A 288,358-nucleotide genomic window follows, 5' to 3' on the forward strand; every position below is an offset into this window, starting at 1 on the left:
AAAATCAATTCTTATGGTAGCTAGTTAAGGGATACAAGAGTCTGAGTGTCCGCTGTGTAGTCGAAAAAAATGTTGATGCACCTGAACAGGCAAGAGGCAATAGATTATTTTGGCCAATTTCAGAATACAGAGCATACTAAATAGATAAATAACAGGTTCCATGTTTCAGCAAAGGTCTTGAAGATGAGTCAGTCTTGAACATGACTGCACCTTTTAAACAAGTTTATCTAGTTGGGGTACTGTGTGTGTTCCTGCAGTTATTGATAACCTTGTATGTGTGTTACTCGAGATGTAATTCATGAAATTGCATTTTCATAAAAAATGACAAATATTTCAGTTTTATTTAACATCTAGTAGCTGTAGAAAAGATTGAGACATCCACTTCTGAATGTTTATGATGACAGTCAAATCCCTGTGGGTTTTGAGAATTGCATAACAAGTGGAGCCGCATATCATCTGCATAATCAACAGCACTGACGGGATAGCTATGCAATAGATGGTCTAAAAATGACATAAATAGAGAACAGAACCAGACCCTGATATGACATCTGGGGAACTCCACAAAGCATACAGGAGAGGGACCTCTTAATAACATTTAACTGCTATTCTTAATCCTATGTCCAGTGGTTTAGTGGAGGGAATAGGTAAGTAAATGCGGTATACCCCTTCTTCTGGTAGTTTACGTTATACCCATCTATCAGTCAATCCATATACTGGAGAGAATACCGCTTCCACCTCTGTAACCTACCCATATTCTCTGTAGTGCACTAACCTCATCAACTACCAACATACCACTGCCTACATCTTTTCAATGAAATTGACATGTCCACCCATTGCTTAAGAATGATTGCATAATTACCAGTTGCAAATCCAGTACATAATCTATCTATACACTGAACATGTACAACACTGTACAAGTTAAGGGTAGAAATTACACAATCTGGTTTAAATGAGCTTGTTGAAATGAATCAATCTTCCATAAAACCCAAAAGACTGTCAAGAATGACTAAACAACACACTAAGATTTTGCAGTAACACAGCAATTCTGTCATAACTTTGTAGGATCAAAGACAGAAACCATAGCTGCTGTGAATAAGGAGGAAAGATGATGCCCTGAAGAAAACAAACAAATAAAATGAATAACCAGTAACGACCTTTACAATTAAGAATGATCTGTACTGAAAAGTCAATCAGATCTGTTGATGTTAAAATTGAGTTATGTGTAGGTTAATCTTAGGTATGTATCAACAAAGCCACATATAGATGCAAGATAATTTAATTTTAAAGCAGGATTTATCACCTTAACCTTATCACAAGGACAAAAGACATTCTGTCGGTTTGTAAAACATATTCTGACATGTTTCATTCAGAAATCTCTGTGTTTGCTTAGATAACTAGACACTGCTCCATGTATCCCTTCACGTTGCTCCACTTCTCTTCAGCAGCCCCTTAAATATAACATATGCCTAAGTTCTCTCCGAATCTGTAAAATAGGTTGTACGACAGCTTTTAACCATTTTAGTCTGTTTGCCTTGTGAATTGTGCAAAGGGAGACACTGATTATTGCCTGTTTTAAATATCTGAAATAGGTCTATGTTGCTGTACAGTAAACATAGACAAATATGTAAGGTGAATTAGCATCAATTATATATCTGACACCTGCAGTCACCGGGTATTTCTGAGGCTTTAACACATTGCCCACGGTTTCAAAAAAACCTTTGGACTCTTGATAAATATTCTGTGAAAGGTACATGTCAAAGTTATCATGTCTACCTTGGCCATTTTTCTAACATTATATGATTTCTGTTGCACATATAAAGTTTAAAAAAAATGGTTTGATCAATTCCCATCATTTAAACTATTTCCCCCTGGGATTATTAAAGTATTTCTGATTTTGATCTGATCAAATAAAACACAATGATCTGAGATTAATTTCTTAACATACATAAAATAAAACTAAATACCGGTGGCGTACATAAAATACTGATGGCAGGCAGCATTTGAGTAACTAGATTTCTTACATAGTCTAATCTAATAATTTCAATAACTGCATCCATGTCACGTTGTTCATTAATTTTCTGTTTTTTTATGTTCGTCCTCAATGAACTGTCTGTGTTTTGTTTTTAATTTAGACAAGGCAATTTCCCAATTTTCACATTATGGAGAGAACAAACCAATTTACTAACTAAGTAACAAACTAACTTGAGATAAAACGTAATTATTACAATGTTTCTAATGCTCCACACAGTCCCACACAGCCCAATGTTGAATGTGAAGTGATGCCTTATTAGAGCTGACTAAATGTGTATACTAATATTGTAGCAGCACACAAGCTGTATCCATCTCTAGTGAGCTACAAATGTGGTAAAACTGCACATAGTTTTGCGGAAAGGAAAACCAAACAAAGAAATCCTCCTTAGTCACTAGATTCTAAGGCAAATCGATCAAACACCACAAATTACACTACTTGACTGTTGGGACCCAAAGTAAGTGATCTCCTTTCCTCTCCACTTCTGTATCTGAGCCTGCACTGCCATCTGCTGCCCTTTGGTATGAAACACACACCGGGGGGTCCACAGACTTGATGGATTAATAGGTCATAAACTGCATTCAAGTGCTCTTCATAAATACCAAATTTGTAAATTCAAGTTGCGTGTTTAAGGACATTGTTCGGGAATAATTAAAGAATCCGATTAAAAATGCTTTTGGTGTCTGTTTTACAGAATCGAACATCACATAGTTTTTCCCACAGCAAAGGAATGTACAAGATCTACACATCAATGGGTATAATCTCAAACTAAACTTTACTGCGTGTACTCCACCCTCTGAATATCACATGGTGCAGCTACACAACAAAATGGCTTATATTTTGCATTTTAAGCACGCTTAGTGTTAGAATTAACAAATATAATTGCATAGAGGAAAATAATAAAATAGCCATTTTCAAGAAAAAAAAACATATCACTCACTTTTTGCTACCTCTTTATGGCACGCCACAATTAACACTATGACAATTCCAATGAGAAAGGCCAGCTAGTAGGAATAACAACGCTAACTCCGAGAATTTACCAGATGAATATCAAATGAGACTAACATGCCTGTGAAACGCTTACAACCTCACAGCTGCTTATGTTTTTTTTCTCTCTCTGACAAATCATAAAGTGAGGCACTTTCCATCCAAAGCCATCAGTCTGCCCCTTTTATCAAACCTGAGAGAGCTATCATGAAGAAGACTTGCACTTGTATCCTACATGGCCTCACAGCACTGATCAGACAAACGCTTCTCATTAAACACTACCATAGCACAGAGCAATACAGTGAGCTGCCTTACCTTGAACCAGGTATGGCTTCCTCCTCATTTTCTCCAGCTTCAGCTTGTTGCAACAATGATCCTAGATCACTGCAAAACAGTAAAAAAGAAAAAACGAAAAAGCCAATCAACATTTTTATCCTGTGGCACTTCCTAGGGGTATAATGTCCTCAATATATCGATGTCCGAGCTTGGTCCATTATTATTTGTTATTAAACTAATTGTGTTGAGATTGAATCACAATTGAAGGCTGTGATATTTTTTTGTGTTAGGGACAAAATATATAATTGTGGAGAACCTTGGCTGAATGGGGTTTACATTCACAGAACGATGTGTTTGATCCAAGGGAACATTTTCCTTCTAGAGTGTCGAGCTCCCCTGTATTTGACCAAAAAGTAAAAGGTGGTGAGCAGATTCTTATCATCGTTGTGGCGTAGGAAACCCTATCCATCTGCAAGGTTCAGTTGCCGTGGATGTTTTTTTTGGTTTCCAGTTTCTGAAACCCAGGTGCTTTTAGAGCATAATAATAATCATAATAATAATAATGCATGCACTAGGCCAGGGGATTTGTACCGAATATTTCCAACAGCACTTGAAGGCAGCTTGTCTAATCTGGTCTAATCTGGGCAGGGACGTCACCAGATGAGAGATGACATCTGTGGATACAAGCTTTACTGGTCAAGTGAAATAAACGCATGGCTGTCATTTTGTGAGACAAAATGTCTATAACAACTTGCCAGAAGGTTACTCTTATATCATGCTCTGTTCTCTGTGTTTCTCTCTTTCTGCCCAGAATGCTTTTACCCAGAGGGAAAAAGGAGATGGGTCGTCCTGAGGGTAAGGCGGCTTATCAGATCATCATTCAACCATCCATCCATCTCCATCCCGCTCCATCTCCGATGTCTTTTTTTTGTTGCGGCTGCTGCTGCTGCTGTTGTTGTTGTTGCCAGCTGTTACTTTGAGATACAGAGTGCGCCAGACGTAAGGCCCCATGATAGTGCGCACATGTTCATCCAATATTACACAATGGATAAGAAGAAAACAGAAAAAAACATGTGTCATATATATTGAAGAACGTGTGTATGGAATATGTCGTGATTTATTTTCATTTTTTTAAAGAACTGTATTTACACATACACATTTGCACATGCTCAAATATGAGAAGGCCTATTTAGTTCTATAATTTAATGCATGTATATTTTTTCAAGTAGCCTGTATATAAAATATTACTGTAAAACAGTTTACTATATCTTTATCTAATCTATTACTGTATGGTTGTATATATGTTATTATTATTTGATGATTTTACACGTATCTGCCACAGGAGCACTGACACTGATACAGTAAGATGCTGAGTTGTTTATATATAAACATATGTATACACACATATATATAGATATATATATAGAGATAGATAGATAGATAGATAGATAGATAGATAGATAGATAGATAGATAGATAGATAGATAGATAGATAGATAGATAGATAGATAGATAGATAGATTGATTGATGGAGATTGACACTAAATTTGAATTTATAATTTAATAAAATAAATTAATTTTGCATGTTTTATTATTTTAGAAAGAAGATTACATTTAATAAGTTTTAATACACATTTTTTCACAGGCTGTACATAACTAGAATTTGCAGTAACTTCGTCTGATTCAGTAAAAAAAAAACATTTTTATATATGAACTTTCATAAAATTAACAAACTTTCATAAAATATAACATAATGATCTTTAAAAACTATCATTCTGATCAACTACTAACAACACACAGTAACTCTACTTAACCTTCAATTGCCTGAAGTATGACCACAAAATGACGCTGATCAGAAATAATCAATAACCTCCTATAACATCCCTCTCTAATGTACACATACTGTCACAGGAGCTGACTGAGTCGTGTGGTTTTAGGGGTTTAGTCACGTCAGCACTTTTCCTAACTGCTGGGAAACGAAAACACAATGATAAATCCGTAGGAAACAAAGTATGAATCAGAGTTGGTTACCTTTGTGACACCAAACAGGGACACGTCTCTCTTCTCTGGCCACCTGCCGTTGGTCCGTCCAGAGTTAAGGACATTATGACTTTCAAGTAATTCAATACTCAGTCTACGTATGAGGGTCAATTAACAGCCATTATTGCTAATATTGGCAGCATGCTAACGTCCACACAGTGCGTTTGGCTACCAACAGATGGCGCGTTTTCACTTATAATATGTTCACTATAATAGTTATGAACTATTGTTTGCTAACCACCACTTCACAGCAGTAAGCTGTTACCTGTGTGCTGTGCAGCCTGTCGATCATTGAGCAACAGCACGTGATTGGTGCACTAAGGTGCTGAGGGCGGGAGCAATGACTTACCAGGAAATACACATATTTCATTATTTGCCTTATTTAACTTAGTTCTTATTTTTTGAGCTAATATATAGAATTTTGAATGCAGTAACATACATTTATTTTGTGTAGCAAGTCTGGATCAGTGTCTACCTTGATTGTTTGATTAAAACACACACACACACACACACACACACACACACACACACACACACACACACACACAAACACACACACACACACACACACACACATACACACACACACACACACACACACACACATTCCTAGATATTTACCTGATACCAGTGCAGACCAGATGGTAATTTAATTTAATGGTGCAAAACATGCAGTGCTTGCAACAAAACTAAATTAATTTGTTAACAAACAAATACAAATCCAGATTGTGTATACGGCTAACATACAGTAGCCAGTGTCTTACAGTCAAGCAAAACTTTAAAATTAAAAGGTAAAAATAGAGCAAGAATAGTGATCACTGTGAAAAATCTAAAATCATATATAGAAGATAAATATAAATATTAAAAAAAATACAAATCGTGCAAGGGCTAACAAAGCCAGTATCTGGGATAAAGTTAACTAAAGTGTAACTGTGAATACCTCTATAGGCTATACACTACTTGCATGGTTAATTTCTCAAATGAAAAAAGAAGCTGCATGTACGTTTTGAAATTTTTTCAGGAAACAGTTTCTCTAACCGTTGATAAATTGAATGATTCTTGTCTCTTCCAGTTGGACCGGGGTTCTACCCTCCGGTGATGCACCAGCTGTCATTGAAAGATGACCCAGAACGGTGGGGTGTTGACCCTTTGTACACCATGACACACAGTGTCGAGACCATGGTCAAAGTAAAAGGCATCGGAGGAGGCAGAAAATACAACCTGATGGGTCAAGTGATACCCATATATGGCTTTGGAATACTTCTTTATATCTTTTATATAATTTATAAGGTAACTACTATGACTGACCTGCTTCGTAGGCAAGTTTACTGTATATACTGTATATAGAGAATAATATATGACGTTTAAGTGTTTAAGTGCACGCTGTATGTCATGTAAATACAACGTAATTCCAAATATCACAGTGATCTCTGTGACAATACTGTATTGAGCAGTTTAATGTTTCATGCTGATCACGATCACTTTTGTGTTCACAGCTGACATGTAAGGGAAATACTACAACATCAGGAAACTACACTCCAGTAACCAAAGCAAACACGGAAAATAAGAATAGTAAGTACTTTCAGTGATTAATTGTATTAAAATAATTCCCAAAACAGTTTTTTGCTGCATTTTAACAGTGTCGGAGTTCCCACTGACAAATAATAATTAATTAGTGGCAAAATGTTCTTCAGTGAAAGGATAGACAAAGCAGGTATGTGTGTGTGTGTGTGTGTGTGTGTGTATCACTACACATGTACATTAACATACCTATATATCATTTGCACATTTACATTGAAAGGCATCATATTTTTATGTTAAATCAATGGGTTTTTTTTTTAAATCTTGTAGTATCCGATTATGAGCTTGCAAGGCTTCAGGAGAGACTTCTGCGAACAGAACAGATGATGGAGAAGATCGTCTCTGGAAAGAGTCGTGGTTCTACAAGGTAAACCTTATTTTTCTCTAAACATCCTACCTTCCACTGCCCATAGCACAGAAGAACCAGATAAATCATTTATACAATGATAAATCAGTGCAGACCTGGCATGGAAATTAAAGGGCTAAAAGGGAAATTATTCAAAGGTGGCCATCAGCATATTTTACTTAATGGCTTGTGCTACTACTTTACTTAAAAGTCATTAGGTCATACAGTATAATAGCATAAGTTGCCTGAAACCGAATCAATGTAAGAAAAGGGAAGTCATCCAGTTTGTTGGAATATACTCATATCAAATAGTTTGGACATGCTGGTGCTAAACATTTATTTTTAACAAGCAAATAAAACAGACTCACTCAAAAATGCAGTCTTAGTGATTTTTATTAGTCACAATTCTCCTGACCTCATCACACTCAGTAAGGGCTTTGAGAAATCAAGAAGATCAAGATCAAGGAAAAATAATGCACATGTAGCTATACACTGTAATGGAACTGTAACTGATAAAGAACGTTTACTAAGCTGGCATAGAGTGATATGCCCCAGCATTGCCATCTTACAGGATTCTGCTTAATTATCTTTGCTGCTCTCTAGTGGCAGAAGGAGGAAGAGTAAAACTTCAACATCAAAGAAGGAAGAGAAATTACTGAAGCAACTTAGAGAGATCACACAGCTGATACAGGAGGGACGGATGGAGGCAGCCTCCCCAGAGATGGAGGCTGAGGAGGTCCCCTACTGTGCAGACTGGGAAGGTACATTCTGCATCTGAACCTCCAGGCTCTTGTACTTATAGAAGCATATTTTGTCTCCAAAGCATCACATAAGTCTTTAATTATCAAACCCTTTTTTATACAACCTAGATCTCATATTGTATATAAAAAGGTGCATGTTTTTGTACACCAATGCAGGCTACCCAGAGGAGACCTATCCAGAGTATGATGAGCCCTATAAAAGACGTGGATTTGACATCTTTACACTGGAGGAAACCCCCCATCAGCCCACTGCTGAGGCCTTGGCAGAGAGGATGGAGCAGGAGGAGGAAGAGATTATGGCGAGGAAACTATCCATAGTGGAAGAGGAGGATGAAGAGGCACAGGAAAAGGAGGAGGACGGAGAGGAGGAGGAGGAAGAGGAGGGTAGAGAGGAAGAAGTGGAGGAAATAGAGGAAGAGATAGAGGAGGAGGAAGAGGAGGAGGAGGAAGAGGAAGAGGAAGCGGAAAAAATGCTGTTGCTCAGTCTTCCGTCAACCCAGCCTGCTGCAGAAAGAAAGCAGGAGAGACTCGGTTCGGAGGTGAGCAAAGAGCTGCGGTGTCTCAATGGGGGAAAGAAGCAAATTAGCTTTAGTGACCATAAAGATGTGTTCCACTACCCTAAAGAAGGTACTTATGAAGAGGAGGAGGAAGAAAAGGAAGAGGAGGAAGAGAAGGAAGATGAGGCAGAGGAAGAGGATGAGGGGACAGAGGTGGAAGAAGAAGCAGATGAAGATGATCCAGTGATGGAGGCAGAGAGCCTGCTGTTCAGCTGTGAGGATAGTCCGAACCCAGAAGAGGAAGCAGAGGAGGATAATGAAGAGTATTTGTTAATGTCAGCGCTTGTGGAGGATGATGGTCCTATCCATGCAGACATACCTAGAGAAGTCGGGGCTAGTGGGCTGAGGATGCGGAACAGGAGGGAGACATGAAGGACTTTTCCAATCACGTAAAATTTGTTTTTAAACATCCAGTGAATGCATTGTCAAATTATACCTTGTTTATCCCTTATATGTGTAATATATGGAAATGGAGACATGCAGTACTTTTATACAAATAATAGTCTCCTTCCATACCATACTGTATTGTAAGAGCTTCTGATGCTTGCTGTTGTTTTCATCTACATGCATTTCTTTAAAGACCCTGCACTCCCAGGGTCCAGTCAAACAGGTGTTTTCACTTATCTGCCTGATTAAAATCTCTTTAGTGTAAACAAAATATGCTTGACTGACATCTCCCTGTCTACTTTCACTTTATTGTTGTCATTGGTTCATTTCTGGCATTCAATCAGTCAGGTTCATTTAAAACACATGTGTGGGTGTGCAGAGCCTTTAAAAAAAAAAGAATATTATAAGAAAGTTGATGACTGCTCATTTGCATTCATTTGACTTTCATCAAGAAAGGCTTCAAAACAAAGTAATGTTCACGACCCAAAGAATGTTTGTATTATTTATCATCGCCTCAGATTACTTCAATATGACGCTATTGTTATTACAGACCACAACTGAATCAGACAACATGCAACATTTCACAGAAGCCATGGGTGCTCACATCCTGAACAGAGACGCTTTGCTACAAATTAAAATGTGTAAAGTAGTTCCTAAATTGTGCAGTACCTGACACAGTCATGCAGTATCTGGCTCCACCTGGTGGTCAAATATGGTTCTACTTTTGGGGATGCTCCCTGCTGTGATAATGTAGCATAACAGCTTACAATACACAGCAACATGATAAATAACATCCAGGGTACAAATAACCCCCTAACAAGAATCATCATAGATATAAGAGCCCTCTAGGGTGCACACAGAGTGGAAGCAAAGTGGGTGGAGGCTGTGGTGGAGAAGGTTTTTGCAAATTGATAGCAGTACATGCAGAGTAAATATGAGCATGAAGATTTTAAAAATGTAAATTAGTGCAGTAAGATAAGAAGGGTGTCATGAGATAGCTCTCAGCTTCACAGCAGCTCAACTTTGACTGTCCTGCATATGTTAAGTCAAGAGCTGCTTTTCACATTAGAACCTCTATTGATGGATGTGATTATGTTACACTTTATTAGATGCTGTAGGGAAATCCATCCTTTGCACACGATCCAACTGCACAAGAGCCAGAAACTTACTCCAGTAGTCAGACAGCTGTGAGCCACAGTCAAAGGCAATGAAGTATCAAGACAAAAGTAACAACATTAAAACAGACAGAACACAATCTCAATCTTTCAGTAGAATTGGAAGGCGATGTTACAATCAATAAAACTGGAACAAAGCCAGACATTTTAGTTTTTCTCTACAAGATAGTTTATGAGGAAATGGTTTAATATTTGTGACACAGTTTCACTAAAACAGTACATCAGCATGGGTAGCACACATTCTCAACAGCCTCAGCGTTCTCGCAGGCCAATAGGCCTTTCTCACTTTGGACATCTTGACTTTCATACACATCTGGGGGTGACTGCTTACAACATTGATACAATCCATTAAGTGTTTCACTCCCAAAGTCCTGGCATTGTGCATGATGATTTCCTGGCACCTAAACATGCAAACCCATAATTAATATTATTAAGTTGCATCTGTGCTTCTTCTGATATGACAAGTCAAAATGTGAGCAGTGTTTCATGAATGTGTATCAATGTGAGTAAAACACAATAAAAAGACTGACACCTTTTCTGGTTGTGACTCTCAAGAAAAAAAGTTGTAGATGATTAGGAATATACTTTTGTCTGGATTGAGTATTAACCTTAGTCTCAGGGGAATATGAATATTGATGAGTGGATGATGATAATAATAATAATAATAATAGTAATAATAATAATAATAATAATAAAAAGAAGAAGAAGAAGAAGAAGAAGAAGAAGAAGAAGAAGAAGAAGAAGAAGAAGAAAAAGAAGAAGAAGAATGATCATTCAAGTCAGAGTTCTCTCTTTGATCATCATCATACAAAAAATGCAAGGCAGAAAAAAAGGTTTCAGATACATAAAAGAAAGAAGGCCATGGCAAAAAAAATAATTCTTGTATTAGTATAGTAATAAGCAAAGGACACGGCCACTCCTAAACTATTAGTTCCTCCAAAGAATTGTATTTTAACAGCCCTGCAACCTTTTGTGTTCATGTAATTGTAAAAATAGCAGACTAGTCAATAAAGACAGCATTGCTTCTCAACTTTAAATACAGCATTTCTGTGTATAATTTATTTCCTTCTATTTCTTTCATGCATCATGTTGGCTTTGTGTGAACTGTGAGTGTTACATTAAATGACCCTATTGGTAACCACAAGTAATAATGTAGCTCAGAACAAGGGGACTGATGCCAGTTTTCTGGGACTGGACTTTATTGGTGACAATAAATTATATGTTCAGTGTTACCTTGTTTTGAAAGAGGAGCAAACAGTAAAAGACCGCATCAAATAAAAAATGAAAAATCCTGTCAGTCAAAAGAGCAGGGTTAGGAACATATATTTTGACTCACTGAAGTTTTATTTATTTTTTTCATGATCAAAGGACTGTGTATAGATCATAACAGTAAATTGTACACCATTTACTGTACATTACAACAAGCGCTAAAACAGAAAGTGAAAGAACCTTTGGTTCCTGGACACATGTATGAAAAGCAGACTTTACAGCAAGAGTATCAACAATTTTAAAATAGAAATTTAAAATAGTTAGAACACAATTGAGTACAAGAATAGCACATTTGATAAGATTTCCTCATCACCCACAGTAACAACAGCGGTATCAGAGATTGTTCATTGCCTTAATTCAGCATTTTTTTTTTATGTTCATAAAATACAAAATACTATCATATTTGAGAAAGAATACTGCCCCATAACGAGCAAAAGGAATGATATTTTGCGTAAGAATGTGAACAGCAATAAACCATATGGTATAGAAATTTACTGCCAGTCAGATGGGGGAATGTACCAAACTCCCTCTCAGTGGAGCATAAAATTAATCAAAGATGCTATAACCAAGAGATGAAATATGCAAGTGTTGGAGGTGTCGCAGATTCACACTGTCACTGTGTGTTTGATGGCAGGAAGTCAATCTGTGTTTATTTTTTTTCCAGGTGGGAGACATCAGAAATATGAGCAAAGCCTTAAGCCTGAGTGCCTCGGATATTATATCTGCTCCCGGATTTACGATAAAGTTCAAATAATTAATTGCCTCTTTAGTGTAATTTGTTCTCAGCCCTGAATGTAATTTGAATATATCTGGACAATCACTAAAATGTTGTCCAATGATGTGCAATTTGGATTATTATCTTCTGGATGCTTTTGCAACTCCAGTTATCTAATCAGTTGCAATGAACTCTGCATTAAACAACTGAATTCAAATTCGCTACAGAGAATGATCTCTAATGCATGTGAGGACAGCAAGAATAGCAAAGACCAATTCACGCTCAGCTCATTGTATGACCAAAGCGTAACACTGGAATTAGTTTTCAAAGGCACAATAAAGTATGTACAGCTATATCTCATCCTCTACAGACTTCAAAATAAAGTGCACCATCATCCTATACATTCACCTACATGACACTGTGTCACAATATTGTATTTGTTACGCAGCACACAGTGTAACATGCCTTTGCCTTTCCTTTGTTGTGATGCTAATTTATGTGCTTGCAGCTCCATGGAGCCAATACTGCTGACATTGTTGCGAATGATAACAGAAAACAAAATTGACATGTAATAAATACATAAATAACGAAATAAATATATTGTGACGTGCATGTTATTTTTAATTCAGTAACGTTATAAGCAGTATTCATGCTTAAGGAAGAGTGTGACATTTTTATGTGGCATATTACATAAAATCCAGTCACCTTTTAAAACTTACAGATGTGTAATTGTTAGTTTGAATTTACAGATAAAGAAATGTTAAATTTCTCTAACTACTACATAAATGACCAGTGTCTGTTTATAATGCCATTACAGTACAAAATGATTATAGTTATCAAAACAAATTTTGAAAGTGGATTACTCTTTGTGCTTGTTTTCTTCCACTGGCCAAGACCATCCCAAGGTCCCACCCCACCCCCCACGCACACATACACACAAAACTTGAGGCCCATAAAGCATTTTGGGATATACAGGACTTCCAGTCCCAGGGATACATTAACAGCCCTTGTTGAGAGGACAGGTGGACCAGTTCTTCACTGAACTTCAGGCTGAGATCTATTCACAGGCTAACTTGCTGTCAAAGCTGGAGAGGGCAATGGCAAAGGCTTGCAGAGCACACATTGGGTAGTTATAGTCCATGGTGAAGACATCCTCTGCCACGCGGCCAAACTGCATCACAATGTAGTCAGCTGCAGAAGAGAAGGACCAGGAAACACATTTTGGACATTTATTTCACCATCACTTTCTCTCACTATAGACCATTTATCAGTAAACATACATATTCTAAATGTGTCCCACTTACTTCCTGTTGCAGTGTTGTGAATTAAATCAACTGACAGGAAGTTAACAAGGACCCAGGATGTTGCCTAGCAATGGAATTCCATTGAAAAGGTCTATGTATATGTATTGTTGCTGTTACAGAGGGAGTGCTGTACTAAAGCCTACCATGGGTTGGGTCTTTTGTATAGCACAGGGTTGTTTTTTATTTGTTCATCGGGAAAAAAATCCATAATGAACTTTCAGCACATTGTAATGCAAGTGTTCTGAGAGGTAACTTCTGCAGCTCCTCTGCAGAATCAAGCCCTTGACGGGAGACTTTGGCCAATCACGGGCTATTTTGGAGAGATGGCGCTCCCATTGATTGTTCTCATGGAATTGCCACTATAAAACAGCATATAATGACGGTCACAATCGTGACAATAGAAATGACTGACTAATGACTTCTACTCGTACAAGTTACTGTTTGTAGCCTGTGCATAAGCCTGTGTGCGTCTGGTGGCAGGGGCCTAGGGTAGAGAGGGGAGAGCTGCTGGAGGAGGGCTATATTTTCAAATTCTGGCAGGGGCGTTTTTTGGTGCCTTTTGCAGAAAATGACCCTAGCTATAATTTTTAAATCTCAAACAGATTAGAGGTATGGAACTCACGGTCATTGTCGTGAATGATTTGGAAATTCTTAACGGAGGCCTGAGTGACTCTGCCGTGGAAGTTGAGCACATAGGATTGTGTGTCATCGTTCCACACAGGCGTCTTGTTGTGAAGTTCAATGACGCTCTCTGTGTTCTTGTTCTGCCACCTGGCAAGAAGTGACTCATGGTCCTGTAGGGAAAAAATAAAATAGAGTAGCTTCAGACACAGACAGACACCACAGACATCTTAGACATCAGATAGATAAGAAGTATTAGAAGAGGTTGAATTGGTCAGCACAGATGTGGCTATTAAGAAATTAGGTAACATACATTTCGTGGGCGAATAGACACTCTCTCATGGTCCATGTTCATTCCAGGAATGATGACACTCATTTTGCGAGGTCCTTTGAATCCTAAAACATTGGTTTCCTAGATTGAAAAGGCGATACTGTACTGTTAGTATGTTCACCCAAAAAACAATGCTTTAATAACATATGATGCTATAGTATTATTTTACATATCAATTATATAATACTTCGTGTGAAACTGCATTAAATAAGATCACAGCAAGAGAAAACTTTACATTTATTAATCTGAAAAATTATACAGTTTATTATCTACAACTTAAGAACCACTACTTTAAACCATGTAAATCCTAATCAAGTATTCTGTATCTGTATACTGTAATCAACACTTATTACCACGTGTCTAAGGCCTTGTACACATGTTTATGGATATTTTTACAAACTCATATTTTCCTCTCCGTTCAAAAAAAACCATTATGTCCACACAACCATTGTAAAACAAAATGTCTCAGTCCACAACTCAAAAATGGCTACGTCAACGATAACGATAAACACTAGAGAAGAAGATGCTAAGCTTGTCTAGTGAGCTTATTTTAGAGGTGGTGGAGCACCGTTAAGTTGTGAAGTAGTTATGATACCTAGAAGTGCCAACAAGACATAAACAAACCGGTAGTCCGCCATTACGCAAAACAACAATGGGCATAAGCGAATTGTGTTGATGACGTCATTGTTTCCCTAAAGCTCCATTTGTCATAGTAGTAACCCGGGTTTTGACAAATTGCACCTTACAAGGCGTTTAAAAAAATATCCCTTTCCGTGACGTTAAACTCTGTTTTAATGTGGACGAGAGGCCCAAACATAGTTGAAAATATACGATTAAATATCCATATAAATGTGAACAACTCATTGCTCAACATTGGTACCTATATGAAAAAGTAAGTACAGCTTAGGGTTAAGGAGCATTACAAACTCACATAGCAAATGGCTGCTAGCTCTTGACGTAGGCTGCTAGCTTCAAGGGTGGTGGTGCTCTTCATGGGGTTCAGGCCGCTGTCGTATACAGTGAACTTAGTTCCCATGAGGTTAGACCTGCAAAAACATAACAGACTGAAGATGTAGCTGTACATCTTTCCAGCTAACTAATGAACTAATACTTTTGAGGAAACCGCCAAACTTTCTATTTTTTAGTGCCAACTAATGAATAGAAAGAAGCAACCGTTTTAAATACCCCCCACTCTGATTGTTGAACAGTAATAGAGTCGTTCTGATGGCCTGGCTTCCCAGCAGGAGGATGGTCAGACCCAAATCATGACAGTGGCTCACCACACCACAGAGGGAGGCAAGTGGCCTTTAAGGGACTTCCTACACTAGATGAAGCTTGAAAACAGCGTGTTCATGAATGATGACTATGGAAACAGAAAGCATGTGTTGTGAAATAGAATTTGTGTATCTACTGTAAATAAAATAAATGTTCTTATCCTGTAACCTTCAATCCCTGACTTAAGTTTTCGAACTGCTTCTAGTGAGGAAAACATTGCACTGTAGATGTGCTATTCAGCAGTTTCAGGAGCAGGCCCACACCTCAATTGTGCCTCTTCTGGCTTTCCTATAAATACCCATCTAACCCCCCCCTCATTCCCTCTCGTATTCTGTGCCCTTCCTTCCCACCCTCATCTCTTCCTGTTTCTTCCACTCCTTCCTCCTCTCTGTAGGGTCCTGATGGGTATCGTCAAGCACAGGTGCTATGGCAGATTCCCTAAAGAAGCTTCTCCACAACACAGACAGCAAGCCAAAGAACTACAAGCAAGCGCAAGTCTTGCAAACTGAGCTTTGTAATTCTATGGCCGTATCTAGTTGTTTCATGCTAACAGTACTTATTGGTAATTTCTGCCCAGTAAGTCTCATTTAGTTTTTCTCACACCATCATTTCTAAACTCTTTTGTACCTTTATACCAGAGAAGTAATATAATTTGCAAAAAGGCTTGGGAGATATTATAGAGTAAATCATGCTCTAAAAAGCAGAATAAACACTGATGTGTGATCCACAGGATCCAAAGGATGAATGTAATATCAACAAGTAACATCAACCTTATATATGCTTCTCATAGGAAATATTACAAGGAAGCACTCCATTAATTTTCATTATTATGTTGATGATACACAATTATATTTGTCGATCAAAAGAAACCGATCAGTTAGCTAAATTTCAAATGTGCTTTAAGGAAATAAAAAGCTGGATGACCTGCAATTTTCTGATGTTAAACTCAGATAAAACTGAAGTTATTGTACTTGGCCCCAGAGGCCTCTGAAACTCAATAGCTGAAGATATTGTTACTCTGGATGATGTTGTGTTGTCCTCCAGCACCACAGTAAGGAATCTGGGTGTTATTTTTGATCAGGATATGTCCTTCAATTCTCACATAAAACTAACGACAAGGACTGCATATTTTCACTGTAATATTGTGAAAAATTAGGAACATTGTGTATCAGAAAGATGCAGAAAAACTAGTCCATGCAGTAGTTACTTCTAGGCTGGACTACTGTAACTCCTTATTATCAGGCTGCTCCAATAAGTCTGTTAAGTTTGTGTACTAACTAAAACAAATCGAAGAGAACATATTTCTCCTGTATTAGCCTCTTTGCACTGGCTACCTTTAAAATCTAGAATAGAATTTAAAATCCTTCTTCTTACCTACAAAGCTCTTATTGGTCAGGCTCCATCGTATCTTAAAGAGCTCATAGTACCCTATTACCCGAATAGATTGCTGCGCTCTGAGAATGGAGGGCTACTTGTCGTTCCTAGAGTCTCCAAAAGTAAAATGGGAGGCAGAGCCTTCAGCTACCAAGCTCCTCTCCTATGGATCCGACTCCCAAGTGTTATTCGGGGTGGCAGGCACTGTCCCCATAGTACACTCAAAACTTTCCTTTTTGATAAAGCTTACAGCTAGGGCTTATGAGCCCTTAGCTTTGTTGTTATTTTTAAGCTGATTTTGTCAAGACAGATGGCCGTCCTCCATAGAGCTGGGTCTGTCCGACGTTCCTGCCTGTTAAAGGGAAGGTTTTCGTTGCCACCGTACTCTATAGAGAGAATTGTTGGCTCTATGTAAATCAAAAATAGTAGAGTGTGGTCTGTACCTACTCTGTAAAGTGTCCTGAGATAACTTTTGTTATGATTTGGCACTATAAATAAAATTGAATTGAAAATTAAATTGAACATAGTGAGATATATGTGAACTCTGCCACTGTAGCTTTCATCCTCTGACATCCAAATTAGCCCCACCTTTATCAGCCGTAACATTAAAGTGATATTTACATGAATCTCTCAATAATTATAATCCATAAATATATTATTCTGAAACAGGCAATCCTGCATAATGAGTACTTTGACTTGTACTTTGATGTTAATACTTTTGTACTTTTACCTAAGTAATATTCATTAGTATTTCCACGCTATTTATGCGCTATTTGTGAGTACTTCTTCCACCACTTTTAAAAACACACATCAGTGCAGCCTAGGATTTGACTGTAGTGGTTAACATGTACAATATGTGTGCATTGTAGGTAGCCAACGTAGCATGGGTTAGCAATGGTTTTTCAAAGCCACAGCTTTAAACCTCTTATAGTCCATTTAGGCCAGACCCTCAAGGACTCTTGACAAGCACTAGATGAAAGGTCACTGTTCATTTAAATTTAGATCACCATCATTCAAACTGGATTGGAGATTGCAAAGGTTTGAGCAGTGCATTGACCAATCATCAGGCTCGCTCTGAAGATTAAAAGCTGCACAGAGCCATATTTGATTAAACTCCCCAGGAGTTTCCATGGAGCCACTAACGCAGCCATGAAGCTGTCTCTAAAGATTATATGTCTACTCACTTCCTGCCTCTCACTCTGGCCTTGAACATCAAAAAAGAATTTACAGCTAATTTACATACATGAGGAAGGTATACCATTTTTTAAAATGAGCGGTGAATAACAAAAGGTTCATAAAACAATATAACAAATATTTTTTTCTAAATTATACATTTTCATTAGTGAGGCTAAAACACAACTACAGATTCATTTATTATGTGTATATTAATATAAAGGTGCTGTTAACTTATTTGTTTATGACTAATTCCTTAGAAGTTAAAGTACGCACAGCTTTGCAAACCTTACCGTAAACTGTCATAATAATTCATAAATCAATGAATGGCGACTCCAAATGTATTTCAATTATTTATATATATACTAAATGTATTCTATTTGGATTAAACATTAATTAAATATTAATTAAAAGAATGTGCCAACACTAAATGCAAGGCCTAAAACAAATAAATAAAGATATTTAGAAAAAATAGTATGAAATTAAACACATAGCAGTTACATTTAAAAAAAAGAAAAGGTAAATAAGGAAGTATGTACAATACTTCCTTATTTATTCCTGGTGTGTCACATGTTTCATGTAACAAAACCACCAAGGACTTACCTCAGTTTACCAATGAAGCTCTCTCCACCTCGAGACAAATCAGTTGGATCAATGGAGATGAGGTAATTTGATGTTTTACTCTTTTTCCTCTTTCTGCCAGCTAACAAGAACACCTGTGACAAACCAAGCCAGAAACCAAATTAGTAAATTAACTTACCTGGACACAAACAGCTTGAAACGACAAAACAACCTATTTTTAACATCTTACTATTAACACATGAAATATCTATTAACATAGTAGAAACTGTGTTACTTTTTGTAAGAAAATATTTTAATTTGCAAAGTTTTCACACAGTTTAATAGTCCATAGGTGTTTGGATTGGTAAATGACTGTTGTGGTTTATAATAACAATGTTTACTCTGCCTGAAGCTTCTCACCTTCTTGCCGTCCTCTTTCTCCAGGTGAAGGTAGTAGGTGGGATACATGCCTCTGTCCATGCCTTTCTTGTCTCTGGTGATTCTACACTTCACCCTGACCCCCTGGGGTGCAGGTCTCAGAGAAAACTCTTCAAGATCATCTACATCGATTGAAGGTTCATTGACAGGTGGAGTGGGTGCTGAGGCCACTTCCTGTAGGTAAAAACAGCCCACACAGGGCAAGACCCTTGTGAGATGGTGGGCTTGTGAGTGACGCATTCAAGTAGACTTTCATTAGAACAGAGCAACAAGCCTGGAGATCAAATAGTCCATTGGGACTGAGAATGAGCACGCTGTGTCTAAAATAGGGTTCTGGAAGATTGAGTTGACTGAAGGGAAAGATTAGAGTGGAACAAAGAGCAAAGAGAAATGATGATTACCATGAGTACAATGCCAGCTGGGGTTTTACTTTGAACAGGGTGTAGAGGCTGTGTTTTTTTGGGCTGTCTCATCCTTATCTGACCTGAGTCAGACCTTAGAGTGAAGCAAAACCAATATTTCCTATCTGTAACCTAAAACATTAGATCAAGCAGCTCGTAAAATAACAGGGAATATTATGCTCAATTTCAGGTTCATAGGCCTACTTGTTTTTTGGGTTTCTACTAGAACATGTTCACAGGCTTTTTTCTTCTACTGTCTGTCTGAATATACCTGTATTCACCCTCTGTATGATATGCTCGGTTTTAGCGCCCGCTCTTTAAGTCCCCCTCCGAAAAAGTCCACTTGTGCACTAATTGGGTCATAACAAAAGTTATCTCCGGAAACTTTATAGACTAGGTATAGACCACACTCTATGACTTATTTATGATAAACATAGACCCAACAATTCCTCCGTAGAGTACGGTGGCAACGAAAACCTTCCCTTAACAGGCAGGAACGTCGAACAGACCCAGCTCTTTTTAGGACGGCCATCTGTCTTGACCGGTTGGGGAGGAAGAAAAGGAGAAAGAAAGAGAGAAAAGACGGACAGATGGACAGAGAGAGACAAAGACAGACACAAAGACAGAGACAGACACACTTCCAGTAACTATAATAATATCTATAGTAATGTGAATATGACTTATGTGTTATGGCAGTTAACAAGATGGCACACCTTTGTGAAGATAGCCAGCGTACCAATACTTATACTATCACACTATTTATTATATATATATATATATATATATATATTTATTTATTTATTTATAGTATGTCAAATGCAGTGTGCCAAAAACACCAGGATGTCCTATTATATCCGGTCAGATTCTGCAGTATGCAGTATTTTCTGGCTTTTCTGACAGCTGACATTTAAGAACAGCTGCAGTACATACTGAAAGTAAAAAGAAAAAGTGTGAGATTTGGAGTCTGCATGCGACATAGGAAAGGGAGCCAAATCTGAATGGCTTATTAAATCCATGTTTTCTGATTGGCAACCCACAAACAAACTTGCTGGGTTTTCGTTTTTACAGTTTGTAGGTTGGTAGGCACTCCAGATACCTAAATGTATGTGCTCAAGCACTGAAATGGCACTTAAATAGTTTGTTTCATTACATAAATTCCACATTAATGCACTTACAACGGCCCACCTGGGCCTTTATGCAAGGCTCACCGCCTCAGACGTAGCAGAAGTATATATTCCAACTAAATAATAGTTTTCCTTTTCAAACTGATAGAAGCACATACTGTACAGTAAGCTTTCTGTATGAGATTATTGTTCCACCACCTGCATACAGGTCCAATACCTGCATATAACAAAATGAATTTGTGGAAAATAAATTAATGACAGGCTAGAAATAGCAAAAGCCCCAAATAATTTGATTGTTTGTAGAAGAAAAAGAAATGTCAAAAGGCAACCGCTCTTTATTTGTATCACATTAAGCCATTCACTGGTAAAATGCACCTGTTACTGTACAGTATAAAGACACATCATGCAGAGAGCAGAGAGTGTCCTGTGAGTTTCATTCTACCTTGCATGACTTCTTGCTAGTGGCGGAACCTGGTCTTGTGTTGCTGTTGAGCTGTGAGGAACTGGAGCTAATTTCATCTTCATCGTCCTCTTCTTCATCAAAATTCATACTACTAGATATACCTTCAGACAAAGAAAAGACACAAATAAAGAAAGAAGGAGGTGTCACTGATTTTCTCCTGCAGTTAATTGGTAACATTAAAAGCTGCAATATTTTGCCTTCAACAGGAAAACATTCCCACTTCATCCAGTATAACTTCAGTAAAAACAACAACATCTTCACAGTTTGAGGTTTAAATAGAATATCTTGTGCCCCGTGATTGTGAGTGCAACAAGGTCACAAGTTTCCATCAAATGATTAAAGCCGGTGTCAGAAATGTGTGGAGCAAAACACCAGGGTTTTAGTCAATTTAAGCTTTGTTACAGTTAAGAAATGATAAAATATTATATATGTGCTGGTAGTTTAAGGAAATACTGACACTGGTTTGCAGACAAAAACAGTTAAACATTTAATAACGACTGTTCCCCAGGAGTCTGAGAGTCTAGTCAATATTAGGTATAATTTTAACTTATTTAGTGCTCAACAATACTGAGACTGAAATTTCAAGCTGGTCCACTTGAGGTTGTATGATAACCTCTTTGAAAACATGGAAAGGCACAATCAGGTATAAAGTTGTAAATTACAGCCCATTACAGAAAGGAATATGGTTGGTTATCAAAAAATAACCTAAAAAAAATCTTAATAAAAGAATGGAATAATAATTATTTGAAACTAAAATATAGTGTTATAGTACGGCAACAACAATTCTTTTAACATGGCCAAAATATCATTCTTCACATGTAAGCCCAAAACCTAATTATTGATTTCTGTCAAAAATCTCAGTTTCAACACTCTTTGCTAAACCTCTCATATACAATACTTTGAATTTGGTAGAACTGTAAGTTACAACTACACTTTATATGCTATAAGTTTCCAAAATCTACACTTACTGCTCAGTAGACTATTATGTGTTTATCATGCAAGGAATAATACGAATTACTGTACTAGTAATCAGTGTGAAAAGTAATTCTCATTTATGTGACAGAAGAATTTGTAATCATCATTATATTATATCATTCACACACTGGGTCTTAAAATTGCATTTTTAGCAGTTCTAACATTATCGTCCTACCAACACACACCACAGCAGTGGACCAAAATGCTGTTGGTGTAAATATGGACTGGAACCTTTCTTAAAGACAGACAGTACCTTTCTTGAGCATGGTGACGCGCAGATCCTGTTTACTCTGTGACTGAGTGCAGCTCATGACGGGCTCTGCCTCGCCCTCCTCTGGGCTGGGGTGACCCACTGTCAGGATCTGGATCTGACCATCATCCTGCTGGGAAGCCAGGCCATCGATCGCTGCTGGGCCACAATCCCACAAGAACACACTCCATCATAATACACTTTTCATCAGCCATTATCTCATGTAAACATACGGAAAAAGAATCCAGGCAAAGTAGAAGAAAGACAGTTGTAACAATCACGGAGTTGCCTGAGTAAATTTGATAACATTTCCACATCCCTGCTTTAAAGAATGTGTGGGTGTCCTGGGTTCTGTTCTATTATTTCAAGAAACTGTCTTAATATTATGTCTGTGCTGCTCCAGACGTTCACTATAGTAACACCTGACAAGCTCTTCTCTGCTTGTTCTTTTTTTCTCCTTATACGGTAGAAGTTCAAAAGAACACAAAAAAAGATGAAGGGAAGGGTGAAATACTGCAATGGACATTCTACAGCACTGTTTTAGTAAGTGTTTGAAGGCTTTCATGTGGAAAACCCAGATTTGGTGCATTGTTTCAATACTTTTGCTGTTGTTAGCTAGTCTAATACGTTGGTATGAAAAGGTGTGATGTAGAAATACAGTGGAAACAGCATGTTTCATTCAGATTAGGTTTTCATGATTTAAATTGATATGTGATATAATGTAACATTTTTATGACGGATTATAGTCAAACAAACAGCTTGTGTATTTTATTTCACAATTAAAATGGCTGGAAGGGTCGTGCCTGTAGGAGGCAGGCTGTATATATTTAGTTTTGTTAACATTTAGCTTTTTATAAATCCCAGTTAATGTTGAAGTCTTATGTTAGATAGCAGATTATTCGATCATTTCAGAAGTAGATATCTAATTTATGTAGCAGCTTGAATCACTCTTTCTGTGTAAATTTACCAACCTATACTCCTTTTTTCTGTAGACTTGATGCAGCTGAATGCAGAAGTTGGGTAAAATAGCTCTCTCCGAAACTGTGTGCTAGTGAGATGGAGAGGGAGCGAGACAGGCCCATCAGCGGTGAGTATATCGCACTGGCCTGATTAATCTTTAACCCCTGAGAATTCATATTCACTGTTTTTTCCGTGTCATTTTACAAAGGTGAGTATCTACCGTTTTGCGCTTATAATGTCTGTAATGTGTGAGCAAATGGTGCTGTTTTGTACCTCAGGTTGTTACAGTGTGACTGATTGCTTCGTGTATCCATTCCTTATCGTTCTGTAATGATTCTTTACATTTTATGGCAAAACATATGAACTATTACACTGCACAGTGTCAGCCTGCAATTACATACTATGAATGTTGAAACAGAAGCAAAGAGAAACAATCAAAGCACTATAAATGGAATAGCACTCAAGTTCTTCCTCCTCCATTTAAAGATGAATTCATGCCTCCACTTGTGTCCTGTCAGCAGGCTGACAACACTCAGACTGTCATTCATCATCAAACTAAGTTGAGCTCTGACAAGCATGGCACCACAGCGATGGCTAAGAGGGCAGCTTCGCTGGCTATGTTTGTTGCCAGATGTGGCTTGAAAAATCAGCAGGGGATCTATTATGTGAGGTTTATAAAGGGGGCTTGAATAGACAGTTGCAGCTGCTGGATAATAAGGATTTTGACTCTTCTCTCACTGCTGCCTCTAAATCCTTTGCCTTTGCCTTTGTCTGGTGTTTAAACATCAACAACAACAGCAATACATACACAGATGCTTTTGGTGTGTTTATACGCTCAGATATCTCCAGTTTATTTTTTCCTTTTGATGTCTTTTACCATTTCTCACCAACATCTCCCTCAGTCATTGCATCAATCTTTCTTGCAGCGTGCCCGTCCATTTATCTAATTTCAATATTTCTCACTCTGTCTGACTTTAATAGCTGGCAAGTATGCTGACCTTTGTGCTTCCCCTTCCTCTCCTTCTTGTCACTGCCTGTCTGTGGAGTGGAGCTGGCTGATGCTTTGCCCTTTTTGGCCGAGCGAGGCGGCTGCGTGTCCACTATCGCCTTCACCTCCTCCTGTTCAGCTTCTTGCACTAAACACAAAGATGGAAATGACCAGCAGTAGACGCAGGGTTATCAGAGCAGATGGACAAAGAGAGAGAGAGAGATAGAAAATGGAAAAGAGGGCTGAGTACAGTTTAAAGTTACACTGACAAAAAAAATCTGATAAAGAAAAATAATTATGTTAAGCAGATAATAAAAATAAGATTATTGCACTGGTTTCTAGTTCTAACTTTAAAAAAAGGTTTGTTTACAGATGTGAACTAAATGGGTTCTGCTAAATAAAAGCTTTCATTATGTATTACAGGTGTATTTTTAAATGTTATTAGTTTTTTTAGAATCATGAGAAAGATTGTAAATGATCAGTTTTTGCTTGAGATATTCTTGAGAGTATTAACTAAATGACAGTATAGTTCAAATTCACTTTAAGTTAAAGACGTCCACTTCCTGCTAGTGAACAGAGCAATAGCGCTAGACAGCAAAATTGAAGTCAATGGATCTAGTTCCCCTGCACGGGGGGGGGGTATTGTCCCCCTTCTTTCCATTAGAATATCAGCATAGTGCCAGTAGTAACATTTTGTCAAAACATGTTCTCTTCTCTCAGCGGGGAATGTGACAGTTCATGGCCTTGAGCCCAGAAACTGGTCCTCAGAACTGGGGATTAGATGGCTGCTCTGGTCTCTGTGTGCAGATAAGAAGACCTCATCAATCCCAGTCTTAACCAGTCCCAGTCTGCTCTCGAGTAGGTTTGCAGTTGCGCCTGTAGTTGATGGTTCAAAATGTTGCATTGGTTGTACATGGGGTCACATTTAAAATGGTAATATTAACAACTGTCCTTTCTTTTTTAATATTCAGCTATGTCTATAGTTATATGTTTGGAAATTGTATTACGGAAGACAATCTCTTTCAGCCCAGATTTGTTTGAACGTCCTGAATCAGCAGAGTCCCAGAGGAGTGTCAGTGTTTCCTCACCATGGTAGATGGTGCTGCTGTTGCTGCTGAGGTAGGATTCCACCAGTGGAGCCTGTTCCTCGCTCTGTTTGGTCCGACGAGTACGAGATCTTCCGTCCACATTAGACTGGACCATCAAAGGCTCCTGCCTCTTCTTCTTCTGCTTCTGTTCAAGGAGCGCACGCTGTTGTGGAGGTGTGCATGAATATAAATATGCCCAGATAAAGATAAAAATAACACAGTTTCAGCAAATTAAAGAAGTTACACCCTACTATTATACACCATTATAAGGACTTAATTAGTTTAAAAAATACAGTGGTGGCACCTCTACAAAATTGTCCCCCTGATTAATTATCTAATACTTCCACTGATAATTAGTTATAAAAGTCAATTTAATAATGATGCCTCTACAGTATATGACCTTCACAAGCAAACAAGACCATCAGCAAGATGATTGGCTATTGATAGTTACTGCAGACCAGAAGAGCCTATGTTTTCAATATTGCAATTTGTTTCTTTCAGCAAACAGAAAAAGAAATGAATTGACAGAAGAACAAAAAAAAGAGCTAAAAGGGACAGTGAAAGAGCATGTGCAAATACAATTCATCTACAATACAAAATCTTTCTTTCACTTGCTTCCAAAACAAACGCACGCAGTAGCCAGATTAAGATCTGCTACACGAGGCGGTCATGCTCATGGAACACTAGCTGCCGCTTTTGACCACAGGGGCTTCAAAATCAGCCTTCTTCATTGTATTTGCTTTAAATGAGCTGTACTCGTCATTCAGAACGTTGAAATAGCAGCAAACAAATATTTTCTATGTAAAGATATAGTGGACTAATGGCATCCTGATCAGAGAATGAAGTTCCTCAGCCTCTTTGTGTCTCGTAATCTCCGTTTCTCTGTTATGTGTTGTGATAGAGGGTTCGGCCGTGCGTCCATGTTAGTGCATGTGGCCATGAAAAAATGTTTTTTTTTTTTTCATGTGTCGGGTTAAGGTCTGTGAGGGCAGTGTAGAGGCAATTCCAGTCCTTTGAGATCACTTTACCTCAATCAGTAGACATTTTAAAGAGGCAAAGCTTTATTCTACTCTTCCTGGGAACACACATAAGTCCTGTAATAATCACTTATGAGGCATCACAGATTTTCTCGTAAGCACCACTGGAGGCAGAGTGTTGGGTTTAAAAACAAGTGAGAATAACTGCAGTCTCTGATCTGATAATCTGATAAACCAGGGCAGCAATCTGAAGATGAGCTGCCTGAACCACTTTGACCTGAGGCTGGATATAGTTATTCATATGGTCTAACTGTCAGCTATATGCAAGTCTTCAAACAAGAGCTCATCAAATATTGATGGTTTCTATTAGTGGAGAATTCAGGCTGCAGACCATTGGAGTGCTACAGAATCTCCCGTATAGCTCACATCTTTCCTAAACAGTGAAGGCAATTTTACATATTCAGACAGGGCATGGATTTGATGGTTAAGGCTTTGACGTTTGGTCAAGGCACATGCACAGCTACAGCAAGTTTCCCTCCCTTTGACTAATAGATTACTTATAAACAGTGAGTCAGAGAGACGTTTTGTACATACATATTGTACTTTAAACCTTGTGTGATTCTATAAGAAAAATCAAGTAAAATCCAGAAATATCATTAATCCATTTTATTGTCATAAATGCGGCGTAAGGCCTTTGTCATCATGAAATATGATTGTGTTAATACTACTCGGCTATAGGTTTTGTGCAAGTTATACACAGCTTCTCTCATTAGAACTCTGCTCACAGAGATAACAAGTCCTAACTTGACATTTGTGGCCTCATGATGGAGCAGGGGAAGGCTGTGTCATTATAAAACCGCCCTGTTATAATTGATTTTGCCTCTGCGTTACTCTATTATCAGAGCTGCAAAGGAAGAACAGCAAAAACTTACCTGTCTGTCAAGTTTCTGCTGTCGGAGGTTGGTGCCCTCATCATCTAAAGTGCTGCAACGAAAAGAGGAGAGAGTGCCGTTAAACAGCTGAAAAGTGCTCCCCAGCTGTTTATGATGTTTAGAATATAATAAAGAGATTTTCCAAACTGCTTTAGTCAATTCACTAACTACTCTGGAATTGCAGCAGAAGGTTGACACTTTTTAGCTTCATTGTCTTTAATATACAGTGTATGGTAATGGAAGCTGCAGGAAACAGTGTATTTGCTTTTACTGCAGGTTATTTTGTTTTCACACTGAGACCTAAATTACTCTTGTGGCTGTGATTACAAGTGAACACTCAAAATGCATTGGCTCATTATTCCCTGAAAAACAAACTAAGTATGTATAAAAATGTTTTTTATAGCTTTGTGCATTCTTATGTGGAGTACCATTGACTACAACAAGGTAGTAATACAAAAATGTAGTATGAGGGATGATTTAGTCTTATATGTTGAGGTGGGCAACAAAAAAGCCTTACCTTGTATATAATGTAGGCATTAATCTGGTGTATATTTTCTTTATACTTAAAGTTGCATATGCATTTAATAAATGCACATTAGCCAGCTACACATGCAATCTACTCTCCACTAGTTTACTTTATTTTCACATGTTATAATTCTGATCAAAATTTGTTATTTGGTTTTGTTTAAGATAATGTTTTGGTATTTATTGCCTGTATTTGACAGTACAGCTAAAGATTGATAGGAAAGAGGGGAGAGAGAGTTGGCGACATGCAGCAATAGATTTATTTAAAAAGAAGCATGATAGACAACATATACAGGATATAATGAACAAGACACACACGAGAATGTGCACAGACAATCTCCGGCACTGAATAATGAAGCCAAAGCGGATGTGCCAAACACCGCAGTTGTTTGAATTGCCACTTGAGGCTGGCTCCAGAAGTGAGTCAATCCCCATAGACAGCACGTGTCAAAATTTCCAACTTTACATAAAAAATTTACATGAAAAAACATCTGGTATCTTTAGTTCATTTCCATGTTCATGACAACTGTAAGGGGTGAATCTTTATATAACTCACCGGTTATATCATATATAAGGCTTTAAGTTATGCGTAATTAAGGACCAGTCGCTTTGAGTGACAGGTAGGTGCCATCACACAAAAAACAACAGTACCATAGCATCTTCGATAATTGTACTGTATCTTCGAGCATGTGTACTTTTATAGATACAGCCATTAAAAAACATTCCCCTCCAGTAATAAGAGCCAGGAGGACTCTTATAAAACTGACAGTTAGAATCAGAGGCATCATCTGAACATGATGCTATAAGTAATGTCATAGTGTCCAGGAAAAAAACACGAAGCTGGCCCATCATCATCATCAACATCCGTCACTGAGCTGTAGCAAACACATCCTGAGTTTGACCAGAAAAGTTCCTTCTGCAATAAAGGCCCCTACACTTAACAAATTCCTCCTCCTCCTTTGAGAAACTGCTTTATTTCCTTGAGACTCATAATTTGATTTAAGAATTGTTTTCCTCACAGCAGACGGAGTATGAAATGTTAAATAGTCTGTTACATGCTCTGTAAGTCCATTTGCATTTGCACAGATTTTAAAGCTTAGATTTTAGAAGGTGTAGGAAACTGACTAGAGAGAAGCTACACATGCAGATCTGCTCAAGTATGCCAACAGAGATTAAGTTATGACTGCAGTAAACAATATTGTCAATGATTTTGTTTTAATCCATGAAAGAAAATGCAGCAGTGAGTGAACATATGGACAGCAGACTGTGTCATAAGAAAGGCAGAGACAAAGGGTCCAATGATGGTGTGTGCCGTATGGTGTACGCATTGGAAAAAGCAATCAAAAAGCAAATTTATGATTTTGAGCTAAATTAACATCAGCTGTTATTCACGTACACACTTTTTTTTAAATAGATAAGACTTTGTATGTACGGTATCACCACAAACTAGATGAATGGACATTGTTCGCTAATCTCCTTCTCAGTCTTACTAGTGTATGTGTCTTTCAGCAAGTTCTCAATCCTGTTATGGTTGCAGAGGAATGTCAAAAATGTGACAGATGCTACTATTCACATGTACCTTTAAAATGTGTCTGTCCTCTAGCGCATCTTCTAAATATGATGCACTCCAAGAGGAAGCAGGGGCAAAAGCAAATCACAGAGGATTCATTGCAAGAGTAGCATCATGTCCCAGCGACACAGCACACAGTAGATTAAACAATATCAACACACACCTGATCTCAGCCTCTATAAATGAGTATCTGCTTTTCTAAGCACATTGTTCTAAAACAACTAGGTAAGAACACCAGTATTGCCTTGAACATTATTGAATTTGACAGTGCACTGCACCCTAACCTAATGCAACTGGCCTAAACTAATGACTAAAAGGTCAGTGTAGCACAAGCAAATGTATGATTTCAGCACATTGGCCACTGTGTCTCTCCACCACAGAACGCTTCAAGTGAGTATTTAAGAATATAGACTGAAGAATATAGTGCTGCCTTCTTTTATATGCTCTATAAACAAACACATTAACACAAGGGACAGACATTATAGCAACAGAGTTAGGATCAAAACCCAAGTTAACCACTTACAGAACATGCAATCAAATCCCATTGTGTACAGTGAAAAGACCATTAGCCAAATCTTTTACCTGCCACATGAGAATAGGGCAAAAGGTATTTTCACTAAATAACCAATTAACTGTTTTCCGTATTAAAAAAGTGGGAAATGGCCATCCCCAGAGCTGACCAACAGTCATAAAACCCAAATGTACTTGCTAATGGTAATGTTATAACCCCTACAACAATATTTAACATGCTCAAAAGTTATTTTGATTGTTTTGATCATGTTGATGTTGATGTTACAGCTACAGCTAACGTTACTAGCAGCTATTTCATTAGAATTAAATGCCATAGACTAATGTAATAAATGTTACTAAACATAATGTGTAGAAAACTTACATTAATAAATTACAGAATTTCATTCAGCAGTGGTGGTTGTTTAGCAATGAAGGCAACTCCCTTGATCCCACACTGTCCCTATGTCATCAAAGTATCTCTGTTGCCTCTTGGCCAGGTTGCTTTTGCAAAAGATATTCTATATCTCAATAAGCTTTACCAGGTTAAATAAAGGTTTTAAAAAAGAAAAAGCATTGCTTTTGTTTGTGTTGTTGTTTGTTGTTCTACTCTGTAAAGAGTCCTGAGATAACTTTTGTTATGATTTGGCACTATAAATAAAATTGAAATTGAAAATTGAAATTGTTATTGTTTTAAATTGTGACACCTTTGCAGCAAATATTACATATACTGTGTGTTTAAAGGATGAAGCAAATATCAGGATCAACACTGATTAAGATTCCTTAAGTGCACTAATCAACAGACTAGTTGTTTCACGAGTATGTGAAATGTATTAAATCTTGTTTATTAAGATGACTTAATATTAAAGGGAGAGCAAACGATCAAGACCAAATGAGGGAAAAGAGAACCAAGAACAAAATAATGATTATTAGTATTTCCTACTCTATTGAACAGCTACTGTACATTTTATTCACACACAGTTTAATTTAAAATGACTCTCAATACACCTGTGGTATGTCAGTGAGGGAGTTTGTTAATCCGTCTTTTTCTGCATGGAAGAATAAATGAATTCATCCAATGTAAACAACTACAGATCAGGCACAGCTAAACAACAACAAATCCAATTGTGAATGTATTTGTGACATTGTGTCAGCGACAAACAAAGTTAAAATTTGACAGATGCCAGTCTTTCTCAGTAACGTCGTTAAACGTTGTCTCCATGCTGGCAACAGCACTTAATTTCTACATTAGACCTTTTCTTGCATTTGTGCTGTTGTACAAAGTTTTCAGTAAATTGTTTCTGTGATAGACCCTAACCAGGATTTGAATCATAATGTACATGTTTTAAACGACACAACCTTTACCTACTATAAGCATCAGGGGTTGGTAAGGATCGCAGGTATCTGCTGCTGTGGAGGATCAAACCCTACCACAATTTAACTGCGGCCCCCAGTGTGCTGCCTTTTGCTCTGCTCTCCAATAAACGGCATCTACTAAAGGTCAATTGATTAATCTCTCTTGCTAAGAAAACAACAGGACATTAATCCAGCACAAGTGATCGGCTGGTTGCTCTCTGCTCTCCAGTTCTTCCTTTTCACCGACTGAGCTTTTAATTTGAGACCAGTTCCTAATCAGAGGGCAATGAGAGGTTATATCAAGAAGAGCTGGAGAGAGGGTGTGGGAGGATGGAAGAGAAAATGATGTTGTTTTCCCAGCATTCTTAACTAAAATTGAAGTTGCATTGTCTTAAAGGCATTGTGTTTTTTTATGTACAAATGCGGATTGTGACCAAGTGATCCTTACATTGCTTATTCCATTTCGTTCATTCTGCCCTTTCAAAAGATATTGTGTTAGGTGATGCATGGTTTTTTAGTATATCCTGTTTTTTTACCCCACCTTTTACCTTTTGCGTTTTAGCATTTCTGATTGTTTGTTTGCATGTTTTATTGTTACCTTTAAACCCTTCGTCACTGTTAATGAGGGAAACCTCATATAAATTTGTATAGATAAATATCGATTGATTCATTGATTAATTATAGAACACAGGCAACTTGTGATTTAGCATGTTCTTAATGAATGCACAAGTCGCCTATTTTATTTTCTATTACTTTCTAATTAATATGTGTACGTTTAAAAACATTTTTTTACTCTAAATGGTTAAAATGCCTTTCATGCATCGTGCATGAAGATTTAAATAATGTGACGTCCAAATGAGAAATGACCATATAGGTGTATGTATGTATTTGCGTTATCACACTGGAGGATTATTCAATACTGACTAATAATTACAGGGCTGACAATTGCAGCGTAATTACAAGCAGAATGCAAATCCCAATTTGTTACTTTCCATTAAGTCTTACTGCTGCATGATAAATAAAGCAAATAAATAAATAAAACAGTTGCTTTTTCAGGCAGTTTATGAGCATTTTATACTCATATGAAAAAAGCATAGACTGTAAACCTAAAAGTGACAGTGACAGTGGATCATCAGTCCTGCAGCTACAGCATGTAATATCAGCCATTGCATATTCAGTCTACCTGAATCTTTGCACTACCAACTCTAGTTTGATGATAAAGGCCTACACAGATGTAATGAGAATGTATTTACCTCCCACTCTCTGTCAGACATACAGACAAACAAAGCACTCCATGTCTGCAATCAGAGTAATCAAGTGTGTGAATAGGCATCAGACAGGAAGATAATTGTGTAAATGGAGTTGTTCCAGTGGAGGTCAAACAGCTCGTTATTGTGGAGAGTCTCTGGTCACTCTTGCCCTGCAACACACCAATAGTGAGGTTCACAAGAAGCTTTGTGATCTATTTGGGGAACAGCACTAAAGTGCAAGAAGGACAAAAATATCAAGTATGAAGGTATGAAGGGAGGATCCATACAATAATTATTGATAAAGAAAATATTTTTGATACTAGACTCTCAACAATTCAAAAGCAAGTGAACAAACGCTATTTATCATTAACAACTTTGTTGGACCAGAGTGTGCAAAGCCTTCTATTTCGATTTAAACTTAAAATCTAAAATTATGTTTTAAAGTCATTAAACTGTTTCATTGCTCTTTATCTGTTTATGTTTGAAGGCAAATGTTCTGATTCATCATCCTTTTGTGACTGTCTGTATGCCCATATTTAAATTCAACTGTATTTGTAAATTACTATTTTTTTAACAATATGAAAGCAGTAAATGTGACAGAACTTTGTTGTGCTGTAACATAAGCAATGTATTTACCGTAAACTGTACCACACAGAGAGACAGCACTGTTTACAGCATTGGCTCCCAGCCAGGGGTCTGGGACCCCCTAAGGGAGGTGCTCAAGCTCCCAGGGGGTGCTTAAGGCTTTGCCAGCTCTGAGGTTGTCAATATTAGACATTTACTTAAATCATATTGCCCCACTGAATTAATAGTTCATACAAAAAATTAGTATGTAAAACTAGTTTTAGAAAGATAGATTTTTTTTCGTCCTCACTGAAAAATGGTAGACTACTGTAAACACACCTATGTGACCTCTTTGTCTATGCTTAACTTTTTAGATACAATAGAGATGCTGCTTAACACTGGTTTACTGGCTGATGCTGGGAAATTCAGGACTCACTCTGATCTCTTCTTATCGAAATAGCATTAAAATGCTGGCTTTAAATTTTTAATTTTAAAATCTTGTTCAATGTTTTTTTTTAAGAATCAACAAAATTGAATAAACATTTTTTATCTGGACACAAAATGGTGGATTTTTAATAAACTCAGGCACAAGTGAATTTGAGAAACAGGGGAGGAAATTAATTGACTGTTTTCAGTTACTGAGGTTCTTCTTCACACTTTTAAAATAGTTCCATCAGCATCACCAGGTTTTTATACGTGTGACTGTAACTGGCTGATGGTTCTGCAGCAGTGGAGGACAATTTAATAGGCACAGAAGCATGTTTAATTTCCATTTGTGTGGTGAACAATCTGATGACCACTGCATAAACTGACCTCAGATAAGATTTTCTGAAAAAGTAATGTGAAATAATCATTAATGCCTTTTTGACCATATACCAACGTCACCATTTATTTTTTTTCAAGAGCTTACAATTTATGATTCCCCCCCTTGTTTCTCATATCTGAGAAAACAGAAAGAATAGAGATTTGCTCAAGTCTTCCACTACTGAAATGCTAATCTAGTGCACATGCTCCCCACAGAGAAGAAATACTGAACAACTGCTGTTTCTTTGTGAAAGTGTGTTTTTGTGAGCTACTTTTCATTTTGTCAATTTATGTGAATGCGTGCACAGTATATCTCTAATGAGATGAGAGAGTCACACAGTGCAGCTGTCTCCCCCAACTCTGCACAGAGGCCCATGCATTTTTCATGGCAGCTTCACTGGATGAGGGAAAACTGCTCATTGAGGAACCACCAGTCTTAACGCTCCAACCCTCTCACTGACACTCAAATGGCTGATGATGGTTACTGTCATGGTAATATTATTTTATTGCCCGAAATTCTCTTTTAGCACATTTTTTTACAACAAAAAGTGAAAGGGGGAGAAGGCAACGACTCAATAAATACTTTTTTTTCTTATCACTTCTGCATGAGTCATGAATAATACATACAATGCTTTCATATTAACCTTGGCATTTTATGTGATACCTAAATATCAGTGTCTCTACAGTCTTTTCCCGAAGTTAAATTTCATCCTGAATTTCATTGATTGCTTCTGTAACTTATAGCAACCATGAGCCAATGGCATCAAAGTAAACTCAGAAATCATGGAAATAGGTATATCAGTGCCATTAGTGTTAGTAGGGCACTTAAAATGATAAACGCAGTGATAGGTTTTACAGCAAGATACTAAAAGATCATAACTGCTCACACTTTTGTTATTGACAAAAAATACTTCAAATAATGCTTCAAATGGCATGATTATACTCCCAGCATCCTGCAATACACAAAAGACACATATTCACACACAAAGGCAGAGAATTCCTCTTTGACTTTAAAGAACAAATGATTAGAAACATATACTATATACTATGGAACATGAGGAAAGAGAATATGCTTCTACCTGTGAACCAAATTGAGACTTCAATAGTTTATGCAACTAAAAAAAAATCTGAGATCTAATTTTGGATTATTCATTTTTTTTCTATAGTACTCCTTTTTTTAAAAGACACTCAGCTTAAAATATAAATACATATGAGCAACCATTTTCCACTTATCATGTTCACATGAGCAACAACAAGAATTTCATGCTGAAAAAAATCCTAATTCACATTGTTTGCTTTTATTGTGCCAATTTCATGTTACCGTTATCAGTCAGATCTCATTGTCAATCTCACATGACTGAACATCTGCTCAGATACACAGACATGATGCACACACTGCTTTAAAAGAAGAACACTGTGCCCTTTCTCCTGTGTTCTCGGGCATGTGGTACGGTACCTGTAGGGAATCCAGTCGGAGTAGTGTTTGGAGCTCATTCTGTATCAATCACTCTAACTGCGAGGCTAACGGCCTGCAACAGCACCAATTCAAGTGGCTATGGGGTCTGAGGACAGCGATCACAACCAGAGAGCCCACATCGCCTGTTCATCCTTTGCACACAGCGATATATTCCCAAGCCTGCCTGTGTTGCTTCGTTTGTCCTCTATAGCTGTGGAGCAGCAGATGACTAACAATCCATGCAGCCAGCCACACTCCTCAATCATGCACACCGAGCACATGAAATAGTCGTTTTCTTCTCTCCCATGTGTATGCTTCCAGTCAATGCCTCTCCTCTTCTCTTTTCCCATCCACCTCCTCTGCTCCTGCTCTTTGCTGGCTCTCTTCCCTTGCTCTCACTCTGTATCTAAATCTCCCTCCGTTTCTTGCCCTTTAAATCCCCCCCACCCTCTCCACTTCCTTCCTTTTTTTCCAAATCTCGCTCCGTGCCTCTCTACACAATCTATCTCTCGTTATCTCTCGTGTAGCATCACCTGCAGCATCGAGTGCAAAGCCTTAAGCAAAAAAGGTTATAGAGAGAGTATCCTTTGTCTTTCGTGTTTGATGTTCTTTCTAGGCTATTTCTGTACAGACCCCCCCCACCCCCAACACCACCCCTCTTTATAAAGCAACCACACGCACTCTCTCGCTTTCTGACACTCTTGCACACTGCTTGTGTTGCATGAGGCATATAAAGCAGAGACGTAGATGTGTTTTCTGGACCATAATTTATTTATTCTCTCAGAGTAAGAGGCATTAGCATATGACTGTGCAGAATAGTGTTAATAGCCTTTAATAACACTCTCTACAGCCAGACAAAGGCACCCTGTGATAGTGCCACAGCTCTGAACCTCTCTCTCTCACAGACACACATCTGCTTCCGCCCTCCGTCTGCCGCCCCTCACTGTCACAAACACACATCACTTACTGTGTTCCCAGGGTTATTCAGGAGTCCATCCATAGACAGTTAACAAAACTGCTTTTACAAGGAGTGGATTCATGTCAACTCCCTCCACAAATATCTCAGTTTTAAGACTGTGGTCCATGCGTGTGCTGTTAATATAAGAACGTTAACTCATCTGAAACAATCCTAACAATTATTTGGGAAAATCTATTGCTTGTGGGTAAAGATGAAAGCATCTTCCCCATCGACCTACTCCCTGCAAAGCAGCCTGAAGCGAAATCTTTTATTTATTTCATCATGTGTTGCACCAATTAATTTTATATATTCAAATGGATGTAGACAGTGCACACACACACACACACACACACACACACACACACACACACACACACACTGCTTTGGCATTGCCCAAGGACAATAGACAAAGAACTGATCATGTGTTGATCAGACATTTTGCCACATGGTAAAGCTGTGATCTAGCATTCTAGCATTCAGCATTGCAGAAAATGTTATTTAAACAAAGGCATTCAGGCATCTTCCCTCTATTATTTATTGCAGCCCCAAAAAACATCAATGACAAAGTAAACCAGGAAGCGAATGAAATGCCAGTGAAAGCCAACAGAGGAATAAAGACATTTCTGTTTTAGCTATTGAACTATTTTAAATAAAAAAATAACAGAATTCTCTCCATGATAAAACTTACATTTAATATCCTTAACAGCTGTGGGCATCTCACTAGAAATTATATGTTTCTAGTGAGAAATTCTGATTGCATACTCACTACTACATTAAATATCTCTCGCTTTATATCTTATATAATATTTATTAACTTTCTTATCATAATAATATGTATCCCTTTTTTTGTGTTGCACCATACAAGATAAAAAGGTGTGTGGGGATAGAAATGTAGAATTCAAGATTTTTAACTGATTTTAATCTATAGTTTTCAGGATTTGACTTTTAAAATTCTTTCCACAAATATTGAAACCATATGATGTTAACAATTAGCCTGAAGTGAAAACAATCATTAATGGGTTTTTTTTTTTCAAGTAAACTGGACAGTATACTGGACAGTTCATTCAAAAATATATAAAAGAGATATGGGAGTTATTATTCTCCTCTAGAACCGACAGCAGCAAATAGACTGTAACTGCTTTACTGAAAACACAATGAAACATTGATTGCATTCTTTAACGGTATGGCCTTTCAAAAATGTCAAGTCGCAAAGTTGTTTCAATATCACTCTAATAGAAAGAAACTGAAAACGGTAAAATAAATTAGCTTTCATAAAATTCCAAACAGGTCGATCCCTCACACAATGTGTCTCCCACCATGTCAAAGACTACCAGGGATGTTTAATAATATGAAGGACCGGGGAGTCGAGTGGATCACATTTTTTTAAGAAGGTTGAAAATATTATAGACGGTGCTTTGGTGACTTATTTAATTAAAAAGTTTGTTATTCTGCTCAATAAAAAGAAGAGTAAAATATGGCTGTATCAAATCATTGAGAAGCATGTTGACAACAGTTTGTGTTTTACTGAACTAGGCAGTAAAATCAGATGTCCCTCCTACACACCCTCTGCTGCTGTTTCTTCTGCAAATCACACAATCGTAATTCCACTGCACAAGAAAAACCCTGGTCTCCCTCCATCAAACCGAGACACACTATAAAACAGTCAGTGCAGTGTCACGACTCAGGAGAGCCATGTTCTTTTTGGGTTTTGTGATTTATCCCATAATGCAATTGTTGTGATGATTAACTAAAGCATGACACTTTGTGGAAGTAGAACAACCTGTGACATCAATCCTCCTAGTTGAAATCATCATCGTATTTTAGATGCAGGACAGCGCATCAATTAACGAGAGATGGGGCCCTTGAGCAAGATAATATGCCAATACGCCAATAATATGAAGGTAGAGAGAGCATTACAGAAATCCAATAAGGCTATTACAAACAAAAGTTACTAACAGACAAATATAGATGACTGTCAAAAAATATATCCGACTGTTAAAGAGCGTCTTTGCTAAATGGCGCTTACCCTGAGTATCAGCTGGTGTGATGGATGTAACAATAAATTGAACAAGCCACTCTACTGAGGAACAGGTGTAAACACAGCACCCTGCTTAATATTTTATTCTGAAGGGAGGACTTTGAAGTTTGGCCATGAGGGAGTTAGAAGTGAGAGGGAGTCTAGCTTCCGTATATCATTTCACAAAGACAAAAGTATATTCCCCCCACTCTGGCGTTATAGCCATTACAGCATTAAACAGCAAATGATAAGATCCTCTGGACAAATTCGATTTTCCAGTCCAGAGTTTTCCCAGAGGCATTTGTTTTTTTGTAACAGAGGGCCAGCAGTATCAGTAATTATAATAATGGTCCTCGCACAGAAGGCACACACTGATGTGAAAATGGATTTCTGGCTTGTGTCTGCATGTCTTAGTAAGACTGGCCCAAACACAGCTGCAGAGCACACAACCTTAATAATACAGCAGCCTGATCAGACAAGCGGGACATGTGCCAACTGATGAGTGACATTTGCCTCTGTATGAGCTGAATATTTGCATATTTGTACGACACACATATCCACCAAAAAACATGTTGCTACACAGAAATCACAGCTTGCGCCGTTCCCAACTTTGTGTCCATGTTTTCTGATGTTCCAGTGTAGAAACACAGTGTATTTATTGTGTTTTAGTGGCAACTACTGTATGTGCTGCCATGCATCCCAGTGCGGGGGCTCTGCATTCAAGAGGAACAGGCCTGTGAAGGTCCAGACTTTGGATGATTAAAGGATTGCTCCTCCTCCTCAAGCGCATACTTCAAAACTGACATTTCTCATCCCTAGCCTCGCGGATATCACAACTAATGGTGCTTGGGCAGTTCTCCTCAACTCGTAATGTTAGAAATATCCAAGTACGAACAAGTTCCATGATATCTGACTGACATACATGACAACTTAAGGTGGACATGTGGGGGCAATTTGGGGACATTTCACAACTTAATGAGAACTTCCTAAACACACAATAAAAGACCCCCTTTCAGTAGGTTAGTGACGCAAGTTGCAACGGATGAACTGGTCATGCTCTCCAGATTCAGGCAAGAGAAAGCTGCATTTCTCTTTTGGACATGGAAAAGCTTTGGAAAGCGACTGCCTCCCCAAACTCTTATGATGTATGCAGCCTTGAAATGAGGACTTCGAAGGAGGCTATTAGGACACAGCTAAGGGAATGAGTCACTACATCACATCACACACGGGAGCGTGTTGCACTTCAGAGAGACTGGAGATGAGCCAAGTGATCCTGTGAGCAGTAAATTGGTCTAAGCTAAAGAAGCCCATCAGGATTAAGAGGTGGATGGTGTTTAATAATGCTCACCTGTTTAATTATGCATAAACAAAACAGACATGAAGAGGAATGAATAGGTGGCAACAGATATCAGATGGAACATTTTCTGAGCGAGTGCTACTTGATGTCGGACAGAAATAAAGGGTTTGGGAAGCTCAAACATGCTGAACTGTACACACCTAGTTATTTAAGACATTCTTCTTGTAAGAGCTTTGAGAGGAAACTTATTGACAAACTGAATTAAAATTACATTCACATTTGCACATGAAGGCATGAAGGTGATAAGACAACACATTTTTAGTGCATAAACTGGAAACATTTCTAATAAATAAGAAAAGAATATATTCCATTCGTATCTGTACTCCTGATGTTTCTGCACCATTACTGCAGCCGGGGAATGACTCTAATGCATTGTAGCGGCACTTTCTACCTGTATATAGTATAGTTGTGACATCACAACTGTATACGGAAACCCTAGCAGCTCGTTTAAAGGCACAGTTTCTGAATATGGGCTGTGTCACAGTATTTATATAGCACCTTGACCTGCTTTCTAATTAAAAAAAGACATGGAAATCTCACATTTAACAATATGGGTCCATTAAACAGTAGATACAGTTACAAATGCTTTCAAGGCTTTTCAAGCTGTGATTACACTGCATATTAAAACAACTTATGACCGTCTATTTGAGAAACTCTATTATAATCTCAGTCATACTAAATAACATTCAATAGTTTGAATCATGGAGTGGAAGGCTACTATACTGCTTAATACTTTTTAAAAATGTTTTTACAATAATCCCCCCCCCCCAAACTTAACCACCAAGCTGATTACACATATGACTGATTAAAAAATCCCACTTTCAGCCAGAAACAGCCCACTGACACTCTCTGTGAACCAGCAGCAGTCTGACATTGCATTCAGATAATGATATCATTAATAGACGAAGACCTTGAAAAATGTCCTCATATAAATATTCAAAATAATCTATTTGAGAAGCCTGTGAATGTTCTCATTCGTCCAGGTCATCGTTATCCTCAAAGCAATTTCAGTCAAAAACAACTGGACTGGTTGTTTGTCTAGGAAGACGTTTCACCTCTCATCCAAGAGGCTTCATCAGTTCATGTACGCATCTGACCAGGCTGGGACTGGTCCAACTAACTGGTGTGGAGATCCAGGTATTTAACCTCTCACAAGGCCGATGATGTCACTGACACCCTTTGTGCTCCAAGTGCCCACGCCCGTCGTTAGAGTGACAGTCGTTGGTGGGCAGTTGGTTTCGACTTCGTTAGTGCTCTATTGAGTCTGAACGACAGTCGTTCAGATGCGTACATGAACTGATGAAGCCTCTTGGATGAGAGGTGAAACGTCTTCCTAGACAAACAACCAGACCAGTTGTTTTTGACTGAAATTGCTTTGAGGATAATCTATTTGAGAGCGACAGTGGATGGCTGAAGCCAGAAAGCCAGCCTCTGAAGGTGACTGTGAGGAATAAACAGTGGCATCTTTATTTTAAGGGGACTTGCAAATGTTAGATTGAGAGAGCAGGAGATAGAAACAGGGAGACTGTGCTTTTGAACGTGAGTGACAAGTACATCTCACAGCTTCAGTCACAGAAAAGTGAGAGACTGTGTGTGAGTGATGCATGCAAAAGAATGAAACATAAATGAGTATATTGGCTTGTGTCCGGTATTGACTGAATCTAATGTGTGCTCTCTATTGATTCCCCCTAATGTGTGAGACATGGTCTTTGCTGGTTATAACAAATTGTGGGAAATGTATAATTGGTGTGGTGTACCAAAGACTGTTTTCAAGACTGAAACTATGCAGCAGATGTGTGACACACACACACACACACACACGCACGCACGCACGCACGCACGCACGCACGCACACACACACACACACACACACACACACACACACACACACACACACACACACACACACACACACACACACACACACACACACACACACACACACACACACACACACACACAAACACACAAACACACACACACACACACACATACAAACACACACAGTCCTTGTATCAACAAAAATCCCTGTTACTCATCCCTCAGTGCCCAACAGAGGGCATGCATTAAACATGATTTGGATTAGCAAATGTCACACTGGATGAAACAGTGTCCCAGTGTCCCAGTGAGGCAACCAGATGAACTGCTTCAATACACCAAAGTTCCTCTGCATCCTCCTTTCCAAAGCAGTTCAGTACATTTCAATTTTACTGTTAGTGACAAATCATAATTCATAGTTATCTCAGGACACTTTTCATATAGAGTAGGTCAAAACACGTACATACACTATTTACAATGTGCTACTTCCAAAAGATCATTAGAGAAGCTAGCAATACACCTTTGCATTCTGGATACTTTTCTGCATGTGTTACTGCCATCCTGAAAAGTTGAAATATATATCTTATATAAGGTTGAAAGATTACACTGAAAATCAGAACTAATTTATATTCACTTTAACAGTTTCAAAGATATAGTCCAGATTACATTATAGATTCCACTCATTTTTCATAAAACAAGCAAAATGTATCCTTGCTTATTTGTGGCAGCAAAGGCAAAAAAAAAGGCACTGACAAAAACAGGTGGCTTTAAACTTACAGACAGAAATGGACACAAAATAAAAAGACATGAAAAGACTTTTGCTCAACATAACATAAACACTGCATAGATTACATAAATTGTGCTTTATGCCAGGATTACCATTTCAAAACCAATATTTTCCACAGGCAACAGACAAAGCTCACTGTAATAAGAGCCACAAAACCCAATGTGGACTCATGAGTCATCTCCAACATTTTCCCTGTGTATATACAGATGTGTTTACATATATAAAAAGCCAAAGTATACCCTAAACTCTCATTGTAATTTCCAGCTGTTAAAGACGCAATCTGTGATTTTGTTTCAGCAGCTATTAGTATACACCCTAGTTTTGTTTCTTATAGTACCCTTGAATCAAACTTTCCTTGAAATTAAGCATTTGGTTTGGGTTAATTACTTTGAGTGGATACTGTGTTAAAAATTGTCATCTACATTATTCATCAAAGAGTTTGAGCTTGTCCTTCCTCTACAACAAGGAGAGATAGCAGGTCAACAATATATGCCTCGGGGTTTACATCTGAAAGAAAGGAACCTGGAGATCAATTTAAAATGCAGCTCAGCACTGTGTGTCAAGTTGTTATAATAAGTCATGAATCAGTGTTTGGGTTGATTACGTACCTGACTCTCAGATGGTTTATTTCACAGAACCATCTGAGAGGGCATCATTGATTGAGAAAAGGCAGGCACTTTCAAAACATACCTGGCAGGTGATTGGATGAACCACCTGTCTATCAAACTCTCGCCAAAGTCAATCAAGAGAAAAAAAGGAAACATATTTTCCGTGGAGAAAAGCCTTCAGTGCCATTCTCATCTCTCTATGGAGAAAAACTGATTCTACTGCAGCATCTAAGCTAACCTCTTTAGGGGCCGCCATTGTTGTTGTTTTGAACGAGGCCTGTCAGGACGCTGATTGACCAGATCACTTTCGATCTGATTACAAACGCATTTCTTGGAGCCTGAACAAGATGGATTTTCATGTAACATATGGACCTGCTATTCTCACATGATCTTGTGTTATTGCAAGAATCCAGCTTCTCTTCTAGGAAATGCTCAGAAACCCCCTTATTGTCAATATACAGTACCCAGGAAAGCCATTCATCCTCTGAATGCCCTTGGTGTCGTTGCAAAGTTTCAACTTGTACAATTCAAAAACTCTTAAGTGACCCCAGGCAAAAGTAATTTGTACTGCATAAGAAAAACTGCATGTTTGTTGCCCCAGAGTCTGTAAACGGAAGATTCATTCTAGGTTCACCGATTCAAGATAACACAGGGTCAGTTATTGGGATAATTTTGGGATTGAAGTATCCCCTTAAGACTAAAGTAAATACTACTTTATAAAACTGTATTTAACCTCCTTGGCTCACTATGCATATACAACACATGGTATATTGCAGTAACCGTCACAGCTCTTTCTTCTACAGTGAATTTTCCTCACATTGTGTGGCCATTAAGAGACTATGAAAAGAAAATCAAAGACATAGTTTGTCCTTTCAGAGGTTAATGACCTGTCTTTCATTCAAACAGAGGACAAAAACTAGATCCCATACAGACTGACACCTACACATTGTACCTCACACCAGAGTGAGCAGAGAGGCAGAGATGTTAAATGTCGTCTTGTTAGGTGCTATACAGTATGAGTCCTGCGTCTATCTTTAGAGGATTATATGAATATGACTCACTGTTTCTAAGCTGCTCCTGCTCATACCTAAAGTATCTGTCTTCTTTATGTTTTTTCTTTAGTTGTCAAATTAGTTTTTACAGTGCCACACACTCACAGCCATCATCTCTTGTTTGGTTAACCTCTCAGTAGTTACACACTATGAATCAAATGAGCTGATTACTGAAGATAATTGTAAGGAATTATGAGCCATAAAATGCCCAAATTAAAAAACTGAAAAAAGACTGCAGCATTAAATGACGCGGTTACAGCTTGCTCACTATAACGTGTTCAAGAGGAATACTTTTCCATGAAAAACAAAGCTGATCATGTCACTCTCATTGAAATAGACCAGTGCTAATGATGGTTTTTAATACCATGGGCACAAGCAGAGAGATGGAGAGGGCGCTGTGGTGTGAATGTGTGCAGCCCTTGCATCCCAACTCTGCATCTTTGCGAGGAGGCGTCTGCTGATGTCTCTCTCTCTCTCTGTATGTCACGCTGCCTCCTCTGACACACACTCCTCTGCCAGTTCGCTCCTGTGACCATGGCAACAGCAGGGACTAATTCTGATTTAAAAGCTCATGGGTTAACCATAATATCTGCTTCTGGAAAATACACATGCACAAATACAAACCAATTTCCATCATGTCAGTTGCCATAGCTGTGATTAATTGATATCTGGCTGTTACTGCAACATAGAGTATAATCATTGTGCTGCTGCAGAAAGAGGCACTTATGTTATTTTTTTCTTGACCAACACGGGGACTCATTGAATGACAATGACAGAAATGTGTAGTGATCACTCATGGACACAAGGAGGTGCTGTACAATAGGACAAGCTTTTGCCTTTCCAGCTTCACAAACCCTACAATAACAGCTTCACACTTGTTGTGAGGGGGGAGAATTCACAGTTACTGCAAATACACATCTCTAACAAGAGCTAACAGCACACACTTTTATGGGAAATCAGTTGCTAAAGATAGGGTTCCAGTCCAATTAATGTATTAGTTGTGTTAGTGTTGTAAATGGTGAGTATCATAACATAGTCTATTTATGAGAGTGCTGGACCGGTGATGAAATGAAACCTGATGTGTCATGTTGAAAATCAAAGTCAGCGAGAGAGTCAATCGCAAAACTACAGTCTTTTGATAGATAAAAAAATAAATGCCTTGCGCAAAAGCCTTGATGGTAATTAATGTCAGAAGTATTTACTTCTTATTATCCAACCTTAGCATTCTTTGCTGAGTAGGAGATGAAAGTCATCCTAACACGCTTTCTATCATGTATCTTTATTTGTCTCCTTATCCATTATTGGCTCTTTCTCCCTATTTAAAGTACAAACATGCAAAATAATTGCAGCTGACGTAAAAATTATGGTGATAAAAAACTATTTGATAGACTGACGATCAAGAAATATTATAAGAGTATTGCTAGGCCTACATTTATTTAGTTTTGTCCATACCAAAGATCTTTCAGTCCCTGAGTCATTACAGAGGAGGCTGTGTTGGTGATGAATTTATACGATGAGAAACTCATTATATGTTCAGAAGTCAACAGAGGACACACTGCTAGAAGGAAAATGTTTAAATGTGTGTGTTCCTACCATAAATTAGGAATCGTTTTTAGATGATGCTACTTTTAAAGACACTGTGTTTGTATCTTCTAAGAAAGAGAGGCAATGTTTCAATACCTTATCGATCCTCAGAAGGCCTTGGCCTGCAAACAATATGAGACATTTTGATAAAACATAACGGGCGCAGTAGGGGCGGTGAGTGCATCCAAATGAATATACTATAACTACTGATCGAATAACAGAGTTAAGTGCTGGTCGTAAAACTGTTCCGAACAACGTACCAGTGGCTGCTCAGCACCTGTTTAAGTCTTTAAGAAGGCCAGCTGCTCTCACCGTGTGTTACAGATGAAGTAATCCTCAAACTATCTTTTAATTAGCAGTATGGTTTATCCTCCCACCAGTCCATTATTATTATCAGTATTAGGAGGGAGAGGCAGCCCGGTGTGAATTAAGACACTTTTCAAATTGTATGCTAATATTAGTATATTTATTATTATTATTATTATTGCCCTAAATTACTGTTGACAAACATATGTTACATCACATAAATAAAGAATATATTATGCAATTGGGATAATATTGTGTATATTAATAAATTGCTTAAGTGATACAATATGAATCTGCGACAAGTTAATAAACTGTATGTTCAAAATTGTTAATTCAGACAAAGTCTTCAGTGTAAAATACCGTAGGTGACTAAAACATTATAAATACAGTACATTTCTTGATTGGTAACACAACAATTGATCTTCATCATCACTTTTTGAGCACACGGAAATCTAGTTGCGTTGTTAGATGGAAATATTTGCTTTTGGTGCATGCAAGTGTTTTGAAAACGGGTGACCAATGTGTTCAAGCAAATGAGAAGAACTGTCATAATGAAGAAAAAAACAAAAAAAACCTTGTTTGGCAAAAACTGTATTGAGAAACAAAAACCTGTTAGAATAAAATAATTAATATTAGATTTTAAAATGTATCAGATGATTTCAGGATTTCAAATTTGTCTGTTCGGCTACTTATTCATATATTCTATGCACTTCAGGTTTGTTTTATCGCCTTCTCACTAATAAATATGAGTCCATCAAGATATATCTACATCAGTAATCAATATATCCAACATAGAGCAGTAGAAACCACTAAAATCAGACCTAGCAAGACAATGGTACAATCTTCACTCTCTCCCAAGAGATGAAAACACAGAGGGAGATAAGCCTGCATATGTCCACACTTCACACTTCACACGTCGTTACATAATTACACACATATAGACACACACACACACACACACACACACACACACACACACCCTAATATTTTAAAAACTTGATGGCACTTCTCAATTTTACGCCATGATGTTTCACCATAGCAACCAGCTCCAGAGGCATATCCCACACGCATCCACCAGTGATAAAGAGCTATGGAGGAGAGGATGGGGATAAATAAAAGCAAGAGGGAAACAAATTCAAATATTTTATATTTATAGGCCTTTTAGAATAACAATGGGAACAAAATGATTTAAGTATACAATGAAATATATCAAAGCCATGAATTGAAAAAGGGTCAAATCAACAGTAAGAAGGGACATTTTGAAGACTAGGATTCAAATCTCCTGCAGGACCTGAGAGCATCACATGCTTCAACTGAGATTTAAATAATTTCACAAATTGAGGCTATATTTTTGCTTATATTAGATAAAAAAAGATGTGTCATGTAAAATGTATAGTCATGTCACATACTAAATCATGGTAGTCCAAGGGTAATGCGGGCTGAAAGAGGAATATCCTTCACTGAAGGTGTGATGTAGGACAACGATAGAGACCAGAATGAGGTGAGTTAATGAATAGCACGTACTGTATCTATAGCGTGCGTATATCACCTTTCTTGGAGCCCACTGTCCACAGAGATTTCACAGTGTCAAACCTCTCTGGTATGATTACTTCTCATATTCACTCACATTTAAATCACATTTCAAAATCTGCTGATTTACTGTATATTTGTTCATAACAAGTAAGCCCTGTACTTCAACTACAGTAATGTTTAAGTGGCCAGATATACAGATCCATCATTACCTTAATGGCCCAGCATCAAAAATAATCATGCAGATTGTAAAATGATAATGCATATCATTTCAGATTATCAATAACTAAAACAAAATGTTGACACTGCAATAAAAAGATGCCAGAATGTATATTAGGAGATTAAGCGTCTTTCAGTACTGAGAAAAGTGCTATAAAAGAAAAGATTTATTATCATTATTATTATTAAGCAGCTGAACAAGCTGAAACACATTATCATATCCAGTAGACATGAAGCAACATTAGCATTGATCGAAGACAAGTTTCTGGTCACCGGATGAATGTAAGTTTAATAAACACTATCCTTTCAGCTCTGTTTAGGTTTCCATCAACTCCTAAAAGAAAAATTGCTCTGCAGCTGCTGAATGCTCCACAATATTCATTGGCACGTTGCTCACTTTGCCTGTCTGCCTTTTGCACAGTTATTATTGTTACTTTTCATTGAGAACAACTCAGCTGGGCTGTGAATGAGTTCTAACAGCAGAAAGCTGTGGGATGTAAAAGCAAAATAAAAATATGTAATAAAAAACTCAGTATAGAGTCGAGTGCTGATTTTATGTGGATTCGTCACGACGAGCAACTGCTTTTACAATTGATCCATTGTTAAAGGGGATATATTGTGCACATTTTCAGGTTCAAACTTTTATTTTAGAATTCTGGGAAAACATGTTCTCAAATGTCTGTCTGAATATACCTGCATTTACCATCTTTCTGACACACTCTTTATTAATGCCTATCTCTTTTAACACCCCTCTTGTCAATCAGCTGTGATTGGTCTTTGCGTTGGTCACTGCAACTGCACTCTTGGCATCTCTGCACCGCCAGGGTAGCTGGGGAATGACTGTAACTGCACTGTAGCTGCACTTTCTACATATGTATAATATATTTGGGACATAACAACCTTATAGCAGTCCTCAGGCCTATTAGAAGGCACAGTTTCTGGACATGTGCATTTTGATAATTTTACAGTATTTATATAGCCCCTTGACCTGCTTTATAATAATAAAAAGAAAAACCATATGTAATCTTCCTTTTTGCAGTATGGGGCCTTTAAAAGAAAAAGGTTTTTCTGTACATAGTACAAAACATGTTCTTGTATGCCATGGGGCACATATGTGTGTCTATATGCACAAGGATTTACATAAGTATACTATGAATTATGATTTATATACTATATGAATCATAAATCAAAATGGCTGTATTTACATGTGTGTGTGTGTCAGTACCTGCAAAAATGTATGACTTTCACTTTGACACTAATCCATTTGCATGTGTATCTGATATACACATGCTTGTGAAATGACAGAAGAATATATCAGCACAGACTGCAGAAGGTTACTGTGCATACCAAACACTGTTTTCAAATATGAAAAAAATCAATATCACTCAGCGGGAAAATATGAGGAATAAACCAAAAGTTAATTTGCAAATAAAATAAAATAAATAGACTATTATCAGTGTGATTGATATTCCTTTGATAGCACAACAAAAAAAAATTGAAAAAGAGATATCTTATCAAAACAACCCCAAACCACTTTGACTGATATTCCCTTGCACACAAAAAATGAGGGGGGTGGGGGTGAAGTGAGCCAGCTCTCAGGCCATGCCATTACACACGGTTATCTTCGTTAAATCGCCTGAAAACAACAATCTGGTACAGTTAAAGCAGACTTCTACACACACCAGACTGCGGCACAGTGGTTAGAGCATGTAAAGAGGCTGAAGGTCTTCGAGGCAGTGGCCAGGGGTTTGAATCTGGCCCTTTGCTGCATGTCTCCCCTTCTCTCTCTCACCCCATTTTCTGTCGGTCCTATATAATAAAAGGCTTGAAAACTACCAAAAAAATCTTTAAAAAAAAGAAGAGTCTCTGAGCAGTCACTAGAGCAGCTAGTGTTAGCAGAACGACAAGTTAACGACTGTCCTGCAGCTGCTCTCTGTTGTGCACACAGAAACCAAGCGTGAGGAGAGGAAAAGAGAAAAGAGAAAAGTGAGCGTAAATGACAACAAGGACACAGTGAAGACACACTCACAGCTGACATCTAAACACAGTGCTGCTACGCGTGTCTATTAACTAAAGGCTTTATTTTGGAAGGAATGCGTAAAAAAAAATAAAAAAACGACTATCTAAATACCAAAAGTGAAAAATAACTATCTACCCAAGGGCCGAATATTATCTGTATATTCAGGTCCAGCCCTACTGTTTTTGCAAAATTATCCAACATTCCTAGTAGAAATGTACTTTTAATAAACGTCTGAGTAAGACAAATAATTGAACAGAACTGCTGATGGAGCACCTTACACACAGACACAGAAACATTTACTTGCCCTATGATAGCTCTCATATCACATCAGATTTATAATATCGAATTCAGTCTGACCAGCTACATTCATCTTGGTAAGTGCCTGGTTAAGGCGAAGGGACCTTGTCTGCTCAAGATACTGCTCATTTAAAGAGGTACCATTCTTCAATATTTTCCATCACTTCTTAATGTTTTTTTTCTTAGCTATCTATACAGGCCAAGGGAACAACTGGCTTGTCCTTCTACTTCAGATCTGAGCTCCAAAGGCACACCTGCTGCTGAAAGGGTAATTCAACACAAATCCACTTTGATGTGAAGGAGAACCAACAACCTCTCCTGTTTTAATAGGACAGCAAAGGCATCAAAGTGAGGAGGCTACAAACACATCCCCCTACGTGTATGGTGATTTATGGATGGAGGCTATTTCTTTCAAGAAACTGAGGATTGGTTTTGGTCAGAAGTGACATTACCTTTAGTGATGGCATTTGATAGTTCAGAATGAAGGGCTTTGATTTTTAAGTGCAGATTTCAAAACTACGAACTTGAATATAAGTGCATTGGTTTCCACTGACACCTAACTGCCTGACTGACATTAAACACATTTAAAGATTTTCACCATAGGAATTTTTCTTTGTGAAAAAAAAATAAAAGTGGAATGAGTATAAGGTTATTGTGAGAATACGCTCAAAGCTTAGGCACATTAAATGCATCTAAGTAATTGCTGCTTATCAAGCTGGGAACAAATTCAACGTTTCAAGATTCAGAATATGGAATTATTGTCAATTTCTTTTCACACAAGATATGCATAACTGAGAAATTATTGAAGCCTTGGAAAATGGTCCCACACAAACACCTCCGCACCACTAATCTGCCTCTCAAGCACTCTCTCACACTTCAAAGATCATCTTTTCAAATTATTCACAGCAGAAATGAACAAGTATCACTGGAGGACATTTAAGAGGCTCTGTCCTGTACTGTGTAGCGGATCTTTTCTCATCTGCATCTAAAATGTTCATAAAGCCAGAGGGAAAACAACAACAGAATAATAACTGTTCAAACTACTCTTTGACATTTCCTGGACCCAGATAAGATAAGAATGATAGATGAATTAAGTTATTATAGTTCATAGAGTAAGCAGAATATAGAATTATAACATATACTGTATGAAGTCTATGGTATAGGAACCATAGCAAAGAGTGGCACAGATGTGATTCACTCCACTGAAAAAACACAGAAAATGTTTGCTGAGATTTTGTTGTGTTTTCATCACTCATAATTTCCCATGCAGTGTTTTTGAATTCATAGAGGCCTCTTCGTTAGTAGGTTTGGGCGTGCATCTTAATTGTTGGACACACACACACACACACACACACACACACACACACACACACACACACACACACACACACACACACAAACACACACACACACACACACACACACACACTCACTGCATTTACCATCATATTCCACATTGTAAGTGGAATTTAAAAAGACCACAAGTTGGAAAATGTGCAGGGAATGGTATTGGGTTTATTCTGTTTGAAGTTTTAACAAGTGCATCAATCTAAATAGTACATAGAAATGATCGTAATTATTATAATACAATTATAAAGTAGATGCCTTTTAATGCCCGAATGGAGACATATGTGGGACGCTCATATCTGCTTTTGTTAGAAATCAATCAGGTATTTAAATAAGAACATTTATTTCTGACGAGGGAATGGTTGCTTCATTAGCATTTGAGCTTTGAGGACTGCTCCCTGGTCAGAAGTATTTAAATTAGCTAACTCCTTCACAAAGGAGATCTTTGTTTTTAGAACAATTATAGGGATCTCATTATCTAAATGGCAGAGTGTTAATCACATGAAGCATTTCAAGGAATATAGTGACATTTAAAAGTCTTGCTTTCAAAGCTTGGTCCATGCTAGCATCACCACCACAACAGACACAGATCACTCCCTCACAGCAGCAAAGAGACAAAGTACAGAGTGTTTTGAACACAATGTACTCAGAGGAGGATGTCAAAGAAGGAGCTTCTCCACCTTTGCACCCGATGTCAGATCCTACTTGTCAGCAACATTATAAAAGATGCAGCTTCGAACCACAGCAGATCAGCCGGCTTCACTGTTTCCCCAGACAATGCCAGTGTTTTCCTTTTTGCCTGCACTAGACTGACAGGCTGGCTGCCTATAAATTCCCTCTGATCTCAACCTGAAAAACCTCAGAGGATCCTGAGGATCCCATTCGAACCATTTCCATCCATACCTCAATAACCTTCCATATCCGTCCACAATTTTCACTGTTGTCTGGTTTCGTTAGAAATAAAAGGTAACCTCTCAAAAACATGTATGTCACATTAATGTATATGCTAAGCAGCTATGCTATGAATTATAAATTATCATATGACAACATCCAAAAATGACTATGAAGTCTGGCATTTGGTGAAAATAATGATTCACATCACATCATGTTCTCAACGATACCAAAGTTGTGCGGTTACAAGAAAACACGTCTATGTGTGGACGGGCCCTTAGGCTGTGTTTCTGTTCCTGTCTGGCTTTTAAGTTGTGAGCTTAAATCACATCAATCAACTTGGTTGTTTTAATACAACAGAGTCTGCATTCAGATTCCGGCCATTATCTTTATTGTAATTATTTTAGAGAAAGGAAGCCGTACAGGAGCTTGTACAGGAGCTCAGCTTACTGTAATCACCCTGTAAATGTAGAAATTATATGTTTTGCATTAAATGTAACTTTTCCCTTTTTCTTGTGATGGGCTCAGGTGAAAATATGTGGATAGTAAAAGTGTCAACAACTGCTTAAGTGTCGCTAACAATGGCCAAAGAAAATATCTTAACCAGGAATGATCGGATATTTGCAATTAGTCCACCCAACACGCACATGGAAGACACACAGAGAGGTATAGGGTGTTGAACTGGTGAAGTTAGAGATTTTTAAATCCAAGTTTAACTTACCAAAGTGTTATTTCACAGAGGTTTTCAGTTCGGGCCACAGCTGTTATCTCAGGCATTTGCTAAGTGTTACAAGTAAAAACAAGAGGTGTAGCAGCATAGATGAAAGCCTCAAGGCTTTGTCTGGTATCTATGGTTACAACAGAAACAGGTGGCCCGTTCGTAACTATCAACTGCATAATGACAGCAGCACTGAAGAGGGGTCGTTGAAGTCTGACAAATGCCTGATCGCCAGAAACACTGAGAGGTATGAAACTCCATTTTTCGTCCGGATTTGCAAAGGTGAGATATTCCAAAAGCAAGCCACAACAACAATGCAGCTACGTTATCGTGGTACCACAGAGGTGTTAAAGCAATAGCTGCTGTAAATGGTAACTTCTAAAGATGCTACAGAATATCCAAGCATCATGCCAGAGAGCTCAATCCTCTTAAGGTTTGTGGACAGGCTCTCAGTCACAGCAGTGGATGTCCTGACACTTCATCTGCTCTCCTGCTCTGTGCTCTAGCAGTAAAAGGGAACTGTATCAAGCCGGCTTTTCCATCTCTCTCCATTATGCTGTGCAAGGTTACCTGTGCAGTCCAAAACCTAAATATTTCCTCTAACACAGGCAAAGCACTGAAAAAGTGTTTGTCATCAAACTTGTGCTGCCTCCATACTATACATTTCTGTACTCTGAAGAGGAAGAGTCAAAACACAGTGGATTGAACATCACAGGACATCACAGTTCACTTTAAGACAGTACACAGTGTCTTAAAGGTTTAAAGTACCCAGTCAGACAGTAAAGGGCAGAGGTTCTGTTTGCTAAAAATTTAATTTTCGTAACCTAAAAGATGGTTTAATGGGTGTTTGTTGTTCTATTGCTCTGTCCGTCCGTCTGTCTGTCCGTCTGTCTGTCTGTCTGTCTGTCTGTCTGTCTGTCTTTCTGTTTACAATATTTGATACTTTGGTTCAGAGCAGAAATTACAGAAATTGTAAAATTTCCTGCCTCCAGCCCACTCTTATCTATGATGTGTTTATTTTTGGCTAATAAAAATCTGTTTAAGTTATAATGGACCTACGAGTTTTCTTGGATAAAGACTAACAAATCAATCTAAATCATTTCATTTGGTTGAAATTTCCAAGTAAGGTACATTGTTCTTTCGTGACTCATTTTTAAAGCCACACATAATGGCCCCAAACACACAACAGATTCCCAGTTCAGGAGCTCATAGCAATTAGTGAGTATGACTTTGTCTGTAGCTGAAAACCAATATTTGAAGCACACTTTTGGAGGAGGGCCTCTTGTAAATCTGGCATTTAGGATTCAATACTTAAATAGCAATACGCATGTCTGCACATATTGCAAATTAATTACAACATGCATTCTGGTAACAGATACTGTAGATGCAGTTTTGGAACTGAATGTCAACAGATCTTGCTCCGGCCAATTCCTGTCTGTATCGTGAGCTGAACAGACATGAGCACACCCATCAGATCGACCCATCAGATCTGATCTGAGACCTACTTTGGAGACTGTTTTTCGAAAAGCACAATTTTTGGGGCATGAATGTAAGCTAAGTGTGAATGGAGTTAGGGCTAGGCGCTTATTCAATATCATAATTTATTGTGATGAAATCATATATCGAGTATGGTGATACACAATTAGGTCATTAATATTGACAATAATAACAAAAGCACTTAAAGTGAAATTCCAGCATAAAATCATCCCAGGGACAAATTCGGTCATCAAATAAGCCATCAAGACGTTTTTTTTCATGTATGAACTATTAACTGCGAATTTCCGGGGAGTTGCTAGCAGCTGCTAACAGCCTGCCGTGGCTAACACGGATTAGCTCGGGACAGCAAGATGAATGCATTAAAACAGCTTTTTTTAACCACTAAAACTGCTCCAAATAACACCAAACCTCTGTAGTAACATGATAAGAGTCATTCACATAAAACGGTACCAGCTGCTCGTAGTAAATCCATTCAAATCGATACCAAATACAATCCAAAAAGGAAGGAGCCCATTGTTGATTTATTCCAGCAAAACACATAAACTTTGTAGTTTGTGGCAATTTGGTGAAATATGTGTTAATAATAGATGGTAAAAGGTTTGGAAAAGTCCCAGAAAGCATTCTGGGCAGTCTCTTTTTTCACTAATCATCACCATCACCATAAAGAAGGATGAGAAATGAAGGAGAAACTTATGTACAAGCTCCACCGCTCCCTCTTTTTTCTATACCTGTTTATCCTGCGGAGTGGACGTTCACAAGGACATTACTAACGTTTGTCTTTGATTAAAACATGCTAATTCTATACTGAGCACTGTGGGCTCTGAGTTGTATCTTGTCAGCCCACCTTGCCCCTCCATCTCTAGGAGACTGTGTTTACTGAATGGGTGCCAGGACACAGTGTGATTGCACATAGCTATAAGTCCAAGTACAAACAGACCATGAATTACAAAGAGAGCAAAAACACATTAGTAATCCATGTTACTTATGATCAGACATTCAAAGCCACACCTGCATCTTACTTTCAAATCTAAGAGGTTGAAGTTTCACATTTTTAACTGACGACAATTATCTGAAATTACTCATATAGCTGGCAGACTATGTTAGCTATTGGCTAATAAACTTTCTTTGTTGTCCAGCGCTCATAATATTGTCATGTATTGATCTGATCTACTGTGTGGAATCTCAAATAGGACCAGCAGCTCAAACGCCATGGTTGAAATCTACTATTTAACACTTTGGCTACAATGTCAATAAATGTTTAACTTTATCAGCTTAATATCTCTGCTGTCATAAGAGGACAACTATTTTTAATATCAGGACATTTTTCAAGAAATATAATTCATTACAAGAGATAATCTCCCTTAAAGGCCCACAACCACCACACAGGTGTTCTTTTTATTCTGGCTTGATGTCGGGTGGAGCTGTGCTGGAATTACACGAGGCAACCAAAGTTCGTGGACCAATAAGAACGATAACTGTGTTACCTCTCCTATGCTAGGAGAGACACTAATAGGAGTGTCAGACAAGCACAGTCTGTACATCCACACAGTAGGGGCCCTGAAGGGGGAAATACAGACGGTATGGCCTAGTGGGAGCACCCTAATGATGAGGAGACTGGTTCTTTTAAGTAGTCCACTATATAAGCTGACAGAAGGGTGGGACGGAAAGAAAAAGTTAAAATTAAGATCTGTTTGCTATTTCAGCACAATGGACATTGCCATGGATTTATCAATACACAGTATAGAACTTCTTCTATAAGTATAAGTCTTAATTGACTTTGCCTATAAAGGCCTAAAAATGGCCATGAATGATATAAATAAATCTCTTCCTAAATGTAATTTTTAGTTGCTTTAAACAGATATTATTAAAACTCTGTCCCCAGAAAGATTAGAAGGTTTTTAATTTATAACAGAAGGTGTTGAGTTAAATATAGATATTTATATATTTCCAGGTCCATTGCATATTCTACACACTGTAATTGTATTGAAAGTGAAGTTATGATGTTGATATTAAGGTCAAAAAAATATTTCACTGTCTCTTTTTGCTGCGTAATGCCATGGTCAGGGCCATAAATTCTATCTTGAATAAACCTTAGTAAGGAACTGTGATCAAGTATTAATACAATAAATGTGAGAAACCTAAATTTGACCCTAAATTTGTTCTTGGCCTCAAAAAAGACTTAGCAATCCATTCCCATGGTCTCCTCTACTTTAACATCCTCAAGTATAACCGTCACTCTGTTGCGGCTGCTTATTTTCACAACCAAAACAATGTATTTCACCTGTATTTGGGAAATAACTATTGGGAAGTGATGAATCCTTAAAACTAGAGCTATTGGTTTTCTGGAAGACATTTTTCACAATTAATGCACAGATACTGGCAACTCTTACAGTCCGAAGCTGCTTGCACATCAACATGATTTCACAATGCTGTGAGAAATCGTAGGGGGCTAAGAGACCACAGGCTCAGGCAGCAGTCTCTTGAGATGTCCAAGCGCAGTTTCAGACTACCAATTATATTGTTTGAGCAAACATATATAGTGTTGTCAGGGTAAAACCATCTCTTCTGATGGAGCCTCTGGTCTTCAATGATGCAGTATATCCACAGCCACCAATTGTATTCCACATTGTACACTGAGGAGGAGTTAGTCAGCTAATGTGTGAACTGTATGCTTTGTGGTGTGTTGGCTGTAAGTATTCCTGGAGTTATTTGTAACAACTGTGTTGTTAACTGGTGGAGACACAGTATGTGTGCATTAATATGATTCTGTATATATTAAATATATTCCATGTATTCTCTAGTCAACTGGCCATCAGTCCATAGCAGGTAACAGATTCACTGGTGCAAGTTCTTTTGTAAAACTATCATTGGCAAAAACCCTTCCATATCTCTACTCACTACTCAATATCTCAGTAAGCACAATTTATCTGCATCTCCTTTAGTCCCCATTGGCTCCAGTTTGCCGTTTCTAGTGACTCAAACAAGTTGCAAAAGATGCTAAAACCACACAGAATTAATTGAATTTGCTTTACCTGAATACAATAAATACTGTAGATCTCTGTTGTACAAATTGTGATGTGTAGCTGTATGAGAATTTGTTCACAATCTACTTATCTGGTTTAAAAATAAATAAATAAATCAAGTAAAACAAATACTTACGGCAGTTCTCCTCCATATTCGAGCCATTTTCGCTAGTCGTGACCATTCAAACTGACTAACTGACTGACTCATTCACACTTCACACTGACATCTTGATGACATCTCTTTCAAACACACACACACACACACACACACACACACACACACACACACACACACACACACACACACACACACACACAAACACACACATGCAATTTGACATTTTGTTGTCTTCTTGTACATACTCATTGATGAAACCCCAACACAACTCAGAAAACAATCCTCCACTTAATTCCTTCTATAAATGAGTAGTCAAAAATCCATCAAATTCAAGCTATAAACATATATATATAGGTCTCGGTGACAGTCACAGCCCCTTGCTGAGACATCCTGACAACTTCCAGCTATTGATTGAAGCACTTTAGCATGTACACACAGATATTCTACCATTGTTAGTCTATACAGTGAATGAGCATTGTCACTTATCCAGCACATAGCCTACAACTTTTAGTAACCTAGATACTGTCAAGTCACCAATAGATAGATAGATAGATAGATAGATAGATAGATAGATAGATAGATAGATAGATAGATAGATAGATATTAGGCTTCTTAATACACTCACATCGCACCTCTCATTTTCAAATCCGAACTAATTGCGCATGAACGTGGTTTCAATCAACCTTTATAATATCGGCCTTGTAACAACAAAACTAGCGTTTGACACGTACACTTGTCATTATGGGGAAAGCTCGCTTACCTGTCATAACTCCACCTACTGTAAGACATGCTCCTGTTGCTGCTGACTCCCTCCATGTCTCCGGCGAGCTTGAACGGACTGGACTGGATGGGGAGACGGCTAAATGAAAGCGTAAATGCTCCCTCCGTCGTCACTTTAAACCAAACCAAACACGAACTCAAGGAGTCGCCGTTAAGTGAATGAGCAAGAGAGGCTGTGCAGAGCCAGACGCTCTCTCCTATTTGGGCTATACCACCACAGAGAGGGGAGCGCGGCTGTCAGATCAGCGTGCACGCGCCGATGCTGATTTATTTCTTCCACGCGGACGCAGTCACAACGCTGATTACTTTTATGACACACAATCCCTACTGACTGGCTCTGACACTTCAGTTTAATTGAATGGGACGTTCGCAATGCATGGAGCTGTGATTTGTTTATGTTGTTTATTGGTATCGGATGGCATCTACAAAAAGGCCGATAGTCGACTAACTGTGTTATAGCCCACAATTACACTTTTGTTTCTTTATTTTTCAAGTGCTGGATTAAATTGTATGTGGACATGTGTACTGTCAAGATTGTGGTCATGGCCTATAATTTGATACAAATTAGAATAAGCCCATTTAAAAAAATATTTTTAACAGGCTTAGACTCGGACATAGCTCATTGGTTATTGCAGCAGGTTAAGACTCCAGCTTCTCTAAGACCACTAATTGGATGTCTGCACATCTGTGATTTTGTGCTAACATGGAGACGCTTTACACAGCCATCCAGAGAAGAAAGGTGGAAATGAGGGCAAAGGTCATGCTGGAAAGCCTCTTGTGGAGCTCCATCAACCTTTTCATACCTATTATATTCTGCTTCTGCCTATACCACAGCCTTGAGACATCTAAATTACAATAAGAAACAAAGGTGCAATACAATAGATGTCACTATGACTTTATATTTACTTATTATAAAATGTTTTAATGAGTGAAATGCTAATAATGTTGAGTTTCACTGGGCTTGTTGGTACTTGCACTTCAGAGTGAGCTTTTAGGCTTTACTATTAATAGTTTTATCAGGATGAAAATGATGTGAATATCATATGTTACGGGCTTCTTAGTCATCAGATCTCAAACCAACTGAACACCTATATGGGAAAAAATTGACAGTGCTCTCCAATACCACCATCAAAACATGCAATGAGGGAATATCTTTTGGAAGAATGGAGGTTCATGCCTTCAGTACTATATGGTCCATCCCCTTACTAAAACTCTTTATGTTGCATGTTTTTCTCCAGTCTTTATGTCTTCATGTTATGTTTTCCACATTTTAACCATAGTGGTTGCAGCAATACCATTTTCTAGTCAAAACAACCCCCTTGTGGCCAAATATTATACAGTATATGTCAATACTCAGACCGCATATACGTATGTAGGGGTCTGGCCTAGATGTGTTTGCAGCAACAACAAAAGAAAATACTATGTACTGTATTTTATTACCTCCCCAAAGCAGATGCTGCGGCAGCAAAAGTGAATAGGCCAAAAGGGAATTCAGGAATTCCAATAAATGTGGCCCCAGAACAAAAAGAAAACAAATAAAACCCTTAGAAAACAAGCTTATGTGCACAACTGACCAACTAAGATGATGACGGTACAAATGGATTTGTGCTGTTTCTGAGATAAAGGTGGTCAAATTGAAGCCATAACAGAAGTTGGAGTTATGCCGTAAATAATAATGATGATCTCCCTGACACAAGGCTCAGTGGGAAAGATTCGGGTCTATGCAGCTTTTTGAATCTGAAAGAAAGATTCTCTACCCCATCTGGCTCAATGACAGATTTTATTTTAGCACCAAAAGCTAGACACAGGGCAAAAGACACTGATATGGAAAAAAAGAAGGAAAAAAAAGAACAGTATGATTTGGATGTACACTAGGATTTGCAATAAGATGGGAAGTAGGCATTTCAAATCTTAATAATATATGTATGTAAAATAATTAATTGTGGTGTTAAGCTACTACGCAAAGACCAGAATCATATCTAAGACCCTCTCACAACTGACCTGGCAATTTACCTTATGAGCTCAAAGATAAATATATTCTCCATTACTAAGCCACAATAAGAAATTCTTGGTCACATTTAGGTGAAGAATCCAATTCTGTAAATTTAGGCCAACAGTCATCTTTTAAAATAATAGAAGATAATTAAATATTCCTCTTTACATATATACACAGCTAAGCTGCGAGTGTGTATTCACTTATAAACATATAAAAATACTTGTCAACTGGTTTGATAAGAAAATAATGTATAAAAGTAGAGTAGAAACATTTAATCAAGTCCATTACTTCCATCATCTGAGTTTCTTGTTGTTTATATTACAAGATGATGATATGAAAAAACAAACTGCAGTACCTCATTGATATGCCCAAACAGAAGTACAGAAGTGGAAAGAAGGGAAGGCAAAACAGAATTTTGTGTCTGTGGTGCTGATCGCTCCACAGGTGGCAGGTCCGGTGAGTTCATGTCCCATTGGAGAACGTCTGTTCTACGATGTGCATCTCAATGCTTCCACTTGTCCGGGTTTTTCAAGTGACCAGATAATTAGGGTGGGGGGTGGGGGTAATGTAACAGCATAATTCAAGGACATAAGACACATACATTGCCACTGTGTTATTGGAATGATATAACAGTTATTTGATCTATATTGTAGACTCCATGTTTGACAGAAAAGATGCGTTACGTTGGAATGATCTGAACCGAACAGAGCTCTGAAAGCTTCTTGATTTGCAACAAAATGGATTTTATAACATTACTTGTCCAAAGTTGAATATAGAGTATACAGTGTTCAGTGTTTTAATGATGAATGAAATCACGTTAGTTCTAAAAGATACACAATATGCTACCAATGAATTTATCTTGCTTCTTAGAAATTTTAAACAATGCATGACATCCTATTTTGACTGAACCGCCACCTTTGAGGACAGCAAGTCAGACATATTTGCTACTGTCGGTACATTGAGGAGATGGTATTGGATAAGAATGCTTCGATCCATAAGACTTAAAAAAAAAAAAAATCAAACACAGTAGACACTCCATATTTTGCAATTGAGATGAAAGCAGATACCACAGACAAAGAAGAAGAAGCCACTGCAGAATGCCAGAAAGTTCTATCACTGTAGCTTTAAGGGCTGTCTAGGCTTTATATTTATATACATACTTATATTTTAACTTTCATATATGTAAAACCAAACTCAGCCTCACACACTGTACTGTGGTGATTTAATAGATCATTAGAAGTACACTTTGAGAATCACAACAAATGTCACATATGTACAGTAGCAGATTAGCACATGGGAGTAAAGGTGGACATGGCACAACATACACAAAGCTTTATAAGATAATCTCTCTGCTCTGGTCAGACACTGGAAACTAAAGAAATTCATTAACATTCTGGATATATAGTTTTCATTCAATCTCGGTAGCAAGTACAAATGTCACAACAAGGCAAGAGAAGTCCTTCAGAGTACAAAACATTAATTTGTCAGGCTGATTTAGAAGGCAATGTTTAGTGTTGGGACTCTCTCGTGTGAATTAGATTACGGCTGAAGGTAGAGTGGTGTTAAAATTTGGCATTGTCAGTTGTCCATAGTGATGTCCTGGGGACAGCATTTCCTGGTCAGAGTATCTCAGAAAAGGCTGTCTGAAGTCATGCACGTGGAGAAGGCAGCAGTCATCCACTGAGGATGTGATGTCAGGCAGAGTGGGTGGGGTGGTAGAGAGTAGCTGCATGAGTTACAGTAATAAGGCCGACTCAGACGATTACACAATGGCAGCCGCTCTTGTCTTTCTCTTTTCTTGTAGGTTCTGGCGACGGTGGACATTCCTGTTCTTGGAATTTCCTGGGTGTTGGGAGAAAGCAAAACTATCAGAGCTTTCAACCAAATTTAGCACAGTTTTGGTTATTTCTCTGAGATTTCTGTCTGTGCTGTTTTATTACAGCTGGTTTAAAGTGGGCGAGGTGTAAGAATAAAACGCTGGTGTCACACACGTCAAAGGTCCAGTCAGACTTAAATTATATTTGCTCACGTTGCCAGGCGACTGTCGACCAAATCTGATCTGCCCACAGACCGGCTGCGTCCAAAATCGCACACTATGCACTACATTCTCAATATGTACACTATCATTTAACATACTTTCATGTGAATAACATAGACTGGGTGAATAAACACTAGTACGTCACTTCCTGAGAGCCTATTTGCAAGCTGAAGATATGCAACCATGGTAACCTGTAACCATAGTAACCCTTAACCATGGTTTAAGTTTGATTGTTTCTTATTTAGTCAGGATTTTTTTAAATCAAATGTGTTGTGGGGGAATTTCATGTCTTTATTGGTGAGCTGACAGATGATAAATGACAGTAAAAGAGAAGGGAGAAATGAAACAAAGGTGGCCAGACGTCATGATTCACGGCCCTTCGACATAATCCCTCGGCCACCAAGGCGCAACCAGGATGCCCTGAGTCATGAATATTTCATATTATATGGACAAAACCTTCACTGCTTTATGCATTATTAACAGTTATTACAGGGGATTTTTTTTAGCCTCTGTTATACTTTTGGAAAACTGCAGATTTGAGTCACTGAAAGATCCACATGAGCACAGTATGTAAAAGTGGTCTTTATTAAATCACCTACCTGATTACTCTAACCAACTCATGGAAAGCCTGGTCTACATTCATACGGATTTTGGCTGACGCCTCCATATATGTGACCTTCAGTTGTCTGGCCAGCTGTTGGCCCTCTTCCTGGGTTACCTGAGGTAAAAGGAGGAAGAGAATAAGGATGGGCTGAAACATGAATGTAAATTGAGATCTAGCACACATAAAAGCATTTTCCACAATCCCTCAAAACGAACCATGTGCTTGCACTGGAACATCTTCACCTGTCATCTTCAAAAAAGTGTCTCGAGATAACTTTTGTTATGATTTGGCACTGTAAATAAATGGAACTGCATCCAGACTGCAATGTTGGAATAAGTAACTAAAGTGTGTACATGTGGGAAGTCCTATCATTTAAGGCTTCCTGTTAGGTGAACATAGCAGGGAAAGATTTTGTATTCACAAAACAGCTGGTGTATGGCTCCAACTGGATTTTGATCTCAGCTCATGGATAGAATTCATTTTCAGGTGTGCATGATGATTCTTTCTTAAGCGTTGGCTTACCTTATGACCTCTTTTGTTGTACCGGGTTTGTACTCTTCAACTGTGGTTATGGTCAGTCTAAATAAGTTGGCCAAAATATTCAACTGTGTTAATTGTATTAACTAATAATCCTTGTAGGATCAGAGACTAATGGACCAAATCTGTAGTTTCTACTGAAATTTTACTGCAATACTAAGTGAGTGCTACATATCATTAGTGCATATGACTTGAGTATGTAGAATTTTGTTTGTACAGCATACCACACGTTTACACATTCACATCCCAGTGACAGTGAGCCTTAATAACACTGAAAAAAGACCCTGTTATTTTACATTTGGAAAATTTTGATATGTGGGAAGATGTGCAAACATGTTTATCAAATACCATAACTAACACTTAAAGTGTTATTATATATTGTGTTTAGGCTTCTATTACAGAGCTACCATTAGCTAATTAGGTCATGTGGTGTAAGTTATCAACATTGTTATAGCTTTTAAATCTTTTTTATTGACATAATTTTTGTTGTCGTTTCTAATTTTTAATCTAATTTCTAGTTCTTAAATACGTTTTTATATTGCTGTATTTACTACTATTAATGTTATGTTTATTACATTTTGATCATGTTTATTGTACCACATGCATTTGTCATGGATTGTTCAATTGTCTTTTCTGTTGTTTTTACGCTCTTCGCTTTTTATCGGCTTGTCGACTATCATGCACTTTAAACTGTAATAACCCGTATGACAGGTGCTACACAAGTAAAGTTTGATGGATGATTATCTTTCATGTTGTCACATATAATGTATTTATCATCTACATGTTTCATAGACAATAAAAAATAAGAAATAAGAGAATAAGAGATAGTAATAATTAGCTCCATGTGCCTGTAAGGCTCCTTTTCACCACAAGGGGGTGATGTGGATTCACTGCAGGAAGTGACGAGCGACTGTATTCATCATTTCATCACTCTCCCTTTTCTCTCCATCCATCCTCCCCTACTGACACCACCATTTATACAGCCTCGATTTTATTCTTTCACTCACATCCTGTTGTATCTTGGCAGCTAGCTGCAGCTGCAGTGCTTGCTTCCACTTTCAAATATGCAAATGAGAGTCCTCCAGACTGGCTGATATCATCTTTTCAGATGATCAAACAGGGCATTTGTTTGTCAGTCATTGGGTTCAGATCTGTACAATAGGTTGGACTTACTTGTCTCTGTAGTTCCAGATCAGCTTTATTTCCTACAAGGATCATAGGAAATTCGTCTCTGTCTTTCACTCGGAGAATCTGTCTTTGAAATTTGTAGATTTCTTCAAAGCTGTAAAACATATAACATGGTATTATTTGGTGTTTTCTGCACAAACAGGTTGTATAATATTTTTCATAGATGCATACATTAAGCTTAAAATGCACATGCGCCCAGCATCGAAATGTAGCTAAAAGACCCAAACCACATACACAAACACACCCGACACCCAGATGTTGGGGTCACTGCCACTGTGGATCAGACTGAAGGGTTGAATGTGTCGAAAAAACAAACTCAGCCACATTATTAAAGAAACATAAAATGTGTTTGTCTGAGGCTGTGCTCTGTGCACTGACCTGACCGTTGTCCCACTATAATATAAAGGCCATGTGCACGTTTTCAACCAAACAGCAAATAAAAATGTCAATCCGGGAGAAAAAAAAGAGACAGAATGCGACCACAAACCCAGGACGGCATTCCAGCCACGGGCCCGCAGACAGCTTGTTGAGCACATAGTAAATCTGGAAAGACTTGACTGATATAAATGGAGGAAGGAAAGACTGTTTACAACATAAACATTGTGAGGGGGCTGTGGGTGGGGGCAGGGGAATGCAGCTCACTGCACTGCTGGGCAGGGACACAATGACAGGGAGGATGGGATGTTACTGACTGACGACCATAAGAATACTATATAGTGTAATGTGGAAAATATTCACATAGCACTTTGAAAAGAATAAGTCTTTAACCCTTTATCATTGATCATTATTTATTTATCTCTCTATGTAGTATGACAGTTTACTGTTCACTTTCTTCATCTTCACCTTGCTTGGCTGTGCCATAAACAAATGTGCACCAGTTCCTTTTCTGCTGTATTTCTGACAAAGTAGCAGCTTGAGGAGTGTTTGCTGTAGTTCCACAGTTAATACAGGTGTCGCCAAATCAACATGGACTGAAATCTTAAGGATTACAGTTCATAACTAGAAGATTTTAGCTTTAAATTTGGAAAAATCAGCTTATTCCACACAGTCTGACAGTATCACATACTTTATATTCTGTACTGGTGTGATCAACCTTTTTATGGAAACAAACTGATGTTTACACTGAGTGAAAAACGTCAAACCAAGACTGTTTTATACAGAATGGTTGCACCGTTAAATCAAGTGGAAATATTCTAGATATGTTTCACATTTTTTTACACGATTCCACAAAATTCAGCCTGACATGTTTGATGTCTTTGGGAAAACTGAGATCTCCACTAAAGTTTGAAATTAAGCTTAAACAATGTTAAGCTGCACAGCATGACTTTGACTCAGCAGTGGGTCAGTGGGGTGTTAAAAGACTGCTAGTGCCTACACATACTGAAATGAAAAAGTTCATGTCATGAAAGGTTTCGAAAGTTATAGTTAATTCTTCATCAAGCCCCTTACATTTTACATGTAACCAAATATGTCTCTACATTAGCACATATACTATTGTATAAATAACAAGTACACGAGTAAGTGAATTCAAGAGAACAGGATGCGGGAAGAATGTTAAGAACAAAAGAAAATGACAACAACAGCGAGGGGGTCCGGAAGGAGAAGCAGCAACAAGTGAGAGTATTAGTGCAAGATTTATGGTTTTAGTAGAGCGAGAGGCGAAGGAGGAGAGGAAAATAGAGTAGTTATGAACAGTAAACAGACGTGCTAACAGAAGGAAACAGAGAAAACAGAGAAGTGAGCTTGTAGCAATGAGTCTGCACATGTTGAGAACCGTCACTCACCTTCCTCTGTCAGTGACTGAGAAGACGAGCAGGAAGCCCTCCCCTGTTCTCATGTATTGTTCTCTCATGGCTCCAAACTCTTCCTGTCCAGCCGTGTCGAGGACTAGAGAGAGTGCACACGCACGGCAAACACACAAAGAATAACTTGCAGCGAAAAAAGAATTTTGCAATCAATTCCTCAAGTACAATATAATGGAAACATACAAACACTCCACACCGGAGTCTTGTAGTCTTTATATGAGTGTTTTCACTCTGGTTATGTTTGTTCAGCAAAGTGCTCTTACTGTCAAGCCTGGCCGCCCTTTCGTCAATCACACACTGCTTGGTATAAGAGTCTTCAATAGTCGGGTCATAGTCGGTGACAAAGTACGACTGCAGGAGAGAAAGAACAGGACAAAAGAGAAAGAAGAAACGTGAACATGCCATACATTATGTTACCTTGCGACAAGCTGTGTACCAATTACATAATAACAGTATACAGTATTCACTGTATGCTGATCTTTGCAGTGAGTGTACAAGAAGCCAACATGTTTTACTGTTCTCTATGAATAATAAATTGAAAAGGCAATCAAACTACGGCTTTGGAGTAACACTGCCAATTGCACCTAAAAGAGGCAACTACATTTTTTTGTTTGGTTTTCGTAATGGTTCCTGGAACTGTTTCACCACCATCCACAATTCCCTTTTTTTGCAGCTGTGAGCAGCTCCTTCATTCCCTTTGTGCATCGCATGGAAAGACAATAGCATAGACTGCTTTCTGTTCTAAGTACACTTTATTTTGTCGCCAGTATCAACACACTATTGTATATTGTGAAATCCTGTTTAAAATTAGCATGTACAATTTAGCACATACAGTGATTACATTCACCTGGCTTCATAATGAATGGATATGACCAAATAAAAATAACAGTCACTCTGGTACTTGGGTTTCGGGTTACAACAGCACAGACAGTCGGACTGACCTCTACCTTTACAACCATACTGCAGACAGGAGGTAAACACACTGTCTGCAGACTCTTGCACAAAAAATGTCACATAAATATTCCCTCACACAACTACAATTTAGGTTAAGCCAGCAGGGTGATTTTCATGCTAATACTACATTTACAAGACGGTGCCTCAGTTGCAACAATCCCACAACACCCTGCTGAAGGCTTTGATCCTTTCATTCTGGGGCCAATATCTGGTCTCCTAGTAACCTAAACTGGAAGGGTAGGGCCAGGGGGGGTAGGGAGCTGGGAGGAGGAGGAGGAGTCATACATTTTTTACATTTTTCCCATGTTTTGTAGTTCTCGCTCTCCTCTGGGACTAGTTAAGTGGTGACAGTTCAGGGGAGTGCTCTGGGAATGTCAAACCAACACCCTAAAACACGGAGTGATCACCAGAACAGAAAAAACCCAGACGAGATAGTTGTTGTTCTAGCAATAAGCCACATTATACTTTTATATTTACAGTGAAATTGTTATTGCTCTCCAAGATTCAAGAACTTTATTGTCATTGTGCAAGCGCAACACAATTGCAATTAGTGTTATTGGGCAGCCAGGCCCACATGAGAGAGATTGCAGTATGTGTGCTAAATGTCACATCTCAGCTGACTCAGCTGATGTAGATGAAAAAAAGAAGCGGGTAAATCACTTCTTTAATTATGATTAGAGCCAAACTAATACATCTGCTTGACTACGGCTGGGTATCATATAATAAATGACGGTACTAGTACCCTTAAAGTGATACAGATACCAATAGAGTACATCATTTGATACTTATTTTATTCTACCTCATTTGATACTCATGTGACTGAAAGCATCTCGGCATGTTGAGCTGCCAACTTTGTCTAAAACACCATTCTAAACTTTACCCCATCACAGACTGTGGTTGATTCATCCGTGATTATATTAGTATTATTTTCTCGTTTTGTCAGTATGTACTGATTTTCCCTCAGCCCAAGGTGATGGATTCAAATTGCTTGCTTTATTTGGCCATTCTATTTACTATCATATATGGCAAATAAAAGCATCAAATCTTCACATTTGAGAAGTTAATAGTGACCAAATCAATTAAACATCAAAATAGTGGCTGATTAATTTTCTGTTGATTGACTAACAACTAATTGTTGCAGATTTATCACCATTACATACTGACACTGACAATCCTGCTGAGTACAAACTATCTCATGCCTGTGTTGTGTGTTTGTATGTCATTAACCAATATATTTTTATTTATCAATATCAGTCTGTCAAGTGTGATGTGTGAATGTTTGTGATTCCAACTTCTTGTGTCTTGTATGCAAATTCTTTCCTCTCACCTGCAACTCCCGGTTGTTGCAGGAGATGCAGGTAATCTCTCTCTTCTCTCTCTCCGTATGCTGGACTACTGTCGAAGCCACTCACCATTGTTCAATAATTCATCAGTTACATCATTACTGTGAATCCTAGAACATGATTCACTGCAACAAATACCTCCAGACAACCAGACAGAGACAGAGACAAAGACAAAGAGAGACAGAGAGAGACAGAGAGTGCAAGAGAGAGAGAAAGAGAGTGCAGGAGAGAGAGAGGGAGAGAGAGAGAGAGAGAGAGAGAGAGAGAGAGAGAGAGAGAGAGAGAGAGAGAGAGAGAGAGAGAGAGAGAGAGAGAGAGAGAGAGAGAGAGAGAGAGAGAGAGAGAGAGAGAGAGATATCATCTGGGCAGCCAAACACCACACTCCTCTGCCCATGCATCCCCTCCCTCCACATGCATGGGTAGCATAGCTGCCTTGCGCTCTGTCCTGGTGAGCTGGTTCTCTCAGAGCCGTTTCCTGTGATAGATGAGGCTGTTTTGCAGTGCCAGCAGCACCAGAGCCAGCACTAACAGGGTTGTAAGTGGGCCTGGCTGGGCGACGGGCTAGGATGAGGGAGTGCAATATGACTCAGCAGGACTACCAATAACTGTGACATAAGCCAGCCTGAGTCGTGTCCAGTTATATGACCTATAAATCACTATATTAGTCCATGACCTCACAGATGTGACAGGCTCCTCAAACAGAATGAATCAGGCTGCATGAGTCAAGAACAGCTGCCCAATACAACAGCAACCACAAGTTCTGCGTCCACCTGCAACAAGGGCTGAGTATCTAACCTCAGTATTTTTTAGCCCGGAACAAGTAGGAAAAACTGTCCGTAAAGTTAGGATTGAGTGTTTTGTTAGTCAAATATACTGAAACTGTAAGTAAAAAATTAAAAACATATTTGGAGGACAAGCAGTGATAGTTATCTGCCAGACTACAACCCACACAGGTACATACTGAGGGGGCAGATGGATTCCTAGACACATTTCCATGAAAACATTGGTCAGCTGTCAAAAGGAGACAGCTGCCACTCAGAGTGGGGTCAACAGCTCAATTCTTAAAAGTGTTAGTGTCGCACATGCACAGTGGCCTGTGTGCAAGAGATCTTAAAAGATGCTCACTGCTAAAAGCCCTCTCAGATAAATGGTCTAACTGCAGTCTCCACACAGCAGACGTAACTGAGGAATTTACAGCAGAAGTGTTCTGCAGCAGCTTTGAAAAGCTGAGGCAAATTACTATTCAAACAGAGCCAACTGAATGATCTTTAAAAAAAAACAAAAAACTCAAGCTTTACTTAGCAATCATTAGGCCAGTGCTGACATGACCACCACTGTGGGCGTGTGTATATGTGAGCTATAAAGCAGGATTATTAAGATTTTTGGACTTTCGGCTCTGCTAAAAGAAAAATAATTAGGTGCATAACCACACTGTACAAAGAAGCAGAATTAATAGATTAAGAGAACACAAAACAGAGAAATAAATCCAAAAGCCTGCAGAACCAAGCTGCAGTACGGTTTAGACGTTGGTGGCAGGGTGGCCAAGGCCACACTCAGCCCCAGTCAGCTCACCAGGAAGGAAACTCCACCTCTGCAGCAGGCAGCTGGCCCGGCCGAGCCTTCGGGTGATGGTGATGTCACAGACGACATGTTCCCATACCCAGCCTACCTACCAAAGTCCAAACCTGTCACTCAGTTCCCCTCCAGCATTCTAGCCATACATCCCAGCCCTCCGCCCACACACAGCACACGCAGGCTCACACCAGGATAATATTAGAGGCCTGTTTTCACCATGAATATCGGGACGATGGAGGATGAGTTTCAGCTGCAGCAAAGCTTTTTCCTCTATCTGGATGCTCCGTGAAACACAGACGGACTGAAATTACCACAAAAAGAAGAAAGTCAAAGAAACTAGGACTGCAACTAATGATTATTTATCATTTATGGTCTTGATTATCATTTTAGATTAAATCAGTTAATCAGAAAATAGTCATTTTGTCTGAACAAAAGTCCAGTATGCAAACAAATTAAATTTATAAAATTTCTTTATAGAAGAAAGCAGCAAATCCCCACATTTGAGAAGCTGGAACGACAAAAATATCTACTTTTTTTGTTTGCAAAATGGCTTAAATGATTACACGATTCTCAAATGTGCTGATGATAAACTTCATTCGGATAAGTTAATAGACAAAATTTAGCCATGTCTGTTATTTATCTAAATATGACTAGAATTGGACAAATCTCTGACAAATAAACCACAAAGATAGCATCAAATCAGTTTGTTTGTCTGCTAAACCACCGTACTATTCAATATTTAATATGGAAAGTTGAATGGTGTCCCGCTTGTAGTGTTTTATAATTTGAATATTTACATTAAATGTATTTCAGGCACCTGCTCAGGTTTCTTTTTAGCCAACTGCTCTCCAGGCGAGACATAACCCAATACATCGTGTCTAACTGCAGGTTGGCAGCCTCGAGGAAAACAAGAAAGGGGTGATAAGTGTAGGCGTGTAATCAACATCATGCTTGCACTAGTATGCACCCACTTCCTCTCCACACAAACAGCTTTACTAACACTAAATATAGCTAATTTTCCATCTATGTCTGCTATCCTACTTGTTTGGTTAGAGCTGCCTCTTTGACTGTTATCCAACATAGCATTATTCACTATACTGAGCACCAAATCACAGATTCAGCACCAACGCAGAAAAAAAAAGATTTCCATGACAAAAAAAACAAAACATTAGGCAATTAATTAACAAAAACACAGTGCACCTACCCGGATGAGGGGAAATGGTGTGCCTGCCTCCTAGATTTTCATAATGAGAGGGAAACAAATAGTCATCAACACTGTTACAAGTTAATTACCTTTCACATATGGCCCGGTGCCCAATGAGAATTCACAGACCTTGACTGGAAAATCATCAGCTATAGTTATTCCTTAATTAAAGAAAAATGAAGATTGAATGCCATTAAATTATGTTATTTTAGGAAAAATTCTGTCAGCATCTGCAGATTTATAATATTCCCCAAACTCTTCATTTCCCTGGCGCAGCTGCATCACCGCCCACACTCAGCTCATACATACTACAAGAGATTGTGTCATTTCGAACTGTGGAACTAACACTGATCTTATCTTATTTTGACAAAGTACTGGCATCAAACATTACTCATCTCGAGTTCCCATCAAACTCACTTGCTTTGTGCACATTGTGGAAAAACAAAAAGTAACAAAGATGCCTGAATAGCCACTCCTCCGGTGGGTGTGAAAATGGTGACGGTGGTCAACAACATTCTCAAGACTCATGCTTGTTTGCAGAATCAGTAAGCTTTCTTAGTGAACGATTGAAGTGAAAGTTAATTTCTTCATCCCCGTAATAATCGGAATCAGTGAAACTACTTTATAAATTGCGTCATCGCAGTTCAGTCATAGGACTCAGCTTTCATTTGGTATTGATGGTATTTGTCTGAGATTACAAGTGTTTGGAGAAGCTGTGATTCTCTTCTTGCAAGTGTTCAGCTTCAGCTTCACCAAAACTGGTCCTCGCGATTAGTTCTGCTGACGGAGCAACTGGTACACGGACTGAGACATCAGCACCAAGAAGCTGGATAGGAGTGGCCACCATATTGGCCTCCAGCTGACAGGGGAAACATGTTCAGTGGGCCTCCGCCAGGTGCAGCAATTTCAATTGAGGACACAAACGTCACACCAGACAGTCTGGAGATTGCAAGCTCGCACCTTCGGCAGCTGAATGTGACAGATTGTAATCATCCATTTCTGATAACACGTCATGACAACTCATACACTGTGCATGCTTATAGTATAGGACATACATCAAAAATGTATAGTCGCATAAGTATCTAAGCCTGGCTTTCTCTTCAAAGATTTCCTCTGAAGGTTCAAATGTTTTCCTTTCTACATATGATAATGAGTTATATCAGCAGACACAAAGCTGATGCTGATCTCTTTTTTGTTGCTTTGCTATGTTATAGCTAAAGTTGTAGCGTGTGCTGTTAGCCTAGCTCCTGGGCAGTGGTGCTAATGTTGCTAATTCCGTATACGCCAGCTAGATGGATGTATCTCACTCCCCCCGACGTCACATCAATGCCATTTTTTGGTAAGAGGAAATGAGGCGGAGTCAAAGTCTGACAAGAGCATCTGTGTATCACCTTCTGTCCCCAAACAAGCACAGATTTAACCTTTGCCAAACCTCTTGGGTTTGACTCTGAGCAGCTGTCAGTAATCAAACAGCCACCATGAGGGTTTAATGTTAAACAGATGAAAGTGAGGACCAATTCCTTTGCATTTTTATACTGTCCATCCTCCTCCATCATCACCATTCTTTCCATGCGTCACAGGTCACACAAGTGGCACAGGAGTTTGTGTGAGGAGCATTGTTTTGTTGAGTACTTAAGAGCGCTTGAAGTAAGAAATAGTGGAAAAAATAAGACAGAATGAAAGGTTTAAGCGAGAGGGAGACTGTAGGCAACACGAAGAGGTAGAGTAGAGAAAAAGAGGGGGAGGGAAAGGCATTGACTTCCTGTGAAAACGCCCACTTTTCCCATGAGCTCATACAAACCAGAAAGGTCACTGATTCAATACCTAATACACAAGGAGAGAAAGAGAATATTCAATGTGTCCACGGCCTTAAAGGGCCACCTGGGAGCCTTCTGTTAAAGCTGGGAAAGCTTCAAGACAAGGATATTGCTGCAAAGAATTACTTTAAGTTTTGTTTGATGTTATAGTCATTTCTTAAAACTCTGCTGTAAAGCTAAATGATCATATTTTATGTTTGACATCCACAGTAATAACACTTTCATTGAATGTTTACAGATGAAGAATGCAGTCTGGGTGTAGTACTGAACCTTGGCTTGATGCCAAATTAAATGAACCCATGCACATCACTCCTACAAGCACTCTTCCTCCTAATGTGCAACAGATCAATAACTTGTCCCTTAAATCATTCTCTTGTCCTTAAATGCCAGCCAACCAGGGAAATTCTGCCCCACAAGACAAACCCTTGGCATAGCCCTGACATCCATCTAGAACTCTGACTTCACTGGAAATGCAGATCCTGCCACCCTAAAGTTAACAGATAATAAGATATTTATTATAAAGCATCATTAATTGAGGCCAAAACTATAAATAAAAATGATCCAAGTTGTTAAAAAAATGCTCTCAAAAAGGATTTCATATTGATTCTTGTTAATCAGTGAAGATCAATTATGTTATCTCTGGACTTTTGGACAAACAGGAGGCCCACATACACCTAAACATTTTTTTAATGTGCTAGTAACATTAATCTGCATAAACAAAATGCAAGGACTTAATAATGTTTCAACTATTATCAGTCTTCTTTAGGGCTCACCTTTACCTTTGTGGACTTGCTGAGATATTGGGTACGACAAATGAAGTGATGTGATTATCAGACAGGCTGTGAGCAAATCCCCAGTTTTGGCCTTTTTTTTTTTAAGTGAAAACAAAGGTGAGTTAAAACTATGGCCTTAACTGTCCATTGTAAATGCTGGGGCTGCAATTGGTGCTCTAAAATATAATAAAAAGTCAAGACATAGTGACAACATAATCGTAATTTTTCAGTGCCCAAGGTGGTGTCTTCAAATGCCATTTTATCCAACCTGATATTCAGTGTATGAAAAAGCAACAAGCAGCAAAATCAGAAAAGGCTCAAATCTGTGTTGTTGTTTTTACTGGAAAAATTATTACGGTTTCATTTTTTGTCAAAAGATTATTCGATTGATAGACTAATCGTGTAAGCTCTGGTAAATGTCGTTGTAAATTAGATTTGGCAACAACTGTACAACAGCTGTACCTTGGAGGCTACTGCCCCAGTAACAAGCCACTGTACCCCTGAAGGTACAAATTCAGCTAATTATTTCTGACAGATTCCCAGCTCCCTGTGGTTAAGCTGCAGAGTTAAATGTCATTCTAACAGATGACACGTCATAGTCACGTCCACTAACATTTCTAAAATACCTTTGTCATTTTAATTTGTTGCCGTTATTCAAACACAACTAAATTGTACTTCGTTTTATTAAAACTATGCTGGAGTGGATGTACCAGTGTTTCACAATGAAAATAAGTTATATACAGTATGTGTATGGCTGTAGAGGTGGGATAGCACTCATGCAGAGAATAAAGCAGAGGATAAATGTCCCACCAGTCAACCCCCTGCTCTCCTGTAACCTCTCTGGCATTAAGACTTCAATCGCCCTGCTAAATATCAACGTGTGCTGGACTCTGAACACTTTTGAACCCGCTCAAAGTGGCAAAATCAAAGAGGTGCCATTTAAAAAGGCTTTTTTTTCAGACGATCACTTGACTCAAAGCCGCCCGTTTGCTCTGTAGTGGTCACACAACAAACTATCTGCGTTTCATAAGTACACTTTGTTGAATTATAAGTGGAAAGCTGTGTAAATACTTTAGAAGCCCACAAACTGATTAAGCAGAACAACACAAAGACGGAGAACTGTGTGAACCGCCCTTATTGTTCTAGCTGATCATGTGACATGACTAATGTCCCCCTTTCCTGCATTAAGCCTTCTCTAAGTCCGGCCATTGATGGGTTATCGATGCCGTTTTCTCTACAACCCTTCCTTGTTTTGCTTGGAGAGAAAGAAAATAAAGACATATTTTGATAAGAGTTACACTCTAAAAATACACCCCCCATTTTTGATACTTTGACAGTATTTCTATAGCACCACAAGCTGCTTTTTTATCAAAGAAGACACAAGTATATCATGATATACTCAGACTCAGTACTCAGACACAATCTCGTTGTGACAGACAGCATAGTGTTTGCGTATGTTTTTGTTTTCATTCTAGGCTTTATTCTTCTTCCTCCGCTTGTATTGGTGCCGAAGTAGTATTGCAACAAAGCTTTACTGTGACAGCTCAGTCAGAGGACACCAGCTACTGCCGAGTGGCTGTGTGGACAGAGACACTACTGTGTGACTTTCAAAAAACCCGTACAAAGTCACTCAACAGTGTGGCTCACAGTCCATAGTCTATGGTTTTCTGGAAAACCGTATGACTGACCGCATAATGAGATGCCGATCAGCTGATGGAGAACACTCAGAGAATCCAAAGAGTTGGTTTAACAATAAAATTATAGAAGTTTTATAATCTAGATCTTAAATACCAACAATTGCCATATTACACCACAGCAAATAATTAATATGAAATAATATAATTATAATCTGCTGCAAACTACTTTAAAATGACCAATTCTCTCCAAAAACACTACAAAAAGATTGAACTGTACAGCACCTGCAGAAATGAATTCATCTTCTCCACCTTCTCCCCTCTCTCCTGGTACAAATGCTGAGTGTGTATTCCTGCACCAGTGTACTTTGCTGCAGACTATATTTCTTAGCATGGGGTAATATGTCAAAGGAAATGGGGCCGCTCACTGGCTTCATGTCAGATACACAGCAGCAGCATTACTGTTGGGTGCTTTTAGGCAGTCCTACAACACAGGCAGCAGAAATGTTATTACTGGAGCAGGCAACTCCTCACAAATAACACATAATGGACATCTTCTCTCTCTGATGGTTCCTTCCTGCCTGTCAAGTAGCCATCATCAAAAGTAATTTTATGTGGGTATAGAAAATGATCATAATCAACAATTGTGTGTGTTAAACCCTTTTAAGAAGGCAAATATGGATGGATGAAAAATTAAATGAAAAACTTGAATAAATAAACGTAAGGAATAGAGATGTAGAGCAAGCCCGGTCACTAAACAGTTTGATGAGTATAAGGATGATATTAATTGTATGTCACCAAAATGGCTAGCTTGTCAACAAGGTGAACGTCTTTTGTGTGTGCGGGGTCTAAGCTGTAGCTCTACATGCTTTAACTAGCTTTAACTAGTGAGAGGACAATGATTTGGTTTGAAACACACACAGATTATTTTTTTTGCCTCTTATATGCCTTTAGTTGTATGTGTTGTCTCTATATGGGAGGTGCCTGCTCTAACCCCTGAGCCTCCGGCTGCCCCACCAAACACACTTTTTAGGCAGCTGTTGACTTGGTTTTGCGTCGGCGTGTGCCAATTTAAAAGTATGCATTGGGCTTGCCGACACCAACTGGTCCTGAAAATACAGTCACATTTGTTGAATGTGTTGGATCAGTATATCAGTCACACAACAGCTGTGTCATTGACTCAACCCCACTCAGATATTCCTAAATGTATCTACACATGTACCTGATGGTTAATGAACAGCCCTTCTGATTACGATATGGTGTCTTATCAGCGGGAGAGGGACTGAGAGGACCCACGAGTCACACTCGGCCATTGTCGTCAGCATAATTTGGACAGTGAGTTGTGCTGTACTGTCACCTGTTGAGGGGTTGTCTCATTCCGTGCCTCACCTCCCCCTGATGGACAGCAGGTGCCCCGCAGGCCTCTGGATGGTGTCTGCATGAGACGTGCCAAATGTCCACCAGCTGCCTGGCAGGCAGCTCAGGGCCCAGCATCAGCGCTAAGCACAGATGTATAAAAAGAACCATTCATAGCTTTCTTTCAACTAAGCTGCATGAAAAATGTACCCTTACGTACACACAATAGAACTATTTTAAATTACAGTATAGACAATGTTCAAGAATGGACTGATGACAACATTGTATATAAAACCAACACTTGCATCAGTAGTATGCTGATTAAATATAGGCTTGTCACATAAAAAAGGTGAACATAAATTAGGAATGCTAAATGTTAAAAGGTGGTGGGAGCGGGTTGCTAAAATAAGCAGCATGTCAGTTTCCCATAGCCGGAGTTGTTGTTATATGACTCTGAGATGTGAGACCTGATACTGTGGCCAGTTATTCTGAAACAGACAGATGTGTGAATACAGAACAATAGCCAAAAAACAACACAGAGGAACTCGCTGCCCTCTCTGTCTGCTGGACTATCTGAGGGACAGTGACCGGAAAATAATGAGGGAAATCGCAGGTGAATATAAGGGGGAAATATTTCAGGCTGTCTACGATAAAATAAACACTTTGTTGACTAACATTCATATCATTTTGCCTCATCAATTAGTTTTTGTAAAACTGTAAAACTGAGTTTCTCCGCAAAGAATCATGCAAAAGCCCCTTTAAATCATGTGTTTATCAGAGATGTGCTCACAAGTTTCTCATAAAGGTTCACAAAAAAGGACTAATCAACTGAGGAAATCCTAGTTGACTGAGACCAAAATGACAGATTAGTCAGCTAAATGTTAGAACTTCAAATATATGCATAAACAATCGCTGTATGCCTCATAGTGGTCTAATTAAATCATCATTTATACCATTTTATATGGTAAAATGCATGAAATTGAACATCAAAATACACTTTAATTACAAATCATATTTTGATTATACTAGTGTTGTACGTTTTTGTAATAACACACATAAAGTTGGAAAGTAGCAAGTATAAATCTTTTTAGATCAGCTTCTCAAAGAGAAGGTTGTTGTGTAGAAAACAGCAACTGAATCATTCTTTTTTTTAAATCAACATAAGAGACAAGATGCACTTGATAAAAAGTATTGACTTTTTCTAGATTAAAATGAATTTGTTAAATTACATTATAAAGACAATCTAAATAAAAAAAATATCAAAAATCTTTAATCTTTACAAAATCTTGATATAATAATGGAGAAATAAAGCTAATACTACCATCTACATCAGAGGTGTCCAGCCCTGCTCCTGGAGGGCCACTGCCCTGCATGTTTTAGGTTTCGCCCTGCTCCAACACACCTAGTCTAATGATTTTCGAACCTGTGACAAGCTTCAGCTGCTTGATAACAAGCACATCATTAGACTTAGGTGTGTTGGAGCCGGGAGAAACCTAACTCTGACTGACTGTCCCTGCTGGTGGTGACTTGCTGGGTCTATAGCCTGAATCCATGGGGCTACCTGTAGGGTCTCTGTGGTCAAATCCCCCAGTGTTTTCTTTGTAAACAGTATAAATGTATACAGAGGAAACAAAGCTTTGAGGAGAAATTTGAGACGACAGACAGCGTCTCCTTTTAAACACGTTTGGCTCTATTGGAACATAATGCTGTCTTATATTTCTGCCTTGACTGTTTTTTCTGTCAAAGATTGATTAAAAATAAAGTTAATGAGTGGTTTGACGTAACTGACAACATCAGCTGATTTCAAATCTGTGTCATTTAGACCCCCCCTGTTAACCTTGTGAGCTCATGTGGAGTCTTGTGATTCTTGCTGACAGAGTTGGGTTTGTTACTCAAAAAAATTGTATAAATTACTCATTACTCTTTTCAAATGTATTATTATTATTGCTGTTTTATTACTCCCTACTAACAGTTTTTTGTCATGCTACATGTGATATTACTTTTTCCTTAGACCCCACAAAATGGAAAATTGCGTCCCTTTCTCTTCAATGTCAGACCTCCCATGTGCGCTTCTAGTTAAATCGGTGGTAAGCGCATTTTTTTCTTAGGTCTATGATTCCATAAAAGTTACAGGCTGGATGAGAAGCACACCTGATCCAAACTGATAGAGGACACGTTTGGGTTTTTTTTCCTTCTTGAAGCTAACTTGTTGTTGATTACATGCATGTGCGACCGTTACAAAAGAAATCCAGGGATCCAGGGATCAGATTGGATTGTTGGGGGTGATATACTACCGCTCACTGATGATGTTAGCTACAGCGTTACAGGCAAATTAAAGGTTGTGAAAACATGATAATTTAAAAGTTTTGGTACTGATACTAGAACAACCAGACTTGACTTTTAGGCTATGACTATAAAACATAAAAGCTCTCTGCTCTTTAGGTAGTTTCTTACTTACTGACTTGTGCCTACATGTTACAGTATTCAATGGTATTATCTTCCTTGTAGAGAGACAGAGAGAGACACAGAGGGAGAGGCAGGAGGGGCTGAACGAATCATCTGATCTCAGATCTGTTATCGTGCAGGTAACATTCTGGATCACAACTTCCACTCCAGCAATCAATACAGCAGAGAAGATGCCTCGGGAACTGTAAATGGGAACTGGTATAGAAAGCATCTGATCACAGACACCATGCAGCTTAGAGTAATGTTCTAATCTACACCATATCTTTTGATATAAGTTACACTCACTGGCCACTTTATTAGGTGCACCTGTCAAACTGCTTGTTAACACAAATTTCAAATCAGCCAATCACATGGCAGCAACTCAATGCATTCAGGCATCTAGACATGGTCAAGGCGATTTGCTGCAGTTCAAACCGAGCATCAGAATGGGGAAGAAAGGTGATTTAAGTGACTTTGAACGTGGCATGGTTGTTGGTGCCAGACGGGCTGGTCTGAGTATTTCAGAAACTGCTGATCTACTGGGATTTTCACGCACAACCATCTCTAGGGTTTACAGAGAATGGTCCGAAAAAGAGAAAAGATCCAGTGAGCGGCAGTTCTGTGAACGCAAAGGCCTTGTTGAAGCCAGAGGTCAGAGGAGAATGGCCAGACTGGTTCGAGCTGATAGAAAGGCAACAGTAACTCAAATATCCACTGGTTACAACCGAGGAATGCAGGAGGGCATCTGTGAACACACAACACAACCTACTTTCTAGCAGATAGGTAACAGCAGCAGAAGACCACACTCACACTTTATTAAGCACCAGGTATGCCTAATAATGTGGCTGGTGAGTGTTTATAACCTTTCTCTAACATGGAGCATTCTAGCCATTGTGTGAGTGGATGAGCTGGATCAATGAATTCCAATAATCACTGGTTTATAATTTTTTCTATTTATTGTTGTTGTATATATATATATATATATATATATATATTAGTATAATGCACATATTCTATTCCAAATGGGAGCGACGGTAGTTTAACCAAATTCCCCCCAAGGGATCAATAAAGTATTTCTGACTCTGATTGGCTTGAGGAGGTAATCTTTCTGTCTTGCCACATAACAAATATGGTACAGCCCCAAGTCAGGAAGAAACATCTTCTTTTACTGAACACAGAAATTCTTTTGTTAACGGTAATGTAACATAACTCATAAAATACAACATTACAAGCAAAATCGAGAACTAATTAATAACAAACAAATATGAAAAGGGAGACATTCACAAAATGAGGAAGCACACTTAGGAAGAAGGTGAGTGTTTTTTCAACATTGGTTGTGTGTGTGTATGTGTGTGTGTGTGTGTGTGTGTGTGTGTGTGTGTGTGTGTGTGTGTGTGTGTGTGTGTGTGTGTGTGTGTGTGTGTGTGTGTATGTTCGTGTGGGGTGTGTGGGATCCAAGCCAACTTTAGTCAACTTGTGTGAACAGGTCATTTAAAGTCAGACACGAAACAGATAAAAAAGGGAAGGTGAAATGGTAGTGAAGTGTGTGTAAAGCCATTTGTGTAACAGTAAATCTACTCCTATAAGTTCTCTGTTCTATCATTGACATAAAACACTGATACAACATACACTGGAGATCAAAATTAGAGAACGAAAGTGCCTTGGTTATTTAAAAAAACAAGACATGCTAGTACAGCAGTGGTATAGCCACAGTGGATATTCTATCAAATAATGAACAATAAAAAAATAACAGTATTTCAGAATAAATCGACTATTAATAATTCGTTCTCTAATTTAGATCATCAGTGTGTATCATGAGAATCGAATCACAAAAACACACAGTAATCCGGTTGTGCCTAATGGTGTAGTAACATCTTTATTGAACTTTGAGCTATTTCTGATCAAGAGTAGTCTCCCTCCCTGGATACTCATTAGTTTCTCATTAACTCGGAGCGAAAGGGATGACCTGCAATCTCTTGAGCTTTCCCAGATGGTTGGGAGTGTCTTTACAGATCCCAAACTCCCTTTTGCGTGAACATTCTTCTGGTGTGCTGCATGGCATTTTTGCCAGATTCAAGTAAATTACCTCAGCAACGGGATTGTATTCATCAATGTATTCAAACAAGCCTAAAAACATAAAGCCTCACTAGTGGCCCTTAATGCTGCTTCTGTTGCCATGTTGGAAAAACCAGTGGCTGAACTGCGTTATGGTGATATTAACATCATTTGGACGTCGCTTTACGTTATGATATTAGATCAGCAATTCCCAACTGCTGAAAGGTAAAATAATGTAAAATTATATTTTCGTCAACGAACCCTGGCGGCTTTTTGCGAAAGAGTGAAATAACTGATTCTGTTCCCTGTTGTAAAAGGCCGCCTGATGGCAAGGTAGTTTTCTGTAAAAAATGTATTTTTTTACATATTTGCTGACACTGTCTCTATATCCTGACAGTGAGGCAGACAATCTGTGAAAAAGTAATGTATCTTTACCTCCATCTTCTGTTCCTGTCTGCTCCCAGCGCTCTCTCTCTGTGTTCCTAATGGCATCTGCTAGTTTCCACCGTGCCTGAGGAAAGGCAACGAATCAGAGCAGCAGAGTCTCTGATGCAGTGTCAAAGACTGCTCTTAACCCTCATCCAACTGTGAAACTAGGCAGTGCTGATCAAATATTAATCCTGATCCTGTTGCTGTATTGCCCGTGTGTATTAGTGTACCGTTTAAGTGTAAAATGAGAAACTTTGTCATCAAGTCAAAACTAAACCAAGCCCCGCCCACCAGTCAACCAGCTGTACAAACAGTACACTAATATAGGTTTCTGAAAACACTTTATGCGAGAAATATGCAATACAGTTACATAATATCATTCATATATATATATATATATATATATATATATATATAAAATGTCATATTTGATCAGCACTGTCTAGTTTCACAGTTTTATCGGAGTTCACAAGCAGTTATTGATGCTGTGTCAGGGATTATTCCCCCTCTGATCGGTTGTCGATCAGGTGCAGAAGATCTAGCAGATGACATTAGGAGCAGACAGAGAGAGGTTAAGATACGTTATTATTTCACAGATCGTCTGTCTTATTGTGCGGTCGGGAATCGGATATAGTGAAAGTTTCAGTAAATATGGAAAACCACTTCAGCTAAGTGGCTAAAATACATTTTGCTGTGTGGATCCATCCAAAGCAGTACATCGATTATATTCTCCAAACGTGCCGACCGCCATCCCCAGTAGGTCATACACTGACTCTAGATAAATATCTCCTACAACCCTACATAAAAAAGATCTTAACTATCCCTTTGAAATCCAGAAGGAAATGACATATACCCTGTAGTACAGCACTGTGTCATAACCACTCTAATGTCCATCTGTTTGGTATAACTCTTGGCAATTGGGTACTACTGCTGCTATAATACGCCAACTTTCAAACACTTCAGAATCCTGACCATACAGTTGACTAACAAAGGAAATATGATCTTGTTAGGTATGTGTGCTCTGTACCCCACAACCTCTGTTGCTTCAGTGCTACACAGCCACCAACCAAAGGCTTGCCCAATTCATAACTGATCAGTCACACAAACCGTATTTAGAAATACACTTATTATAGGCTATATCTGGCTAGAGTTTGATGTTCACTGAGGTCCGACAAGTAAAGATATATAATTAAGTCTGTATATTTGCATGGTGACATCTGAAAGAGAGAAAGATTCACATAGAAGGAGAGCTACAGCAAAGAAGACGACGAAATGGACAGCTAAGGGCAATTTCCGAAAAGTTCTCTTCAAATGTTTTCTTGTCACAGCAGAATTATAGTCCTTTCAGAGGAACACTGGGACGCAGGATCAACTTGCATCTGAGGTGGATTTTAATGGGTCAATGCAAGTTATCCGACCCTGTTCATGACCCGGGCACATCTGATATTGTTTTGGTATAAGTGGAGAATTAATGCGTCTCTAATAGCACATATTAAGTTACTTTATAATTATTAAACAATTTCTAAAATCCCTCTGAACAACTTTGCAATTAACTCCTCTTAAATATAATAATTATAAACTTTTTGTATAGCACCTTTCAAAACAAAGTTACAAAGTGCTTCACAACAGCCAAAGTAAAAACAGAATCCAATAAAAATGAAAGCATAATAAAAAAAGAACATAAAAAATCAATACATAAACAATAGGATTGATTAAAAGGCATGCATATCAAAAGAGTTAATTAAATAAATAAATGTAAATTCTGCTCTTCTCAATCTTTACACAGCTTGGATTTTTTTCATAAGGAGACTAAAGAAGGAAATTCTAGTTAGTTAAAGTTACTGAACCAACGCAGGTGGAACTTGGCTTCAACAGCAGCACAAGAGTCAAATGAGGGTAAAGGGTGGCGGTGGGAAAAGGGAAATAAGGCAGAGTCACATTGACTTTGTGGTACAATGCTCAATGCAAGCCAGCTATTGTTATAGGTTTTTACTGGAGCACACGTAACATGAAACATATTAATGTGAGTGTAGCACCAGCATCTATACTCAACTGAATGTTAAAATGAAATGACCTACTATCAAAAGGATGCATTTTAAGCTATTATACTGTATACTGAATGCAGAGAAGCATGCAGACCACAAGTCATTGTCTTTCATTTTTGTTGCACGCTGATATTGCCACCCGGGTGGATGATTCACTAACAAGGTGACTGTGGTGAAACCATTCACAAAAGCAGCAGGTCTACAAGAATTGTTTCCTTTTCAAATTTTGTGTGATAGACACTGCATGCAATTTTCAAGAGCCGTGCTTTTTTTCCCCCTCTATAGGTGACATGGCGCTGCAGAAAGGTTTTTATCCTGCATCCAAATATTGATAGTTATTTTTTATATATTTAAATGGATTTTTTTTTTTTTTTTTTACTTTCTGGTTAGAATTCCTGTTGTGAAAACAATTAAAGGGCTCATCAGCTCTAATTGGGGTTTTGTTCTGTTAGAAATCAACAGGTAACCCTCCTACAGAGTTAAACAATGGACTCTCATCACCTGCCCTAACATGCACATGCAAAGAGCTTACTGTCATATGGTTCAGTCTTCTATTACAAATAAAAGATATTAACTCCCTTAAGGGAGATGAAGAAATGCCGATCAGAATATAAATGTTACACATAGCGGTATGGCATGTGTCATATCACTGAGCCAGACAGAAAGCTACAAAATGCCTGCATCCAAAAAAGGTCTGAGAGTATGCCGTGCGTGTGGTTACATACAACTTAACTTTTAAACTTCACAAATGCACAAAGGTGTTGGCTGCAAACAGTTCTAGTCTAACCACCTGTGGCTGTTTTTCTGAGAAATGCACATGAAACAACGAACATTCAACTTTCAACACTATTATCATTACCGCACCTTGCCTCCACATGCCCAAGGAGAGCTGTCCTTATAATCCATATTTATTCTTTTCAATTGCTACTCATGGAAACATTCCTCTGAAATGAACGCATTGTAGGAATATAAGAGAGAGAAAAGGGGTCACTCATGCGTTTTAGCTGTAAATCAAGCTGAGGTCGACAAAAATTGTCAACTAATCAGTCAGGATGTTTTGCTCTCATGCATGAATCTCCACTGCCAGGGGCTGCCACCACCCTAATATCAGCAAGTATGTGAGCAGGCAACACCATGCTTTTCATCCAGTAGATCAGATCACACAGCGTCTCATCATAAAGCACTTTCATTCCAGGACCTTCTTTGGTTACTCTGCTTAAATGAAGTTTGTTTTTGATGTGATATTATTCCTGGGGTAAAAACAAACCTACAGACACACACACACACACACCACCCCACATGCAGTCTTCACGTGGTAAGTGTGAGTCATGTTTTCCCTTACTTGGGATGCTTCCTCCCTCACAGACGTCACATTAAAACAACACACTGTGTTCCACAACTTTTGTCAGATGACTCAATGTTATGTCATCCCAATGCTATCTCAGCTTGAGTCAACTGCTCGGCATTCGAGGGGACAGCAGCTCCCAAGGACCTGCCACTGTGTTATTGGTAGCGACATCATCTTTTATCGTCCGACTCCCAAAAATCCCTGCTTCAGCACAGCAGTTTTTGTTTTTATTTTTTGTCTTTGCCTCTGCTCAGCCCCCTCTTGATTAACACTTGGTAACGAAGCTCAGCACTTTTGAGAAATGACTGAAATGTCGGTTTAAAATCAGGTATCAAAAACTCAGGCATCAAAAGTTGACATTAGATGATTCAAAGTCTTGTTCTACCTATTTGAGCACATATTTCCAGATGTAAGTTCTAATTTTTTTGTGGCCAAAGATTTTATACGGCTGCTTAAAAAAATTGAATGATTTGGTATTATTTTAGTATTTTGGTGTATTTACTCTACCTTAAATAGCCTTATTTTTACTGGGCTATTTACAATATTATTAACTACTTGATGACAGGATATCAATGGCCTCACCGGTAGTCTTGTTCACAACATTAAACAGTTTCTAGTTGATGGAAACCATATCCATAAGAAATAAAGGCAAATACTGTTTCGCAAGATTGTTAGTCAGCAGCCGTTACAAAAACAAGTTTTAAAAAAAAAAGGTTTTTGGGTTGTGAAGAGACTTTCGACACTTTCGATAGCACTGTCTTACCTTGAAGAGAACTTACAGGAGGCCTGGTCTAAACTGTCAAATGTATTTTACAACACATGTAATAAAAGTAACACTGCAATAATTCTTGGTGAAAATTACACAAGTACACAAGTACTTAATGTTTTTGGCAAAACACATAGCACTGACACCGACACACGCACACACGCAACAGGTCATGTTTTTCCATACAAAAGTAGAAGGTCCTAAGAGCAGCAGTAGAGGGACTTCCTTTTGCCGAAGGGCTAAATTCCACATGGTCTATGACCATTAACCCACCCAGGCTGACTCAGACCCCCCACCCCCTCAGCACTCAACATAGTTCTGGGGGAAGGCCTCGACTTCACAATCAGCTGTTAGGTCTTTCCCTAGGCAGGCAACTTCTAGAAACTTCTGAAGAGGATGCGTGTTCTCCTCCTGCAGTCAACATCTCAATCTGTCTCCTTTTCACAGCAGCAGCCAGTGGCAAAAGAAAGTATGAGAGGAAATGTGTAACACTGAGGACAAAATACATATGAAGTGGATGTTCAAGCCAAATCCGAACATCAATCCTGAAATAAATTACAGTATACAATAGTACTCTTTATGGTTTACTTCTCTGATTCATTTAATGCAGGAGCACGATGCAGACAGCTTGATGATGTCTTCTAGGTAGTGTTGAACTCAGTCCCCCAACAGAAATATGTTTAATTGGTTGATCATTGGTGGGGCTGTTGATTAATTTGACAGGAGACTCTTTACTAAGTCTGTTAGCATGTAAATCCTCCTTAATGCAATGATAAAACTATATTTGCAGATATTATGTATAATCTTCCATCTACATACATTAATATCTTTTACCTCAAAATTAACAGCATGTATTAAATTAACTGTAATTGAAAACTGCTCTAGTATCCCTGAAATCAGGCAAGTTGCCTGAGGACTTAAAGTCCTCTACATTGTCAACCAATTCTAGAGAAAATAAAGAATAAACAGTAAGTATATATATATATATATATATATATATATATATATATATATATATATATATACAGTGCCAGTCAAAAGTACCAGTCAAAAGTTTGGACAGTGTGTGCGAACTGTATGTATAATGTGTATATATATTTTTTTCTTTTTACCAATATACCAATAGATACCAATTAATACCAATATTTCTGGTACAATACTAATGTTATCACAATGTTGTTAAATCGAATAAAATGCCTTGTGTGTGTTTTAACGCTCCCCTACTTCAGGTCAGTAAGCTATGGCAAAAATCTGTGCCACAGCAATCTGATCCCTTTTTACTTGGTATGCAGTTAATGAGCTTTTTGAGTCCTCATTAGACACAACTCCCCCCAAAACACATGCACACACTCACAAGCTTTTCACCCCCACTTTAAAAAAAAAAACGTGTACCAGCCCCACTATTGTCTGACATTGTGGAGACATGCAGCTGCCTGCAGTCTGGTCAGTAACACACTGACAGGAGGGGGAAACACACAAGGCAAAGGGCAAAGTTTGTCATCTCTTTCATACAAGTGTGTGTGTGTGTGTGTGTGTGTGTGTGTGTGTGTGTGTGTGTGTGTGTGTGTGTGTGTGTGTGTGTGTGTGTGTGTGTGTGTGTGTGTGTGTGTGTGTGTGTGTGTGTGTGTGTGGGCTTGCCTAAATGACTATTATGAAAGCCTGGAAGGTCAAAGCAAGGCAGGCTAATCTGCAGTGTGCTGGAATTCAACCAGGGACAGATGGAGGTAACTGTTTATGCTTTTATATGTGACACAGATGAGTTTTCAAGTATAGTTTGCCATAAAACTCAAGACATCTCTCAGGGGGGATGGACGTTTATCTCTAGGAATATGTAGCCGATTATTACACCTGAACACTAAGTTAATCATCATCTTTCAATGGGCATTTTGTGCGGCTGCCTGCAGTCCTACGACTATTCAAACCTGATGGATTTACTCTTCCTATAGTTCACATATTTCTCATGAGATTTGTTACAGTTTGGAGGCTCTTTCAAAATAAATTGAAAAGTGCATTTCTCTCTGAGGGCATTTGTTCCTGCAGGGACTAATGGGAGTTTTGTGCAACTCCTTTATTAACTTAACATTCTTCTACTTTAAGTGTCTGGCTCTGTAGACCATCACAGACTAAATCCTCTACTTTACTTTGCAGTTTAAAGTTAATTAAATAGGACAACTCTGGAGCCACTTTCCTTTCTCTTTTGACTAAAAACTGCAAAGTGGAAGTGGAGCTCTCGGATAACGTCGTCGTGTTAAAGTGACAGCCGTGCTTCCTCGTTTAATTCACAAAATAAGGCTCCTCGCCACCTCGCCCTCACATGTTCTAACAACCCTTTCGGTAAGTATTGTTGTAGGCCTCGGTAAAGTATTGCATACCCCTGTGTGCGTTCCCGTGTCTGGCCTCCCCCCCCTTTTTTTTTTTTCTTTCGCAGTGTTTTTGGGTTAAAGCGAATCCAAAGCCCAGGCTGAATTCAAGAGAAAGGGGTGCACGCCACACTACTGACCTGAATAAACTGGATGGTCAGGGCTGATTTCCCGACTCCGCCGCCTCCGACCACAACCAGCCGATACTTCTCCTGCACCGAGCCGTCCTTCCAGCCTGCCATCGAGAACACTTTCGCTACGCTCGCCCGCTGCCGGAACACCAGTGAGCAGCAAAACACTCACTTTTTTTTTTCCTCTCGCCCCTGTAAACTGAAGAGGCCCTGCAGTGTAAAGAGACCGGAGCGTATAGATATGTGCAAAAAAAAAACAACCAACAACCCAAAAATGACTCGCCGGTGTTAGTCCGTTAAGTGCACGGCTATGTAGGGAGGGATCTGCGGAGCTACGGGCGCCTGTCCATACGCCTGACCGTGTTTCTGCCTCGACACCACTGCGATGTTCGAGCTGTGGATCCGGATAGGAGCTCAGTGATCATCAGCCAGACCAGTACTAATGTCTGGCGCTAGGGGCCCTTCTACAGGCTGTGTGTGTGTCTGCCTCAACACCCCACCTACAGCACGCACACGCACGCACGCACGCACACACACACACACACACACACACACACACACACAGCCTATTTTCTGCAGTCACATTCCTGTCCTCAAAAGCAAAGCCTGCTTACTGTAATAGCAACCAATTATACAGTGGCGATAAAGACGTCCCACGTGCAGCAATCATTATAATGCAATCATCCAGTCATATAAACTGTGATTTAAGTATATCTTCATGTGTGTTATATAGACCAGCCCCCCCCCCAACTACACACACACAGACACACACACACATACTATGCTATAAACAAATTTACATATTAAAGATTTGAACTGTGAACTATATTAGGCCTACACAGTGAACTGTCTATTGCACCCAAACACACACCAAACACACAGACATGAGCATATCATAAAAATGACAAGTTTTATTATTATTGTCATTATTATTATTATTATTATTATTTTGTTCCTGCAAGTAGGTTTTTCCCATTATTCCGTAACAGACACTTTTTCAGGATGCAGATGTCTAAAATCTACTGCTTCATTGACATATGCACCGATTTATTGTCTGTATTGCTCGATGGGAAAAGCACAAATTGATTCAACACACCAGACAGCTAACATTTATTTTTCTACATCAGGTACTCTCCAGTAAGGCCCAGTAATTACTGTAAATGTCAAAAGGGGTAAATCGGCATCCTTCATTCATTAGAACATTTAGCAACGCACAGGAAGATACATTCATCCATTAAATTTGAGTAATTGTCACATTAGAGTATAAACATTCTGCACAGTCTTAACAATGTAAGACATGATCACAATACACAGCACTTATCATTGCCAGCACTAAAATGGGCTAAAATAAAAATTGAAAATTGTCATTGAAAATGGCAAAGATGGCATTCAGCCTCATATGCAGACTTACTTCAGCTTATCTAAAATGACAGACTTTACTTTAGTGTGTACAATCATGACTTGTATTATGTCAACATGTCAGTTATATGCCATGTTATGACAAGTATTGTGCAGAATACCACCACATTGTCTGCTTTGATACCAGTGGTGCCACCTAGTGTCAAAAGAAAGAGTCTGGACGTGAAATAGTGCACTACAGTGTTCTTCCAAATCTTGATAAAGAGTGTGCAAGTGAATAATAAAGGTTTCGGACATTCATACTATTTATTAGTTAATATCTACAGTACTGAGAGTGATGCTAAAGCTTCAGTCCCACTAATTTGGACTTACAGTACTAAGTACAGGCTTGTTAGCAGTTTTGAATGCTATGGAAAAATAATTGTTGCATAATTTCTTGGAATAAAATGCAGGATATGCATTAATATATATATTAAAAAAAACATAACAGTAAAACTCCAAGTCTGTAAAGATATACAGTATTACATAGGTAACTTAGAGTATGAAAAGCAGAAGTGACTTTGACACTGGGCTTGATGCAAAATACAATAAATTCACCATAAATTCACCATTCCACAGACACAGAACAAATCCCTTTGAATATATGAGGAATTAAAGAACGGTATGTCTACATGATTAGCTCATCAAAATAGAAAACAAATACCAAAACACAGGGTCCAAAAGCTCAGGTCAGGGTATGGAGTTGTGATTGAAATAGCCGAATTATGAGTAATATCTGCCATAAATCCAGAGAGGCTGTAAGATACACACACACAGTAGCCTGGCTGGGACAGTGCAGTCAGATAGCCAACAGTTTAGTTTCACAGCTGAAGTGTTGACCTCAGAGCCACCTTTCATCCTTTATCAAAACCCCTGGAGAGATATATTTCACAGATATTGCAAATGTATGACCTCCCTGACCCTTTAATATGGCATATTCCCAGAAATGTCCCTTTACTCATACATTATTAACAGGAGGGCAAGTGAAATATTTAACTCTGTGCCAGCACTAATCCATCTCCATCTTATTATCACAGTGGCAGTAAAACATACACATGGCTTTGAGAATATTTTTGAGAGTATCTGACATCACTGCAATATATTATCCTAAGTTAATAGAAATCATGCTCCCGCCAAAGATATGTGTGCATTTAAGAGTCTTTGATTCGATCAGTTTTGCACTGAGCAAGATATCACAAGAGGCATCTGTGATATCTTGCTCAGTGAATTCTAATTAGCGCCTGGAGCTGTGAAGCTGGACACAACAGGATCTCCAGGCAGGAGTCCCTTCTCTTTGGGACACAACCACCTTTGATTAACATTTCTTTTTGAAATCAATTAAACATCTGCCATCCTGCCAAATGTACAGCACAACTTTACAGTAGAAACAACTCAAACCATAGAATCACAGAGTATTCATCCAACAATATTTCTATATTTAGAAATTGGGCATCAAGACCATCTCATTTACTTTATCTCCCATCTTTAAAGGTCCAAATTGCCTTCTTTGAAAATATGTCTATTGACACAATTAAACTTCAAGTTATTTTTTATCAAAATGTCATGTCACACACTACTAAGGTGTGGGGAATATGCTGTAAACTAAGAATGCATGCAAAAATGGAAGGGTTCATAGTTTATTTTCATCCATTATCATCAAGCAGTGACTTAACAGAAGAGAAATCTAAACCAAATCAATATTTGGTGTGACCACCCTTGGCCTTCAAAACAGCATCAATCCTTCTAGGTACACTTGCACACAGTTTTTGAAAGAACTCGGCTCATAGGTTGTTCCAAACATATTGGAGAACTAACAACAGATCTTCTGTGGTTGTAGGCTTCCTGAAATCCTTCTGCCTCTTCATGTAATCCCGACAGAGCCGATGATGTTGAGACCAGGGCTCTGTGGGGGCCATCACTTCCAGGACTTCTTTTCGCTGAAGATATTTGCTTGGCCTTGTTTCCACGTCGGAGGTTTGGCTTTGTGGCTGCAACTTTTCTATGAAGACCACTTCTGGTCAGACTTCTCCGGACAGTGGATTGGTGTACCTGGGTCTCACTGGTTTTTGCTAGATCTGAGCTGATGGCACTGCTGGACATCTTCGATTTCGAAGGGGAATAAGCCTGATGTATTTTTTCATCTGCTGCAAGTTTTCTTGGCCGACCACTGTGTCTATGATCCTCATTGTTGCCTGTTTCTTTGTTCTTCTTCAAAAGAGCTTGAACAGCACATCTTGAAACCCCAGTCTGCTTTGAATTCTTTGTTTGGGAGAGACCTTGCTGATGCAGTATAACTACCTTGTGTCTTGTTGCTGTGCTCAGTCTTGCCATGGTGTATGACTTTTGACATGAAACTGTCTTCCACAACCTCACCTTGGTAGATAGATAGATAGATAGATAACTTTATTTATCCCTGAGGGGAAATTAGGTCATCGTAGCAGCGGTACAGAGCAATCAGAAGTACTAAAATAAGACAAAATATAAAATACAAAATATAAAATACAAAATATGAACAACAATAAAATAGCAGAGTAGCAGTAGCAGTAGCAGAGTTTGGCTGTTCCCATGGACATAGAAAAAAGATGGCTGCTTCGGCTGTTTCTCACCCCGTTTTAAGCCTTCTACCATAGGAGTAATTTATGGTAAGGATGGGCGGGTTGCAACCAATAATCTGAACCACCCACCACAACCCCCCAATATGATATCTTAATTATTGATAATGATTGTTACGTATTATAAACACAACAATGTGGTAGATTTTCTCAATTTAGCAGGAAAAAATAGTGACGTTTGTCTTTGCCCCCTCCCACTCGGAGATTTGGTTTGCCCACCTCAGACCTGTGCGCCCTTCCTGTCTCTCTCGGTCTCTGTGTATCATAGACTGTATAAAAAGGTGTGTATGGAGCACCAATGGGGGTATGATGACTGCACAAGAGAAAAAGAAAGCCCAACCAACAATTTTAAGTTAGGCAAAAGAATAAAAATAGCGTCCAAACAGTAGATTTGTTACTGCTAGGGATCCATTTGGGGCAGAATACATTTGGGGCCAATCACACGCCTCCCTGATGGTATTGCATGATGGATAAGTATCTGCCTGTATTTCTCAGCATTGAGGACATCATTAATCCTGACCAAAACTCCAACTCCATTTGCAGATATGCAGCCCCAAACTTGCAAGGAACCTCCACCATGCTTCACTGTTTACTGCAGACACTCATTATTGTACCGCTCTCCAACCCTTCGGAAAAAAACTGCCTTCTACTACAGCCAAATATTTCAAATTTGGACTGAATCCCCTGCTGCCGTTTTTCTGTACACCAGTTCCTATGTTTTCATGCGATAGCACTGCTGGACATCTTCCAATTTTGAAGGGAAATAAGCTTCATGTGTCTTTCATCTGCTGCACTAAGTTTCCTTGGCCACCACTGCGTCAACGATGCCCGTTTCTTTGTTCTTCTTCAAAAACATTTGAACAGCACATCTTGAAACCCCAGTCTGCTTTGAAATCTGTGTTTGCTGATGCAGTATAACTACCTTGTGTCTTTTGGCTGTGCTCAGTCTTGCCATGGTGTATGACCTGTGACATGAAACTGTCTTCCACAACCTCACCTCAGTAGCCTAAAACTTTTGAAGTGTAGTATATATATATATATATATATATATATATATATATATATATATATATATATATATATATACTTATTTCTCAAGTTGGCTTGTCCTGTCCTAGCCCTTTACAGGGTGTCTCAGATATGTTGATCATTTTAATTCTTCATGAGATATGAGAAAAGAGAGAGCATGAAAAAGTCATGCGGGGCATGTCCTCAGACCTGCTTCACGGGCGGAAATCTCAACCACCCCAATTTTCAACTCAAATCTACACACTTCCCTCCTGCATAGCTGTTTCTGTTTCATTTAATGACTGTTTCTACCTTCATGTAAAATTGATCACCATTAGAAACTGTTTGGTATAATTGGTTGATCATACACCTGATTATAATCCTACAAAATCCCTGAGTCTGTGCAAGTGAATTGATGCTGGTTTGAAGGCAAAGAGTAACACCAAATATCGATTTGATTTAATTTTTTTTGTCCGCTCTGTCCCATTAATAATTAATGTTCAGGTGTATATAGATATGCATGTTTGTAGATTTGCACGCTAGTTAATGTACAGTACACACATACTATACCATGAATCAATTCATATTTTATATTTGTTTAATTAGTTTAAAACTATATCCGTATATGTATGCTTGTTCTTTTCTGTCAACATGAGCTAATAAAGTTCGCTACACATGAATCTTTGGGGGTACATGGGTAAAAAGTATAGATAATGAATAATAAATATTAACAAGCCCTTGTCCAAAGCTACTGTATATTGTCATTGTTACCAAGTTAGCAACAATGAAAAAAACTGTTAATTTGACAAAATTGTATTGTCTTTGAACTACAATAAATGACATATACGTATTAAGATAGGAATCAAAGAATAAGGCCTAGAACAAAGTTTTGTCATTATTTCAATACATGTTTATTGAAAATTAAACAGGACAGGGGACATTACTGAAAGTTTTCAGACAGAGGTAATGTAAAAAAAAAAAGAAAAAAGAAAAAGAAGAAGAAACTGACCAAAATGAGTTAAGTTGTTGTGATGAAAAGACTGCAAGATGATAAAAGAGAACAGCAGGTGTCAGAGGGATCAGCTAGTTGTCTCAGACGTTTGACTTTTTCTGGGAGAGGTTAATCTTGTCACCGAGACTCAAGGCCATCCCCTGTGAAATAAAGGAGGGAGGATATATATAAAATATTTCGTACACACTTAAAGGACACATTTAACGGGTTATTTCATATATTCACTACTCCATTTAGTCTAATTATTTCAATGAGGTATTACATTAAATGGTAGAATTTCAAAAGATTAGATTGCTGCATTGTTCAAGTTGAAAGCAAACAAATTCAACAAAGCCTTGGATCCATAAGGGTTCGTGGTGCAGCAGCTGTGACCCACCTGACTTTTAGCTCTAATGCGTATGTGTCCATTGACAGGTGCGTCAGGCCCCAGGTGGATGGGCTTCTCGATGCTGACATTAGCAAGGGCATCTTCTCCAAAGATAGAACGGGCATAAAGATTGGCAGCCATGAAGCCGCAGAAGCCGGACAGTGCCTGATTTATAAGACAAGAACAAGAAAAGAGTTGAGAATATTCCACAACACAGGATTGACAGATTCAACTAATACGATGGGCCCTTGATACATTATTGACAGTTTTAATCGGACCACTGAAAAGGCCACTTATGGTTCTCTTCTAAATGTACACCCACAGCAAAAGTTTTAATTGCCCCTTTTATTCATCTTTAGGAGTTGTGTCAGCTTTAAAAGCACATTCATTCTCTTTGTTGTTGTATGTGATACAAACCTTCTCAGGAGTCAGACACTTCATGTTGGTGGACTTGAGGATATGCTGAAGGTACTCGTTCAGATCAGTGATGTTGGTGTTCACTGTCACCTACGACAAATAAAGATTGCTTAGGGACCATTTTCAGTGTTCATGCTTTTTAGTTTTCCTAAATATTGTTATGGGTGTGTTGAATGTAAAAAAAAAAAGTGTTCCCTTAAAAACAGTAAGTAGAGGAAACGACAGAAAACCAAACTTTATAAACATGTCTGACTCATGATCCCAAACATTAACAAACGTTATTTTTGTAAGGCCAGTTTGTTTCTGGGAACTGGCAACAAAGTAAATATTCAAAGCTTACCTTGTTTTCCCACTCAAACTCTGCCCACATCTGTCTGAATTCTGCATCGGTGCAGGAGGCTGGTTGGATGTAGTCCATGATGTCAATGTGGATGTCACTGAGGACGACGCAGTTTCTGTCGCTAGCAGCCCCTGACACATCGTAGACTGGAAACAAGGAATCAAATAGCCCCACAAATAAGAAAACACTCTGTGGTTACAGAGAGCAACAAAAAAAAGTTGAAAAATGATGGTAAACAGACACAAAATTATTCTCTTACCAATGTTGCCAAATATAATGCCATTCTCAGTAGAAGCCACCTTGACGTTGGCCTTGATGTTAGCAAAATCGTGAGGAGCCAGAGTTAGAGGTGAAGGCTTCTCAACCAACTTGAGATCACCTGTGGGATGGATACATTTAGTGAACTGCATACATGGCAACAACATGTGGGTTGGATCAGCATTAATATAGAAGAGAACATGTGTCCAGTGAGGTGGGAAATAACCAGACTTACCTAAAGTGGCCAGCTCAAGGGTGCAATTCTGGAGAGTATCACTGGTTTGGTTGACCACCAGCACATCCAACACGATGTCATACTGGTTGACATGAACATAGGCTTCAGCATACACTGGGTCAGAGAAGCCTGTCAGCTGGGTCACCTAGAATGGACAAAAAATAACTATAATAAAACAATTTACAAATATTTCCTTAACAGTAAAATGATTGAGTTTTTTTGCCTTTGACTTCCTAATAGGTTTTTTACAGCAGTCCATGTGCACAACAAAGACTTCAAAACAAAGCGTGTTCTTACGTGAAAAACAATCAGACCTATAGCCAAATAGTAACTGCTCTCTCACTGTGCGATCACAAACAGTATCTGCATCTAAGAAAAATGCTAAACTATGGTGTTAAAATATTTATACATTAGAATCTTATGCTATTCTATCTAATCCCCAAGCAGAGATGATATTTACAACCCTGATTTAGTCTCCCACAGTAGTGTTTTTTTCAGCGTAATTTCCAGTTTTCTTGCATGGGAAGAATTCTGCAGGGGTGTACCTTGTTGAGTTTTGAAGCAAGGGGATCAGCTGCCTCCTTCCTCTGAGTGTTGCCCATTGCAGCAAGCAGACTAAGCTGGAACTGGTCCTCCTTGGAAGTCATCTCGTTTTTGGCTGTCAGCTGCATGAAGGAGATTGGGTCGTCTGCCTGCACTGTCACATTACGTTTCTCGGACTCTTTCTGTGGTCAAAATAACAAACACATATGGTTATTTTTTTGGTGGAAAAATCCAACCTAGTTAGCCCATAACAGAATCCACACAACATAAATACCTACAATAGCAAGCCAATGCGTAAAAACAACTGGATAACAGAAAGAAGTCAGATAAAATCAAGTAGAATTTTGTGCAAAATTAAAAACACACACACAAAAAAATAAAATCCCTGTGATAGTGTTCCTCAGGCCCTCGTTAATTAATGCTGCATGGTAAGGTAATACATTCTTAAATACATACAACTTATTCGGCTTATAAACAGTTATTACAAATTCTTCAAACATGAATGCGCATTTGATATTCTGACAAATGTGGGCTGGCTCTAAAAAATCTGCAATTAACACAGAATGTATGATCACTTCTACTTGTGTAGGTGCTTCAGCTGTGCCCGACTGTCAGGAGGTTAACTACTGAGTCAACTGTCATTACCTTCTGTGACAGCTTCTCCTCCTCCAGTCTGACAGTCAGCATATGTGACAGGGATCTGCGGCACTCCTTATTGAAAATGTCGTTCATAAGTGGCGAGCACTCTGACAGGACCTTGAGGCATAGCGAGATGCGGTCCACATCATCATCTGTAATTGGCTTCTTGGGTAGAGAGGACTTGCCCAGGTGCAGCACGGTGACCATGATTAGCATGGCCTCTGCAACGAAGGACTGAGAGGGAAAGCAAGGATTATATGAACAGGCGGTTGGTTTATTGATGTTTGAGGTGTACGGAAAGTTAACAGAGGGACACCTTACATTTTGTTTCTTTTTGTCCTGAACAATAGCAACATAGCGCAAGGCCACTTTGGTCAGTGTGGTGGCCAGGGAAGCTGCCACATAGAAGTCGCCATCCATCAGGAAGCCTCTGAGTGGAGGTCTGGCACAACAAATATCAGCATTTATTAATATAGCTAGGTGGCAAGATGGCTAAACTCCATACGATCAATGGAATATAATGGCAAATGCACCAGAACAATTACTATGTTTTACCTATCCTCTTCTTTCTTCGAAGGTCTGGAGGAGCTGAGGGCACTCTGCGTTACATAGGTACCCATCTCTGTCACCAGCTTCTGGGCTGGAGCCGCTGTCACTTCATCATCTGGTTTCACCTCTCCTGTCTCTTTCTTTATCTCATTTTCTACAATTGGGATCTGTCCCCGCGAGAGAGAGACGTTAGGCATTTGTGACCATTTGAATTTAGTTGGGACTGTCAGGTCAGCTTGTGTTACATTCAATTCTGACAATAGTGGATAAACATACCTCTCCCAAAGACCTGCGCACTTCTGTCATCACACTCTGGATGTCGTCCTTGGTGCTGCAGTATTCTCCCAAGATCCACAACGCTCCCCTGTAGATCCTGAAAAGTGACAAACGTGTTGAGCATTCACAGTGCTCCTGGATTCACATACCACCTGGCTATATTGGCAACACTCAGCAAAGTCTATGAAACAGTTGACAAATGTGACAGTAGTTAAAAACCTGACATGACTATCTGACCATATTGACCAAAATCAGACCATTTTCTTTTCTCGTGTAAAGTAACCACCTGCTCAAACGTAAGTGGTACCCTCTTTTGTATATTTCTGATTGTCTATTTTCTTGTTTCTTTATTCATCACATTATTTCAGAAAGGAGATAAAATTGGTGAACTATTGTAAAACATCATTTTGCCTCATGAGCCTTTGCATTTTATTAAAAGCAAGTGCCCAGCAGACTATTCCATACCCTCAAATTGACATTTGAACTCACATCTGCAGGATTGTTTTTGTATTGAGTATTGATTTCTCATTGGCAAAGACTGAACAAACAAATTATATACTTAATAACTGATTGACTTACTTATTTATCTAAATGAAGTAGGCTAATTCAAATTTGATCTGCTTTTTATAACCATTAGGCGAGAGATGAAAAACAAGACAATGCATAATATTCCCCTCAGCGTGCTATGAAAGCCTTACTTGACAGTTTTGATGGCGTGAAAGACTTCCAGCATCTTTTCGATGATGAGGGGTCTCAAGTTGTCAAACCTCTGAATGGCCTCCCGTACAAACTCCAGCACATCAGCAGCAGCTGCCTCATTAGTGTCACTCAGGAACTCCATCAGCTGTAAATAAAATCAACACAAATAAATGCATTACTCTACTCTAATCATATATAAAAAACAGCCACTGGGTCTCTCTCAGACAGCTATGAAATATAAGATATTCCAAGAGCATTTTTTTTTCAATAACAGAAAACTCACCACAGGTATGACATTGGCCGCCATGTCAGGGAAGCGCACGCTGCAAGAGTGGAGAGTGCGCACCAACAGCTGCCTGTACTTATCAGTGTCTTCATGTTCCGTTACGTTGTTTGTCTTGATCACTTCTTTCTTCAAAACTATCACCAGCTGGAAAACAAATTGATGCAACTACATTTGAAGTATATTCCCTTTTTTCTCTGTGTCCTTGTTTGGACACAAAAATACTAACAATAACACAGTTATAATGTGCAAGCCACTGACTGACCTCTTCTACATTGCGAGATGAAACAAGGTCCAGTGCCAGCTGCAAGGTCTTCTTTCTGACTTCCAGGTCAGGAGTGCTGAGAACACGCAGGATGTCCATAACAAGATCCTGGATAAAAAAGCAAAGGTGACAACTAAATTTAGTCTTAACAGAGATGTTGCATATCTCCATGACTTTTTCTGCTGCTTCTCTAGAAATAAGACCAAATTAAACTTAATTAGGGCCCGAGCACTGTCCACAGCGCCAGACCTATTGGATTTGCTCTATGTCTTCTTCTTCTTCTTCCTTTCCTCAATGCATTGCCTTTAGGTGGGCTTTATCATATTCAAAAAGTGTGTGTGAGTGGTGAAAATGTACGTATTTCATTGGTTTCAGAATTGGGCGTGTCAAATTGGCTTGCTAGCTTCCACTAGAATACAGCCCCTACATCAAGTATTTAATTTTGCACATATTTTCGTTTCTTCTACCCTAGCAAAAGTTATAGGGGAGATAAAAATGATTTCAAACTGTATTTTCTGTAATTTTCAGTCTGCCACAAAATGTATTCCCTCTCTAAAATTCACAGATGATTTCCTACCATCAAGTGTTTCATTTTGCACATATTTCAGATCATAACTAGTAATGTTGGTAAATAATAATGTTTGTTTCCCTAGAAACAGTTATAGGGGGGAAACACTCGTTCAGGCTGAAGTTTCTTACATTTTTTCAGTCTGATCATAATGTATGCCCTCTCTAAAACACACAGATGATGTCTAACCATCAAGTGTATACTGTGCACATATATCAGTCATGAAGGGTAACGTAAGTGTAGGTGTTTTTCTTTTCTAGCAAAAGTTATACAAGTAAGTTATATATGTTCTTACGGTCTCATATTAAACAATTATATTAAACCAGAAGACTGACGTCATAAATACTACTACCTACAAGTTTAATGCATAAGAATTTTTTAATTTTCAGAAAGGCTTAACTTATGCTTATTGTTTAATAAAAACCTTTTTGAAATAGAGGGCAGTGGTCTTTGTCGTTAACATGGCACTACATTTTATTTGTTAATTGTTGCAAAAACTCACTGCAGCGATAAGTCAACGTACCTGGAGTACACGCTCGTGAGTGGGATGCTCCTTCAGCTCAATCAGCCGATCGAGAACAATCAGCTTCACATTGTTGTCGCTCTCTTTGATAATTAAATCAATGTAGCACTGTGCAGCAGCCTGGAGTCCAACAAAGCACATAAGGCATAAGAGACTGTACAAGACAAAAGCAATCACCGCTATAAGGTCAAGTCTAGTACACTATTAGCACTTTATAACATACGCAAGATCACTGACAAAACCCTGGTGATATACCTTAACTGCTGTGGGAGCACTGGAGAGTGTTACAAGAGTGCCGGCAGCCTCATACTTAACAGCCGGACTGGAGGACTGCAGCAGGTTGTAGATGCAACGGATAAACCGGGCACGCTCAGATGGGTTAGCGTGGCAAACCTAACAGACAGATAACAGTTCAGTGTTCAGACATTAAAGCAGCTCTTCTTGTAGTTTGCTGTTAGCTTAAATTAGACTAATAAAAGGTCTTAACTCACTTTGTAAATGAGCTCCACAATTACCAACTGGAGAATGTCGCCAAAAGTGTGAACTTGGTCAATACATGTGCTGAGGTAATCCAGAGCTCGATCCTGTAGAACGTAAATTACATAATTTGAGTTAGGCCTCTGGGAAAGATGCTGCAGGTCTGGTGGTACGCAATAGAAACAATATGGAAAGGACAACATGCTACAGACCTGATCGGCATGAATCAGCATCATGAAAGCATTTCTCTTACAGCTGGCATCTTTCTCATTGACGAGGAAATCATGGATCAACTCTGGAGCATCTGGGATGAGATGTTCAAAGTTCCTAAAACAAATAATTATCATCAGCCGTTTGTTTTTCACTAATGGATGGAGTACACAATATATATATTTAGAGAGATTACTTAATATAAAATTATTCAACAGTTTGTACCTGTAGATAGTGTAAATGGCCAGGACAGCATTGCGGCGCACGTAACTGTGACGGTGATCCAGGCAGGCCCGGATCGCTGGCATTAGAGGCTCGAGCAACTCAGACTCCTTCAGTTTGCACAGGAAACGCAGAGTGGAGCCACGGATGAACTCATTGGGATGCTGCAGGTCCTGATATTAAAAGAAAGATTTCAAGTGACGATAGCTGATTTTTTCTTTTTTAAATAACAGAAATTAAACCAATTTATTCCAAGCTACAATTTCAATAGTTAAACTTTTACTACATTATAGACAAAGTGAGGTGAGTGGAAATCATGTGGATTCACACTCGTACAACCATCAGTTGTTTGATGTGAATTTCTGTCTTTATTTTTTATTTCTTATGATTTGAGGATCATGAAGGCACACCCCCAACATTCTAGTTCTATTTATTAAATTTGGTTTTCTATTTTGTATTTAACTGTGTTTTTACAGCTGCAATTGTATTTACTTTACTGTTCCTCGTTTCCTTCTGTAATATCTATTTTATTATCTTCTGCTACAACTGTATTTTATACAAGGCTCAGGTCGATAAGGCTATTGGGCACTATGAGAGTAATGAAATTGTTTGTATGGATCTTGGTATAATTTGATTAAAAAAAAGAATTAATATAAGTTGAGCAGTCACACAACCCAGCCAAACTGGTGTTCTGCTTTTCCTTCAGATCTGTGCATCTTACCATCATTTGTGTTCACACTGTTAGTTATGTACATTTCTTCCCCTGCTGTTACACTCAGATTGAGCCAATCGTACCTTTCTGTAGGCGTCACAGACCAGTATCATTTCCTGAAGCAGCTTTCCATCTGGGGTGGTTTTGGGAACAATCTCCCAGAAAACCAGAAGCAGCTTTTTGATGGTGTGGTCTTGAAGTGGCAGCACAAAGCGAATTATGGTCATCAGCAGTCCTGGCAACTTCTCACCATTCAGGATCATGATGATGACCTTCTTCAGGGCTTCGGTCTTTGCCTTGATTTCCCCCTTTTCTGTAGATAAAAATATTATTACTACTAAGAATGTGATGCGCAGGGCCTCAAGCATGCATTATGATAGATACAGACCAAGGGTATGAAATGACAATAATAGCACAATTGTACTGCATGCGGAAAAACTGAATATTTTTTTGCCCCAAACTGTCTGGGATTATCATGAAGTGCCATTTTTGTAAAGAAAGGGACTCGTGGTAGCCATAGAACCCATTTTCATTCAGATAGCTTGAGGTCAGAGGTCAAGGGACCCCTTGGAAAAAGGCCATGCCTGGCTAAAATTTAGCCTAACCGTGGAGTGTTATTTAGCCCCCTTTCCGACAAGCTAGCATGCTATGGTTGTTATGGATTCCTTAGAGCTTCTAGTTCCGTGTGATACCAATATCTTGACCCTATCTCTAAAACTCAGCCTGCTACAGCCTCCGAAAGACAAAAAGTCAGCAGAGCTCGGTGCAATGCAAGGGGTTAATTTAGTAAGATAGCGTTGCAAGTAACATTAAGAATAGTTACCAAGATCAGTTTTAAGGCTGACTTCAGAAGGGGGCTCTGAGTCAGATGAAACATTGATCAGAGTGTAACAAACGTTCTCTGCAGCTGTCATTTTGCTGCTGGGTTTGTTTCTGTTTAGAAGAATCTTGATGAGTGTCGCTCACTGGATAATACCTGCGAGAAACAGAAGAACAGTAGATTTAGTAAATGGTGGAGAAAACATTCACACAGGTTCATAAATATAAGTGCAGCAAAGGTGGGTTATAAATCAGAAGACGTCCGCATAAACTTCACAAAACCTGCTTACACAAACAAGATAAATCTAATATCGATCATGTGTATAAAAGAGAATAAAGATCTGTGGGGTTGTCTTTCGTTTTCTTTGCAGGAGCCGAAGAAGGCATGGCAAACTGTTAAAAAAATATCAACAGAGAACTCTTCTTTGTAAGCTTTTTAAAACCCAGAAGATTCAACCAGGTATTAATCGCAGGGCTTAATTTGACTGGATAAAGCTAGTTGAGTCTACAAAGTGTGAGGTATCAAACATAACCAATGTGCCCCCCTAATGTAATGGTAGAGGTAACAATGAGTTGTGAATGTATTATGTTGGTGTTGCCCTGCACTATACTTGCAACCAGTCCTTGTTGATTTTTTTGCCTCTGACCTAAAGCTGGGATATGGTTCAGCCCCTCAATAACCTTAAACAGGAAATTTAGATCAAGTTAATTGATAGAGGAAAGTCAATTTAATAAAAAGGGGGACAGCACTATACAGAGCAACTTATTTAAATAAAACTGTAAATATTGACATTTCAGAAAACATATTCATGACTATAACGTGATAGTACAGTATGTGTTGATTGTTACAACACTTTTTTTGTTGCATTAAACATCAGCATTTAAAGTACATGAAACATAATTTAAGTGTCAAAAAACTAACAATGTAAAATAAACTTAAACTCATAAAATGGGTTTAAAATTGTTAAAGTATATCTTAAAACAAGTGTCCACATTATACATTGACACAGGTTTCTTGAGAGACTGCTTGTGTGATTGCTGATAGTGGCCGTCTACTTTGTTTATTTTGCAGTAGCCTATTCATACTGGCCATTTAAAGATACATTCTTAACATACTCCTGATGGATGTAATGAGGGACAAAACCCAAAGTTCATGTTCTGTACAAAAATATAAAAATGATCATCATATATTTGGGAGGCTTACAACGTTACGGTGTCATAGAATGTCCTTTATTTGCGTTTCCCCAGATAATTAATGTTGACATGTCATATGTAGTTAAGGAAATATAATAATAATAATATTATTAATAATAACTTTATAATAATATCTATTTAAGTAGCACCTTTAAAAACATGATTACAAAGTGATTTGACTGAAAGCAAAGAGCAAAACAAACGATAGGACGCTTTTTATGAATATGACAAATTAATAATAAAATAGAAATTCAAGATGAGATAAAACGCCAGTAAAAATGTAATAAAAATAAATGAGAGGGACTTTTTAAAAAACTGTATTTATTTTTTTTTTAAAGTCTAACTCTGGAAGATACTCACTAGATGTATTAACTTCGGGTACATGTATTTTTGAACTGAACAAGAACTGTGAACTTTGTACCCCATCCCACTGTCTGTAAAAAAAACACACAACTAGACTGCTGTCATCACAAAACACAGGCATAAGCTGTCAATGTGACAGCACAATCAGCCTTAAGTTACAATGGTACGAGAACGTAACATTAGTGTCATTAAAGCTCAAGTGAAGAAAGTGTGACACGCAGCGTTACGAGCCCCGTACAGCACTGCAGCTTAATGGCGTTACCTGCGTTAGCACCGATAGTTGAGTAGCAAAACCTAAATAAAACGCGAACATTATTGAGTTCGTCGGCTATTGAATTGGTTAGACTAAGTTAGGATGTATATGCTCGAGTGCTAACCAGCGGGCTAACGTTAGCTAACGTCAGCTTAGCTTCTTTCCAGGCTAGCAATGAAATGGAGGACAGTAACGTTAGCTAACTGTTAGCTGTCTTACTAGTTACCACGACTAAGGGAATTAAATCTCCGCTCGTGTTGGTTAAAACGAAAGTTACATAACCTACCTAACTGTACGACTGTTATCCTTCGGTATCCAGTTTTTGGATAATTACATCTGTAAAAATCCTCAGGAGCTCCCCTTGGCGAGCTGTCTGTTAGCTCTCCACTACTTCCTACTGACGTGGAAGATTACTTTCTGAGCCACATCACTGCTACGGTGCGCCGGAAGGTTCAAACGCGAACGACAAAAACACAGAATAGATTTCCAATACAAACATGATAAACTATTACAACTATTATTTTTATATTGTGCACTTTGAATATGTTAATCAGTGACTTCTTTTAACCCTTCTGTTACCCTCAAATTTTACTAACACCGTTTATCCATGGGGTCAATTTGACCTTAGCAATCTAAACATCCAGAAAATTATAATAAAGTTAAATTTGTTTAAAAAAATGAAAATCTTACTGATTGGTCGAAAATTGGATCAAGGAATATTAGTTTGTGCGTTTTAAAGTAAGTATTTATTTGAAAGTACTATTTTGTGTTATTTAGAACTTTTGGAATGAAAGTAATATCGTTTTTTTCACAGTGATTAACTTATTGGTTCATTCGGCCTCTCTGCCACAGGCTTCTTCAGTGTGGACTCCCGTATAAAAATCAAATATTTTAACATGTAATGTAAGCGAAAAACTCACACATTGATTTACTAAAATTGAATTACTTTAGTGCATCAACATTAATGGTATGCAGCCAACAAGTCCTTTTTGGGTGGAGGACAGGCTGTATGCAGCACCCTCCAGTGGATGCTTAGCCTTAGTGATACGATGCACAGAAACTTGAACGAGCCGTAGTTTCAATGTGTATGTCTTAAAATCGTCCATTCTCAGTCATTATCTTTCACTCTTTTCTCACAAATATACAGCATTGCAACAACCCATGTCCGAGTGAGTTTTTATTAAATGAGTTTTTGTTTCAATGAATAATATTTTATATAAGTTATTATCTCCCTGGTCAATTCTACTCCAAGGTGCTAGAAAGGAGAGTTCGTCCTATAGTCAAACCTCAGATTGAAGAGGAACAATGTGGATTCCGTCCTGGACGTGGAACAACGGACCAGCTCTTCACTCTCGCAAGGATCCTTGAGGGGGCTTGGGAGTATGCCCATCCAGTCTACATGTGTTTTGATATGACCGGGGTCCTCGGGAGATACTGTGGGAGGTGCTGCGGGAGTATGGGGTGAGGTGGTCACTTCTGTGGGCCATCCAATCTCTGTTCGTGATATTCATGGACAGGATATCGAGGCGTAGTCGTGGTGGGGAGGGGTTGCAGTTCGGTGGGCTGAGGATCTCGTCTCTGCTTTTTGCAGACGATGTGGTCCTGATGGCATCGTCGGTCAGTGACCTTCAACACTCACTGGATCGATTCGCAGCCAAGTGTAAAATGGCTGGGGTGAGGATCAGCACCTCTAAATCTGAGGCCATGGCTCTCAGCTGGAAACCGGTGGATTGCTTACTCCGGGTAGGGAATGAGTCCTAACCCCAAGTGAAGGAGTTCAAGTACCTTGGGATCATGTTCACGAGTGAGGGGAGGATGGAGCGTGAGTTTGGCCAGAGAATCGGAGCAGCGGAGACGGTGTTGCAGTCGCTCTACCGAACCGTTGTGACGAAAAGAGAGCTGAGCCGGAAGGCAAAGCTCTCGATCTACCGGTCAATCTTCGTTCCTACCCTCACCTGTGGTCATGAAAGCTGGGTCATGACCAAAAGACAGGGGTCGTGGGTACAAGCAGCCGGAATGGGTTTTCTCAGGAGGGTGGCAGGAGTCTCCCTTAGAGATAGGGTGAGAAGTTCAGCCATCCGTGAGGAACTCGGAGTAGAGCCGCTGCTCCTTTGCGTTGAAAGGAGCCAGTTGAGGTGGTTCGGACATCTAGTAAGGATGCCCCCTGGGCGCCTCCCTAGGGAGGTGTTCCAGGCACGTCCAGGTGGGAGGAGGCCTCGGGGAAGACCCAGGACTAGGTGGAGAGATTATATCTCCACACTGGCCTGGGAACGCCTCGGGATCCCCCAGTTAGAGCTGGTTAATGTGGCCCGGGAAAGGGAAGTTTGGGGTCCCCTGCTAAAGCTGCTCCCCCTGCGACCCGACCCCATATAAGCGGATGAAGATGAGATGAGATGATAAGTTATTAAGTTTAGTTATGTTATCATTTTATTATTGCTAATAAAACCAAAAATATAAAGAATTCATCCCAATGACTGTGAAGTGTGTGCAAAAACAAACTACACCAGTCATATGATATGTTTTGTGTTATATGTTTAATAGTTTTTTTGAGATCCATGGTCCATGGAGTTCTATGGAATAAAATCTACATCTGGCTGTCTCTACACAAACAGTAGGCCTGTCCATTAGTAGGTTCAATTAATTGTGGGTTTTGGCGTCTTCAGAAAAACTGTTTATAATTGTGAGTTTTGCAAAATAACTTGAAACTATAAATTGTGCAGTATTGTATATCTGCAAACAGGAAAATAGTCTACAATCATTCTTACAGTGATTAGCGCCCAGTTCCATGCAAGTCTACATACATATTTAAATTGATGTTTTTCATGACAAGAAAGGTTTATAGTTCAAGTCAAGAGCAACATACTTACATACTGTATCTTCTATCTACTCTGTATGCATACCAATGAAACAGTTATTTATTACAGTATTCTCATTAAATATAGTTAAAAGATCCTGTTCTGTAGGTATGGTTTCTCATAGGCCAGGAAGATCTTAGATCGTTCAGATCACCCTTACGGATACAATAAACAAAACAGCACTGATAGACAATTTCATATAGCACATACAAACACTTGTTTTGGTGGTATGCAGAGTACAAGTATGGAGTTTGGGCCAACCTGAGGTCTCCAAAAGGCAATGTCACTGTCATACTAGTTACGGAACTAAAGGAGAGGCAACAAACATACACAGTTATACAAGTTTATTTAGTGTTAAAGGGTGACATTGTTCACACCACTGACAGACAACTGAACCAACAGTAAACACTGACTGGGAGTATTAACTTCAAACTATACTATAACGTCCTCAAATGTTTACTTTTCAGAGACACAGTTGACACCTATTCATATACAGTTGATGTGATACATATTTGCAAACTGACTTTTTTTTAATGAATGCAAGCAGGCCTCTGACCTGTAAATCCATAGTGTCAATCAGAAGATGTGCAGACCAAATGGTACAGTCACTGACCTGAGGCTACTGAGCCCAAGCTAAGCAAAGAAAAGAAAACCTTTATATCTTTATTCTCTGGCTTGATGAATTATCAGTATGTATGTGTGTTTGTGTGTGTGTGTGTGTGTGTGTTTGTGTTTTTTTGTTGTTGTTTGTGTGTGTGGGGTGAATCCAGGGATTGTTACTTGTGGAGAGTGTTGCTCATGAGGGATTTGTTGAGTCTATGTAAATCATAAAGGAGTCTTAGAGTGTGGTCTTTACCTACTCTATATGTAAAGTGTCTTAAAATAACTTTTGTTATGATTTGGCACTGTGAATAAAATTGAAATGTAATTGAATCGGATATTCTGTTTTCGGTGGTGATGTTTATTTTTTCGTGTATTGTATTATTCTGTACAGCATAAGTTGATGTATGCATTGAAATATTTACCTCAATGATATATTTCTTAAATTGCCTTGTCTTTTCATAGTCCTTTTTACAGCAGACATTTTGAGTTGGTAACAGGGACACAGGTGTAACTAATTACATTAATGATGGCTCTGTTCTATTTTAAGGGCTCCAGTAAAGTCAGCATGTAGGCCTAATGTTACATGCAAACGGCTCTGGTATTGGTAAAACTAAATGCCTGCTGCTGTGAAAATGGGCTATTAGATGTCTGTGTTATTTTTTATCTCGCAAAACAACGCGTTATTAAGATATCTGACCACTATCAGTAGTTAAAGTCGGTTACAGTCTTTAATCTGATGATCGACAATCGTCTAACCGAGCTCTCAAGGCAGGCGAAGCAAACGATCCCAGAGCGACATAATGCAGCGACACACAGTGGCGACACTTTGACCAAAAGACCAATAATGTTTAAGATTGTAAAATATTACTTTATGGACTATGACCACGCTAATGTAAACTACGTACGAGAAATTGTGTCATGAGAAGTATTCAAAATTGTAATAATCTTTAGAACAGTCAATTCACGTATGCATTTAGGTCTATTTTAAACTGTTATGTTCAAATTGTGTGCAGATGAAAGCAGGTCTAAAAAAAAGCACATTACACAATTCAAATAAAGACTACCCTACTCATAAGGAATGTACCTGAAACAATTAAACCTACAAAACAATGTATTAACTGCTTATACTGCACTCTAACTTATATTCCTTTGATATTCTTGGTTTTATTTTATTAAAAATTATTATATTACCAAGTTTGTATTTTTATTATTTTGTAATTATTTCATCTGAATGTCATTTTGTGTTTTATGTAAAGCCCTTTAATGAGCTTATTGTTGAAATGTGCTATACAAATAAACTTGCCTTCCCTTGCCTTGCCTTACAGAGGAGGGTAAAACTGTTATGGAAATGTAACCACCAGTTTTACTGATATACACTGGAGATCAAGATTAGAGAACAAAGTATCAATACTCGATTTAATATGAAATACTGTTATTTTGTATTGATCAGAATTTGATAGAATATCCACTGTTGCTTGCTGTCTGACCACTCAGGAAGATTTAAACAATGTTTTCTTGGGGGCATAGGGTTTTAAAATGAATAGGAAGTGTAGAGGCCCTTGCTTTGAAGGACAGCAGCAAGTCTATAGGCTCACATAAACATTTGCGTTCACCCTGCCGTGTAGTTGTACAAGAGGCCCAACTCCTGCTGCAGAAAACATCCCCCAAACCATGACATGAGATTGGTAAAGTTCTATTTATTGGGGTCTGATGGAGAAAAATTATGTTCGGCGGCGGACTAGGGAAAGACTGAACCCAAAGTGTGTAAAGAAATCAGTTAAATTTGGAGGAGGGAGTATCAGAGTCCAGATCTAAACCCCATAGAGAATCTCTGGAAAATCTTTGGCAACAAAGTAATGGCTTAGAAACCCACTACAGTTACCGAACTGTGGAAGAGACTGAAGAAGAATGGACCAAGATCAAACCAGAGCAGTGTGAGAAACTAGTGATGTCCTGTGGGCGCAGATGTGCTGAAGTCATTCAAAGCTGTGGCCTCTACACTTCCTATTAATTTTTGAATCCTATAGCCCTAAGAAAACATGATTTAAATCTTGTCTTCTGACACAATGGTTACTGTTCTCAAATTTAGCTCACTGTGTTTTTAAAAAAATAAAATAATGGATTTTGTTAAAGTGCCTTGGTTATTTAAAGAAACATGCTAGTACAGCAGTGGTACAGCCACAGTGGATATCCAAACTCTGAACAATAATAAAAAAACAGTATTTCAGAAGGTGTGAGTGTATATATATCTCTCTCTATATATATATATTATTTTTTTCTTTATACTTTTTCTTTAAATGGAAACTGTTTCAAAAGTTTGGTCATTAACTGCAACTTCAGAGGTAAAAAAAAAACAAAAACCCTAGGATTATTAAGGTATTTCTGATTCTAATATATTCATTTTATATTAATGATGCAGCTCAGGATTGGTTCAGCGCTCCCTCATTACAAAGCCCTGAGGTCTAAAAGTTGTGGCCTCTAGGCGGCGACAGAGAGCCCCCCTTTTTCTGTAAAAACAACATCTCACCTTCTTTCTTTAGTCCAAGTGCTGGAGCACGTTTGAGTGACCATGGAGTGCATTCGCTTGTCATGTAGTTCAGCGTTAATACGGCGTGAATATTAGGATAAGAGAGAGAGAGAGAGGGGGGACTTTAGCGTGGATAAAGAGGAGCCACACAGTCGAGCCATGGCTGCACGGGAGGAAGGAGAGGGTTTGCACAGTAAAATACGGCACCGCGACGGAGCTGGAAGTGTAAACAGCTCTGAGGGCTTCAGGAACGGCTATGTGAAGAGCTGCGTCACCCCTCTCAAACAGGACCGTCAGAGGGGGTTTTTGTTTAACGTGTGCAGGTTTTGCAACGAAGACATTCTCAATTCAAAACTGTTAAAGGTCTCTGCCCTGTACGTCGGCGCGTTTGTTGTCTTCGCGGTCTCTTTCCTCGTTTCCAGGAGCTTGCAAAGTGACTCGCTTTGGGATTTGCGGACTTTTTTGTCGGGCTTCTCCCAGTCCATCAGTCCTCTATTCAGCGTGGGATGCGCTTTCTTCTTTCTGACGTTTTACCTGCGGAGGAAAAAGAAGGAGAGCGGCAAATGTTGGCTGGTGTCGCTGCCGGCATCGTGTTACCTCGGGGATTTTTTGGTTTTACGGTTCTTGCAATGGGGAGAGGACCAACACCAGATGCAAATGGTGGGCAGGTTGTTATTCGTGTTAGGATGCGTGGGTTTGCTCACCCTGATCCCCACTCTGAAACTCAAACACAGTGTTCTCATACTGGTGTTCGCCAGCGTTGTGTGGCTCGTTTCTTTCACAAGTTTGAGCGGCCTGCCCGCGCTGCTCAGACCGCTCTTCGCCTGCTTTGCGGGGGTTTCGGGCTCCCTGCTGGGGCTCTGTTTTGACCGTTACTACCCGTCGAGGGAAGCACCGAGTGGGATTTCCACCGCGGAGGAAAAGGTGCCCGTGATCAGACCCAGGCGAAGGTCCAGTTGTGTTTCACTTGGGGAAACATCGACCAGCTATTATGGCAGTTGTAAAATGCCCCGCAGACCTTCGTTGCCCTGTATATCCAGAGAACAGGTAGGTCTTTCCCCCCCTGCAGGACCACATCTGTTGTTATTGTTAACAAAACAATAGGCCCACAGAGTACACATGTGCATCAGAGGAAAACACCCAATCTTATATCACCAAAAAGCATTCCCTCACAGAACATAAATAGTCTTAAACCAATTTTTAGATATGGAATAAGTAAATGACTTGTGGTTAAAGTTATCGGTTGAAAGAGACCATTGTATTGTGGATGACTTGTACATAAACACATTTATATCCATGGACTTATATTATTATTATTATTATTATTATTGTTATTATTACAGACTATTTCAGCTAGCGGGTAATCCAACATTAAGTGTTAACTGTACAGCTTTCCAATTCTAAAACAGTTATATTTTTACACATTTGATCATAGTATTGGTATAGTATATTTGTCATATTTATTTTTATTTATTTTTCTATCCTATATTTACGTTATGGACTGTTGCAGTATGTTGCTTTATTTCCTCTTGATATTTTTATTATTATGTACCAAACACATTCCTTGTATGTGAAAAATTGGAAATAAAACCCCATTCGGATTCTGGGTTATAAATGCCAAGCATGGGCTTTATCCACATTTTAGCATTTCGGCAATTATTTAAGAAAACATGTGTTTTTTAGTGTTTTATGTAATTAACAAGTATGCTATATACCTGCATACAACACTCCATTACATCCATTATGTTTATTTACATTTTTGAGGGGAATATATTCATTTAAAAGTTTATATACCAGATAATAACAATGAAATGTGAGTGTCCAACATCACAATGTCATTATAACAACACAACCAGCAGCATAGCAAGCAAGCGATGTGGCCTACAATCCCATCTGACTGTAGCAGTCAACAAAACAAAGCGATGTTGAGCACACGCAGGGATTATTCAGTGTCTACAGTCCACATTCAGTCTGTGTATCTTCTTCTTTGTGTTTGCTTGAATACACAAGCCCGCACAAGCTGTGTAAAACCAGTCTATTTACATTAAGTAGCTCACAGGTCCACCGCAAAGTGATGCTCCTTTCTACTTTGCATTAGTTTTGTAAACCAATACACCTATATCAAGTTATGTCCATTCTAAATGAAGACTATCATGTTGCATACACTATGTTGTGGACAAAAAGGCTCATGCAAGCTGTTGCCTAAATTTGTTCATAGATAAATGACATTATGGTCAGCAGATTTAAAAGTATAAACAGTGTATTTAAAAACAAAGCATGCGTTTCTTCAGTGAATGCCGAACAATCAGCTTACACGCATTGTTTTCGTGTCCTTCAAGCTTAGATAGAAATGATAAGAGAACTAAAAATGTATTTCCAGGTTGTCTTCGTTGAAACGGAACCCACTGCACTTTATTTTACTGTAAATAATTGGGGAGGGAAAAAAATATATATATGTAGGCTAAAAGCTTTAAAAAAAAAAAAAGAAGTAAATTATGGGGCTCAGCTTCAGCATAAGCCAAACTTATATTGTATACTAGTACAATTCCTAATAAGACTATTCCCATTCCACTTTTATATTTGACTCAATTGACGTATGTGTTGTACTACTTCAGTGTTGACATGTACAGGAAACTGAAACTGAGTGATGTCTCCATTTAAGCATTGACACCCCCACCCCCAAACACTTTATGGGCCACGTTAAGTTTCCCAGTCTCTTTGTAGGTCGGTATATGGTACATTAAAAGTACTACACCATATCGTTTTCATTCGGAAAGTTGAAAAAATATTGTTTTTGATTAAAACATGTTTTTAGAATCTTGTTTGAATTGTTAATCCTTTTATTTGCTACATTCATCCTATGGTACAGTTACCTTGTGACTGCCTGCCCCCCATCCCCAACCATATTATGCTAAACCTTTTTTATACTTTGTAAAATTGCAACGTAATTGTAAACTGTAGACAGAAATTTGGAAAACGTGTAAAAAGAACAACAAAAACGTGTGCATAAGTGGTGATGGCTTGATTGCTTATAGTCACACCATATTATCGTCTGAATATCTGCTGCATCTCAATCTATATTGAGGAAAAGATAACTTAAATTGCAAGCACATGTTAACGCCTGTGTCATTATCGCACTGCCCTTAAAAACAGATAAACCTTTATGTCCAAGATGGGACTGTTGAGGTGAGTGTGTATGTCTATCTGTATGTGTCAGCCCTATATTGCAGCTCACTTGCAACCTGTCTGAGGTGTTGTGCCCACTGCATGCTGGGATAGAATGATGGCCTACAATATTGGCGGTGTATTCCATAATGCAGGGAAGAGTTGTTGTGTGTTGATTTTCCCAAATCTTTAAAAAAAGGTTCTTCTCTGTCTTCTCAGGATTTTGCAAATGTTGGATTTTAGCTACCAATGGCGCCAAGCGTTTCCTTTCCTTGATTTAATAATCAGGGAATCTGAAAGGGAATCAGGGAAGTGAAAAAGAACTGTAAACTGAGCATAAGAAATTCTCCTCTGTGATATAACTTCGTCTGCGTCAGAGGCCGGCAAAGAGACGCACAAAGGCAGACTTGGAAAGGAGTCACTTAGGGTTCACTGGTGATGTCACACTTGTTCTTCATCTTCACACGCATTTTTGCATACCCAAGAGTCAACCCCTCTTTCTGCTGTCTGAGAGGTTCATTGGTTTTCTGTCTTTCAGTTGCAAAGAAGATGTGCATACAAATGTGCAAGCTAAGTCTTTAAACTAAGTCAGCTAGATATTAAGAAAATGTTCATTTTTAAGCATCAGTTCAAACAAAACCTGAAATCATTGTCGCACTTTAAGGATAATCCTCAGTCTTTTGATAATTATCATGTCAGTTGCTCCTTAAAACTGCATAACGTGATACCCCAAACAAATATACTGTCAACCAGAATCCTTAATTCATGTGGATTATATGTTATACTACAGGTTACAGCAGCAGCACTTTGCTCAATGCTGTATCACAGATGACCGTCACTGGTTAAACCCACAACCAACAAACTTTTACAAATGGATAATGGTGTAACCACAGGTATTAGTTTTACTTTGGAAAATGACCATGGCAATACACTCTGAGGTGTCCTGATGCAGTGAAGAATGGGAAAGCCAATTGACGCTTTAGATCGTGAAGTTCTTATGTGTTAACGCTTATATACATTTGAACACATTTGCAATAATGAATATCATACATATCCATGACTTTTTAAAAATGAACATTGCTAAAAGCAAAGTTTATGACATGAGAGTTGTTGGCTCTGTCAAATACTGAAGTAAAATTAGGAAGATGTATTCCTTTTTCTGGAGTGAATCTTTTTAGCCATAGGCTCCTTTTGACATTTCATATTCATGTTTGAACCATCTAATGTATTCTTCACAAACACTCTGTTAGTGTGGGTGCAGACTTTTTGCAATCGCCACCATTGTGAATATCTAAACTAAAAGTGCTGTTTCGGATGATGTGAGAGACCGCAGGGCAAGAGTTGTGCCAAAAGACACCTGAGGTATGTTCAGCTTGTCATTTGTCATAAAAAGCTGCAACAGTGCGGCTAAGAAGCGGTAATACGGGAAAAATACTTGCATCTAAAAACACAAATTCTATAACTCCATTCTTTGAGTTCAAATGAGGTGAATATGATTTTAGACATTCAAAGTTTTTGTTTCAAACTATTTCTTCACCCACCAGACGTAATTGCTTACAGAAAGTTTGAAAGAGCCATTTTAAGGTATTATTTGGTATTACAACACCAGACATTAGCTAGCAGTTGTTTAAGCATATACAGTAGATGGACAGGATTGTAAAAAAAGAAAACATTTAATTGTTATTCATTATTTTTTTAATAATTAAAATACAGAACAAGCTTATAGATTATGCATTTATGAGGGCATGTAGAAAATGATTAACAGAATGATTTATTTCCCTCTGTGGCAGTGGAGGGCACTAAAAACTCTGTGGCCATTGTGTTACCACATTACCAGACTTTTTATCCGGCTGAGTTTTTGCCAGCGGATGAGCAAGGAGTTGCAGGCTCTGGAGGCGTGGAGGTTGTTGGGTGCCGTTCCTATCATGCAGCAAAATTTCACATTAAAGAAACTGAGAACACTCAGCTGCTGTGACATATCGACATGATATGTAGCTAGACAACAAGCTCCTGTGTGTGAGCTCAAAGTCCAGATTAGACAATAGCTAATTAATGTGCACATGCCACCAACTGGACAGGTGAATTACTTAAAGGTAGATCGCCCATCAGTGTTCAGATCTTTCTAAATGATGGGACGCCTTCAGATATTTTGTCATTGTTAAAAAAAAAATTAGTCAATAACGGCAAATGTTCAGTTAAGGCGACCTCTGTGACCAAGACTGTTGCTGTTGTTTTTGCTACACGGAGGAGTCTTTGTCCACTAGTGGTGCTGTAGAGCAACATTTTGACGAGGGTTAAAAGTATTGATCTGTTAGGTTACAGTGGAAATTTCAAAATAAAGGTGCATCTTAAAGATGACAATTTGTATTGTTATTTTCACTTTGCATCGATCACTGAAAGGATACACTGAGTCATGTTATGGCCACATTATGAGTCAAAAGTTTGCGCTAGTTGTCTTAAAGGTCAACTTCTCCGTTTTCTTTGCTCGTACGCAGTGTTGTGTTAGAGTTCAGTGACAGTCTCTGTAGCTGAGCACATCTTTTCAATGGGGGCGCAATCCTTAAATATGTCAGACTAACTAGGAAGGAAACCCCTTCATTGTTACTGCCATCTTAGAGTCTTCATTATTATACACACTTTATTGAAACAGTGATTAGACTGCTCATTTAGAAACCACAGAACAGGATAAAGGTTTCTGTCTCTGTAAAGGTGCAAACATGATTTAAACATGGATGGAATTGTACTTGAATGGAAACATAAAAACCGAAAATCCAGTACACTATAAACACAATCTTGTATGTAGTGTTGGAGATACAATTGTCTCATTTAGCCCCTTCCAGCTTCTATCAATGCTAATTTTTGCTCTGATAATTTCCAGTCTCAGTTTTGTGTGTTGGCGCAGTTACTCAAAAACTCTTGCACAACCAGATCTTTATAGCCTGACTGTTAGTGCCAGGTGTTAAGCTCACTGAAACATATGTATGCATGAACATATAGGAGATCTAAATATGTCAGTGAAATGTGTAATCGTGTCTTTCACTTGATACTGTCCAATGGTTACATGTCATTTGCGAGTAAGAAATATTTTTACAAATTGTCTGCTGTGTTTGTGGACGTGGGTCATTTTCAAATCCAAAACAATGTTTTTAGCGTTCAACCTCAAGGGCGGCAATCTTCACCTAAATTATGTCAGCATGTGTCTTTGAGACCAAGTTAGTTTTTTGAGATGACGTAGATAAAGTGCAGATCTTGTTGTTTGAAGTAGGATTATTGCAGTTAGGCTTTCATGGCAGGAATCTAAAAGCTCTACTTTATGAGTAAGACCTTAGAGGCAGTGCAGTGTACAATTCAGGGAGAAGGCCCTCTTTTGTGTGGTTACCACTCCACAGGGGCAGTTAGGGGTAAATAATACACTTAACTAACCCCCCATCCAGACAAGAACAGAGAAGCAGGCTGCAGAGAGAAAGGTTGGAAGGGAGAGCACAGCGAAAACGCAGAGCAGCTCTCAGCTGTCACGTTCGCTTGCTGTAAAGCCATGTGGAATGATATAACATTGACGTCACAACCCAGTGACGTACCACAGGGTGATTGCAAGAAGAAAAAAAATGCCAAGTCTTATTAATCGCCCTGTAGAATATAGTGTCTGCCTGCAGCAGTGATGAGAAAGGGAGAATTTGTCCGTCTTCACGACCATGTGCAATAGAAAGAGTCTTTAGGAGGAAAACGTTGTCACGGAGAAACCACTCAGCTTATTCATTCAGAAACCAGACACAGCTACAGGCATTTTACGTAATATATTTTCCTATTTTATGATTTGACATTTTCTACTGAATGTTAACAGCAATTTACGGCTGGCACTATCAGCACAGTGGTGTAAGCATGGATGCAAGTGTATGTAATGTTTACTTTGAACAAATCTTACATTAGAAAAATGTAATAGTAGATGTTCTAATTATAGATTTGGAATTTAAAAAAAAATTTGGTTATTTTAAAAAATTATGGCCACATGTCGTTGTACCCAATCTACTGTTTATACTATTTGCATTCTCGGCCTGTTTATCTGCGGAGATGCAAACCTCTGTGCGTTAGTGAAACTGTCATTGTTATAAACTAAACCACTGTCTCTCTGAACAACTTGTGTTAAATTCAAGAGGAGTTGCGTTTGTTGAAACAAGCATTCAGTTTTATTTTCCAGTATACAGTAAATCTTCCAGATGCTGGTTATGGCATACACATCTTGCTTTAAACAATTCAATGTTAAATGGATAATCAAATGAAACCTTGTTGGGCTTGGACCTCACAGGCTCAAAACATGTCATGAACACCACAATCTATTATTTTGCATTGTTGCTCATATATTTTATATTTATATTTTACATTTTAATAATAATAAGAGAACCATTTGAGCTCAATCTAATTCATAATTTGTTCTTTCTATAATTTTTACATATATCTTAGTTGGAATAGACTTTAGCTTCTAAGGACTGTGCTGACAGAGAAAAGGTGCATTGCTTTAAAATAGAGGTCATGAAATGTTATCTGCAGTTAAATGTTGTGTGTATTTTTTTAATTTTAAGAAAGCTGTAATCTTGATAGCAGTGTTGAAAACACATTTCTCTCTCCACGTGAAAGTAGCTTGAAAGTATTATTTGACATCCACATTTTAATTTATAATAGGTTATGGAAATATGGTCTTCTTCAGTGCAATTGTTTTTCGTTTGTTTTTGAGCCGATTATAATATTATAATTCTATTTGATGAAATGTGAACCTGAGCGACTGTTACAACAAGCTAGGGCTCTTGTAACAGTTGCAAAATCAAGACCAACCTGTCCTAATTCATGGCTTAGCAACTCCTCATCAATTCCACGGGTAGCTTTGATAACATGTATGCCAAATTGAGAGCTGAATCAACGTTTATGAATGTTGCTCATATGTGTCATGAAGCTTGTTTGAGATGCCATTTTATTATTTTGAAACTTGCACTGAAAGTTGGTTTCTTGTTATTGGATCCAGGTTATATTCTTATCCTACTCTCTTAAACTGGTTTGCATAGCTGCTTTGAATTTTCCATCGGCAGCAGCAGGACTGGTAGAAAGGGTTAAGTTGAGCGAGGTACTGTGTGTTTGGCTGACTGCAGAGTGAAACAGGATGCAGCGGCTGCATTGTCAGCCTGCTGGTGTGAGTGCAAACAGATGAGGAAATGCTGGAGCGGGTACTCCAAAACTCGGGTTACCCTGGAAACGGTTTGCGTCATGATTACCAGCAATTAGCTTGCAGCTCTTTAGTTTTCATGATAGGTCTACCAGAGCTTAGCCTAATGATTCTGGTGTCTGAAGAGTCACCATCAAAAGAGGGCTCACTAAATATTCATAGGCCGTGTTATTTTGTTTCTTTATTTAATGTTATTATTATTATTATTATTATTATAGGACATAGTTAGGGGTATGGCTTGTTTGCAGCTCTTTTTGATCTGCGTATGAAGAGCTTTGCAGCATGTCCCCTCTTTCTTATTTTTCTCTAATGAGCCTTGATGTGATGTCCTGACCGCTTGTTATTGTCTGCACAAAGCTTATCCGTGGCTGAGTTTGTGTATTGCTGAGGCCCCTATCAACTAAATTTTGGGCCAATTAAGACCTTTTTTTGTTGCAGTAGCCGCCCATACTTTTTCCACTACATGAAAGAATTTGCGAAATGGTTAGCCAAGATAAGTAATGACTAAATGTTCCCCCACGCTGTTGAATTTATTTGCAATACAACTCAAAGGATTTTGCAATAATGCAAACATTTCAGGTGGCTGAGCTTTTAAGTTCAGGATGAGGTTGTTGAACGTTGCATGTTTATTGACTGTTTATTCAGTCCAGTGACAGGGTGAGAGTAGAGGCAGAGAGACAGCTTGGATAGGTTTGGTTGAGGGGTGCTATGGTTAAATTAGACCGCAGTGACATAGATGATGTGAGCACATGCGTACATTGTTGATGTGGGGATTTAAGCATGAGGGGAGGGATGTTGTAAATAGTTTTATTTAAGTGACTGCATACCCTAGGTTTTACTAACTGATAATAGACTCCAGATGACTTTATTGAAATAACAATCTTTTCTATCAATATTCTGAAAGCGTCATGTGATAATTTAAAGGGATGGTCAAACAAGAATGATACCAACTTTTTTGTGACACAAAGTGCTACAATTATCATTTTTGCATTCTCATCTAAACGTTACACAGCAAAATTGTACTCACTTTCTCCCTCTACTTTTCTTTCCCTCGTTTTATTCTCTCTATCTGTCTCTCATTCTCTCTGAATTTCTTTCTGTCTTTCTTTGTGCGCCTCTTTTGAAAACGGTGTCAGCACTGCTGCTTTTACACCAAAAGGCTGTTGCTAAGTGACGGTTGACGTCAGCCGCAGCTACAGAGGAGAGCTTGTGTGTGTTTAGCAGCTGAGGGCAGATCCCACTGAAAAGGGCAAAACTGAGAAGCACTATTAGTCACTGCAATGAAAACTAAAACTTCAACCAACAGGATTGCCATTCCCAATAACTGTACACAATTTATTCTGAGTTACTTATGGTAAAAGCAAATATTTCAAAGGGGAATTGTGAGGTTTAAGCAAAAAAAACATTTTTTTTAATTTAAGAAACAGCTCCCGGCCAATCCCCACCCCCTTTTCTTCACTTTTTCTTTAGTCTGTTGCTGTCTCCTTTTCTTTCTCACTTTACCCCCCCCCCCCGTCCTCCCCTCCCCCAACACACAAGCACACACACACACACACACACACACACACACACACACACACACACACACACACACACACACACACACACACACACACACACACACACACACACTGGCAAATGCCAGACCGCCACTCCCCACATCCCCTCACAAAATATAAGTGAAATTTTGTAGATAGATTTTTATGTCTGACGAAAGTCCCTGACTCTGATCTTCACTGTGATATCTCCCCCATCTGGCCGAGGTGGCTCTTGATCTGCTAGCCATTGTTCAGTGTAATCAATTCCTGGGGACCTCAATCATCCTTCCCTCCCCACCACTACACCCCTCTCTTTTACCGCCCTGTGCATTTCTCTCTCCTGTGACAGCACACAAAATTTGAACCCTTAGAGTGGACCAAACAAAAAGCTTATCTACATTCCAGGTTAAAATAATAGTGTGCTTCTTTTTTGTCACAACTCGTGAACAGCTACATTGTTTTAGTTATCACTTGGCAAGAATTTAGTACATTTGTGTTGCAGTGAGATACTTGTTTGTCAAACAAAATTATTTGCTTATGCTTGCTTGACACACACAAGACGAGGACTTTGTTATATTGTTATGGGGCAAAAGTTAAGAGAGTAATGACGCAGTACTATACCAGTCTATATACAGTAAAATACAGTTATGTCTGCTGCATCTGTTCTCACTGGATGGAAGTTATTATGGGCTGCAAGCTGCTGCTGGAGATAAACCAGCACCAGCAGAAACTGGGGGGTTTATGGGCAGAGATAGGTGTTATGGAGATCACTGATGGTGGCATAGCGAGTGAGCAGAGCAGAGGACACAGGGCTTTAACCGCAGCTAATGCACACTGTGCAGTTCAGATACAGTCAGAACTGTGACCCGCCTCTAACTGTTATTGCTCCCTAGGAAGGCCTTGACATGATATGCTCATGAGAGTTTTTGAAGATTCAGGGATCAAGGCCTGATGGGCAGTGGTTTGACTTTCCTTCAAGCAGAAGACGAGCTCACACTAGTCAAACTGTTGTTTATCAAGAAGACACTTATCAAGACCCCTCTCAGCTTCATGGACACACCTGCGCTGTGGAGTGAGTGATGCAAGGCAAAGATCTCTTTCTTTATTCAATATAGCATTAATGTATTTCTACACTATGGAAGCTTTGAGAATGTGTCTCTTACTTATACGGATACATTCTGCAATGCATTGGATTGCCTGCTGCAGTATGAACCTCCTTTGTCCTTATCTGTCCAACCCTGTATCAAAGGATCAACAGTGGCCTGATGCCACATATCAACAGCAGGCACCCTGGCATGGCACCATAAACTCGGGGCATTAGGTACCAAGTGCTCGGCTGCAGACAGAAGTTGGCTGTGGGTAGGCATGGATTAAAGATGCAGTATTTGCGTCATAAGATTAACTTTAAAGACCACAGTGATCATAAAGAAAGTTTTGTGTTACTGTTGGTAAGTGGTCAAAACACACACACTTCAGGTTGAAGCAAATTAAGGATGACAAAACATTTTTCTAGGCTAGCTAATCGATTAACAGTTGTTTCATTTTTTTCTTTTTTTATGTATTTTTAGGCTTACTAAATAAGACTCCTACAAATGTACGAAAAACCTCACCTACAGTTTCAAATGCTGCTGACACATGTATTAGGGACTACAGACCAATTAATTTCAGTATGCTTGATAGACACACATAATCATCATACATTTCACCTGTTAATAAGTGCATGAGGCACCAGGCGTTGGGTAAGGCATCGTTATGCTAACTCATCACCTTTTAATTGCTTGTTGAAGCAAAGATTGCTAAAGCTAAGAAATTAACTGTGATGTGCTATCCAGGGCTTATAGTTCCAAAAATATAAAAAGCTATTCATACAGTGAATCATGTATCATGTTTTGGACACATTAATAGGTTGTCTATCTTGACTGTTTGCATGTCATGGAGCAACAGAGCAGTGAGAGAAACAATCTAAAGGTCACATTCAGAGGACATTTAGGCAACCCTACCCTCCAAAACAAACTGCAATGAAATGTTTTGAGGGTGTCCTGTATACCCTTCAAATATCAGTAAATACTTTCATAATTCACATTTCTGAAAAATATAATTTAAATTATTATTTAATTTATTTCCTTTTCAGAAAGTCGAATGACATAGTCTGAGACAAAAATAGTATTGAATATATTTTGTATGCAAATGCCATGCGTCCTGAGGAGCTATCTTTAAACAAATTTACGTTTTCTAGCTCTCTGTTTATTTTATTCTTCCACACAGTAATCAATATTTTGCACTATTGCAGATATTCTTTCAGAAGTCATACCGTTTTTTAAAACTTTTTACTTTATTTATGAACAGGAGTACTCTTTTTCAGCAATGCCACTTTAAGAGCACCTTTATATCTAGAAATTAAAGGTTCTGTCCAAAGACGGATTGTATACTACACAAATCTGGAAAAACTGGGAACATGTAGGCCTCACCTTTGCTCTCCTTAACTCTGTTTAGTAAACCTACCTCAGGGTTTGTTTGTGTGACTCTGACTCATCTGAAAGTCAGCCAGTGTTCCAGTATTTATGCCATGTGGCATCTGTCTCAGGTGATCTAGGCAAAGCTTGCAGAGCTCTGAGTTTATACTTACAGATGTTAAGTGCTGATCTCTGGTGGTTCCAGCATTATGTTGTGTATGTATGTTCTGACCCGCACTCTGCCAGCACAGCCTGCTGAGTCTGCTCGTTTTTAAGATGGGATATCAAGGGGAGAGTAACTGAAGACCCCAGTGATTCTGAAAGCAGCCTGTTTAAAAAAGCCTGTAAACCGCATGATGCATTTGTAAGGAAGTGTAGATTTGTCAATTAAAAAGACTGTTACATTAGTCACCGTTATTACAACATTTGTTTCTCCCCTCATTTGGTGCATTAGCTTTTAACAAGCATTTAGGATGCATTTTGTTCACTTAGTTTAATGGGCAGTGCTAGCTCAGGGATTTCTGTTTGTTGAATGCATCAATAGCAGAAGATAACTATCTGCAAATGAATTAGATATCCTGTGCTCAGTTGTTGACATTGGAGTATTGTGACAGTTGCATCCTGTGATGAAGGTCACCCCAAAATAGCCTCAATGCTTTTGTGCTTATTGGCAGAGATATCTATTCGATTAGAATATTGTTGATGCGAACCTGAAAGAAAGTGTTTCTTTGTGTATCTATTTTTTATGTTTGTATGAGATAGATAATGGTGTACAGATTTACAGTATTTATATGAAATTGACTGGTCATATTTATTGGTCAGTACATCTTGACCTCAACCGATCTTCCTCCCTTTGCGCTTTTGATTAATTAAACTTGCGGCCTCACTCTCTCAGTGTATCTCTTTCCCAACAACCACTTCTCCATGTTCATCTCTTAGAGCACACTGGTCTTCTGGCAGGATGACAGTCTCACCTCATAATGTGAACGCTAAAACACCAGACACTCCACAATGTAAAACACCAAAGCACCTTATCCCTTTACCAAGCCAAGGTGGATCATTCTCATGAAACATCCACTTATTGTTCTCAGATGTTACACCAATAGACATTTTAGCCTCTTACACTACTGTAGGATTTAGTCCCTGATATGTTATAGTGTTGCAGACTATCAGCACAGGGTTGCTCTGTGCCCACACATTGTAGTAGAAAGTACAGTTGTCCATTGTCTGGTTATACTAAGGGAAGTTGCACACTTGTGGGTAACTGCCTCACAATGAAGAAGGGCGTTTTGCCCAAAACATTTGAGTCAAATAGAATGGCAGGACTGCAGTGCGGCCATTCAAAACTATCCAGACAGGTTTATATTTTGCAGCAGTAATTACCAATGTGTGGGCCCTAAAGCGACTGCATGTGGACAGCGAGAGGTAATTTACAATAAAAAATAAAAAGATTAAATTCTTTAATCAAGTTTGAAATTACCTTAAAAAATCTATGATTAAATATTTACAGAGGGAATCGATATCTATGAGAAAAAACATAGCATTAAAACTAAGACCCAGATAGGGCTGAAACAATCGAGTTACTCGATTACAAAAATGCAATTCGCTGCAATTGTTCAGCGCAGGGATCATTGTTCCACACGGCCCATTTTTGCGGATGGACTACACCACATCCGGAAAAGGTGGAAAATAAGTTTGGGATCATTTCACACTTAGAAAAGAAGCCAAAACGGTGCAACGTGACCACTGCAAACTAGAACTGTTATACCACAACAGCACGACCTCGATGATTCAGCGTCTGAGCAGAAAGCAGCCCGTTGTTAAAGCCACTTCACCAAGCACCGCTGTTCCGGTTTAAGGAGGGCGGTTGCCGTAGTTACGGAGAAACAGGAAAAAAATGCGTTACGTTAGCTGTCCTCGTGGATGCCTCTATGATTAGTTTTTCATGAATGGTAAACATAATGTCAGTTACCTGATCAGTCTTTATAGTTTTGTTTGAGTAAATGTGTAAGTCGCGTCTTGTTCGTTTCTTGTTTTTTAAGGTAAACAGGAACAGAGCGACTAGCTCTTCCTGATAATATCTATCTCTAATTAATTTTGTAAATTCATCTTTTTGTCTATAAAACCTCTTTGAGTACATGTGGGTCAGGTAGAATTTTAGGCACTACTTTGAATTGTTTCAATAGTAAACTTATTTGTGGTAACCTGAGAGTATATTGCCTTCAACACACACATCTCGCCTCTCTCTCTCTCCTTCTCGCACACACACACACACACACACACACACACACACACACACACACACACACACACACACACACACACACACACACACACACAAAAACCCTTTTTAGGTTACCACACCAAATAGGCCTACCCCAGACATAATATATTCTTTTGCAAAATAACACAAATTATAATACATTTTTATGCAAAATTATAATATTTTTTTCATCTGATTACTCGATTAGTCAATGGAATAATCGGTAGAATACTCGATTACAAAAAGATTCGATAGCTACAGCCATAGACCCAGAGACCTTAGAGCTGCAGAGGGCAGAAGAAACACAAACCAGCTTACAGATGCCTAGCTTTGTCATGTTACGGCCATATAATGGTTAATATGTTAGCAAATAATTGCCAACTTACACATCCAGCAGACATAGAGCAACACTATTATCTAATTTAGGCCATGTTTCTAGCAGTCTGATGAATGTAAGTCCAAAGTCCACTCTCCTTTTATCTCTGTTTTGGTTTCTACCAACTTCTGACAAAATCTGGGCATATTTAGGTCGCTAAATGTTTCACTTTCTTCATTGCTTAGAAGAAAGTCGCTGGTCGCTAACTTTGTCTGCCAAAATATTGACCTTAAAGAGGCTAAAAGGCTCCATAGAGCTGCAGAGCTTAGTAATAATTGTGTACGTGTGTGTGTGTGTGTGCGTATTGATTTACAGCTACTTATTTTATGATCTTATATCACTTAGCAAAGTTTCTGTAGACTATAACACATTGTAAAAAATCATATCCAGCTACAATCGCCAGACAAAAGCCCTTTGTAGCTATGAGGCATTTCGAGAAGTACATGTAGGAGCCCCGTATGATGCTGACCTTTACCTCTGATCCAACCCAGGCCTTCACACCACTATCAGGAGAGCAGGAAAGGACAGACTGCAACAGTTGCTATGGAGCACACAAACAGAGACTCTGACTATGAATTTGCTTAGAAGAGTGTATTGAATTTGGTTAAATTACCCTCATACTGTATAACCATAGGTTATGTGAGCGTGTTCTACAATAATTTTAACAACAAGTAGACTGACAGATGTTGAGGCCCGTTCCATATTGATGTTGACCTTTAACTTGACAAGTGTACAGCTGAAAGCTTCTTAAGCTTTTTTTTTTTTTTTTAAATTCAAACCCCTCATCCCCATAACCTCAGCTTTAACGGCAGAATTTTGAATGTGATGCGTGAAGTAGAAATAAGAAGCTGCCAACAACCAACGTTGGTCATTTGCTCGTAAATGATTTACTTAACAGACCATTTCTGTTGTGGAGTCTCTTCTCACTGTCTTTGTGTCTGTCTTTCTCTCTTTACTTCCCTGTTAACTCCTCCTTTCACTGCTCGGCTCTGATGGATGGCGTTTGTGTTCACATGCTTGTTATTGGCCAGAGCTCCAGGGCTCAGGCGTTACGTTGTGTTTATGAGAGGAGCCTGTGCTGATTCCATGATAAAACCAGATGTTCCCTTACAAGGCTTCGAGCCTCCCTCATTCAGCTCTCATGTCCATATCAGGTATAACCTTCCTGTTTTATTCAGGCCTCCCAGCCTCCAAACTATAGCTTGGTGTTGGGCTCTCTAGTGGTCAAAAAAGGTTGCGTGTGAAGGACATACATGACATGTTTTCACTTTGATAAAGAGACACAGTCTAAGTTAGAACATGCCGAGAATGTGGACTATTTGTTTTCAGAGTCAGAATAGAAAAATCACAACAAATTTCTAACTAAAAAATAAATAATATTCTAAGAAGGAAAACAGGAGCAATAACAGCACAGTTTGTGTGTTTTTCCTGTGGCCTAAAGTGTTTGAATTTTTTTTTACATTGGTATTAGAAAAAAAGGAATGTGTAGCTTATTCTCACATCTGAGAAGCTGGAGCCACAGAGTGTGCTGCATTTTTGTTCGAAGGACTTAACCAATCGATCCATTTTCAAAATTGTTGCCCATTAATTTTCTATTAATCCCCTAATCGCTCCAGCACTGACTTCTACATAAATGAACAGCTTAACATGTAGCCTTTCAGCATGTTCCAATTGTTCCTACCTGTCTTTTTCAATGAAGGCTCTGTACAAAAAAAATGTGGTGCAGCTGTCCAGTTAACACACTAAAGGTTGTTATCAGATCTGATCCATGTTAACATACTGAAGGCCTACCAGATGCAAAAACACCAGACAGGAGGTTATTATATCATGAGAAAGAATCTTACAACTCTGGGAGTTATCACTGTGGCTTCATTTAATCTCAGTTTTGACGATTGTGACGTACGCTCTGCAGCTATGCTGTTCACATTACAAGGTAATCTACCTGGAATGTGCACTTGGACATATTTGATTTGCCAATTTAGTGCTGTGTTGTATGACGCTGTATTGCATAGTTGTTAAAGTTGTGCCAACTTTGTGTTTGTGCTGTGTTTTTGTGCCAGAACCGAGAGTGGTCTCATTGAAGTGAATGAGGAGGCTGTAGTTTTTGTAGTGTACAGCCCTAGTGAGCATTACAAGCTTTGTTTTGTACCTCTAAATTGTCGTAACGAACAATTGTCTTGGACAGTAAAGCCCTTTAGTCCAGGGCAGCCTGGGCACAGTTGCAATAGAAAACATCTGCACTGATCTCCTTTGTCCTCTGGCATATTTTTGATAATACTAACTTCAAACAGCTTGTTGGAAACCTAACGTTGTGCTCATATCAGTATTGGGAAATACAGGTCTGAGAAAAGGGAAACAGAACAGAGAGACCAGTCAGAGGTGGTTACTTATTGTACATTAATAAACAGCTGCTTGATTTTTTATGACATGATCTCATCAGCCTCTGATTGTAGTCTCTGTGCGTCACAAGGTCAATGGTCCTTTTAATAATTACTTGTGTTAACACCGGGTGAACCTGGGATATTTATATGAACCAGCAGATCAGCAAATCGGTGTCAGCAAAAAGGACTTTGAGAAGTACTATTCCGAGTATTTACACTTGGGCAGGTCATATCTGCCTATATTCTCGCCAATCTCTTGTGATAGCGATGAATTGCTGTGTTCCAGGTCAACATAAAATTTAAGCTCTTATAAAATGTTACCTGCGTAGATAGCCTGCACTACAGACGCCAAGCAACTATTTATAGGGACACAATTTACTGAACAGTTTCCAGTAAATGTGGGGCCAAAGTCATGCATGATTTTTTTAAATCCCTGTATGTGGACTATGTTTTGTTTAAATTTGTCGTCCCAAGAGTTATCTTAAGGCCAGTCTGGTTGCAGTCACCAACTTGAATTAAACAGGCGTTATGTATTGCTTGAATTGCTTTGATCAAGCTGAATTCTGTTAATAAATACATATTTTAGATATTTGTGTACAGTGTTGACTGTATTGTGAGAGAAGTCATAAACAGTTAGGACCTACCTAATGTGTTTCTGACCCGCATATTAGCTGTGAATATCAGGGACACCACACAAACAGCATGTCCAAACAAACCCTCAGTAACTGCGACCTTCCAGCATTTTGTCATTTCTGATTTACAAGGTAGAACACATTGGAATTAGATTAACAAAGAAAAGATGCATTTTGTCATTCAGATTCAAATACAATTTCATCTGTTTTTCCTTTTTGGTTTTGTAGGTCTTAAAAACACTGCAAGTGGTGTGCAGGCTGTATTTTGCCAGCATCGTTTGCTGCCTACTGAGTTTGGGTTTGGGTGTCAAGTACAATCAAAAAGTTACGGGCCGTTTGAGCATGAAACAAACCATTGTGGGAAAAAGTTCATCATTGACGTAAGAGGGCTGACCTTACTCAGATTGTGGCCTTGGCATTGACTCGCACTTTGTCTGTGTGAGTCAATGCTGACAGTTAAACAGATTTTTGTCTCTTGTTGAGTTGCAAATTTGTTGTCACTAGAAAAACACCTTGTCATTCACCTGTTTATCTTCAGTACTCCTAAATCATAACGGCGTAAGCAGACTGCTCTGTTGTTTTTGTTGTTTTAGACTATGGGGGGACTGGGTCATATGGGCTCTTTAGCTTCCTTAACGTGTCTCTTTAAGATTAGTAGAAAGAAAACATCATTAATAAATACATATTTGGGTGTTTAGGACCTTATTTTCTTGTAGTTTCTTGGAAAATGTATGGAAGTTATGGTCCACAACTTCAAAGACCGTTTTTTCTCAAAATTAGCTTTTTCTCATACACTTGAGCAAAATGTCTCCACTTCAGTATCACTTACACACACCAAATGTTGCAGTTTAATTCCTATCTATATTCTGAACCTTTTTTTCTTACAGGGGTGTTTTTTCACATATTCATAGCCTGGTTTATATGACATTTTATTCCCTAAAACGCAATTCCAGCTGTAAAAACCTTTGACGCTAATGTATCAACAAACCCAAACCTGGCTTTATCCAATGTTCAGATTTCTGTTCTGGAAATGTATGCAAATTAGCATATACATTATGCCATGAGATAAAGCTTCATTTGCCCATTTAAACATGCAATTTAAGAAACCTTGCAATCCAAATTTTTTTTTCTTAATGTAAGTAACCAACTAGGGAAGTTCCAAAAGGATATGTATTAGTTATATATACTTATATATGTATGTATTGTTGTTAGGAAATTACTTATGATTGTCATTTTCTGAACATTAAAAAAGCATTTTTGCTTTCAATAACGACAGAATTTTAAGAATTTATCAAATTTGATCATTTATCAAATGCAGACTACATACATTTTTAATTAGAATTAGCCAAGAATTCAAAACAGTAAAAAGCAATGTTTCCTTCAGAGGCTCCACCCTGACCTTTTTGGCTCTCCTCCCACTGATGTACACGTATGAGGCTCGGCGCTCTCTGTTGTCATTTCTTTTGTGGCTGATTCTATTTCTGTCTTAATTTCTAACTTTATGGAGACAGGGTGTGAAACAATGCAAATCTGGATTCTGGGATCAACAAAGCTGGCAGTGCGCTGTGATTGGGGTGGTCTGAGAACTTTTTTATTAAAGTGGGGTTATTTAACAAATTTTATATCGCCAAATCCAAATTAATATTGTAAACTTTGATAAAATGGTTGACCACATTTTTTTGTTCTCTGCGCGTCTCTTGTCAGAAATGTCCCTTTTTGAATCAGCTTTACAGAATAGTAAGAAATAGTAAGTACCCAGTAATGTCCATTACACAACAATATCTATCTAAAGTTTGCTATCATTAACTACCATAACCTACTGGTCATACAAGACAATGTAGGAGCAAAACCATTGAGTGTACTGAATAAACAAATGGTGTGTTTTGTTGCTTTTAATTTTAACTTTTTATTTGTGAGGGACTTTGTGGGGCATTCGTTCTTTCAAAAGTAGCTCAGTCTTGCTTTTACTTATGCAGGTACTTACTGATTACCCCTGTATCATCTTCATCCACAGCACATTCCTGAATTGATTTCACGATGCAGAAAAATGCTTTATATTTTTAAAAAATGCAATAGCATTACATTGTTCTGCTGAATCTGTAAACTCGTCGTAAATAAAAGTCTGACAGACGTCCGGGTCAGTCCGGGATGGGCTCAAGAATCCTTTTAGTCGTCATCTGCGTTGATAACCATCTTGCTGCACATGATGACGTCTCAGCTTTTGTCGCGGCAGGTTTTTTTTTCCTTTAACAATGCTTTCCTACAGCTACAACAGAAGGTGCTGACAATCTTATTGCTCAATCTTGTTGCTTGTTCCAAGTGATGATTTTAAAGCATTTTATGCAGCACAGTGCACCACAAGTGAACACAATAAGTTAAGTGAAATGAATAGATCAGGATCAATGGCTCATTTCTTGTGCGTCACACCGACTAAATGCATGGGGAAATGCAGGTATTCTCAACCCTCTATTATACTGCCAGGACAAAACTTTCTTGTGGCCTTGAAGTAAATATGAGCAAACACAATTTTACTCTGTAGGGTGTAAAAAAGTGATGCAATTCCATTTCTCACGGTATTTGCTGTTTTGATGTAAAATGAAAACAAATATGATGTTGAGCTGGCTCTATTGGCTACTGTTTTGGGAGCAAAGAAGAATTTTTTATTTTTTTTTAAACTTACATTTTATCCAGGTAAAACTGCTTGAAAGTTGTTTCGTTTTTTTTTAGCATAGGCTCACACACTCGCTATTACCTGATATAACTTTTTTGGCAGTATCTTGGAAAATGCTTTAATGAAAACAGCTTAGATGTTTTGAAAGGTGGAAAAATCATTTTTAAAATAATAAAATGTTCAAAAGAAAAAATAATCATTATTTATTAATCTTTGGTCCACTAATATAGCTCTTAAAGATCTAGTCATCTGTCTTTATTCCTGTCCTTCCTGCATAGCTTTCTGGAGGATGCTAAAGTGATCTGTGGTCAAATGAGAGTTGCTCTAAATCCGACTGTGGAAGATCTGCTGGGACCCTTAAGTATCTCCTAAGGCTTTCTCTTTAAATGAGGACACACATGCAGCCTCAGAGAAGCCTGAGGGATTTCTAGTCTTTTCTTCTCTTCTGTAGCCTCCAAGTCTTTTCACCATGGCCTCCTCAGACTCATCCCAGACCAATGTTTTTACTTCTGCAACTATGGCAAATGCCGCCTTTTAGTCCTTTGCACCTTTTTAATCCACCGTGATGGTCACCAACCATGGTTGCCACATTTCATTTCCCTTGGACTTGTCCAGCCTTGTGGCTTTGACAAGAGAACAGTATTAGGAGCACCATCTATCTTGGTTTAGCACAAATTCTAAGAGTGCAGTCGGAATTCTACAACTCAGTTTTCTTGTCAGCCTCGTTCTGGTCCGTCTGCTTTTTTTCTGGGGACGCAGCTGGCTGACAAATTCACAGCCAGGAAGCAGACAGCAACTGCTATCTTTCCCGTTTCAAAGGAATAAGTGGGTGTGTGTCTATAGGCCGTGTGCTGTACATCTCCTGGCTCATGTAAACAAAACGCCATAGTAAAACCACAAGCTATGCCCCAGAGATAGAAGATGAGAGAGCTGTACTAATTCTGCTGCACCAAACTCTGAACTCTGAGCTGACATAAACAAGACCGGCTTGGATGTTGAATACAATGTTTTAGCCGATTGATCATTTGGTTTTGTGCAAAATCCTAGTCCTGAAATCATATGTTTTTGCTAGTTTTAGCAAAATGGAGTTAACTTAACAAATCTGTTGTCTATTGTTTGATATCTGGTGACAAAATCTGACTCCTTTGGCCTCATTTATAAAGGTGGCGTACGCACAGAAGAGGACGCACGTCACATTCTAAGCAAACTTTGGGATTTATAAAAAGCAAACTTGACGGGAGAATGTGAGGTCCTCCACGCACACTCTGACCCAGGCGTACGCAAAGAAACGGGAGAACTGAGAAATGGCACCGCCAACTGCAGAAGGATGAAACACGAGAAACTGTGAAACTGAGACCATTGTGTAAAACAAATCAAAATACTCCCTCTCATTATTAATATGTAGAATTCACAAAAGCCATTCTTACAAAAATACACAAACAGCTGCTTGATGGATTCTCTCTGCAGTGCAAAAAAACAAGATGTAGGCTTGTATATTCAAATGAAGATATCTTAACCTCTTAACTCATAAATATGTTCTGTGATTATTAAACACAATACGGTGAACAGAACAAATGTTTCCCAAAAGATGCTGTTATCGATGCCTTAGCCTGGCAGGCAGGAGCGCAGTTTTAGTGCTGTTATACTGTATATCACAGTGCTTAATACAGGCTTTATTTGTATTATTATTTGTTATTATTTATTTTTGTTTTCAATGCGTTTGTTTTTTGAAATTAGATTAGAATAATCCCCACACCTGTAGCTTTTTAGATCAATCAAATCAAATGGTTAGATATAAAAAAGGGATGCTATCACAATTTGTAATGACGCAATGACGTAATGGCGTATTTTTCGGATTATAAGTCACAGTTTTTTTCATAGTTTGGCCGGGGGTGCTACTTATACTCTGGAGCGACTTATGTGTGAAATTATTAACACATTACTGTAAAATAGCAAATAATAGCCAGGGCTATTATTTATCTCAGTCACGTAACAGACTAGGCGTATATCAGCAATCGTCTCACACACACACGTCAACCAATCAAAATTCGGCGGGGGCAGGTCATGGCAGAAGTGCATTGTGAAAAAAAAGATCCCACCTGCTACTTCGGTACCTATGAAATTTGATCATTTCAACATTGGCGCTAACTTATAAAAACAACTGAGAAGGGCTGAACAAAAATGGCACCGAAAAGAAAATCATATACTGCAGGTCACAAGCTGGAAGTATATGCAGAAATATGGAAATATGCAGCAGAAAACGGCAATCGAGCAGCAGAAAGAAAATTTGGAGTTAGTGAGAAACTTGTAAGGGACTGGCGAAAAGCGGAGGTTACTCTTACTGAAATGAAGAAAACTAAAAAAGCTAATCGCGGGCTAAAAGCTAGGTGGCCAACGCGAGAGGAACGGGTTCACACATGGGTGCTTGAACAACGTGCTGCCGGGAGAGGCTTGTCAACCGTACAGTTGCATCTCAACGCCCAGGTAGCTGCCAAGGCGATGAATATAAATTACTTTGCGGGGCGACCTTCTTGGTGTTACCGCTTCATGCAACGCAATCGCCTCTCTATCAGAGCAAGGACAACGATGTCCCAAAAACTGCCAGCAGACTTCCAATCCAAGGTAGATAGTTTCCGCAAGTTCATTGAAAAGCATGTGAGCAAGGACAACGATGTCCCAAAAACTGCCAGCAGACTTCCAATCCAAGGTAGACAGTTTCCGCAAGTTCATTGAAAAGCATGTTAGTGAGCACAACGTGACACCGGATCATATTATTAACATGGACGAGGTCCCCCTCACGTTTGACATTCCCATGGCCCGAAGTGTTGCAGAGAAAGGGCAAAAGAGTGTCAATATCGTAACAACTGGTCATGAGAATTCACACTTTACAGTGGTGCTGGCATGTTGTGGAAATGGATCAAAATTGCCACCAATGGTCATTTTCAAACGAAAAAAACATGCCAAAAATTCAATCCCCCTCAGTTGCAGTCGCCGTGAATGAGAAAGGGTGGATGGATCAAGAAATGATGAACTTATGGCTTACAAAGTGCTACATTAAGCGTCCGGGTGGCTTCTTTAGAGCACGCAAAGCTCTGCTTGTGAGGGATAGCATGCGAGCGCACATGACGCCACAGTTAAAAAATAAATTAAAAGTTTTCAACTCCATACCTGCCATCATCCCCGGAGGCTTAACCAAAATACTCCAGCCACTTCTCCACTCCTATCCATCTCCGTGAATAGGAGCTTTAAGGCAGTCTTGCACAACCTGTGGGAGCAGTGGATGATGGATGGAGAGCACAGCTTCACGGCAACCGGGAGAATGCGCCATGCAACTTTTCTGGATGTCATTGGATGGATCAACAAAGCATGGGCTTCAGTGACAACCGAAACCATCCTGTCGGGATTCAGAAAGGCTGGAATAATTGGATTAATTCGATTGGATTGATTTATAGGCATCTATGGGCATGACATGAAGCTGCAAAAGCTGCGCCACATTTAGAGTTAATTGTGATCTATAAAGGAAACCTGGTGTAGGACTTGCACACTGTTTTATAAATCCCAATGTTTTTATAAGCACACACATCCTATGTTTTGTCTGTGCGGCTTTTTTGACGTGAATCCTACGCAGTTTTATAAATTAGGCCCCAGATCTCCCTTCACACAAAAGGTCTCACTATACTGCTTTGACTTGACCACAAAATACTTCTTGAACATCACAATATCTTGAGTAGCTGGTACATACGTTATTGATGTCCTGCACAAAACACAGTTGCATACAAACTTGAGAATACTCAAGTTTTTGTTCACTTTCAAGTCAGCGGGTGCATATGAAAACACATCTGTGACTCAACACTGAAAGTGGAATTAATGTAGCATAATTCCTCTGAGCACAACAAGCATGGCTGTCTAGAGAGAGACAAAGACAAGGGAGGTTTCGGAAAGTTGTTTCACTATGTCTTGCATTGTGACAAAGGTCAGGCTTACGACCTTGAGGTGGGTGTGTCTACTTTGTGGATGAATGCGTGCAGTTTTCAAAGCTTACAGTATTACAAGATAGCAATCGTACATCGTATACTATCGAAAAATGTAATAAATGGTTCAGTAAATATTGAAAGTTGTGCTCAGCTGTCCTCCTAAATCTTCTAGTTTCAACACCCTTCAGAATAGAATAGAAACACTTTATTGATCCCAAGCTAGGAAATTGCAGATTGGAGATTCTGAAATTTGATCCAAATCACACAAAAAAAAAAACATACCAGGAAGATGCAGCAACATTCCCTTTGTGTTGGGGTCATGTGCCATTAATTGCTAACCTTTTTATCCTCCTGTAGCACATGGGAACATGGTGTCAAGACACTGCACACTCTACATTCTGCTTAGACCAGCTTATCTTATAGTATCCCATGGCATTTGATACTTAAATGTAAAGATAGTTTGTATGGGTTGATCTTCCGAATGGATCTTTAACAGCTAACAAGGTGACCAGTTATCCAAATAAGATGACAGTAGAGGCAGGCATCATTGTTAAATTAGATTTTACAATTTTAACTCCCTGGGATGACTAAACCCTATTGTGTGCCTTTGTCGGACATGTAGGAAGTCACAAAACTCTCATGCAAAATCTGGCAAGTTTGCTTACTAGAGGCAAACATCATACCGCATGTAAAACACTGTGTACAATCTTAAATCTTAAAGTAATTCATAGTTTAACAGAATACACTCAATTTAAGAAACATCAAACTTCAGTATTTGATACCATTCTCACTCTCCTTTGCTTTTTCTTACATTAATACGTCTCCACACCCATTGTTCTCTCTATACCAGCATGCTCTGTCTCCTTATTCACTGTAAAACAAATTGTGAAAATGAAGTGGTGATGTGCCCAAAAGAAGCATCGGCCACCAGTGTTTGTTACATATAGAGCAGAGGATGAAGACAAGAATGGCAGATAAACTCCTGAAATACCCTCAAAGCAATGTGACATGACGTTGATTCCAAAGCCTGTTTCATGCTCTCCATTAGACTGGGTGTTTCCCCAATGAGTACACTGTGGCTTCTACGAACACATAGAACAACTAATTTATTGTTATTGTTATGGAAAGTTCATAGAGATGATGATGAAACACTGCGTTTCCTTTAACGTGTAATAGTATCAAATATTCTTTTAAGGTGTTCCTTTGCTGTTCATTTTTGTCTGTTGTGATACAGTGGTTTTACTATTTTTACAACCAGACACAAGACGTTTAATGGTTAAGTTAAGAATTAAAAAAAATATTTCTACTTCTGTAGGAAAACATTTTATTGCTAGTGTTTGTTTTCTTAATTCACTTGATTAGTGCCACATTGGAGAAACTCCACGCAGTGCACAAAGAAACAGATCTTGTCATACTAAACTACTTAAAATATACTCCAAAAAGACATTTGCAGGGTAGACCCTGAACAACACCAGGCCAGTGAAGTGGTAGATGAGTGTGAAAGAGAGGGATGCCATTTTGCACAAGCTCCTTTCCCTGGTCTAAGAATTTTCCACGGTCCTGCCAGGTTGCCCTGACAACACTGATGACAGCCATAGGTGAACTAGCCATCTGGAGTACCATGAGTTTTCCTGTCGGCCCTGCTGACCCAAAGGCTGGTGGTGGGCCAAGCAGCAAAGATGCAAAGATTTTTTACAAGTATTTGGTCCTGTGGATTGTCTAGCTTGTTACACCAGGAGGAAGTACTTAATCTCTTCAAACCTTTCACGGGCAACTGCTTAGTCACGTCATACTGTTGCCAGCTACCAACTTCGATTTGGAACGTTCTTTTAACCACTCAGCAGAGAGTGACAGATTGCATTGTGATTTATAAAGCAATTGACCTAAAATGTCATGCAAGCAAGTAGCTACATTTGAAGTATTTCTGATATATTTAAGTGAAACAAAAGTTACCAAAAATCTGTCGACAAACTGATATTTTGAAAGAAAATTGATAAATTACAAATGTATCAGTTGTTCAATTTCTCATGTTGGTATTTTTTTTTCTCAAGATAAATGTTTTTCCTGCTATTTAAATCCTTACAAAATGAAATGACCATCATCTTGAGAAATGCTGTCTTGTAAAGTAAAAAAGAAAAATCGATAAATTATAACTATGCAGAGATAAATGCTTATCGCATCGATGTGGCTTTTAAATTGTTGCATAAAAGTTGTAATGAGAGAATATAATTTTTCTATGTCCAGTTTGTGCAGAGACAACTTGCCAAAAACGTTGCTAAAAAAGAAATAGTTCCTTAATGTATATTAAGCCTTATTTCATAGAAGATAATGGTCAGAAGGCAGAGAGACTTCTTGTTTAGCCTTCACTACTGTTGCTGAATGTCAAAGATTAGCCTGTTGGACACTGCTTGTGGGCATACAACCCCATTGGCCCAAAGTCTCATACTTTTTCCCTATTCATTAGTATAGTACCTTTTTAATTTTGCTTCCTTGCTTCTGCGTCATTGTTACCAAACATAATTTTCATAGTGATAATTTAATTCTGAAATGTTCAACCCCAGTAGGAAGTTATCATAAATAACAAAAGGTTATCAAAGGCTGTTGTGCAACCTTTAATCATTTCTGTTTTATGGTTGTGGTAATATTTAACACACAATGCCATTTGTAGATAAAAGAAAATGTTGCTTCTCTAGTATATTTCTTAGTAAATAATAGATTTTCTTATACGGGGTTAGTATTATGTGAGTGTAGGAAACATCTTTTTAGTGAGTCAGTCTGGGTCAAAAGTTCAGAGACTGTATTTTCAATCATAGTCTGCTCCTTCCCTCAGTCGTCTCCGCTGCCGGCCTACCGTCAGCTAACCTGCCAGAGCTTTGGCACTGTGCTGCAGGCCCAGCCATATCTTGGCAGTTCAAGCTATGTCCGAGAAATAGGACACACAAACACACTCTTCAGACCTCTCATCTGGTTAGCTCCCTTTCTTGAACATGCTTAAAAGAATTGAGCCAGCCTGTGCTTTCTTTTCCTTTCTCCGTATCATCTTTTTTTTCTTGTGCGTGTCTTGACAGCCAGAGCCCAGTCCTCATTATCGGCATGTGTATGTGCAGAGGGCTGCTGACGCTGTGTGCGTCGCTGCAGACTGACGTCAGCAGTGCCCTGCTTCTCTCCATACAAATGCCTTCCTGCTTGCCATTGATACCTTTTCTCTGCCCCCCACACTCTTATTAGCGTGTTTTTATCAGTTCTAGCACCTCTCACACCACAGAGCCTAGCTAATATGACACGGAGGTGTAACAACTGGCCGTCTAATAGCTCACACAGGTTTATTAACTCCTGTTAGGAAATATTTATGACCTGTGTTAAATGTTAAATAACTGTGTGCGTGTGAAGTGTTATTTTGATGTGTACTTTATTTTCCCTGTGTGTTTGAATGCATATTCGATTGTGTGTTTTTGTCTGTTTTCTCTGTTTGCTTTATATCTGTATATAATGTATCTTCATATACACAGGTCTTTGTTCTTAGACACCATGCCTGATTTCAGGCATATAGCAGTTTTATTTTAAATTAATACAATAACTAATTTAATACATTGTACACGTTTGCTGCTATACAATTTTCAGGCTCATAAATAATTACTTGCTTTAGCCCCTGTGTACATCTAGGTGTGCACACAGTGTTAAACGGAATATGACCAATTGTAACAAGCATTTTCTTTGCCTGTGTGTTTGAAAGCTAACCTTAAATAAAAAAAAGTGAAATATATGAAAAATAGTTGAGGAGCATAAAAGGCAGACTGTCTGACATTTTTGCAAACTTGTCCCTATATTCCCAGTGTAAATACGAAGTTTGATATTAACGTATAATTAGCGGTTGCACAAATGTCCCTGCAAAATCAGACTATTTACATTCCTCATTGTAAATAGTAGTTTTGGTTTAGAGCATGATTTACATGTATTTATATTTTCTTTTTTTCTTAGAAACTATACAGCTAATGTTCATTTAAAGTACCATCCCTCTTAAAAGTCCTTCTTTTATGAGATGTGGCCGTTACAGAACAAAGATGTTGTTGAGTAGAGAAGTGAATAAATGAGGTGTGTGTGTGTGTTTGTGTGTGTGTGTGTGTGTGTGTGTGTGTGTGTGTGTGTGTGTGTGTGTGTGTGTGTGTGTGTGTGTGTGTGTGTGTGTGTGTGTGTGTGTGTGTGTGTGTGTGTGTGTGTGTGTGTGTGTGTGTGTGTGTGTGTGTGTGTGTGTGTGTGTGTGTGTGTGTGTGTGTGTGTGTGTGTGTGTGTGTGTGTGTGTGTGTGTGTGTGTGTGTGTGTGTGTGTGTGTGTGTGTGTGTGTCAGCAGCTGAGTTGTGTGTCTCTTATCTCTGCCCGCATGTCATGTTTTCATAACATCAATAAGAAAATATCTCCTGTCCATTGAAAGATTTTAATCCCATCACTTGCAGAGGGTCCTCGCTGTAAATAACTTGTTGCTTGGCACACACTGTAATGGTAGAAGTAGCCCACATACAGCCATTTCTGTTTCTGTGCCGCGTGAGAGGTGGAGAAGACATCTACGTTTTTGTCCTTCGTGCACAGATCTTACAAACTGCAATGGTGGGGTGCAGACAGATTGTACACATAGTATGCTATACTGTGTGACTCACTAAAGACTGTTGAGTATGCCACGTGTACTGCGTGTGATCAAGGGCATCAGTAGAAAACGGAACTAAACATTATTTTTTAGGTTGAATTAAGTGAAGGCCAAGCGTACATCGTATCTAGCTGTGTCTACGATTTTTTTTTTTTTTTTTTAAATCTCTGTCTAGTTCTTTGTTGTCTGTCTAGTTATCTGTCCGTAACTCACCATCCCCTTCTTAATGGCATCCTCTCTCCTTCAGCTTTTACCCATCTCCCTCTCCGTTTCAGCCCTTCTGCGTCTCTCCGTAAACAAGCAGAAGACCAACTACTCTGCCCCCCGGCCGTCTCCCGCCATCCTGTTGCCATGGTGTACTGAGCATTGTTTGCTGGCCTCTATGTCAGGTTGCCATGGCAGGGCTTATTTGCCATATTAAATGTTTGGCAGCATTGTACAGATGCTGATGACAAACACCCAACATCCCACTTTGATCAATGAAACAGTTACTGATTAGAGGAGATGGGATGGAGCCACTGATCTATTTAACATCCTTAGTTATAACTTTCATGCATTGTATGCACCACATGCAGAAAAGTAAAAATGTCTGCATAAAAATAATAAATTAACTAATAAATAAATACTAAATATGCATTGTATTTTTCTTATTATATTAAAAACCTGGCTTCGAAAAACCTTTTTGTAATCACAATGTGGAAAAGTAATGAAAATGCACATTCAAATTTTTAACTATAAAAATCTAATTTATTCCCTATAAAAAAGTAAATTATAATATTAGAATTATGGTATAATGTGTTCTTGACATTGCTGAATATAAAAAGATTAATCCAGTGTAAAATATTGTAACTTTTTTTATGCGATATAATGTGTTTTGATTATTCCTGACAAAATGGTGACTGACTGAGATGTTAAAAAGAAGAATATGTGAGGGTGTGTGTTTACATGTTAGGTTGAGGTGGCTGCTGTTTGTGGAAGTCTTTCTAAAAATGAGTCTGTTTCTCTCCCCCTTGTGGTGTGGGGTGAGAATGCATGCTGGCTTGTTAAAAGAAATGTATACTGCCTGGATTTTACATACAAAAACTGCTTTATTTCTACCCATTAAAGCATAAAGGCAGACTTAAAATCGGTTTCCCTTCGTCGCCAAATGAATCAACAGATTGAACTCCAATTCACTGCAAATATTAGGCTTTATTTTTCCAGTTGTTATGCTGTCAAAGTGTATATATTTCAATGCTTTCACTTAAATGTGCATGGTCGACCACGTTAACTGCACACGCTTGAAGAATGTATGAAAATGTGAAAAGTTGACTGTGTAACAAACCATATCGTTTCTGTATTCATACTTGAGCTAGAGGGTTAAAATATCAGGTTCAGCAACTTAGTGTTACACAACCTGCAGCAAGTTCAACTGCACACCTCTGCAACGTGTGAGAGCTCCTGTTTGGTTACCAAAAGATAGCGTGGAAATGCTGCCGATTGACGTAGTTGCTGCCAGATAAGATCTCATAGCTCCACTGTAGATGCACCATGGTGGTTTAAGTGGTTTTCTCTTCTTTTCTTTTTTTTTTTCAGTAAAGGGCTCAGTCTGCTGTCACTGAGGCATTGTGCATTAACACACTTGTTGTAGAAAGTGTGCAGTAGAATGTGGTTGAAATTCTTAGTGTAAACTTTACTACACTGTATGTGATTTGCCAGTGCCCTCACCGAAAAGTCATAAGGCAGTGTCCTGAAAATGGAGCATAGGTCAAAGCCTCTACTCCTTGTAAATACATTCCATATTCTCTGTTATGGACAAACGGATACAACATGCAGTGATGACATTTGACTGACGGTGTGTGCTTCTCTTGTGTTTTTCAGATGATATTGTGGGACTGGGATCTGAAACATTGGTACAAACCCCAGTATCAGGTCAGTACTGTCTTTATGTCAGGAGTTTAAAGGCAGATGTGCACAGTTCATCCAGGTAACACACAGATAATACAGGTCTATTCAGAGAGACTGCTCTCTGGAGTCCATCAGGAGAAGTTGTCTATAAGTAACCTTTAGGACATTCCGTTCGTTGCTGACATTTTTGGTAAGTCAAAATACACATTGTGTAAAACCTGGCGAACATTGACCTTGGAATTGTTATCATGCCAATTTTTTTTATTTATATCTCACGCAGACATTCTTTGTCTTGTTTAAACTATTTGTGTAATCTGTCAAAGAATTTAGCTCCCACAGACCAAAAATCGTTATTTGTTCATAGTTAGACAGGGCCAAGCCAGTCAGGAGATTTTCCCACCTGAAACCTGCCCTGAATAAAGCTAGGATTACACCTATTTTGTGCTCTTACAATTTATGGGAATACATATTAGATATTAGAATAGCACTACACTTTTCATATGGGCTCAAGATACACTGTATTTTATTCCCAATTTATTGTAGCTGATGTTACTGTTGTTGTTTCTACTTCTACACCACTAGCCCAAACACCCTCTAGAAGCTGAAGTTGAAGTTTCTGTAAAACAATAAGTTTCTTTTCATATTTGCTGAAATTCTCACTATATCCCGACAGTCCAACAAGTCAGACGATCTGTGAAAATGTCACGTCTCTCTACCTCTCTTCATCTGCTCCTAATGGCATCCGCTAGATTCCACTGCGCTTAACTGACAACCGCTCAGATCCCAGGAGTCTTTGACGCACTGTTAGTACTCATGAACTCGGATCAAACTGTAAAACTAGGCAGCACTGAGTTTTGGGTTTTGGCTCGACTTGGTCACAGACTTGGTCTCATTTTTCAGCTAAACAGTACACTAAAATAGGTTTACACTTACAGTACAGTACAACACAGTACAGTAAGAGAATCTTGATTCATACTTGAATGTATCAATATTTTGAATATCAACGCTGCCTAGTTTCACAGTTTGATCGGAGGTCAGAGCAGTTACTGACAATGCCTCAGAGACTCCTCAGCTCTGTCGTTGTTTTTCTTCAGATCATGTCTGTGAAAAAGTCCTGTACCTGTCTCATTGTGCTGTCAGGATAAAGTATGTTCAGCAAATATGACAAAGGACATATTTTTCCTATAAAATTACCGACCTCGGCTTTAAGTTATTGGCATGACATTAACGAAAAAAACTTTCTCACAAACATTTTGAAAACAGACTCCTTTTGTGTCTAAGGAAAAGGAGTCTGAAGTTTCCTTCTGACCGTGCATTCCTTACATCGTTCACTAATCTGTGTGATGCATGTCTGCATATGGCAGGGTGCAGTGAGCGGCAATGGCGTGGATCTTTCGGTCATCAACGAGGCCAGGAACCTGGTGTCAGACCTGCTGATGGACTCTTCTCTGTCGCCACACACCATCTCAGGGCTGCGCAGCATCTCAAGCCTCATGGGGACATTTTCAGGCTCGTGCCGCCCCAGGGTCAACCCCTTTACCCCCTTCCCGGGTTTCTACCCCTGCGATGAGGTGGAGGACTCTGTAGAGAGGAGTGACAGGAAAACCATTAAGGTGGGTACTAGCATCGCCACTGCACCAACCTAGTATAGGTACCTAAAGAGATGAGTCATTCTAGAGAAGAAAGTCCTAGTATTTAAGCTAAGGAACTAACTCAGACAAAAACAAAATCTCTTCAGACACAATGTCACCGCACAGCAGTTTTTAATACTGTAAGAAATGATTTTACCACTGTGGAAAGCTATCAGAGCAACAGTCATTCTATCTTTAGCGTGATAGTCACAAGGTAGATAACAGAATTACAGCACATACATACTTGATGGATGGATGACGCATTGTTTTGCAGTAGCCTTCTTACGGCTTCATCATCACGTTTTTCACCCTGTGCTTTTATCAGCCTGAACATGGCCTGAGTCCACAAATGCTCGTAGCTTTTTGATGTGCTAATGTTGTTTATGTAACATGACCAGCCTCTTCAGTTTGTGTATAAAACACATCTACTGTATACTGGAGACTTCCTTTCCCCATCAGGGTTTGAGCAGCAGAAACAGCCTCCCCACCCCTCAGCCCAGGCGGAGCTCCACCTCCTCCTCATGCTCTACACTCCCTCCGCTTGACTCCGCCTCTTTACGCTGGGAACGCACCAGTGGCAAGAGACCCCACCCTGACCTCAACTTGACCAGGTACCAACACAAACACACTTTCCCACCTTCCAGAAACACACACAGGACCCTATTTAGATGATCTATAGCACATGGTCTAAAGTGCAGGGCAGATAACGCATATTGTGGGGGTTGTATTTTGTCTCTGAATTAAACAAAGGTGCGTTTTGTGTGTAACATCAGAGTGTCATCTCCCATTCCCTTTAAATGCCAGGTGCGCCTGAAGCTGGCACATTGCTATTTTAGTGATGGATTCGGGAAATTGGAGAAGTGAGTAGCTGCTGAGAAATAATGGATCTGCTGTTTGTCTTTGTAGCATGATATGCTGAACAGAATTGATGCCATCCAAATCCACTTGTACGATTAAATATAACAATGATTCTCACTCCCCCTGTAGGCTGTTGATTTTTAAATTGTGTATTGTATTGATGTATGAGTGTTCTCTTTAATGATTTACTTTAATGACCAGAGGTTGCATGCTTGCTGTAAAGTCACAGCAAAACAAAAAACTGTAGTTATAAACTTAACAGAGGAAATAATCTGGAATAGTGAATGAAGTTACTGTTCCTCGTGCGTAAATGCGCACAGCGGAGCAGCAGCTCTGCTCTCCGACTACACCTCATTTAAAGACCATCACACCCATGGGATAGACAGTTTTGCTTTGCTGTGTGCCGGGTAGAGGATAGAGGCCACAGTCTTCAGAAATGCTTGCACACATTATCTGGGCTATACTTTATTCTGAATCTGCCTAGTTTTGGAGCTGATTAATGGCTTTTCTTGCAATATCTGAATAATGTGACTGTACTCCAGCTAAGATCCTCCTCAGCTGGTTCAGCAGCACCTGTGCACAGTGAAATTAAGTTTTTTTTATTCTGTTTTGGGTCGTTTTGGTCAGCCTGAAAAAAAATGTGAATGGGCCTTCGTGGGCTCAATATAAGCAAGAAATCATCTTCATTGTAAAAATAGAAATGGTACACTTCACAGGAAACCAGGTCAGCTGTGTATTATACATCTCTGTTGAGAGGACCAGATGAGAAATGTAGGTCACGTTAAGTTTCTAGTAGAGAAGCCAAATTTGACCATTAAAACCACAAATACTGTTCTCTCGAGTTACTTTTGCCTCTACATCCCTCCTTGTCTCACATATCGATATCATGCTACCGTATACATCATCACCTGACTGAGTCCAAATAAACATTTTCCACTCATCAAGTCACCTCATGTTCCCAGTGTTTAAGTGTTACTTTTATTGCCAAAGCAGAACATCGGTTGCACTACAACAAATCTGATTTGATACAATATATTATTATAAAAAACATGACTTGTAAACATGTCTCTCTGTTATTGTTAATACACCTTTTTCCTTTTAGTCGATTGGTAAGGAAAGTAAATTTTGAACTGTGGTCTGTTGCCTTTGTCCTGCTTAAGTCATGGGATAGACCAGACCCTGCTATCTGCTGAGAAACAAAGAAAATCTAAAAGTATTTAAATTTATAATGACCGGACTGCGGTCTGTTACTGACAAACAAGAAATTAGGAGAATCTGTGTTCCATCCCTTCCTTTCATTGTGTTTCTGCCGACATCAATAGGTACCTGTAAACCCTGTGTTAGCTTGGGCTTGCACAGAGAAACCAAAAGCAGAAGGAGTTGCAAGGTTCAAGCGTGTTCTGGAAAACCTGGAAAACAGTCCACCAATTTTTCGAGTCATGGAAAACACATGGAAAATAAGAGAATAAGCTAAATGTCCTGGGAAATGATTTTAACATTCTCTTGTTTTCCTGTAGATTAAAATAAACTACTATTCCATCTATCAGAAACCTTCAAAATAAATAGACTGTTGTGTCATAAAAAACGCTGTGAACACACCCCCAAGTAGCACATGCAGGTTGGATGGCTTTCCAACTTGTGTGGCCGAAACTCTGCAAAATGTGACTTACATTATCCTTCAAATGTAGCCCAAATATTAGTCACTGCTGGCTGTTAAACAGTTATTTTTTTCCTTATCTTTTGCTGCTCAATTTGTTATCATTTCTAAGCATGTGAGAGATGATTTCAGAAATAAGTTTTAGCCTAAGACTGCACATCTTTTAAATCAGACTTCAATAGAGAGGAACATATTAGTGTGTGACGAGATCTCTGTCTGTCATACCAGTTAGATCATCACTGAATATGTCCTGGACAAGCCCTGGAAAATGATCTAGAGAGAAGAGTGGGAACCTTGATGTGTCATGGTGTCGTCTCTCTTACTCATCTAAGTAAAAAGCATCCGGATTGTAAACAATCAGGGAATGAGTTTTAGAGCTATGATCAGGCTAAAAAAAAATCAAACCCGACCCAATCCAGAACCATAGCAGCAGTTTAGTTAAATAGAAAAGTAGTGCAAACCCACCCCCGATTCAAGTCCGACTGAATTTTGAGAAATTACAACCAAATCGGGTTTGGGTTTAGAGTCAAAGCTGTAATGAATTTAAGTAAATTATAATAATGGTGCCACTGTTTACATGCATTTAGAGAAAATTAGGCTCCTTTAGTGAATGTAAACAAATCCATTACAGTGTTCAATTTACTTTAACAATATACTTGGTGTGGACTCTGGGGTGTAGTGTCTATATATCTCCACGGGATGGCAGTAGAGACTAGCTGTGTTGGCCAATGAGTGTCTCATGGTCTTTTTGTTATAGAAGTGTTAGTTGACTTGAGTTAAAAGTTAGTTAAAGTTATTTTAAGAGCCAGTGTTTAATATATGTGTTTCGTTGGTGCTCCAGCTCAGGTCTGTTGAATGGACCCAACCCGAACCTGCTCACTATTCCCAAGCAGAGGTCTTCCTCTGTTACACTCACGTACCATGCAGGGTCCAGGAGAGCAGGTGAGACTTAACTATAAAACCTTCCAAATACACTGCAATGCTCATGTTTTGACTGAAGCTCATGCCTCTCTCTTTTCCTGCTCTCCCTTCGTCCTCTCCAGGCGCGTCTCCGAGCCTGAGCCCAGTCAACTCACCAAGCCACAGTGCTCTCACTGTAGGTTCTTCGGTGTCCCTCGTCACAAGATCACCTGTGGAGTTCCCGGACACAGCTGACTTCCTGACAAAGCCGAGTGTCAATCTGAACCTGCACAAGCCCTTCGGCTACACCCTCAGCTCACCTGATTTTCAGCAGGCCTTTCGTAGCTCCACTTTTCCTCTGTGCACCAGGTGAGACATGCAGTAACGAAGTGGCATGTTACTGTGTCTTTAATGTCAGAGATTATAACAAAGATTTACTGTAATAATTGGTCATGTCTGTGATTGTCGTGTCCATTCTAGCTGCGGTCGTCAGATGCCTAAGGGAGTTTCCAGCAGTGATACAGGGGAATCCTGTCAACCATTTACTAGTGAGGCTCAACGCAGGCGCTCAGGTACGATTATATTTAATGCACATGAAATGTGATGGTGGAAGACAGTCTTCACCAATGCTATAGTGTTGAAGATTGGATGAGAAACTCTTTTGTAAGCAGTTTAGGGAGTTAATGCTGCCCTCTGCTGGACTCCAAATATAATGCAAGTTGATACACAGACAGAGGTGAACACATGAAAGAACGATCATTTCATATTATATATCATTGCCCTATCCCCTGTTATATTCCAAGTAAAGGTTGGAATAATACACTTAGAATTTGTAAATGTGAATTTAGAAAAAAAGTTATTGAATTGCTAGACTTAACACATTGAAAATAAGTTTTGTTTTCTCAGTGGTTATCTGCAATCACTATTAACAATGTTAACCACATTAATACCCAAATTTAATAGTATATAAAGTATTGAACCATAAAAATAGCAGACCTACAATCAGATTTTCAACCCAAGGTAGCAGAGATGAAACAACGGGGAAGAAAATCAACTGTGTGTTGGTGTGTTTTCAGTGACTTTTTCCTTATCAACACAGTTTACTGTAGATTGTTAAAATTATCCTATATTGTGTGCCATGGATTGTTTTTCTTTTTTGCTAGGGTATATAAAAGAGGTATCGAGTGTCACTTTCTAATGCTAGTATCGTATCAAAGTCTAAAATTCTACTATGGTGACAACCTTAGCCACTATACCCTCTGGTGACCAGTGTGAGTCCTTATTTATTTATTTATTTATTTATTGTCTGTTTACAACACTTGTCTGTTTTAGGCATTGTTATGTAAAATAAGTAAAAGACATAATCTGTACTATATTCTAGTGATTCTAGTATCAAAAGCCCATTTAAATATTTTGAGGGCAGAAAAACCCCAATTAATTTAAATTCAATTTAAAATCCAAATGCATGAAAATGACAAAATAATAGGGAGTAAAAAATATTTAAATGTAAGTGTGTGTGTATGCGATGTGTCCATATACTCATGGCTTTGCATTTAACGTCCATGCAGCAGGTGAAGGAGTGGAGTTCACAGAAAAGCCTCTGATCAGGGAGGAGAGCGTGGAGGCGGAAGGGTCTGGGGTCGGGAGGCCAGACGTTGCAGGGAACCAGGGGCAGCCAGAGGAGGAGACGGGGAAGAGCTCCAGCACAGACCAGCCGACTCAGGAATCAGAGGTGTGCTCGATCAGAGGGCATCTAGTTACTATATGATTTTTTTACTGCGGTACAGCAGATGGAACAAATCCCTTCTTTTATCGGTATTTTTCCATCCCATTAGCAAACATATCAGCCGTAGTTGCATTTCAGACAGTTAGCTCATACTTACTAGATACTATCTAGACTTGCTTACAATGATTAAGCATTTCAGTCTTTTGCATGCTCAGCACATTACGTGTTAAAGGAAACAATGCTTGTGCTAATCTCTTTAATGTTTTCTGATTGTAACCAGGGTGAGCAGGAGTTCAGAGTCGATCCCCTGCTGGAGGACCATGAGGCTCTCATGGAGAGGATGAACACCTGGAACTTCCAGATCTTTGACCTGGTGGACAGAACAGGAGGGAAGAACGGAAGGATACTCAGCTATGTTAGTACAAAAAGTACAAACCAGTCATCTCCTGTAGCTGTAGTAGTATGTGTTTTAATTGGTCGGTCTGTCCACTCCTGATAAATATTTTTAAAAAAGCAAACCGTTCTATTAAATTGGTTATCATCATCATGGCTGGAGTTTTAGCCCAAGTTTTATGTTAATATGCAACACTTAAATTATAGTTACTGGAAAGAAAAAGCTTGAAATTACATTTCAGCTGACGGTGAACTTCTTGTCTATGCATGATGATGATCAAAGAATTACATTAATGTGCCATGTACTTTAATGTTCCACTGAAAATAGACACTGTTGGTTATCGTGTGTTCTTATCGATGTTTCATTAAAGCTGGCTTGTGTTTTCCCAGGTGACATACACCCTTTTCCAGGATACATGTCTGTTTGAAATTTTCAAGATCCCTGTGAGGGAGTTCATGACATACTTCTGTGCTCTGGAAAGTGGCTACAGGGACATTCCCTGTGAGTATTACACTCTTTACAGACTGGTATTTGTTTTTGTTTTGTGATGTGTTATCCCATGATTTTCAACTGAGTACTGGTGTGCCGTACATGGTAAAACAGACTTATTCAAACTATTATGGTTACAGATCATAACAGGGTCCATGCTACTGATGTGCTCCATGCTGTCTGGTACCTGACCACTCGACCAATCCCCGGGTTCCAGCAGATTCACAGCGAGCATGTGACAGGAAGCGACACAGGTGGGCTTATAAATTCAAAAAACTCAAAGATCCTTGTAAGAGTTTGTGGTTGTTTAAGATGAACCCCCATCTTAAAAAGACTTTAACTTCTGAGATACTGCCCCGAATGTTTTCATTGGCTACCGATGCGCCTGAACACAGGTTATAGTTCGGACACATGGCTGCACAACATCTCATTCCAGGCTAGATGTAATCTCTGATTATTCTGTCAGAAATACAGTTATACTGACTGATTTTGCTTGTAAATGATAAATGGATCTTTGTTGTTTGTTGTTATGTTTCAGATTCAGATAGTAGAATCTCTCCAGGCAGGATCTCCTACGCCTCTTCCAAAAGCTCCTCGATTTCAGATGACAGCTATGGCTGTCTGGCCTGGAACATACCTGCCCTGGAGCTCATGGCCCTTTATGTAGCAGCTGCAATGCATGACTATGACCATCCTGGTCGCACAAATGCCTTTCTAGTAGCCACTAATGCATCTCAGGTAACCTGCAGCATTTATTAGTACTCGAAAGTGTTGTAGATTGAAGTGACAAAACCTATTTTAGCTCGCTGAGTCACATAAACACACACAAACAAAACACAAACAAAGGACCAAGTATTCAAAATGCAGGTTTATGCAAAATGAAAAATGTCACCCCAACTGTTGTGTCTATGGTTGGGTATATACACAAGTAACTATAGGAGAGAGATGAACCTTACCCAGTTTCTGTGACCCCCTTCCAGTCATCATATAGTACATACATACCCAGTAAGTTGCTGACAACCCCACACAGTTTTGGATGTCATCTTTGTGTTTTTTAACCGGCCACCTTTATACAAAACTGAACTACATGAATTTGTACCTCTTCCATTTGAAAATCTTCTCAAACTTGGTAACCAAAAGTCAAGTTCTTACGTCTGTCCCATTCTCGGTCGAATACTGAATTGGTGACACTCATTTTGAAACTGTGGTAATCGTTTAGATCTTCTTTGCTGCCAGGTTGAAGATGTGTGTGAAGCATTCAGTTTGGCAAAAAATATGCGTAATACCTTTTATTAGATTCCTTCAAAGTCTTCAGTACACATACAGTCTTATGTTAGCCTGGACAGTTTGGATATAATCTGCAACTTAAACTTTTTTTTTTATTATACCTACTCATATATCTAGTATAACAGTTGTCCAATCTTAACAAAGAAATACCCAATCGCCTCCATGGTTAATAATAAAATGATATGACATATTGCATTTGCTGCAGTGTCAGCATTTATCCTTTGTTACTAAGGTAACCACTCCACAGTGAGGGACATTGCAACTTGCCTTCTAACAGGAAGACAAATATCACCGCTGACGTCTTGTGCCTGAGACAAACCCTGTGTACAAACACCAAATCACATGGCTGTCTCTCTGCAGTCCTGTCAAAGTGTGTCTTAGTGGCTCCTTGTTGATGCTGCATGTCTGTCAGACCACAGAAAAACTGCCACTCAATACAAATGATCAACCCACAAATGCACTAAGCCACACAAAACATAACCAATGCCTTTTTACTTGAAATCATTGCATATTCATTTTTTTTTTGATATACCTCTATATCACTTTGGTCGCCTTCCTAGTAGCGTAACAAGAACAATTCACTTGTTCACAATTCACAATTCAAAAATAATGTTGTCATGTATCAAAAGACTCCTACAGAAACCTCATTGCCAGTTTCTCAGTTAATTTTTAACTTCAAAGTCAACATTTTCTTTAGATTACTTTTCCTTACATACTTCATAAAACAAAGCCAAGCTATGCATGGTATCATTTATAAGTAGTCTTTTTGGATGCAAGGTTTTTCCTCAATTTGATTATTTGATGTTCCGAGATTAGAGTTAAATTATCTCTACGTCATGTGGAGATGGTATACAAGATGAACTCCACAGTACATGGCCATGGTTAATCTCATTGTGCTGTCTCACTGTGGTCAGACATGTTAATGAGAGATGAAAAGGTTGACTCTGTGCCCCAGTTTAAATATTGTATTTTTGATAGCACTCGCAGTCTCCGTTTTTTTTGTGAAAGTCCCAGGAAAGTGGGTTAAAAGAAAGGAGAGGCAACCCTGAACCTTGTTTGCTTATTGATTGCTAGTGATGTTGGCTGCCACCATGTATGTCTGTTAAAAGGATGTTTTAAGCCTTTTTAAGTTATATTTCTACTTTCCTAACCAAATACCCTCATGTCCTTTTTATCTCAATCATTGAGTGCTTGCTATTTTTAAAGCTATTACAAATTGTGTAACACGTACGCAGATGTATTATGTAAGCAAATCTATTAATGACATTTTACTGCCATCTTTTCTGTCTCTCACCACTTGGCTTTTCCCTCCTGCGTGGTGTAGGCGGTGCTGTACAACGACAGGTCGGTGCTGGAGAACCACCATGCTGCGTCTGCCTGGAGCCTCTACCTGTCCCAGCCTGAGTTCAACTTCCTGACCAACCTGGATCACGTGGAGTTCAAGCGTTTCCGCTTCCTCGTCATAGAAGCTATACTGGCCACAGACCTCAAGAAGCACTTTGACTTCCTGGCTGAATTCAATGCCAAGGTCTGAGTTGAAGAAATCTGAGTTATATGACCAGAATAGATCATTATCTCTTTAGTTTCTGGCAAAATATTGATTGAAACATTAGGATGGTACGTTATAGTTTAGTTGAGCAGTACGCAGCATAAAAATCTGTTGACCAGTTGTAATAAGGTATCCATCTTTGTTTGCTTGTTTGTTAACAGGTGAATGATGTGAACAGTCCAGGAATTGATTGGACCAATGAGAACGACAGGCTGCTGGTGTGCCAAGTGTGTATCAAGATAGCAGATATCAATGGGCCGGCCAAAGTTCGTGACCTGCACCTCAAGTGGACAGAAGGCATCGTTAATGAGTTTTATGAGCAGGTATGGGCTACATGCTAATTCTGAAGAGTGAATTCAGTTAACAGACCATTTCTTACTCTTTATCTTTCTTTTTACTTAAAAAAAAGATTCTCTCATTTCAAACACCTTCAGCGAGACACATTTATATCAAATTCACCCTTTGAATAACCCCACCCTAATCTAAACATCAAGGTTACAAATACTATAAACAAGGACACAAAAAAGAGGGAAGAAACCCATAAGGGAAAAGGGACTAAATCAAAATGTTAAGATTAACATTAGTGACCTCTGTAGTATATTCCAGAGATGCAAATTAAAAAAAGATGTAACAATTAAAAGATGACTGGGAAAAAAGGTCCATTTTGGAAAAAAATATATATTTCCATGTCCTTTTGATTATTTAACATGTGCTTTATAAATACTGTGTAAGCATCAAACCGCTCATTCCACAGAGCAATGCACACAGCCTGTATTCAGAAACTGTTCCTTTAAACAAGCTGTCAGGACTTCTGTATGGTTGTGATGTCACATCTATACTATATAAAGTATAGGTAGAAAGTACAGCTACAGCGCCGTTCGCCAGATGATGGACTCAAGGGTGAACATACTGTATTAGAGTTTTGTGGTCGGAAGTCAAAGATCAAGGTCACTGTGACCTCGCAAAACACATTTGGCTATAAATCAAGAATTCCCACGCTAATTATGACAACATTTCACGTAAATGGCATTTAATATCTAAAGGTCAACTTAACTGTGGCATCATAATATTTTCTGTCCATTTAACAACTGCAAAGCGGTAATTCTTATTACCGTAATCTTTATTTTTAATATACAGGGTGATGAGGAGGCTAGGTTGGGATTACCCATCAGCCCCTTTATGGACCGCTCCTCCCCGCAGCTGGCCAAGCTTCAGGAGTCCTTCATCACTCATATTGTAGGACCACTATGTAACTCCTATGACGCTGCTGGCCTACTTCCTGGCCACTGGATTAATGAAGAGGGAACAGATGAAGGCGATGAGGAGGGGCAGGTGGACACAGACACAGATGAAGATGAAGACGAGGAGGATGATGATCTAGAGGACGAGCTGTCACCAAGTAAGACACGATCAGTACTGTCAATTTGACTATGCAAAAATAGATTACAGTCAGTCAGTGTGGATTTTCCGAAACATTTCTGTGTTTTCTGCGTTGCAGAAAGGAGAAAGAGCCGCCGCAGGTTGTTCTGCAGTATCATGCAACACCTGACGGAGAACCACAAGGTGTGGAAGAAGACCATTGAGGAAGAGGAAAAGGGTAAAGAGCTCAGCAAACAGCATCAGCCAGACGGCCTCCTCCCCAGCCTGCCAGCCAGCCTACCCACCTCCCCGTCAGATGACATCCAGGTCATCCAGGAAGAGGAGGAGGGAGAGGAGCGCCAGTAGCAGGAAGACGAAGGCAAGAACAGAGACGTGTGAAAAGGAAGCGAGGCAGTATAAGGACATGAGTTCCTCAACCACCTGCCTTTCACAGACATGAGAAACACACACACAGACACACACACAGTTGACAAATGCACATAAAACACACTTTGCTCCCTCTCTCTCTCACACATTGCACGCACTCACACACACACACACACACACACTCATATTGCAAGATTCACTGTGCAGACACTCAGATGCTTAAGCAGTCACATTGTTTTTGGAGAAACAAAAAGGCCTTACTACTGTGAGCGGATCCTTGCTGCAATGGTGGGAGCCCAACTCCTATGCACTTTCACCCCGTGGAGAGTCAAGTGCACCCATGAAAAAAAGCACCAGAACTGAGGAGGAAAGGTGCAGAAGAAGAAGAGCGCGGAAGGGGGTCAAGCATTAACTTGCCCCCTCCATGGTGACCTGGCTGTGATGCTGCCTTGAATGCAAAGCGCTTACATCTCCTTTAGGTACAAAACAATTCCTGTCTATTTAAAGATGAAAGGTAGAGGTAAAATAATGAAGCACCATGAAGTGATCGATACCCTTTACCAAAGCGAACAATTCAAACACGGAAAAGACAAGAGACTGAGACTGTTTCAGCCTCCATGTCGGGTATATTTTTGAATTATATATACACACACATATATATGTATATATATCTATATATATATAGATATATATATATACATATATATATAGATATATAGATATATATTTATATCTCAAATGTGCCTGTTTGAACTTTTACTGAGTCCATATTGGCCCAGAGCCGAGGCTTGTGTAGTTCTCTCTCCTTGCTGGCGACACGAAACACTGTATCAGACTCAGTCACAGAGACATTATTGAAATGTTGACTGATTAATAGCATTATGTATGCATCATTTTTGATGCTTTTACTCATGTGTACCACCTGTTTTTTGCTTTCTTTTTTGGGAGGGGGGGTGGGGAGGTTCTTTAACTCCTTGCGTCATTTTTGTTTGAGTGTGTGAATACTTTTGGTGGGAATGTGATAGAGTGAATGAGTAGGGAGAAAGAGAGCACATTTTTAATTATTTTCGTGTGTAATTTGTGTGTATGTTTGTGTCTTTTTAGTAATGGTTGGTTTCTAATCAGTGAAATGTCCTCTGGTGTTTTTAACATGTCGCATTGAGATCAGGAGTGCTGTTTCAATGAATGGATACTTCATTTTTTTCTCCTTTTTTTGATTCTAAGTATTTTCTTAAAGGTTACTCAGGATTCACGCAAAGTTGACTAATTATTTTGCAAGAACTTATGTCATTGATTATACACTTTAAAAAAGTAAGATAATTAAAATCTGGGTGACTGAAGTAGTTTGTAATCTCTTAATGAACAACGGGACTACAAACAAATTCAAGCAATTTTAAATCCTCTGTGACGGAGGAGCGTACAGAATGTGCTGTCTCTTGGCCATTCATACACTGTTTGCATAACCTTTTTACAACCTCACTGGAGAAAAGCTTATCTTGATTGTCAGCAGACTGCAAACATCTGTCCTGCAGCAACACCATTTTTTAACAGTATAATAGGTAATTTCTTTTTTAAATTCAATGTTCAATCTTTCATGTTTTTTTGTTTTTTTTGTTTAGACAAACTGAAAGCTCTCCCAACTCTCTTTTTCCTTGTTTTTCTTTGCCAAACCCTTACTCGGCCAGTGTGTAAAGAAGAGATCCAGGGTTCATTTCTCTTTGGTTTTGTTTATATATATATATATATATATATATATATATATAAACACATGCCACAAGGCAAGTTAAAAGAAAACTACTAGTTCTCTATTTTTGTCTCTAAGAACTCTTGGCATTCCACTAGAATAAGACGTTTTATGAAAGGGAAGGCAGAATCGTTGCCTAGCTCCTTTATCACCTTATTAAATCATAATCTCTGGAGAAAATGTTAAGTAAGCAGTGTAAATCAAGATAGTAATATTTAAAGACAAAACAATAGATACAGGTGTGCACATTTTAATACCAAACAAGTGTTTAGCCGCTGTACAAAAGAGTATGTGCATATAAATATATATTTTTTAAATAATCAAATGAATGCATCTGTTTTCTACACGCAGCTGACACATTGTACATTGAGATCCTGTTATTATCATTGTGTTTCCAGAGTTTTTATCTTCTTCTATTTACAGGTGTGGAACTGTGGTGTTTTTGATTTTTTCACTTGGTTTCAGCCTCTCCCTGTTCTGTATCATAACCACTCTTGTATTCTTCATGATCTCTCTCTCTGTCACTGTTGTCTCAGTCGACCCAACTCGTGCCAAACTTATCCTACTTACAGTAGTTTGTGGTCTGTGACGCTGATTGGCAAAAACCTCTCTGGGCTCCAGTACTGTTCATGCAAGAGAAACACCTCGAGTCAAATATTCCATAGAACATTATGGATAATATTAATATTCCAAAGTGGCAGTGGCAAGAGTCAGAGTTGGACTCAGGTCAGAGCCAAATGTTCTGACAGCTGTGTCGTCAGTTTTTTCACATGGACCCATGGCTGGATCATAAAGCCTCGGTAGCTCCTGACCTGACATATTCCGGCTCATTAAGTTGTAAAGGTTTGTTGGCTTCTCACTGTGCAGTCTTTCAAACCACAGTGTCCTCTGATGATTGTGCCATAAACACATCTATGAAAGGTTGTTACCCTTATGTAGCATCAATATACGTACATTTGTCTAATGTAACCATTCACCCTTATCTACATTGTGGGGGCAACTGATTTTTGTTGTTATTTATAGCTGTCATAAAACGCCATCCCTAAAGTATCACAAGTTCTCATTGATTTTTATTGGTGTGTGTGTTTGTCTGTGATATACTATATATGAAACTACATTGTTTTTGTGTCGATGCCAACCCAGATGAAGAGGAAAATAACCTCAAATACCCTAAACACAGTGGGGTTTTTTTCTAACTTTTACAGCATTATACAACAACATGATGCGGGTTAATTATGTTCAGTCTTACTGTTTTGACCGGTACACGCTCACGGCTAAGGAGTGTGCGAGCATGTGGGCGCAAGCAACAGGATGCTGTCTGCAGGTTTTCTGAAAGTTACGCAGAGGGACTTCAATATATATATACAGTCATGATCAAGATTAGAGAACAAAGTGTTAATACTTGATTATTTGTATCATGTTAAATTTTATTATGTTTTCTTTTTTTAATTGTTCAGGATTTGATAGAATTTCAGCTGTGGCTGTACCAGCATGTTTTTTTGTTGAAGTAACCAAGGCACTTCAACAAAAAAACTTTATTTTGTAAAAAACAACAGTGAGCGAAAATAAGGAACACTCTCAGATTCCTCACAGTTACTGGTATTAATCTGGCACCTGGTGACAATTAACTTAATTGGTGGACAGACCCTATTTATCTGGCAGCTCTCCTGGTTACTTTGCAAGATGGCAAGCTGCTGTAAGGTGACTGAAAGCCAGAGGGATGGCCCGCTCAGCCATTGCAAGAGAGGTTGGGTGTTCCAAGTCTGTGGTTTGAAGAATTCAGATTCATCCCTCAAAAAGGCCAGAGTTTAATATATTCAATTTATTTATGTTTGATGGGAAACATTATGTTCGGTGTGGGACTGGAGTAAGACTGAACTCAAAGTGTGTAAAGAAGTCAGTAAAATTTGGAGGAGGAAGTGTCATGGTTTGGGGGATTTTTATCTGCAGCAGGAGTTGGGCCTCTTGTATGGAAGGGTGAATGCAAATGTTTGTGAACCTCCTTCAGCAATACATCCACTGCAATTGTCTCCCTATCAGGTGCAATTTTCATGTAAGACAATACCCCTGTCACGCTGCAGAACAGGTTAAGCAGTTCCTTGAAGCTAAGAATATTGAAACAATGAAATCGGCCCAGAGTCCAGATCTAAACCCCATGGAGAATCTCTGGAAAAACCTTAGCAACAAAGTAATGGCTAAGAAACCCACTACAGCTACCTAGCTGTGGAAGAGTGCAAGAAGAATGGACCAAGATCAAACCAGAGCAGTGTGAGAAACTAGTGATGTCCTGTGGGTGCAGATGTGCTGAAGTCATTCAGAGTTGTGGCCTCTACACTTCCTATTCATTTTTGAACCCTATAGCCCTAAGAAAACGTTGTTTAAATCTTCTCTTCTGACACAATGGTTCTGTTCTCTAATTTATTTATATTTAATATAAAGATGACAGGGTACATTTGAAAATATCTTAAGAAAGACTTTATGAAACACAAAAAACACAACCAGTATTGCAAAAAAGAAAGAAGACAACCTTTAACCTCAAACATAAATTCAATACTTTGTTAGCACCATTTAGCCGAAACCAGTGTTACATAGTCAGTTCATAGAAATCCACCAGGGTTGCATTTGCCTTTAAAGAGGCACGTTTCCCAGAGAACACTATCCCTGGAGGAGGGGTCAGTGTCAGTCCAGATGCTGTAAATCTTGGCCCAGATCCAGCTCCAACACAGCGTTCAGAACTTTTTCTTGGAAAGGCACATACTAAAGCTGAAGCTGTCCTGAGGAGGCTGGACTATGAATCATCATAGGTGTACTTACTATCAATCATTGATATATACCTAACTCATCGCTACCACACCAAGGACCACAGACATTTCGTTTTCTGGATTCAGAGCAGCTGAGCTACAGAGAACAAAATCAATAGCACCCAAGTGTTCCCAGAATGCCCTTCCAGCACAGAGATGTGCCACCTCCCCTGCTGCTTTGTGCAAACATGCATATTACTCAGTAAAATCATTCAATAGTAATTGAATAAACTGGATAACATGTCCATATGAGAGCTACTTTTGACACTTAAAGTACTTTGGAAACACTGCGACACACTGGAACTTGATGCTACAATCCAGAGCGATACAGTTTATGCACCTATATCATGTGGTTGCATTGCTGTGCAAAATAGTAAAAATTCTAGCTTGGACAGCTGAACAAGCTGTAATACATTTCCTGCTTGCCTACTTGTGATAAGGAGTGTCTGCAGAGCAGGGACTTTTCTGCTGCCTGCGGACAGCGCAGATGGAGTAAGGTTTGGGCTGTAAGGTCATGCCCAGCTTGGGAGTGACAGTGGGAATGGTTCCTGGAGGGAACTGAAGATGGAACCTCTGTAGCAAAGTGGTGAAAAAGAGGAACATCTCCATCCTGGCCAGCTGTTCACCCAGGCAGCAACGCCTCCCTGAAAAAAGAAAATTCTTTCAATTAGACTACTTTCTCACACACACACACACACACACACACACACACACACACACACACACACACACACACACACACACACACACACACACACACACACACACAGGCGCAACATCTGGACAATTCATTCAAGTCCTCCGAAATACAAGAAAGACATTGGGGAAAACAAAAAATGGGCTTAACTGAGGATTGTGGGAGCTCTTCCTCGTGACTTCAAGACTGTATGAGAACTTTTACTTTACCAAAATGAAAGTCATCAATGTATGTTTAAGCTGAAACAAACACATTTATCAATCAGCAGTAATGAAATGGATCTGTACTGGTCAGACACTTTAGAGCGAACCTGGCTTAGAAGTCAGAGGTTCCCAATTTCCAATTACAATGAAACGAAGCATACACTTCAGTGACTAGATCCATCTTGGCAAACCAGCCTCTGCTGACTGACGTAAAAAGCGCAACTTATAGAGCGCTGTATGTGAAGATTGCGCGGGAATGCTGCCACAGACGCTGAAATGTATTTGTTTTAACTCACTCTTTGATAAATAGTAACTTAATAGACAATTACCTAGATGAAAATTTTACGATTATAACTTTAAGATGGAACTAGATTGCACTGAGAAAATAAGCTAAAGATAGAATTCATTTCATTTCATTTATTTAAAGGACAGTGCACATGGATCAACATTTCTGTAAATGTGCCAGTGTTAGCCAGCAGGCAGCAGTGCATCTAAGACCTCATTCCCATTGATGCCCATTCATGTGTGTTGGTCTGAGTTTTATGTTTCTTTTTGATTGCTTGGCAGCATCTTATCTGTAATTACTAATGTAATTATCTGTAATTACCCGCCAGTCTCACTGATCTAAGAACCTTAAGCAACTGAGGAAATTCTCTGGATTTTTAAATGTGATCTATGTCTCGTTAATGACTACAGCCACAATATTTTTTTTTAATAGGGGTGTTAGAATTTAAGATAAACATAAATAGACGAACCTAAGGAGAATGGCAGGAAGGCCTCACGCCTCACAAAGTTTCCATTGCTGTCCAGAAACCTCTGTGGTGAGAAAACACCTGGATCGCTCCAGTACTTCTCATCAAAGTGCACTGAGTAGAGGTTTGTGATCACCATGGTGCCTTTGGGAATTGTGTACCCATTGACTTTTGCATCCTGGGAGGTTGCGCGGAAAATACCAAGAGGGACAATGTTGCAGAAGCGAAGGACCTCATGCAGAACAGCCTCTACATAGGGCATCTTCTGTTTGTCCTCCAAAGTGGGTGCCCTCCCATTGGTCAGCAAGCTGTCGATCTCCCTGTGCACCCTCTCTTTGCAGGGGAAAACAGACACAGTCAGGCATTCATTCATGCATAGCATTACCTAACTATTAATTTAGAGAATTCCTATAGACAGATGTGCATTAACTCTCCCTCTGGTTCACATTAGAGACAAAATGTCTCATATTGGGAAAATGTTTCAACTGTAACTGACCTTGTATGTTGGGGTAGAGAGCCATGTACAGCATCGCCCAGCGCAGGGTGTTAGTTGTGGTCTCTGTGCCAGCAATAATGAGCTCACCCACTGAGTAGATGAGGTTCTCATAGGAAAAAGAGGAGCTGGGTTCTCCTGCATTCTGCTCCAACTCATCCAAATAGGCATCAACGTAGTGGCGAGGTGCTTGTGGCACCCTGCCTTGTGAAAAAGCCTTTATAACCTGCAGCAAGAAGTCATACACCTCAGCAGCATTGCGGAACAGCTTCTGGTGTTTTCCAAAGGGCACATACTCAATCCAAGGGAAGGCATTGTAGAGGAGGGCCCAGCCGCTCACCGCCAGCTCCACGTTCTCGCTGAATAGCTCGATCATGTGCTGGAAGTTGCGGTCATCGTAAGTAAAACGCTGTCCAAAAATGATCAAGTTGGTGATGTTGGACACAGCGTTGGTCACCAGGTGTTTGGGGTTGAAGGGCTTTCCCTTGTGCTCGTCGATGGCGTCGACGAAGAACATGCACTCCTCTGAGATCTTCCTTTCGAACATTCTCTGGCCGCTGCCGAAGTAACGGAAAGAGTTGCAAGCCAGTTTACGGTGTTCAATCCAGCCTTTGCCATATTTACAATTCAAAAGCCCTTTTGGAGAGTGGACGAGAAAATAAACAGGCAATATAGAGGAGTTTGATCATTTATCAACTGCAATTATTCACACAACTGTTGCATTAGAAATAGCATACATTGCAATCTCATGACATCATCTTACCGCCCATTTTGGTCATTTTCTTGAATAACGGCAACGATGGGCGATCGGCAAACACCTCACTTTGATAGTAAAGGCATTCCCTGACACAGTCATATCCAGTCAATACCACCGTCAAGATGCCTCCCAGGTCAATACTGAAAATCTGAAAGGTACACATTGCAACATGACTGTATGCTCCTTTTGTTCTTTGCACACATTTCTAAACAAATTATGCCTGTGTCAAGGAATGTGAAATTTAGACCACAACTGTAGCAATATTCTTTTTGCTTGTTTCCATTTTTTGGCACTATAGTCTTCAAATTGACTTCTGATGAGCCAGACAGGATAGTGAGTGAATGGAAGAGACTCTTGCACCATTTGCAGAGATATTATCTCTGCACCTAAAATATGTTTAATATTTCTTTAAAGCCCAACGTGAGACCCAAAGGAGGTCTTTGTCCTTAAATGTATTTTCTGGGGGGAGGGGGCTTTACATTTTTGGGAGTTCCTGATTTGCCGGTGGTTCTCCTCCAAATGCTCCAGACAGTCAAACGTTAGGGCGAGTCTCTTTTGTTCGTTTCAAAAGTAGTTCACAATGTGTGCGCGAGTGCGTGCGTGCGTGTGCGTGTTATAGGCTAGAAGGTCATGCACTGCACAGCTTGCAGAGCCCTCAGGTTAGAAAAAGAAAGCCATGCTGTCTTAAAATGTCAGTCCGAGACATTATCATTTACCTGTCCATGGACTTCACTCTGCTTCTTGAGGAAGACGTGCGGCTCGGTGGCCAGAGACATGATGTTCCCTATCACAGGGATGGGAGATGGACCAGGAGGAAATCCCGGGGGTCTTCTCTGCTTGACGAGCTGGCGAACCAGCAGGAAAGCGGAGAGGGCGACAACCAAACATCCCACACCGAGCAGAGCCTGTGCGCAGGACACCGGCACCAGAGACGGCGATTGAATTGAAACCATCTTCTTTAAAAAAAAAAAAAAAAAAAAACCCAACAACAACAAAAACTAGCCTCTCTTCCACTGGTAGACCACTGCTGACTCCGGCTTCTCCTCAGAGGAACTGAAGCATACATGTATCATCTTGCGCATTTTCTATCCCCCCGCCTCTCAAGGCAAAGATTGGTCAGAAAAGTCACAGTCAACTGTGGGTGAACTTTGTTCTGCTCCTTTTCAGTAACCCGGATCGTTTTTGGTGGTGAAAATGTGAGATTCTGTCTGCTTTCAAGCAACCTACAGAGGGGGCAATACACCATATAAAGGGCACACTGCATTTCTTCAAAGCCCTTATTAAAGCTGTTAAACGCTGAGACAGGGATGTTGTAAAACGTTGGCTCAAAAAACCCAAAACATGCAGAACAGTGTCTGGATGCATAAATACCACTTGCAAAAGCAGCAGCCTAATTGATATCAAACAATTATGAAAGTATTCAACACATCATATTAGCTTACTGTATAGTGGGGGAGCCTGGGGTGGATTGAACTGATGGGCACACAAGCTACCCATTGTTTAAAACCAACTACAGAGAAAACAGTCTGGAAGCAGCTTCCACAGCAGGTAGCGACATGCAATATGCTGTGATCAAAAACAGGTTTTGTGATTTTTGTTTGAGAATTTTAAATCCTGCTGCTTATTGGGTCGTAAAAAGAACAAAGATAAAACGTAATAGAACTGTTTGAATTATGTTAGAAAACTCAAATGTGAGGCTTAACTATGAGTAAAGCAGAAGCACTTACATGCAATTAAAAAAATATATGATGAATCAAATATAATGTACTGTATATTATGTAAGTAAGCAAGGCTTATTTTGGTGTAATTAAAATATAAATGTACAGTAGGTTTAATGATTTAAACAATAGTTACAGCTGGTTTATCTGGTAGCCTTTGTAACAGTTAAAGGCCTAGGAAAACATCATATTTTAGTTTATCTAATGTTCACCGTGCACAAACCCTGATACAGTTTGAGGTAGATACATATTTCTGTGCAGCTTTACATGCTGTTATGACTACTGAACTAGGAAGATCGGATTTCTAGCTAATAGCAACATACAAAGAAGCAACATACAACTCTGCTCAATAAAACTAAAATAATTATTATTAAATAAAGTGCCAATAATGTTTCCCCCTCCCTCAAATGTAATTGTGTTTGTGTTGACTGCGTTCCATTTGTGTCGTGGTCAGAGTAACTATTGCTTTGGCTGAGCTTAGCAACTTCCAAACTCTTTTTTTTTTTTTTTTGGACTGATTTTCAAAACTGGTGCGCTAAAGATAAACCAAATAAGCAAACAAACCAAGGCTGGAAACCAGGGACACTGACTACCATCAGCTGATAGTGTTATAGGCAGACAGCATAAAGTGTCATCTAGGGTCACTGCCCAGAGCCTCCCTGATAACCAAGCTCCACCCAGAGAGGCGAGAGAAGCAAAAAAGGTGATGATTATTTAAAATGCGATTTAAGCAGCAAGAACTTAAACAGAAAAGTTGTAATTCTAAATTTTAAAAATAGTATTTTGAAGACCTTTTTTCACTAAAGAAGTTAATATAGAGTTCTTTTCTGTATGATTCTCACTGTATTAAAATACATGTATGTTCACCTAGTTTAATTTCTTGTGTAACCATTCTATTATTACTTGACATCAGTTTAAACTCCTGTTGCCGATTCTGTCCAGCTTTAGTTAATACAAACAGTTTTTAACAAAATGTGAAAAACTCACATTTTTGAAACTGCCACTGAATCCCACATCAACCACTGTAGACAGAAATATACAGAATCGATGTATCCAATGAAATAAGATGACGCTTTTAAAAGCCTCTTTCATTTGTCAAAGTCGGATTCATTGACGTTAAACAAGAGCAAACGAATTTGTGAAATGGGAATAAACTTTGCCCCAGTAAGCTGCTGCAGCTTACTTCACCTAAACATGCTAAAGGTTAGGTCATGCACTATGTTTAGGGGTTAAAGGGTCAGACAGGCACCACATTCCAAAATTGCATACTTGTGTGAATTTTTTTGAAGCTTGTTGGATAAAACCTGACCGTCTTATGTTGGCTAAAACATACAACTGTAGGATATTGGTTGTTTTCTAGCAAACATATTTGCCATAATCCATTTTATACAATTTATTCATGAACTTATTTTATACTTACACATTTCTTTTTATGGTCTGTAGAATAGATGGAGCTTCCAAGGGTTAACAGGTAAATATCATCTCATTAATGGGGTTTTAAACTATAAACACTTTGCACTTTTGCAAAACCATGCTCTCCACTTTGCTGTGTGATCAGTTCATCATGGCTGGCTCCTCATTAGACATGAAGTTGTTTATCCAGCCGTTCCTTCCTGCTGAGGCAGCTGGTAAGGTTTTTTTCCTCAGATGCCTCAAATGGCCTCTACAGACCTCTCCCAATCATTCAGATTTGTTAGGGCTACCTAATGAGGATATTCTTGCAAATTAGTTCTTTGCTTCCTGCCAGCTCAGCAGACTCAATTCTGGAAGCGTTAAACACATCTGTCAAATTTAATCAAATAAACATGCTTTTACTGTTGCATTATCTTCAAGTCACAAATTTTATCAAATCACCAGCGACAAGAGTGTTCAGGTGGTTACGGAAGAAAACAATGTATATTTGACCTAATCACAACTCTCATTATTAGGCAATTTGAAGGAAGAGTTAAAAAAAAAAAAGGATGTGATATTTTGAGCGCTCCCAGTATGCAACATTAGATAATGTTAGCTTAGGAATGCAGTCCAATAATGTCAACACATACTGTGTTGAGACATTTTGCAGTGGCAACTTGGGGCCCGGAGGTGGACCTACGCTGGCTGAGGGTCTGCTGGCTGGCTGTAGCTGCAGAGTGTGTGTAGCAGAGGCGCAGCAAGTGTAAAATCTGTATTGCGGTGGTACAATAAAATAATTTCCCCCTGGTGCTGATAAAAAAAATCCTAGAGGAAACACTGACACTTAATATATATTGTGCTTTGAGCAGGCTAATGTTATCCAACCCTCCCTGGGGTAACTTTATTCCTATGCTGATCAATGTATGGGGTTTTCCACAGTTGCTGTGTGGTAGAACACAATCAGTGTTTACACTATAAAGCCATTTGAAGTGTTTTGTTTTTCTATACTGTGGGGCATTTGTGGCATGTTCATTTGGGTGGGTCCCTTGATGACTGTGGTTCCACAGTAAATGATTTACCATCCGGATGACTGGAATTATCAAGTGCATGGGTAAAATCTAATCATGACCTTCTCTGGAAATACTAATGTTGTCCAGAACCTCTTTTTTTTCCAACATAATGACAGCGGCAGGAAGATCAAGAGGTCTTGTAATCCCCCTGCAACTATACTGGCCAGGTGTTTAAATGTTAGGTCTGGTTTGGTCAGCCTTTTAATGGAGAGCAGCAGGTGTACGTCCCTTTGCTAATGGATACTTCACTTCATGTTTATTATTCCATGAGCCTCAATGGTAATTTAATGTTCTTTTTCAAGGACTCTTTGAAGTAACTGTTTTCAGGCACTTCAGGTCCATTATAGGTTTTCCACACAGTTGCTGCCCTGTGTCAGTTTCAGTGTATAGTTTTTAACATAACGTGGTGAAGCCAAGGATAATTTACCCATGTGAACAATAAAGCTCCTCATTAACTAAATAACTTGACAGTTTTCTGCTTTCTCCATTCAGAAAATTCCAATTTAGGTCCATAGGTCATCCAGCCACTAATGCCACCTTATGACAATTGTTTTAGTTTCACAGTTATCCCCAAAACTGACATAGACATAGACATGTCTATGTCTATGTGCCTCTGTCAGGATTGGATTATTGGGAGAACATGTGTGCTGATATCTTGAAAAATATGTGATTCTCACTCACAACCTGGCAAGTGGGTTCATGTCAATTGCCAACAGTATTGTAAATGGAGTCACATTGCCATTTCAATCCGTTTTGTGGTTCCAAATGAATGTGGTACGTGTCATGTGTGTTATGCAGATCAGGTAGTGCAGCGCTATTTTGGTACTCATTTTTGTGTGACACTGCACTTATGTATTTGCCTGCTTAGACTGCCTGCTTCCAAACACAATTTGGTTTCACAAAATACTTTCTTCTTTTAAAAGTTATCTGAGTTCCTCTCGCTCTCTAATTAAGGACCTGTCAATATTCTTGGACACAGCATTTTATAATTTTATTTCTAACTGACCAAGTAGTTGTTTATAAGACTTATTAAAGGTCCCCTCATGCTAATGTTCAGCTTGTCTACTTAGATTCAACACAAGCTTGGAGGCTCAAAAGGGGGAAAACTTAGCAGAGCACTAATTCCAACATTTCACATCGCAATGATCCATTAATACGCTCATATTTCACACTCCTCATTTCACTTACTTTAATATTTATTATATAACACTGGGATCATTCCAGCTGGTTATCAACTCCCTATTCGAATAGTGCAATGTGTTGATATGAGAGAGCTTTAAAAAGGAAATTATTTGGGGCGTTTTATTCCCAGCCAAGAATGATGCTGACACATTCACACTGACTCAGCTGAGGCTGTCACTGAGGAGAACTGCACTGAGCATAACACTGCCCTCTCTGTCATGAATGCTCTCCTGTGATGCAATTAATTTCCCAGGCCAATTCGTGCCTAACATTACGGGATGTGAACAGTGTGAGATGATTGCATTCTTGACATTACACTTTTCCCCTTGGAATGTACTGTACTTTCTCTGCATCAACTCATGTCCCTGGTCAGAGCAGGCAATGGTGAATGAAGGCCTGGGAGCAGCTTGAGTGCAATACAGTGTGGGGAGTATTTACTTTTGACTACTTGTGTAAGGTGGCTCTTGACTTGTTAGAGGTAGCACTTGTCATGGGAGAAGACAGATGGTTCATGTGGCTTTCAGCCTTTGTATCTTTGTAGCCCAAGTTTTGGGACAATTTGCAAAGAGTAAGATTGTTTGAGCACTGAGATCCAAAAATCTCTATGATGAAATATTATTAGATTTCTAATGTCTCACTGGCCCGAGACATGGTTATCTTAAACACTTAAAGATGAAATGTTGCTATGGAATTTACCATATTTAAGAAATGCTCAATGAGAATAAACAGTAGCAAAAAACTTAAAAGTAATTAACCCACCTTCAATAAAACAATGGTGGAGATAACTACTGTATAATTTAAAATGGTTAGATAATTTAACATTGTTAAAGGGCAACTAATGGAACTTATGGGGCAAATTTGTTGACAATGTACAAAAAAAAGAGGCAGAAAAAATATATTTTTGCATGTGAAAAGAAGCTATGATGGAAAGTTGGTTTTAAGTGGAGTGGATGCTGAATCCTATGAGTGTGTTGTGGTGAAGGGATGGGGCTATGGGACGATGACATTTTTTAATGATGAATGTATTGACACATAAAGAAAAGGAAAATTATTATAATCAAAAACCAAAATATTTGTTAGAAAAAGATTAAATGGCATCACATCAAAAATATTACTGACATATTTTAATAGAATTATATTTATATACATTGTAATATGAGGGGATTTAAAGTAGGTGGGTCCACACGCACATACCAAATTAGCTCTCAAGAACATTTTTTCTCATTGTTTTGCCACTTACCCTGCTTAAAGAAGACATAACACTGCTAACAGATTCAAATACCTGGAAGCATTTTATTAATTGTTAGTTGTCATTTGCATACAACCTCTTTTATTGGCTTGCTGTTAGTGACATGGGACTTCTGATTGGCTAGCAGTTTGAGGTAAACATTTGACTGGCCAATAGACTATGATCAAATGCTCACTCACTTAATACAGAAACCCATGGGGAACATATATAAAACCCCGCACTGTGGGGAGTGTTCAGCAGATACACAAGTGAGACTCACTGAATTCCTCATAACCAGAAGATCTATTATCTAACGGTGAGTACAGATACAATATGCTTTTATTGGTTAATTGTGAAAATTGTGCTGTCACTGTTTAATATCAGATGATGTGGGTTTTTTTTGGAGATGGTGAGGACTGAGTGAGTAGACTGGAGAGCCACCTATAACTGGTGGATACTAATTGCTCACAAAAGGGAGAGGCAAGATGGTAGGCTGCAGCTAGTTCTTTTAATGTACAGAGCTGTTGTTATAGTTGCTGGCAAAGTTTCCAGTGTCAGTACATCACCAATAACTTGCAGTGACTCTAACAGAGGAATGAGGGAGGTCAGAGAGACGGAGAGAATGCATGAAGCTGTAAATGCATGCAGTAGATTAAACATATTTAATGCCATACAGTGTTGTGGACACAGGTCACACAAAACCACTTTTCCTTGGAACAGTTTTATTTACCTTGTTGTGGCATTGTATGTGTTTTCCACAGGTAATCATGATAATGCTGAAACACTGCTGGACTCTCCTTCTTGCCTATGCGCTCATCATTTGTCAGATGTACATCTCACAGGCAGCTCCATCCAGGTGAGAGTGGTGGCATTATACCTGAAAGTATAAAATATATTAACCTTGTAAAAAATGTTTGACTTTTATTTGAATGTATTTAAGATTATTTTTCACTTTTTAACATATCTAATCAAATATATACAGTATATATATTGACAGATATAGATCGCAATTTTACTTCCTGTAAGTTTTAAACAGATAAAGATTACATAAAGTTGGCATTGTGCCCCTTACTATTGTTTTTGTCTGGATAAGATAGGCCATTTATAGGCTCAATCAAGAGAGATCAATCTAATTTGATGTGTATTTTTTAGAACTAGTAAGGAGCAAATGTCAGATGGTATCACACTATCAAACGATGATGCCCAACGGTTACTCAGAACTATCAAGGAGTTCATGCAGATCACTTCAGATGAGCAAGACCACCAAACAGCTGATGGAAACAGGTATGAGTTTTAATATTTTTCATTATAGTATAGTAAACCCTGAATATAATAAAGTTTAAGTACTGTATAGGGTGTGGTATCTATCTATCTATCTATCTATCTATCTATCTATCTATCTATCTATCTATCTATCTATCTATCTATCTATCTATCTATCTATCTATCTATCTATCAATGTATCTATCTCTCTATCTCCATCTATCTATCTATCTATCTATCTATCTGTCTATCAATGTATCTATCTCTATATCTCCATCGATCTATCTATCTATCTATCTATCTATGTATCTATCTATCTATCTATCTATCAATCTATCTATCTATCTATCTATCTATCTATCTATCAATCTATCTATCTATCTATCTATCTATCTATCTATCTATCTATCTATCTATCTATCTATCTATCTATCTATCTGTACCGTCAGTAAAGCAAAATCTAACACTTTTGTTTGTAAGCCCAACAGCTTCAACTTTGATGTTTATTATTTATCAAGGTATACAATTATGTAAATAATGTACTCTCTGTCATAATCCCTTAACGCATGGACTGCAGTTATTTATTTTTTCATTCATCCAGTTTTTCCACTGACTAAATGTGCCTGAAAGACAATGTCCTTTGTCAGAAAACTAAAGAGAGCATGACTTGAGAGAACATGCGTGCATGATAAGACATTATTACAGAAAATTAACCGAACCAGAGCATGACAACTTAACAAAAATATTTTGGTTAACAAGATATCTTCATATGTCTGTTGGATCTGTTAGCATGCATTTGAAATATTCATTGAGCGCATGGCATTTTAGAAAGGATGCATGGTAATATTTATCTGCATGCCATGGTTACTGTAAGCCTGTTTCTGCATGTTTGTCTTTGTCTCTAACAGCTTGGATAGACCCAAGTCTAAGCGCTGCACCGGTTTAAGCACCTGCGTGCTGGGCAAACTCTCCCAGGATATTCACAAACTACAAACCTATCCCCGCACCGACGTGGGAGCGGGAACGCCTGGCAAGAAGCGAAGTCTATCTGAGCGATATGAAAACTATGGCAACCCATACAATTGAAAAACATGTTTTTTTTTTAGCCCATCTATTGCTCTGTCACTGAGTTAACAGTTGCTTGTTCATCCTGCCCTCCATTCACAAGACTCATGCATGTGAATCATATTTGTCTGACTAACTTCATAGAAACATCTTTGGTTAAATTTTACACTGGCAGAATTTTGACAGAAAACAGAATTAGCTACAAAAATTGTGTTTCTTATGTGGTTCTGTACAATAAAATAACATTTAAAAAACCTTTCTAATGTTAAATTATTTTTCTCATGATAGTTACTATGTTGCCCCTTTAATTAATTAATCTTTTACAAAGAAGCTGTTTTTAATTCATTAAAGATTGAAAACAAACATTACTGATAATGAAAGGAGAAAAGGGTAAGCATGACTGCCTATAATGCCCATACATGTATTGAAATATTTTCTTCTATGCATTTCCATTGTATTTTATTTATTGTTGATGATGCTAAACAATTCTGCTCAACCTAATATCAAATATCATGATAAACTGTGTTCACTATCTTTTCCATTCTTACAAGCAATGCAACAGCACAGAAGCGGGCGTGCAACACATCCACCTGTGTAACCCACCGCTTAGCCGACTTCCTGAGTCGGTCAGGGGGACTGGGACACAGCAACTTTGTTCCCACCAACGTAGGTGCCCAGGCGTTTGGCAGACGGAAGCGACGTGGCCCTATGTGAGCATAAGAGTGGATACATGGTACGTTAGCACTCTGTTTTTCCCATCAGTATTACTGGTGGACTCAAGAGAACGATTTTTACAAAATAATTGTGTTATGTTAAGAAAGGCTTCTTGCTTGAATTCTTTCAAACACAAAATCTACTTTTATTTGACATATTTGATGTTACATGAGTGCAAGCTATTATTTTACATTTAAGTGAAATCAATCAATTGTCAAACATGTTAATAAAATTATGACTACATAGAAATTGGCAGGTTCTCAGTACCATGTGAACTGTTAATCAAGTATCAACTCAAGTGCCATATATTGTCCAAATGTTGTTGTGTTTCAACTTTACATATTTTTTAAATGTGTTCCATCATTTATAGATCAATAGGAATTGTGGAATTCCTATAATGGGTACCTACATTTGACATTTCCTGATATTAAACATAATGATCAATATGTCATGTTAAGTTTGGACATTAGAATGACAACGTGGCTCTACAGTCTTTTTTTGTGACAGCTTCAGTGTTTATGAAATCAGTACAAAGTGTTTATTGCGAGCCATCCTGGTGGTCAAAAAGGGCCACTAAGTAACTTTGATCCCCATGTCTCTATACCCATATTTTCTGTGGTTCTCAACTGTCAATTTATGAAATATAGCCAAATACCCCTTAAAAAATACTTTCTGAATACAAATTATTTCAGAAGTTGAACTTTTTGTTTTGTTTTCCTTCCACTTTTTGGTTCTCTAGGACCAAGTGCCTCCTTTGAGTGACAACATTGCATCATCATCTACCTGCAACAATTGGAAATGAGAACATATACAGTATTCTTCATAAACATGGACTGTTCCGTGTTTTCAGACTCCCACCAGAAAGTTGTCAGTATTCATCAATAGTATGTGCTTAAAAACAGATAAATAACTCTGTGTCATCATCATCATGGAAAGGTTACTTTCTTTTGCTGAGAGGGATGAGAGTGGATTCAATCTCTTTCTTGGCTTGTGACTCAACTGGTTTTGTGACTTGTATCTGCAGTACCCTGTGTTGAACTATAAGTTTTATACTGAACATCTGCACTACCACCAAAACCTTTAACAACTGTGATTGTCTTGTGTCTTGATCTAAAACACTTTACTAGATTCCATTATAGTGCCCAATGCAAGTGTGAAAAATGTACTTATGATTCTAAATATTGTAATAATCGTGATCTGAAAGCATAAATAAATTGTATTTTACCTACGTCATGTCTTACTGTATTTCTGTTTGATTGGCTGCAAACCATAATGGGTTTTCCAGTAGCTTTATCTATTCATTTCAAAAAGGTTAACATATATGTTATGAAAAAAAAACAGTAAACCATGCTATCATGACATCCACTTTTCACGGGATCAGAGAGGACACATTTGATTCACTACGTATAAATAATTAAACTTGAATGGGACTAATTTCATTTCTTTTTTGGAATGAAATACAATAGTAAGCATGTCTCAACATTTCCACCATTTGATCAAATTTATGTTTTATCTTTACCTGGCTCATTTTGCCCTCCAGTGGTTACAATAAGTTACTACTTTTTCATGAAATTATATGATGAGCCTGGTTGATTGACCTCAATATCTCTTTGACCGAAGCTCAATAGAAAACAATGTGGAGATCGGCATTGAGCTCTTCTCAACGTGTGAGATTAAGAATGATACAATACAAGATCTTAACTAGAGCATAAATAACCCCTGTAAGATTATCCGGAATGGAGGACAAAAGCCCAGATGTACAACCGTGGAAAAAAAAAAGGTTCACCAGTTCACCTGCTTTGGGACTGTCCTGCTGTTAAAACACTCTGGTCAGAAGTAAAAGCCTTTATGTTCAGTCTGTCCCATAGCATGCCTGCTGGGACTAAAGCCAGACAATATTGTTGGTGTCACTGATAATCGGCTCTGGACATTGGGTTGTTTATCCACCAGAAGAATAATTCTTCTAAACTGGAAAGAACGTAAACAAGCCTGCTTTTCTCTAGGGACTCATGGCTGGGGGAATATATGGACATGTGAAACAAACGTGTTTGTTAAAAGACTTTGATAAGGGCCTGGAGGACAACTAGGATAATGTCAGCAAGATAGAGCCTCCCTCCAGAGCAAGTGTCCTTAAATGAGGGTTATGTTTAGCCTGCAAAGAAAGCTGTAAATGTACATATAAAAGAATTGGATACAGTGTTTAAAGTGTGGTCCGCTCATATCTATGAAAGCTGCTCAGTGGCAAATTAAGCCAAAAAAGTTCAACTAACGCCGGAAAAATACCTGGATGATCGACGCTTTACTTCCACACTGTTCGGCCCATAGAGCATTAGAGACTTCACTCCAGCACACTTGAACTGCTCATCACGAGGCCAAAACCATCCCTACAGTCAAGCATGGTGGTGGCAGCATCATGCTATGGGGATGTTTTTTCAGCAGCAGCAGACTACTAAGGATAGAGGGAAAGATCAATGCAGCATGTACAGAGACATCATGGATGAAAACCTGCTCCAGAGTGCTCTTGACCTCAGACTAGGGCGACGGTTCATTTTTCAGCAGGACAACGACCCCAAGCACACAGCCAAGATCTCAAAGGGGTGGCTTCAGGACCACTCTGTGAATGTCCTGGAGTGGCCCAGCCAGAGCCCAGACTTGAATCCGATTGAACATCTCTGGGGAGTCTGAAAATGGCTGTGCACTGACGTCTCCCATCCAACCTGATAGAGCTTGAGAGGTACTGCAAAGAAGAATGGGCAAAACTGCCTAAAGAGAGGTGTGCCAAGCTTGTGGCATCATATTCAGGCTGTAGAGGCTGCCAAAGGTGGTTCTACAAAGTATTAAGCAAAGGCTGGGAATACTTATGTAAATATGATTTCTTTGTTTTTTAATTTTAATACATTTTCAAAACTCTCAAGAAAACTTTTTTCATGTGGTCATAATGGGGCATTATGTGTAGAATTTTGAGGACAGAGATTAATTTAATACAATTTGGAATAAGGCTGTAACGTAATAAAATGTGTAAAAAGTGAAACGCTGTGAATACTTTCCGGATGCACTGTACATTACCCATAACAACAGTGCAGATTTAAAGGAGAATATGCTAGTAGTTGCTAACGTGATATCAAAAAACAGATGAGGAGTGGGCTACACAGGTCTGCTTACCTCTATCTACACCGCCCCGGATTTTTTCTAATTTTTAAACTTGTATATGGTAAACGGACTTGTAGGCTACTTATAAAGTGCCTCTCTAGTCTTCACTCTCTCACTATTCCCTTTATAGTGTTCATTAAATGAACTATAGCGGATGACAAAACAAGAATTCAGACACTACACTTCTTTTTCTCAAAATACGACTGCATTGCATTGTGGTATACAGTAGTAAAATCAAGGGTACATCGTATGTACACTGAAATTAGCTGTCCATTGTGAGATTTTATAGTTGACTATTGAATGAAATTAACTGAGAATTCCAACATCACTACAAAATGGCAAACGCACTATATAGGCTACATGTAATGCACAATTTCCATGGCTGCAGCTGGTCGTCCACATTAACATCAATGCTGTCAAAACATCCGGGACAATAGACGAATCCAGCGAGCCATTTGTGTGTTTCACCATCTAGCGCCGCCGCCATTACTGCAGTGGCGTCTCCTTCAAGTATGCGCACGCTTGAATGGGAGCTGTCATAAGTGTTCCTTTTCTACTTTCACTTGTACTTTTTATGTGGCATTACTTTTGACAACGATGTCTAGGAAGTCGGGAAGAACCTCTGCAATTCTCTGCTGCTCCAACAGCAGCGGGAAACTCCAATGTTGGAAAAGAAACTGTACGCAGCTGCCCCTGTCTGCTCACTTTAAACGCCTCTATCAAGGCTGCCGTGGTTGCACAAAGTAAATTAACTCAATGTGGTGTTATTGTGAAATATAACATAAGTTGCTCTAATTAGGGCAACCTACTGACCACAATGTAAATGTAAATAATTACAAGTACTCTTCATGGGGTGAGGGTTGTATAAAATTGAAACTTGTAATGATAGCTTCCATACATTAACACGCATACTGAAGGGCGATGTCACCGCAGCAATGGCGGCTTGTCCACTTCCAGTACTTCGTCGGATTTGTCTATCCGGCTGTTAAGTTGTGACGTAATGCCCTTTCAAAATAGGATTTCCAGGTCCATGCTGGTCCAAGCCTTTTCTACAATGCTGCAGTGCTGTGTTCCCTGTTGTTTGAACGGATCTGAATTAAAAAAGCAACAACATAATTGTCATTTCACCTCTTCCCTATGGATGAAAAAGATGTCTAACACAATGTCTTCACATGTTCGGCCGTTGTTGTCTGTTTTGTTTCAACGGAGCGTTTGGACCCGGAAATCGTATTTTGAAAGGGCGTTACTTCAGACTTAACAGTGGATAGGTCTCTTATCAAAGTCACTTACGTATAACTATTTGACAGGTAAATGCCCATGTACAAATAAATAAATAAAATAAAAATAAATTAATTATAGTTGCACTTCATTGCAGATCACCCAGTAAAAGCACCACGAAAAGAGCGGAAACAGAATCAGAAAGAGATAATAGGGACTTTACACCGCGACAGTTGACGGGATGGATACGTCGTTTCCAGAACAGTTTGCCGTACAGATGGGCTACAACTTCAAGAACCCATTGGAATATTTTTGAAGGTATCCCTTAAATCATCGCTGCCTAAAGTCCCTAATACCAGCGAACAGCGTTTGACTGGTGATACAGTAAGGTTAGGCCCGGTAATGTTAGCACACCGGAAGACCTGTAAGACCTCCAAGACGTTAGACGTGGAAAATGACGGAGCACTGCCTTAACAGTTACCGAGGCTAGACAGGAGAGAGGAGTCAGTTCTCGGTGACTGTTGTATCTGCTCTCACCCCAGGCAGAGTTTCTAAAGAGAATAATATACAGTAGGTGCCTAAAGTTAATTGGCAATACAGTGGCTTCGCTTAAAATCTTTTTTGGGCGTGCAATAAATTGGCAACTTTGGTACAGAGAAACATCACTTCCGTGGACAAGGAGAAAATAAGATAGCCGTGGTTTTCAAACGTGGCGAAAGTTAGCCTAACTGTTATAATTGTAATAATAATAATTAAAGGGCACTGATGGTTACCAAGGAGACGCCGGAGAAGGTGCATGACAAACGACAGAGCTCAAGAAATCCCTTGACACTAGTGGGTGACGTTTCAACCAAATGTTAGTAGGCTAATGTTTATTTGTTGTTGTTTTTTACACATTGCCTATGTGCATATATGCTGTGAACATAAACATACTGTAAATTAGCATTGTTGTCATTGGTCTCGCTGCTGTGTGCCTCTGTAGCGTTTAACATGTCGCATTGGTTTATCAATGTTGATAGATAAGCCTATAGCTGTGGGTTTTGATGTTGAGCTCCAGAGGCCATGAATGGCTGACAGATTCATGAGCTCAGCTCTTTAATTTGGGCCTGCCAGACTGTAAAAGCTGATCCTATGCTCTACTCCATTCCTTCAACTGGCATTTACAGTTGCCTCTTTTTCCATCAGTGCTTCAGCAGAAACTTCACACATCAATGCATTGCTAATGCGGCTGATTATTTCCATACCCTGTTGTGTATTTTTGTTAAACATTTTGTTTAGATGTTTTATCCATGCAAATCTTTGGTTAGTGGGTTAGTATTTGGTAGTAACAGCCATTTATACAGCTAATGTAAGGAGGGATGGCATCTCTCCTAATTAGCCAAAACAGTATACTGCAAGCTATGCAACAATTGTTTCTAATGTCTTACAGATATTACTTTGCTCAACCTTTTGTCAAGATAATGTCAGCTTGCATGGACACCTTTATTAACTGTATTGCACATATTTTGAGAAACCAGGAAAGACTGCTTTTTTAGTTCAACATATGAATTGTTGGTCGGTGTGTAGTATGACAACTCTGAATGAAAGCTTTGCTCTCAAAGAAATATCTGTCTCTGATATTGGGTCCTCCACTTTTGCAAATGTTCTGTTATAGCAACAGTTAGTCTGACCTTTTCTTGCAGATCAAAGGATAGGGAACCCTCTAGGAAGCATTTGTTATATGCTTAACAACCCCCTTGAGTATTGTCAGTATTTCTCTAGAGTAACAGACCCTGAGCTTCATGGTGGCTAGTCTTCCCTAATTGACATGCTTGTTCTACCAGTTGTTCAACTCCTTCATTCTTGTGTGTCTTTAGGGAGAATATGCTTTGTTTTAAACTTAGAGTATCAGCAACAAGGGATTATTACAACATAGTACAAAATACACTGTGTTGTAATCATTTTAGCAATCTACAAAGTGGGCGTTAGTCTGTTTCTGAAAAATAAGCCATTTCATAAGTCATTTAAACTCAATAATATCAAGTGTACAGTTTAATTGTATACAGTGGACCAACATAGGATTTTTTGCAACAACTTTGTCTGCTTTTACTGTCACATTTGTATACTTGGACATATGTTTACTGATATGCTATTATGGTGTGGGGATCTATATATATGGTAGCAGTTTGACAAATGTCCAGTGTTTCCATATGATGACACAGAGTATGTATTATCGATGACAGTGTCATTGATGTGAACACCTGAAACCCAGCACACTCAGTATCATAATGGGAATTAAAATGGTATTATTGATACCAATGTCGTTACCGATGCTGCCGGATCACAACTGTTTATTATCAGAAGTAATAAACAGCGATCTGAACACATAGATAGATGAAATTTCTTTTAGGTTTTCAGGTTTTTCAAAGAAAAAGATCTGCTTAGCCTTTCTGCGTGGAACTAATGTTATCATAACTGCATGCCGTGGATTGGTTCTTCCTCTTTGACATGACTCCTTCTTGTTGCAAGTTTCCAGTAGCGTAGGCACATGAGTTTGACGTTTTTTGCAGTGAACTGTCAGAAAAACACACTGGGATTGATTAAAAAATAATTGATAAGCTTTGAGGCATCTGATTACGTTTCTGATTCATGTCTGTTACCGGTTCTCAACTGGAACAGGTTCTCCATTCTCATCCCTAAGTATCCTCCGACTGCAGACCTGTGTCAGGCCTGACACATACTTGTGTGTTGTTTCACTGGTAAATACTGATTCTACTGTAGGTATCGATAGGGAGCTATTTTCTGCCATTTTCGCAGCCTTTCTTTTTGCTGTTTCCCAATTTTTACTCCCTCAGTAAACATTTAGTGTGCAAATTTACTTAATAACCGAAAACTACAGAAACAAAAAAACTAGTCGCATATTGGTCTGTGATTGCCATTGCTTAATATAAAGTAAATACACACTCACACGTTTTATATTCCACACTTGCAGTCTAAAGAAGTTGTAAATATTGAAAAACAAACTTGATTGTGTCTGTGGTGGTTGAAACATGTTCAAGAGAAGGGCGTGTTTGAAATTTGCAACTCTCTCTCCCCTGAGTGTTGACAGACAACACACATCTCAGTTGATTAGACAGATGAGAATGGGGCTACTCTTGGATGTGAGTAGCCATGTGCAAACTTCCAAGCAGAGCTAATGAAGGAGATGAGGGCTGGTGTTCGAGTTAGTTCAGAGCCTCAGGGGAGCTGTTCGAGATGACACATCTCTGAGTGTCTGGGGACGAGCATCTGTCACTTTCGCCTCATCACCATCTGGATGACTGAGTGAGTTAGTTGTTCAGCACAGGAGCACAGATTTTATGTGTGTGCTGGCTGGTTGTTTGGTACAAAACTTTCTATACATATGAAACAATACTTTTAGCTTCCATCACAGAGGGTAAAAGAAAAAAGGCGAACACTTTGTCCTATGGCATGCACCCCTGCCTTAACATCCTCAGGATAATGAAAGTGGATATCGGTGAAAAGCATCTGTCAAATGCATGTTTATATCCGACGCTTTATTTTTGATTCAGACATCTCCAAAATGTCCAAAACACCCTTCTCAATAACACTCCTATGTCCCGGATGAAAACATAGGGTAGATATAGACATCCTGTTTTATTTCATTCCGTTACCAACACTTACTCCTGTCAGATCTGATCTGATTATCACAAAGCAGTTTCATTGAGTTAGTGGCTGAGAGTCTTGCTCAAGGGCACAGTGCTCAATGGTGGTAATGAGGACGTGACATTCTCCGATCATTCACGTCCTTCACCTAGATTTATTCTGCCAGTCCAGTGATCAAACCAGAATCCCTTTGGTATCTAACATTTTAGCCATCAAAATGCACTTACCACCTTCAATATCTAAACATGGCTTTTTAAAAAAAAAATGTTTCCATGTAATTTTTTCCCATCTGTTATCTATTTTGTGTTTCTGCATTTATAACTACATTGAAGGGAATTTTAAATGCCGCGACAATGTATGGTCTAATTTCTAAAATAAGGTGCAAATGCATGATTACTCACTATCTACTTTTATTTGTGCTGCAGTGCCACCACGTGGCTAAATACGTGATAGCATGCAACAACAGCATGTTCTGAAGACACACTGTGACGACCCTCCCTGCTCTCTCTCTCCCTCTGACATCAGCAGGGTCGTCAGCAGCATTGGCACCACCTGGGGTGTGACGACCCTCCCTGCACTCTCTCCCTCTGACATCAGCAGGGTCATCAGCAGCATTGGCATCACCTGGGCTGTGAGAGTCTGGGTGCTTTTAACTCTCTCCTGGAGCTCAGTCAGTGTGGCTCTCCTCCCAGAGACACCTTGTTCAGTTTTTGTTTGGCGTTTGGGTTTCTGTTCATCCTGCTTAGAACATTACACACACACTTCTTGACTCATGCATTCACCTACACCACCGATTCCACTGACTACACACGCCATGATTAGTTTAGGTTACTTTTTAAGTGACTTTTTCTTAAATAAATAATTAGTTAATTGTCTCATATGTGCATCTCCTTGCTTTGTCATGGCGATGCGGCCTGGTTTGTGACAACACCTTTAAGTGATTAGCCCTGTTGCAAAGGAAATGTTAGCCCTGCAGTGCGATTTACAACCACGAAAAGCAAGCAGGCTAATAAACCGATCTAAGCGACAAGTTCTGTTTGACCAGGCGCTCCACTTCAGTGCCCAGGACAATGCAGCACCTAGACATGCTATTAAACTGAGAATTTTAATTAATAACAATTAATGATGATACAAAATAATGTTGGATTACCATTCCTTATTTCATGGGCTATTTGGGATTTTTGGGGTAATGCATAGGCTATGTAATAACTAAAACAAAAAATAAAGCATTCAAATACGGATTTGGATATCGATTACCGTGGCAACGATTCAAGCTTTGATGCATTTTGGCCAGCCCTAGCATCAAAGTTAGATATAACAATATACAAATTCAGTGGTCTAGTCTACTGCAACTCCTTATTGTCATGAAACACTAGTACATTTGTTATATACAGTACAGTACATCAATGATATGTTGTGCTCAATTAAAGCTTTCATTCTTTCAGTGTGGCAGTCTATGCTAATGTGGTCCTGACATTTGCCATTCACACACCAATAACTATTCTCAGTTCCCCAAAACACACTCTGCCGGCTTAAAAAGCCTTTTTAATAATACAACGCTTTCATATTATATTCATGATGCGCTACGGTGAACACTGCAACCAAGTCTGCTGGGTTTAATTTAATGTAATTTTAGGGCCGAATTTGGCTTCCTACATGTCAGTGGTAATGAAACTTTTGTATTTGATTTAGATAGCCTGCATTTGGATTTTCCCAAAGACTTCCAAGATTGCAAGATGAACTTGCATAGCATTAAATCCAAAGGGAAAAAATAACCCCATCGGGACTCTGATAGGGATGCATTGGGCTTTTTGAATATGTCCCTTCTCAAACAGCATAGTGTCTACTAATTATTTTTAGTGTTTGGTTTTAGCAATTCATCCAATCTGAATCCAGTAACACATCTGTTTCTTTTATCTGAATCCTTTCAAGCTCCGCATGTTTAGAAAGTGAATACAAATCTGAGACTGAGATTGTGAGCTACTTTTAACTGGCAGTTTTTTTTCTTTCAACATTATTATTGTTCTAATGATGATGTTTTAATTTACAATCTTTTATAAACAATCTCAGCAATCATTTTTAACTTATTACTAACTCTCACTAGCACATATGAGCAAAATGCTAATATAGGTTTTTCAAGAACTTTTAATATGTATAATAGTACTGCTATTATTTTCCTAGCCTTACTCTACTCTTCCCAATGTAAACTTTACTCTAAAGATGAGTGCAGAGTACTCTATACCAACCTAAGTGCAAATAAAAACCAAAGAACCTTTAAAAGTAGAAGACTCCACTGACTTCATAAAAACGTCTGCTCTATTGATCTATTAAAAGTAGTTAAAACTCGTCTAAAATATGTAATGTCTATTCAGATACTCAAGATGGCAGCAAAGAGCTATACAACTCTGCCCCTGAATTAATAATTGTTTTGTTTTTGAAGCATATTAAAAAACTGTTTTCTGTTTTCTTTTCTTCTGTGCCAGTTTCATACAGTACATAATTAATGCAGAGTCCTTTCCTTTCTGGTTGTAAAAGTGTCTAATCAAACAAAGTATTCCAGCAAAAGAAAATTCATGGAATGGTTCAATACCTCAATGAATTTGTGTATGAGATGAGGATAATTGATAATAATTCAGTGTCAACGATGAACATATTGAACACTTTATGTCAGTATGATCTCTCGTCCAAAACGGAGAGGTTTTTCTATAATTCCAGATTTGGTCTATGTCTATGAATAAGTCAATATCTTTATGTGCTATGTAGTAAAAACACCAATGCTTATTTGCAGTCAGGTTGTCAATAGTGTTAACCACTCTACCTTAGTTTTATTACACTTAATTATTTTAGCAAATTAAATGGCTAAATCAGAAAAATGTCAAAAAGTCAATTCACTGTCCTTTTTAATATTGAATTAACACATTATGGCAGTGCTATTGATTATCAAGTTAAATCATCATGAATGTCATCATACTTTATATTTAAGAGTAAGAGACGTTCATCTTTTTGCTTCACCACAGCTTTTTTGACACCCTGGTTATCAAACACAAGCCATCACAGCCCTTTTTGGTCACTTTGGTCACAACTTCAGTCATCACTGGGGTTTATTTACCATGTGGAACAGATATTTCTAAAGACAACATTAAACAGACTTTGCAAGGCATGCGTTGTGCTCTGTCAAAGATTTAGCTCCTTACACAGCCTCTCTCGTTCTCTCTGAAGGACCCCTTTGTAGGCATAGGAATGCCCTGTGCGTACTCGGAAATGTAAAGCAGGCCTTCTATTCAGATATGCATGCTGCTGTTGATGAGGATCTGTTAAATTGTAAATGACAGAGAGATTTATAAAATACTGTTTGATAAAGATGCCTATCCAATATTCTCTAAAGGAGACGCATACAACATGTAGTCCTAATTGTTGGACCTCTCATTAGGGCGGCGTCACGGGACCTTGCTCAGATAATGAAATAACTGTAGTGCGACGGCATTCATCTTCGTCTTATGTATCTTCTGATCATACATGCATTTGTAGAAGCTGCGGGGCATAATCTTACAGCACTACTAGTGGCTACATTACCCACAGCTGATATAAATATATTGACCACTTTTATACACCAAATTGTGTGGAAAGTTTCAGATGCTATTAGACATTTGGAACACTATTACACTGTTATTATTGTTGTTATTACATAGTTATAATGCCCTTTTAGGCATGCAATCAGAAGGTTTTTTGGTTGAACAAAAACTGTATTATAATTAGAACACAAGGGGAATATTTTAAAAAATGTAAGTATGTGTACAAAGTCTCCCTTTTGAAAAAAGATAAAGTATATTTTTTTAATGCTGTGGATGAGCAAGTGTAAACGGTATGTTGACCGTTAATTTTCATATCACGATATACTGTGAAACTAGTATATTGCTTCATGAACAGTTTGATTCATGAAGAAAAGCCAGCATTTTGTTACTTGCTGTTGTAGATTTTATTTTTATGCTCTTTTTTTTATCAAACTTAAAAAAAAAAATTATGGTAGCAATGGACACTTTTAGTGTGCACTTAAACATCTCTCCTCATTCCTCTCCTTTGGAAAAAGTTTCTGCTAAATTGACACTATTATCATCATGACCTCCCATTAATCTGTTTTACTTCCACACACAGACACTAAAAAGCAGGCAAAACATTAAATAAAAGATAATCAATATACAGTGCTTTTGTATTCATGATCCAACAATTTAAATCTTTGTGTTCCTAAGTGGTCCTAAAATAACCTAGTATTTAAAGCCTTAATGCTTTTACACACATATTCTTTTAGTGAAGTTCCTTTTATGCAGCTGTACAGTAAGCTTATGTCACCCTACACAGTAAATTCTTTCTTTTACAACTATTGTACAGTTAGGACACCATCACACATCCCACCTTTGCCCTTTTATCACACAGCACGCACCACAGATAGATGCTCACACGCTGCTCATATTGTCTCCCAGCCACACTTTTAACTTCAAAGCCCTGCTCACCCTTGTGTCTCAGGAGGAATGGAGGCACCATAGCAGCCAGTCTTCGCTGCTTTGCCATGGTTAACTACGACCGCAGGCTGGAGTACCTCCCCATGCCTCCTGATACTAGAGCAAGGGTGGTGGAAGGGGGAGTTGGCGTCCTGCAGCTCCACAGCACACTGCCTTGTGCCTTGCCATCACATAACCTGTCCCTGCAAAACAGAGGTGCATTATGCACCATGTTACAAGGATACACTTGTTGAAAACAGTGTATGTATAATAAAAAGCATAGGTAACCTGCGAACCAACGTGTGCTTGACCACATTGGCTCAGTATACTGTAGATTTCTTAATGAGAATATTGCCATTAAGACAAACATTTAAAGAAAGATACGTTTTTGTGCCAGAAAAAGAGATTAGAAGGGTTGAACATCAAGAACATAGTCTAAAATGAATGAAAACAAGAACTTCTTCTATATTTTTTAAAATTATGTCAGTATGTTTGATGTATTTGTAGGCACATTGATGTTTTCTTGGGTCTGAAAAGTGTCCTCCCTGTTGAAATGGTTGTTCAGCTCAAAGGAACAATGTGGTGGATTTACTTTATTATGAACAAAGCCTTTGTCTGAGGTGCTCACATACTGAACGGGGGTCCAGAGTCCAGAAGCAGCTTTGAACTATCAGGTCAAAGACATCACAGAACTGACGCGCTGTTTCGCATTCATCTTGTACCTCACACAGGAGGCCCGTCACATTTGTCCTTTTGATTGTCCTCCATTTCTTTAAAGGTCTGGCGCGAACCATAGGTCATCTGGAGGCTTTTATGTGGAGAAAAACAAATGTTGTGTTCTTATTCTTGCTCTGCACTTAAGGGGAAGAACTGCACAGGGATGAAGGCGTCCTCTTGTGATCATGGCTCCCTCCCTGCCACAGTAAAGAACAACAATTGAAATTAAACTCTGAATCATAGTAAACGATTACATTTAGCAAAAAAATACATTTTAATTGAAAGACAGATGAGGCTATTCACTTATCAATATAAAGGTGGGCATAGATATGAAATCCACTGCCATGAAATATGCAAAGCAAGCCCACCACAGAGAATAGCTGAAAACACAGGTTCTTTTGATGTTAAGACCTTTGGTTGTGCATGTCTTCATTCAACTAGCCTGTGGATGTTTTAACCTTCTGTAAAACTTGCTCCAGCACTGCACTCTCCCTCTCTACACCAGAGTAACGTGGCTCTGCAGTTCTGCCCATGATTTTTATTTTATGAACGCTCAGATTCTCTTTGCCCACCATAGCATTTCACTATCCTGTTATGACTGTGGACACCAACTTTCTGTAATTAGTGCAATTCGGCTATTACGTAACATCTCGGGCAGTGTTGCTGGTGTTGTCTTCCCACACAATGTTTTGATGGCCTTAGTGTTAAGGTGACTGCTACTACTTTGGCAAAGTTCACTGCATTAATTGATAACAAAAGACAAGTAATGTTCTTCAGAAAAATAAATAAATGTATTACAATTGAAAAGAAATGCCTTGTTTTGCAGTAGGGCTGGGCTATATGACGACGTATATCGTCAAAATGTTATAAAAATATCTATTGCATGTATTTTTCTATATCTTTTTTATCACAGTGTCAAAAAATCTGAATATGTACATCATTTGGATGGTTGATTCTGATCCTTGCACTTTATGTTCATTTTGCCTTAAAGTTCTTAGTAAATGTTTTACTTTTCACTCATCAAGTATTTTATTCACATGGACAGGAGTATACAAACATAGGCTTTACAATGTGGTTATTTCAAATTAGTATTTATTTTTTGAATAACTAGAAAACATGTTGTATTGTAAGACTTAGGCCATATTGCCTAGCCCTACTTTGTAGGTAACATTATTTTACTATTTCTCTTTTGCACGCACACCCTCTCTCTCTCAAACAAACAAAATAAGACAAATGGGACTAATAATCAATCAACCGTGGAACACGTATCCTTTGACTCCAGGCTATTATTGCTTGGGTGAGCCCATGTGTGTTGTGCAGTATTGACTGTTTCAGTTTTGATGATCCATTCTCAGATGAGAGGAAACATGTCAGTACTGTGAGCATCACAAAGGGCAGATGAAACACAAGTCTGCACATGCTAGAGCAGATAATTACAGAAAAATATCATCTTCACTCAATCTACGTTTTCTCCCTCATTTTCCTTGTGATAAAGTCTCCTGTCAGAACTGTAAGGACTAGGCAGGGTCCTAGCAGTGAACGAGACACTGCTGGTCTTACAGGCTTTAGATGCTCCTGAGGAGAAGCTCAGGATTAGTTAGTATTCACTGGACATAACAAGGCCTTTGATGTAGCCAGTATTCTCTTTACTCCCCCAGAGCATCAACATTTAATGAGACCTGATATCAGCCTTTTTAGGAGCTGTGAATATTTCAGATAGAAAACAAATTGTATTTACCCATATCAACAGACCATGCGGTGGTCAAAGGTTCATTGTCACCTGTGAGTTCTAAGTGATATACTGAAGCAATGCCTTTGTGTAATGGGATATGTTCATTAAAACAGACCCATTTCACTCTCTCTTAATCAGCACCACATATGTCATGGGAGGATACTGCCTGAAGCTAAAAACTAGTGCATAATTTATAACTCCAGGTCAGGCTGTGCAATGAGTGCATATTATCTCAACAAAGATGCATTACTCTCCCATCATTTCATATTTACAATTATGTCTTGATGTGCCGCTCATTTAGCACACAATGGTGCAATAATCCTCTTGATGAGATTTCAACACTTGAAACACTTCAGTTGTCAGACTATCAGTACACAATAAATGAGATCTTAATATACAGTAAGCACCTTTCTCTCCTCAAAGTCTTCGGCGGCAGTATAACACACTTTGTGTTGTGTGTGTGTGTGTGTGTGTGTGTGTGTGTGTGTGTGCGTGCGTGCGTGCGTGCGTGTGTGTGTGTGTGTGTGTGTGTGTGTGTGTGTGAGTGTGCAAGAAAGTGTCACAGTGAGCTGTGACACTGCAGGTGTTTAAACTGTGGTGATGTAATTGGTCACAAGGGGAATAGAAACAAGAGCTTCACAGTCCTTGATTTGATCCCTTGGTTATTGATTTCTCAGTCTGCTTCTAACAGAAATAATTGCCACATGTAATGTATTATTCAATTACAAGACACTGCTCTCAAGTTTGGGTTTGATGGTCCTTTTTGAATCACTGAGACCTATAGATAATTCAACACTGTCAGCCCATTAAGCAGCGCGAATATTAAAAGGTATGCGTTAATCCTGCCTATTTATTAGCAACTGTGACATTCACCAGTGCTCAAAGTTTCCCATTTTCAGCCTTTGTATAGTTGAAGGAAGTGAGCTTAACTTTGGTTCAGATGAAGACATATTCCGTTATAGTGACCAGTATCTGTTATATAGGCAGTTAAGCTATTTTAACTGTTCTTCGAAGCTAAATCAAAATAATAGAAAAACCACACTATTGTACCTGTGATGGTGTGCAAGTCTGACATACCCTTTCCTGTTTTTAAAGACTGTGAGATTCAAGTAAATTTATAACCCAGTGAATCAGACAAACAAGTCTACAGGACAACGCAACAACATGACATGCTTTTTTATTCTCAACTTATAGAAAGTAAAGTGCAATTAATGAAATTTGCAACTTGATCTTTTCTATGATTTTTTTCTTTTCTATGGATTTGTAACAGGGTGCTTTCTAGATTTGGTGTTACATTTATTTTCGTCACTACATTCAAGCTTAGCAGTAGGGCCCAGCCGAAATGGGATTTTTGAGACCGATATGAAACCTATTTATAGAGGGAAATAAAATGATTACTTATATGGAGGCCGATATAGGGTTTTTTTGAGCTGGAAGGAAAATAGACCTTTTGTGGCTTGTACAAGTAATACTCTGCAAAGGTACAAAGAAAGCTGCTCCTAAAATACCCCAAAAAGAAACTTTATAAAAGAATCATTTAACATAATAAATACAATGCATTACAACCAATTCTAGAAAAAAACACAGAGAAAATAAAGAATAAATAAAATAAAGTAGATAACTAAATAAAGATCAGTACTGTATGTTCAGTTCTGACCACGCTCTGCTGGACAAACTACGTAATGACAGCATATCCATTAAACAGGATCACCCTAAGGCATCCTTCTCTGCATTATATGTTCTGTCTAAATGTATTTTCATATTGCTATATTTGCATATATCAAACCACAACGTCAATACCGATATCTGGATGTCTGGCTCTACTTAGCAGCAGGATTCTCTTTGTGTGTGTGAATGTGCCTGTGTATGTATATACACATTTCATGAAGAAAGTGCTTACACAAGCTTACTTTTGTAAACTTAATACACACCGAAATATTTATTTGTTTCAAGGACACGTGTTTTTGGTAACCATTTCACCTTTGATTTTGTTTTCTTGTAGACATTAATACAAATATTAATATTTTCTCCATAGTGTGAAAATCCACCAAAGGACTGATTTATCTAAACCACTGAATGCTCACCTGCTGTTACAAATTGTGTCATTTTACCTACAGTGTGGTGGCCGTTTCTCTGTTTACAAGATAATACTCCATGCTTCATTTAGCTCTGAAGAAAGATCAATTCTAGTGTTAAAATCTCTATCTCTCCATTGCTGTGCAGCACTGTGTGACACAGTTTTAATGATCAGCCATCCAGCACTTGTTTACAGCTCGGCTTCCCAGTCATGTTCTGTTAATACCCACTCCTGTTAATATTTATCGTCAGTCTTAATTGGTTTGATGTCACTACACTGGTGCTGCTGTCGGCTTGCTTGTTGAACTGGCCTCGGTGTTGTCTTTATTATTGTGACAGTCGAGTCCTGTTCATTAAAACTCTTGTTCATTAAAGTTTCACTTTCCATTTTCATCAGTATGAAGCCGATTCTGTAAATGCAAGGGAGCTGCGGAAGAGTCAAACCCTGCAAGCGATCACAAGGGAGGTGCATAGTCTGTATAAATTATCAGGAATATGAACTCGATCGAAGATGTAAATTGCACCAATGGTTAGTTATGTGGGGAATTGCCATGCATTTCATGCAGCGATAATAAAAATGAATTTTTGAACAAAGAGATCTTAAAATAATATCCAATCTACAGAGAATACCCACATCAAACGAATAATTAAAAGCTTTGAAATGTATCTTTGTGGTCAGAAGTACGAAGCCCTAGCCCTGTGAATATTGTGCTCAATTCAAGTTTGTCAAAAGGAAAAACAAAACCAGAGTTAATTAACCGTTATTACAGTCCTTTTCAACTTAAATTTGACTTTCAAATATTAGCTCTTATATATAAACTATGCTTCTGGCTTCTGCAAATTAGCTTTAGTGAATCTCCTCTAATTAGGCCTCGTTGAACCCATGGTAACCCACACACAATAATATTAATAATTAAGCAGCATAAGATGTATTTAAGGGTAGTCATTAGAGTGCATTTTATTTGCATTGTAATAATCTGGAACACATCACCTTTACAATTTAGTAAGACTATAATCTTAGGTCAGAACAAAATTAAATGATGATTTGAATAGCTTTCACTGGGCTCTCAAGAAGTTGTCATTGGGAAAAAAGTACAGCTTTGTGTTCTAAAGCCCAGTTCATTTTAGGTCAGACCAATTTTACCCAAGCTCTATATTTTATATATTTTCAAATAGATGGGGCAGTTAGCATCTCATCATGATATTTCTTTGTGGTCTTTCACATTTAAACAGAAGATTACACTGCAAAAAGCTTTAGTTTTAGCAGTTAATTGCTAAACCTTATTTCTGTAAGTTGTCCAGTAAATAATCCCATATAAAAGCACCGCCTTGTCTTTGTAGAGCATATCTGTGGTAAAATTAAAAAGTGTGGTTTAGTAAAACCTGCCCCCCAGCCCTACTTCTCTCTTCCCCACCCACTTGCCCTCCTATCTCCATCCTCCTGCCATCTCCCTCTGTCAACAGTGATTTTGCCTCTTGCCACTGATCAAACGCACCTGCCAAGCCCTGCTAACATTCCCGAGCATGTTCGCTAATTACCCACAAAGCCTTCCAGACTTATACTCCTAATAGGGGATTTGCCTCAAATCGGGGGCAGGGTTGCACTACATTACAATGGTATTTATTTACTCATTTGGGGAAGAATCTCTTGGGATAATGTGCATTATACATGTTTTAAGCCAAATAAAATTATAATTTTTACATGACTATTGTAGCATTTTGAATGAATGTCTCCCTGTGGTGTTACCATTTCTCAAATGGTAAATAAGGGTAGTAAAAAGAGTTAGAGACATTGTCATAATCCTCTCTTGATTAACATGTCATTCAAAGCACTCATATCCTACAAAGGCATTGCAATCAGGGAGATCAACAACAAAGCTTAAGGCTGATTATAATTCTCTTGTTTCAGTGTAATTAGACAAAGGGGCCTTTAACTGTGCACTTAATATGGGAAATGATCGATTATGTGCTCAACAAATTGCCAACTTACTATTGTTACAGTTGGTACAATGGATGCCATTGAAGAAACATCCCCTGAAATTACCAGAAAACATGTTGTTCTTAACCAATGTCACACAATATGTGTTTTTTGTTTTCATCATATTTTTATTTGGGATGGGTATACAAAGATCAACAAACTATACACAGAATGTCAGTATGGAATATCCCATCCCTCCACCAACACTCCACACGATATCTTTAAACAGAATATAAGATATTATATGAAGATTTTAAAGCCCAATATAAAGGCTGTGAAGTCTTTACATATTATCAGATAACATGAATAACAAAACCATAAAAAGGGCCATAACTCCTTCTTTAAAAAACTCTTTATTTTCCATTTAACTGAGGTCAATTGTACACAAGGGTTTCTGCTTTTTTTTTTTATTTTAAAAGAAGCTCCATGTGGATGCTTTTTTATGCACTCAGGTACCTCATACACTCAACACCCCCCCCCCCCCCCCCCCCCCCACAAAGACAAAAAAAAAGGGAATCTGAATGTGTGATGGGCCAGTATCACTAGTATCCATGTACCAGCGACTATTGCCCTTCTGTTGTGTTGACGTTGTTTGCATAAAGTGGCCTTCTGGAATTACTTAAATGTACATAAAAAGTGACTGCCATCCTATCAACCCGAAAGCCAAACTAGTCAAAAACGTATTATGTTAAATCTCCAAATGTCTACATCAGTACATAAGTTATAGAGACATTTCAAAGCATGTCAGATTAAGTGTCCTACAGTTTCAAATTTCTTTTAGCATGGCGACTCATTTTCTTCAGGTAGCTAAAGTGAAAACATCCGCAAGGTCAAGTGTCAGGCTTCCCTCAACATCCTGAAAGAAAATCTCCCTGGTCGTCCTGTGCACTCTTTTTCTGAAAATGTTTGTGGCTTTTGTAGAATATGAGTCACATATAGGAAGTATTGTGATGGAGTCTGCACATACAATTTAAATAATTTCCACTCCATTTAAAATTAGCTATATCAAATATAGGTCATTGCATATAAAAGCTTCTTTCTATTTGTTTTGAAGGGGTTGGTGGCAGTTGAAATGTCATGTAAAAAATTCTGCGCATTAATTTATCTTTGCCAAACTCAACTCTGTATCAGGCAGAGACCCAGGCATTGAGGACTACATATGGGCCTAGTCAGTCGGTATGAGCTTCAAACATCGTTTTTGTCAGGAGGAAGCAATCACTAGGGAGAACGTTTACTGCCTATCCATTTAAAAGAGAAACAACTTTTCCTTATGCCTGCTGCTTTCTGCATGGTTAGTTCCCCAATGCTGCTCTAATGGAAGGCAACTCACTCTCACACAAGCATGGTGTGGGGAGAGGAAAAATATGTTATGGAAGAAGTGCTTGAATGCTCCTCAAAACAAACAAGCCTCACTTGGTCACCATAACATCTTTAGTGGAGGGGACAAGGGGGTAGGAGGGCTACGAGATAAACCCACTGTCTGTTTTCATGCTTTGTCAGACATGTCTAAGGCACAGATCAATCCAGTCCAGCTTCATTCAGACACTTAAATCAAAATGAGAGTAACAATATTGTGTGGCTGCAACTCTTATACGTGACTGTTGAAATAGCCATGGGGTCCTTTTTTTTGGCAATATATTTATGAGTGTTTTTACATGAACGTGCATATCCCCTTTATGATCGGATTATTGGAGTATCCCGTTCATGAGAAACCCTAATATGCTACCTGGAGACCCGGGATCGGAATACTGCTTCATGTATATACCTTATCCCGGTTATTGAGCGCTCAGCCAAGTGATGTTACATTAAAGAAATACCATACAGTGGAAGCAGCGAAAAAGTCTCACTTTCTGGAGCGATGTAGAAACAGAGTTTTGTCTTTTGGAAATGAAAGAGGTTGTATCTTCATCCACTGATGTGATAACGTAGCTCCTTTCAGGAATAGCTCGGTACATAGTGTATGTGCCGGTGAAGAGAGGCGGTGGTGTGAACTCAGAGCAGACGGCTGTAGTTGGTGATTGGCGCAGAGAAGAAATTAGCAGTAATGTTGAAATAAATGTAATAAATGTATAGTGTAATGTTTCATATTTCCTGTTGCTGGTTTGTTTTTGTAAACGTGGCGTCTGAGTGGATAAACTACAGTAATCAGATTACAGGTATTTATCATGTATAGGGGGAATGTGAATAAACTTGATTTCTCTGTGAGAAATAAAATAAACACCAGATCCCAAATGTGATCATAACCAGGATAAGCCTCATAAATGGGTTATTCATGACCATGTAAACACACTCAATAAGCTACCAAAACACAAAGAAAGTGCATAATTGATGTAATATCCCTTTAGAATATATTTATCCCTAAAAATTGATTGATGTCTTTATATAGTGTTGGCTTGCAACAGATAAAACAGTTGCAATGTTAATTAATAAAATTGACTCTACAGGAGGCAGCTTCATAAACAAAAACACACATAGTCACCCACCTGTAAATCTCACACACACACACACACACACACACACACACACACACACACACACACACACACACACACACACACACACACACACACACACACACACACACACACACACACACACACACACACACACACACACACACACACACACAGAAAGAGATTTTTATTTTCAAAGGATGTTGTCAGTAGGAGAATAAGCAATGGAGACACCACACGTTTGTAACCTGCCAGGACTGATCCCCCCAGCCTGTCTTCAAAAGCAAATGAAGAGTCTTAATAAAGGCTGCCATAACATGAGATCTTTTTAAGTGAGACACCCTCCTTCCTTTACCAGTCAACCCCCCGTGGAGTAAAAAACCTCTCTTCACCAATCTCATTTCCACTAATCAATAAACTTAGTCTTCTGAAGACAACCATGCAAAGCCATGGCTCTTTTCTTCTCCTCATTGCCATGTAGAAACAAACATCACGCTCTTATTTATGCCCCACTCAATAGTTGCTGGTCGAGACAATATACAAGAATAATTCCAGATTTGGCTGCAAAATTGAATTTAGCAATTTACATTTCCATGGCATTTCCTTCCATCTGTGATCAATTCAGGTTATTATAGCTAAAATAATAAACAAGATCCTTCTCAAAAGAAGGATCTTGTTTTTAATGTTACAAGGCCAGACTTTAGTCTTTTAAAGGAGCTGTACTCAACATTCAGAACATTAATATCCCAGCAAACACATATTTGCTGTGTAAAGATATAGTAAAGTAATGGCGCCCTGAACAGAGAGTGAAGTCACTCTCTGTGTGTGTTGTAATCTGAGTTTTTCTGTTGTTTGTTTTGATTGCCTGTCCGGCTGCGTGTGCATGTGGCTGTGAAAATGTTGGTATTTCAGGTATTAGGGAACTGTCTGTGAGAGCCGTGTGGAGGCAATCCCAGACCACTTTTCTTTTCAGTATGTCGAGTGCAGCTCCTTTTAACAGTTTATTAATCATGAATTACTCATTTTCTATAAACAGAACACAAGCCCAATGTATATGGTGGTGTATTCAGAATATGTTATTTGCTTGACTTGTATGCTGTAATGGTTATATGACTAGCACAAGTGTTGGACTGAGACTGTGTCAGTGAAGACCAGATGGTGGAGCCAAAAACTCACAAGAGAATAAGTCTGATTTCTAACTTGTTCCGATTCTCAAGTTTCTTGGTTGGCTCTGTAGTTTCTAGTGTCTAGTGTTTTGTGTGTTGGTATTTGCATGTGTTTGTAGGTATGTATGAGTGCATGTGTGTTTACCCTAGATTAAAAACACTCACTTGAGAGAATCAGAGAACAGGGCTCATTTTCTAACCACCCCCATCGGCCAGTTCTGGGCTATGGATGAATAATGGCTGAATTCAACTGTGCTGAAACAGAAACCCATTCCACACACTCTGCAAAGCTAATAGCCAGAGCAAAACAACCACATTTGAACATTTACAATTAAGAAAGCTCAGTGATTGAGTGTCCGGGTGACTGGTAAGTCACGCCTCAGAGTGAGATAAAATGCTGCTCCTGGATATTGCTGAATGCTTCACAAAATCCTAACTATGTTTTAGATGTGCCTCAACAACACTGGGAAATGAGTCAATTTGACAGGGAAGCAACATTTTGTATGCGATGAGAGAGCATAGGGAATATAGGCATTGGCATGTCTAGAAATCAAATTTCTTTGATGGCAACACTTGGTTTAAAAAATTCAGCCACTATTGCAAATAAGAATTCTTATCAGATACCTGACTGGTGAGTATGATCTCATCAAGATTTATTGGCATCATTATATAGATACAAATGTTTAAGGGAATGCTTTATATTCCTTATTTTTAATGTTTTGAAATATATATTCTTATAATCATACAACAATAATTATACTTATTCATGTGTAAGCTTTTGGCATCGCAACAATAACCGTTGTAATACATTGCTTTTAGTCAGCACATGGTTTTCCTCTCTTGCTTGTTCCTCTCTTCTTGGTTTGTTACACAATTTTCCAGATACTGCTATTATTAAGTCTGGAGAAGACAAAAAATGTTAGGATATTTAGGTGCCGAGGGAGGAAACCCTCTTAAACTCGCTCTGCTTCCACAGGACATAAAATAGATATATATTTTAAATTAATTCTCCTACCTTCAAATTTTCACTCAGAGGTCAAGAGGGAAAAATCCCTGAGTAAATCTTATCTTAAATAAGCTTCCACTAGACTGCGATATATTGGAAATTCCGCACCATGTGGATTTTCCTGTTAAGATATAATTAGTCAGCTGTGTTGACAAAACTACAAATAAGCAGCTAATAAATGAAAACTGCGGTGGATGAAGTCCGAATGGCTGGACCAAAGCGTTATATCTGCAGGGTATATGCTCTTACAATGAATCAAACGGAAATGTATGTGGAGATTGTATGGAATCTAAGTGAAAATTACACCACAGTAATTTTGTAGAATCTCAAACACTACGAACTTTCAAATTTGCAAAAAGATATAAAGTTAAAACTAAAACATGACTGGCTGTAACATTTGTCGGTCCGTCACAGATTACGTCTTTCTCTCTCACAATACAAGACATGTTTAAAATCTGTCCAACCCCATTCTGTTCAATTCTTTTTGATAAAGTCAAGTAAATTTGTTATCTTGTGTACCAGTGTATTAAAGAAATCCCAGCGCACCAACAGTCTCAGGAGGATATTCAGGCCAAGCACACGAAGGATCACAAACAATCATCTTTGTGAAGAATGTTGAGAGAAACATCTGTGGATTCATTCACCCATGGCCTCTCAGATTGCTGTGGCCATCACAAGCCCTAATGGCTTTACCTGGTGGCCCTTCATTCACAGGACTGACATCTCATGTAGTTAGATTTGGCAGGTGTTCATTCCGCAGAGCATCGGTAGCTGACTTCTCCATTTTATCAGCCCCTGGTTAGAGAGCTGGCCAGAAAATAATTCTGCAGCAATTACCATATGTTGTGATTGTGGTTTTGGAGCAACACTACAACATCTGTGTTATACTGGCAACTGGGGCACCCTGAAAGAAACTTCCCCAGTCTACATTCCTTCCCTGCATCTACTGAACAGGTGTTCACGGCAACACTGCTCCCCTATAGAGGGGCTTTGGGCTGGCCACATGGTTCCTCCCAGTTAAAGCTTTTATATACACAGGGCATGTTTGTAAAAGAGTAGTTACTGACTTGCAGAGCGTAAGAGAAGGCAACAAACAGCACAGTCATGAACAGCTCATACTTATACTCAAGTATGAACAACTCATATTTCTTAAAATATCAGTATTCAGTACTAATTTCGGATTAGTTGAGACAGGTGAATGTAAAAATAAGACTCAGGCCTTTCTTACACTCCATAAATACACACTTTCAAGAACGCATGCACACACACACACACACACACATGCGCACACGCACACCCACACACACACACACACACACACACAAGTAAATGATGGCAAATGAAAAACAGGCCGTTTGTAAATGGACCCACATATGGGGATTCCCTGGCCTAAACAATCAATTATCTCTTTAAACTTGTAACATCTATCAACATTTGTCACAAACCATACAGCAGAGCAGGTGGTAAGTTAACACACCGTCCACAGGGGACCAGGGAGAGCAGCCAGCGGGCTCCCAGTCATGGTGTAGTAGTGCTCCTGTGTTAAGTGATGTCTCCCACTACAGGGCTGTGCTGGTCTGTCATACAACCACTCAGACCCTCAATGTACATGACATTATACTGCAGCAGAATGGCAACTGTCACAGAACCTGGCTATCTATTTCAGACTCGCTCAATGCTGTAGGTGTTTAGAAAAGCACAGTTTGACTTTCTCACCAAATCAAAGGCTTCTCTCTGCTGTTCTCTTCGACCACACCCTCCCTCAACGGTAGCCAGCAGTGAAAGGAAGTTGCTGTGGCTGATATTGTAAATCAAAAACTTTACAAGGCAGGACCTGAACATGGACTTATTTCATTTTTCAGTGTTAGTGTCTGATTTACTACGGCATTATTTTATGGCATGAAAACATGAGGGGGCGTTTAAGTCAATCATTCCAGCAATGTCGCCCTCACTAATTCATCAGAGCTTGCGTAATTAATATTTTAATTAACTGAATTCATACAACAGTCTCCATAAAACAGTCTTCTGCATATGTCAATGACTAGCTAAATAAAATTACAGGTCTCCCTTTATGCAGCATTTCGATAGCCAAGTAAGCAAAATGTAAAATAGACAAAGCTGTAGTTGATTTTGATGATGAAGTCAACGTTTTCCCAAAATATTATGTATACTGCCCATCCATTTCCAAAGTTTCCTTAACATTTCCATCTTTCTAGCATTCTCATTCTCAGAGACATAATGCTGGATGCACACAGAGCACAGATGAAAAATGAAATAAGCCAGAAAGTATGTAGTGAAACACTGCCAAGATGACAATCTGTTTTCAAGAAGTGTGTAATTAGGAGACCAACACATTTTAACATCAATAGAACAGCACTTGGCTCTTTAGAGGAAGGAAACGGAAAGAATTAAACACTTAGAGCATGACCGCAGCATCATGTTTGAATAAATGGGAAGAATAAGTCAATTAAAAAGGAGCTATTTCAGTTCATAAAAGATGGGGTAAACACTGGGTTAGCTGCAAAAGAATAATGAAAATCACATTTTATAGCTATAAATTTGTCAAGGGACTGCAGAGAAGACAAAGACCTAGAAATTATCTCAAAGTCTAGCTCAAGAATAATTAAACTTTCATGGTTTGTGAAATAATTGAATTATCCATAGAAATGCAGTCTTCATGGCTGGATTTTTTTTTTTACTATAACAACATTCATTATAAACACATGGAGTCATGCTCAGGCATTCCTTTCAAAATGGGTTCATGTCTGCGCTCTCAATTCAACTTATACAGATAACTGAATTGCTTGAGCACAGTTCTATCAAGGACCCATGGTTGTTAGATCATTTTAAGCAGAGTCCTTCAAGAATATCTACAGCATCTAATTTCTCTGATATGGAAAATGAGATTCCTGTTTCCTTATGAACCTGCCATTAATGCTTGTTGAAAAAATATTCTAAAAGCAGACTAAATGTCAGTGAAATTGTAGCAGCTGCGTGAAATAAATGTATTTACTAAATCTCATACGATAATGAATTATCTTTAAAGATTTTTTGTTGCGATTTATTTATTTATTTTCCAGATTGTGTAAGCAAACATGAGCTCTTCCTCCTGGCAAGCAATACTGTCATATGCCTGTCAATTCCCTTAACAGTGATAAAAGGAAGTATAAAAAGCCAACTGAGCATAGACAAGCTGGAAAATGTTCCCATTCATATTCAATATTTAAATCCTATCTGTGTGTCTGTGTATATGCATGAGTGCTCGGTGATAGCAGCGTGCCGATTGCGGCTTGAAGTACCGTAGATTGCTGGCTTTGACATTTTCCCATTGTGCATGGTGGTGCAGCAGGCAATAATTGAATATCAGGTGCATAAGCTGCTCTTTAATTTGACATGTGTGCTTGAGGCAATAAACACATGTGGTGCAGTGGGGGCTGCATAATTGCAGAGGAATAAAATATCATATCAAGAATGAGAGGATCATTGTATCAGGTACCCAAAGACAGCTCGTTTGATCATTACGCCAAGCCTAAAGAGGTTGGCTAATTAGTTGTCATTAGAACTCACCCTCTAATCAGGGCTCGCTCTTGCATAAAAAATTGTCCCTATCACATGATAAGCGAACAATGCCCTTAACCCTTTCAGGCCGATCTCAGCACTTACTGCCATTAGCAGTGCAATCTGAAACATTGGTACAAATACTTCTGTACCTTTGCAAAGTTAGGATAAGATGAGCTTGTGTTGCTTGATGTAAAATCTTGAAGTGAGCTGAGACAAAATGGTTTTACTTTTTATATTGTTGCCCAGATTGGCTGGGCTGATGCACTTAGCAGAATAGAGGAGAAGACAGAGATGAAGTAAATCAGTGAACAGAGATAAAGAAGACACGGAAACACAGATGCATTATATCAGTGTAAGTGGGAATGACTTTTTCAGACAACACTCCGGTGAGAGGACCCCTGATGTCTCAGAAACCATGGGTGCCTCTTGCCATGACTTTCAAAGATGGCAGAAAGTGCTCCAGTGAGAAACCCATGCATTATTAGCTGACAACCCCATATAAATAATAAGACACATAATGCCAAGTGTGAGTGCTTGTGTCTCCACAAGGACGCTCAACAGGTGCACCTCTCGTTGCTGCATTCCCATTTTGTTCAACAAAGAGCCTGCCTGTGCGAATGACTTCTGTCTGAAAGCTTTGCCTGATCATTCTTTTATGTGCCACTTCCCAGAATGCACAACATTCACAGGACCTCATGATAATAGGCTCATCGGGACACAGAGAAAGGAGCGAGACGCTTGTCAGAGTGGATACATCCGTGCTTGACCCGAGGGAGATAGCTCAGTGCACGACACATCAGTTACAGGACACCAAGAGACCCCCCCCCACCCCCCTGCAGGCTAATGGTTGTCAAGTTAGTGAGGACCTGTGCTCTTGTCTGGGTCAGACCTGTTGTCATGTGAAATCCATTAGAGGTCGCAAGCACACAGGATGGGCGGTCGATTGATAAGGCAGGAGGAGTGAGGCAGAAGCAGAGGAAGAAAAGAAGCTTTTTATCTCCAGACCGTACTGTACTCTCCTTGAGGACTTGCTAAAGCAAACTAAAGTAAAGTGGAAAATTGATTGAGATGTCTTACATTGTTATTGTGCTTCTGAGCCATGGATGTAAGTTCTTATTCGGAAATGGTAAGAAATTTGAATAGTGAATAGTCTCTTATGTAAACCAGAATATGCATGTCAAATTAAAGGTCTCTTGCTGTCCACAAATATACAGGAAATAATGTTGAGTTTTGAAAATTTCCTTCAAAAGCCCACCAATGAAAATATTTCAACAAACACATTACACTCAAATACTCCCGTTCTACAGCTTTCCCTTCATTTACTGATAATCTGTTCGTCATTTAACTTGTTTACTCTTTCTCCATTTTTTTTTTAATTTGTTGCCTATTTCTTCCAAAATTTCAAAACTTCAAACTGTGGAAAATGCATTGGCTTCAGTGACAGCACACAGAGTCATACTGTGGGGTTTCTTAATTAGAACAATTCTTAGGCAATTTAGTGGGGAGCCACTGGTTAGATGAGAGCCAATCCACATGCTATATATTTTCTGCTTATTTTCTATTTATTATACTTTTGCATGAGGGACCCTGTGAACACCCATCTTTCTGTCAGATCAGTCATAAAAGCCGCATAATTGTCTCTTTTCTTTCAGCTCTGAGCACATTGAGTAGGTTTTTTTGTTTCAAGTGTCAAACGTGTCAGTAATAAACAATCTGGCATTTTATTTTCAATGCCTGTTTCCCTTATTCCATTATAATTATTATATTTTACTGTCACACAAATGCGCAGGGCGGTACAATGCCTCATTAAAAAGATATAACAGGTATTGATAAAATTATCTTGTGTGTTTACTTCTTATTACAGAATCATAAGGTGTATGACATACTCATATTACTACATAATACGACATAATACCTCAATTTAAGCTTCAGATTCCATTTATACTGTATACAGATAATTGTTCAGCCCTTTGGGCCCCAAGGTTTCCATTTTAGCTTTTTAACAGTCAAATTTAGTTGATTGTAAGGCAATTCTTCCACACAATGCCTTCGTCCTGTTTCATCTAAAAATTAAAATTGTGGAGGTTATGACTTGACTTCAGATACATTCCCATTGTTTGGAATTAGAGTAACCCATGGAAACATAATTTTTATTTTAAACTTGGAAAGAGTGTGCTGTATTAGCATTTGCTCCATAAGACATTCTCATCTTTTCTTTACTTGTTTACTTGTATTGTCTTTTAAAAGCCCAATCCGTGCGAGTGAGTGGAAATTCGTGTGTATTGGTGTGTCAGAACTGAGTTGTGTACAGTAAACGTGCATCTTTAACTAATGGTTAAGTCATGGTAAGTCATTTAGTCTGGTGATGTCTATGTTTGCTTACATATGTGACTGAAGATAGTTGTCTCAGAGTATTGTCAGAAATTAGAGCTTCCATGGGGTCTTTTGAAGGATGCTAGGGAGCTGCCTATGATAATTAGAGAGCCACGACCTTCTCATTAGAGCCAGGAGGTTGTTCGCTCTCTCTAGCTCTTCCTTCTACCATCACGCAGGCCTGCCACAGGACAATCAGTATATCAAAGCAAAAAGATTTATTAAAGCCAAAATTACAAAAACACACAGCACAACCTTTGAATTACAGACCCAAATATATGCAGAGTCAAATGAATCGTTGTGCTTAACCCCCCTAAAACCCTTCCTATCCTGCTTGCTTGTAGCTTAAATTTTTCATTACACATCTCTAGGGCTTCAAAGTAGCATCTCAGCAAATCCTTTTCTTCTCTTCTGACAAAAAACTGTTTCAAATTGTCCCCTTTGTTTGGACCTGCCCTGTCTTTTACATCTGCATGTCAAAAACTGGATTAAATACAGTGGTACTCATCTTGCGTGGCTGGTAGGAGAGAATAAAAGGGGAGAATACGGCAGATGGTGTTTAAAAGCCCTTTCATTAATCTTCCCCATTGTTTTTAATTTTTGTCTGATGTACTGTGTGAGTCATTAGCATCTTGATGTTCTCCAGGAAAACATGTAACACTTTAAACTTTTGAGAGCACATTCACAAGTTTAATGGTAGAATAATGGCCTTGATGTGTTTGTGTGAATGAAATAAATGTAAAGTAAGACAGTTTTTTTCCCAAGGAACTAGACCCAGGGAAAACAGTGTTGTAAACAATGCAGAAATGTTAACATGTGTTGTCTTCTTCATGTGAGGTCTCAGTAGGAACAGAAGAGCTGTGTTGTGAGTGACTCCAGAGTAGAGCTGGGGGATATGTTCAAAATCTTCTCTCCTGATATTGGTCATTTCATATGTCAACATTAATATATATCATGATATAGCATGTTTTCTGGTAGAACAATAGATAAATAGTCTGTCTGAAAATAACCTCATGGCTAAGCCTATTTACTCTTGTGTGAATTAAACACTTGTCAAATTAAAAGTATTTTCTCATTTTATTAAGAACTTTAATGCAAAATGACCATGATGGGCAGGGATCGGAACATAGAGTGTCATCCAAATCTTGTTACCCTTAACGCATTTCTGCCCCTGGTTTTTGAATCTCGAATCGCCCTGAAGGGCCTTCATTCACAACAGTGACTCTCGCTCGCATTATCCTGCTTATTACATAGCTACTTACTAAAGAAATCAATAATTTAACATTAAATATATTTTTGCCACAGCTGACATTAAATTTACTGAACTACTTTCTGCGGACACGATCCTCCAGATCTGCGATCTCAGAACGGCATCCATAGCGAAGATCTGTTTTCATAGCAGAAGTCTGCTCTAAAGCAATAACAGACTGTATAATGCTTTGATTGAGCAATCAGAATTGAGTACTCAACAAAGCTGTGTAATAAATCATCATATTGCCCAGCCCTACTCATGAGGGGTATCCTTATGAAAAGATCCCTGTATAAGCCACACTTCTTGATATGGCGAAAGATTTTTGCCATGACACTGTTTCATATGCTACAAAGAGGTTAGAAGCAGAATCCTATACCTTATCACTTATGTTTCATAGTGACAGTTAGGTCAAATGTTTGTAATTGTTCGGATTAACTATTTTTTTTTTACAGAATATATAGAGCAACAATATCTATCACAGGCATCTCCAATCCTTCACCCGAAGGGCAACTGCCCTGCATGTTTTTAGGTTTCTCCCTGCGCCAACACACCTGAATCCAATGCTCTGCTCATTATAAAGCAGCTGAAGCTTGTCACAGGTTTGATAATCATTTGACTCAGGTGTGTTTAAACAGGGAGAAACCGAAAACATCCAGGGCAGTGGCCCTCCAGGAGCAGGATTGGAGATGTATGATCTATCATATCCCGACTGATACTGTATTTTTGAGGCTGATGCAGATTGTTTAACCCTGCAATGACTGGTGCTTTTACTTTTGTCCTAAACTTTATATTAAAGGTCCACTTGGGAGTTTTTGACCACTAGTAGTTCTATGGAGCAGTATGAGATGTACATGGCTGTAATTCACAATGAATTGTGTTTGTAAAATGCCCTATTCATTAAATAGTTTTCTTTCTTTCAGTTTTTGAAGATAATATCATACATCACAATTTCAAAATAATGTAAAAATAGACATTGCTCAGTCAGCCCTGATACATTTAATCACGAGTCAGCTCAGTAATATGTACGATAGACCCATACCCATAACTCGCAGTGATTGAGTAAATAGCATTCTTTTACCATGTTCAGAAATCATTATTTAAATTCTGATAATAACAACAGTTTCTACATTGTGTTGATAATTGGAAATCTGTGGAAAAAGTGCCAGTGTAAATCTGTAATTATGACATGATAATAAAATGTTTCTAGTTTAATACCTCCTCTTTATTGTGGATACATATGTTGATAGGAAATGACATGAGGTTAAATTCACCTATTGAATCTAATCAGAGCATAGCTGATTGTCATTATGGAAAAGATGAGATTTTGTGAGTTGTTTTGGACACTGTTAGTCGATGGGTACGACCGTGTAATCTTCATCCTTAGGTCCTATGAAGCAGTGATGGTGTGTCAGACAAATGTCTGAGCTGACACACAACATACTGTGTGAGAGCAAGGACTCAGAGTAGCTGTGCCACCCAAACCAAGTCATTAGGCTCTTCGCCACCTGCACAGTTTCCTCCTACGTAAAGAGCTGTATAAATTAATCACACACACAGCCTTATGCACTTTGATGCAATTTCTAATGCACATTAATGAGGGCTGACAGCTGTAACTAAAAGGCAGAATGATCACTTACAATTCAAATAAAAATCACAGTGCAATAACAAAAGTCATTTGCATGACTTTTTTTCCTGTCATGCTCCATTTTTCATCTTTATCCAGCTTTGATTCCTGCTGTTTTATCAGAGGCAGAATGCATGTGAAAAGACTAAATGATCTGCAAATTAGGCTGTGTCTCATTTCAGAATATGAGCTCTAATTGTACATTGTGTGAAGGTATGGCATTTATTGATTAAAAAAAAGGCTTTTCTCCACACCTCATTTCAATCACAATGTCTTATCAATCGCCTTTGTTAAGTTGCTGCTTGTTGATGGGCATTCATAGGTTATACAGTTACTAATTACACTCCTTTTTTCCATATGTTTCTTCACAGGGCCAGCTTGTCTTTTGTTGTGCTATATTCCCCATGCAAGATCAAGGTGGAAATAAATTTACAACCAAACATTGTGATCACATGAAAACATCACGAGGAAACCATTTGAGCTGACCTTCAGAGGTGCTAATTAAATTTTGGGCGTGTGGCGATGGTATAACTGATTTCATTCTTCATTATGGCCTGTAATGACATTTCTCAGCTGTCAGAAGCATTGCAGGGGGCTCGCTTGTGAGGTTTGGGATGAATTAACCATTATACCATCATAGAGACAGCATAACCATAAAGGAGGGGTAGAGAAAAGCTCAGAGTTGATCATTCAGTTTACTGCAAAAACACATTCATCAAAGCTTGCTAAAAATGGAAACAATATGCGTTTTGTCCTTCAGCTGTTTAAAACAACAGGGCATATATGACCTTCTGGACTGCGGAGCAAATCCATATGTCTCTGCTCCAATAAAAGGCTTTAATGGGATCCTAAAGAGTTAATTAAGATGTCAGTATGCGTAGGTCAGCTGCAGTGCAGAATCTGGAGTGGAAGATATACAGTAACACTACAAAGAGCCCAGCTGGATCTGTTAGGCCATGCACAGAGAAGAAGGATGTCTCTGACTCCGATTTACACAGAAAACCTTGTTGTAAAAGCAATGGCATTTTGAATACCAGTTCATCTGCACACTTAAGCAAAGCTATGTTGAAATGGAGGAATGGAGTCCAAAAGTCACCACCCTGTCATTAGCAGCCGAACCGGCAAACAGTCTGCTAATTTAAATGAAAGGGTAAGTGAGGTGTCTTGATGTGTGCAGTATTTGTTGTACAGGTCTAAGGAAGTCTGTTGGTATAGGACGAGATATTATACAATAGAGCATAGGCAACAGAAGCTATTGTTTACATGAACAATTTGTCACACTGTTATTTAATATATATTTATTTGAATAAAGTATAAGTCAGTATCACATTTTAATAACATTTTTCACAATTTAGGGTACGTCCACACGATCGGAAACAACCTTTTTTTTCTTTTTCCGTCCACACGACCTCAGCTTGAGAAATATTTGTGTAAAACCAGTGAATCAGGCTAAAACACTGTAGTACACATGCCAGGCCTGGATATGGTGCTGTAACTGCCACAGAAATACACCAAAAACGGAGAAGAAGAGACCGGGCGACGCTGTGTATAAAACAAACACCGGCTGGTTTCTTGCCAAATCTGGCGACTTCCCAAATCCTCATCCACGGCATCGCTTAACAAAGTATGCAGTTTCGCAGTCCAGACGACAACGCCATGGGGGGCATTTTCAAATCTTCCCACTCTGGGGCCAGGTTTCAAAAGATACTGTTTTCAGGTTCCGATAACACCAGCTGCGTGTGGATGGTCGGCCAAAACGATACAAAAGTTGTGCGGTTACAGGATGGGCCCTTAGATAAATAGATGGATATTTGGATAATAATTTACATAAGCTAATGTCTTAATTATAGATAGATAGATAGATAGATAGATAGATAGATAGATAGATAGATATAGTAATTAGTAATTAAACAATAAAATGCAATATGAAAATATGCTAAAAAAATGTATAAATAAGCTATCTAATTGTAGTGCAAAGTAAACTGTACTTAAACTACGTAAACTGTTTTTTTAATAATGTGCTGTACATGAAGCTGCATTATTTCAATCTATCTTAGGTTTACATTCGGTATTCATATTCTCTGAATAGATGAGCAATCAGTACATTTAATTTATCAAACATTTCTGACACTTAAATACATGTAAAAATTAATTGTAATGTGACCTATGTCCACAGTGTCTTCTTAAATAAAATGAACTAATGATCAGGGAACAGGTTTTCTGAAAGACTTATATTTCACTTTTGTATTTCACAACAGATAAGATCTGAAGGGACACTTATCTGCAGAGAGAGTGAAGGATAAGTAGATGGGATGTGGGCTGAGAAAAAGAAAGGGTGACTGACACAGTTAAATGGCTCATTCCCTGGAGGGTGGATGTCGATCTTGTTATTTCCATTTCCCCCCGCCACTCCTCTCTATCTGTCTGTCTGTTGGTCTGTCTTCTTTTTGATTGTACAGAGGATCTGATTCCACAATGTCCAGTGAAAAGCAGTCTGCCACAGTTTGCTCTGACAGAAAGGATCTCAGTTAAAAGGCCAAGTTCACAAGAGTCATCCATTAGATCTTGTGGTAGCCATGGAAAACAGACTAGGGGCGTGATCACACTGTCCTCCCGGACCACAACCCGGACTTTACAGCGTGCTCACACTGTCCTTTTGGCCGCGGCCAAAACCGGTTTTTCAGCTAAAGTCTAGTACCTTTAAGTAGTGTGAGCGCACCCGCTCCGCGCTCAACTGCGGCCAGCGGACCGTCCACGGCCCGCTTGAAAGAGGTGGGCTTTAGCGGAGCCGTTTGCACATGTACGAGCACGAGCGTGCGCACGTGCACGTGCACGAGCCCTACGGCAGTAGCGTTATGTCCGCCTGTTCGGACATGTAAATAGAAGGACGGACCATGCGCGGATATTTAACAACAACAACAATGGTGGTGAAAGGTTCACGTTGTGTTTACTGCAGATTTGGTTGGATGAAAATATTCAAAAACAGTCGACAAGACGCACAAAAACTCCGAGGTCTATGGAAAGATTTGTAAACAAAGCCACACACACGCGATCAATGCGTGTGACGTGTTACGGCGTATGGACAGCAAGAAGCATTGGCCGTGGCCCAGGCAGAATGAGTACAAACGGGGCTGGGGCGCGGGGGGGGGGGAGAGGGAGGGGGGACAAGTACCCTAAAGTCCGGGTCGTGGTCCGGGAGGACAGTGTGATCACGCCCTTAAAGGTACTAGACTTAAGCTGAAAAACCGGTTTTGGCCGCGGCCAAAAGGATAGTGTGATCACGCTCTAGCTAACAGCAAACTTCAAACCACATTTATTTAGATGTCATTTTTTTTCTTAAGGGAAATCCTTGCAGATCAACTGTGTGGAGTTTGCACGTGTTAGGTTAATTGATGACTCTGAATTGCCCGTTGTCTGTCTCTGTCTGTCTCTATGTGCCCTGTGATAGACTGGCGTCCTGTCCAGGGTGTACCCCGCCTCGCGACCGATGTCGATTGGCTCCAGCCCCCTGCGACCCTTACAGGGACAAGCGGTTGAGGATGAATGAATGAATGATTTTGAGCATTATCTCAGTCAAGGTTGAACATTAACTCAACTGTATGACAATTCAACTATGATATGACCAAAATCTTTATCTAGATATCTAGATAAAGATATCTACGGTATATCATGATGTAGCATGTTTTCTGGTAATTCAATTAAGAAATCCTCTTTATGACATAACCACATTGTAAAACGTATTTTGTGTATTCCTGTGTGGGGTAAATGCATGACAAATGAAAAGTCCAAAGTATTTTCTCTTTTTATTAAGAACTTAAGTGCAAAATGAACCTAATGTGCAAAGATCGGAATGTAAAGCATTATCCAAATGACGTCAATATTACCATAACTCAGTGGAAAATGATACATTTATGCAAGCTACCCTAGAATACTCTGTTAATGCTAATTTGTATTTATGTTAATGCTGCTTTAGATTACATTGAACCGCAAGAACAGCAAATTCTTCTGCTTGGACGGATCTGCACCTGTTCCCTGCCATGCTAGGGACTCTAATAGCAATAGTGGAAATTCATTGAGAATGAGGGTGGGTTTCTGGGTCATGGGGACCTCATGTCCTCCTTAATACTACTCCATATGAGGCCAACCAAGTGAACCACCAGTATCTTTGTTAAATATTCATCCCCTGTCAATAATTAAATGCTCATTATTTGAACCTGAAGAGTGCTGTGATTCCAAATTTAATGTGCTTCTAATGCATGGGGCGATAAGGCACGCCTAATAGCTAGGCTGCATGATGAAAGGTAGATGAGTATAGCCATACCCATTCTTTTTCAGTTGAACAGGTAAAAAGAATCCATGTTTCAAATAAAAAATTTACAACCGTTGTCCAGACTTTTTTGAAGAACATCTGAGGTTTTGTATTCTATGACTGTACACGATTTTGAACAAATGTCAGAGAAAAGAAGCTTGTTATCTCAGGCTCTTTAAATTGAATCCTCTGCGAAAGCAAGAGACTTTTTTAGTTAATCTGTTCCTACAACTGCCACAGCACAATCAACCACCCACACAGGAAATAATGACACATGAGCCAATTTAGGTGATAAGATACAGGCAGGGCATGAATACACAAATATACAATAAATATGCAAACAACAAGATCTGTTACCCATGGGCTAGGGGCTCACATGATAATACAAGTATTGTCCTGCAGCTATGCAGCACACTCAACCAGTAGTGCTATCAATTAAGTCCAGGAGGAAGTCAGTGCATCAACAATCTTTTGCCTCTTTCGTAAAACTTTACCGCATTTTAAAATACATAATAATAATTGCTTCTTTGATGTCAGGCATTTTTCATTGTTTGTTGTTATTATGATCTGCACTATGAACAACTGAGAATTACCCCAGCTTTTTTTTTATTATTTTGTTTTTACAAATGTGAGTTTAAGTGTGTGTGTGTGTGTGTGTGTGTGTGTGTGTGTGTGCGTGTGTGTGTGTGTGTGTGTGTGTGTTTTCTCCTATGGCTCAAGGACCTGTCTATGATGTAAACACAGAGAGGGTAAACACACAGGCAGCTTGTAGTCTCCATTGTTATTATCCTGTTTGTATAATTAGCCTTATTAATTGCTCACATCAAAGGCGCTGTCCCTTGAAATACTTCTATGCCTCTGTTCAAGTAAAAGAGAATGGAGTGGGGAGGGGCAGCTCTGGTCCCCGTCCCATTGAGACGTTGGAGGATTAAGCAGGGGAACGCAACTGAAGTGTCGTGATGTCTGGTGGCGATCCCGTATTTTCTCCTGGGTCTGCCTTTGTGATGCTTTCTTTAGAGAGGCACCTTCCCGATACCAGGTTCAAATACCTGAACTTGTATGTAATATGTCTGTGTTAGAAAGTGGGGGAAAGGGAAAAAAAACGTGATGTAGACAATGTAATCTGGGCTCATTTCACATTAAACAGCAATGTTATGCACTAAATGCTATTTTTTAAATGTGCCCCCCTGATTTGTAAAATAGTTGGGGCAAAAGTTACCCCCCAAATATATATCGATATTTATTTTGGTAGCAGAAGTGGTCTAGTTTCCATTTGTAGTCCCAGTAGTATCGACCAATCACATGTGAGCATGATTTAGTTGCATGCAGGAAAACAGTCCGTGTGGAGAGCAAAAGAGGCGGAACATATTGGCCGTCATGCAATCATGGCACCCATGAGCTATTGTGTGACGACGATTTATCTTTTTGTTAATATCTATTTGCATTAATTTGAAGATACTGTACATGTTGACAGACATGCTCTCTCTCACCCCAATATCCAGTTTCGTGTCTCAAGTTGCTAATCAGACTGTATCAATGACTGTCGCTCAGAAGAGGAAGTCTTGGCCTTGTCTGCTGGCTACATTGGAAAGCCCCAAATATTAGCTTTTGGCCCCAGTGGCTAAATTATCGTCAGACAATGAACTGAAGGTGGTTGAAGCAAAAAAAACATTTTATCCTAGTAATCAGGACTAGTCAGGAACTATAGTGTGTACAAATGATCACTTCATGAGCTGATTATACTTGAAACTTGTGTTTCAAAATCAATGTTGGCAATTCTGTCTAAACTAGTCAAGTCACTACAGATCACCACAGGAAGGAACATTTTCCTCCTTTCCACATGGTGACAACATAGTGAATATTGCATTGCCTTCATATTAATCCCTCTCCTGGTTAAAAAATATCTACAGTACATTTAATGACCTTTTATGACCTGTAGTAAGTGTACAGATGGAAAAGTGCTGCAGTACAGTATGTGCTGATTCTGCTGCACTCTGAGCAATGCGTGAACAATAATGGCTTGGCAACTAGAAGTGATGAGAGACAGAAAGTGTCAGAGGGGGTTTACACAAATTTGACTGACAGTACCATAGCTGCCTCTGCCATCAATTTAATGGTAATTATTATTTAATGTATATGACTTAAAAGCATATGCAAAATTAAGATTTAGTCACAAAAACACTTTTTATATGGTATTTAAAGAATAATATGCATAATATATTGCTTGTTAATATTTATGGCAAAGAAGTTCAAGCATTTCTTGTCTTGAGCTAGTCCTCTGCTGAAAGCGTTGACTCTGATGATCTCAATTAATAACTAAGAAAGTAAGAAAAGGAGGAAGCAGCACTAAACTGGAAGCTTTTTACACAGAGGAGAAAAACCTGCCAAGGGGAATTTATCTCAGATTCAGATTCACTTATGTGTAAAAACAAGAGACTGGTCTCCTTCAGGGTATAATTCAAGAGAGAAAATATTTTTTTCATTACAGATTTAAAAAAAGAGAGATATTATTTGTTGAATAAACGTTGAATTGAAGAACTTATCCTTCAGATGGAAATATAAGGCTGCATTTGTAAAATGAAACTTAAATTGTAGAGGTCATAGGATCGTTAATAAGTTAATTAAGTTTCTCAGACCGATTTCTATGTTCTTTCCGGTTTGAAGTGCAAGGTACAACGTGAGGCCAGGCCGTGCAGTGATTACAACATTGTGCATAAACCTGACAGGCATTTAATGAGGTGAAAGAAAGTAGTTATTCCTAACCTCAAAAATTGCACTCAATCAAGTACATGGCATTCTTTGATTACTATGAAAATAATTGTAATAAAGATCGGTATCCTCCTCTGGTCCTACCCACAAACGCTACTGTTTTGTGTAGAATCTAAAAATGTCAGATTTTGGAGACTCACAGTGGTAATTACAAGAAGGCAGGACAGACAGAAATGCATGACCCTAAATGCAAAATCTGCTGTATGCTAAAATTATCTGGACGTCGTACTGCTTTGGAAAAAATCTCCAGTATGTATTGGATCAGTTTACCTCTCCTACTGTGTCCCACAATGCAAAGCACTGTAACGGTCACAAAAACTGGTCATTACTTCAGCTTTCCAAAACGAGAAATCAGCTAAACCTGGTCTAGCATACTGCAAAATAAATCTATGTAATTGTTTCATACTATGTAATCAAGCATAAAACGTACAAATACAATTTAACAAAGTCAATGTGTCACCATCATCTCTGTATTAGCTCTGGTAAAAAAATGACCCCAACAGGACAAGCAGATTCCGTACTTTGCTGCCACATTAGAAATACTACAGGAGGCAAAAAAAAAAATAATTTGGCTACTTGCTTGTATGTTATCATGTCTTTGTTCTATCACTGGCAAGATTAGGATTCTGGAGAGCGTGATTGACACTCAGATGAGGGTTTGACGGTCCTTCATCACTCGCACTGAAACCCAGTGTTAATATAATTAAATTATAAATGAGTGCATGCATATTACATCAGTATGGGAGAGCAATCAGGGAATTCAGTGTTGCTTTCCAACACCAACAATTCTACCATTTTAGTCACTCCTGTACTATATCATTCACCGCTAAAACACAATGCAAGGCAATTCCAGCATATCTGAGCGATGTCAATGTGAGTTGTTCAGTATGTTCTTAGATAGCCCCATCCAGAAGAGGAGGTCACTGTGAGAGCCACGAGGACCAAGGAGAAAAACCAGTTTAAAAGAAGACAAGGACTAAGGTTAAAAGATAAAATAAATCTGCTTAGTTCATTTTCTGGCAACCCCCTGAGGGAGAGAGACCATGAACTGACAGGCCCTATGTAATTCTTGACAGAGGAAAACTTTGTATACAGACAGTCTCAGCAACATGTTATTAAAAAGAGGAGCATGGCCGTGGAAAATAGATAAATAAATAAAAAATACTGATTAAATTTTAAGCAGCTGGCGGGCCGATAGTTTGCCCGAGGCATATTTGTCAGTTTCAAAGGGTGTTTTTATTAATTTTGTATTTTGCATTTTGTTAGTGGAAAGAGCTAACTCCACTGGGAGCGCCACAAGCTATAGCCAGCAGAGCCTATAGCAGGGAGAAAGGAGACGCAGAGCATGCCAAGCAGATCCTGCACACTTAGAGAAAGAAATCAGCCCTGGATCACCAGCATAACCCAAAGACCCCCCAACCTCTACCCAAACAGCACACACTTAACACACAGACATGTTCTCATACTGTAGAAGTAATGTATGCGCACACCTGCAAGTCTTTATGTGAACGACACTGCAGTTACATTTATTCTACATAACAAACTCTTTTTTTTACCAAATTGAACTGCAATAGCAATGCTGCTGCTTTATTTTCCTGCCTTTTTATATGAATCATCAACTAGTGAGGATGCTGACTTTTTGCCTGGTAGGCTTTAGTCTTAGTCTTCCTTAGCATTTTTGCAGTGCTGATTTAACATGTATGTAGATCAGGGCCAACACTGATCTTTTAGGGGTCCAAGGAAAATATTTCATTCATGTAATTTTATTAGTAACTCCTAGCTAATAAATACCTGACTTTCGAGAGGGGATTCCACTGCACAAACAAACAGCGTGACTCGCGATATTCGTTTTTACAGGCCAACAGTGCAGGAATCTGAACACCATAGATATACGCAGTAGCTTCTACAATTGTTACGGTGATGAAACCATGACGTTATGAAAACACAGTTACAGTTTGGCAAAATCGGTTAATCCCGAGATCCCGAGGTGGCAGGCAAGGTAGCCGAGAGGCCCAGCCACATCCTCCTATTTCTCAAGGCTATTGAATGAAGATTGGTCACGGTCTGTGACTCCCATGGGAGCTATGTGATTTAGCTAACATATGCACAATGTAACTGGAGCTGCGATGTTGCAGGGTTTCAGCAGACGGCGCTACAAATAAAGGAATGGGTCCACTTAAATGCGTGAATGGATGGCAGCCTATATACATATTTCTCTTTTTTGTATAAAGTGTATTCATAGGCAGACTACGATCACCTCAGTGAAACAAATCAATCATCCCCATGTTCTATGATCATGGGTCAGCTATACAACCATTCGGCAAGTGCAGACAAGATTTTACTGTACGTGTGGTACCGCAATGATATAACACGATATGATGCCATGCTTCTCCTCTAGTTTAGCCTCCTTGCCACTCCTTGTGGGTAATCCTGAGTCCAGATGGGATATATAATCCTTCCCAGGTGGTTCTGCCTGGATATAAGCATTAGTATTCGCATCAGCAGTAACACTGCTGGACAGATTGATTGTAATGTTTTTATATTGACCTGTACCTTAATATAAGTTGTAGTATTCAATTAAATTCATGTATTTTATAGAACCATGTAATTTTTTAACAGAATTTTTAATGCAGAATATGCTGATGAAATAGGGCTTGACAATATGGCCAAAATCTTCTATTCCGATATTGATAACGATATACATCACAACATAATATTTTTTCTTGTTATTCGACAAATAGTGTAAATGAAATAACCGCATTGTAAAGAAAACCTTTGAATTAGTATGTGTATATCATTATCAATTTAGATGATGTAGTTGTGTGTGACGATATGTTGATCTATGATTTCATCACAATCGGATCCATTGAAAGACGATTAATTATCATATTGAATTATCACCCAGCCCTACAATGGAAACACTACTTGGAAAATGAGCAAATGTTATTTTTTGGAAAACGTAAATTGTCAGGAAGAATCATTGTTTTATATAAACTCTTGTTGAAAGCAGCTAGTATGAATGAAATAATAGTTTAAAAAAAAAAAACTCAATAAGAGAAACTTGGAATTTCACAAACTCCGGGCAGACAGTATCAAACAGCATTGAACACTGAGCAGCAAAGGCTGCCCTTAGGCTATAATTTGCAGAAGTTTTACCTGCTGCTGACTGAGACTGACTGCAAGTGTGAAGACAAAGCTTAGCGCGTGTGTGCACAATTCACAACAGTACACTTGGCAATTTTTTAGAAAATTGATAACATTTGGGTCAGGTAAGCCTCCCAAAACCCACCAACAGCTTTAATCATATTAAAAAAGAAATAGCCGTTGCGGCATTTGATGGCTATTAGCAATGTCTGTTGCATCTTCAAAATCACCTTTCATTTCAAAATACTCATAAAGCATTTGTGTCAGATCAGTCAGACAGAATAGTTTGAAGTAGATGCTACTTTGTTGTATAAAGGTGAAGGAGTTAATTAGGTGATGGGAAGGTGACTGATGCTATGTATATACAGAACATACGACCGGGAGAGCAGCCAAGTGGGCTGCTAATCATGCCCTCCACCCCCTTACTCCTGCATTCATCTCCAACCATATGCTTTTGAAGTCAAGGCTGTCAGAAGCTCTGTGACATGCACTCAGTTTTATTGGATTTCATGGAGAAAGTGTGCTTTGTTTATCGTGGTTGATTTTGAATAAATCTAAAATAAAACACTAAATTACATTTAAGTGATGTGTGCAAAGAAGCTCACTCTCAATAGGATGAAGATTGAAGCTTCTTTTCTTCTTTTTTCGGTATATTGACAAATAAATAAAATAATGATGACTGGGTGTTCCCTACTGAGAGTTAAATGAGTTATTAGGAGTTTTTAACATAATATAGATGTGTTGTTTCTCAGAAGTCATGATAGTAGACTATTTGCGTCTCAGAAGCAATTACAAAACCAAATTCTTAAAATGAGTTACCTGTATTTGAACCCCAGCAGGTTATATTTTACAACGCTAGTCAGAGCTGATAATGGAACACACTGTTGTTCTTACACCATACAATCAGAGACAACTATAGGGAAATTAATGAAGCAAGAGACTGGACTACAGGGTACATTAAAAAAGAACAGAAAATGCTTGTGACACATTGCATTAGTGAGTGTGTGTGTGCCTATGTTTGTTATAAGGTTTGAGTGTTGTCTGTATATCTGAATATGAAAGAGATATCCTCGTAGGACATGTTAACAGATCAATATCTGAATAATATAATGCATTCTTACAAAGCTGAAACAAAGTAGGCGTCTCACTGTTATATTTTTATTCATTGCTCAGTGTTTATTTATTGCATAAGAACATTTAAAGCAAATTCCGTCTTACTTTCTGCATTACACCAGTTATTGTGGGTCTATTAACCCAGATCATAAACCTACAGTATATTATTCTCTGATACAGCCACCTGCAAAAACCAGATATAACTAATTGAATCAAAAGGAAATAATATTTGTGTTGAGTTTTGCAGGTGGCCTTGAGTTTTGCTTGCTTAAGTGATTATTAAAATAACATTCAGTTGGATTTTCTTCTGTTTACATACAGAAATAATATCCGTACTGCAAAAAAACAAACTAGAAGAGCCCTTATTCCGCTCTATCACAGCATATTGTTTAACACGGTTACAGGTAAATGTGATGCCTTAAATGCAACTTTTGGCTGTCCTATTAAAAAGGAGATGATGCACACACTTGTTGCTACATCAGCTTTTAAGTTTTGGATCACTATACTGAGGGAGACAACTCTCATTTGTCTTGAATTGTCTTTTTCAGGGAATTGTGTGTTTTTCCTAAAATGCATATCCCGTGGAATTATCCCGGTTTTCACTGCATGCACAAGAAAAACAGAAGAGAGAGTAAGCAGCATCATAAGCAGAATTGGTGGATCAATTAAATAATTTAAATTTGACCGTGTCGTACATTCCAAAGAAAATATGGCGGTCATATCATACTTATCAACATCTTTTTTAAAGAAAAAAAATGTGAATGACAGTTGTCGGGGCATAAAAAACAACGGTGTCTTGATCTTTATGAATTAAGACTTGAAAAGGAATCAATCCTTAGGTTGGCTGATGTCCTGTAAAGGCACTAGCTAGTTTGCTATGGCAGCAAGGAGTCATTCTCGGGACAGCTCTGGCTCAGACCCCAGGTGCTGGGGTTCAGGCTGGCTTCAGGCTACTGGCCGTTGAGGCACATAAGTCTACTTTACAAAATTGTCTTCTGACTGTATGTTCTTCCACTTCTCTACTTATAAAGATATATAAACTCTAATAGTAAATGTATTGAAGGACACAATTCAAACTCAACCCCTCATTGTTTGTCTTTGCACTGATTCATAAAGTAATAGCTACTGGTCGCTTGCAGAAATGACTTAATTGATCACAGGCTGTGATCCAAATCAAAGCAATTAGGATCAAACCTCAAAAACTGTTATAAATTAACAATGAAGAAGGAATGAATTAATTATTAATGACAAAAGAATTGCAGGCTTGACACTTGTGTGTTACTGATAGATGGATGTGCAGAAGAATGAATTGAGCTCAGCCATAAGTAATAATTTCCTTCTCCTAATCTTCTTCCGTAACAACTGGCTTCAGTACAGAATGGGTAAATGGACAATTAGGCCGGGGATACAATTAAAATGACAACAAGCTTTTTATTGTGCGTTGCTCTTTTGCAAACCATCTTTAAAACATTTTACAGTACACTCATAAAAGATCCATAAAACAATTAAACCCTGTAATCAGCAATAACCTTTTTTAGTTTATCGCAGATTTAGTTTAGTTTGGGTTCATCGTAGATTTTTATATTTAACAGAAGTTTGCAACATCAATTCCACAATTAGTTTTTTACTTAAACAACTCAGATTTGATTCGTATGCGACTATATTTTATTGTTATTCTGTTTGAAGGATAAATGCTAAAAGTGTCCTTTCTAAATTACACCAATTTATAATTCTGACTGTGGAAGTGGATGCCTGAAATGATCATACAGGGTTTTGTATCAACTACAAAATGGAATTCTCATAAGATGCAAACACATTTTCAACTATAATCTTTTGTAATTTAAGTTATCTTTTGTAACTTTAAGTAATATCTGCATTATCTCCCTAAAACTCAGAACCCAAACTGCATGGCCTAGTTTCTGTTGTTGAGCTGTCGACTCCAGAAGTAAACTCTTGTGGAATAAAATATCACACTGGCTTTCCATTTAGTGTTGGCTTGTGGTTGCAGGATCCCTTGTGAAAATAAGGCAGATTTTGAACATGCAATATAGAGGTACAAGACCTTGTTTCTCTACTCTGTCTCCCAAAGACCTTTCACTGTCTGTCGAGCTCCCTTGCCACCCCTCGTTCTCAGTTGTACAACTATCCACAGATGAAGTGCAGAGTTCAACAGGAAAAACAACATAAGAGCATTACAGCATGAGTAGCAGCTTACTGAACTACAAGTGTTGTTGGAAGGCTTGCGCTTAACTGAGAAGTATTTTTGATATAATATTTTCCCCAATTCTCTTATTTAGATAACAATAAGCCAAGGAGCGAAATCATACAAAAAGCTGATGCTGCAGCACTATCAAAGTTAATATGATACACTACATTTTTTCACTTTCCTTATTTAGCCCCTCCACCATCATTTTTGTCATTTGTTTCCAAGCCAAGGCTCATTTAAACGTTGTTTTTTTCATCTTGTCTCTGCTTCGGTAGATAGGGGGAATTCTTTACTTAATTCCATTAACTTTGTATTGCTGCTCAATCTTTGGTGCCCTGAGCATCAGTGCTGTGGCTTGGCTGTCTTTTAGCAGTTCTGCTTCAGCACTCTTGGATAGAACATGACAGTTACATTAATGTCCCCATGTAAATTGCTGTCTACATGTAGGAAACAAGCATAAGGGAAAATAAAGAGAACATGGAACATTCATTGCCCCATGACAGGAGGAATTACAACAACATTCATTGTGTGGAGCCCCGAATGGCCAAGTCTATTATAGTGTACAGCAGTTTCACTGAGAATCCAACCAGGAAGATGGACAGCAAAAAAAAGCAATGACAGAAAACACTCACACCATGCTTTTTAACTAAACAAGCATCATTTTTTGTGGGGAAATACTCTGACGCAAAGAACATGGCATTGAAGGTACCCTATGGATGTTTTGACCACTAGCTGTGTTTTAAAGAAATGTTTTGATGAGTTGGTCCCTGAATTATTGCACACGTTGTACCAGCATGCGCACTACGGACATGGAGGTGGTTAAGTGGTTATTTCTCCTGACAGCAGAAGTCCATATCTTTCACATCTCACACTTAACTTGTCAGACTAGTCTTTGAAAGAAAGAACATAATTTCCATTGAGATGTTGAAAAACCAGCAGCCGAACTGCCTTTGAGCAATATTTACGTAATTTGGACGATACCTTACCTTCTGATCCTCGCATGTTCTTCCTTATGTTCATTTTGCACTGAAGTTCTTAAAAAAAAAAGAACATAATCAATACTTTTCATTTGTCAACGAGAAATAGTCTTATTTAATATAGACTATTTATTGAATTACCAGAAAACATGCTACATCGTTATTGAGATGACCTATATTGGGATAGAAGATCTTTTTCCAATTCGCACAGCCCTAGACTTAATGCACTATTATGTAAAGGATTAATGTCTAAAATGAAGCTGAACCTGTACAAACTATACAGTGTTGTTGTGATCTATGAGATCTGGACAAAATAAAACACAGCATGTGTGATCTCAGACTATACAGAGAGACAGAGATGGAGAATATGGGCTTTTCTGAAGTGAGGTGGGCATTCTAGACTTGAAAGGACATCTAACACAAAAGTTGTGCCGCCGAGATGACAACACCATGTCCTGAAGACATGTCCAAAGATGAGTGTCTCTGCCTTGCCTCTGTTGTACTGGCTCATTTTCAGGCTTCTCTGACTTCACAGTAAGCCACATACTGTAGAAAGACCAGAATACCTGGAGCCACTCATTCTGTGTCTCTCACTCATTTTCTTTACTCCCAAGAAAAGAGGGCGGGCAAGAAGCATGTGCTGTGTACAGCATTACATCTAAGGTGCAACCATTGTAGATTTCAGTTGTTTGTGTTGTGCCACTTCAATCAATTAATCAATTAGTCAATTAATTCATTTTCATTTTTTTCAATTTTGTATTATATCAACGTTTCAGAGATTTGTGTCAAACTGTTTAAGATTAAGGTTACTGATCCTCTTCGCGAGACAGTTGCCATCCTGAGTTTGAAAGATAACTGTTTCCGTATGGTGAACAGCAGAGGTGACAGGAGTAAGAGATATTTCTATTATTATGCAATTGCTACAGCTTTCCTAAAGGGACCCTAACAATATTCCTTTTACGCTGGGCTATCCATCATGATAATGAATGGCAGTAACTTATCCTGGGACATAAATCTGGTAAGCACCAGCAGCACTGTGACACAGCATTTAATTACAACGCATGTCTAATTGAAAGACCCCCAGAAAATAGTGGGATGTCTCTCTGGCTGTAGCAGGGTAAAAAAAACGTAATTAATTATGAGGCACCTCCCTTCCTCTTTATTCTGAGTCACTGGCGTCCCTGCCTCAGTAAGCTGATGACATTTTCAGCCCCCCTTTCATCCTTCAGAGAAATGAATGACGTGGCAAGAGCGTTATCAAATGAGCTGTAGAGCCAGCCAGTGAATATGTCATTGAGTGTGACTGCTCCCTGAGTGAATTGTGATTTATCTGTTTGGTTCCCTCGTCATGTAAACTGACTTGCTACCCAGCACCCCTCACACCCACCCTGTAGTTGACAGGCTCAGTAGATCATTTGGGGGATCTCTAGGTAAGGTGCTGTCTAATGTAGTCTGGGACCCTCCTGAATAACAGCACCCCTGTGTTTTACCCCATTTGGCCCTCACTACATGGGGCTGTTTTCATTCATTGCTTTCACATCCTAATCAATAGTATATGGCACTCCCACTCTTAGATACAGGGATAAAGTTCTCTTCAGTATGCGTTTGTGAGTGGGAGGAGCTTCCAAGCAATGCACCATGTCTGCATGGTGGTTTATCATTAGATTATAGTGGATATATCTTTACTAGGAATGAGAAATTATTAAATTAATAAAAATGGTTTATTCAAATTCTCTCTGTAAAAGCTTTGTTTCATCCATAAAACTATTACAAAACAGTAACATACACCATGAGCTTAATCTCTTTGTTGACCCGCACGTTTTAAAGTTGTAATCTGTAAGAATTGAGATACGTTGTTTCTAGCAGCCACGTTGGCAGTACGATGTAATTGCAGGCATGCCTCTAGGACCTCAACTTCCAGAGTTCCTTTGGAAACTGAAAAGTGTCTACTTTATGACGTCATTAGATTGGCAGCTCTCATCTACGCTGTGCCGCTTGGTGCTGTTGTGGAAATAGATTCTTCAATAAAGATCAACAAACAGGTTCAGCTTTTTCTCCATGGTTTATTTTGTTAAAAAAAAATGTTAATGATATCTATCCATCATATATACTCTTGCTCCTTTAAAAAGTATAAGTAGTATTCACTGATCCCGTGATTAACCCTCAGAAAAACTGGTAGATTACAAAAAATGGTAGATTACAAAAAAATGACATATACAGCTTTGCTCCTGACATTATCCAGAGTAAAGCTTTTTTCAAAGATAGGCTTTTTAGAACACACAGAAACTTTGCTGAAACTTGCATAAAGGACAGCGAGGAGTTGTTGACAAGGCACTTCCTGATCTTCTTGTACAAAAAGGATGCACTTTAAAGTTGTTTATGTCTGAATCAAGTTTGTGTGAATAAGTAATGTATTCAGCCTTCCAAAATGCTCCCAGTGCCTCTGTTTGGCAGAGACAGCACTTATATGTACATCAAGTAAAGGGTTGTGGGTTGCTGGGTAACACCAGGACAAGCAAAGGGACCTTGGAAAACTGTCTGGCTGAAAAAGGTGATGCAGCTTCCCAAAAAATCATTTTACTAGCCCCATACATTTGTCTTCCGCACTTATGCCCCTGCCCTGCCCCACCTGTGCTTGATAAGTGAATGCCTGAACCTGAAGTACAGTGTTGAAAGGCTGCCAGCAGACACTCAAAAGCCAAATCAAAAGCTTCACTGAAGAATCAAAAGAGTTCAGTCTTTCTCTGCATAAACATGAGAGCAATGGAGGAGGTGGGCTGCATTGAATGTGAGCAAATTCTGACATCCCCCAGTGGTGCCTACACACTAGCTGTGTGTGTCGTATATCCTTTCACCTTTGCTGTCAAATCAAATGTCATTTTCAGCCAAGTGAAATTAAAACTATTATCTTCTTTATCACTCACATGAATCTATATTGATCATATATATCAACTGTACTTGTCAAATGTGCTTTCCATAATATTATTTTGAAATTGGCCAAAGAAAGAAAAAGTATTTTTTTAGTATGGCATATAAAAAGTATAAAAATCATAATCTTTATCCGAGCAGTGAGTAGACAAGAATATTTTTAACCTATTTCAAGATATTGGGGTTAATAAAGAAAGACGCCTTTAAAACCGTTTTATGGTGAAAACCTAGTACTTATTATTAGAATGCAAGAGGTCTGCTATATTAAAATAGAAAATAGTGTTTGAGTTTTTCCTTCTCCAAACTATTGTTTGGCCTTTAAAAATCCACCACAAAAATCCTTGACCTCTGCGCTCTATATCTTTTTTTCAAATATTTAACTTCCGGGCAGCAATCTTCACAATGATCAGGTAGAGTTTGGTGAAAAGGTACTATGACTTGTCACATTTTAATTTTAAATTTAATAAAACCATGTATATGCACAATAAAACAGCAAGAAGAAGAAGAAGAAGAAAAACAAGTTATGCAGGTGAGATAAAAACAACAGAAACCTAGAGGCTTATAGAAGTCTAACCCCAATAGGTATTAAGGAATATACATGAGAAATGCAAAAGTGATGTAATTCACAAAAATAAACAAAAGGCAAACACAGAAACAAAAATGAAACAAAGTAAAGGGATAAGAAAAGAGCACACAGCATGGGACATGAACATCCTATTAGAATAATGGCCATCAAGAGAATGTAGTCCCTGCGTTGCAATTCACAGTAGTATACAGACTTTTGTATTAGCTCCAGCTCTGTCTCCGGTAAGTGTCATGTGAAGAGACAGGTCATTTACATTTTTGATAAAATGATCCTGCATTTTTTATTTGTCGTTGAAATTAAAGACTTCTTTAATCATTGTGGATGGAAGGGGACTTAGCCGACATACTCATGTGTTTCTGATTGCATTAGAACTGATGTGGCGTGGCATGATGGATATTTAATAGTTGTGCTGTCCCTCTGTATCATGTTAGGAGTCTGACACACACAGATGCTCTGGAGCTCTCCAACCCATACGGAATTGCTTTAATTATTAGGCCTATCATCTTGGCTTCGAGATGAGAGGAGGAGTGAGGAGGGCAGAGGAGAGAAGAGACAGAGAAAGTTGACGTATAGAAGAGTGAAACAAGGCCGTGCAAGACGAGTCAAGGGTTGTTGTCAAAGGTTCTAAATTAGTTTATCAGACATTTGTGCATGGTGATATGGTATCAAACTGACATGCCATATCCTGTTTGTCTGCAGTACTTTCTTCTCCACAGGCCTCGTAGTGGGCCCTAATTGCTGTGTATATCTACAGAGGCTGCAAAGAGCCCACGGCAGCTCTGTAGTGCCTCAGGCAGTGTGCTGATCAGACCTCTCCCTCTGCTGTGCTAAACTGTCATCTTCTACAGCTATGTGTTTTTATATTGCAGCATAAAACTGATTTTACTTGATTAAAAAGATCAAGTGTTGGCCATGCCGATATGAGTAACTCAAAAGAAAGACCACAATTGCGTCATCAGTGCCACAGAAACATTCATCAGCGCATGGACGCTGGCAAGTCTATTCTCGATAATCCAGAGCTATAATGAAGGAACATAAAACGGCCATACAAATTTTCCTAGAATACTTTTCTGGAAATAAAGAGGACAGATGAGAGCAGAGGCCAGAGAGTGATTATGTGAGAGAGAACAGCCACTCTTATGCTGGCACCTCCAGCATGCGGGCCATCTGCATAGAGGGCCTGGAAATGAGGATGACAATGCTAATCACTGCCATGGAGGCCTGACTGGTGTGGATGAATGGCCATCCCAGGCTCTAAACACACTGAGTAGCGCTCATCACACAATGTTTTTGTCTGGGCATGCCAGGTCCACAAGCTTCCACCAGCCCCGCCCTTTTCCTGTACACACTCCATCACTCAGTGGCAACATGTGTATGGCTTCCTGTCAATTCAGGAAGTCTTGGTTCATGTCCCAGCCACATTAATCGACTAGGCAGAGGATACTTGGTAATTTCCTATTTCCCTATTGAAGCCATTGTTGTTGGCTATTCTCATTCATCGCCCCCCCCCCTCCCCAAAAGAAACTGGATCATTATCTGTTTCTTTTTTCTGTATTAGTTGTTTCTTTCTTTTTCATACTCAAGCCATCATCCTAGAAATCTAGCATTTGCAGCTTTTAAAGGTGTTTTTCTTTCACCTGTCAGTGACTTAAAGACATCAAGGAGATATTTTGAATGTATGTTTTGTAAAGAATTCTTAACATTTGTCATGACAGGGGGATGTGATGTACTATCTGTGTGTAGCCTCGGGTCAAATCAAATAATCAAAGCAAAGTGAAATTGTCTCGAGGATAAGATCAATCTAGTGACATGTATTTTTATGACTGATCAATCAAAAGGCTAAATCAAATAAACAGGATTGCCTTTTTGATAAAATGTCTGGTTGATTCCTTTATCCTTAGAAATTGAGAAGAATACATTGAGAATGACACGTTTACATGAGCAAATAAAAGATTGTGCCAAGACAGCCTTTGGGCACAGGGAGGGAAGGCCCATAGTCTCAACTTTTCATCCTGATGGTTTCCAGCTGTAGTGTGGGCTTGCTTTTGCGGGTGTCCCCATAAGTGAATGTGAAGAGGACCAGCTGCCTGGCAGACGCGTTCTCTTTGCGCCCTGCTCTGGTAACCAGTAAACCTCTGTGCTCTTATTATACTAGAAGTTCCTCTGGAGGTTATCTCAAATCATGCTGTTTGGCTCTATTAGCTCCAATGCAGCAATACAATGCTCACCAAAAATGACAGAGAATGATAAAAAACAGTGGCTTACATAAATATTTGATCTCTTAGAAGTTTAAAATTCAAATCAACAGTGGTCTGTAGTTCCTAAAACACCAATAAAGGTTACCAATCTTGATAGTTTTTTTTTAAAGAGTGCTGCAATCATGATTCTGTTATTACATGTGTTAATGTTATCTTGATAAGCATTAATTAGTTTAGTTGATGGCTCACTTGAGGGAGAGTGGAAGGGAAGTTCCAGCATTTCCCCAATTAAGGGAGGATGATTACAGATAAGGCTATATTCTCACTCTGCATGCACAGACGAAATCCAAGAGGTGTTTGTCAGCAAAGTACAAGCAAACATCCCTCCCCCTCCTCCCCCACGGTCCTCGGTACCGCGTTCCGTAAATGTGGCAAACATAGCGTTAATATAGCGAACGTACAGCCTTGTTTTGAGATGCAAAAGTTAAAACTTGAAGTTCCCCCCGGACTGTTTAGCCTCAGGCTCGGCTAGCACGTGCGCAGTGGCAGCCAGCGAGAGACAGTAGCCTCTATATCCGTGGAGAGTAGCAGGCAGCTGCAGGCAGAGCCGTGGCACAGGACGCCCCACAGCCCCGCAAGTTAACTGCGTGCCGAACGACAACCAGAAAATGGGGCTTGCAGACGCCCCAGATGTCATTTAAATCCCAAGTGAGGGATAACTTTGGATTCCAGGTTAATTATGAACATGCACACGCATTTAAAAAGGCACCATCAAGGTGTTACTATCACCGTTGCTGTGAAAAAAAACAAGCTGTGCAAACCCAGCTCCCCACACTATTTTAACAACCCCTACCTGGGAGTTCAGAACGGGCAAATGCCATAACCTAGGTTAATGCTGCAGTTGTAATTATTTAAGAAGTATTTTATTTATTGGAGAATTGCAGCAGTATTTTTTTTTACATTTGTTATATATTTTATTTGTATGTTTCATATTGACAGCTAAAACTGTTTAATGTTGTGTTTAATTGTTTACTAATTAATGTATGTTCGTTCTGATAAACAATCAGAATTGAATTCAATGCTTATGCTCATGCTCTTACATGTGCAATTGTGTTTTACTAAAGCCCTCCTCTCTCAACCGGGTCGTGGCCTGGAAGTGTATAGCGCTTAAACACGCAACAGTTGTATTCACACTGGTCAAATTTACTGGACTTTAGCCTTGCATTTTGCTTGGGTATGGTATGAATGGATAGTGTGAGTAGAACCTAAGGATAACAACAGACATTTTCAGACCAAACTGTTCTGGGAACCTCCCACTGGGTAGCTCTCCTGAGAACTACATACCTTACACTTCTTTTTACCAGCTGCTAAAGCAACACTGGTATTGTTTTCACCTTGTGTGTCTGCGTGTGCGTCTGTGCATGTGCATGTGCGTGTGCGTGTGTATGTCATCATGGCAAAACGTTGACCGTGCTTTATACCGTTATAACTACAGGTGTCTAGTTGACATCAAAATGAAGGCTGAGTTCAAAGGTGGGTGTGTTCGAAGCAAAGGCACCAGAAGCAGGGGGGTAGAAAGTAGGGAAGGAGCGCTAAGCAGCCTCCAGCTGCACTCCGCTTTTGTTTGTATGGTGCTAAGCTAAACTCAGCATGGAAAACTGTAGATGTTTTAACTGGCTCAAGCAAGTTATCCAGCGCACTATTGCCAGGGGGTGAGCTGGGAGCTCTAGTCGCTGTTGCCATTTGCTGAAGTGACACAGAGCTAGTTGAAAATCGTCACTTTCCCTTAAGAAGCTAATGTTAGCTTTGTTAGCAAAGTGCAAGCAAACACTAAGCAAGACATTTTAGGTTTTAACAATTTAACAATTCAATCTGATGAAGTGAAAACACACTGAGAAGGTAGCCACGCCCTAAATGTATCCTGCTCTATTTTCTAGAGATTGAGACCATAAACTTAGCAGAAAATGTTTACTGAGGTAAAAAAAATCAAGTGAGAAGTACTGTAGGGTCATTTTCCCATTGACTTCTAATCAATCTGACTTATTTTTGCAACCAGTCGCTTTGCCCCCAGCCGAGAATGATATAGAATTCAGGTTAAATGCACTTCGGCATTGGCTTCATTTTTCTAGACCCAGAAGCTACGTTCAACTCTATTTTGGATCAGATGTTTCTGCAATTACTGTTTATATTGCCATATAATGTTGTGTATATGGATATTTGTGATTCTTAGAGGATGAGTTTTTTGTAGCACCACTATCAGACCAAAAACACTTTGGTTTAAGACAAAGTTTAACATTAAATTATTTATAAAAACCTGACCTTTTTTCTCACTATCATCAGCGCCAAAGTTTCAATTTGCAGACATAGAACGTTTAAGTCTAATACGACATTTACCACAAAGTGTCATGAGCACATTCATTCTCCCCACAGAGTAAACCTTTTCCATTTTGGACATACCATGAGGCACCACATTGAAGACATTTATTGTTACATTTTAAGACCCACAACTGCTTTAAAAATAGGTATTGCAACATAGTCTAGGAAATTTGAAACTAGTGTAATGTTTAAAATAAGTTCACATAAGATTTAAAATGTGCAGTTTAAATAAAAGAATGTCAATACCCAAACTTTCTTAAAGTTTGTCAACATTTAGTTTTTACCTGGAGAACTCTTTCAGACTGAGGAGACTTTTTACTGTATGTAGTATGCACAGTTGCAGTTGAAATTTCATGAGGGGCCTGTCAGAAAGCACTTCATTCTAATGTGCTGTGGTTTTCAAAATCCAATCCCAAGTAAGAAATAAAAGCCCAGACAACTGCATTACTGTCCAACCTGTCAGCTTTGTTAAATATAAGCTCCATCCTGCCTGCCAGAGCCTTAAAAGCTGAGCTGGCAGAGTGCAGGGCTGGAAGTGACAAAAGCAGATATCTGCAGCTGTGATTTTAGGAAAGGAGAATGGACACTTAAATGCATTTTCATACGTTTACAAGGAGTTCATTCTGTTCTCTATGAATCAATAATATGCAGGAGACCTTAGATACAATTTTCCACTCTGAAGTACTTCCCTTGTCACTACAATGAGAATTAAAGTCAACATGCTGTCAGGTGCAATGGTATTCATGTTTCCCCTTAGCTCCAGTAAGCGTGTCTCACGGGGCAGAACAAACCAAAGCAGCCTGGAAATAAGGCATTTCCTTTTGCAAAATCATAAACCTCTTCTCGGAAAATAGAAAGAAATGCCTTTATAAATGTCCTGAGTGTGTTGTAAAAACATCTGCTATGACACAATGCAGAACACATGTCAACATAAAGTCAACATACTAACAATAGAATCGGTAAAACGATGCAAACCCCTTTTTGTACACATTAGCCTGCATTTCTTATTGCGGTGCTAAGATTTCACTGTCATTACAATGACATTTAATTAGATCATTCAACAACTTGGAACACCGAGTTGGTTGTGCTGTTGGTATTTCGCTCTATCACACTCATAATTCATTACCATCCGCAAGCCTTATCTTTCACAAAGGATATAGTCCCTTTTAAGTATATCTGACAAGTCCAGCTGTTTCCCAGATTGGCTCTCAGCAGATCGTGGTTCCATGCTTCAGTTGGAAGACTCAGGTCCCTCAGCATTGCGTTGGATATTGAGATGTTTCATGCAATTATGAAAACCTCATTGCTCACATAGAACATCCATATATTCAATCACAGTCTGTGTTTAGGTTGTGTTGCACTACATCAATGTAGTACATCATTTTTTTATTTATTCAGTGAGTTGTTTGATCGAAAAAAAGAATAGTCTTGAGTAATATCTAAGCAGAGACATCCACAGGGGACAAAGGAGACTTTGTATCTGAGCCACACTGGGACACATAAATAAATGAGCAAATTGGCTCCAACTGAATAATTGGGAGACAATGATATTCCTTTATCCAACCAGTTCTCTGGAGAATTCATAGAATCCATACTAGTGGATATGGACTTGTTTTGATTCATGGAATAAATAGCCATGTTGAATAAATCTGTGGAAAAGAAAAAATCTGTATATGAAATCTATATATGTAAGTGCTTATCTTAAATGCGTTAGATTTATAAATCTACAACATCATCAGCATGAGACAGAGTAACTTGACATAGGCCAACAGTATCCCCGAGGCTAATAGTCTCAGACACACAACATTGAATGTGCATAAAACAAAGCAAATGATTGTATATAATTCAGTCCATGCAAACAGATTAGATGATTGAGACTATAAAGAATGACATTTTCATTAGGGACATCTTGTCTATAAATGCTAAACTTGAGAAAGGAATCTTTACCCTGCCACTCTATTTGCTCATTTCAACAGTATCGTGCAACTGCCCTTTTGGAAATACTAATATATATATACACTAGTAATATAATGTGTAATACAAATAAGCAAGAGTGTTTTTTCCTCCTATCCCAGAATAATAAGTTTGTGTATCCAGACTATACTTCAGCACTGACAGAGCTGTGTCAATGCAAGGCTACAAATGCATGAACAAGGACAGGGCAGTTGAAACCTAGCAACTCGGCTTACACTTGTTCATTTACAGTGATATTGATCAATACACATTGTAAGAAAATTTCCGCTTTAAACAGTAAAGGGCAGACTTTCAAAACTGGAATGTGAATGTGAGCACATACAGGACTTCTACTGTATGACAATCGACAATATTCAATCGCATAAGAAAGTCAATAGAAAAAAATCAGATTTAATGTCAGTGGCTTAATTATTGGAGATGAAAAGCGTATTCATACTTGATCTCTTTTGTTGCATGTATCATTGTAGTTGAAATGACAATTAGAACTATGTTTAGAGTTAATAATCAATTCATCATTATACGTAATACAACACAGTCCAGTCAAACAGTTGAGTCTACAGTTAATATTTTTTCTAGCTTCTCTTTTTTACATGTTGATCATACACTTAAATTGCTTCATATGAATTGATTCCAGTGCAGCAGCACAAAAAGCCTGAGCGGAATGGTACTGCCACAATATGCTTGAAAGATGAGGAACTCACCCTTTCCAGCCATTTATTGCAAACCTTTTCTACAAAGTGCTCCAAACGGAGCTATTACATGACTGAGGTGAAAATATTTGCTTTTATCACCCATCTATTTGAACACTGGCCACATCTCCAGCCAGCAAAATGCTCAGTGTGTAGCAATCACAGTCTTGCTTTGCATGTCATCATTTCCAAACAATTTACCAGCTGCAATTAACTGACTCTAGTTGTCATCACAGTGCTTTGTGAACTATTTAGGAGAGTTAATATATTAAAGAGGCTATAATAAAAGTCTGCATTAAAAAGAACATACAGTCCATATACAGTATGTATCACTGATGATTGCATACACCAATTGAAAATAAAAATGGCCCCTGTCTGACAAATTAGAAATAAACCTGTTTGACAGGCCCCGTTTGGTTAGAACAAATGTGAGACATGAAAAATAGTTTGACACACTTTCATAAAAGCAAGTGGCGGCAACACATCCTTTAGCATGTGGTAATGGCCTCTCGTTGTTAGATTCAATGGAAAAAGCTATTCATACTGCTACGTGATTGAAAAGAAAATTGAATCCTTTTGATGTTATAAATGTGTCTATTACCGCATTTGCACACAAAATTTCTATGGAAATTATAGAGAAAGGAGTGATTCTCTGGAGGAAATGTTTGGGAATGACATATTGAATTCTATTCGTGCCTGAATATTAATATAGTGTGTCCTAGGCCAACTTCAAAACTATATGATTTTTCACTGGGCTGAAAGCCTAAAATTACTATACTATACAGTACATATGAGAAAAGGTTAATGGTTAGATATTTCTTATGTTCTAATGAACAGCCTCTTCAGTTTACCGCTAAAGTTAAGAGGAACTTTCTCTCTCTTTTACCTGATGAGGTATAACTGCAGCTGCTGTTGGAGTTCAAAAAAGGTTCATAGGTGGGATGTGTCAATTCAACATTCAGTATGTGAAAAATGATTTCAAAAGGAAATAATCCTTAAGGGTAAGAGGGGCTCACAAGTATATATGGCAATAGTTAGATATGGCCATTGGAAGGGTTGTTCAGGGGATATCAGTTGTTTACATCGTGCATTGTGCTGGAACCTTTTACGGATGCTTCGTATTGAGATTTTTTTTTTGGGCATATCAACTCATTTACCGAAGGTAGGTTGGCAGTACTGTATCACACACAGCAAGGCGCCCTGTAAAACCGTAGTCTTATACTGCCCAATGAGCAGATCTACTACAGAAGCTGGGGAGTTGCTAAAGAACCTTTGCCAATGGGTTGGAATGAGGGAAGCAGTGTAGGACTGCAACTAACAATCATTTTCATATTGATTATCTGTTTGGTTTATAAAATGTTAGAAAATTGTGAAACATTTCTTTTGAAGTTTCTCAATGTCACTCAATAATTAGCACAGCATTTAAAAAAAAATGCTAATATAATAAATTATTTTAAAAAAGGGGGTAAAAATATTTTTCTCTCAAAAATTAACCATTGAAGTTAGAAACAACATTTTGATAGGAACATAAGGTGAGTGTGCATCACTCAACACACACTGAGGGATTGCATATTTCTTACTGCAGCTTTATCCAAAATTCCAGGTGTGTATGATGATTATGTACCTTAAAAAAAGGGTGGTGAAGCACTGGCATTAAAATAATCCTGCTATCAATAGAGTCGAGCAGAGTTAGCTGCAAAATTCTACAGATAGCAGATAAAGATTAGGAAAATATTTCATTTCATTCCTATCTGAATGGGTATTTTTTAAATTTAAAATGTATGTGCTATGTGGTAAGACTATTAAATTGCTCAAATGCGAATTTGGGCCTGAGTCTCTCATGTTAAAGAACACAATGCTACTCATTTTACTCTCTTACCCGAACATAACATCTTTGAAATAGTTCCTGTAAAAAACTTTTTTGAGTGTTTTTAATGGTGTGTGTAAAGAAACATGTGTCACATGTGGCAGAACTACTGACAAACATACAAGAAACTAAAAAGGAATATGTATTCAAGGTAGTATCCCTCCATAATTTAACCCATCGTTGAACACAAGCTGCTTTCTGATCACCACACCACAACATTATTCAATTGCCTTAATGAGTGCATTTAAAGACTTTTCAGCTATGCTCATATTTGATGTTTCGGGCCCGTTGTAAAACATTTTGAAGTCTCAGCAAATGGTTGTAATAGCTTCCTTTCAAAATGGTGATAATGATTATGGATGTATTCAAATGAAATTAAATCTCAAAGACTGTGATGCAAGTCACTGTGACTAACTCAAGCGCATCAATCATTTTCATGAAGCTTACAGGAACACTGTCAATTCACTAGGAGGTACTTTTGATGTTGGACACAAAGGAATAATAATTGCTTTAATTCAAAGGTACACTTTATACTTACAATTTTAATCAAATTTCAATCTAGCATCAAAAGGATATGTTTGCATTATGCTCTGGAGCAATCCAATCGCTGAATTGAGGACAGATTTTCCCAGAATGTTTAGTAAATAGAAAAGCAGATGGCGTTTTTTTTAAAAAAACACTTATTGCATTAAAAAGATGCATAAAGTTTCCACCCCACAGGACATAAAAACCAAAACATCATGATTAAAAACAAGTATGTTATATGAGAGGTTGCAAATATAGCCTCTGATTCCTAATTTCAAATTGAAAATATGCACCAATTTTGGTCATTTGCTTAAGCATTTGATTAAAAGTGGTTTGATGCCAAAAGATGATGGACCAAAGTAGTCACTGCATTCCATGCATATTATACATGTCATATGTTTTCTGAATGATCGCAGGAATGTTGAGGAAGCCGAGCAAAGTGGTAGATTTTGTTGTTAACATGATGGATGTGACCTGAGGACAACGGGATATTAATTTGCATGTGATTAGCAAGACTGTGATTGAGTGGATACAGAAGTGGCATACTGTGGTGTGTTGTTGCCGTGTCATGCAGTAGTCATCCGGTGCGTGCGTGTGTGTGAGTGTGTGAGAGAGAATGTGTGTGTGAGTGTTAAACAGGCTCAGTGGCTGCAGGTGTGAAAGTAGCCCAGGCTGTGAACTCCACACACTCCCTCATCCTCTCTCACTTCCTCTCCCGCTCATTTCTTTTTTCTTTTTTTCTGATTTGGTTTTACACTGCTGCACTCTACTCATTTGCATCTGCTCCTGACACCCTTGTACCACTCACAAGCAGCCCCTCAAACACACATACTCTCTTTCTCTCCTTCACATACACCCCCACACACATTAAAACTACTATCATCATTCACAACTCCCCCCTTCTTTGGAGTGTGATGGGGAAGAAACTCATGGTACAACACGTGTAAACTAGGGGCAGAAAGGTTTCTTAATGTCTGTAACCCCTGTATGTGGACATAATATAATGTGACTGGTGTAAATAAAAGCACATATAAGAGCTTGTGGCCTTCCTTTGTCTATTATTTTATCTGAGGTTTGTGTGCGTGTCTTGTCAGGGGGGGTAGGGAGTCGGAAACATATGTTTGTATTTACACCAATGTGTTTACGGCAAAGATTCAAGCATCGATGCACAAAGGAACTGATAATCAAATGTTTAATCCAATTAATTTATCCAAGCAGCAGAATGAGCTGAATATATCAGGCGGCTCTGGTCATGGAGCTGTGCTGTTGAGAGCGCTGCGATGAAGTTCAATTAAGACACAATGTAATAATTATAAACTGACTCAAGAGACAAGGCAGGGTTCATTTCTCCAAGCGTCATTCTACTGAGAAATAGCCTGTTTTGTTAATCACAGTTTATTCGATAAGTAGGAACAGAGAATTGCCTCCAGCCTTGCCCACTGGCTTTTGTATGGTAAATGCACCAGTTTCTTTTTAAAATGTTTTTCAATGCCACAAAACATTGATTCAAGAGTCTCATATCTCTGTTTCGTATATTATAAAGCACATGCTACAGTAATCCTCAAAAGCCTTTTTCAGTAGATTTCATGATACAATAGGAGGGATTTAAATTTAATTTTGGCAAGAAAAGAATTCAGATGTTGCAACAGCAAGTCCTACTGCATAAAACAGATTAGTTTCTTTAAATAAGGAATTAGGCTAAGAAGTTCTTTATTTTGATATACAGTTATGTACACTAACTCTAAGAAACTATAGGCTGTCTTAAGTTCTTGTAAAACATTTTGTTCGGTTCAACAATAGTGCAGAACAATCCTAAGCATTTGAAAGTCACAGGTCAGGCTAATTATGTCTTCTCGCGAAAAATAAGCCTGACCCCGTACAACTCATACAATCACTCATTGATTTTCTAAAGAGAGCGTGTTTAATAAATTTAGCTACAGTAGCAGGACCAGGTGGTCAATCATTGTCCTATTCTGAAAGCCCTTGATGAGCACCGAGAAAGATCACAGAAATAATACATCATTGTTCTGTCTAATTACAGCATGTCACAGACAAGAGTGAATTTGCATTTTAAACAAGCACTGGTTCTGATTGAGGAACAATTGCTATATATTTCAATAAAATGTGAGCCATGCAGAGGGCAGCACACTCCCTCCAAACATGCACTACAGCGAGAGGAGATAAAACCCACAAAGCATCCAGATTTACTCAAACATGTTCTTTCGGCAGTTCAAGATATTCTTTAAAATATGTTTGTTTGTTTTCATTTCTTTTACACTTATGCATACTTTAGTGATATTTTTCCTCCCACCAACGATTAATTTAATCTTGCAGCCTTCTTCAAGCCCCCCCCCCCCCCCCCCCCCCCCCCACACACACACACACACACACACACACACGCACTCCCAGTTCAAGCAGAAATGAGAGAGGGTCTGAGGAGAAAGGGAGAGGAAGAAGAACTAAAACAAGATGCTAGAATCAAATACGCTTTAACAGTTTTTGACTGCTCTTGCACTATTTTCTTAGAGTGGATTTGAAGCAGGGCTGGGCTGCTTCCTGAATATCTTACAGCCTCCTCAGTGTCTTTATCTACAATTCCACTTATTTACAGATCACTGGAGGAACATCTGCTCCAACACTTGCCCCAAATCTAAGAAGTGATGTTTTGCAATATACCATTTAATTTTTAATGCTGAAATTCAGTTCTCTTTCAAAACAGAAGAACTTTCATAGATAAGCTCCTTTTGATGACAACTAAACAACATCCAATAGCCTGGAAATATACTGGAATTCAAGGGATAAACAAAACTGTGGCAAACAAACAACTACAGTAATGGTAAACACTTTAAAAGTTGACAATATCACTGCAATATAAAAGTAGGAGCACAATCTTGTTTTAGTTATAAACAAGTCTGAATGCAGCAACTCAAATGAGATGACTCGCAATGTGTCAGGATACACAAAATAAAAATAAATAATAAAAACAAATAACTTTAAAAAGTGATTAAATGTGCTTGAGTTTTACAGAAGTGACAAACAAGGAAAGGCCACAAAAGATCCAATATGATCACTATTCAACCAAAAAAGACAACAAACTTAATGAACACAAACTTCAGCACATACAAGCGTAGACTCAACACACCTGCTTTACAAAGAGGTTTAGAGCCATCTTGTACAATTACTCTGAAGTAGATGCCTGCTATTGTTGCTGATCCATTCTGTTACCCTGACGGGCACATGGAAGTTGTGCTGCACCTGCATCTGTTCACCCATGCAGCAAAACAGGCTGGCCTCATGCCAACACTCCCCACTTCAGCTACCACTAAATACTACACATATTTGATTTGCAATACAGCATAATAGGCCATCAGCTTAATTACTGAGGAGTTATAATCCTGAACCTTTCTGCACAGAATTGCAGGAATGAGAAAGAATGGCTCATAATGCCGACATTTGCATGTGGCTCAATACCAGTGTAGCTATTCTGTTGCTCACTGAGAACATGCATGAAGTTTCTTGTTTTTAATTTTTTATATTCATTTTATTACTGAGTGCAATCAAGGAAAGAGACTGGAAGGAGCACAAAGATTTATTGCATTATGCTGAACTGATAATTGTTACTATAATAATTAGAGCTTTAGTCGTTCAGTAATTTATTTATTTTTCCATGCTGTATTATTTATTTCCAAGAAACGTAGCGGCACATCTCCATTGAACACAAGATTCAAAGGTGTGCTTTTGCATTATTCTTTGTGGAGATTAAATCTACAATGTGATTACTTAATAAAATTGTATGTTAGAAGATGAAGAACAACACTTTTGAGGACAGTCCTTGAATCATAATCACAATCATCTTACCTTTATGGCATTTTTAATCTTAAAATGCTCCTAATAAGCGTATGGCACACTAAAATGTAAAAGAAATCCAGCAGGTGTTGAAACTCATCAGTATTCAATTGATGGGGCTTCAGAGGTCAGGCATGGGGAAGAGAGTGGGACTTTGGAGGAAGGCAGTGTTGTTCATGCTCAGATTTTGTGCTGTGCTATATGCCAGAAAGGTAAGAATTGCTTTAAGGTATAGGGCACGACCGATATGGGACTTTTGAAACTGAAATCGACATGGAAGAGAAATGTTCACAAATTACTAGAAGGGCGGATCAGTTTTCACACCATCCAAATCCTAGTTTAAACTTAAATTATCCACCCACCACCCACCCAAATAAATCATTTTCTCTGCTTTAGAGACCCACACCAGCATGGACATCTCACTCCCCCACCGAGAGTGTTTTTTGCTCTGTGGAACTCTTCGTGTGATAGTGTCACTGAAGGAAGCAAAACACCATTCATCTGTTCATGTGAATGTTTGCTGTTCTTCTCCACAGCAGAGTTCCGATCTGATGCAAAATGATGCAGCTGTGTTTTTACGAAACACACACCTGATCTACAGATCAATGCGGTACAGACATTAACTGCAGTCCGCGCATCACTACCGATTAATTGCATTTACGGTCACTTTTCTCTCCTCTCCTCACGCTGTGACTGGGTGTGTAGTAGGCAGCTGCAGGACATTCACTAACTTGGTACTCTGCTACCAATATTAGCAGCTCTGTTTCAACAATGGTGGGCTCAAAAAACGTGCATGCAGGCTGGAATTCAGCATGGTGTTCGATGCAATTAACACTAGCCGCTAATTTATATGTCGATTTGGATAACCAAGCAGTCTGATGTGTGTAGAGGTCTGATTTTAGAGTAACAGACTGGTGTTGTTGTGGTGGTGATTTAATTTAGATAAACTGAGACTGAATACCCGTAGCATAAAAGCTTTTAGCGATAGCCCTAATAACTATATTATGATATCAATGTCCGGATAAATATTTTTAATTATTTATTTAATATATGTTGGAAACATATTCCAGCTTAGAAAAAATTAAACTCTTCTGTGAAATCATTAAGAAAAACGTTGTCAACTTAATTTTATTGATTTACAAAATCGGTTTCTGATTTATTATATAAATAGATATATTAAGTACTGCAGATCTATTTTGCTTTTTTTAAACACAACTTTTCAAGGAATTTAACCCACAAAATGTGTATAGTATAGTAAGCTACCTTTCAGACAGATTACCAGTCAGATCTAATGTTATTGTATGGTGGTGTGACTCAGGAGTTACACCCACGCCAAATTGAAACAGTGAATAACGTTCATACACTGAAGTCTGCCAAGCATATATGGGACTGTTTGTATTGGATGCAGGTCAAAGAACTGATTTCATATGAACACACAGTCTGTGCACTGCACAGTGCACTGTTTCTTCTGCTCAATGTGCACATCATGCTCAGTTTGACTACAATGTAAAACTGTTTAGCCATTCTGCAGCACTTATATTTTTACCAGAACATTTTCAAACTATCTACATTCCCAACAGCTGATTAAATTCTGATTTTGTATCATGAACCTTATCACTGCCGATCAACAGTATTGTTTTAGTTGACAGTAGTCTGATTAGCCTTCTTGTGACATAAAGTGGTTCTCAAATACTATCACTGAACATGTGGCCTTTTTTCCCCCCTGGCATTTAAAACACCCAGCTTTACTGCTCAATTACTGACTGATATGTCTGCAACCATTAGTTTTAGAAAGGGTGAAACGTGACCATTGATTTAATTTTCAGCTTTGAGTAAGTGACCGTTTTGTTCATGTCAGCAAAGTGCAGTAATCCTCCAAAGAAATGAGCTTTGTATTTGTGCATGTTCCCGTGCAACTGAGCATTTCAGATCCCAGAGATCGTTCCATCTGTGTGTGCCTTGTGAGATCTAAGCATAGAGAACAAGTCAGCTCCTTCCCACTTTACCTGCCCCTGCATGGCCTTCGCACTTGTTTTAGTTGGAACAGTTTTAACATTATATCCATAGTTATGCTGCTCTAACTGTAGTTATGAGGAGAAAAACGTCAAAGAAGGTCAAGGAGAACAGGAAGATTTATTCTGATGGATGGTTAGTTCAATAAAATATAGTTGAATTATAATTTAGGTTATCATATATTCAGGTTATCTTTATAGTTATGGGATAGCTGTATCTCACATTTTAAAGTGCATTTATGTCGGGGTTCATTTGACGTTGGTTATGTTTGCGGAACGGTGATCACTCTCAGAATCAGTCATTTTTGTAGCACACTTCTAGAAAAAAAACCTATAAATAAACTTGCTGTGTCCTTTTTGGTTTGTTTATCTTTTGTAAGATATAATAATTTGGACCTTACACTACTTACTCTAATCTACTATATTATTCACTCTTTATGCAGCATGTCTTACATGCCACAGACATGAAACACTGGGGGTTCATTGCTGCAACATTGTTGAATTATGGTACAGTCTATACATATACAAAACTAACAAAACAAAATACATTTTAAGATTAATGACTGTGGTATATCATTATAAATTACTGCAAAGTTATTTACGTGGCTGTTCAGTCTTCAATACCATGCCTAAATGTTTGAGTGAGATCAACAAAATGTGACATTGTGACACTGCAGTAGTAATTCAGTCTCACTGTCACACTTAAACACACTGTGCTTGTTGCAAAAAAAGAGTTCTCCATAGACTGTTCTAATAATATAGCAGAGTGGCCATGTTTCCATTCACATATTTTTTCATTTTGAAGTATCACATTAGAAAAGCTGTATGGCGAAAAAACTTCCCTGTAAAAACATTTTTACACTTGCTTGAGTAAGCCTTACCTTTGTTGAAAAAGAGCTGATGCGCTAAATGGGATATGGAAAAGCCTTTGCCGAATACCTTCAGACATATTGGGCATTTATTTCACATGACCGATCAACTGTTTCTGCTGTCTGCACGCATTAGAATCATTACATTGATCCATCATTGTCTTTGGACAGAAGGAAAATAGATAAATAGGGTTGGATGGCCAAGGCACTAAGGCACTCATAGCTTATAGTGCCAACTTCTGACAAAACTACGCTGTAGCCTAGTTCATTTCCTTCAAACCAGTTGACTGAACCACCTAATTCGCATTTCTCTTTTGCAACAAATGTTGGCTTTAAATTTCGCGCGACAATTGAATGGAAACATGCTTACTTACTGTAGCACTTCGACAATTTGAGAGAGTTCAAAGGTGCAGTGTCACTTTTGTAGAAATAGAAACAATAAGTACTTAAATAACACATGCTATACTCAGACATTTACATCCACTTAGAGAAATTGAGTTGTCTAACCTACTTAAATGCAGGTAGGCATGAAGATTGGCATAAGTAAAGCTTGCGAGATCTTCCTCAAATGTGCAAACACTCGCTTTAAGGTGGTTTTTGTCTTTCTCAAAATAGGGTTGATGTGCTGAATAAGATATAGAAACACCTTTGCCGAATTAGATCTGACATAGTGTACATTTAAGTCACTTGACTGATCGGCTGTTTCTGCCCTTGGCGTCTATATTCCCATTATATGTCTTTGTGTCCAGACAGCATGGAACATGGATAACATTTGCTGACATGAAGGAACAATTAAAACTTGTCCGATTGAAATTTAATTCCTGAATACCCCTCTCCATTTTTCTCTTGTAGATGGGTTAGATTGCCAAAGCCACTTGTTTTGTCTCGTGTTAGTAACCTCTTTTTCTTCTTCTTCTTCTTCTTCTTCTTCTTCTTCTTCTTCTTCTTCTTCTTCTTCTTCTTCTACTCTGTTTGCTGGCAGATTACAGCCTGTAGCACCAACTTCTGACAAAACTATGTTGTAGCCTAGTTTATTCCCTCCATACAAGGTAATGCAAACGATGTAGCTTTGCGAATGTTTGATTAAAATTTCCTTGACATTAACAGGAAACACAACTACAGTAACATCTTTACACAGGACCCCCCCCCCCCCACACACACACACACACACACACACACGCACACACTTACATATAAACATACAGTGCTTTGTAAAGGCTGTCTTTCTCCAGTCCCTCAATGAATACATTGGCAGTGTTGGCTGTGAGTGATGTCATTGTCAACTACCTCATGTTGCTTTGACAGCTTCTAATCACACCTCTTGTGTTGTGGGGACTAGCCATTCAGCATCGCAACAACACTGCTTCTTCTATCTGTCAATCACTGTCAGTGGGTGATACTTTCCATCCGTTGTGGTTGTCCATCAGGACAGGGCTGGTCACCGTGTTGACATCTGGCCCATCAACCTTTTTAGATTGATACCATACAAACCTGACTGGCCCTTCAGCTCCTCTTTTTCAGTTCACTTCAGTTCAGATCAGACTAGCCAGGAACAGGCTGCTGGCTTTGTATTGACAATGAAACTACATGATTCAAACATAAAAAAAGAAAAAAAGTCTTTCTACTTTCTCTTTTTTTTTAGAAAGTGGGATCAATATATTGTGCAGCAGAAGTTGCTCCCACAAAGGCAAGAATATGTAAACTTTTGTTTTACACTCTCTGTCTTTGGAAAAAACTTCAAATAGAGGATACATCAAACAGAGAACCAGAACACTTTGATCTCACTTTGAATGCAATGAAGTTACGTTGCATTAAAATTTAAGAACTGGACTTGAAAATAGAATACTGTAGAGAAACCTGTATAGTAAAGAGACCTGTGTATTGACAAGGATATTGTACAGTACTTTTTGAGAAGACTAGCTTCAATAAAAATCCACGTATCTTCAGGCAGACCTTTATAATTGTGTATTGCAGTCTGCCAGTGGTTTAGTTGGTCTACGTGGCTGCTGCTGCTGCTGCAATTTAGCTAACTCAGGGACAGTCCATGAAGGTCTATTGTCCCTGGTAAATGAACAAATAAATAAATGAACTGTTTTTAAAACGTCCTCCTGCACATAGAGTGTAGAGGACAGCAGAAAGAACAGATGTTGGACCTTTAACATGAAAACACCAACAGAAGTGATAGAAGCAACGATGCTCTTACCTCTGCTGTTTGCAGCAAGCATCAATATGTGCTGACAAATGACCATGGCAGTCAAGACAGTATAATTTACCACTGATTAAACAGCAGGGCTCTTAACAGAGCCAAGGTTCATACAGTTAACACAACTCATCTTTATGCAAGTATATTTTATTACCTTACACGAGTGGCATGGCCCAGCTGCAAACACAAGAAAATACAGCCCCTTGTTCTGTCAAAGTGATATAGCATGTATTGCAATGATCCTATCAAAGAGAACAAGGAGATCTGCAGGGAAGTGAAGATGCTAAAGATAATATAAGACTAGATGGTGGCTTTATATTTCTTGGACTGTAAATCAATCCACTAACAGCTGAGACACAATAAACATGTGAAAATGCTATATCAAAACAGAAATACATCTTAAATGAAACACAATCACCTAATTTCATAACGTATACATTCTACACTTAACATATCACATTGCGATTGTGGTAAATCATACATTTAATAATACATTTTATTCAAAACAGGGTTTACAAAGTGCTTTAAAGGGTGAAACAAAAACAAAAAAAAATAATTAAAAATGTAAATCATAAAAACACAAGAGCAATAACACCATCAACAAATATGATATAAATATAACAATTTAAATTACAATAAAACAAATGCTGTGGGAAGGAAGATATAAAGATGGCAGGAAGACTAGACTATAAAAGTATGTTTTAAGAAGAGTCTTAAAAGTAAATATTTACTTTGCCATCCTGATCTCTTCTGGAAGGTTGTTCCAAAGTCTGGGTGAAGGAAAAAATAATGTGTAATAGCAGCACATCTGCTTTTCTTTAGTGTTGTCTTCATTTGAATCAATATTTAACTGCATTTTGATTGTTTACAAATTTAAAGTGTTTTTTTATTCCTCTGTAATTCTAATTCATATCCAAGTACCAGATTTCTTTTCCAAAAGATATTTGCGATATGTAAATCATTTGCTCTTGTCTTTCACTGCCCTACGTACAACTGCTACTGGGAGAGGTAGGACAGGCAGACTAAGTGTATGAAGTTTACAGTTACAGCTGTTAACATATTTGAAAATTATTAAGTTTGGAGGTGGGTCTATATTTGGGGTGGGGATCTTTTCCATTAGGGTGTGATTAAATAATGATAAGCTTGTGAATATTTACTGTGATATTACAGTGAATGTAGCGTGTGACCCACTTTAGACTTTCACATCTGAAAAGGATAAACCCTTTGATAATTCTTTGACTGCAGACACTATTTGACAGTCAGTTTTGGGTAATGAAATATGCTTCTCCACTGTTTTTTCCCCTCCTATCTTAGTTCTGTTGCTTGTGTTAGGCCATGAGATGTGCATGAGATGTGCAGTCTGAGGTAAATGTGACTGAGTGATGTGTCATATAATCTCTTGGACATATATAGAGGACGTTATTCCAAGAGAGGATATGGGGGCTGCCTCATGAAACATTTATCTGGGAAGAGTAGCGCAGCGATGGCAGAGAGATGGAGTGACAGAACGGAATGAGATAGAAACGGGAGAATAACAAGGAAAGTGTTTGTATGTGCATCTGTCTGTTTCTGTCTCTCAGTCATCCTGTTTGCCGGGTAAAGGTAGAGATATTATGAGAACCATACATATTTTTGCCACTTCAAACCAAATTTACATTGAAAATGAACAATCCTATAACCAGTGGACAAGTGTATACATCAACAGATGGTACAAACGTATACTCTTTACACGCACATACACAGTTTTAAACATGCTTTGAGAGCTTAGAGAGGCTTTGAGCGTGATAACTCCTAACAAAAACCCCGAGGCTGAGCTCTGACACAAAGCTTATAATCTGTCCAAGTGTTCCAGTGGTCGAACTTAGCTCCCTCACTGGGCAGCAAATGGAGCTCCGGACATGTTCTGTCCACAGTCACTTATTTAATTCTTAGTCTATGAGAGGCCATCTTTCAATGTGGTTTGATGCAGTATGCTAAGAATTTCTCAAATGCTGTCATTGTCTGTATGCCTGTTATCCTGTTTAAAACTAAAATATTCTTAATGTACGCTCTGTTCTAAATCATGTCATTTGATAAATGGTTAAATAGACGGTTGTGGCTCCTGAACTCTGTGTGAAACTAAGAAATAGCAGTCACATTAACAAGATACATCTTACAGCGTGAGAAAAAACTGTTAACTCTTTTGCAGTGATGAACACCAATATGGTACCAATGTGGATGATAAACTCACTTTAATCAGGTCAAAATACCAAGTGGTATTCTGGTCTATATCATTGTAAATTGAACTTTGGGTTTTAGACTATTCATCAGGAAATAATGTGCACTATGAAGATGTCACTTCGGCTTTTGTATCCTGTGAAGGGCATTGGTGATGGGTGGCACGGTGGTGTGGTAGTTAGCACTGTCACCTTACAGCCTGAGGGTTCCTGTTTCGAATCCTAGCTGGGGCCCTTCTGTGTGGAGTTTTCATGTTCTCCCCGTGTCTTCGTGGGTTTTCTCCGGGTTCTCCGGCTTCCTCCCACAGTCCAAAGACATCCAAGTGTTAGGTTAATTGATGACTCTAAATTGCCCGTAGGTGTGATTGTGAGTGGGGCTGTCTCTGTTCGTCTCTATTTGCCCTGTGATAGACTGTCCAGGGTGTAACCCGCCTTGCGCCCGATGTCAGCTGGGATCGGCTCCAGCCCCCTGCGACCCCGATAGGGACAAGCGTTTGAAGATGGATGGATGGATCTCTGGTGATTGGTAGTGTTACTTTTAAAAACATCATGTTACATTATAGGGTTAATGCGGTTAATAGCATCTTTATTAATTCGATATTTTGCTGATTTAAATCCAATTCTGTGTCTGTAGGCAGTGTGTGCAGAAGCACAGTGTGTCGCTTCCCTCTGCGGCTGCAGAGCTACCTGTGGGTTGGCAGACCTCCATGTACATGAGAGTAGGCTAAATGGAAAACCCAGAGGGTACCTGACAGGTGGTACCTGTGTAACCTATTGGCTGTGATCCGACAGCGAGCTGGGCAGAAGCATTCACTGCTATTTTTGTGTCTGTTGAGACAGTCTGCCTCAAATGCAAAAAAGTCACTCTCAAGGGTCTTCCTCCAACACTGATCTCTACTTATTTCAACTTATAAAGGTTAAATAATCATAATCTCTTCCTAAAGTCTCTATTTTAATTCTTCATTTGTTAGTACTTGTCCAGTGTAGGACCTTGAAATAAATGACTGTGGGCAAAGGACCATGGGAAAGATTGTTCCGGCTCCCAGCAACTCTTCTCGGTTTTGCTTGGCTGGCCCGCTGTGAAACTTCAGTGCTGGATCTTCAGATGCTGACAGACACCAGAGTCTAGTGGGAGCCTGGTGGAGTGGCCTCTCTCAGAAGTCAGAAAGCTGCTCCCACCCCAGCAAGGTCATGCTGGCCTCTTGTCATTATCCTCTGAACATACGGGGGAAAATAATTCCTACCCAGCCGCCATTAGTGCCAGGCAAAGACCAATTACCACCAGGCAAAGGGCAAACAGTAAACGGACATGAATGAAGCCATGCAGGTCAAAGTGGTCATACATAGCAAAGGTCAGTGTTGTCATAATTTCAGACAAGTTCAAGTTGTAAATAGCTTCCCAGATAAATACATGAGCAAGAAGGGTTAAATTAAGTACACGATTACTGAGTGCAATAAATGCTTTCCATTAGGGATCCTTGCTGCTGTAGAAGAGCATTAATGCCATTATCTGAATTGTCCTTCTCTAATCTCTTTACCAAAATAATTTGCATCAGCGATTTATCATACACCAATGAACTGTAAATCAATATAGGCTTTTATTATCTAGATAAGGTTGATATTCCCCTTGAATTCACAACAGAGCCATAGGTTGTCTTAAGTTAACATTCTGAATTACTCAGAAATATCCTTTACCCAGAACAAGTGATACCACCAGCCACCGTAGCCAATGCATTTATACCATGCTTTCCCCAGAGTGTATTGAGATACATAAAGTTCTGCAGAGCCTCTGTACAGTATGTACTTCCTGAATGTAGCAGTCACCGCTCTCAAAAGGTTTCCTATGTCATGTACAAGTGCGCTGGTAGTTTTCTTGCAACGTAGAAAAATAAAGCACGTACTGTTCGACATGCAGCACTTAGGGTCACTGAGGCAAATATGAGTCTGTGTGTGTGTGTGTGTGTGTGTGTGTGTGTTTTTTAAATTTAAATACCCAAGAATCTTTGCTCCTGGCTGTGAAGAGTCGCACGGGAATGACAGTGCCTATACACCAATCTTTTTATGATATGTATTAGACATCTTGTCCACCTGCTTTCATGTACATGTTCTGCCTCCACTATGCTCATAGAAGACCAAAGACCAAGGGCCACTCTGTGTAGGTCCATGAGTAAAACTGTTTGTGCATGTAAAAAAGGAGAATGCACCCTATGCCTCAAATGTATAAAGCTGTGAAAAGTGCTTTCCAAATTAATCTCAATAATTGGGAAGTTTGATTTCCACTCACCCATAAATGTACATAGCCACGCTCTTTATTAACTGTTTGTATTGTTCATTCTTCTGTGTAGACCTGACAATATAAAAGACAAAGCACAATTAGTTTTGCATTGGCAGAGTCCTCCAATAGCACCAGAGTGACCATTACTGACAGTTCTGTTTTTTTTTTAGCCTCCACAGTGTCATTCTTTTGTTACATACAGTATACACACATAGACTATTATTAGCAATAATTTCTCCATCATCACACTCATTAAACATCAGAATCAATACTGTTGATAGCATTCTAATGAAACTGTTTACAAAGCGTGTCACAATAAAGGATAAAATTGAGAATAACGGAAGAAATGGGCACTACTCATTGCCTTTATGTTTTAAATCTCTGGAAGCTATTTAGTTTGCTTACAGCTAGGAGCAATACCAACAGTTCAATTGGAAGTGCTTCAATTGTACTGGTATTAAATTATTATTATTATATATTTTTATATGCTTCGAAATGGGAAAGATAAACCCAAAAACCTTGAAGAGGGAAAAAAAGGGAAAAAAAACTCAGAAATAATACTTATAAGCATATACACACAAATACACACGCACAAAAATCATACACATGCTGTGAATTTTGATATCAACTTAAATGATAGATTTTAATAATTGTGCATTTCCACCTTATTCTTCATTTCAACTTGACCACATCACATACTGAACAAAACCATGTCATTCCATGTTTATTTAAATGCATAGTTCTGTGCATACACATCATTTAATACATCTGGCCTACCTGGTTTAATGTCAAACCATCCAAGTGTGAATGTCCGTCTCTGTCAGTTTGGACAGAGGGAGATTATCTAGAAAGGGAGAAAATATTCCACCAATCTGTCATCTTTATGCATTTGGTAAATGTTCATCCCATCCTTAGTGTTCGATGTGTAACTAGAAATCTTCACACACCTCCTCCTACTTTCATGCCACACAGGGGTGATCAGCTGGAGGAAATCAAGCCCCTCTCTAAATTCCTCTCAACTGATTAAGATAAACTGCTTTTCAGCCATGGTTACCCCCCAACCAATCAATTAAAGTAATCAATTAAAGGCCTGCCGGCTGAGCCTTTGGTAATTGAGGGTTGAATAAACACAGGCTGCTGATACTGATGATAAAGCCGTAACAAAACCATGGGCATGAAAAAGGCTTGAAAAATGTAATTTCTGGGATTTTAGCGAGTCTCAATTGTAAGAAATCTAAGGAACGCTAGATTTAGTTATTTATTTAATTTCATACCCAGCGCAGTCCTGGCTGTTTATCCTGCGCTGCCAGAGATTCTGGCATATTAAATATAAATATTGAATAAAATCATCAGCCAGGCCTTTCCAATTGGCTGTGGCTACTATTTGAAAAAAAAAAGTGCCAGTAGAATTCAGACATGGCACTGTGTTCCAGCATGTCCTCCAGTGAAAACAAATCCTCAGAGGCGGGTGAAAGAGACTATTTGGGCAGGCTTGGCCTCTCCACTGCTGGCTTCAGGTCCAAGAGGTGAGGGATCTTAAAATATAGCCGCACAGGGCCCCCTGACTAAGATGCATTCACTTAAATATGCATTTTGTCTGTCTTCTATGTAGTAATTGAAATCAAACTTTGATTCACAGACATGACAACATTGGCACATAAAGATAAAGAAGGGTTTTGGTATTGGACTGAAATATACAAGCTAGAGAATCTTTTAAACTCATTACATTCCTTGCCCCATTAATGCTGTACTGGATTTTTATTTTTATTTTTATTTTTTTTCCACAAACAGTTTTTTTCTTCCAGGAGGGCTTATAAGAAGCATGCTGTCCATTTGGTTTGAATCAGTCTGCTTTCGTTGAGGTTAGGTGAGCTCCTCCTCCTAAGCTGTCCAGCTTTGTGAGGTGCTCTTCTGCTGTTTTTTTTTTTTCTAGAGAGTCGAGACATTAGAGACTGAGTGATACGTCCTTATTTGAGATTTGGGTGACCCTGCTTCTTTACTAGGTCACAATTTACATTAGTGCGCTGTCAGAGCACAGATCTGATAACTGGCTGTTTTGTGAAGTCAGCTTCCATGTTTTGATAACTCACAGCATGTGTGTGTGAAAAAATCATAGGACAAAAAAGTATCCTCCATTTATAAGTTGTTAACAACAGTAATACTGTATGAATGGACTTTGTACTTCGAACATGGAGAATAGTGCTACGCCTGCTCCAGCTCATTATCTTACAAGCCACATAACATAATTTAACATTTCCTTTGTGTTCAGGGACACTACGGCAATTAGCTAACAAGTGGGTCATCCATTAACCAGGCCCGTGGCCCTGGGAGAGATATAAGCCTCCAGGGCAACACTCAACAATTCTCTGTAATAGAATGGCTAAGAGAGAGAGAGTCCATTAGTAAACATTTAGGATATCAGCGAGAAGGCAGGTCTCCACGGGTAATTATATTACTGATTATTTACAACTAATACACTCTGCACTTTATTGTGTTTCTTGTTCCTTTGTCTTTTGCATGATGTTGTTTTTAACTTTGTTCTTCTACCATTTGCAGGTTCACATTATTCAACCAGGAGGTCATGAATAAAAGTTTGTTGCCTCTTCGATTGAGACTGATGGTGTATATGCCCCTGATATGATCATGCAGTGAGAGGATTGAAACTGCTCTATTGAGGAGCCCACCTCAGAGCCTAAAGGACTGGTGGATGCTTCCTGGTATTGACAGATTCTCCTCAACTGTGATTTCACTCTCTCAACCCCAAACTATAGAAACACACAAAGAATAGGCTGCACTGTTGCACGGATCTCAACAGGAGTGATATACTATAGTATGGACACCCCTTTGAAATAGTTTACTTCTAAATAAATACTTAATGCAGTGCGCTTTTTCTGATGAAATAATTCATTGGACACACTAACATTTGTAATAGCTAACCAGCCCCTCACAACGGTGCTAGAGTAAGACTCAAGGTTGATCAATAGAGGCCTTAGGGGTTTTATTTTCTGTTCCTTGATCAAGGCTGTCAGATTAGTATAGGTACAGTGTAAATAGGACTGCTCCTTGAGCATAGGCGGCGGCTCTGCAGCGCAGGTTGGAGCATCGCTCCCTCATTAATATGATTAGGAAAACAGCCTTCGGGCAGTGAGGATGCAGAGCAGCCCACACCAAGACTCAGTGGATACCAACAACAGTACAGCGGCACAATGGCAGTGTCAGTGTGTTTTTTATGGCTCTACCTTTCTAAATCAACTGATCTGAACAGAATGCATAAATAGTAGACAAAAAGATAGAGTTAGATTTTATTCCTTTAAAGGCATAATTGGTTGTTGTTTGTTGGTTTGTGGTCTTATTTAATGACTGCAAGGAGCAAAGACTTGGATATTCTGACTTCTAGAAAAGTCATATTTTTGAGAGGATATTGATTTCGTACATCATTTTATTTTGTGAACAGATTTGTTTAATTAGTTTTGTGCTTTGTCTTCGCAAAAATAGTCCTCTGTTTGTCTCTGTCTGATTCTATCACCTGCTCACTCACCAAGCCAATATCTTTCACAGGATTCACTAAAATCTTACGCGTTGTGAATCCTGTGTCATATCAGTCTCAGTGTGTGAGAGGTGGAAATGAGGGACATTTCTCCCAGTTTTTATGTGGCCGCTTCATTAATTTTTTACAAATTAGCAAATTTGTGAAGCTTGTGTTTTTTTTAAAGGCTAGGGGGTGAAATAAAATGAAATATGAGTGATAATATAATTGATTAGTGGTAGTAATATTTCTCATCGGATCTGCAATCCATTTAGTTTTCTGAAATCACCAGACAAGGTTTTTGCCTTTCTTTTTTTTTTTCACAGTGGCTGTCATCAAGTGAGTAATTATCAGTGGTCTGTGTTTCATACACCAGGAAGGATAGTGACACTTCTACTAATCTATTTCTCTTTTAGTGTCGATGACATCTCCCTCCCAGCTTAGGAAACAGGTTGTCACCTCCTCAATCCAACAGAAAGACAACACAGTGTTATTACTATGTGTTCCATATTCAGCAAAATGAATGGTGAAAATGAAAACGGATTTCACTGCTTTAGAAGTCACATTTTAATGGCAATAATTAAGACAATGTTTGTTGGTGATAATAAACAATATTTTATTGGTATTTTAGGGATAACAGTTAAATTATTTGTTTATGAATGCATAGTGATTGTAATGTTTTTATTTTGTTTTTGCACTAGTTGATTAGTTTTGTTTAGTTGACTTACTTTATTAAAAAAATTGTTTTAGTGAAGATTTACAATGTATTTATATGATTCACATCATCTTTGGTCCCTTGAAACCCTCTCGTACAAGAAAATAATCATAGTAAGCTTTCTTTTTTTATCCATCAATAACAGTTATAGGTGACTCAACTAACTCGCAATACAGCAGCTTTTGTGTCTCACATTAATCCACATATTTTGTGCTTTTTATTGTGCCTCCACTTACGTTACTATGAATTAAACTGCCATTTCTAAATACTCCTGTCTGATGCTAAGACAAAGCAAAAAAAACAAACTGTGCATTGTCCCAAATTAATGTCTTATTTTAAGTTTAACTACGTTTGATTTATCAAGATGCACATTATTTGTACTGTATATAAGGCACAGTTTCAAAATTAAGGGGCATTTCTACTGAAGATGCTGCTAGACGTGCACAGTTGCTGTAGTTGATCTCCTCAAGTTCTTATCAAAAGACCTCAAGGAGAAGATGAGATCTTATTGTACGTTTAAGTGGCTGAGAAGATGGTTGTGTATTAAGTACCACAGACAGCCAGTAGATGGTACTCTACTGTGGGGCTTAGCAGGAAGATGGTAGTGCACTATGTTGGTGTGAAAAAATGATAGGAGATTCTCAATGGTACTAACTACCACAAGGTCATAAAATAAAGCATGTTTGAGCAGATTCTTAACGAGCTGTTGCATTTCCCCACATTGCATATATGTAATTGTTGCAGAATGTGCACTTATTATGGACATTGAATATTTTTGAAAGAAGTCACAGCACAAATTTAAGTTGAGAGCCAGTTTCTGTGGAGGTAATGTTGTGTGTATTGTCCCATGCCTGTCCAGTGTCGTGTGTAACAGACAACAGCAGATGGCACCTGGCTTGCTCTGGCCCCGTCAGCAGGAGTGTTAGGTGGAGGTTACTTTGGTGGGTGATGGAAAAGCCAGATTACTCCTGTCAAAAAGTAGGCAACAATGCATCCCGGTGCTTTGATTCCCTGTTTTCAATGGCATTTGTTCTTTGATAATGTACCAGAAACAGTTAGAGACATGCTGGTGGGAAACTATGGAAAATAATACACTTTCTATCAATTGTGTTTTCCTTATCCCCTGGTGGCGTTTGCTGGGTGTGGGAATAGGCAGCATTCTGGGCACTGCTGCGCTGAGATAGCATTCACAGACCAGAGCAGAAGAACAGGCTGCATTCTGACTGGGGAACCAGGGGCCCTACGCTACAGAATTGTACACATGGATGGACAATGTACACTATCTTTGGTTTGGACACAAAGAACCAAGGAAAGATTTTATTGTAAGGTTTGGCAGGTCTTGTTTCCAGACTCTCTCTATCTTTCTTGCCTGCTCTGCCTCTCTATTTACCTGCCGCTTTTTCATTGCAGCAATTGCGTTACATATTTTTCATTTTACATTACATGACTAGTTTGCTAATGACAGACTGGCAGCTATGACTCTCCCTCTCCCTCCCTCTCTCTCTCTCTCTCTCTCTCTCTCTCTCTCTCACACACTCTCACTCACACACACACACACACACACACACACACACACACACACACACACACACACACACACACACACACACACACACACACACACACACACACATACACACACACACACACACACACACACACACACACACACACACACACACACACACACACACACACACACACACACACACACACACCCTCACCTATAAATCCACACCTTTTCCTTGATATTCTCACTTTTTACTGACACACTTCACCCACCATCTAGCTTCTGTCCATGTATTCAGTCACTCTACCCAGTCTTTTTCATTGAATTTGTGAAAAATTATGGCACAAAATTAAATCTTTCTAGTATTAAAAGGAGAGAAACCATTTGGGCCACTGATTTTGGGGGAGGGGGATTTTCTTAACACTTACAGTATCATTTAATACCTAAACTTGTTTATTGCTTGATACAGTACCAGTACGTCATAAAATAAAATAAAATAAAATAAGTCGAAAAAATAAACCTCTGTTTACAATGTACTAATAACCCTTTATGGATGTGATATGATTACTATAATTGTTGTATGGTCTGGATCCAGTTAACCCCTTGGTAAAACGTGAACAAGCATACAGAGAATAAATTAGTTCTTGTATTATCTAGTCTTACAGTCATATCTCAAAAAATAACCTAAATTAATAAATCTTCTTCTAATAAATTGCTAAAGTGCCCCCTGATTTCGTACTTTAGTAATAAGACATGTATATAGTACGTTTACAGTATATAACTAAACAGAAGTGTTATTCCCTTTGTCTTTGTGAACTCATGCGTCTTCACACCCTGTATAGACTGTTGGTGTTGGAATTGGCAACTCTCTGTTGAGAGTTGCACATGCGCAGTACTGATCGGGCAGGATGTATAGATTGGGTAGCAAGTGTTGTTCCTGTGTAGTGTAAATATGCTGATAAATGATATCATAACATGACACATAGCCTACTTGCAGATACCAGATCCAGTGGAGGCATTTCCAATACTGCTCTGGTTAAAACGAAAAGAGGTTATGAAAGGTTTTTTTTTATACATTTGTGTAGCACACGCACTGAAACAAGCAGCAAAACATTGTTGTTGATGTTGATATAATTGTTTCTTGATAATAATTGGCATTTTTGCGTGCTGAATTTCTTCACTGATTTGTGATCTATTCAGTGCTGGAGCATATCGGATGATGTGAAGGCTAAGCGTTTTTAATAGTACTTGGACCGACTGCTGCCACCCACAGAGCCTCCGCATTGCATTGGGTAAATTAGTATTATGATTTTAAGGGATAAATATCCGTTCCACCTAATTAATCCACAACATCACAGGGGGATATGACACCATGAGCCCAATAGATCAAGGACCACAGATCAAAGGCACCACCACTGTTAGAATCGTACACAGGCAAGTATAAGGTTTCTTGTTTATTTCTATGTACAGATGGCCTGTGAACTAATGACTAAAGAATACAGCATAATACGCAAATTTGTTGGCCGAATGATGTCGCATCATTGGTCAGCCAATTATGCAGTGGGGTTTTAAAACTCAAGACTGAAACTTTAATGCTTGTTGAAATTCCTTGTTTGGAAAAACATAATTCTGTCATTAGCATAATGTATGATTAAAAGTGTGTGCTTTGAATTACACTACCATTTGTAGTTCAGCTGCTTATGATCAGAAATATAAACTGGAATCTGATCAATATGCTAGAAAACTTTTTTTAATGGTTCACTTTCAGAGCTGATAAATTGATTGTTTGGTCTGGTTTAAAGCTTGGGGGTTAAGCTGGTTTTGGTCAGGAAATATGAAATAACAATAAGAACAGTTAACAGTCGCTTGCTCTGTAAATTAAATTAAAAATCCTCACTCCTGTTAGAAGCTTAACCACAGAGACAGAATATATTAATTAAGGATGGGATAGTGAAATCAGTGGTTTCTTAAAATTCATGGTGCCTGCACACTGATTTTGGTTGGCTTTATTTGTCACGGTCAGAGCTTCATTTCTAGTCTTTATGTATTTTGTGACACCTTCCTTATAGTTATTTTTAAAAGGATCATCGCGACATCATCAAAGTAGCCAAGCTGACTCGGAGAAAGTCATGCTTGCGTTTGTTGTGAGCAGATTAAATAATTGCAATTCTCTGTTTATTGGTATTCCAAACAAAACAATCCATTGATTATAATTTATTTAGTTGCACGAGTTCCAACGTAGACAATAAGATCAGACCACATATCTCCAGTCTTTAGTTTTCAGAATACAATTCAAAAACCTTCTTTCGTACATCTCAGACATGCTGTCAGTTTATAACCCCAGCATATCTCTTCAGTCACAAGGTAGAAATGTTTATTTAAAAGTTTTGTTCTATCAAGTGTCTATCACTTGAACATTTCTTAAAATGACTAGTAAATATAATAAGTCCCAACTGACCCTTGAAGGATCCAAACCAGCATTGTGAAGTTGCTGTGACATCTTGTCATGGCTCACAGCACAGACTTTGGCCCGTCCTCAACCTGACATAAGTAAGGAGCTAGATGCTCTTTATTTAACACACTGGCTGTGCTCTAAAAAATGTCAGTGTTCTGCCAAGTTTACCACATATTCACTGTTTACTGATGGCTGTTACACATGAGGTTTTTGCATATGCTCTGCTCTCCCACTTAAATCATCTGTGGTCCCTGGGCTTTCTTTTGACATGTGCAACATTGGTGCTGCCATCGCAGCTTAAATTTTTCAAGCAAAGAAAAGGCATTTGTATGAAATAATAATGACCGTTTCAGACATTTATATTTTCCGCATCTGACTGTCATCTCCCCCTTTCTTTCTCTCTTTGTCCACCACAGTATCCCAAACCTCCTACGCACATTTCCATCATGACATTCTTTGTGTTTATTTGGGTAGAGTATTTAGTTTGTACTAGTTTAGAATTTTTTTTTATTATTTGTATTGTTAGTATCATTATTTTGGCACACATGGTAGTGTGAGATTTTTGGGGCATGACTAACAAAGCTTTATCCTGAACACCTCAATTCTCTTACTTCTGATCAAAATTATGTTCTTACTAAAATCTACAGCCACAACCTCCATCAAAGCTGGTCGACGGACCTCCTCTCCTGGGACACGCTCCCTGATGTCAGAGACCCTGGGTTGACTGGACTGACTGACTGACTTGGGACTACAGTCTTGTCTTCAATAATTCATATACCAGTATCAAGTGCTTCATTAATATACTATTACATGCCATGTAGAAAAACAAGTGCATGTATCATATAAATGCAGTATTTTCAGTTGAATTGATTGTCTATAATAAAACATTCCACAGAATCCTGTTCTGAGAACACATATTATTGAGGACTTACAAGATGACTGTCATAACGCACTGCTTTTGTTAGGTTATATCTCGAAATGCCACTCAAAACATTCTCCATCATTTATTGAAGGTAGCATTGTGAAAATTCCCTCTTCTGTCAGACTACATCAGTGTAAATGATGTACACATGTCTTGTAGCATAGAATCCTCTGCAAAGATACGCTGTTTGTTTTGTCGCTGTTCCTTTGTGTAGGCACGCCTACAGTCTCAGCAGAGTGTGGATGTCACAAAACATTAGGAAGTATGAGATTCAGGATGTTCTATTTAATCTCCTTGACTTCCCCAGTTAGCAGAAGAGCCAAGCAGCAGCTGAGGGAGAACCCAGCCTCCCGTAGAACAAAGCTGGCTGACATGATGTTTGCCTGAGGGGCCTGCACTCACTCTCTCATAGGCATAGTCTGCAAGCTTGTAAAACAATGAGAAACCAGTCAGCTGACAGATACACTAAGCTGCAGTCACTTTGAATGACAACAGAGCATGAGAGGAGCAGTGGCAGCCTCAGTCTGGGACTCAGCACAAACAGCTTTGTGAGTAGACAGAAGGCTCTATCAGAGCGATCAGTCAGAGCTTCTTAGATCACGCTGTTATCGTGACAATATGTTTTCCTGAACAACAGCAGCCCGTGTAGGGAATAGCTGCCTGCATGTGTGACTGAGATTTTATTCTCCTTAATTGCAAAGATGGAAAGTAAAGCACAGTGGTCACTGATTACCCAGAGTGCTGTTGTGGCCAGGGGTTAAATAGGAGCAGATGCCTCCCTTAGAAAGAAGGAAGAGTGACTCTCCTCAGCTCTACCTTTCTCCCAGTTCAGTTTTCCTCCCGTGTAATAATGATCCATGGCAAGATGACACGTTTGACCCCCGTGACCTCAAAGGTTATATAAATTATAATCAAGAGAGTTATTTGGATTGACCTGATTTGATGCCCAGCTGATGGAAAGGCTCCACTGCTCTGTGTCAGCGCCAAGTCGACCCTTTCCTGTTTACCGCTAGCTTTGAAATCAGGTTACTGCAGAAGAAGGGATTGAGTGTGACTGAAAATTCAAAGGCCACCCTGTACAAAGAACTGTGAACAATTTGTTACCAAAAAAAGGGAAAAATATTCAAGGATACAGATGGTTCCATCGTTTACCCAAAAGAAAGAACATGAAGAACACAGATCTTCGACAACCAGCTCAGGGAATCCACAGTTCACAAGTAAAGTAGATGCTCAGTTGTCACAGAGACACACACCCACACCCACATACTGTCCCATGGGTGTGCAGGCAGCACCATCACCACTACCACTACAGGTAAAGAGGCCCACTCAAAAGGGTCATATGACTCAGCCTTTGGCTTTTCTGCCCCTCCTGTGCATCTCTGGGGTACATGAGACTCCTCGGCAGCCACCACTTCTCTCATTAGCACATGCCAGGCTGCTAGTTGCTGTGGCTGAATCCAGGGCATGTCAGGAGCCATGTCTAGGAGCCACTTGAAATGACAAGATGAGAATGAGGGCCAAGGGCTGGCATATGGTGCTGATTAGCAGTCAAGTTTACAGGAGTTCTCTATCCGCACAACCTAATCAGTCCTACTAGTAGCATCCTGCCCCCCTGAACATCATCTCGCACACGTCGGTTCCCCCAAGATGTCACCGATCCCTCTGAGAAAGAAATTCTGTTCCATTATTTTAAACTTTTACTCCAAAAGGAAACACTAAAGTTGTGTCTTTCAAACTGGGTCTTATGTGGCTGATACAAATATGTGTTTGATGGTTTTCTTGTAAACAGGTCGTTTGGAATTAATAAAAATGAAAAGCAAGTTCTCAGGCTTACCCTGGGGGACCTTGTCAAATGTTGATGGATTTCTGTGTGCACTGACAAGTAAAAACTAATATCTAGAATATAAGAAATCACAAAACTATTCTACATATTAATGAGTGATTTCAAACAGTCTATGTCGGCACTGGATGCACCTCCCTGCCCACCAGGCACAGAGCACAACTCCCCTCAAACAAAACTTTCAGTGCCACAGTCGAAACAGCAACATCTGGCTCCTCATGTAGGCGCTTATTAGGATCAAATTAAGTAGAAATGAATGGGATGATACATGACAGGGTGCAGATGTTCAAAGCCGTGGTGTGAAAATCCGAGGGCAGAAAACAGCTTAATGAATTCTACATCTTACAGCAGGGGTGAGGTTTGGGTTCACAGGTTAAAAAAAAAAAAGGCTAATTAAATTCTGAAGCAGACGCACAAGAAATTAAATGTTTGTTGCTTGTCGCTCCCCTTATTTACCCGAGGCGCGCTTAGGGACAATGTTATGATTTACAGTTAATCAGGCAATACAGGAGAAGTGTAAGAGAGTGGTCTGCTCTTTTGTGATTTATGAACAGATGCATATCAGACTCGGAACTCTTGTGGGTGAAGTGCTTCACATATTAGCTGAACCTTCACTCATATCAGGTTATCATCAGAAAATATTGAACTGGTGGCGCTAAATTTCCCTAAAATGTATTTTTTTATTTTGTTTACCACAATAGGTTGGACAAATTCATGACCAGACTGAATCACTTATTAAGTAAATAGATAAAAAAAAAAAAAAATCGTACTCTTTTAATTTTATCCTCAATAAATCTTACTTTGAAATTACACAGTCCAAAAATCCTTAATTAGAACGTTCTTTGTTTTATTTACGGGACTGTTTTATGTCACCTTCAAATATTGCTCCCTCTTTTCCCAGCCACACAAACATTAACAGTATAATAACTTTGAACCACCTCTGCCAGGTAGACGGGCACACACTAGTGGACTGTCTCAGTTTATACAAGGTTTGTTTCGAGCCACAGGACGTAAGTCAAAGAGGGAAAACTCGATTTAACATAAATGATGTCATCACGTGTTTACATGTTACTTTTTTGTTGGCTGGCGTTGCTCAATGATTTAAAAGTTACCTCATTGTTGAATCACAATTCTCTTAATTACATCCTTGAGATCTATTATTTTAGTTTATTTTCCTTCTGTTGTGTGGGGCTGCTTCTCTTCTAAATCACTGAGTCTCCCCTTCCTTGTTAATGTCTCCTTAGCCTGCGTACAGAGCTCTAAAGCTGCACAGAGCCAAGACTTACTTACACATTTTCACCAGCATAATGTTTAAGGATGTTTTCCCCCTACTGACTACATTGCAGATTTTGCGTGTGTGCGTGCGTGCGTGCGCGCGTGCGTGCATGCGTGCGTGCGTGCGTGGGTGTGTGTGTGTGTGCATGTGTGTATGTGCATATGTGTGTTGTAATGTAGATTCTAGATGACAATCAGCTAAGGGTTAAAAACAGATGTAGATCTTTACAGAGCTCTCTAATCTGTGTATTGTTTGTATTGATAAACAGGTTGCTGATTTCCTTTAACGGAGAAAAGTATGTGGCTAGTTCTTGTTTTAAATCTTTTTTATTTATACTCTCACAACAAAGGAAATTATACCTTGAAATTCCCTGAATTTTTCTGTTTATTATAAGAATTAATGACTGAATATTATGTGTTCCTGTCTCTACAGACCACTTTATAAGTTGTACATGTTTGTGTTGTTCTTCAACAAAAATGTTAATTTCTTTTTGTGACCTTACCAGTGAATACATAAAAATGTCTTTTATATTGACACCTTTTTTTGATTCAGAATACAGTTATGTATTGAGCCGAGCATAATGCAAAACAAATAGTAGGCTGCGTCCAAGGCCTTTCTATTGGTGGCATCCAGAGGGAGCAATTCTTTTTACAATTCCAAGTAGAGGGCAGGTGAGTTATTTCTTTGGCTGTCTTTTACACATGACTGTGTTCATACATATTATAAAGCACACTATAAAAAAAATTAAGTGCAGTCTCACTTCCCTGCACTGGAGATGAAGCATGCTCTGTTCCAAGTGTTCTAACACATAAACGCACATTTTGTTAATTTGCCACTAAGGAAATAGAGACACAAGAAATAGAAGTTGCAGTACACACATGTAAATACTAACATATACTGTCCAGACACACACACACACACACACACACACACACACACACACACACACACACACACACACACACACACACACACACACACACACACACACACACACACACACACACACACACACACACACACACACACACACTTCTCTGACTTTGCAAGCACACTCAATCTTTCTGGGCTGGCACTTCCAACAGGAAACTGACAGTATTATGTGACACCATGGAATGTTCTAGGGAGCAGCAGCCTAGCAGTCCTGACCTACACGCGACAACAATACCTCTTTTTGTCCTGCCTTTCCCTCAAAACCTCAGCTCCCCTCTCAAATGCAGGTGTGGTACTCTACAATATACAAGGTGCTTTTTTTCAACAGGCATAATTAAAAGAAATGAAGTCAGTGTTCTTTAGCACAGATCAGAGCACTCAAGGGAATGACACAATTCTCTCTATACAAGGATTTACAAGAACGGCATACTACAGTACATGCCAACTCTCAAGTAAGCTGATCGGAAATAGAATTTGATTGGTGAACCAATAAAAAAGAAAAAAAATGCTGGAAAACAAGAGCGTTTTAGACATTTATTCAGAGTGAGGACAATATGACAGAATTCTGGTTCCAGCAAAAATCCTGCAGTAAGCCTGTGGAACATTTGCTATAAATTGTAATAATAATTTTGGCAGCTCAATGCATATTGTAAGATTCTAAAGATTAATTATATTGTCAACATTAATGATAGGATGAAACATATTTTGAGGGATAAATGTGTTTTATATCATTGTATTAATGTATGTCTTTTTAAATAATTATCTTAAAATGTGCTTTCTGCGAACACATTTCTTCCAATAAAATACTGTACTTTCTTGTAATAGATTCTAATTGTTGTTTTCCATGTGTTATCTTTTCCATCTGTTAAGTTATTTTACTTTACTTTCCTGGATGTTCAGTAAAGAGGTTTAGATTGGAGGTTAGCGAGTGTGATACTTACTTGGCATGTGGTTTGAAGACCAATCTCTGTTCTTTGGAAACTGCATTTGCAATTGCATCAGTCAGTTCCGACAACTTGCATTTTAAGATGTCAGAACAGGTGTGCAGGTTTCACAGCAGTGAGGTGCTGCCTTTAGATCAGAAGTGAATTAGGATGAAAAAAATGTATGTCCAAAACCAAGACGTTTTGCGGCTCAGAACCCATGCATGCAGAAATAGTATCGTTCAGCTTTAAAAAGTAAATGTAGAAATGACTGTGTTGTTGAATGTTTGCTGTTGCTTCATTTGTAGATACTTTGAGGCACTTTCTCTCACTTAGTTCCCTGCAAGAATCAAAAGCTTCACATTTCTCTATACTGTATGTCTTTAAAGTATGAATTTTCAGTCAGTTCTTACTTAGTCAAATGCAGATCTTGCATACTAGATGTATCTTTTACCACTTAACTATAAAGACACACACACACACACACACACACACACACACACACACACACACACACACACACACACACACACACACACACACACACACACACACACATACATTTTTAACAGTTGATGTACATACAAACAATATTTTTCAATTCAGTAGAGTTGATATGTTCGTAGGATTTGTTTGAGCTGTATTTTCCTGCTTGTCCTGATGTGGGGGATTTGAGGCTTGCCATAGCTTCATTGGGGTTCCAGCCACACAGCGGGAAGAAGATAAAAAGGGGGGCTTTGAAGGAAGGAAAAAAATCACAGCGTATTAAAAACAAATCTACTGGGGGATTCACCAGCAGCTTAAGTGAGCCAAGACGATTAAAGGGTCAGTGGTCATAGACTGCAGGTTGAACGTACCTGATGCCACTCACCTTGGTCCACAAGAGGCGTTGCCAAAACCAATCTCCCAAAATCAAAAACATACAGGAGACACAGTGAAGGTCGATGCAAATTTACAGTAGATAATGAAAACTAAGGCATTAGATATCTTGGCTTGTTAAGTCATTCTACCTCTACTTTAGATTTCTGAATTCCTAACTTCTGGGCAGTCATAGGTTTCTTTGTATTACACTGTGAAAATAAACCTACAGATATATATTTTATTGTCGTATGGTAATGCAGTTAATGTGGAGATTGATTCGAAATATCAAAATTGCATTAACACACAATGACAATGTAACTTAAAAAAACAACAACAGTGTGATGTTCAATGTGAAAGACTCTTTGCATTTTATTTTCATACTGTAAGACCCTGAAAGACAATTTTTTTGGGCCCGCTATCAGCCTGTCAGAATCTTAAAAGGTTATTGTTGAGTTCTGCATTTTTTTTCACTGTAAGGTGTATCTGGTGACCTGTTGCAGGATGTTTCTTTGCCTAACGTTATGTGCTGCATCTCTCTGCAACCCTGTAATGCATCAAATGGACAGAGAAAATGAACTAATAGGTCATTATTTTAAATGCTACAAACTTACAACATGGGAAACTAGTAATGGCCAGCAGATTTGAATGAAAAAAATGTACTATTGTGCTGTTCTTATGTTCTACTATGAAGTAGAAAACTACTGAAAAACCTCTTGGAGTAGATACAATACTCTACCCTTGGACTTTTCCTTCTAGTGAAATTCAGAGGGTGGAATGCACTGACTCTCTCATCCACCATATCAATATGGGCCCCTCTCTTTCCTCTGTCTGGTGTCACTAGTGGTGACTCTGAGTGGCTCCCCAGCCAAAGACCTGCTTTATCAAGCAGCCAATTTAACAAGACAGCTCCTTTCATGCTTGTTGGCTTTTCCAGTGGTAATGGATTTCCTCAATGAGCCTCTCTCTTTCTCCAGGTTTCACACTTTTCACTCTTTACTGCTGGGCCCCACTCCAGATCAGATCTTTTGCCATTGACTTTGATTTCTTAAGGTAAGTGATCCATCGCTCCATGCCTCACCAGCATTGCCTGGAATCTGGCCTAACTTTGGCTCCCTGTGCCTGATATTGTACACTCTAATGCAAAGTGAAGTAGCACGTCTAAATAGCCTGTCACTCCCCCCGTTGCCCAACCCACCCACCTATGCCCACCCCACCTCAAAGTCTCTGTCGTCGCCTCCTTTGGTTTCTAAGCAGCCCAGCTGGGACTCGTTTCCAGTGTGTGTGGGGGAATGGAAACGATACAGTGGTATTAAGGGGCATTAAACAAGTTGATGACATTTTCATTGGATAAATGAAGATTGGCACTTTAGACTGGAAGGAGGGAGGATGAGTGACTGAACAGGCAGCTTGAATTTTGGAATAAACTCCCACCATTCATTTAAATTCTTTAATGTGGGAACCAGTTTGTAACTTTTGCATGATGAATTTTGTTTTCACTTTGTTTCCAGCGCTAAATTAATATCCTACATATATTGATCTTGTTCTCTACTTTCTGTCAGTACATTGATAAATCTCTCAACCACTGTATCACGACCCTTGGTTTAATTGGAAATGAAACTTTGAGTGGTTTCCTGCCCAACATTGGATCATTCTCAGAGCCTCCATTCCCATTCCCTCCATTCCCAACAGGCTCAGCCCGAAATCACAGGACACAGACAATCTGAGGCTTCATGCATAAACAGTGCACATGCATGAAAAGGTTGCGTTGATTTTTTACGCAAAGCATGGGATGTATACAAATGAACGTGATGTGAGAATGTGCGGTCCGTGTCTTTTCGATTTCAAATGGCAAAGTACTTTAACTCGCCAAATGTTTCAAAATATAGTTTCTGCTCCAGTAACTGTGACATGTCTGAAGTGGTCTTTGATAAAACATAATTATGTTCGCTGATACACCATAATAGGTTGATCATTTAACGTTTAATGTTGGGCGCAGAGGAGACAGTCGGACTGTGGTAACTAATGAAATTATCATCGGTTGTAAAAGTCAAAGACAACATCAAATAGTGTTAAAGAATGCAGAACAGAACGTTGGTAGTTTTTAATATTATCTTTTAATACTGTGCATACATCACCAAGTTCGATTTTATTTGTTATAAAAGTTTTAGTGTGTTAAACACTAAGACTGTTTTGTCAGGCGCATTGTGCACTGGAGACATTGCAGCTGCTGCCACGCACAGTTGTATCCCCGGTTGTTGAAGGTATGAAGGTACCTTTTCTAGCAGTGTGTTTTCCATTACAGTGTTTCACGTACAGTCCTGTCTAATGAACTCACTGAATTAAACGCAGAAGCACCACTCCCTGCACTATCATTTGTTTCGGACCTCACTGCTGTGGTCACATATTGTTGATGTGACTGATTAGGTCTTTGAAGAACCAAAGAACCTTAGCTCTTCCAAGATGTGAAAAAAATCACCCTCCATACAGTTATCATAAATGGGGAAATTAGTTATAGAGACCAAATTTTTTTTTTGCCACAAGGGTCTATGGGGATTGACTCGCTTTCAGAGCCAGCCTCAAGTGGCCATTCCTGGACATCTGTGTTGGCTTCAGTTTTCAGCCCCGGAGGTTGCTGCTTGGTTATAAATGTAAAAAATAATCTGGCCGTCTAGAAAGGCAACATCCCCAAGGTTAAAGAACTTAGTAATGCAAATAAATACACCGGCTCAAAACCACCCCCATTGAATCTTAACGAAAGAGAACGTAACCCCTGGACTTTCACCCACTAATGACCGAAACATCGCAACCCTACAGGCGGGCGAGGGGAGATGCACTGTGGTGTCAAATACAGAAGAATACCATGTATACTCTTTACTGACAGTAACACACCTAATATAAAACCCTTAAGGGGATCCCCCTGTGTGTGTCAAAAGGTTATTGATTGTTTACAAAAAAACATAAAGTAATCAATCGTAACCTGCAACATCGTCGTTTCCCCGGGGAAGTTTGTACAGTATTATGAATCACACGTTTACTACTGTAGCTCAACCCAAAGCAAATGTGCTCATAGATTGACATATGCTAGAACATGTGCTTCAAATATGGTATCTGTATTATAGATTAACCAGTGTCTCTATCGCTGATTTATATATGGAGGAAGTGGAATGGAAGGCTCCAAGCCAAATATTTTGATAATATATAAACGAAAAACAAAACCTGGACACGGACACACACACACACACACGAGCATGCGCACAAGCGCACGTGCACGCCAGGCCCGGGCAGGATTGAGGACTCAGATGCAGAGGTTTGCAGATCAAAACTGAATTTTATTCTTGAAGTCAAGACAAGGCACAGAGCCAAAAAGGCCACAAACAAAAAATCTCTCCCCACAGGAGGAACAAACAATCGATGATTAAAGAACAAAGTACAAAATAAAGTCACTCCGTCCAGGAGGAAAAAACAACGGAGAGAAGAGCAATCAAAAAGTTTAAACTTACTATGAGAAACAGGGAATACAAACACCTGAGCATGGATACAAAGATCTCTATGGCATGAAAAAGACTGTGGAAAAGTGCTGGAAACATTTGACATGAAGTACGAAATAATCTGGCAACGGGACAGGGGAAAAGACACAGACTTTATACACATGAAGGGAAGGGAACCACAGGTGAAAACAATCAAGGATCAGGGAATGACGTCAGACCGGTGACACAAGAGGAAGTGCAAGTGACCTGGAACGAGAGGAGAGTTATCTTTCAAAATAAAACAGGAAATTCACAAGACAAAAACCCAAAGACAGGACAGACCTCACTGCGGCGTGACAAGACCAATACTTCTCTATACCTCTTTCGCAATGAACATCCACTTGAGCATAAATTTGGCGTAATTTGAACTTTGCACTACCAAGTAGACATGATATCAAACAAACCAGGGGACAGGAGCAAATGCAACGTGCTTTGAAATACCCAAAGTGGATCACCAGAAAATACTAGACCAAAACAGAAAGCGAAACACAGCAAAAAAACCAACACATTGTCCTCCAATATGGCTTGTGTATCTAAGAACTACAGAAAATGGAGATGTTTTTCAATCATGAAAACACACTGTGACAACACTTACACCCTGTCTAATAAGAGCAGCACGTTAGCAGAGCAGCAGCTTCAGTTCTCAGTCTTTGGTTATGCATGATGCATTCAGGCACAGTAAGTGAATGTCAGCTGTGTTTTGCCAGCGCTCAGAGTCCAATTCCACAATTACTGTAGGTACTTGTGGGTGTAAAACAGAAGAAAAAACACTAAAGGTATACGCATGTGTTATGGCTGTTGCTATTCTTTCCCGTGTATTTAAGTGTTTGTGTGAGCGTGTTGCCCTTATGCAAAGTAGGATGTGTGGCCTCCCGTCGGTGATTAGTGCACCGATTCCGGCCCCTCCCACTTCCTGGTCGGTGACCAGCGGATCCTGATTGGTGCGGCGGTCAGCAGCAGCTCCAACCACTTCAACGGCACGACTCACCCCATAAATGACTTGCCTGTCTAGCAAATGGGTGCACGCTGTGATTTCTCTTGATCAGCCCACCTGGTGCTCCGTTGTGTGCTCCTTAGTCTGTTCTGTACCTGTGCTGGGCTACTCCAGGGATTGGGCCAGGATAGGTTCAATACTGATTTTGCTGTGCCCATAGATAGTTGATGTTTAGAGACACTAGGGATAGGGGTGCTACTCACGCTGTGTTTCGTTTTAAGAGATTGAGTTTAGTAGGGGATCTTTTGTTTACATTTTGTTCGTGGTTATAGCTCTAGTTGTAAAGAGTCCTTTTTAGGTTATATTTGTCTGATTATTTTAGTAGCACCCAAAGGCCATCTCTTTCTGTTGTAGTTCTGTATGTTCCGAATGTACTAAATAATTTAAATTACTAAAAACATCTGCTTTTATATTGCGTCCCTCTCCCCTCACGAACTGGATTGTAACACATGGACTGTGATGACGGATCAAAATAGGGGTGTAACTATTCTGCCCCACTTGCATAAGGTGCACAACTTTAAAAAGCAGCTCAAATGCCTCCATGCCATAAACTGGTATTGCTTATGATTTAGAGTATGCAGTTTTTTTATGTACAGGAGGTAAAGTCACAAATCTTACAGAAATGTGCCTTTAATAGATACTGTGAATACTGTGTACCATTTAAAACACAGCCCACAACCCAATCTTAATATTTAGTGTCATCTGGTACATTTGATGTTGAGTTTCAGTTATTTCAGGAGACACTCATCTTGCAAATCTGATTCCAGCTGTTTATTACCATCCACCACCGTCCCTTGCTTTCCCAACGTTAACGTCACTGTATGTCTGTCTTCTGTATACTTCGTCACTGTAAATCCTGCGGTTGAGTGCAACAAGCTCATGGTTTATGCTTTTTCTTTTCTAACTACAGGGTTTATACAGTGCTAACCCTCCCGCCCTGATACCCACTGAGTCAGGGAGGAAACATATGCTTCTGTGTGGTTCTGAGACGTGCATTACAGCACACAGTTTCCACTGCAGCATGAATATAATTTAATTATTTGTGGAAGACTTTCTTTAATCAAAGTGTCACCGGTTGTGGGATTGGTCTCACTGCGGTCCGCAAGCAAGAGACCTGTCCTAACGCCTTGTGCGTCTGGATCGGAATCTCTTTTTTAAATATTCTTAAGATAAATCGTAATCTTTATTCTGAATCACATGGCAATTAATCCTTGAAGTTTAAGGACACAATATATATGTAAATATAACCACGACAGTTAGCCAGTAACAACCAAACCTGGGCTCGAACTGAACCTTTTTTTGTTGAGGTGAAATCTGCAGCTAACAACTTCCATTTCCCTTCCACATCTTACTTTGTGAATGTTCACTCATAATCATACCTCTATGTGAGGCCTTGGATGGGAGAGCGAGTCTCAAGAAACCAGATGACAACTGTTCCAGCGAGCCAAAGTTATATTTCAAACCACACACCATTATATCCTTAACTGTAGGAGTCACATTGAGAACACAAGCTCTGGAAAAATTGCATTACAATTTAGTGGACTACTTGAAAGCTTTTAGAACCAGAGTCTTAATATGAAAGAGGCGGCAAAGTTTGAGTTTGCTGCAGTGATTCCAGAAGCGAACATGTGTCTTAACCAGGGGCCAAATTTCTGACAACAGGGCTCCAACACCATTTATCCCCTGAATTAACAATATATATGAACTGCAAAAAAATAATTCAGGTCCTTTTTTCCAGAACAGAGTAACTAATTTAAAAAGTGAGTCAGATGATTTTTTCAGACAACACTTTTATATCTTTTAAGCACAAAACCACAGGGGAGATAACTGCCAAATCCTCAAATGAAATACTCTACTAAAACCAATAAACTCATAATTTAATACTTTTCATTATGCTCTCAATTCCCTCTTTCTCTTTTCATGTGTAAGGCACATTTGATTTGAGAACGCCAACAGCCTAAATAAATGTGGAACTTTACTCTGATGTTCATTACGAAGAAATTGTCCAGGCCTCGCTTGATGGGTGCAGCATGTCTTCTTCCTCCTTTTTTAATACTCTTCTTCCTCACATTGATCTTCTTATTTTGTAGTGTATCTAATAACATATATATATTCAGAACTCCTGATTTTTTTGGTGAACATTTTTTGCACAATGCTACTGCTATTAACATTATTTTATAATGACTATTTTCTCTATTCATATGTATATGTTATAGTTTAAATAATTTTGAAACAATTGTGTGATCGATAAACTGAATCCAATGGTGGAAATCACTGAAGGATGTCTTTATATTTAGAGTAATGATGCTGCTGGAATGAATTGTGTATGTTCAGTGCAGATACATTTGAAGTAATTGTGATTGCAAATAAGGTATGAAGGCTTCTGGACATTCCTGTGATCTTTTCTTAGAATTTAAAATTGTCTGGCCAGTACTGAGGCAGTGGTCTATAATGAGACACATTAGAATTATGGTAGATATTTAAAAGGCAGGGCAAATCAAAAGACTTTGCCACCTCTGGGTGGAGGCTAATTGAGCTAGCTGGCTTTATTATGTAGCTCTGTTGGATTGGCAGACAAAGCCATGCTAATCATGCCACTATAATTGGTACTACTTTCTCTTCCTTTGGTTATGCCAAAGGCATTGCTGAAACCCTAACAATAGCATTATTCACAACTACTCTTGAGTCTTACAAAATTTGATGGTTTGATGCATGTTGGATACACTATCTAATTAGATGGGAATAAAAAAGATCATGGATTAACTTCTGAGACTTATACTCAGCTTATGAGCTGTTTGGTGAGACAGTGGGGATTCTCAGTTGGCTGTATTGTGCTTTAATTAAGCTTTTTCTCTTCTTTGCTCACTCAAATGAATTAATCCATTTTACAAAACATAATTTCATATTGATGATTAGATGTCCCACTATCTAGATCAGGGGTGCCCAATCCTGCCCTGCATGTTTTAGGTTTCTCCCTGCTCCAACACACCTGACTAATGATTATCAAACCTGTGACCAGCTTCAGCTGCTTGATAATGAGCACATCATTAGACTCAGGTGTGTTGGAGCAGGGAGAAACCTAAAACATGCAGGGCAGTAGCTCTCCAGGAGCAGGATTGGGAACCCCTGATCTAAGTTATCTTGAGAGGCATTTTTAAAATTGTTTGCATGTGCCATGTAGTAATTATTTGCACTGAGAACATGCCCGCTCCTTGTTCTTGTATTATAACTCCTTTTTGACTATGTTATATATACAGCTCAAGTTTTAAAACTTCATGTTGGAGCTTGTGAATCAAACTTAAAAAAAAAAACGTTATTTGGGCAACACTCCATTAGAATGCAGGAAGATTACATCCCCTCAGCGTTGTCAGAATCCTTTCTGACACCAGGATCGATGGGGGGAGAGATCTTGCAAAAATCTATTCATCTTGTTACAACTGAAGAGCTCTTTTCCAAAACGAGATAAAAGCCAAATTTAAAACAAATGAGTTTGAGCCACTTTGCTGTATACAGAACCTTTTCACTGCTTCATCAGTGTTTCTGCCAAATCGCTTTATTTCCCTGTTTAAAATGGTCTCAAGATGCAGTTCCTTTCCAAACCTATTTTTAGCCTAAATGCGATACGGCCTCTCGACCAATCAGAATTCAGTGAGCGTTCTATGCGATCCAACATGGCGGCACTCTGAAGCGGGAGAGTTTTTTGTGTTGTCCGTCCGTTCGACATGTTCAGACTGAGCCATAAACCATTTTGAATATTGACCAAATGTGTGGGTCTAGGTAAAAAATGTAATTTTCCTGAAAACTTTTAAAATGGATTTAGAGTGTTTTGGAAAAAAGCTCCTCAACTGTTCCTTTTGTCATAATTTCTTTAAATGAAAAAAGTCTTATTTGAACAGTTTGTCATGTGATCCTGTATTACCGCTATGGCCACTGCGCTAAAACACCCTTACAGCCGAGCACTGCTTCTGGGGGCTTGATTGATAGTTACTAGATTGGATCACTAGTCCTAACCTGGAGAGATATGAAAAGATTACAACAAGCAAAATACACACAAGGGCTGCTTTCAGATATTAGAGAAGTTCCTCTGACAGGGCCCCGCCCGCACACCAGAGTATGTATGCTTAAACCTTTTAAGATAACACATTTTTTTGACTATCATACATAGCCACTATTTTAGACAGGACAATGAATTGTCGGAAACATCTGTGTTATAGAAGTAATTCAGAAACTCCTGTTTTCGTCTATAACGAAAGCTTACAAAGATGACGGCCATTAATACGGTTTTATGGGACGTGTACAAAACATAATCATGCCAATGTAAGTGTGCTAATGAATGGATGTGTGCCAGTGTAACAGTCATCAATGTGAGCATCTCCTTTGATGCCTCATCGAGCAAAAGCTCTTAAACAAAATGTTTGAAGTGTCGGCCTGTGTAATAATGATTTATAATTCTCTTGAACTAATGCAAAATTTGCTGGTAAAATTTTTTTTAAATAAAAATAAATTGTGCCCGGAGGGTCAGGCCAAGATTCAAAAGAAGATCACCCAAGAGCAGCAAATGATTTAATAAGCCACCAGCTCCACTAGGGCATGGAGACGAGCAGAATAGAGAATTTCGAAGTGTGTCTAATTAACATCAGTTTATTACTATGTCAATCTCTTCGGCTAGAGCGTGAATGAGTGGAGGCTTTAGAAATGTAGCACTGCTTTGCTTAAATATACGGAATAACACTTAGCTGCTTCAGTTAATATGAAGGTCTTAACCCAACCTGCACACAGATAAAAAATATTTTTCTATGTTTCTATCTGGTCACAACTAGACAAAATCTGAATATCATTACAGCAGAGCTCTTTAGCTTTGTTAAAAAATCATTAAAAATAGAAAACAACTTCCAAGATTTTTTTCCTCACATTATTCCTCAAGGAACAAGTAAATTAATATTTGATATCACTTGCATCTATATGATTGCATAGTAATTATCTGAACCCAAATGCTTGACAAGCTTGGTATAATATAATTTGTAACATGTTAAATTTGCAGGCTAGACAATGTTGAATTCCTCAGACACCATTTTTCAATCTTATGTTGGTTTTTCATCATCTGCACCATGTCTAGAGAGACAAGACATGTCCCCAACAGAGGGGAGCAGATCCTAGAGAATTACAAGTAAAAGAAATGAGCAACAGGAGCAATTAACAGGTCTCATCTAACCTAGCTGTGGAAAACAGAATGGTTTCTTGTGTACTGCGTTATTTATCTCCCTCCGTCCTCTTAGTTTTTGGATGCAAAACATAAATAACCAGTAGACCTTGCCTTGGAGAACTTGCCATTCTCTCCTCCTACATGCCCAAATTATAAATGTGCTTTCATAAAAGCTTAAATAGCAGATTTTAATTTTAATAGTGGGGTTCTTCCAGTTTTGTTCTTCCAATAGTCTACTGGAATGTCTTTCCTATTAAGTGGTCCTTTTATCTTGGCAGCACAGCTATGGTGGTGTGAATTATAAGGATCTTGCAGCTTATGGTCTGGACATTAGGTCCATCGTACAGTCACCCACATGTTTCATAACATACTTGAGCACTGTAGGTAATTCATCCATGAAATCATAATTGAAATCACATTGAGATGTAAGAAGCTGCATTTAGAGCTTGACTGACCATCAACAACAGCAACAGGGTTGAAACGCCAATAGGCATGTACAAAGCCTGGGTCCTCCTGCTACCTGCCAGTGTTGGACTCATTACTCAGTCAAGTAGTAATATATTGATTATTATTCATTACTCATTTCAAAAGTAATTGCTTTACTTATTACTTGCTGAGAGCAAATCTGTTTTGCAATTTGTCATATTATCTTTTTGTTACACCCCCATAATTGCGTTAAATCTTATCCTGAAATATGACGATACGTTGTGTGAATTTGTAAAGATAACCATGTATCACTGATATCTAGTTATTTGATAAAACGGTGCTCAATTGCAGGAAAGGTTGATGATCTTTTTCTCAGCTATTTGATAGCAAAGATAAAAGGTTATGTCTAGATTGATAATTGAAAGACTTTTTTAAGCAATATTTGTAATGAGTGCATGAGCCATTGGCTCTTTCAGTACATGATCTATATCTATCCCGTAAGTTGATTTGCTGTCATACCTCAAAGAACGTGGGAGGGCAAAAACACTAAATCAGCCCACAACCTATTATTCAAAACTAATAGTTGTGTTAAAATAATCCAGATGAATGATTTAACATTGCACTTTTGAATTGTAAAGTGGTATACATTATTATGATGACACATTTGTTTGTTTCTTTTAACCCGCCCTTCCATTACATCTTTACTACTTGAGATTCCCTTGGCACCCTTTCCTCAGAGTACACTCATATTTACAATAAAGGGCTCCACGTCCATTTACATAAATATATATGTGTACCAATAGGGAGGCAGGAACAAAGTGGTAACAGAACCCCCAACAGTAAATGTACCATCCCCAAGTGCTTCTCCCTCTACGCCTTCATGTTAAATTCATGGTCCAGCAATGTGCACCGGACAGTACACACTGATGGTGGGTGTGCAACTCTCCTGAACCTGGTAATGATTTAACAGGAGAGCTCATTTGAAACGCCACATGTCAAATAAACCCCTTAGACGGTTATGCTGTACACAGGTAGTGTATTTAATTAAAGCAAATATCAAGATTAAACAAGAGGCAAACACCTTGGTGAAAATGCACAGACACAAAAAGCCCACAGAGAAACTTGGTCGATGTGTGTTTAGGTGGCGTATGGATAGTCATGGAGCATGTGTTTGCTCTGACCAAATACAACAAACCAAATGTATGTATTGCTAGTTAGACTATCATTTTGTAAAGAATTAACACGAGATCCATGTTGAATACTTATTATCCGTAAATTTAGTTGAAGTGTCTATTTTAATTTGTGTTTGTGTGCCCTGTCTGAGCAAAGAACTTTTGCAAGCTGTTCAAATTGTTACCAATAACATTTCCTAATTTTAGGCTGATTTAAGTAAACCCTACCGGAATCTTTCAATTGACAAAAACACGCACTGCGTTTAGTTGCAGGTTTGTCCAATAGCCAATATATTGCTGCAAAAAGCGTTCCTAACAATGCTTACAAATGTTATTTAAAATAATTTTGAGTGTCCTGCTCTGTTCCTCATCTCATAATACTACACTTTCATACTGGAACGAGTGCACATGGACAAGATGCTTCTGTAAGGATACTTATTGACTTCACTTTGCTGTGTGTTGAAAGAGATGTTTTTTTGACATCTTATCATTTTCTTCACGTCAATTCAAAAAAATATGTTAATTGAAAATATTATATCAAATGGAAAATAAATAAATAAATAATTTGGGGTATTTGCATTTGATTTTTTAACCAGATTATAATAATAAAGCAAATATCTACATGGAGAAGTATGCCTGATAACATTTCAAGTGCCCTTTCACATTCCAAGTAGAAATCCATAGATCATATTATGAGACAGCTGCAACGATACTGCCATAAAAAGCTACGCAAATCATATTCATTGAATTACACAAATTACAGATGTAGCTCAAAACCTCTGAAAACGTGATGATGAATCCCTTCTTTAACTTCTGACTGATAATTCATCAGACTACACTGCATGGCAAAGTATTGGGCTTGTGAAAAATGCATGAATTACTAATTAATGAGGCATTCTCGCAACATTTACATATTCATAAAGGTGTGTAATTCACATATGCATGAGAGAGCTGAGTGATAGCTTTGAGAGAATAACACATATTCCGAGAAAGAAACCTTTATTTGTTAAATTCTTCAAAAAGCTCAGGGAGCAGAGATGCTTTTAAAAAAACATTACGCATTTATTCTTCCCCACAGAAATGCAGTCAAACGCTTTGGGAGACAAATGCACTGAGGAGATGCAGTGATGTGAAACAGTATGCAAAATTACATTTTCTGAAATATTGTCCCATGTGGATTTTCAAAAGTTCATTTAGCAACCCAATGTTCCTAACAACTGTGTTGAGAAAATCCAATTTATTTACACAGACAGAAATATATCTTAAGTATCATCTCAGTTCAGAAAGGAAATATGCAATGCATCTAGACAAAAATAATCCATTACATGTATGCTTTTTTCTTTAATTATTTTTATTAAAATGAATCTGATGCTGAACATTTTCAGAGGTCACATATCACATTTATACTCCAAGTCGGTTACCCAGACGTTACATTCAGCAGTTCTTTGTTAACACACAGTTATGACCTCTCTTTGGTGTTAAATTGTAGTCTGAAATCTTTCTGATGCTTAGAATGATGATTCAATAATGACTCCTATTGTGATTTGTGGTCATTATTTACTTTTTCCAGGACAGTTAAAATGAACAAATAGCTTTGCCATGATGTCAGCCGTTTGGTGACAAACCATTTCAGTGAAGCAGGTCCAAAATGGTTTGGCCGGAGTTGAGGCCTGTCCCTGTCTGAAAGCGCCTCTCCATTGTTTCATGCCTCTCACAAGGGCTTTGTGAAAGCTGTCCCAGATATGGGTTGAAAAAAGCACAAATAACATTCAGATGGTTCCTAGGCTTTCCTCACAGCTATGTACTAAAGAATGACAAGTCCAACAAAACCATGTCGAGTTTTTCACCCTGTGCCATTGTCTTTCCACATTAACTCCAAGCTGGGCCTTTTCATCCAGGCCAGAGTTGTGTCAGGCCTACTCGGACATAGCCCAGCTCTAGCAGCAGGCTTGGCCAATTGAAAATACCATGCAGAGTCTGAATCACTCCTTTATTTCATTACAAAAAAATGGCTATTGTATGCATTGTAGAAAATGTTTAATGAGAAAGAAGACAGATTACCAGTAAGTATAGTCTCCGTGGCCAAGTGGACCCATCAATTTCAAAGTAAAATCCTTTGTGCTCCAGGGTGTTGTTTTAGCCAATAACAGGAAGTTATATTTCCCAAGGTCACACATTTTGAGGTAAAATAGAACAAAAAATGAATTAGCTAAACAAAGACTTGAGGTTTTAAATGAAAAAAGTTTAAAAAGGCAAAGCGAAAAAATTGAACAGGGCCTTAAATGTCTTCTTAAAAAGTGGGCAATTAAAATATTAACAGATTAACGAGAAATGAACTATTGCAGACACAGAACAAAAGAAAGTTAAAGTTAATTGAAGATGCAGTAAAGCTAACCACAAGGATTGCATTTTGGGATGCTTAAGTTTGAGTTTAACCTTGCAGGACTTTTGGAAGGCACTCCTGAGCATGAGGCGCAGGGTTTTGGCAGCTGCACAGGGAGCCTGGTGGGTCAGCCCTTCTCCGGGAGCTGCTACTCCACACTAATCTATTTTAAACCATCTGTGAAATTAGCAAGATTTCCTGAGTCCTTCACCTCCAAGGATTAAAACATGGCTAAGGGTCTGGGCTGTTCTTACATACTGTTCTGGTGTACATGTTTGATGACTCCTGAGATCAAATTCTTTTCTCTCACCTGTGCTAGAAATAGAAACAAACTGAATGTTACATGCAGGTAAAGAACATTGAAACATCTGGTTGAGGTGTTTTCTTTGTGGTGTCGAAATAGATAAAAAATGTTATTCAACATAATTTTAACTGATGGCTGAAAATCAGAAACATACACAGGTGTTACACGTCCCTACATGGAGTAACATCAGGGAGACCAAGTCCCAGCTGTTTAAAAGAGCCATACCTAGGCGCTGCAGTACCTCTGCCAAAGCCAGTACAATGAAGTCATGAGTCAAGTCTAATGAGAAAATCAGATAAATAGCAGCTGTTCTTGGGGAAATGGTGCTGTTTGACGGATTCACTGGGTGCAACTGCTGTAGCATTGAGCAGATCCAAATGAGTAAAATATTGTTCCAGTCGCCCCTCACTGCTCCCCTTCCCACCGGTGTTTAGTCATCAGAGTTGTGAAAAAGCAGCCCTGCAGCTACACGACAGAATTGCTGTATTAATTATTATCTGCTGTTCAAACATACACATCTTTGTAGAACAGTGACAGTTCATCCAAACAGGCCACAGCATTATTCCACGTAGATCAACGGACCCCCAATTATTCACCCTGACCCTAACACCAGCTCAAAGAAGATGACAAAAATGTTTCACGTATCACCAACTCAGCATTGTTAAAAAAGTCATGCACTCACTTGCACAATAATGCAAAGACAAATACACAAACCACAGAGGTTTTCTCCGTGCCATTAGTTGTCATGCAGGCTTGGAAAATGACTGTAAGATTTATTGTGCAGAGGTATACTTCTATTTTTCCATCTACCGCTGCAGAGTGCAAACACAGACATCTATTACAGACGCTGCTGTTAAACTGTGGCTTTCATACGCTCTTGGGAAGTTAGCATGCAGTACAATGGTAAAAGCAAAAGTGATTGATGAGGATGACAATTTAAACAATTTCCCCAAATGGCTTAAAAAAGACAGTAGTCCACAAACTCTTTGTTTTTTTTATTGATTTCCTTTTCACTACAGTTAACAGAGAGCTAGAAGACCACTTAAATGTATGCTGACTTGTAATGACACTGACTCAAATGTTGTTTGATATGTTTTACTACTTTCATCAAGAAAGACATTATTTAAAAGGGAAGCTGGCTGTAGAACTCATAATAATTATGATGATAATGAGGAATAGATGGCAGAGATCCAGAGTAGAATGATGGACATAGTCTGGGCTTACAACTCTCAAGATGACCTCTGGCACACACACACACACACACACACACACACACACACACACACACACACACACACACACACACACACACACACACACACACACACAGACACACAGACACACACACACACACACACACACACACACACACACACACACACACACACACACACACACTGAGTCTTTACCTCTGAATGTCTGCTTTCAGGAGGTCAAGGATCCTTAGGACGTCAGCACGTTCTGTCTTACCTCAAGGCATTATAAAGTTGATTCCCCAGATTCATTTTCTAAATAGCTAAAACAATATTTGATGCTGTGCTACCTTACAATGCTTTTTATTTGTATTTGTGTGTGCAAAATATAAATTTCAGGTTACAGGAACAGCTAGTTTCTAATATGCATCCACTTCGTCATGTTGACTCTCAGACTGGCACTCCTTCTGTGCTACGTTTCCTTTTCTGCATGTTTCCTTCATCCCAGTTAGCAATGCAGCTGCTACCAGTCAGGCCAGCTACTAATTGGTGGCCAGATTACTTACTGTTTGGGTTAGCCATTAGCTGACATACAACACTAAGGCGGTGCTCAGACAGACATTAGCAGTTAGAGTTTAAAACAAAAAAGCATCCCCATAGTTTATATCAAAGAGACAACTGCGCTGGCTCTGGTTTGTTTGTGCTTGTCCTGGGCCCTGTATCAGAAAGCAGGCTCAAGGTCAAAGATCAAAGACATAGAGACAGGATTGTAAGATCACAATCTGATCCAGTAATAATTCCGTTTGTGGTTTACAGGTTTTAATACAGTAGATTTAAATGTGAGACATTTATCTGGATCTTTGCTCAACAGCATTTAGCTTAATTTTAGATCCTTTAACAAATGTACTCAATTCAAACACAGTCACTGAAACGCTGTTAAAAAAGTTCAGACTGTATGCAAACTATTTAAAAACTCACTTTCAAACTACATTCTGCAGCTGCACCATGATCCTGTTTCATTGTTGCGACGGATCACATCACAAGTGATAGAGGGCATTGCACATAATAAAGAGATTGCACATAATGTGCTGTAAACATTTTAGTTGAACTGCTCGAAGAAAACTGACAGCTGTCCACACAGAGTGAAAAAAGGACATGCAGATTAAGATTTTATTCTGAGTCTTATTGAATATTTGAATGAGGGCAAAAAACACTGTTCAAAGAAATGACCAACCAACAGCGCATAAAGTGTTAACTTTGGATAGTCCTGAGTAAGGAACGAATATCCGACCAGGATTTTTATTCTTACATACTGTACAGTAATCTCAACTGTTTAAGCACTTTGATACAGACTGAATGAATCAGGAAATTAAACAGCATGTCTGGCTCTGTAAGAGGGAGGAGACACACAGAAACTCAGGGTTTGTTGAAATAAACCTGTCAGTGAGCAATTTAGGTTCACAGAGTCAGTTACCACAGTAACTGACCCAGATTTCCTGTCACCTTTCTTTCTGGAACCATACATTCCGAATTGAGTTTTCACTAATACTGCTTTCTTAAACAGGATCCTGGTGATCGGCACATATGGATGATGTGGTTGAATGTGTATAAGCATGCTGGATGTGTTTCCATCCACATCCTCTACAGCAGTGGAGCAATGCCGACACCACGCCATCCTTGTCATACACAACTCTCTCTATGATACTGTTGTAGCTGACTGGGAACCCACAGGCAGGTCTTCCAGCGCCGGTGTTTCATTTATGCTTACCATAGTGTGACTGACTTGCCAGTCTGCTTGTTGTGCTAACCTCAGCACCATGGCATCAGAGCCAGTCATAGCATCACGCTTGTTAAACTTACAGGGACGAACAGCAGCGCTCCTCCTCCTCCTCCTCATCAGTTAAACAGATTATCGGTGTATTTGCTCATATGCAGTCAAATAGAGATGTTGATGGGACAGAGGACTATGACACATGGGAGGGTCCGCCACTTTGCGTACAAGCAGATCTGTTTCTTCCAAAGAAAGGCCCTCGCTTCTGTAATTTCCCGAATCTACCATATAAATAGCAATTCGCTAGCTGCAGGCACACCTGGCATTTAAAGGGAATGGGAGATGACACTCTGATTGACTGACTGATTGGTTCCATTCATAAAACACGCCCATGATTTATGAAGAGACTAAATACAACCCTTTGACCCTATCACCTGCAAATATGTACTATATGTACTGATAATTCAGGCTACAATAAATTAGCAGTTGACTTTCTCTCTAGAATAGAAAAGTTTGCATTCTTCAGTGCTTTGTGTTTTATCAGATGATGTGTTTTTTAAAATATGGTCACATTGTACTAACAAGAAAGAAATGGTACAGAAATCATAGGGTTCCCACTCTTTTTAAGAAATCATTTTCTAGGACCTTTACCAAAGTCTTTCTATAAAATACAGCACAGCGCTTGCTCATGAAAGGTCATATAATTTACCCATAAGCCTAGTATTGATGGCTCCGGAAAATGTAGACTTGATGCAGAAAAGATTGTTGCAAGGCCGTTGACTGACATGGGAGCTGAAATGAAAAGGGAGCGTTTCGCTTAGCGTCTGGTAAACCTGCTTCAAAGTGTCGTACAGTGCGCTTTATCCTACCAACAAGTCGAGTTTCAAACTAAATATACAACTAGGTTTACATAGGCGAGTGAGACACTTAAACACAATTTTAAATTTCCAGGATATGAGGTAATTTTAATAAATTTCCAGGTGTATTTATGACCGGAGAAGTAGTCTCTGAAGTTCCAGGTTTTCCAGGACATTTGGGAACCCTGAAATTTATGAATATGTGGAGTTTTGTTTCACTGACGTGAAATATTCATCATGCACATTCCTCTTTCAGTGGGCTGTAAAATGTAAAACATCAGCCCTTGGAAACATGACGCAAAAAGTCTCAAGCAAGTGGTCTCCATCATGTTGCGATGACGTCATAAACAGGTCAAAGGGAATTAATAATAAAAGCAACAACTATTTATTTAAATTCACTGTGTATGCTCTCCAGCAACATTTACATTATGATAGCTTATATTAAATTAGATTATTTACCGTTTAAGGTACAATATAGAAAACCCTATCAGTTTATCATTGATCTTTAGGTATAAATAGGCATATTCCTTACCTTAAAAACAATAAATTTGTGTTTTTAAATTCCAACAAACAAACAATGAATTATTTCATTTAAATTTTTGTTTGCTTATAGACAATTCTAGATATTTATACTAATATGCATAACTGACCTGTAACTGTATGAAAAAATTCAATGTGATAAAAAAAGATTTTAATAATGTAATTTAAGATGACAATGTAAGGAAACTGTAAGGATGTACAATATTGAGCAATCTGCTTTTAGGTGTCGTGTGATGGGGAAACATCTCAAAATGGAATAAAATAAGCAGACATCCTTTGATTTATACTTTCCCCTCACCTCGGTTTTCTCATACTGCAGAAAAACACCTAAAAAAGAAGAAATAACACGGCAAACGCCTTCATAATGAAAGTAATCACTCAAATCTTAAAACAAAAGGTCTCTTTAATTCGTAAGTGTCAACAGCAGTACAAAAGATGGAGTGATGGGAGAGGTTTTCTGTAACACAATTTCTGTCTCTTTTACAGAAAAGGAAATTCTTGAGGTAAATGATCTTAAACAGGCAGTTATTCATCCCACTGTTGCATTGTTACAATGGACTGAGACATACAGAAAACGGTGTTACATTATAATATGCCTGAATTGATCCTGTGGGGATAATTTAATCATATACAGTACACACATTTCTACGGTGCTTAGATGCACCCAAATGTGTCACTCATTGGTTTGCTTTTACTTGATATAGTGTATTAATACTACCAAAGCCGAGGAGACTGCTCTCCATACACACCACTGTAAAATTATTCACCTTAAGTTTACCTCACGTCAATACTGCACATGGAAACCAAAGACTTGCTGGTGTACACTTTGAAGCCAAGCAAAATAAAACAAACATTAAAAAAATTAACATTTTCATTTTTTTTCTTTTTTCGCAATAATACCCCTAGCAAATAATCAACCTTTTGTACTGTATAAAGAAGAATGTGAACACAAATGTGATGGCAACATTTTTTTTTTAAGTTGAATTAAAAACTTTACATTGGACTGTACAAGATCTTATGATAAACTATTTACATATTCAGACATAAACTTTTTTGAAGCAGCAACAGACACTATGTATTTCATTTTCTCTAATAACACCCAAACAATACTTGCCATGGGCCTAGGTACCTGCCAGGAGAAAAAAAAAATCTACGCAGATAAATGTATCAGGTTGCCAGCAATTTCAAACAACGGCTCCAGTGATAGAAGAGCCACACACAGTGTTGCTTGAGAGACAACTCTAAAAAGCAAAGTACCAAAGACAACTCTAAATGTTGCCCCGAACAACAAATTTTACACTTCTGAACAGCAGCTAGCATGTCAGTCCAGCATGTCAGTGAATTGTGCTGATTAAATTAACACAGAGAACATTCCCACCAAAAACATCACAAAGGTCAGACAGAAAAAAATAAATCAAATTACAGTAAGTAATGTTGAAACAGCATAAAATCTTTTGTCTTCAAAACCATTGCAAGTGGATTAAGAGAACACAATTGTGAGGGCTACATTTGCAGATGGCTGGATAGTCATGAACATTTATAATTGGCAACATACAAAAAGATGACGAGAGAATTAACCAAGATGAATGCACAAAGTTGGTGCATTTTGCCACATTAAAACAAATAAATATTTGCACGCTCCCACCAACAACAAAAAAAAATAATCTAAAAACATCACGTGTTTGAAACAATCATTCATGGAAAAACACCTTTCTTTATTATGGTAATGTAAATGCAAGCCAAATGCATGCAGATATTTTTTAGCATGGTATCAGCTCCTCATAAGAAATTTGCCGCTTAGTATGAGTGCTGTAATAAACAAAACACAAGTGAAGATATACAGCATACATTTTGGATCGTGTCATGATTGGAAACAAATTATCGAATAATTATTTTACATCAAGTGCTTGTTGTTTAAAACGAATACATTATTTGTAATGACTCCTCTATGTTAACAAGTCTGATGAGTATACGTTTTATTTCTGATGGTTTTTGAATAGTCCAGGGAAGATTATTAAAAACATAAGTGAGCGAGGTGCTTCTCTCAGGTCCAATACTGCTCTCTTCCAATAAACGGAAACAATTCAGCATCTACATGAGGTACAGTGACTTGTCAGGTTTTACAAACATGAAACCATGTACACAAATGAAACATAAAAAATAAAATAGAACAGCCAAATACATAACTTATACTTCACTAATGAACAAAAATATATTTCCTATGTTATATTTACAATAAAATCTGGATGAGATGGTGAATTCACTGAAAAACATTTTTTGCTCCAATTCGTCTTTTTTTTTTGTTTTTTTTCTTCCTGATTGTCCATGTTGTTGTTCTACTGACAGTTTTAGAGCCAGCTGTGGCTAATAATAAATACAATATGTCGATATTCTACAGTTTCAAATACAATATACAATGCACTGACGTCTGAAGTCTGGTGTGTGACAGCTAACCAAGCCTGCTGTTGAATTCTCTGCTCACTTTCTTGTGCCGAGTCTCTCCCCTAGGCAGCCCTGAAGCTTAAACAAAGTGTTCATTCATCACATGAGTCTTTGCATAAATAAACAAAATAAGTAGACAAAAAAAATTACTCAAATCTGGCAACTGTGAGAGCAAACCCACTTGAGTCCAACTGGGGAATTTTGTTCATTCATGGTGTTTTTTTTTTCCTCAAACAGCTTCACATTAATCAGAATTGATAAAAATACAATTTATATCCAGTGCTTATAACACTTATGAAACATTGTCTCCTCATGAGTTCTTGTCTTTTTTTTCTTTTCTTGCTATATAAGCACAGTCAAGTTTAAGTTCCATGAAGAGTCTTTTTTTTTTAACTACCAGCCAACTACAGCAGTATGGCATGGTCATGAAAATATTTACAATCACATACAAATCAATTTAACCACCAGCAAACAGGAGCAAACAGCGTAAAAATGCCAAACAGGTTGACTTGAAGGGAAATCACCTTGGATTTGTTTGCAAGAGAGCATCCTTTAAATGGTTTTGTACCTCAAAATGAGAACAATGTAGAAAATAGTTGAAGGAAAAATAAAACTATGAATTATGAATGGTGTGGTTGAAAAAACAATGAACAGGACTTAATATAAACGCTTCCAAAAGTACAAACGCATAAGCCAGCATTGACAAGAATACAGAAGATATGAGTAAGAGATATATAGAGCCATCTGTACCAATTAGAGCTAGGAGAAATATGCAGTGACCAGCAGTGGAGATCTTGACCAGAGCCGGTGACCAGCCATTCAGATCCTTCAAACAGCTCTGTGCTCTTCCTGAAATAGACAGGTTCAAGGGCAAAAAAGGGGAATAGCTGGACTCATGCATTAATAATGCTGTATTTCAGATGATACCCAGTCGTCAGTCATTTTAATAATCCCCCACAGCTTGATGTACTTGTTCCATCTGCTCGCCAGTGCCTGGTGATTGGGCCAGTGTGGGGAGCCCTGTTGAGGCCTTACTACCAGCACTTTGATGGAGAGCACAATGAGGGACACACACCCCATTTTTTATTGTTTCCTATCCCTCCCTGGTGTTTTGTCCTTCTCTGAGCCAGATGGCGCCCCCTGGGTGCTGAGGTTGCCACGGGCAGGGGTCAGAGCAGGGCATGGCAGGGAGGGGAGCCACTTAGACCTTCTGCCCTGTAAAGAGGATCTGAGTCTCAACATCAAGGCCTCGCTTTATCTAGCTGCAATCTCTAGAAGGTCACCACTTGTCAGCTTTTTTGCTGAAATTAGGATGGAGACTTTGTGCCCCTTGTTTCCGAGTCATTGCATGTTGTCCTGTTTTAAATGCAAGAGTTAAGTTCTGCTAAGCTGGTAAGATTATTTAGAAATAACAACATAAGGCTCAAGGGTGACAGAATGAGATTTGTATAAGTGCACTAATGCAAAAATCAATTTTAAGTTACCCCCATCATATGACGAGGTCATTTAAGAAACATATTTAGCCTTTCTCTCAGTTTATAAATATCCTCATAGTCTGTCACTCCTCTTAAGACTAGGGTAGTAATCAACTCAGTGCATCAACCCGATGGCCTTGCTCTGCTTTAAGACTTCTTAGTGTCAATTTAAGATTTACAATGTCTAAAAAGAATTACGATTGGAAAAAACGGAAGTTCTAAGACGTAAGACTTTAAACTTGCCGTCCAAATGGGGCTAAAGCGTTTAACAGAACGGACTGTAGCTACACATTGTACAACATCAATTTCAGATTGTAATGCCCCCAAAGCTGCCTTTCACTGCTGTTCCAATCCCACAGATTGGAGGCATTTGGCCCTTTAGCATTCTGGCCTGATTTCAATCAGTCTGATTAAGAATGTGGTGATTCAGACTGGGTTGCAGAGCTGGAAATGAGTTAAGGACGCCACTGTGCTCTATGTGGACTGGGATGAGGAAATGAAAGGGCTGGCCGTTTTCATTGATGATCACTGCATTGGGCTCCCTGGAGAACAGCTAGCATCACTAGCTACCACCCAAAGATGTCACACTCTTTAACCTCCTGCAGAGCTTGCTGCCTCCAAGTTCCTGAGTTTCATTTTTTTATTTTGTTAGGGTAAATTAAAGAAAGACTGGATAATGAAGCTGCATTAAGAGATCAAGAGATTGTCTAAGACTCACAAAGCCTCTCCCAAAAGACTTTACAGATTTTAGAAACAACTTGAAATGTTTGGCACTTCTGCACTAGATTATGCAGTTTGTGTAATAACAATAACAAAAACACAAATAATAGTTATAATAGTAATAATAATAAAAATACTAATAATAATAATAATTTGAAATTTCCATTTGTATTAAGTTTGAGCTATTTTATACTGGTAATAATTAGTTATTGATTAAAAACATTCACAAGCTGTTGGCTGGCACACTATACCTGAGTGAGAATATTATCCCCATCTTGAACAGAGGAAAACAAGGTAAATGACTAAGAATTATATGTTCATATCAAATGTTCAATTTCAAGTTCTGTCTTTTGTTCTAGGCAATGATCTAATTGTGTAAATGTCCATGATCACAATGAAAAAATTAACAATGACATTTAAAAAAACAAAAACAAAAACAAAACACAACCAAACCGCTTCACACACTTGAAGAAACACTTAAGACCAAATAGCTTTTGATTCTGATAGAGCCACATCTGCATGCTGGCTCCTAAATGATATATCATCATTATTATTATTACTATTTTTTTTTTTTTTTTTTTACATTTTTAAACCTTTGTGGTGTAGTTTTGTTTTCTTTTGCTCTTTCAATCCCTCAGATCAAACCAGCCCTCTGGACATCCTCCTGTATGAGTGTTATGTCTGCATTGGCCTCTTCTATTAAAGAGGTCTCAGTTGGCGCTGACTGGCTCTTGTGTGTCATTTTCACTACTATAGTCTGATTTGGGCTCATCCTCAAAATCTTCGTACATGTCCATCTCATCCTCGCCATTGACCGGCACAGTGTTTTTTGCCATGGTATTGGGCTCCAGCTTCATGTTGTAGGTGCTCTGAATGACAGGAATGGATGGCTCGGGACTCGCTGAGGCACTCGAGCACTCTGATGTCATCTGCGGTGAGGGTGTGGTGGTCGCCATGGTGATGGCCCCAGGATAGACCATACTTGCGCTGGTGGTGATGGGAATCTGTGGTGGCTGTCTGGATTTAGGAGAAAGTGAAAAAAATTAAGATTTCTCTCTCCTGATTTAGTTTAATACCAAGCTTTTTCCGGCATTGTTGGCCAAAACCGGCCAAAGTTTAGCTCATACGTAGGAGATACTAACTCGTACGTACCAGACAGTATCTCTTAGGTCTTGGCCAACAATACCCCCAATAAAGTTTTTTTTCATCTTGCCTTTCAGGGCTTACATAGGTTAGTCTAAACAAAAAGAGAATGTATATATGTATGTGTGTGTGTGTGTGTGTGCACGTGCATTTAGAGCTGCAGAAAATGTTCTTTTTTATGTGGTGGTTATTATACTATATGAACCTATCAGATTGCTTGATTAGAGCTACCTGGTTTATACATATTTTTTTTCTGCATTGAAAATGAGATGGTTGGATTAGGGGTTTCCCACAGCAATCCAACATAAGCCAGCAGCTCTGCGAAAATGATTTGGAAAAAGAGAAGTTCTCCTGACAGCTCCCGTCTTGAGCTGTTCAGAAACACTACCCAGTTTAATGGTGACATAAAACCAATACATGGTTAGTGCTGCTCTTGTCTGCTGTTGCGCTGGATGATTGATACTCCAGCCGTTGAAGCTTATGACTGACATGGGAACACCTGGAGAAGGGTTCTCCTGCTAACCACACACAGTATATTAAAGTGTTAAGCATCAGACTGCTGCCCTCCAGGCTTCTGTAAGTCTATACTTAAAGCTTAAATCCTGTAATAATGTCTGCACTTCCAGCTCTATTGGCAGACTGCTGTTGTCTAAAATTATTAAATCACAGCTATTGAAAAACACTCTATTTTAATGTGGATATCAGGCCCTTGTCTTTAGACCAATACAGTAGAGGTTCACTCAACACTCACTTTTGGAAGAGGGGCTCACACATTGTATGAGAAGAAGCTTTAAACATGTGAAAAGCTATCGTCCAGTTTGTCTGTGTGTTGGTGTGGTTAGTTTATGAGATTTGCGCACCTACCCCACAGTAAAGAACTGCCTCATCTCTTGTCGCCGTGAGCGCATCATCTGCTTGTACTCTCCAATGCGGAGTTTTTTTCCGTCAATAATGCAGGTCCTCTTAGGCCGTGGCTTGTACTTGTAGTTTGGGTATTTCTCTAGGTGTTGCTTACTCAGACGGGCCTGCTCCTCGTAATATGGCTGCTTGTCCTGGTTAGTCATGGACTTCCACCGAGAACCTACACAGAACAGTAGATGCAGATGTCAGTATTTGAACTGAAAAAGTAGTTTTAATAACTGATAGTGATTGTAATATGTAAGCATATAGAGTCAGGGAAATACATTTAACACATTTGTTCAAAGCTTACTCTAAAACTGGACTGAGCATAATAATTGTTTACAATTCCAGCAAAATCTGAATTTCTCATTTGTTCCACACCAACCTCTTGGTTGGTCAGAGACTAGAAACATGCTTCGATGTCAAACAGTAAGGAACAAACAAGCTGGTGTAGTAAATACTGCAGCTCTGAAGTGTCCTACTAGGTACTGGGTGACAGCACTTTTAACAGCTCTGATGTATTGACTCCAATGCTGAGGGGACAAGACCCATTTAGCCTCTGTCATTTTTCATGACAAACACTTATGGTAGTGATGGGCTATAAATCCATCTGTATGCTGTGGTGACCTGATGCACAGTGGCCTATGAGATAACACACCCACCGTTCAGATGCAAGCTCCTTTGTCAAATGAACTATACTTGGAGCAGTTAACTGACATCTAAATGTACAAAACGCTTTGTAAGTCTGGAAAATCCCAGAAAGTAATTTCTCCAATTCTATGCTGCTGGGTACATGACAATATATTGTAGTTAATTTAATTTGCCAGTGACACAAGTGCCGATACAAGTGATATTAATTTATTCAACAGGGATAATAAAGCACTGGAGATATTTTTCCTGTTCCTTATCAGTGGCTTTACAAAAGTAGTTCCTCTGTCTTAAAGTATTTCCTGGATTGACTTGTATTTGATTTAAAAGGTCTTACCCAAAATCTTGCTTATATTGGAGTTGTGCATGTCAGGGAAGGCCTGGAGGATCTTGCGCCGTTCATCTTTGGCCCACACCATGAATGCATTCATTGGCCTTTTAATGTGGGGCTCGTTGTTGTTCCTTCCCCGGGCTTCCCTGAAGACACGCGCTTCAGTAGATCCAGCGCCTCCTGTTGGCCAACAATAATAGGGTTGAAATGTATCTGCTTCTCATGACATGATTAAATGAAAAGCCACATTCAAACTCTCCTTCATGCACTGTCATCATCATGTACAATGTTTGAGATGAGTGCTGGGCTACAGGCCCTCTCAGAGAGGATAGACTTTATATTGAGTGAAATACCCGACTTGACAGGCTTATGTTTTATGTGCTATAAAAGCGAATACAATGTCAGTTTAAGGGGAAGCTATGCACTTAAACTTACACTCAGGTCAATCCAAATAAAAAAGAGAAAGCCCTTGGACTTAAATCACAGTTAAATATTTCTCTATTATAAATAAAATGTTCTCTTCATTAGTCTGCAAGTGTTCACACTTCACACATACATATCAATTTGACATTCATAGTGTCAATAAAAGGTACAAGAATGCCAGCATAAATAACAAAAATGGAACTTGAGGCAGTCTCCAAAAAAATTTACATTTAACAAATATATGCACAAATAACTTAAGGCACACCATTCCTCTGCTTCACTCTCTTTCCTTCCTTCTTCTCTCTCACTCTCTCTCTCTCTCCACATTTGCAATGAGAGACTGTGTGCCGATTTTGCAAAGGCTGTTTCTCAATCAGGGCATTCACAATCAGCATAAGAGAGTTTCTCTCAGTATTAAACTGTACATCAGGCTGATAATGATTTCTGTTTGCATGCGCATTTGCTTCCTTTTATATGTAAGATGTGAAAGAATTAAATAAAAGCAGTATGAATATTTAAACAAACAAAAACATGTTGATAAACAAGGCTCGAAAAATAAGACAAAAAAAGCCTTCCATATGCTACGATACATCTTTAATGATCTCAAATCTGGAAAAGAAAGCTTGGGATGACTCATGCATATTTCATCATCCACATGTGAAGCCTTCTCATTAGACCATTCCACTAGCAGCCTTGGCACGCGTTACCTGGGGTTTGATTTCTATTATTATTTCAGTTGATAAACAAAATCAAACTCTTAATGAGTAATGGAGGGCTATGTGGAGACATTAATTCCGAATCCACAGAAACCTCGCTTTTCTCTAATCACTGAAGATGCCTCTGCACCACTTCCAGCCTCAATTTTGAGTGTCCTCACTTTGGAACAGTGCGTCTTCCTTTCAAAAGTATTATAGGAGACAAGTAGTGAAAACGCAATACATATAGCCACACAAAAACAAATGATGCTGTACTGAAGGAGCATACAACCACCTCCAGTATAAAAGATGGAAGGAAACCTGTTTCGCTCAGTGATATTCTGATTAACCAGCCACATTTATGATCCACAGTGTCTTGCCTTCATCTGGTAGACCAGTGAAAAATATGCCCTAGTTGCTGCCCAAAGGATTTTCATAATTGTCATAAAGTTCTGGGAGAGTCACAATTATAAAATTGATGTTTCCATGTTTCTTTCTTCAGCAAAAATAAATCACAAAAAGGAGGATATGAAATACATATTTAGATATACTATTTTTTGTGAAAAAGAAACCACTTCTAAATTTGAATATATTTAAAATAGTGCTTAAAATAAATATACTAGCTTTATCCCCCCCCCCCCCCCCCCCCCCAAGTCCTCCATTCACGTGTCATTCATTTTCAAATGTGAACTGTTGAATTCATGAGACTTTTCTGTACTCCTTTTTTAAAATCATATGATCATTTTTTGTCGGTATGTCTATAGAGAAAGCCTAATCTGCAAAACCCTTGCCTTTGCTTAGTCTCTCACTTTTAGAATACATGGTCTCCTTATACATTCATAGAAACATCAATTCTTACACACATACAGGATGAACAAAAATACTAAATCAAAATGTTTAAGAGGTGTTTTGTGTCACTTTCCTTTACACTTTTTCAAACTCTGCGAGTACCATCTCTTGTTCTGTCTGCTTTTGCATCATAGAACGCTATAGGGCCTAAAGCCATCATGAATTCAGAAATAATACACTACCTTTGCTGCCATCGAACCCCACAGTACGTTAATTTCATTTAGCATGCACTCACTGTACAGGATGAATTGATTTCACTTTGTTTGGTTTTGACAACCATGTTTATTGTGCAATGAAATGTGGTGTGGCGGAGGGCTGACAGTATCCATCAACGCAGGGCAATCTGCTGACTGCCGGGGCCAGATGAAGGTATTCATTAGCTCAGGAGCGCAGCGCTCACTCAGACACGACAGCCAGT

At 38.7% G+C, this 288,358-nt stretch overlaps 8 protein-coding genes across 10 annotated transcripts in view; 3 read left to right on the plus strand and 5 right to left on the minus strand.

Moving 5' to 3' along the window:
• Nucleotides 1-4,029: 4,029 nt before the first annotated feature.
• Nucleotides 4,030-8,949, plus strand: ric3a (RIC3 acetylcholine receptor chaperone a; the record flags this gene model as incomplete). The annotated part of the gene is made up of 6 exons (XM_083917763.1): nucleotides 4,030-4,147; nucleotides 6,405-6,622; nucleotides 6,829-6,904; nucleotides 7,184-7,280; nucleotides 7,863-8,020; nucleotides 8,177-8,949. The coding sequence occupies 6 exons, from the start codon at nucleotides 4,030-4,032 to the stop codon at nucleotides 8,947-8,949; spliced, it is 1,440 nt and encodes a 479-aa protein (XP_083773889.1).
• Nucleotides 8,950-13,180: 4,231 nt separating this feature from the next.
• Nucleotides 13,181-58,353, minus strand: tub (TUB bipartite transcription factor; the record flags this gene model as incomplete). Its single annotated transcript, XM_083919560.1, has 12 exons — nucleotides 13,181-13,314; nucleotides 14,050-14,221; nucleotides 14,362-14,460; nucleotides 15,311-15,425; nucleotides 18,805-18,917; nucleotides 19,183-19,374; nucleotides 21,168-21,289; nucleotides 22,417-22,572; nucleotides 24,372-24,509; nucleotides 25,450-25,612; nucleotides 27,359-27,410; nucleotides 58,298-58,353. The coding sequence occupies 12 exons, from the start codon at nucleotides 58,351-58,353 to the stop codon at nucleotides 13,181-13,183; spliced, it is 1,512 nt and encodes a 503-aa protein (XP_083775686.1).
• A 2,742-nt stretch (nucleotides 58,354-61,095) lies between these two features.
• On the minus strand, nucleotides 61,096-89,110 carry rras2 (RAS related 2). Its single transcript, XM_083915645.1, has 6 exons — nucleotides 88,730-89,110; nucleotides 66,749-66,836; nucleotides 66,465-66,567; nucleotides 64,666-64,774; nucleotides 62,951-63,069; nucleotides 61,096-62,155 (listed from the first exon to the last, which is right to left on the minus strand). The coding sequence occupies exons 1-6, from the start codon at nucleotides 88,829-88,831 to the stop codon at nucleotides 62,068-62,070; spliced, it is 609 nt and encodes a 202-aa protein (XP_083771771.1). The 5' UTR covers nucleotides 88,832-89,110; the 3' UTR covers nucleotides 61,096-62,067.
• A 5,527-nt stretch (nucleotides 89,111-94,637) lies between these two features.
• copb1 (COPI coat complex subunit beta 1) lies at nucleotides 94,638-105,371 on the minus strand. The gene is made up of 22 exons (XM_083916192.1): nucleotides 105,249-105,371; nucleotides 103,157-103,309; nucleotides 102,417-102,646; nucleotides 101,625-101,794; nucleotides 101,402-101,516; nucleotides 101,204-101,296; nucleotides 100,968-101,105; nucleotides 100,713-100,832; nucleotides 99,622-99,729; nucleotides 99,357-99,503; nucleotides 99,073-99,218; nucleotides 98,375-98,471; nucleotides 98,105-98,265; nucleotides 97,871-97,991; nucleotides 97,556-97,783; nucleotides 96,913-97,092; nucleotides 96,368-96,512; nucleotides 96,134-96,253; nucleotides 95,875-96,020; nucleotides 95,535-95,624; nucleotides 95,127-95,282; nucleotides 94,638-94,890 (listed from the first exon to the last, which is right to left on the minus strand). The coding sequence occupies exons 2-22, from the start codon at nucleotides 103,245-103,247 to the stop codon at nucleotides 94,831-94,833; spliced, it is 2,862 nt and encodes a 953-aa protein (XP_083772318.1). The 5' UTR covers nucleotides 103,248-103,309; nucleotides 105,249-105,371; the 3' UTR covers nucleotides 94,638-94,830.
• A 5,636-nt stretch (nucleotides 105,372-111,007) lies between these two features.
• pde3b (phosphodiesterase 3B) lies at nucleotides 111,008-155,193 on the plus strand. Its single transcript, XM_083925034.1, has 16 exons — nucleotides 111,008-111,994; nucleotides 142,112-142,162; nucleotides 143,503-143,751; nucleotides 144,229-144,380; nucleotides 147,126-147,226; nucleotides 147,328-147,553; nucleotides 147,665-147,756; nucleotides 148,753-148,916; nucleotides 149,191-149,325; nucleotides 149,694-149,805; nucleotides 149,934-150,047; nucleotides 150,332-150,531; nucleotides 152,405-152,608; nucleotides 152,791-152,952; nucleotides 153,767-154,028; nucleotides 154,128-155,193. Exons 1-16 carry the CDS (start codon nucleotides 111,107-111,109, stop codon nucleotides 154,352-154,354), a joined length of 3,339 nt encoding a protein of 1,112 aa, XP_083781160.1. The 5' UTR covers nucleotides 111,008-111,106; the 3' UTR covers nucleotides 154,355-155,193.
• Nucleotides 155,194-159,346: 4,153 nt separating this feature from the next.
• Nucleotides 159,347-162,775, minus strand: cyp2r1 (cytochrome P450, family 2, subfamily R, polypeptide 1; the record flags this gene model as incomplete). The annotated part of the gene is made up of 5 exons (XM_083915746.1): nucleotides 159,347-159,564; nucleotides 160,576-160,905; nucleotides 161,069-161,701; nucleotides 161,829-161,970; nucleotides 162,539-162,775. 5 exons carry the CDS (start codon nucleotides 162,773-162,775, stop codon nucleotides 159,347-159,349), a joined length of 1,560 nt encoding a protein of 519 aa, XP_083771872.1.
• Nucleotides 162,776-169,179: 6,404 nt separating this feature from the next.
• On the plus strand, nucleotides 169,180-170,761 carry calca (calcitonin/calcitonin-related polypeptide, alpha; the record flags this gene model as incomplete). Its single annotated transcript, XM_083934109.1, has 3 exons — nucleotides 169,180-169,268; nucleotides 169,565-169,696; nucleotides 170,584-170,761. The coding sequence occupies 3 exons, from the start codon at nucleotides 169,180-169,182 to the stop codon at nucleotides 170,759-170,761; spliced, it is 399 nt and encodes a 132-aa protein (XP_083790235.1).
• Nucleotides 170,762-278,754: 107,993 nt separating this feature from the next.
• Nucleotides 278,755-288,358, minus strand: part of sox6 (SRY-box transcription factor 6) — a 136,260-nt gene continuing 126,656 nt past the window's right edge. For all 3 annotated transcript variants that reach the window (XM_083918205.1, XM_083918203.1, XM_083918204.1), the window contains exons 15-17: nucleotides 285,980-286,153; nucleotides 284,959-285,175; nucleotides 278,755-283,968 (exon numbers count right to left, since the gene is read on the minus strand). In XM_083918205.1, coding sequence (XP_083774331.1) covers nucleotides 283,662-283,968; nucleotides 284,959-285,175; nucleotides 285,980-286,153 — 698 coding nt within the window. In that variant the 3' untranslated portion in view covers nucleotides 278,755-283,661. The remainder of the gene's footprint in view (nucleotides 283,969-284,958; nucleotides 285,176-285,979; nucleotides 286,154-288,358) is intronic.

Source organism: Echiichthys vipera (genome assembly GCF_963691815.1).
Source record: "Echiichthys vipera genome assembly, chromosome: 1".
NCBI classification, from domain to species: domain Eukaryota; kingdom Metazoa; phylum Chordata; class Actinopteri; order Perciformes; family Trachinidae; genus Echiichthys; species Echiichthys vipera.

What these genes read in the sequence shown, in the direction of transcription:
- copb1 (XM_083916192.1), bottom strand. Translation starts at nt 103,247, where the DNA reads ATGACAGCTGCAGAGAACGTTTGTTACACTCTGATCAATGTTTCATCT. An exon ending in TTGTGGAGCTCATTTACAAA is followed by an intron (nt 101,106 to 101,203) that starts GTGAGTTAAGAC and finishes TCTGTCTGTTAG; the next exon opens with GTTTGCCACGCTAACCCATC. An exon ending in AGGAGAAGCTGTCACAGAAG is followed by an intron (nt 97,093 to 97,555) that starts GTAATGACAGTT and finishes TTTTGACCACAG; the next exon opens with AAAGAGTCCGAGAAACGTAA.
- rras2 (XM_083915645.1), bottom strand. Translation starts at nt 88,831, where the DNA reads ATGGCAGGCTGGAAGGACGGCTCGGTGCAGGAGAAGTATCGGCTGGTT. An exon ending in ATCTGGAACTACAGAGACAA is followed by an intron (nt 63,070 to 64,665) that starts GTAAGTCCAACC and finishes CTTTTACCTCAG; the next exon opens with GTAACCCAGGAAGAGGGCCA. An exon ending in GAGTTGGTTAGAGTAATCAG is followed by an intron (nt 62,156 to 62,950) that starts GTAGGTGATTTA and finishes CCCAACACCCAG; the next exon opens with GAAATTCCAAGAACAGGAAT.
- pde3b (XM_083925034.1), top strand. Translation starts at nt 111,107, where the DNA reads ATGGCTGCACGGGAGGAAGGAGAGGGTTTGCACAGTAAAATACGGCAC. An exon ending in GTGACAGGAAAACCATTAAG is followed by an intron (nt 143,752 to 144,228) that starts GTGGGTACTAGC and finishes TTTCCCCATCAG; the next exon opens with GGTTTGAGCAGCAGAAACAG. An exon ending in ACGGAAGGATACTCAGCTAT is followed by an intron (nt 149,326 to 149,693) that starts GTTAGTACAAAA and finishes GTGTTTTCCCAG; the next exon opens with GTGACATACACCCTTTTCCA.